The sequence below is a fragment of the Corvus hawaiiensis genome, chromosome 3 (genome assembly GCF_020740725.1).
Source record: "Corvus hawaiiensis isolate bCorHaw1 chromosome 3, bCorHaw1.pri.cur, whole genome shotgun sequence".
NCBI lineage: Eukaryota > Metazoa > Chordata > Aves > Passeriformes > Corvidae > Corvus > Corvus hawaiiensis.
The window spans coordinates 56732811-56955904 of record NC_063215.1 but is presented as its reverse complement, the minus strand read 5'-3'; the positions used below and the strand labels follow the sequence as shown (position 1 = coordinate 56955904).

General features: G+C 38.5%; 2 protein-coding genes across 30 annotated transcripts; one reads left to right on the top strand and one right to left on the bottom strand.

The window, feature by feature from the left end:
- The first annotated feature begins 27638 nt into the window (after positions 1-27638).
- On the top strand, positions 27639-136161 carry EPB41L2 (erythrocyte membrane protein band 4.1 like 2). Of its 29 annotated transcripts, XM_048299721.1 has the most exons (24): positions 27639-27719; positions 31477-31558; positions 75537-76012; positions 77006-77218; positions 92165-92269; positions 96706-96748; positions 102570-102645; positions 104126-104344; positions 104805-104892; positions 106145-106297; positions 107377-107474; positions 112120-112292; positions 115191-115372; positions 117481-117546; positions 119491-119523; positions 122593-122739; positions 124058-124162; positions 126922-127068; positions 128009-128062; positions 128271-128831; positions 130659-130781; positions 131263-131361; positions 133371-133451; positions 136023-136161. In XM_048299721.1, the coding sequence occupies exons 3-24, from the start codon at positions 75551-75553 to the stop codon at positions 136128-136130; spliced, it is 3336 nt and encodes a 1111-aa protein (XP_048155678.1). In that variant the 5' UTR covers positions 27639-27719; positions 31477-31558; positions 75537-75550; the 3' UTR covers positions 136131-136161. The 29 variants fall into 29 exon arrangements, 28 of the variants coding, with proteins under 28 accessions (XP_048155678.1, XP_048155679.1, XP_048155699.1 ...); XM_048299722.1 differs by lacking the exon at positions 31477-31558 and having other exon boundaries at positions 27642-27719; XM_048299724.1 differs by lacking the exons at positions 27639-27719; positions 31477-31558 and adding an exon at positions 67372-67396 and having other exon boundaries at positions 115245-115372.
- Positions 136162-145788: 9627 nt separating this feature from the next.
- On the bottom strand, positions 145789-149658 carry SMLR1 (small leucine rich protein 1). Its single transcript, XM_048299750.1, has 2 exons — positions 149418-149658; positions 145789-146011 (listed from the first exon to the last, which is right to left on the bottom strand). The coding sequence occupies exons 1-2, from the start codon at positions 149548-149550 to the stop codon at positions 145857-145859; spliced, it is 288 nt and encodes a 95-aa protein (XP_048155707.1). The 5' UTR covers positions 149551-149658; the 3' UTR covers positions 145789-145856.
- Between the last annotated feature and the right edge of the window lie 73436 nt (positions 149659-223094).

Here is a 223094-nt window from a genome sequence, read left to right as displayed (position 1 = left end):
GTCTGGAGGAGAATAGACAGTCTTGTCTATTCTAGCTCTAAATGTGCTCTGCTTTACGCAGCCCGGGCACTCTGACCGCTGGCACTAAGGGCTCTGCTCCGGCTGTACAGTCTCGTCTTGGGAATGGCTTCAAGGGTGATAAATTACATAGAGAATAGAAATTTTGACTTCCCCTGAAGTTGCCGAATAGAGCTTAAAAACTAACTGGCAAAGAAAGATAAAAGGATGTAAAGGCATGTACACAGGATTATAAGCGTGGCTGGAACCAGTGGGAAGCAGATAAAAAGAACTGTGTGTGGGAGAGGCTGCTGCTCTGAGGGAAGGAAGGTGAGACGCTCGTTTCCTGCCTAAATAAAGACTTGGTGCCTCTTGGAAGCCAAATCCTGTCACGGCGTTTGGTGGGAGAAGCCAAGCTGAATGCCACCTGGTGCTTTTGCAGATTGGCCTATCCACGTAAACCAGATCTGAGGGAGCAGGTGGTATATATGCATATAAAGATTCCTACTTTCATTTTTAAATACAGTAGGGATGGTGTCACGACCTATCGGTAGAGGGATGATGTTCATTGTAAATTCTTATCAGGCTGAACAAAGACAGGGAACTCTTGCATTTTTAACTCCAGCAGCCAGCCCACTGTTTAGTCTCAAGTTTTGGCTAGCAAGCCCTTAAATTCTTACAATATATTTCCATAAATGTGCTGGCTAACAAGTCCTTAATTTTATCCCATACATTTCATTACGTTCTCAACTTGCCAAACACACTACTCAAAGATGCTGGCCCAGAAGCCACAACAGACTTCCACAAGCTCCCTACACCCACAACAAAGTTCAGTATGGGAGGTAGAATATGACAGCCGTGTTTTGCCCAGGCAGAGCAAGGGGAGAGAGAAAGAAAGAAAGAAAAGGGAGAGGGAGTACAAAGAGTAACACCGATCCTCAGATCCTGCGTTAGTCCTGGTGTGTTGGAGGGTCTGGAGCTGAGGTTGTGAGAAAGAAAGGGAAAAGGGTGTGAGAGGGCCTGACCCACTTTCTTTTATAGATAATCTGATGCAAGCCTCTTGGGTAAACCACATCTTTTGCCCTGTTTTGTTCATGCATGCACAGGCAGCCCTCCTACAGGAAGTGAGTGGGGATGGGAGCACTGAGCACAAGTGTCAAGGTGGAGCTTCTGACCCAAGGAAGTTGGGTCAGAACAGTGCTGCCCCACCTCCACATCTTTAGATCACACCTTTCCCATTGTAACAGTCAGAACGTTTGAGACATAAAATGCTTATGTCTGGTTCTCCGTAGATGGCAAAAGCAAATAAAATAGGATGGTTGGAGGAAACAGCATGGCTGCTGGAGGTTAGAAGGTGGTTGAAAGAAGAGTGAAAAATGAGGCCAGTTCCTGTATTTGGCTCCTCCTTTTACCACTATTTTGATCCATTTTGAGCTGTGTTTGCCATTCACATAGAATTTTTATTTGATTTGCATTGTTCTGTAGAGGCCAAAGGTTGGATGTGATGCAGAAGTCCAAGTTCTGTGGGATCCAAGAGAAGTTTTAGGATGAGGCTGATGGCAGTTTTTATTCACATTTCATTTGAATATCAGCTATCATTAGGAGACTACATGCATAAGTGGTCACCTCTTCCTAGCCTGTTTCCATTGTCAAGTACCATAGTTCTGTAAAAATGTGATTCTAGAGGGTTATAGATCAAATATTGGAAGAAAATCTTTCGGAATTAAGTGTCTTTTTATATTAATTTAAAAAGCAATTTGGATCTGAAACTGCTCCAAATAAATTCATTAAGTTTTTCGCAGAAATCTCCAGCAAGGAAACTTCAGGCAAAAACACTTCTGTTTGTAAAACTGACAGGGGAGCCCAATGCAACGTTTAAGTTAAGATAGCATTTAATAGTGCTCCTAACAAATGAAAACAAAGTACATTTTTATAGAGCTAAAATTGTCTGTAACCAGCACCCACTAGCCAGGCATTAAGATTATGCCTGTAGATGTATTCTTTGGTCACACGACCTGCCTGAATATACTATCTCCAGGCTGAGAGGAAGTGAGAAATTAAGTGCCTTAGCTAGAGCTGGTAGCAGTTCCCATGAATTGTCCCTACAAGTCATACAAGTGGTGTTGGAGGGAAATGTTTGACTGAGGACTGGAAATATGAAGTAACAAGTTGTGATTTTTCTGCCTTCCCAAATACTGCCCAAGTTTCACAGAGGTCACTGACCTGGTGCCTGGCAGAAACTGCTTTTCGTTACTGCTTAGGTTTGGGCTAAAGCCAGCGCTTTTATCAATTTTCTGTGGCCTTGCCTTTATTAAAGAAAGTTTCTTATTAACCTCTCAGCAGTACAATTGTTCCTTCAAAGGGAAAAAAAATCACGTTATGACAGCTGAGTGATGCTAGCAAAAAGAGGAAGCAGAGTCAGCTCTGTGGTTGTATTTGCTTACACAACTGCACTGCCAATGCCTTTTAGCCTCTCACCCACCTTTCCTTCTCTTAATCCACCCACTAATTTCAGGCAAATTCTGTAGAGTGTTAGAGGATTCAGAGGTATGATATTCCCATACCTTTCCTGTAAGTGGGTGATGTGGGAGAAAAGGGAGACCCATTTAGCTCCCAAATGAGGGAAAGAAAAAACAATGCTGTGTGTCTGTTTTTCCAAGAGTGGCTGTCCATGAGTATTGGTCAGCTCATTACATGATAGGTCACGGCACATATTATCAATGCATATTATGTCTTATCTTAGTCAAGCAAGAGATATGGGGGAGCTATGAGCTATGAGTATTTGGGACATGACTCACTGAGGGAAGTTAGGTAGTAAAAGGGCAGGAACGGGATGTGTTACAGGGAGCCCAGAGGAGACATTGGGATATTGTGTAGGACATGGGAGGTAGTTGAAGGTATTGTAATGGGAGGGCATGGAAGCGGTAGGGGAAGCTTGGGTTGTTGTGATAAGAAGGGGGGACATAACTGATGTAAAACAAGTCTTCATTACTGTCACTGCTGATACAGCATCTTGTTTTCTGACAAGCAAAGAAGAATAATAGACCGTGACCTGATAGTAATAAGAAATTTGCCAGAGAAACAAAGAAAAGTTTGAGCTGCAGTACTACAGATAATGGAAAATGAGAGGTAGAGGAATGCCTGGGATAAGGTAATTTAATGCAAAGATTGAAAAGCAAATAGTCTGGAGTTTCTACAGTAACTGGTATAAAAGGAAGAAGTGCCTGAAGATGCTATCAGATGTAATTAATGAATAGAAACTGCATTTGATTGACATCTGACATGAAAAAATAATATAAATGGATATTTTCATGATCTGTTGATCACAGGCAGTTCATTTACATTTCAGGAGGAGGGAACAGAACACTGGGAAGCAGCTGAAAACTTAACTGGTTACAAAGAGCAGCAGTTCTTCCCTTGCTACCCTCTGGATAGCAACCTGTTGTGAGTGACATGGGCCAAAGATCAGCACAGACAAACAAATGCTATTAATGTCAATGTAGTATTTCAGACATTTCCAGGTTCCTCCAGGATTTCTGGGGAGTGACATCTGTTGGGTGGAGAGAGGATTCACATAACAAAGTGGGGCAAGAATATCTTTGCCAACTGGCTCGCCAGCCTCCTAAGGATGGCTTTAAACTAGATCATTGAAGAATGGAGAAGCAATCCCGTCAGACCTAAGCTGGAAGAGAACTGGAAGAGCTAAAAGCTGGTGTGCTGACAGAGAGGTAGTGGTAGATAATGGGAAAGCAGGTGCAGGATAGCATGATGGCAGAGATTGCCTGAACAAGCAGCATGCTTGGGGACCCATCCCACGTTCCTGCAAAACCTGGCATTTAGGGGGACCTCAACAGACTGGAAAAGTGGAACAGCAGGTGCTTGCTACATGAAATTCAACAAAGACAATTGTAAAACCTTGCATCTAGGACCAGAAGGGTTTGGGCAAAAATGGCTGGATGCACATCTGCACTAACTTAACAGTCCATAATGTGTTTTTACCAACTTGAACTCTGCACTGGGTATTATTGTTGGGTGTGATCTCTAGCTTGAACTCCTACAGCCTTTCCTCCCTGAACGTAGCTTTATTAAAGCTAATTTATTACTTTACCCATTCACCCTGCAAATTGTATCTCATTGGCTAGTTTTAATATTTCCTCTTAAATAAGTCAGGCAGCAAACATAGAATATGCTTTCCTAATCTATGCTTTTCCTGATCTAATCTTCCTTTCACTTTTCAGCACAGAAAATCCGCCAGAAATCATCTAGATAAATCCTCATTCTGCAGCAGAGTTACATTATCCTTTTCTAGTCAACAAAAACAGTCTTCCCTATGTTTCTCCACCATCAGGTTAAAAGAAGCTATTAATTTCTTTACTTTTGTCTCAGAAGCACAGATTCCATCACTGTGATATATGTAACTACATTTCCAAAATGTAAGGTAATTAGAATACAAATAATATAATGGAATACCTCTACTAGTTCATATTTTGTAATGTGAGTAGATAGCTTTCTTTTTCCTAAATATTTATATACACGCAAACAAAACTATAAAATAGAAAGTAACTCTAAGTGATTTTGATGAGCACAATTTTTGTTTCTCTGATTCTTGACAAGTGTAATGTAGATTTAAGCAAAAAATTGCCTGTCCTGGAGACCATTAAGTATGCCAGTCTGCAAGGTGAAGACAACATTCAGTTTGATAGGAAACCTTCACATACCTGCAGTATGAGAGACTGTACACTGACCTAAAAGCACATTTCACTTTTTGGAGCTTTACTAAACCCACTGGATTTTTTAGCTCTAGAGGTCAAGTTTGGTTTGATCTGAATCTCCAGCTTCCTGGAGCTGTTCTTTTTTTCCTGACGGAAATAGAGGTTTTAAAAAATCGTGTGCAGGGGGAAAGTGGACGGAAAGTGTTTAAATAAAAGAAGACACTGCCTGCAATTAAAAAGCGTGAGTGAATATTGCCAACTACATGCGGAAGTCATGCAGCTGAGACACTAACTGGATCCTGCATTCCTTGAGCAAAATACACTTTACTGGGAGTCTTAAGCAAGTAAAGAATGCAGTTTTGAATCCAAAATTCATATTATTCCAGATGTGGGTGGGGGAAATACATATTTACTTACAAAACTGAAAAATCTTGATGCTATGCTGCCAGTCTGTTCTGTTTCTTGCTCTCCTCTCTCCTCTTGTTCTTCTGTCTGTCTCTCCCTTCAGCCACAAGCTTCTTTTTTAGCTCTGGCTTCCTACCTTCCTATCTTCTCAAGCTTCAGGTATTGCATGAACACACTGTGCATTTGTCACCACTATGCAGGCTTTGTGTGTGGCCTTGTATCTATTTCCTTCTTCTATCTATGGATTTTCTGTGAAGTTGGGATGTCTGTGGAATAGAGGCAGTATCTTTCCCGCATGTTTGCAGAGCCCAGTGTCCAATTAAGATGAAACAAATCTATGCTCCTTATTGCCAGAATGTACTAGAATTCTTCCTGTAGTTCAGTTCATCATTCTTCTCTATGCATTTCTGGTGTGTACCTGCTGTTTTTCCTAAGAGGAGCCAAGACATTAATTCCCAAGCCCTACCAGAGCTTCTGACAGTTGCTCATTTAGCCTGAGGTGTGAATGTACATGTTTTGGGATTCTTCACCAGTCAATAGAGGCTTCTCCAGAGGGAAACTGTAATTCACATAAGAAGTAAACAGTTGTTCTAGAGATGCTCTGCTCCCTCCATGAACAACCAGGATTTTGTCTTGCTTAGACACAACCTCTAGCCTGCATGTTGGTTAGAAGGCTCAAGTTGGATCAAGGCCTGAATTATGTGATCACCTGGTTTAGAATTAGGAAAAAATCTTTGTCTTTTAGCCCAATACTTCATGCTCTGGCAAAGCCTTTTGAAGCCAAGACAATTGAATTCAACATCTACTCTCTAACTGGAAACGTTTGAGTCAAAACAGCCTTTCTTGATTGTTACACTAATGCTCATCACAATGGAAGAACTTGCTGATGGCTATGGCTATTGCTGCAAAGCTCGAGTGCCCAGAAAACTTCACGCAGTGTAGGTTTTGTGATCCTGCCAAGTTAGAGCCTACCTAGGAAGAAATAATTAAGCGGTGTTGTTTTATGTTCCACATGAATTTTGAAATTGGTTTGCCCCTGGTGCTGCTGGGCTTAACTGTGCAAAAAATCCCACCCACCTCTCACATCAGCAGTCTCTTAAGATGTCTGTTTATGTTTAACCTAAAGTCTAAAACAAAAAACCAGTGATGCTCAAAATACCTTTCCTACGAGATATTCAGGGAAATGGTAACTTATTGTTTGAAGAAGAAAAGTGCCCCTGACCTCAACAGAAATGAGAGATCTCAATTCTAACATTGCTTTAGCTACCACTCACACCTGGAGCAATGTGATGTGGCATCCAGTTTCTGTCACTGAAATCTCTTAGAGTTATTGGATTCATCTGCATATACAGCTCTGAGGGTATTCACCACCTCTTTGCTGATGGTGGAGTTTCCTGATCGTTTTCTTGAGGCTCAAGGTTTGAATTTATAAAATCACAAGGATGAACCTGTTCAAAGCTCCCTTATTTACAATCATGTTTTTAACCTAGATCAGAGGAAAGACATTAACTTGTGTCCTCATTCTAGTATTATGACAAAGCATGAAAAAGAAAACAAATACCATTAAAGAATAGCACATTCTGACTAATGGGGAAAGAGATGGGTTTTAATTCTCCAGCTTAGCACATTGCTATGTCTTTAATAGATTATATCATACAGTTTTTATTCAATACTGCAGATGTTTTCTGAGCCACTTTTAATTCACCTTCACTCATACTCTGACACTAGATGAGCTGCAATAACTGAAAGGGGAGAAACATTTGCATGTCCAGTAGTACATCTAACTTTCAGTCCAGGTTAGAACAATGTTTTAAGCACCCCTACTGAAAGAACCATGTTTGGGTCGTTTTGTCAGGCATCCAGTCTGTCTCCATAAGCCAACATGTGACCATTACCATGTATCTGTGAAAGTGGACTAACAGCTGTTTAATACAGCTAGTATAAAGTGAGGAGATGGAGGGGGTCTCCCCAGGGCTCCAGAAGAGCTGTAGATCATTTGGTCTGATCAAAACAGCTATTTGGTCTTACAATGAGAACTTGTACCCATGTATGGGAGGAAAGAAAAGTCTTATTTTTATTCACTTCCTGGATGATTTTCATTTTAGGAGAGTTGGACTTGCTTATATGTAAGAGAATAAATCTGCAGCTTAAAAAGTCATGAAAGGTGGCTTACACATGCTTTGAAACACGGAAACGAAGGAGCTCAGACATACATTAAAATGCACTCTGTCAAAAGTTCTCCTTATTGTGGGCATCCAGGGAATCAATGAATTTTTTTGACACGTAATTCATACTCAGTTCAAAATATTCAGTATGAGATCTACTCATATTGAGTTTTGACCAAATGCTAACTCCCCATGTAACATAGCCTGATGTGGTGACATGACTTCTCGCTTGCTTTCTAATTTGCACTGATTCCTAAAAATATCATCATGATTTTGAGCAAACATATGAGCATCAAAATTGCAAATAATGGGCAATTTGAAAATAGTAGACAAATAATATTATGGGACATGTAGGTGGCTTTCTGCTGTGTCTTGGCAAAACGGTATCTGGAATCCTAAGAATGACCTTCCTCCCAACATAGCTCTGTTACACAGGTAAGGTGCATGGAGACTTCCAAGAAGGGTGAAATCATACCCAGGAAAAGCTTGCTTTATGCTTTTGGGACAGTTAGGAGGGCAATAATAGGATCCCTCATTTGAGGGACATTCAGTAAAAGAAGTAATGCTTTCCTGAAGCAATGTAGAATAGTAAGGACCTGTTCCCTTAATTGATGAGGAGAAGGACCAGCAGAATAACAAGGGGGAAAAAAGCAAGCTGAATTGCCAAAGGAATTGCTGAGCTGCACTTGTGTCAGATCTATGTGTGGTCTACAGCAGGTATTATCAACTACATACTCTATTTGCAGGACTCCAGAGACTCATAGTAAGTACCACTAATGACAGCTGACTTGTCATATCCATGTAATTAGAGTGATAATTAGGGAGACTTCAGAGCAAGGGACAGTGATCAAGTAGAGCTCACTGACTTCTCATGGGATTTGGCAACCTAAGGGGCCTTTGTCCCTTTGAAAATAGCTGTATGTACTTGCTTTTGTAGGTGTTATGTCGTACCCATTCAGTCTCAGTCAATATTCTGTTTACATTTGCTAAGTTCTTCTAAAATTGCATGTTCTACAGTCCATTGTCTGCCTTACAGCTGAATCTCTTTTCACTCAAGTCTCAATTGATCCAAGGCCCGTAATTATTCTTTTGTGGTTAGTTGACATCTTTCAAATCAGGGTCAAATTTCTGCCTCTAAAATCTTGTCTGACTTGATTTTTGTGATAATGTTGACTCATGATTCTCCCATGTTTCAGCATTGCCTTTGGAGGATTTGTTTTTTCCTTGACCCCTTTGTTTGTACCCTTCATTTCTTACCCTCTTTCATCTAAAGCACAAGTTACCATCTTTATCAAATTCACTCTCAGGTTTTTCTCTCCTTCATATTTATCAAATTAAGATCACAGCCTGACTTTGACAATCTGCTTGTAGATGTCTGGCTTTCAGCCTATGTGCAACGTCATTAAACATGGTTTGTCGTCCTTGCTCTCCATATTCCTTCAGTCACTGGGACGCACAGCTCCTGCCTATCAGTTAGTACTTACACATAAGCTTTATGTTTGTCTCAAACCTCTCAAAGCTCTTCTCTCAATCTGTCATGTGTTAGGCAGAAGTTAACTTTTTATGTTAGATAGAGTCTTGTCAATGTAAACTGTAATGCTTACTATTGAAATTCTTGTCCAGATCTTCACCTTATGCCTCAAGTACTGAAACTTTTTTTTTTGTTTGGTGGCCTTGAAAAATACAATTTAATTCCCCTGTACAGTAATTTAGAAAGTCCTTGGAAAGTAATTTTTCTACAGTTTTAACTTTATGACAATATGAGTCATAACAATATGACCCATCTTAAATTCTTCCTCAGCTTCTGTATTTTAGCAAACAACTTGGATGTCTTGACTTTCATTCTTTATGGTTAATGCCTGCCTTAATTATCTTGTGTTTAATACTGAGAAGGTTGATTTCTTTCTCTGAAAGGTTTGTAACTTAAACAGGAGCTATTACTTGTGCCTGCATAGCTCAAGAGAAGCAGAGTCCAGATCTTAACAACCGGCCTTGGGTACTGGGACCTGGATGGCTGTGTTTACTGTGGCTGCACATCTGGATGAATATATTGGGCTTCTTAGCCAAGCAGACAGCCCAAAGAGAATATTGCACTAATTAATTTGTTCTGCTTCCAGTGTGAATTTAAGTCATTCAGAAGCAGCTCAGATATCTGTGGACAATGTTCTATTAGTACCGTGCAGACATTGAATCTATGGTTTTTTCCTGCACTCCTTCTTCTGTTTGGAAAAATACTGCTGTTAGCACCAGCAAAACTACTTTGTTGTTCTCCTTTAAACAGTTGTTTACTATGATATGGCCAGAAAAAAAAATCCCAAACAACAACAGCAATAATCCTTACAACTGCTGAACTAATAATGCACTAAGACAATCTTCTAAGCCGTTTAATGCTTGTCATATGGCTCCCCGGTGTATACGCCAGTCTGTCTATCTCAGATGGACCTTCTCTGCTTTACTACTGAAAAAATCACCACCACAAAAATGTGTGTAATGAAAACTGGACAAGATAGTTTCTTGTTTGTGTGGTAAGTACCACCAGTTCGAGCCTTGACAAAAGAGCTGGTACCCTTCATAAACCATCATTTTAAAGTCTCATTTTAAATTACTAGTAGAACATTTCAGAAAGAACCCATAAGAATTCCAGTAAATCATATGTTATAAAAGACACGTCTTCTTGAAAATACCTATTCCTGAATCTTTTAAAGTATTATTAATTGAAAAGTTTACTGTCCCCAAGTATATTTCATAAAGTTGATTTCTGAGTGATTCATTGCGTCCAACGTTGTTGAAAATGGTCCAGTTTAATTGAATGAGATGACATCTATGTTGGTAGAAATCCAGGATGTAAAGTTGTAATAAAAGCTGTACTAGAAGGAATCGTCTAAAGAATTATTAAGTGTTTTATATTTTATTTAAATCTGATTTTTTGAAAGTGGCATTTTCATATTCTTTCCCTAATTTACACCATAAAAAAGGGAATGTGTATATTGCCTGTCTACAGTGAAGACAAGTAGAATATTTAATAAGTCCTTTGCAGGCTAAAGGGGTATATGCCTACTGTGATTATGCTGTATACAGATTTTACAGTTTCTGCAAGACTATTAGCACACTTGAAGGAGACAGTAGCTTTTGAAATACCAAGCCAATTTCTGCCAAAAATACTGTCTTCTTAGGATCAGAAAACCACTGTTGCTGTTGTGTTCCTTCTTTCAGCCATAGACTGTACATGCCTAACAATGAGTTAAAGTTGAGAACAAATACATTTAACTGAGTTAGCTTATTACAATGTCTTGACTACGTTGATACTTCTGGGTGTAAACCAAAAATAACATATCCAAGTTGTTCGGAAAATTTATATTTCCTTACCAAAAACTATCTTGTGCTAGTTTTCATAGGCCTTGTTATCAAGTGTTCACTGTGTGGATTATTCTATGCTCCTTACTCGGGAGAAAGGAATCTTTGCCAGAATTAGGACTTCATGAGCAGGTCCTGTACATTACAAACCAGCACGTGGAAGGTCATTAGGAACTGTCTGAACCCTGCACAGAGGCTGACAATTCTTTTTCTCTCTCCTAGTATATTCTGCCAGCACCTGGGTTTTTTTAATGTATGTGAAACTTGTGTCTTTAGTACTGCCAAACTATGTACATTTCTGGTGTTCATGCTCCTGTCTGCCCTATTAGTGCCAATTTTATGAAAAATGGGTCACAGTCTGTACTAATTGACACTGGCTTAAAAAAAAAAATCGCACCAGGAAACTTTAAATAGTCTCATAAAATATTTGCCTAAACTATGCATGCAAATGTAGGCACAGTAGAATTAAAAGTTATTTGTATCCTAAATGATTTCTGGAAAGACTGGGACAGTTAAGGATGGAGCAATTTTAATTTTATCTTTTGATCCTTTAATAATTCTTTTTCCATAGTTATGATTGGAATTTGTAATGGCAGGGGAGATTCAACTGACAGATAACGTTTCACAGGTTTTACAGCTCTCCTAGAACAGAGTTGCAACTATTGGAGTTTATTCAGTGCCACAATGTTGAATTCATGGGATATTTTACTCCTGATGTCAGTAGGGCCTGGATTCTTGCCCTTGTGCTGTGGCTGCCCAAGATGGAATTCTATCCACTCTGCAGTAAAAGACAAACTTGCTGGTATCTTCAGTCAGAACAGAATTTCACACTTCAGGAGTAACTCCAAATTTCCACTTTGGTAGCAGATCTCCTTTAAGACTTACGTCCCACTTCCTTTCCCCACTGCAGCAGTGCACATTTGCCCCTGCACCACTGAAGCAGAAGAAATGAGAATGAGAACGTGGAAAAAATTTGTATTAGCAATACCTTAAAAAATTAATTCTCTGGGTTTTTTAATGTGTGTCATTTTAGCGAGCCACCTTATCCTAGATTCCAGAGACAGCTCTGTCCACACAACTTCTTTGTGGATGCAAAGTACGTACAATGTACTTTGCATCAGATTGGGAGCAGTAAACAGAGCTCATCAACTTGACTTGAGCTGGCTTTGCTGCCAAAGGCAGTGCTACACAGTTCCACAGCCTTCACGTGCGTAATAAGTAGCTTATACACAGAGGGAAAAGATGCTGTGTTCTTTTCGTGATATATGAAGAAGAAAGAGAAGTTGAAATTTTGGGTAAGAAGATGGTGTTAGTTGGGTTTTTCTTACTTACTACACTCCTTTGAAGATCATGAAGAACATAACCAAAGGTTAGAGAACTGTGGTCAAAAGTACTGAGAATATAGAACATAAAAACACGTATTAGATGTGATTTGATAGCGTAATTTCCTTAGGCACATGTGACTGCTGTCAGCCATTGCCCTCTATCATTTGAAGTCAATGACCACTTTCAGCCGTATGTGCAAGAGGATAGTTATCTTAAAGACACTGTCTTACAAGGTTTGTAAAAAAGCCTTGCAGTTAGCTAGAAGAGAAAGGAAAATAATTCTTTAGTAGAGGGAAAGGTTCTCAGCTCCACTACTGTCCTTCCTCTAGGTCAGCTCCAGTTCACGCTGTCTTTTGTCTGAGGCAGGTGCCACAGAGGAGGACCTGAGATCACTGCAGTGGGGAAGGAGATTTCAGGACCGAAAGACATACATCTTTACCAAACCAGACTCTATTAGTGGTGCTGCTCAGCCAAACGTTGTTTCCACATTAACAGCTACATCAGTTTTGTGCATGAGTGTAGCAGAAAGCCCACTAGCTTGGGATTCTCTGGCAAGGCAAAGAAACTGATTTTCATTGTGAGATAAAAATAAAACCATTTAAAAAGAAGAAAAGAAGTAACTTCCTAAACAGCTTGAAGGAAACAGGAGAAAAGACCTCCCTTTTTTTCTGCTTTCCTCTTTGCCGGATACAGGGCTTACAATACCCTGGAGCATAACACCTACAAATGAGTGGAATCTGATAACCCATTTTTAATTACTGCCTTTATCTGCACTTCTGTAAAACAAACAAATTAAAAAGCCTAAAGCTGGGCTTGCACAGGGAAAACCTAGGTGTTCATAGAACTGAATTCACCACACTTTTCTCTGCACTGTTTCTCTTTTCTTCATTCTGACTTTTGAATCTGCCCTGATGCCCTCATCTGACACAGCAACTACATCAGGGAGAGAGAAAACAGGATAGGCTTTCACTTTTGTCTGGCAGCACAAGCTTGCATTCTGTGCTTCGGAGGTTTTCAGAGGCTCTTTATTCCATGTAATGTTCCTGGAGTGGAGAAGCGTATCTTTTGTTCTTCCTTATAAAGGGATATTTTTATACACAAAGATATACAGTACACTGAATTACAAGAGTTTTTATGTATTGGATTGTGGGGCTTTAGCACAGAAATTTCTGATGATTCTTTAATTCCGCCTTACCCTAAGCATGTAACTTCAAAACCTTTAAAGCATAGATGAATCAAAGCCTCAGAAACCATCCAACACATCAACTAATTGTAGTGACATCAAAACCAAAATGAGACTCTTAATTTAAACAGGTTTCACTCCTAGCATGCTAAACACGCAGCCTGCGTATATGTGCTAAGCTGTATTATCTCAGTATACATATGTATGGCTTTATATACTTGCAAGTAGTTAAAATGAGGGAGGACAGACGTATGTCTTCCCTGCAAATAGAAATAATTCTTTTATGTTTAAGCACATCTCTTGTTGTTTAAACGTAGGTTCGACATTTTTGCTGTGACACTCTGTATGTCCAAAGTGACGAAGCCTGTATAGGTCTTATGATTCCTTTAATATCGTTTCCATATTAGATAGCCAGATGGTGGAGAGCGATAATACTCTGTACTAATCACTTAGGAAGTCTACAGAGTGGTGCTTTGAGATTTAGACCCTCAGCCACTGCCATCACTCCTTTGATGGAAAGCCGCAGATACTAGTCCAACCAATTGAATGTTTTTAAATATATCAACACTGAACAAATAATCTAAACAGGAAAAAGACTGACAAATACCATTCAGTGCTAATGAAGAGAGGGTTTTGTCCAAAGAAAATAATTGTGCTCACAAGGATCAGAGATCAACATGGTATTATGCAATAGTATTTATACACATCTAAAAAAATATTTTTGCTTTTTTTATAGCCATCACAAATAGAAGACACTTGCATTGCTGCTAAGTCACTTTCCCCCCCAAAAAAGAAAAAAGCCTAGGAGCAGAATCATTATCTCAATGAGTTCCTCAGTGTTTGATTTTTAATTCTGCACTGATCTTCTGCCAATTGTAGGGTTTCATAATTCCAGCAGATCAATCAGCACAAATCTTTTTTCCTACAGTAATATTCATTTATTTACAGGAATACTTTTTTGCTTATGTTTCTACCTTGGAAATACTTGGTTTCTTTTCTGAATGATGCATTGTTAGTCTGTGGGTACATTTTACAGGAATGAAATGTCAGATGTGCCCATTCCTAATGCAGTAGACTTTTTCATATGCTTACTGAGATTTCTACATAAAAAAAAGGGAAAGTATTTCTCTGTGAATTTTACTTTTATTGTTAAGCCTTTCATAAAAACCCATACTGCAGGCTCTACTCCAGGCTGGCAACCAGAGGCTCTGGAAAAAGAGACTGAGGCAGCACTGATCAGCACTCAAATATGATAAGCAAGCAGACTAAACATGTAAACAAAGTCCTGTGCTGAGTGCTTTGTTTTGGTAGCACCAATTGTCATTTCAGTAGAGGAACAAACAACCCACTTCAGGCTATCTGGTTTATTAATTGTAGAACACTTTAAACAGTAAAAAGTAAACAAAAAATAATGTTACGCTAAAAGGTTTGTAAGATATGTCTCAGAACTGGGCTGCTCTAGTAACAATTTTCAAACAGCAGCAATGTTTTACTCCAACTCTAGGGTAAAAGAAGCATCTTGTACAACGTTGTACTAGCGTTGCTAAGATGGCGGGCTTCATAGAAGTTCCCTCCCACCTATCCAGCATTATTTTTTCAGTGCTACTGAACAAATATTTACTCAGCATTTCTGAAAATCAGACTGTTTAATACCTGAGAACAGAAACTGTCATTATTTAAAAAATATTTGTGTTTCTTCTTAATTCAGTGTGTATTTTTCCTCTTACTATGCTTAGTGAAAGAATATATCAATGTTTTGGATGATGCTATTAAATTGCTAATTTTAATTAGATTTTTCCCTCCTATCCTAAATCCCCTACTCTGTATTACAGTATATGTATCACTGTAGATTCATTAGTTACATTACCATGCAATGTAGTATTTCGCGATGCTGCCCAGTCAGCCTGAAGCCAGAAAGCTTGATTTTAACCTTGAATGACTTCATGGGGTTATTCTTCATACACACTAATACATAAAAAAACAAACACTGGATCATAAATTGTATAAAACCAGCACTCAACACATAGTACTGTTACAGCATGCAGTTGTGAAATGTACATGGGAAATAAACAAAGCATTAAGGAATGTCTTTAAAATGAGGATGGAGCAGGCACACAGAGAGGAAGGACATGTAAACAAGTGGTGGAAAAGAACAGATGTGTGCTGTTTAGAAACACAGGCAACTTGCCCGAGGGAAGTTTGGATTATTGAGCTAACATGGCAAAGATACATAGTCTGTTCACATTTAAATCATAAGAGGGTTTGTGCATGTTGTGTGAAGAGTGTTCCCACTACTTCTCTAAAGTAGGTGGTTTCTTAATGTATGCCAGAGTCACACATAAAGCAAATTTGCAGTTCAGTGTGCCTAGGAATTTCCTCAGAAATGTTGGTAAATGCTGCATCTAATATAAAATTCAATAGAGATGCAAGTTACGGAAGCCTCTCTGAGACTGCTGCACAAAGTCAACCAAAAAAAATGCTTCAATAAGGGTAATAACTTCAACAGGAATTAATGGGTTTGATTCCACAGATACAGCATCCCCATACTAAACCTTTACATTTTTCAAAGAGTACAGAATACAGTTCAGTTCTGTCATTACTGCACACAGGTGGTCCTGGATATACTTTTTGTTTCTGAGGCCAGCTTCCCATGACACTTGTGCACCATAAAAATGTCCCAACTGTTGGAGTGGGAAGGGAAGAAGAAAGAGATAATGTCACCAAACACTCTGATGAAGTAGTCCAGGGATTCATAGACCACAAATCTCATTTTGACTTAACTTTTCCTGCCTTCACTGTAGTTACAATCCTGGTAAAAAAGTAAGCTGTACCAAAGAAGAAACTTAGAATTAGATCCACATTAGAAGAGAAGAAAGATACATCTCTTTGGTTCTATTTGAAGTCTGTTAATGAAAAGTGGTACATATGGCTCAGCAAGCCACCGGAGTACCTAGAGAAGGAGAGAATCTATTCTATAGAAAAAGCAGCAATTTGTTCATAGTGAAATTAGTGTTAGAGCTAAAGACTACAGCAATAGTCAGTAGTTTGCTGCCACAAAAATTAGTCGTCCATGTGACTCACTCAGGCTTATGCCATTTTACCAGTGTCAGAATATTCCCTATGCTTGTCCTTGCCACATTTTATCACTTTGCTGAAGCTTTAGCAGAGTAGAGACTGAATACAGGGTCTTGCAGCAGTCAGATAGGAAAAGGAAGAGAGGGAGGAGGTTACAGATGAGAGACGTGATGTCAAGTGAGGTGCAAGTTTTAAAAGGAAAAGGGGTGCCCCGACTGGGCCCTGAAAGAATGGACAGACATGACTTTCCCAGCAACTCCACGCATAGTATTTTCTCTTCTTAAAGAAGAACTTAGGCAATTTGTAATGTGTTTGTGAGATATGCAGAGCTGTTTGTGTGCATATCCACATGCGGTAAGCAGACATTTAGGAAGGCATTTGGTTACCCTTTCTCCCTGCATGGTTGCCCCGCTGTCCTTTCCACAGCACCCTATTACTCCTTGCTAGATCTTGCACTTTGCACCCCACTGCTTGGCTCTGGCCTTTCTTACCAAACAAGAGAAAACAAGCCAGTGCTGCCATCCTTCTGTAGGGCCTGCGGGTACGTTTTTGCTTTGGTGATGGCAACTGCCTGTGGGAGCTATGCACAGAGAGGCTGCCAACTGATGGGGTGGAAGGGTGAGGAGAGGGGCTGCCACAGCCTTAGGCACAGGAAGACCAGAAGTTTGAAAAGCCTAGAAAAGGACTCTTCCAATTTTCCTGATCTTGCTACAGTAACTCACCAACTGGCTCACCACAGAAAAGGGAAGGAAAAGAGACAATACAGTGGTGATGAGTAGCAAAAAGAGCAAACAAATGGTAAGATTAAAGGAACTCAGTGCATCCTTTAAATTGCTTCTCTTTTGAATTAGTCACAACTACTTTTGAACTGAGCCATGCTTGGCAGAAGACTACTAGTAGACCTTAAAAAACAGGGTGATTGAAGCCTTTGGGAGCAGGGAGTCTAAGGCTGTCAGGCTTCCTGTAGGATAGAGGCTTACAGATTTTATTTGAGAAAAGAAGAATAAGTAACACTGCTAGGCTGGAAGCCAAGCCACTAGAAAAGAGTTGTGGAGTAAAGGGGAATCCAGGCAAAGTCCCTGAACACCACCGCCTCCTGACAGATTTGTGAGAGGCTGCCGTTGTGCAAAGGAACGGCTGAATGCGCCGAGTGATACTTAACCTCCCTTTCCAAGCATGTGAAAAGCTGGCTATAAAGTATACATGCACTATGCTGTATAAAACTTTCCTGTGAAGAAAGCATAACACTATTTATACCTGTATTTTTATACCTGTACTAAACAAGCTTGACAGTTCATGAGATTACAAACCCGTGCTTGTCATGGGTTAAACTGCATAGGGTTTGTAAACAGTGCGTAAATATGCTCTGTGATACAGCAGAACGTCACTAATCCACGGTAATGCAGGGAAGCCCCAGTGCAGATTAGTGGGGTTTGTGGATTACAGACTGGGAGGGCATTTGAGGGGAAGTCAGCTGTGTCTCAGGGCAAACTCCTCACTCCACTCTGTAGCGCAGTGGAATGCTTGTAACTGGAAGGAGCTGCCAGGGGCACCTCCGCTCTGCTCGGCTCCAAAGGACATTACGAGCAATGCTGACGCTGCTATTGCTTCTTTTCAAAAGCTGTAGTAGGCCTGCTCCAAACAGGGAATTGCACTGTTGGTCCCCCTTGGATCAGTTTAAACACTTAGCACACACCTGCTGTGCAGACACTTCAAATCAAATTAAAGTGAAATTATTTGGTGCGTATGGATTTTGCAAGGAATTCTAACCTGCTCTGTGCACATCTTGCATGGACAAGTTTTACTCTGTATGTACAAGTCAGACCCTGAATGCAAAAGTTAATTTCTGAAAGTTTCTAGGCTAAATAGCAGTGATGTCAACAAATACATTGTTCCTGATTTATAGATTTATAGATTTAATGGCTGATTTACCCACACAAAAGACCATATCACTCCCTAATTCCCAATAATCTAAAATTACATACAGTAAAATAATTTTTCTTACTACCAGTGCAACCAGTCACATACATTTTTAACTGTGAAAGATGCTTTTACTTGTATAGAATACTTCTAAATTTCATATGGATAATAATCAAAGTTAGTGAATGATAAAATATCAATACAGCAGTCATGCTGATTAAACATTTTATTAATATATGCAGTAGTAAAAAATTTGAAATTGGATATTTGGGCCCAATATTGATATTCATTGTAATTTCTTCCTTCCAAGAAACAAAATGAATAATCCATATTGAAAAAAGAAGAGTGTGAAGCGTTTGGCTTTGTGTCAGGCAAATTTTACATTATCTGAAAATCAGGATATTCATTATTTTTTATGTAAGACATCACAGATGTCGCTTTTGTAATGCTAAAAAGTTACCTGAGGCAAAGACTTGAGATAGATGATTTTAAAGAGATCCGCTCTTTGTGAAGCACATTTTCCCCTCAGCAGTCTATAGGCTCCGACAATGGGTTAGTGCATTTTAAGTTTATTGACCTTTGTGAATACAGTACTTGAAAACTGCTAACAGGTTTCTTTGATAATCAATGCCAGTTGCAAAGCTGTTTGTTATCTATCCAATGTTTTTTCTTGAGCGTGATTATTAAAAAAGAAAATTACATCAGTGAAATTGAGAAGTTAAATTGATTAAAAAGGAAACATTAATTCCATTCTCCTTTGGAAAAGCAAAATGAAAAAGAGATGGATATTTTATCTGGATCTACATATCTGAACTACATATATCATAATGTAAGTTCACCACAGACCAAGATAGTTTCTAATAGTCAATCCTGAGAAAAGATTGTATGGAATTCTATGCCCATATGGTAGCAGGGAAAAAAATCAAGCTAATTTGCTTCTCCAACTTATTTTGGTGTAAGCTCACAAAAGTAAAGCAGTTGATTCACACTGCTGGCCATATTTCAGTGTAAAACATACAGGATAAAATAGAGGCCTCTTTGCTGTCAAGAGAGGTTGATTAATAGTGATAGGGTGAAGCCAGATTTTGACCTTGGTTTTTTTTGTCACGATTAAGAGTCTTACATGGAATACTAAGAATTAGGAACTTCAACATAAGTACCAGTTTTTCTTTAAAACACGTTTTTCTGACATATTTTCTGACAGCAGCACATGAAGCCATTTCTTAAGCAGTTTGCTGTAAAGGTAGCTAAGCCTAACTGGCTGCATGGGAAATCTCTTGAGGGCAAAACTAGTTTCCAGTTCTGCAAACAGACATAAATATGGACTAGGTACCAAACTGTCTGAAGGACCAATCAATATAAATGTTAAAACCCAGTACAGGGTAACTTGTCCATAGACAGGTTCCCGAATCAACTGCGGTTGTAATATAGATGGGGCCCCACAAGCTATTCAAAGAAAACATTGTAAAAGCTGCTTGCCATTTAATGATTGCATTAACACCATTATCTACTATCTAATCAATGCTGTGATTGACAACTTTGCAAATCAGATTAGCTTTCAGTCTGCCTATGAGTATAGCGTGGCGAGGAATGGAAAATTGTGTGGGCACCAATTTGTGGAAAATGAAAAACATTCAAAGGTATGAAACAGAAAATCACTGATATTGCAGATTACTTGTAACAACTGTACCCCAACATATACAAAGATCACTCCTGTGATTTTATTCACATCTTGCATAGCATCACTCCAATGTTGCTTGCATACAGTGAGGGGAAGTTCCCACCCAATGACATCATAGTTTGTCTTTGGCTACAGCCAGCTACATATTTTTAAAGAGGTCCTGTTTGTTCCATAACTGAACTCTTCACCTTTTGATTATATATTTTGGTGGGGGGTTAAAAGGAAAAAGCCTGCTAGTAAATTTACTTGAACTTGGCATTCACAGTCTTAGATTTGGGTGGGCTGCATTCTCTCCTCCGGTTACACCCTACCTGAAATCCTTGTATGTTAAATCACTTGACTAGTTCAGTCTTAATGATTGGGTCATACTCTGGGAAGCAAGTTCAGAGATAGTGGAAATGTGTGCTTACAAAAACACACATAATTGTAGAAATATATGTGGATAAACTAAGAGGGGAACACTGAGACTGTGGAAAGAAAAAACCCCACAGTTATTTGGAAGAAAAAATTATCTCTTAGTTGTGATGAAGTGTCACAAAACACGCATTATGTGCTACCCTTCCAGTGACACATTTTTATGAAGAAAAATGCCTCCCCCCTCCCTCCCTCCCTGCTAATCAGGAAACTTTTAAGAATTTTTACATCTTAACACCAACCTTAATATTCCAGCTGCTACAAATGCATTCCCTATTAAAGACATGTATGAGGAAAAGATATTTCTGTAAATATCCGGATCTTCGTACCAGTGGAGTGAGCTATTGATAAGCATGAACTCTTGGAGAAGTTTTATGTCACAATCAAGTGAACTGGATTTACTATTACATTTACAGACACACAACTTCTGTGTTTTCCATAGTAGCAATCTCAAAGATAGGGTCAGCAGGCAATTTTCTAATGGTCTGAGGATAATTTATAGGATGAATAATGCTGCTTTCTTGCTTCCAGAGACTTGGAGGAGTAACCAGGAAAAGAAAAGTCAGGAATCTTATTTAAGCACTTAGAATGGGACAGATATAAGTATCTTAACTGCCTCATGTATGCACTGTCCTCACAGAGAAAGTGAAGGCCAGAACCACAGTTAGGAAAGACTAAATATTTTCTTAACATTACTTTTCCATTGGAGCAGTTTCTGTGGTTGGCCCTGTTTGTTCCACAAATGAAACCGGAGGTGATCCATGCCACCAGTACTCTGGCCTGGGAAAGCTTGCTTTAAAAGATCTTCAGCACATATCCCAAAGAAGAGAAGTAGAGTGGATGCTGGATATGTTTTTTATTTTGAAAAAGTTATAGCTTTCAGGAAACAGGCAAGTGGTTGGATATGGTATCAAATTTGTGGGTTTGCCCCTTTGCTAGAATTGTGAGAAGAAATGTGTAAGTACCATTGCTACTTGGGGATTTCTGGTGGTTGTTTTTTAGGCAGCGGGGGGGTTGCTGATTTGATTTTGTGCCTATGTTGTGAATTCCTATCTTTTTTGCCATTGTAAAGTTTCAAAACCTAGCAGGAAAATAGTCAGTGAGTGTTAGAAACTTAGAATTTTTGGTAAGTAAAGCAATCTTCTGTTCAAAACTCTTGCAGAAAATTGACTTCATTCCTTTACAAGTATTCTGGTCTCTATTGAAGCAGTGGTGCCAAGGCTCCCACTCAGTCGTGGGGTTAACATGGAACTCATCTAATTAACCGATGTCCTCTTCTCTTGTTGTGTGGTCTGTCACACTGCAATAGGCAATGTCCAAAGCATTCTTAGTGAATGGTTCAGCTTCCTACCACAGGACACTGTGATACAAGAACTTATTCAAATAATCCTGGTGAGTCTGTTTCTACAAGGTGTTTAGTGATTTATACTGAGTTACAATCAGCCTCAGTTTCTTCGATCTTTGCTAAGTGGCAAGGTTTCCCACAGCTGGATCTCAGGCTCTTTAGCTGTGTCATTCTAGGAATATGTACAGTAAACACTACAATGGTGATGTAAATATTAATTTTACCATTGAGGATAATGGGACCAGGGTGGGACCTTAGCCTATTTGGCACAGCTGTCATGAGGCTCCAATATAAATAAAAAACATCCCTCCCAGCCTACATTTTCCCAATTCTATTTATCAGCCCCATTAAAATGCCTTTCAAATGTGATAATTATCCATAGCTTTTTTAAGCTAAGTGAGAGCCCTCTCTTACACAGCTTGGTGAAGACACAAGCTCTCTCCAACTGGAGTCCAGAATCTTTCATCACTGCTAAGTATATTAGAACCAGAAACATTTTAGACATATTACCAGAGATTGTATAGGAATTGAGAATTATCAGCTTTGCAACTGAAATCTCAGATATGGAAAAATCATGTTTTTAGTAAGTTAAAAAAGATACACATCCTTTGCTTCAGTTAAGATGCCTCTGGAGTCTCCGTTGGTTGGTGTGGTGCAGCTATGAAATAAGTAACTTATTTTCTTTCTTAATGGCTTTCATCCTCTACTTTTTTACCACACAATCATGGTTCAACTACATTTCTTTAGGCGTAACTGATTTTGAGCCCTAGTTGGCCTGCCAGGTTGGATCTTTCCATCTGTTGTGGATGTTTGCTCTACAAACAAAATCTAGGTCTTCAGCAACACTTGCCACTTACCCATGCCAATATTTGTTATCCGCTTGACTACCCAGTCGGTAGTGATGCCAAGCAGCAACATCAAGGGAGCACAGGCTTTTCACATCAGTAGTCACTTTGAACTACTAGTCGTTTTTTGCTGTTCAGGGGAATTTATGTTGTGGCTTTGATTTTGACACTTAACAATACTACAGAATCAAACAAATGGGCAATCTAAAGACAAAAGAAAAGTATAACTTATGGGTATTAATTTCACAACCAACATGGTATATTTCCCATGTGATTCTCTCTTCCCATCCCTGTCTTCCCCCAGTCCCCCCCACCCCTTCTCTCTAGCTGAATGAAAAGTTTAAATTCATTGTGTTTATCTTACATCACATACTGCTTATCTTCTACATTTTTTGTTATTTTTCTTTAACACTCCAAACTCCACAACTTCTATTGCTATAAAAGGTGCAAAGGCCCTTAAGGTGTGCCTTTTCTTCCAGAGATAAAACCAGGCTTCTTTTCTTTAATGATATGTCCAACAGTGCACATCTACAGAGACATGTCCTAACTTGAGGCCAACCCTTAAGCCAGTACAGCAGTAACCAAGAAGAATCTTAGCAATTCAGAAGATGCGGTGATAGGAATGAGTCCTTTAACCAGTAGTGTCTGCAAGATCAGAATCTTACTAATTCCAACCCCCCACAATTACATTTATCAGCTTATAATCACCATGTAAGAGCTGTCAGAGTGGGATTGCTGCATTTGTCCTCCCTGTCAGCACCACAGCTGGGGTGTGAGAAAACTCATGCCTTCACACTGCACCAATATAACTTGTCTCTTGTTTTGAGCTGTATCTGATGTGTCGAAATCTGGGGCCAGAGAGAATCTGCTGCACTGTTCCACTGCCAGAAGCACAAAGCGGAATCACACATTAAAAAGTACCCAATTGGAAGGGGCATTCCTTGACCAGCAATCAAATGTAGTGGCAGCATCCACTCCTGTGATGCCAAAGGGTATCTTTCACATCATTCATGTGCATAAATTGTGTAACCTTGAGCTCCAGATGCTGCATACAAATGATATTACTGGGCACATGAAGTCTCCTGTGACAACAGGTTGAAAATATTGTCCATAAGTGTCTTCATCAATTATGCAGTTTTCTCACAGTAAAATTGCAGGTACAATGATCTTCTTTTCCTACTGCACATTTTTATGCTGTAGCACATTTTCTGTTAATTATGGAAGATATTTTCAGCCACTAATCCAATGCCTTGGAACCTTGCTGAACGCCAGTAGACTTGCCAGCAAACTAACCTCTGGGCAAAAAAGAAAATACATTTCCTTTCCAGAAAGCAGCTTCTAGGAGAAGCTTGTTCCCATCTATAAGAAAATTTTATGGAAGAAGGAGAGACATTTTTTCAGGACCCATTTCCAGACCACTCAGGAATTTACTCATTAAAAACCACAATGATGTTGCTGAGTAACTGAAGTTAGTCACTAAATATAACTAACTAAATGTAACTAAAGCAGTTATATTATTTTACCAGGAATAGATTAGGCTAGATTTTCTTGTGTTTACTTCAGCCATTTCTGGGATCTTTTCTTCATTCCTATTTTCTTCAAAATATCTAAAAAGGAGACATCTTTACATACAAGAAGGCATCATGAGTATTTTTCCTTATGTCTTGTTTTCTGTTAACATCAGAGAGTTTATAATTAGATATGGTATTTTTTCCTTATTTTCTTCTCTAACAGACACTGCTCATAGTTGTGCCACCAGATTAATGTGGAGACTACAGGATGAACATTATAGAAGTGTCATTTAGGTAATGCCAAGAAGCAAAGTGGCGCAAGAGTTGTGCAAACAGCCATTTTGACTACAGATTTATAGACAGCAGCTCCTACACTGCAGCCTTTCTATCTGTTAAACAGTGCGGAGGTTGTATCAGCACTTTAAAGAAATTTTGCATATTCAGTGCAACAACAGATTGGTAACAGTTCTTATCACTGTGGCACCTACACAAAATTTAGATACAAACTCAGAGGAGTGGAAAGGGGATCGACAAAAATATTTGAAACTACATTAATGGCTTTTCTCTAGTGCTAGTACAGCAGAGTACATGTCCCAAAAATGTTGTTTTTTCCACCTGAATATGAGGAAAACCTTTACTGTGAGGGTGGTTGTGGAATTTCCCTCAATGGATATTCAAGAAATATCCTGTGCAATGTGCTCTAGGATGACCCTGCTAACCAGGGAGGTTGGATCAGATGACCCACTGTGGTCCCTTCGAACTTCACCCATTCTTTGAAAATCAGAGGACTATGAAAATCACCACCTGACATGCTGCATACAGAATGACACAGACTTCATTTAGTCACCCAGATGTTTCATTACTCTGCTTAAGAAATTGTCTACATCCTTCTCCTCTTTAGGACCTGTTTGTCCCACAATAAGAGTTCAGGAAAAGCACACACCAAAAAATGCATTACATTTTATTTTGTTTAAAGAAAAGCAACATAGATTTTTAATTTAATGAAACTGTGAGGCCATTTACTTTTCCAAAACTGCAGATCAGAGAAACAAAGTTTGTCATAAGGCAGAAGATTTCTCCAGAAAACAAATGGCCTAAAACCAGTGTGAGAAGAAACACGGATGTAAATAAAGCTCTGGGATTCTGAGCAGAGAGTCTTGCTGAGGAAAGAGGAAGAAAGCAGTTCCTTTGAAGCCTTCCTGAATTTTCTAATCTAGGGAAAGTTCATTGCAGGCATTTCCACTGGTTTTAGCAACACTGGAAACCTTAATGAAGACAAGATTGTTGCAGGGGCAGTTGGTTTTAGTACTGTGTCAATTACATTTGCTCAGCCCAATGGTATCAAATACTGGCAGCCACACAAGTACTGGCAATGACAGCAGCTGGGATGGTGCAAACTTAGGAAGCCTCTGAAAGCAGCAGAGACCAAGTGTCTCCTGTTGCACCCGTAAGTTAAGTCTTTTACAGTATAGTTACTGTTTTTAGACATGCATGGGAAGCTGCTGTATTATTTTCTGGAGAAACTGGCACATATTCTACTATCGTTCTTCATGCTTAGTGATATTAGAGCATCTGAGGAATGAATGAGGAAAGATCAGACACAGAGTTTTAGAGTCTGTTCTGCATATGGAAAGTATCTAGAGGTAAAACCCTAACCCATTAGTGCTGTGGTAATTGTAGCATCTGCTGTATCAAGTTAAAAAATGCAGTGACTGGTTTTCCCGAAAAAGAAAAATGATACTCCATCTCCTCTTTGAGAGAGTCAAAGGCTTTTTTAATGCTGTTTTTGAATTTGGAGCAAGAGATACTAAAAATAATTCATCACCTTTATTTAAATTATGCAATGTAATACATAAAACATGAAGATTACAACATCAAGCAGTATAGCTGGAACAAATTAAAACTGCTTGTGCATATGCATTATCATTCCTTCTTTTAATTACTGGTCCCTAACCTCTTTCAGTGGATGTAGAATGAACAATATGGAATTAAACACAGATATCTAATAGTGTCTGCTCTCTATTCATTGCCAACTCATTGCTTCTCAGTGCTTATATTAATTTCCTTTAAGAGCACTCCTATGAGCTGCATGGTTGCATTTACTTCTGAAGCAGTAAGATTAAAAAAAAATATTAATCAGTGTCAAATAGGACTTGATTTCTTGATGTTGCGCATTACGAAATACATAGAATATTTATGGTGTATTGCCTGTTGGCTTATTTTTCACTAGTAAGCTACCCTAAACGAAACCTCAGCATTTTAGGATTGGCATTGTGAAAACACATCCCTCAACCTCTTCACAAAAAATCAGATTAAAACTATGTGTTACATGGCATCACACAAAGATTTTTGAGACAGAAAACTTGGTCTCTTACAATTTCTTCAGAATTCTGTAATGAACAGTCAGCAACCTCAGTCATGATCCTGTTCCCTGCCTTCTAATTTTCCTAGAAATTACACAGGGATTACATATAAAATGCTTCATTTTACTGTACAGCTCTGCTCCTAAGTAGAAAAGTCTATTCTGCGCACTGCAAAAAAAGGCATGGCATGCCTTCATGCATGAAGGTTAGGTGAGAAGCCTGAAGTTAACTTTAGGTTATAATGCACGAAAGGGATGAACTTGTACAAGCCACATATATCATGTGCTGGATTTTGCAAAATCAGTATGACTGCACACAATGTAAATAATTTTCGGTTTCCACAGCACTTCCAGGGCCTGCAGCCTGTGCAGCACAGCAGCTGCCATGAGGTTAGTCATATCCAGTCCTTTCAGCAGTCAGCATCCACACACACATCCCAACACCTTCGGCAAGTGAAAGTCAACCCCCACTAGAAAATTCAGGTTGAAAGGCCTCTCACTTAACCTCCTGCGCAACAGCAAGGCCAGCTGCGTGGTCAGTCCAGGTTGCTCAGGAGCGTCTGTTTAGGAGTGGAAATCCCTGAGGAACCCACTCCCACGGCCCAGCTGTCTGCAGCATGAATAACTTTTTCCTTACACCCAGCCTGACGCTCTCATTTCACCTCACTCCCGTTGTCCCTCAGCAGGACACTGAAGCCCCTGGCTGCCTCTTCTCGACCAGGTCCCCACGAGTGCTGATTCCTTCCGCAGGCCGCGGTAGTCCCGACCCTCCACCTCCCTTCCCGCACGGGAGGGTCTCTCCGGCCCGTCCACCTCGGGGATCCCGCCGGGCTCCCGCTGGTGCAGCCGTTCCAACCGCGCGCGAGTGCCCGGGAGACGGCACCTGCAGAGGGCCGCGGAGAGCCGGGAGGAGTCACCGCCTCCCCTCCGCGCCCGCGCAGCTCGCGGTGCCGCAAGCGCTCATTCCGCTTGGAGACACCGCGGGATAGCGGCACCGCACCGCGCCCACGGCCGGCGCCCTGCCCGGACTCGCCCGGGGCCATGGCTCGACAGCGGTGCTGCCGGACAGCGTCTCTCTGGTGCGATGCCCACGCTGCGGCGACGCTCCCGAAGCCCATCCCGGCCCCAGGCTACAGCCGCACCCCCGACGAGCAGCGGCCGCTGGAAACGGCCCAGGAAGAGCGGGCGGGGGCGAAACGCTTCCTGCGGAGATTGACGGCTGTGCCAGCCAATGGCGGCGCGGGGAGTGCAGGGGCGGGGCCAGGGCGGCCCGGCCGGGGAGGGCGCAGGGGCGGGGCGCGGGGGCGGGCGGGGCGCGGATTGGCCGGGGGGCGGGGCCGGCGGGGTTTTCTCCCGGGCTGGGCTGACGGCCGCGGCTGGGAACTTCGGGAGTGTGCGGGCGCCAGCGGCCGTTCGGGCGGCAGGTACCGGCGGGAGCGGAGCGGAGCGGAGCGGGATGGGATGGGATGGGATGGGATGGGATGGGATGGGACGGGACGGGACGGGACGGGAGCGGTCCCGGGGAAGCGCGACTTACTCCCGCAGTGGGGAACAGGGGATAGCAGGGAGGAGGGGGCTGGGCAATCGTAGCGCTGTGGGGGACTGGCGGTGCGCTGGCGGCCGATTTGCCCCATATCCGTCGCCGTTTTCCGTGATCCGTTCCGCTTGCCGCGGGATGCAGAGGCTGCGGGCGGGGCCGGCCCGGCTCATCGGGTAGAGCTGCCCCCTCCCTTCTTCCTTCCCTCCTTGTGTGCCGGCCCCGAGCGGCGGCGGCGGGGCGGGTGGACGGGGGCTGTCAGCGCCGGGGCCGGCAGGGGGCGGCAGCGGCCCCGAGGACGCGCGTCCGGGGGCGGCGGGGGCGAGCGGCTCCGAGCTGCAGCCCCTCCGCCCCGGGCGGGCAGCGGAGCGGCCGGGGGGGCTGGCTCCTCCCTCCTTTTCCCGCAGCCTTGGGCACTGGTCCCAGCGAGGCGAGACGTGCGGGGCCGCTCCTCGCCGCTCGGTTCCAAGTCCCCCGCGGGGCTGCCGGCACGGGCAGCGCCCCGCCCGCCGCCTCCGGCCGCCCCCCGCGCCACCGGGACCCGCAGCTCGGGGCACCCCGGCCGGCGCTGCGCGGGCTCCCGCGGTCACTGCCGTGCCCGCATCTACCGCGCTCTTGAATCCCCCGCCTCTGGTCTGGGGCCAGAAAGAGCGGGGTGTTTTTCCGCGAAAACCTGTCCCGATGGCTGTCGGTGCCCTTCCCGCACCCGTCGCCTGAATGCTGCGTGAGGAGAGGCGGTTTCCTAGTTTTTTTCCTCCCGGAGCACCACTCCTCTCCTTCTGATAACTTCATCTGTTTGCATCTTGGGCTGTTCCTTTCTTTCAGCTGTGAATTAGCTGCTGCAGAAAAATGAACTAAATAGGCCCCCGCACGGAGGCTGTTTATCAAGAATTAGATAGGGGGTGAAATCGAGGAAGACTTGAAATCCCTCATTTCTCTTCTCTTCAGGATTAGGGTAAAAATAAGTGTAGAATCCTCTCATATGCTTTGTGTCTGCTGTTTTAAAATAAGTCCTCCTTTCAAGATGTGATGACCTAGCCTCTGAGCATTATGCACTGCGATCTTTAAAAAAAAAAGATTTCTTATTTTTAAATTTTGGTCCAAAGTTCTTTTCCTATTATTGTTCTTTTGTAAGGCTTTGATTACAGTACTCTGAAGTATGAATGCACTCAAAAGAGCTATTAACACCGTGGTAACATTTTTTAGTGCAACATTCTTCCACAGGTAAAGATCCCACTGAGTTGAACTTAATCCCTTTTGATGTTAATAGTATTGTGCACACGTGTATGACTAGAAGGATCGCTGATTGACATAAATGGAGTTGTTTTGGGGGTTTGTCAGCTTAATGATTATGATTTCCACCTTCTGAAATAAATCACTGCCAGAGAACAAGTAATAGCCAGCTAGAATAAACTTAGGTTAAGGTGCTTTGATACCAGCAGTTAGGAAGTAGTTGATTTGGTATGTTTTTTACTTCTTGTAAAGCTGTCCAAGACCCATTTTTCATTAAAATTATATCTATATTTGTTTTAAAGCACATGTATTGATTTGCTTAGCTTTATGGCCTCCTTTTCTGTCTGCTGTCACGGGTGCTTCCAGAGTGTTAGTGAAATGCAACAAGCACGGGTCTACAAAACTTAGCCTTCAGCAAATTCTTGTAAACTTCCATCTGTCCAGTCCTGTAGAAGTTGAAATGAGAAAACGCTTCTTTAAGAGAGATTGTCTAAAAGAAAAGCTGCATCCTTTGGCATCGTGTCTTGAACAGCAGAAAAACCGAGTCCCTGAGCTGCAGAGCCAACCAGTTGTAGAACAGAAGCAGTTTCGTGGCACCCTGGGTTACGCAGGAGTGGCCCTGGAAGAGTATTCAGCAGAAGCATTCTGCTTCAGCTGCTGATCTCCCTTACAACAAGTTTCCATTTCTGCTGGCCATGCTGCTTTCTGTCTGCTGTTGACCTCTTGGTGGGAAGTTGAGCCACTTTCTGTTGCTTAAATTGCAACATTCTGCTGAGTTTCATTACCTTTGGGCTTAGAAAATGACTTTGCCTTCAGTTTTTTCAGAGGTTATGGATCTCAAAGTTTCTATCAACAGTTTGTACCTGTGGCAGATGAGCTTGCATTGTAAAAATACTGTTTAAATGGCATAGACAAGACTTTCAAAAACATACATATTCTCTCTGCATGTGCTGATAGTGGAGAAGAGGGGGAGTTCAAACTTTTTAACATCCAAGGCTGTGTGGAATAAACTTCCAGGCTTCGTTCATTTGGAAATAGACCTTTTGTTCTACTTTGATAATTTTCCAGTAACTGCAGTCAATTCATAAAAATTTTTTAGATTCAAGGAGCAACAAAGGTAACATTCTGAAGCTAGTTTGGCTTCTTGATGTCTTAGTGGGGTTTCAATGACAACACTGAAGAGCTCTCATTCAGAGAGGGTAACCTGAAGAATAATTGTATTACTTCTAGTAGCCAGTATGAATATTCTGAATCAGTTTGTGAGTGTTGATATAGGCAGAATATTCATTTTTCATGGGACCAGCTCCTGAGTCATGCCTTTAAAGATGAGGAATGTGGGTCGTAGGTGGAGAATGGAGAAGTGTCTGGGAAGTGCAGACATGTAAAGAAGGTATTGTGGGTCGTGATAAATAATTTAGGCATATGCTCTCTTTAAGTTGATGTTCCAAAAAATCAAGCTAGGTTTATAAGCAACACTTAAAATATATGGCAAGGTAAAATTTTTTTCTGTAGCTTGTGCTTGTGGGGTTCCTTTTTGAACTGACATTTCCTTTTGGCATTAATCTGGGAAGCATGTTTTAGTACAAAAGATTGATCTATTTAAGGATTAAAAAGGGAGGGAACAAAATAAAAGGATGGTAGGTATACCTGTAACATGGATGAGAGCTATGAAAGTATTTGCTGGCAGAAAAAGGATCTAAATGACTTACATTTTTAATAATTGTGTTTGTAATGTGTAGTGCTACTCTATTGAAAGAGGAAGTTTTCTACATTTTAGTTTACTGTGTGTAAATTTCAGTAGGTTAAAAGTGATTTTACTGTTGTAACATATTTGCCATAAGATATTTCTAAAGCAAGGTTGAATGCTTTCCTGAGGAAGATGTACTGAGTCAAACTGAGGTTTCATTCTGGAACTGGTCTTAAGTAGGGGAGAGTGAGAAGAGGGAAGGTGGGCTGTCTTCCTCATTGTAAGCAAAATTAACCAAAGAAAAGCAGTGTTGGAAAACTGTTCATTGTGTACTCACACAATGGCTGGACACAAGAAAGAGGATGGGGGCAAGAAAAGGGGATGTGGAAGCGTGTGATTGTTGTAGCCTGGGCTATACAAGAAGTCAAATTGCATTGTAAGGGGATATTTCTGGCCTTCTAATTTGAAAGTAAAGACTACTTTAAACTTTAAGAGTGTTAGACTTTAAAATAAACTGCTACACTTCTATTTTTTTAAGAGACAAAATCAAAGTGCAAGCTGAATGACTGGGTATGGGGTTTCTTTCCCTTCCTATTTGTCAGGGTGTTCACATTTTTAAAATGTTTATCATTTTAGCACTGTTCAATTTCACTTATCTGGTTTTCTAATTTATTTGGTAGGTTAATTTTTTGGTGTAATTTGGCTCTGAATTATTCCCTTACAGGCAAGGAAGATATTGTGCTGTTATCCAGTTGTCATAGTTGATTGCACTCTACAAATCTTCAATATTCCTACTGGAGTGAAAGGTAACTTGTGATTTATTTCTTTAGAGCAGTAGATTGACTGTATGAATTTACTAGATAGGCAAAATTCTGTGTTCTGTTTCATATTCTCAATTATTTTGGCTGTTGATGTGATAAATTTACATGGCTTGAGCTGTCAGTTTTGTAATATTATGTAGGAAAGAACATCTTCATTATACAGCAAATATTTTGACTTCTACTTAAGAAGTTTGTGATGTACACCCTTCTGTGAAGGTAATTTTACTGGTAACTTATTTCCTCCATAGATTTCACCTTGTCTTTGAGAGCTTTGTAAAGATTTACAGACTAAGTGAAGGCCATATCAACAGAATATTGATTAATTACTATTGGGTAATCCAAAAATAGCTGTTCTGTTTGTCTAGTGAAATGAGAGAAGTATGTTCCATGTATGGTATGAGATTATAGACTTATGTATACTGCAAGTGGGACAGCTCAGCAAGAATGCAGGCTTATTTATTTATTTTAACAGACTTTTGGGGGGAAAAAGGTTTGTTTCAGTGGTATCTGATGTCTTAGTGGCACTATACAAATACTGCATTACAGCAGCTCTGTGAGTTGGTGTTGTAAAGGAGAATGTCAGATGCCAACCCTTTGCTGTGCATATCACAGCTGCCTTTGATGGCATAATGTTTCATGACTGGACTGAAGTATGGGATGCTTTGAAGGCCTGACTTAGTGAAGTTGGCCACTTGTGTAAAAACTGATTGGCTCTGCTGAATCTCAGAAGCAGGTAGTAGTACTTTGCTTTTGTGTTTCTTTGGTTGGATTTCTTTTTCTAAAGGAGATAAGGTATTACTACTGTCCATCTCTGTAGTGCTTTTATTAATAGTAGCGTGGCTCTTCAGAGACTTCTTGTGAAGGAGAATTGCAGGAAGATCCTCTCTTCTAAAGCTGGTGACTTTTGTCAGTGTCTAGGGGGTTAACTGGGTGTTTTACTTGATATTGTATCTACCATGGTGCTGTTATTTGTCTGTGTCATGGTTTCTCCTGCCTGTATTCTTTCTGAAGGGTGTGATAAAGCCTGTCTTTTAGCTTACCTTGCTGTTACTAAGTCGTGCAGCCTGTGTGCTCTGTAAGGTCATTGTTAGAAGATCTTGCCATTAAATAGTAAAATAGGGTTAGCTAAGGACAGTTTAAAGAGATCTGTGGATTGCCATAGTCCACTATGCTTGAATCTTCCCTTTTACTTCTAACATTGTCTGTGTGGTTTTCTGTTTGCAAAGCAGTAGTTCTGGAGAACTGTTTCGTAGCAAAAGATGTTCAGTGACCAGAAAATAAAAATAGACTAAAAAAAAAGGCATGGAGTCTCTGAAAGATCAGTTTCATCTTAAATTGCTTGCACTGATGACAAAGCAGAGTTTAACCAAATATTTATTGTTGAAATCACTCTCTAATTAGTAGTGTTGTACAGCTAAATGTAACACCAGATTTTACTGTAATTTGCTGCTATCCAATTACTGTGGCTAGAGAAGTATAGACTGTAACTGTGGTATTCTTTATAGTGGCCTGGATAAGAATTTGACTACAACGTTTTAAGAATGTAGAATGTTAAGAGTATGAAAAGCTTCAGTATGTATTTAAAATGCATGATGTGCTCTCTTACCACAATGGAAAATTAGAACAGCTTTTTCTAACTTGAAGTACTCAGTTATCCTGTATATGGGATTTAAAATATATATTCTTAATTCAAGTTTTTGAATTCATACTAGGCAGACCTTTGAATTCTAACTGATTCAGCATGTATCCTCCTACTTCTGAAAATCAAACCAAAATTAAAATCTGGTGATAAAAATGTGCTTGGGTTTCCATATTCGTTGAAACATTTTTATTGCTTCCAGCAACTCACAAAAGCAGGGATTCATCAATCAAATATGTCAGAAGTATGTCCTGCAAACTTCTTTGAACATTTCAGTTTTGGATCTGAAAGTTTCAATTTCCAAATACAGTGTTTTGTACTTTGTAGACATTATTTGTAAACAATCGATTTGCTGTTTCCTTAGCTGAAAGAAGCTGTTTCATCCCATTTGGTTTTTCCTTTTGAAGTTGTACTTAAAAGCTGTGTTTAAATAATTCTGTAACTGCTGCTGTTTCATCATCAAGTAATTAAAGAAATATGCCCTGTATAGCACTGATTTTCTGTTAGAGAACTGAATCCTTTTTCTTGTATGGTTTTTTTGGGTACTTTTCCTGGTAGGGTATTTAATTATTTGACCATGAGTCTGAAATAAACCCAGTGTCTGGAGGGAAGGAGGTAGAGGGAGGGCAGAGTGGGGAACCCACAACCAGAACCAAAGAATGTTGTGGCATTAAATTAATTTGTAAGTCCGTGTTTGGTCTTATGGCTGCCTTGTCCCCTCTGTAGACAACATTTGTCAAAGATCATAGTATATTATGGTTAGAGGCAGCTGCTTGAATCAAGGCTGGGCTTGCTACATATCGATGTTACTGCTCCTTCTTTACAAACCCCAGTTGTAAGTGATTTTGGTATTAAACCTGTTTTGAACCTCTAATTATCTCATTAGTTAACTTAAGCTGTTGGGTATTTGGCCTCACTTTCACAGTGTGCTTTCTTGACTTTGTGTGTGTGCTTGAGGATATATTACAGAGAGCAATTAATGCTTAATGAAATTTGTGCACTTACAGATTTATTTTTCCTTCCTCACCCCTCCCTGGCCCCTGTTATTTGTTTATACTGAGACCATTGTATTTCCGAGCATGCTGAAATATTTTCATTCTGAAGGGTAAGACATGTTTCTGAAGGCTGAAATTTCATAATCTCCAGATTTAAAAGGTAAAGTAAAACACATAGTATATTAAAACATTGCAGGTTTTTTTTACTTCTGGATTTAGTCCCAGTGACGTTTCAGAAAGTAAGGATGCTATTTAAGTGTCATAGCATAACTGGAGGATAGTGACTTAGTGTTGAGGCTGAATAGTTGAGGGTTTTTTGGGGAAAAGTTTACACTGTTACCAGCATATTCTTCTTGTACTGTAGAAGAAATTAATGTAAAAGTGAAGTTAGGAATACTACAGCCCTGTGTTGTAGGTAAAAATATTCTTGGAGGAAAGGTGCCTTTTCCATAGAAATGCTCTGTAAAGTGAGCTCTGTTGCAAGAGAGTTCTATGTTTAAAAACTAAATCCAAAACAAAAATGAATTTGTGCTACAGAACATAGTAATAAATGACAGTGTTCAGACTTGGGGAGAGTGGCAGGGTGATGTGGTCAGTCTAGTTTTAAGAAACCACATATATAACATTGCTGCCCCCTTCATACCCCCTCATATGCCCACTGATTTTAGCAAATTTAGTAAAAAGTACATGACCCTACATTCTGTTTTCCTCCTTAGACCATTACAAGGTCAGTAATCCAAACAGAATATTTGCAGTCTTAACTAGAGACCAGGTATTAAATGTGAGACAGTTACCACTGAAGGACGAGTTTGTACAACTTTAGCCCTGATATGAAAGGATGACTCTAGAAGCTGCTTTACTTCTTGTCTCTAGTGTATTCTGGACTTCTGTTCCTTTTGTTTCAAAAAGCATTATGAAGCTTTATAAAAACACCCACACATTAGCTGAAGTATATTTTGCCTGAGCTGATTTGTTTGAGAATCTAAGAAATCCAACTCTTTGTCCTGAGGAATCATGAGATTTGATACACTGTCCTAAGAATTAAGAGTTTTATTTACTGCTTGCAACTGGATTTTTAAAGGGTAGTGTCAAAAAGGCAAAATATGTTTCCAGTACATTGGGAGCAAATTTGCTTCGACATTTTTTTGCCTTGATAAAAATGCAGCTTTTTTGCATTTTTTTAGACCTTCTGCTCAGTTTCCCTGATTTTTAATTTAAAAAAAAATTCTTAAATTGTATTCCAAGGCAACACCTACTATAAGTGTGGTTGTCTTACCATAAAATTACTTAGTGGTGGTACATCATGTCTTGGATAAAGGGCAAGACATGTGCCGTATGTAGCATGTTAACACTTTGGAATGGGACTAGATGAAAACAGTGTTTATTGGGTGAACTGTTTAGTCACTGTCATGAGCCCTAATTTTCTGGCTTGAAACATCTTGTCTCCATAAACTGTTGAAGGATGTTGGAAGATTTATTTGCCTGGTGAAGTTACTTGCAAAAAGGCAATTATGTTGTGGTCCACATATTAAGCTGATTGAAGTCAAAATCAACCTGCTTCATTCTTTTACTGCTCTATGATCTTTGCTTGCTGGTAAAGGATGCTCATTAAAAAAAAAAAAATCTGTGGATCCTTACTGTTCAAAAGCTCACAAGGATGTTCTTGTTTTACTCATATTTAACACAAATCAGTTTTTCTTTAATGGTTTTGGTTAAATGTTTTAAGACTTGAAGTAGTTATGCTACAGAGATTTTTCTGCATATGTTATTTTTAAAATTCTAAGTGGCTTTTCATGTTGTATGAAGGGTTAACAACAGTACATGACTCTTGCTAGAAGGCTCAGTATGTAAGCAGTTAAACTAACAGCTCAAGACAAAACAAGTGATTTTATATTCTGTGACTATTTTTAGATCCTTGGTTATGTCAAGAAGGTGAAAGCATAAGCACTTATTTTGGGAAAAATGTGGTTTTTTTCTGTCTGATTCATTTTGGGTGTTTGGTGATGGGATTTTTTTTCCCTTCTTTTGCCTGCCTGTCTAATACTTTGTTTCAGGTAACTCAGGCAGTATGTTTATATGTGTGCCCTGGTAGACTGATCATGAAGGTAGCAACTCAAATTAAAGGAAAATAAAGTTAAGAGATCCTATTTAATGTAACTTTATTAGTTGCTTAAAAGTGGCTTCTGTAGCTTCTCAAATCTTGCTTGTTCTTTCATCATACTCCCGTTTTTCAGTATAAAATGGAATAAAGATGATCCCTCTGTTTTTGAGAAATAAAGTTGGTTTGTGTGGATGTTTTTTTATGGATATGGAATTTTTGATTTCCTTCAGAGAACAGCAGCTTCTGCTGACTGGTTTTCAGGTTAAGTCTCCCGCCAGTTTGTTGTAACCAGTCTCTAATCTCCTGTTATCTCTATTGGCACTATATGTGATTGTGGGGAGACTGTGGGACAGCGCTGAGGCATCCTGAAGAAGGTTTAGGAATGAAATTTCCCAATTTAGTGTTCCCATTGGAAAACTCCAAACCATGTGCTGCTCATTTACTTCCCTGCCCCCATCCCTTTCCCCTGCAGTGGGATAGAGAGGAGACTTGGAAGCATAAAAGGTAGAGATTGTGGGTTGAGATAAGAGCAATTTACTGGTAATAGTGATGAAATAAGAAAATGAGCAGTAACAGCAACAATATTAATAACTGAGTGTACAAGGGAGGTGGATGATTCACATGTGAGTGCTCCCTACATGGAGCCTGGTGAATACCTGACTACACTGCCACACTACATGATGTAGAAGGGACTCCTTCCCCTGTCCCCAGAAAATGATGTGAGGTGGTATAGAATAATCTTTACCTCCTGGCCATGCTTGGCTACTGTAAAAATTAACCCTGTCCTCCCCTTAGTCTATACCATTTATGTCATGCCCAAATCCTACACCTACCAACTATATATGTGTATATATATACACACAAGCATAGGTATCAGTTCAGTAGTCACTGGCTGTCCCTCCAGGATGTCTGTTGACTTAATTTGGTCTATGTCTTCAGCCTCTATACGTTCTGAATGTCTTCCACGGCAGGAGGGCTGGTATGCTGCCTGCTGCTTTCAAGCTACAGTAGGAGCTTATAACTAGTGTATGTGGAGCAGACCATACTCATTGCCCATGGTAGTTATAGCATACAGTGGCAGTGTCATTCAGCAGCCAGTACTATGAAATTCAATGTTACAGACTGTTCTTACCCAAAAATCAAATCCCTTTGAGGTACACATTGTGTTTCCCCACCCCTCTGCATTACTCACCAACTGCCCCCAGGTCCTTGAACAAAAGCAGTCCCATGGATAGGTTTGTCTTTGCTTCAGACAGGACTAATCCAAACTCATATTCCTCAAATGCACCACGGAGACTTTATCCCCTTCTATGGTATGTGGGGGTTTTGGTTGGGTGGGACCAGCTCGATTGGTGGAGGCCCTGGTGTTAACTAAACCAGGCAGCCTTTGCTAAGTGTAGATTCCAGTGTTTGAAGGCCCCGTCACCCACTGCTTTCAATTTGGTTTCTAACAGCCCATTGTACTGTTCAGTTTTCCCAGAGGCTGGTGCATGCTAGGGAATAGGATACAACCATTCAATCCTGTGCTCTCTGGCCCTGGTGCCTGTAAGACTATTTTTGAAGTGAGTCCTGTTGGTCCTGTTGTCCAACTCGGTTCTCTCGGGGGTGCCATGTTGCCACAGGACCTGCTTTTCAAGGCCCAAGATGGTGTTTTGGGCAGTAGCATGAGGTACAGGGTGTGTATCCAGCCCTCCAGGGGTTGTTTCCACCATTGTAAGCGTGTAGCACTTGCCTAGGTGTATTTTCAGCAGTGTGATGTAATCATCTGCTGGCCCTCCCCACAGTTACATTTCAGCCATAGTCCACCATACCACAGAGGCCTTACCCACTTGGCCTGCTTGAGCGCAGCCCATATTTCACAGTTATGGATAACCTGGGGACTCATATCCATGGTTAAGTCCACCTCTTGATCACAAGCCCATCTGTGTGTTGCATCGCTTCGCTGATGACATGAGGCATGAAAGGTCCACTGAGCCAGAAATTATTCCCCTTTATCTTGCTAGTCCAGAGACACCTGAGACACTTTAATCTCGGCAGCTTGATCCATCTGATCATTGTTGCAATGTTCTTTGGTAGCCCAACTCTTGAGAATGTGTGCATCTACATGACATACTTTTACGGCCAACTTCTTTACCTAGGCAATGATGTCTTGCCACATTTTATCAGCCCAGATGGGTTTCTCCTCTGTGCTGCCAACTGACCTTTTTCCATCGGTCCAGCCAACCCTGGATCATTTGCTGCCATCCATGAGTCAGTGTAGAGGTAGAGCACTGGCTATTTCTCTTTCAGAAATATTTAAAACCAGCTGGATGGCTTTCAGCTCTGCACCCTAGCTTGATTCACTTTGTTCCTCAATAGCTACTGCAGCTCGTTGTGTAGGACTTCATAGGGCAGCTTTCCATTTTCAGTGTGTGGAAGGAACTGTCAGTAAAGAGGGTGTATTGCTTTTCATTTTCTGGTCGTTGATTATATGGTAGGGCCTCTTCAGCATCTGTTACATTCTCCTTTGACGATGATAGTCTGAAATTTTTGCCTTCATGCCAGTTCGTGCTGACTTCCAAGATGCCTGGGTCATTGGGGTTTCCTATCTGAGCTTACTGTGGGATCAACACAACCTGCCTACTCTACGTTATGTCAGTGGCATGATGTGTGGCAGGGACTTCCCCGTTGAACAACCAGCCCAGTGTGGCAGTTGGGGTGCCAGAAGAAGATGTACTTCAGTGCCAGTCACTTCTGACAGAGCTCAAACTCCTTCATAAACTTCTGGTATGTCAGTTGGGGTGTAACAGACCTGGGATCCTTTGTATCTCTGACTGCAGAAATCATGGGGTTATCCTTGAGTTTTCCTGGGTGCTTTTTCCAGAGACTCCAAGGAAGGACCTTTCTCCCTGGCTACAGTGTAAAGCACATTTTTCACATCTTGTCCTTTCCTGACTGACCCAAGAGCTACTGCATGAACAATCTCCTGTTTAATTTGTTCAAAAGCTTGTTGTTGTTCAGGACCCTACTTGAAATCATTCTTTTTCTGGGTCACTTGATTGAGAGGATTTACAATCTGACTGTAATCCGGAATATTCATCCTTCAAAAACCCACAGTGCTTCAGAAAGCTTGTGTTTCCTTCCTGCTGCTTGGTGGGGACTTGGCTACTATTTTGTTGACCACATCATTGGCATCTGACAATGTCCATCTTGCTGTTCTACTCTTAAAAACTACTTTCCTGGATGCTTCAGGAGCTATCAAATAGTATTATTTGATGGTTCAAGTATGTAACTGGTACTTGAAAAGCTGTGTGGAAATTATTTCACCAAAGTTTTTGGGTGTTGTAGAGGCTTGAGTAACTTTCTTGCATGACAGAACAGTTAGCTTGGTTTTCATCCAGAAACAAAGTTGGAAAGTTTTGCAGTGTATATGTCTTTAATAAAATTAAAAAGAAACAAAATCACAGAATAGCAACTTTGTCATCTGTCAAAGCAAAGCTTCACAAGTTTTAAATATTCTTACTAGAACAGCAAGATTCTGCTATAATGGGAATTCCACCTGTACTGTTTTTCTAGTTGTTTGCTATTATTAGAGTATTAGCACTTTTTTTTATAAAGGACAATTCTGCCATTAGATTTTTTGTAAGCCTAAAGTCATAATTATTTCAATTTTTCATTAACATAAAGTAAAATTACAGAATTTTTTCTTTAAACATATGTTTGCAGAGCATTATTAGCCTGAAATGGTATGTAAATTATGACAGCATGGAGGGAGAATGTACCACTGTGTAGGAGTGAATTGAAACTGGAGATATTTGGGACATTTTGACTATGATTCATTATTTCTTTGTCTGGTTTGGAGAGCTTAGAGTGTGGCTTTTGTACCTTTGATCATGTCTATCTTGTATGGGCAAACATTTGAATGGCAAATTCAGTCACTAACTATATAGTAATTCTTTTTTCTTCAATACTAAATTTGAGCTAATTGAAGTAGTGATGGCAGCTCTGTGTCCGTGGATCATGCAAGGCCAATGCTTTTGAACTATTTGCTTCTACTGTGGAACCTTTAAAAAGAAGAATGCACTTAGGAGGCTGAGTATCTCTAGTCTGTATGGAGGTTGTGTTAAGCAACAGAAGTTGGGTTTTTATTTTCAGCAGTAGATGTACTGTTGTATGGTTTCTTTTCCCTCTCCTCCATTTCAGTTTATGCTGTAAAGGTGTGGTTCACTGTATTTTTTCTCCCCTTCGTCCTTTCAGCTGCAAACAAGCCCTTTGTAACTTCTTCTCCCCACTTCATTTTCTTCTGTTCTGTCTTTTTTGGTCTCCCCTTGAATTAAAATAATTTACATTTACAAAATAATTTATAGGACTTTACCAAGTCCTGTGCTGCTGAAGAATTGAAGATGGCTTTTGCTCTGCTAGTCATCGCTGAAGAAACATTTGTAGTGAGTCGAGAGTGGTCTGATGGTTACATGCTGTGAAGTTATGCAAAACTTTTTGTCTCTGATGAGAGCAGTAGAATGTAGAAACTTGATCCACAGCTGGATTTTTAAAACGCTACACTATTTTGGTATGGAAGGCTTCTTGTTGCTCTATGTGAAAGTGATCACATTCAGGGCTTTAGCTGAAATTGAAGCAGTCATCTCAGAATACTTTCATTAAAAATAGGCAACATAGCTATTGCTGCAATGAGATAATCTAATACAGGCCTTACATCAACATGATTGCAACATAAAGACCCTTACGTAGAACCAAGCGAAGCCGACTATGCTCACATATTCAGCCAGTGCTTCTGACCTTTCCTTCTGAAAACAGCTGTTGCTCCTTTCACCTGCCTAGGCTAAGGGAGATGCCTGGTTGGCTATTAAGGTGTATCTTCCTTTGCATGAAAAACCTTTCAATTTACTGACCTGTCGTTGTACTTGAAAAGCACTGCCATAGGCTACACTTACTTTTCAATAGCGTGCATCAATTCGCATGACAGAACTGTCTTTGCTGATACCCTGAAGGGCTGGTAATTCTGCAAAGGGCTAAAATACTCTGCAAGAGTTTTACCTCTAATTCAGTGCTTTTCAGCCAAGAGTACTATATTCCGTTTTCAAGTGTGATCCACTGATTTGATTGCAGTTACTTTTTGGAATAATTTTTATGCTTTGTTATGTTGCTGCTTTTCTTCAAAACAGACTTGCAAATTTTAATGTAGAAGTTTTGAAGAACTGAACAGAAAGATCAAACTCTTCAAACTCTTACCTTGCTGCTACACAGGCAGAAGTGATAGCAAGGGAAAAGTCACTGCATGTAGAGTGCATTGTTACAAAGATCCTGGGCTTTGACATCCACTAACTTTCCATTTCTGATTGCTAAAGAGGGCTTAACTTTTGGGGTGATATCTAAGAGAAAAGGAGGAATCTAAAGTAGCCTTTTTTTTCCCTAAGTTACCTATGTTTTTTGTTCTGCAGCCTTTGGTATCCTGTTAGGATAAGCTGTACTTATTCCACCTAATGGGTTAATGCTGGTAGTCTTTTTCTCTCACAGCTGGTGGGCTTTCTGGCTGTTTTTTGAGCTTCATAGTGCAAGTGGTGATATTTAAAGATCTGACTAGGAGCTAATAGAGAAAGCGAGAAGTAATCAGACTTGCAGTCTGAAGTAACGCAGCATTGCTATGGGTTTGTGCTCGCAAGACATTTGAGGCAGCGTAGCAATGTGTGATCAGTAAAATACTGATCTGTTTCCTGTGAATATTTTTTATTTCCTCTTAATATAGGGGGGATTTTGACTTAAGCATTTAACTTGGTGTATAAAATGAAAAGATTTCTGAAACATCTTTGCTGATTGTTGTCGATATTGACTTAATACTCCTGTTTTTCTTATACAGTATTTAATTAGTAGAATTAATCTCTTCTGATTATGATATTATCATTGCCTACACTAATACCATCTTTTTAAATCGACCTCTCAGTTAAAGAAGTTCTTGCATCAAAATTGTTAGTTATAGTGATTTTCTAGAATCATTACTAGCAGTTCACACGAGGGAGGATGCAAAAATAAAGCAGTAGATAGACATGTGGAAAATAACTTTTTGAGAGGAATTTAATGTCAGGATAATTGTTATTCTTTTATCCTAAAAATGTAGAGGTGGATGGATTAAGAGATTTCTGAACATTTTATAATTATTTTTGGTGGTCTTGTGACTATATTATCTATGTTTGCTCTATAGCTTACATAAGCTTAGGAGACTAAAGTGTTGTTAAGTGTGAGGTATCTCCTGACCTTTCCGAAAAGGTTGAGATGCCATTGAGAGTTCTAAATCAGATCTGCTGAATTCTTGTAATAAGATGTCAAAGACTCTTGACTTTTTTCTCTTCCCCACAGAGTCTGAAAAATATTGTAACTTGATTTATATTTTCTTCCAAGTCAAGAAACTTAATCAAGCATCTTCAGATCTACAAAAGTGGCAAATGAACTTGTCTGATGCATTTTGTGATAGATACTGCTAACATAGCCGACTGAACTTGGTATGTTCTTCAAAAGAATATATGTGGAGGTTGGCATAGTTCCCTGTTTGATGCCAAAGTGTTTAATATATATTGTTTATATATGAAGATGTTTCTGTCTAAGCCATCACTGCATTTTGAAATGGTCCATTGATGCTCAGATCAGAAGTAGATGGACTGCCCAGCTGTAAGTCAAGGTAACCTTTTGATTTAGGACATGATACTTCTGTTTCCATGCACAGCAGATGTGTTCTTTGCTTCCAAGCTTAAGAGGTCACTATACCCAGTAAACTGCCACAAATTCTCTGCCTTTGTGACAGGACTACAGAAAGGATGTCATGAGTTATTTGTAATCTGAGGAATTGTTGCTGCCAAAGTTTCGGGGTGACTGTCTAAAGTTTTATGTTAAGTTGCATTCATAACCAGTGTAAGCAGTTTGAATACTTGCAAAACCAGCATAAATATTTGATCAAAATCATCAAACTAGCAATTCAGGAGACAGAGATGGCTTTTCTTTTTAATCTCTAGCATCTTCTTTGCATTATTAGTTCATATACCTGCAGCAGGCACAGCTTTGCAGCTCTATCTGTGCTTTTATGGTCAGCTAACTATTCACATGTTTGAGTTGCAGATTCTTTGAGTTAAAAGCACAAATTAGTTTGAATTCTGAATGTAATTGTGGTGGATGGGGAGGAGATGGAAGAAACCCAGAATGCAATACTCGTAAGTCCTGCAAGATGAATAAATTTGATTTAGAGATCCCATCCATCTAATAGCAACTGAAATTGGCTTATACTGCTAGATTTTCTTCTGCTAACTTATTTCAAAAGCTTTCTAATAAATGTGGTAATAGTGTGGTAAAAGCAAGACACAAGCATTAGAATTTTTAGGTAACAATTTTTTCATGTATTTGAAATATTGTTCCACTCATGTTCTTTCTCCTTTTTCCTTCTTCCATGCTTTTATGCTCAACTATACGATATTCAGTAATAGTTAGAAGTAGTAATATGGGAATAATGGCTTCAAACCGAGAGGATAGGGGTAGATCAGATATTAGGAAGAAGTTCTTTACTGTCAGTGTGATGAGACACTGCAACTTGTGGCTGTTGCCCAAAGATGTTGCGGATGCCCCATCCCTAGAAGTGTTCAAGGCTAGGTTGGATGGGGCCCTGAGTGACCTGATCTAATGGGAGGTATCCCTGCCCATGGCAGGGGTTTGAAACTAGATGACCTTTCAGATCCCTTCCAACCCAAATAGTTCTGTGATTACTGGAATACTAGCCTCTCATAGCTAGTGATAACAAATATGATATTGACCTTCTTGTAATCCTCTTCAGAATTAATTTCAGGTTTACCTGAAAGCATCAGATCTTTAAATATTTAAAAGTAAGTTGTAGTGGAAGAACTTGAAACATGGTCTCCCATGACATTTTCATGCTCCCCTTTATAAAAAAATATCAGCTTTTTTTCCTGCCACTAATAAATGTTTGTCCTGTCAGTACCTCTTTTCTTTGTTTTCTTATATTATTCCCCAAGTATACTTGATGCAGAACCATCCAAATTATCACTAGATAAGTATTTATTTTGATTGGCTGGTAGGTGCTGACTGTAAAGCTAGTAAGGCAAATAAAACAGTTTTACTTACAGCTTTATATTAGATGCTCTTCACTAATTGGGTTTCTTTCCTACCAAACTGGCTTTGCATGTCCTGTATAAATTAAGTATTATTGAGACCTCTGGACCATTGCTAAAGTTGGTTCAAATTGACCATTGAACTTAAACATTACTAGAGAAGAATAACAAACAGATGAGCAGGCAGTATGATTGCATAGGTCTTATTTCTGTTTGTAACATTACAGGCCAACAACTGTAATGTTTCAAACAGCATTCTTGTTGGAGTTCAAAATAATCTTTGCCATCCTGTTCCTAACACATGTGGTGATGGTTGATTCTTGTTCTCGGTTTTCTGAAATCTTTAGCCCTTTTGCTTGCTTTTTACTTTTAAGAATGCTTAATACTTTTGGTAAAAGTGAGTGTTTGTAGACTGCCTTTTGCTTTCAGGCAAATTTTTGCTGCTATATAAACTCTGTTGTTCATTGGATCATATAATTGTTTGGGTTGGAAAAGACCTTAAAGATTATTGAATCCAACTGTTAGGTTAACACTTCTAAGTCTACCACTAAACCATGTCCCCAAGCACCACATCTCCAAGTCTTTTAAATACCTCCAGAGCTGGTGACAACCACTTCCCTGGGCAGCCTGTTTCAGTGCCTGGTCATCCGTTCAGTTAAGAGATTATCACTTGCATCCAATCTAAACCTCCTCTGGTGAAACCTGAGGCTCTTTTCCTCTTGTTTTATCGGTTGTTACTTTGGAGGCCAACACTCATCTCACTTACAACCTTTGTTCCAAAACCCGTGTCAACTGTTTTGCTGTATCCTCTCTAAGCTTTTATGTTCACTCTGCTGAATGTATCTTATTTAGCAACTGAAGTCTCTGACAGCTTGTTATGAGTGAAAGGTCTTATTTCCTCCCTTTTTGCAAATAGGAAAAGATGTTAACTAGCAGAAGGATGTTGCAAGTTAGGGAAAATACAGTTGTGATCATTACCTTAGTAACACTTAAATAATCTGCTGGGTATCTTTCAGTACTTGGAAACTCTCTGTTAGATTTAAATCACAACTGTTTCTTCTTTGAAAGCCTTATTATGAAAGTAAGAGTTTTCTTAAGTGTATTAAGATTATTTTTGACACAGGGTTTTAACATATATTAGTACCTTCTTCACATCATTTTTTCAACAGATCTAGTGAACATATCGTTAGCTACCTTTAGTTTTTCCTTAATGAGGACTCTTTTGACATTCTAGCCTTGGTTTGTGTAGTATTTTATAAGTATCACTCATGTTAATATACTAAATAAATTACTGAACATTGCCATGCTACAGTAATGAAGTAAGCTTGAGTGCCTCAGCCTTATACTGTTGTCTGTTGCTTGATTCCCTGACCCACTTACTTTGGCCTTTTTAAGCAACAGAAGCTATCCTTCAACTTATATGTATCCAGTAGTGTAATTAAGCGCTCTGACATGGAAAGTTTGTAGCAAACTTTCCTGGTCGTTTTAACTAAGGGCACGCCATGATTCCGGTGTAAAACTCCTAATCCTTCACAGGTATTCCCTTGCTGTTTCCAGCCGGGAGAGAACCTACTGGTACAGCATGCTGTGGAGTGAGCCCAGCAACAACTGGGACTATACCAACCAAAAAATCCAGCCCTCCAATATGTTTTGAAGTGTTTAATGAGTAACAGGAGGCAAAGACTCTCTTAGATTCCAAAACTTGTCCTGGTGATTGTCATCTGAGTTGCTAAGAAAATACAGAATATGCTTGATCAAATGAACTGAGTATTCCAGGCAGAGAATTAACTTAGCTTCTTTTAAATGTGGAAGGCGTGCTGTTTCTTTTTCTCTGGCGTTAAGCATGTGGGAAAGAAGATCATTTCTAAGCAAAGGGAAAAGGAAATTGTCTCATATTTATTAAATCTTTTTCCTATCAGGAAGTATGCATCAGGATTATATGCTTGGCAAGCAAGAGTACATATTTTGGCACATTTTTCTCTTTGTAACTTTAACAGCCTGCCAGCATTGCAGGCAACACTAGCAGCAGTCTGTGTCCCAGACAGTTTTGATTATAAATCCCAGTCTCTGCAGCAGGGCAGAAAGCTCTATGGGGATGGGTACTATTTGGTCTCCTTGTTTCCTTTTCCTTCCCTAGTGCACTGGGGAAAGAAAGGGTAGGGGATAGATGGAGAAGGTAAGATTATGGTCTTGCTTCTGTTAACCCCCCCTGCATCCTAATTTAAATATCCTGTGAATAAATAACATGTCTAAATTTGAGGAGAGTCCAGGCTTGTTGTGATGGAACTGATGGTCTGCAGTCTAATTGTATCTGAAAGATCTCCAATAAACCATTGTTTGAGTGCACCAACCCCCAGAATTAAAAATGGCATTGCCCACACAGGCATTCCAGAAATTGTGGACACAGTCTTTTCTTGCTTATAAAACGAAAAGTTAAAGGGTAAATCTCTTTTCTGTTGGGACCAAACATAATTTTGTGAACTTTAATCCTCCGTCAGTGCTCAGACCTGTACTGCTAGCTGTGCCATTTGAGGTGACAGTGACTTCCCCACTTACACAAGAACAGGGAAAAAATAGCTGAGCATAGTTATGTTTGCTGTGAAGACTTTCTGTGAGAGTGATGGCCATGCTGCTGAAATAACTTAGATCTTTTAAATGAAATAAAACTGAAATGTGAAGAAAGGCAAGTGAGGAGAGTAGATGTCCTTGTATGGGAAAGATTCTGAGGAAAAGGCTGGATGTCCAGCTATCCTTTGGTTTTCAAGAAGAGTTTAGTACCTTTAGTGCTTGTTTTTTTCACATACCCAAATTGTTTACATAAGCATGCTTAATAAGGTAGCCAAAATGTTACATTAATACAAGTTTGAGTGTTATGTCAACTTCTTGTTCTTCCAAGTCATTTGAATAGAATACAGTTCTGAAATTTTAAGGGAACATTCCATCTACAAATCCATTTTATCATCATTCTGTGGAATGAATATGAAGAGTAGCAAATCATGGAATTTCATGTGTCTTTCCAAATTAGGAAAGCAACTTTTATTGTATTTAAAATTTACTTTAAAATGTTTAAAGCTTACATATTAAAATCTAAGATATTTCCTTTAATATTAAAGTTAGTGTTTTTAGTGAATGGGAGAGAAATGTGTAAGGAATATTTTGAATAATTTTTGGATTGTAAACTGATTTTATGAAGCAGTTAAGTTACATATTCAGGTTTTGCTTAAAATGTGATGTTTTTCTGCAAAGATTTTTTTAAAGCCAGTCAGTTTTCTCTAACATTAAGGAGATTTTAAGTTAGCATCTTAGCAAAAAAAAATGGAAGCTTATCTGTTGACATTCTTTTTAACTTCATGTAAGCTATATATTGTTGTCTGTTTTTATGGCATGTAAGTTTCCTGTGTGCCTCTTTGGTTGTGTGAAATGCCTGAGCCCATATTGTTGGTGGTCTTAGCTTAGTTTTATCACATACCTGTTCGTCTGTGGTTTGATCTCAAATGTAGCTTTTTAAGTCTGGAACAAGGAAAGGTGAAGTTACAAGGAGTGAAAACTTTGGTTACTGTGCATATAGAAGCTACTCTCTGTAATGCAAAGGAATTGGATGAACAAAACAAATTATTTATTTTTCCTCAAGGACAAACTGAAGTGCTGCCGATAAAAGTACTCTTGAAATAACTGCAGTCTTCCTCAGTTTCCTTGTATCTGTCACATGTGAAGTGTTTTGTATCTTTTTAGAATCACAGTATTGCAGGAGACTTTGTCATGAAGATAAAGGAGGGTTGGTTTTTTTTTTTTAATCTAGCATGAAACCTGAAGTTGAGTTCATAACATCACAAAAGTGTCTGAGCTGTTTCCTGAAGATATTTTACAAGACTAGATTTCTCTGTACAGAGATTCAAGAAGTGGATTCCCAAAGCCAGTACCACAAATTGTGGAGATTGGTCTTTACCTCTAGGTATCTATCCTGAGTCAAGGATCCTGAGTCTCATTTCTGAGGACTTGGTATTTCACAAGAGATTGTAACCATAAGCAAGGAAAAAAAATTACATTATTGTTACTATTTGCCTTAATTGTATCATATAGATCATTCATTGATTTGCTATTAATTAGCAGAAAAGTGTTATTGTTGATTTCACAGGCTAAATCTCTATTTTGTGTATAGCATGTGAACAAACAGAAAAGTTTGATTACTTGTTATAATGCCTTTGCCAGCAGTTCTTAATTTAGGAAACTTCTGCCACTGTACACACTTCTGCATTCCCTGTTTTCCTTACCACACTAAGAGACTGCTGCTTCAACTTTCTGCACACATCCCACAGAAAGATTGTCCCTTGTTTATTTCCATTAGGTGTTTAGGTGGCTTCTCCTTAAACCACATACCTGAAATAGTTCATTTTAGATATCAGCTGGGGAGTCACATATCAAACCAAAATTGTAATGAGCAGTTGCAGCCTTACTAGGTGGTACCTAACATCCTTCTTCCAGGTATAGAATTGCTGTTCATTCAGTTTGTTAAAAATTGACTTGGTTAGGAATGGGCACACTTGATGTGCACTGTAATGAAAAGTTGAATGAAAGAGCATTGTAAACGATTTTTGGGGGGGGGGGGGGGGGGGGGGGTGGTACCAAATGGGGCAAGATTTAACTGGATGGATACCATAATTTAAAATATGGTGCTATCTTATCTACCAATTCAGTCATGCACTTGTTTGGTATTCCTGAATGAAAGAAACAATACTTACTGCTTTAACAATGCACAAAAATAACTATTTGAAATTATTACTGAAAATACTTTATGCTATGACATAGTTCTGGTTAAGCTGCAAAGCTCTTAATGACTGACAGATCGTAGAGACTAGTGGAGTACAGTTTTTAAACACTTAAAGAATGAGCCTATGGCTGAGAAGTACTGGCAAGTTGTAGATATTACAGATACCAAGAAGAGTGTTGAAGGAAAATGCAGATGTCATACAATGTTTTTTAAAAAATATATGCATGCCCTGAGTCTCTGTAAAATGCAGGTAGCTGATGGCAACAGTTCAGTTAGGTATAGCTGTAAACAGAGGGACAGCTGTAAAGGGATGAAGAATTTACAGTATAGCTTTGAAGTGTAATTGCAAGCTTAATGCAGAAGAATGTCTCCTGAGGCACTTCAGGAGGTTCAAGTGAAATATTTCTCAGTGAATTTAGCAGTAGCTGGAAACAAACTAACTTCTTGTTTCGTTTCAGTAGTAGTAGTAGCAGCCTGCTTCCTTTCTCTACCCACCCTCACCCCCCGCCAAAGAATGAAGTTTAACTGAAATGCTTAGTGTATACCCCTGTGAGGGCTCATTGGAATGATTAAACAAAGGTTTGCCAAACAGCTGGGGTTTTATAATCCAAAGTTAATGTTGGAGGCAAAGTCATAGTTTTAGTGTTTTTGGAAGGAGGAGGTATAAACAAAATTTGCCTTTGTTGTACGCTTTGCTTAACAGTTTTTGTCACTGAATTGATCTGTAGGTGGGGGTGATAGAGGCAGCAAAACCTCAGCCTAAAATCAAAGGATAAGATTCTTTGGGTGGGGGCTCTGTTTTGTCTGCTTTGGCACAAAGGCTGCGTGAATAGCTGAGGGTGCTAATGCTGAGTGTGTCTGCAGCCCACTGCTCTGCCTCTGCATCCTGCCCTGTCCTGGCATTTATGATGGTGAGGCAGGGTAAGACAACCGCGTGTTGTTGCAATAGCTCTCTGTTGCGAAAGGCAGAGGCAGGCTAGAGCAAAGCTTAATTCCTGCAGTATCCTTAGCTCCGTTTCTGTTCTGGTTTAAAGTGGTTAGATTACTGAGAAGCTGTCTAAGGTTGGAAATTTGGACAGAGAGAAGTCAGGAGCACAGTCACAGCAGTGAGGCTGGGGATGTCATTGGGACTCCTAAACTATGGAAGAAAGGAGGGAAGTTGGTGCTGGTACTGTTGCTGCAGCAAAAAAGAATTTAACTGGAAAGAGCTAGTTTTGTCAGTACTCCTGGGAAGCCTTTAATTTGTGCTGCCCTGTCACCAAACTTTCAAATGAATGGTGTTACTCAGTCATGTGACTGGTGCCTCTTAACAGAATAGACAAAAACTAAATATCAGCTATGCTTAAAAGTGTCTTTGTGATTTGCTTTTGAAAATGCATTCATAATAAATGATATCATGCATCTCCTCTGATAACTCTTCTTAAAATAAGCTTCCTTTTGATTCTTTGGCTTATCAGTATGTTAGAAATAGGATAAAGGGTTGAAGGGACCTTGAAAAGCTTTAGTGTTTCAATAATGTGTGCAAAACTTAAAGCTGAGGTAATTTGAGAAATGTGGTGCTTGACCTATGATACTGCTCTAGTTTGCTGTTAGAATTGAAGGAACTAGGCAAACCAGTAAATCCACTGTGTAGAAAACAGTATTCTGGAAAAAGACCAACAAATCCTTTATAAATCAAATAAATATGTTAACTACTATGAAAGTCTTCAGCTTCTCAAAAAAGTGTCAATGCAGAGTAACCAGTCTAGTACTGGAATAAAGATGGTTGTGTCATAGCTATAGAAAACTTTTTACTTCTAAAGATTTCACTTCTCAAATTTGCTTCTTTCTAACATTAATGGAGGGACGAAATGTTCACCTTTAAAACTGTTTTCTACTTGTTTTATAGTGCAACCATTTGAAGAGAATTTATCATTGGTATTTGTTGAACCTGACATATTACTTGGATGCCAGTCTTGGAGTTGCCCTGACAATGAATTCTGAGATGATCAAATGTATCTCCTGTAACTTTTAATGCATGTATTGTCACAGAAAGATATTTCTCAGTTTCTGCAATACAGTATGCTTCAAACTGGAACTGCTTATATATTTACATTATGTTCCAAATGCAGCCACAGGTTAGAGATATTGACAAGTCAGTCATTGCAAAGTAAGATGCTGTGTGTACCACGATGAAACAAGTTTTCCTTGAAAGTTTTATTTCTGTGAAATAAACTTCTCATTGTTGTGTGTAGTCAGATGCAAAGCATTGTATTATGTCAGTCTATTTGAATGTTGAAAAGGTGATTAAGAGAATCTCTCTTGAGTACAGGTTTGCTCAGTACTTTTTTTGCCTTACAGCAAGTATTCCTTTAATTATCTTGAAATTTTCAGAAATATCCGTCATTTTAAATGGTCATTGAAATGGACCTGGTTTAACAGTCAATAGGAAACGAAATTGTTCATAGTTGTTTAGTGCCATCCTAAAGTAGCACTCCTGTTAAAGTGACAGTAAGCTTCATTGCCCAGTGATTTCACACCAAAATTTTTGTTTGCTGAGAATCCAGGAGCTGCAGACTCTTTCTAGAGGAGGAAGCACTGGCAGTAATTAATGAGTGGGACTGCTGACTGCAGTATGTCCACATGGATTCACTGTTACCTCAGGAAGATCCTGTCATGTCCCTATGAATAGTGCTGACTTAGGTGACCATGTCTGCCATTGTGATAGCCTGATATTGATAATTAATTTGGAAGGGGATCCACTTGTAGGCTGCCAGAAGATAAATTTACTGTAGTTGCGGACTGTCTGGGACTACTACATTGTTGCTCAAGGGGTAAAGTGGAGTCAGTTACTTAGCTTTTGTAAGTCTTATTTGTATAAATATATTTGTCTTATGCTTAAGTCCATAGAGAATATTTGCAAAACACATTACATTCCAGACTTAATTCTGAAACTGAAGACTTCTATAAAAGTGACAACTGGCAGTTTCTGGGAAATTTGTAGATAGTCTGTATTAAATGTCTTTATGAGGTGTATATAGTGAGGGACATTGCCATTAGTGCTTTCTGATAGGAAACAGCTTGTAGATTGGGGAGGTAGCAGGGGCACAAAGTTAAAAAGTTAGTAAAAAAATGATCAAAGCCCACCTTTCTTTTGAAGAGAAGCCTGATAGCCTAATTTTGTGGATGAGATTGCTGGAGTGGATTCTTGTGTTGCTTTGTTTTGTTTAGAATTTATGTCTATTGACAAGTGCCAGAATTATATTTTCAGTGCATGAGTCCCAAACGTGAGCATTGCTGAGTTAGAGGTTCTAACCATGGCAGACTTGGTGTATTTGCTTATTGAGGCACTGGTGCATCTGACCTAATTGGTTCATCAATTCCAGCTTTTGTTCTCAGCCTTTTTCTGAGGGCCATCGGACTTTAATACTGATCGCTGCATGAAAAATTGCTTCTCACTGAGTACTCTGGAATATTCAACAATAGTAACCTTTGGAGCCTGAAAAGGTCCTGAAAGGTATCAGCTTGAGTTAGTTACTTCAGTTTTTTTGGGTAGTTGCAGTGCTGCTCTATTGCTTTACTGTTTTGACACCTACAAGCTGAATGGTACAGTGATTTGTAGCTTAGTGGGAAAGTAACCAGAAGTTTTGCAATACTAGTGTTTTTGTGCTTAGAAAGAAATAACTCAAACTGTATAATTTTCATTTAACTGGAAAAAGTCATATTTCATGATACCAAATACTTCTAGAGGCTAAATTAAATTTCTGTAAATGGTGAAATAGACATGATGCTCTTCATACCAGTTTTTATGTGTATATATACTTTCTTAGACAACTCTCATATACTGTGGGTTTCTTCACTTATTAGCTTTCATTGTAAAAGTAGTTGCATTCAAAGCAGATTTGCTTCTAGCAGCCAAAAATTCACTTCAAGATAAGAAATACCTAAGTAGCTGCCTAATACATTGGCTCTGTTAATTAGCTCGAGTGCATTGTATTACATGATTGTGTGTCCGCGTGGAGGATTAATTATACTCTGACTTGTAGGCAAATCCTAGTGCCATAAAAAAGAAATTACCTGTGATTTGTCTGGAAATCTTTCTTGTCAGAGTTAAAGAAGTACATAATCTCTGTATGTTGTGAGAATTGCAATGCTGGCTTGGTCAGGTAAATTGCAGAACACAGCGTAATGCAAATCAGAGCATTCTAAATTGTCAGCATATGCAGCTCTTCCACAGTTTTTCTCCAGATAAATGTGTGAGGCTCTGGCAGACTGTACAGTCATGTCTGCCATGTCTCCCACATAGGTTGCCCTGTAGCATCCTACTGCTGCCAAGAGAATGGGTGGGTGAGGCTTCTGTATCTTGCCAAGGAACTTAATGGCTGATTGCTTGAAGCGATGCTTCTTTAGTTGGGTTTCTTTTTAAAATTAGTTGTAGATCATTTCTATGTTTATCTGCATATCCTGACTGAAAATGTTAACACTGAAAACCTGGTCTTTTTTAACCATTACATTTTTAATTATATCCTGTTTTTAAAATGGAAGAGATGAGAGAATAAGGCTGTATATTGTGCAAGTCTTCTGCATATGGCACACAAAAAGGCAGGATTGAATTAGTTGCTCTGGTTGAAAAAAATTTTTACATATTCAGTTTCATCAATTAGCAGTTGAAAATTCTTTAAAGACTTTAGCATTTACAATAATCTAAATGATTTTCTGACCAATCTGTATTATAATAGAAATTTAAATGATGTCTCATGTAGGAGGGTTTTTCCTGAGGAATCCTTGGCTGGATGGCAGGTAAGACTATAGTATACAGAGTTACAGAATGGCTGGGGCTGAAAGGGACCTCTGGTGATCACATAGTCCAATCCTCCTGCTAAAGCAGGTTCACCTACAACAGGTTATACAGGATCATGGACAGGCAGGTTTTGAATGTCTCCAGATAAGGAGACTCCACAAACTTTCTGGGCAGCCTGTTCCAGTGCTTTGTCACCCTCACAGTAAAGTTTTCCCTCATACTTGGATGGAACTTCCAGTGTTTGAGGTTGTGTCTGTTGTCCCTTGTCCTGTCACTGGGCACCACTGAAGAGTCTGGCCCCATCCTCTTGACACCTGTCCTTAAGATATTTGTGCACATTGATAAGATCACCTCGGTTGTCTCTAGGCCGAACAGTCACAGCTCTGAGAGAGATGCTTCTGTCCCCTAATCACCTTCCTAGCCCTCACTTTGACTCTCTCCAGTAGTTCATTGTCTTTTTTGAACTTGGAAGCTCTGAACTGGACACAGAACTCCAGGTGCAACCTCATTAAGGGTGACTAGAGGGGCAGGATCACCTCCCTCCACCTGCTGGCAATGCTCTTTCTAATGTATCCCAGGATACCATTGGCCTTCTTGGCCACAAGGGCACACTGCTGATTCATGGACAGCTTGTTGTCCACCAGGATCCCCAGGTCCTTGTCTGCAGAGCTGCTACAGATCAACTCCTAACTTTTACAGGTACATGGGGTTATTCCTTGCTGGTCTTTTTTGAACTTCGTTAGGCTCCTCTCTGCCCAGCTCTCTAGCCTGTCCAGGTCTTGCTGAGTGGCACACATACATTTGTGTGCCAGAATATAAAAAAAGCGTGTACTCACGCCTACCTCCTCTGTCTTGTAACTGCTAGTGCATAGTGACAATTCTTGGATTAGCAATGTCTGGATCTATTAGAGCTCGTAGATGCTACTTGCATGCTTAACCTGACACTGTGAGCAGGGCTTGTTAAATGCATGCAGGTGTATTGGTCTGACTGCTGTTTGGCAACTCCTGATTGTCCTACATTCTGCTAGCTCCCAAGCCTTTTAGCGTTCCTTCTACAGCTCCCACACTTTTACTGGCAGCCGTGCTTTTGGTCTCTCAGCACAAACAGCTACACTGCTTGTCAGATGTCCTGTGAGCTACTATGATGGGATTAAAAGGACATTTTCTTCCATAAGCAACTGATTTGGGTGAGATATTATTAGTGTCATTTAATATTAAAATTTAAAGTTTTAATTAGCCTCCTGTCTGTGTGAGCATGTTTTGAGGTAAATACTAGAACTATTGCTTGAAGGCTTTCTTTTGTTTCCCCTGTGAAACTAGGATGATGAAAGACTGTGAGACTTCTAGATTTAGCCTATGGATAATCTGAGGAAAGCAATTTGTTTGTTCACAAGCTTTCCAACAGCTCTGTAATGGATCTCTCGTGGCTGATGCATGTGACTATGTTGCTCGTAAATTGACCATGCTTGAGTGCACTGATGATAAAATAAATGAGTGGATTATTTTTCACAATAGGCTGTTATGGCTGACAGTGATTAAATTATGAGAGAGTGCAGAACACATTCTTTGAGTGGCTAAAAAGAGAGAGTTGTCTGTTCAAAGCAGCAGAGAAAGTACATTGGGTTTCTGTGTTCGTATTCTGAAAGATTAAAGTGGTGCATAAAGGAGATGCTGAGCGCTGTGACAGCAATATAAGTTGACAAAGTCCTACTTTCAGTTTTGGTGAGTGTTAGGAGGTTTGAGTTGTTAGGTATAAAAGACTTGGATTAGCTGTCCTAGGTCATCAAGAATTGAAAATAAACTATACCTATTTCAAGACCTTGCAAGTACCATTACAAGGTTGTTTTAGTTTGTTAATCCTGTTGCCTTTTAGGGAAAGTGGTTCCAAAATCTCATTCATTCGTTGTATGAAAAAAACAAACCACTTAACTTGTGTTTTATATAGTTAGTCTAGAAATTTATAACCATTCATTCTTAGATCAGATTTTCTCAATTAAGTTGTTTACAGTTTCTTTCCACTGTAGTGTTACTATGTAGTTCAGATTTCCTCATCCAGTAGTAGAGGACCCTGAAAGCTGTTATAGCTTTTTCATTACAACAAACAAATGCGAATAATGTGTTTGTGTTTACAACATGCTTTCCTTACTCTTACAGTAATAACAATTTTATTAATAAGTAATGTTATACAGAATATTTGTTAAGTCAAACATATTTAGAGACTTCATTAAAAATTGCTATTAATCACCTTAAACTTCTTGAGCTATTTTCATCTGTGCTGCCCCGCATCTTGCCTTTCTTATGTTCCTGAGAAGTGGGGGTTGTGTGGCACTCCAGCAAAGTGCTGGAGCAGAGAGGCTGCCAGCCTTGTGTAGGGCTGTGTTGGAGTCAGTATCTTATGGCGCTGAGGCGTCATGAATGGAGAAGGGAGTACAGTAAGGAGAGGAACGCTCGCCTAACTCTTTTTGTCTAAAATTTTTAATGTTATTGATAGATCTGATGGTTTAAAAATCTATTTTGATATTCATGTTGGGAAAAATTCAAATTGTATTGCACATTGCCAGTAAAGACGGATTAATCTGGGTGGTCCCTCTACACTGTGCAGAGCACTAAGTGAGCTAGATTGTTGATTCATTTAGCTGTAACTATTTCATTTGCAAAAAACCACCAAAAAATCTTAATGGGTAGTGAGAGGTCAAGAAAATACAAGCTTAAAATAAAGGGTTGCTAATGTTCAGTCTTAAATTCATCAAGTAGTTACACAGCTCCAATACAAAGGGAGTTATTTGTTCAAAGTGTTTTGGCAAGGTGGAACTACCATACACAGTTGTGGACAAAGTTGTTCATTTTGGTTTTATGCTATTCAGCTGCAGAGTTTGTATGAAAAGTTTCCTTGGAGGGCTCATGATCCTGAAGTAGCAAAATACATTGGATATTCATTTGACTTGCATGAAGGCCCTAACTGGGAAATAAGTTTACGGTTCTTTTGAAATTCCACCCTTTTTACTGAGACACTTTAAGAATGGAAAGTTCCTTAATAGCTTAGTCATTTATTTTTTCTTTAACATTTCACTCACCAAGAGTACATACATGATTTCAAGCATGAAAAGAAATCCCTGTTTTTCAGGAAAAAAACTAGGGTGCTGTTCAATTTATTAAACTTATCTAAGATATGAATAGAATAACGCACAGTAAAGCCTTGTTCTGTTAAAGTTTGGGTTAGAACAATATGGAGATTTGCTCAGTTTTTTCCTTCCCCCTCTCAGGCTCAGTTTAGAGGCATAGAAAGGCACAAAAATTAATTTCTGGGCTTAGGCAGAGATAATGGGATACACATCATAAGGTCACCCCAAGACATTAATGTATCCTGTAGGGATCAGAACTTGCTCTATCTTTTTTGGCACTGATATCTAGGTTAAAACTAGGGAGGGTGTGTTATTTATATAGTAGTCATGCTTCTTGTTCATACTGGAAATTAATCTGTTGGCTCACTAAGACCACCTTTGATTCAAGATTTCAGTCAAAATACTCTTACTTCTGCCTCGAATTAGTCTCTTTGCCTTCTTGCTGATTACATATTTGTAGTTCCACAAAGGTAAGGATAGAGTTTAATAAGGGGAATTAAATTTGACAGACTTTCTTTCCAATGGCCATGTATACACTATTTTTGGATGGTTTCAGAATGTGTTTATCCTATGGTCAAAAATGGGACTGCAGCTACTGTTGATGTAGTAAAGTGAATTGGATGAGGTACCAAAAATGCTGCAACTTGGGGTACCAACCCCAAAATGTAATGGGTATATCTGAGTTTTACAGTTATTCCTTTTTAATTACTCTTAGTTGCTGAAGTAGTTCGGGTGTATACAGACACATACTTGCTGCTTTGAGATACTGGAGAAAAGCAGCTATTTGTGATTTTAAAAAGAGAAATGTTGAATAAGAAATCCATGTTTTTCAGCAGTACCATTTTTTCTGATATGGTTAGATCAGCAGAAGAAGTATGTCAAGTACTGATGTTCTTTAGTAGTTACCAATCTAAAGACAAGTTTATGTGCTAATGGATGTGTCCAGAATAGCAGTGTAAATTTTGGTATAGCATCTTCTGTCTTAAGATGTGTGTAATTTTGTTTGGGAATTAAATGCTGCCTGTTAAGAATTGATGTGAATATCGATATTTGGACACCAAACTTAAATTCAGAAGAGGGATAGCTCAAACATCAGTTGGATACATTTGTACTATTAAACTAACCCATTGCAAGCAAGAATTTATGATGCATCTTCTTACCCTTCAAAATAGGGTGACGGACTGTTAGTGCCATGGCAGAGCTGTAAAGGAACACTGGAAATTTCTGATAGGTGTACAAGAGATTAGGGAGTAGGAGTGGGGAGACGGCCTTGCTGCGTTATACGCTATAAGTGACCATGTCGGTTGACCATGTAGTTGAATATCACAACAGCAATGCCAAATGTAAGATTACATTACTGCTGAAATAAATCTATTTTAACAACTATTGAACAAAATAAAATAGAGGCTTTTTGACAAAAATCGTGAAATACCTGTGTGCAGGCATATGCACTCAGTTTGACAGCAGTAAGTACTGCCAACCAATGGAAATCAGACGATGTATTCTTTAAGATAGTTTTATCATCAAATCAGTGCAACATGTGTGTTTAGAAATCCTGAGAAATAATGACCTTCTTCAGGCTGTGCTGACCTCTTGACATAAGTTGTTCACCCCTTTATTGATGGACTTGGCCAATGAATACTGGCTACAGGGCAACTGATTTAAGAGTAGGTAGGGTACGTAACAAAATGGGATACCTGTTCTAGTTGTTTAAGAAATACAACTTCTCTGTTTCAGTACACAGTCAGTTCTAGCTCTGTTTTGAATGTACCTAAGAGTCAGCATCTAGCCTTGAGTGCTTTTATTGCTTTGCCATACACAGAACTTAGGATTCCTGGTTATTCTTTTTAGAAAAAACTGTCTTTATTTATGAAATATTAGACTGAATACTTTAGAAGGGCTTCACTTATGTCTCAAAAACTTGAAGCATCTTTAGAAAGTGGCTTTATGGAGTATTACAGTCACTTCATTAATGAACTTGAAGATTTTAACATTTTCAAGCTAGTTGTCAGATCTGAGGATCTATAATCAAAGCAGCCTAAAAGGATTTTTAAAACACAGCAATACAAATTTCTTTGTAAAACAACCTATTTTTCTTTTCCCTAGAAGTCTTTTATAAATGTTAGCTTTTTTTCATGAACTTAGTTTTTAAATGTTAAAGACTTTTTTTGGATCATTCTCAAAGTGCTCAGAGCTGGAAGAAGAAAAACTTGCTCTAACAGAGCTTCTTAAAATTTGTTTGCATTCCTTTTATTCTTGCTGTGTTTCCTGAAGGGATTAAACACTAAGTAGAAGAAATATTGCACAGCTTCCAAGAAACGTCAGTATTCTTTCTTTTTCGGCAGGCCCATAATGCTAGGAATTAATGAAAAGACAAATGACATCTTTCCCTCTTACAGTTTTTCTTTTGATAATTGATTTTTGTTCCTGCTGGGTTTATTTTCTTTTATTCAAGGACGTATTTATTTTCATATACTAAAGGATTACTACAGATTAGTTAGAGCCAATTCTCAAAGTAGTGTCATGGTCAAAACTGAGAGAAGGAAAAGACTGATGTTTCTACCACCTCTACACAAGGTCTGCAAGCAGTAAAACCTGCTCCAAGTTGAGTAATGAAGAATACATATTTTTTTGCTGAAACTTTGTATTTATTCTTTGAACTTGAAAATTTACTCCTTAAGTAAACACAGTCCTCATTTAGAGCGAGGATGAGGGATATTCTTTGTCTACCAGGCAGACTGCAGCTCTCCGTGTATCTTAACGTGTACTGAGATTAACGTAGGCTGTGCAGCACAGCATGCGCTTAAACCCTGGCTCAGATTGAGCAGTCATAAAATGGATTGGTGACTTAGGCTATTCATCCCAGCCATGACAGTTTAAAGGAGGTCGCTGACAACGTCAACAGAGCATACAATTCTTTTCTTCTACGCAGGCTTTGCCTTGCAGTTTTTGTCAGGCAGAATCAGAACTATTTAGGTCTTCCACTTTCATCTCTGTTAATCAGGGGCTGTTCTGGACAAGATTCCTTATGAAAGGAAGTCTGGTGTTCATTTTTGATACCTGTAATCCCTTCAGTTAGGGAATGCAAAGGTCTTCATAGGCTACGGATCAGGAACATAATCAATCCATGCTTTTCAGAACAAGAAACTTTGGGAGATTTATAAATCTGGTGATTTGTAACATTCTCAGGGTTTATCATTGCTTTTTTTAAAGAGTATTTCTGTCACTTCCCCCGTTATTTGGGATGTTGAGAACACTCACTGGAACATATGTTATGTTGCACAGAAGAAGAAAAACTGAATCTCTTCAGCCTCCCAGGACATCTTTGTGATACGTTGGCTGAACTGATTTCCAGTTGTTTCGGGCAGAAAGAAAATCCCAATACTAGGTAGTAGTATAGTTCTCGTTAAAAAATTAGCTGCAGAAAAGTATTCTCTATTTCTGAAGCTGTTTCACTGATATAATAATTATATTTGCCTCTGGCTTAATTTGTCATTACTTGAATGGCTTTTAAGTACTACATTTGAAATTTTTTTTGTTTTGATCAGTTGGCAAGTAAGGAGATTCACATGATGTTGTGAACAGCTTATTTTCTCGTTCATCTGTGGATATGATTTGAAAGAAAAATCCAGCTTGTGTATTAAATTGTTTATATTCTTTTTGTTCAGGTGAGGTGCTAAACTATCTGGACGTAAGCCAGGCTCTTGACACAGTTTGGCACCCTGGCTTTCTAGCAATGGTGATGGAATTAAGAGTGGAAGACATAGTGCTTAATTGATAATCAGGAAGATTCTAAAAAAAGCAAGTAAGATTAAGTGAAGATACCAGGGGGCAGGGAGAAGAAAAGAGGATGAAAGAGATGCTTATACGTGAAACTAATATGAAGTAAGAAGGGTTTCAGCTTGTTGCAAATGGTAAAAGCCCACACATCATAGCTGAAAACAGCCTTGTTACAATGTCTTGGGAATTTTAGGGGGTCTGTTTCCCATTACAGGATTATGGAACCTTGTGCTCCAGCATAGTTCTTTCCTCACTGTTTTCATCTAAATGTCTCTTGATCGTATGACTATATATATGTATATTTAAAAGGCTTAAATGTTCATTTTAGTGTTGAGTAGCACAAGCTGGTAATACATTTTCAGAATAAGGATTATATAAATAACTTTTTTGAAATCTTTTTGGATAGTTTAGCATACTTTCCATTTTCTGTGAAGTACTGTACAATATTTTGTATATTTCACATAATCTGTGGGACAAAAAAAGATTTTTTTTCTTTAAGAATTTGAAACTCTTGCTTGGAAGTCACACCAAGTGTGCCATATTACTTATCTGTATATCTTGAAAGGAATGCCTTCAGTTTCATTCTCTGTTTCTCTTTTCCAGTAAGTTTAATATTTAAATTTTATCTCAAGTGTTACAGTGTATTCTGTAGACGTGTGCAGTCCAAAATTCATTCTTCTTTGTTAAAGAAGACAATGAAACATTGTTTTAATTGGCATGAGAAATGCTGCAGTTATTCTGTGAGGAAAGAAGACTGCATATTCATTTTGCTTCAAGTATTGAATTGTTTCTGTGCAAGTGTGGTCATGGTGATTAATGAAGTTGCAGAGAATCATGTGATGACAGCAGTACCTCATAGTAGGAATCTGCCAACACAAAATTCTTCACCTGATGAGGATTTGATTAATTTTGTACATAAATGTGGTGAAATCTAATTCTGTTGAATTTGAATGTATAGCTAATGTTGTCTGTTTTCTCCAGATTTGAATTAGACTTCAGATTTTCAGTGATGTCATACAGCATGAATTAGCTTGGAATATTCAACATGAAAAGGTTGTATCACTTGATGTGCACAAACTTTTAGCTTGTGTAATAGTTTTCAGTAGAAATTAAGCTGGGAATACTTCTGTTCTTGTTTATAATTTTAAAAGTAAAAAAGCTCATTTCATAAGTTTTTGTAGGTTTCATAACTCCCACATAAACCAGTTCTGACACTATGTACATGTAATACAATTTGTGTGCATGTTTAGAGGACCTCATAATGTAAACAGGTCAAAAAGATTTGTTCCCTACTTTTTCTCTTCTATATGAAGTTAGGAAGATTGCTTTTGTGTAAGGAAAACTAAACTTCCCCTGTGGACCATCACCCTTATATTTTTGGAGAGAAGTGACCTCTGGGTTTCAACTGAAAATAAGTGAAAGGCTATGATTTTGTCTCCTTACATGGAACATTTAGAAATACTTGATGTCAGTGTTTAAGAACAGAGGCCTTGAGAACTATTTTTGTTTTGGTTCTACTGCTGTCCTAGTGAGCATGCCTTGTGTGTCACTTTCTCCTCATAGTGCTCAAGTTTGTCTATCTGTAAAATTGTTTTTTGCTAAAATCAGAAACATTTCTGTAGATGGGTCAATTTTATAACTACCTCAAAACACTTAGTTCATCTTCAGACTGATATTTTACACAGGAGTTTGGTCTTGGAGCTCTTCAACAGAAAGTAAATGAGATATAATTCATGATCTGTTTTAAAACCAGAAAGCTTACTCTGTAGGAACTAGTGAGTCAAAGATGGAGTTGAATTGTTGAGGTAGTGTGCCTCTGATCTTGGTGTTGAATGGAACTTTAGGATGTGTAGATAAGCCAGAAAAACAGAAGTGAACTAATCTGAATTCTGTCATTTTATGGATTTGGAGATACAGTAACACAGTTTTTCCAGGAAGTGCAACTTTTCACTTAGTTCATTAAGCAATCCAAAGCAAGCATTTGCTGCTTAAGAATAAATACATGAAATAATTATAAGTGCAAAGGAAGGAGTACTCTTGTTTAAATCTTGCAACAGAGGAGCAAGTCTTGAGACTTGTCACTAAATGAATGTATAAAAATGAAGAAGCTACTGGAAGAGTCTTCAAAGTGATGTGTATGTAGATGCTGGATCTCTTGCAGCCTAGCACTTGGAGGACTAATGCTTGGTGATCTTGTGGACTGACCAGTAACATCTATGATATAACTTAGCCTGTAGTGGAATTCTGGTGTCTTCCCACCCTGTCCTCCTCTCTGGCCTCACTGCAGCTTTTTGGCTATTAGACAAATCATGACCTTCTTTCCTGTTTTGTCTTCAGCGTCTGTTTCCTGTTTTTTCCTTCCCTACCCCACCCCATTCTTTTTTTTTTGCTCCTGACTTTCTCTCCAGTGATGTCTACTTTGTTCCTTTGCTAGCTTGCTTTTTCCAAGTTCTGTCTTCATAAAAGAAAGAGAGCAAGAAAGAGTTGAGAGCTATAGCATCAGTCCTTCCCTTTTAGTGAGTTTTTGTATCCACTTGTTAGTATATTTATTAAATGTTAATTTGCATGGTATTCATACTGTCTCCTAAAACTCATGTCTGTCACATGGATGTATTTCTCCCATCTTAACACAGAGCCAGATACACACATTTTCTAAGTGCTAGAAGTTTTTGCAGTTTTGTTGAGGTTCTTATGTTTAGTCAGAATTCTGAGACTAGCGCACCTCAGACTTCATCCAGACCAGAGCTCCAGTTCTTGATCAGTTCCTTTGAGAACTAATCAAGTACTCCTGATTTCTGAAAGAACATTATGTCATTTTAAACAGGACTTTTTGTTGATCTATGCTCTCTGTTGCTTCCACACAGGAATATGGTCTTGCAAAAAACCCCAGTTGTTAACCAGTATACCATGGTCAAGAAAAATACTGAAATTACTTCTATCTGTACACTTCTACCAATTTTCACTTTCTCATTGCTTTATATTTCAGAGTACTTAGGATTTTAAAAATCTAGATAGGATGAGGGAAATCAACGACTGTGAGCTGAAACATGATCTTGAATTTAAATGCATAAGAAGCATACTCATAGAGAACAGCAGGGTCTTTCAAGCAGGGTCTTTCAAGCACTTCTTCAGTCAGCATGTAAACTAATGAGCCCAAAAAGAAGTAAGAAACCCCTAAGCCAATGCAGACTGGAAGTGTCACTCTTTTCAGTGTGGAGTTCATAATATCACGCTCTGTGTGTGTTAATAAAATTGTAAGATGATAAGTTATTGTCAACTTGGATTTGTGTTTGCTTAGGACTGTTTCAAAGCTTTGAAACTTTTCTGCGTGTACAGAATGAGAACTGAAAGTACAGCCTGAGAAAGCAGAATAAAGCTTCTACTTGGCCTGAAAGCTTACTGTGACAACACACTATCCCTATTTGTATGTGGTTATTAAAAGGCTTTTCTGCAATGGGTGAGGCTGCTTTGGTAAACTGCAGTTTGTGATGTATATTCTTATATTTTTATGGGAGTGTAATTAAATTCGTGGTTTGGCAGGTCAACATATATTTTTCCTTTCTACAGGACAGTTCTAAATACCCCTCCCCACCTTGTTCTTGGTATTCACAAATGAATTATTCTTTTAAATCTTTCTTATCTATTGTCATTCCCTAACTCTCCAAAGAAAACTTTGTTTAAATAGTTACTCCCTTGGGACTTTCATGCATATCCTGTTATCTGTTTTATATTACAATCTTTCATGCTGGGAATGTCCTTCCAAAAAGCACAAAAAAGCTAAAGCACTTAGATGACTAATAAACATGTTAAGTGCTGAAGTCCAGGCACAAAACCAGCATTATTAGCATTACCTTTTGCCTTTTTTCCTCTGTTAGACTTGTTTCTGACCTCTAGATTCAGAAATGAACTAGGCTTCTTTCCCTTTGTCTCACTCAGAGATGTTGCAGTGGTTGCAGGGTTGCACTAGTTGTAAAGCCACTGCCATGGAAAGTAGGAAACTTTTAGAAAGTTGCTCATGCTTTCACTCTTCTAATCAAGTACCAGCATTCAGAAGAGCCCATGGGAGTGATGAAGTTTTGGCTGCCGGTTTTATTTTCTCAGCTAAGAAGCATCTCCACTGCTTTTTGTTGCTTGGGATTGGCAGAGTTAACTCCCACAGGAGCAGTAGATGCATACTTTTTAGAAGAGCTGTATTATCTCTAGTTTCAGTACTTCTTATATATTCAGTAAACATAAGCATGTAGGAAATAGTTTGCAGTGTTGTGCTTTACATATATTATTTGAGGTGCATTATAATTATTTTGAGTAGGTGGGAAATACTGAGCAAATTGGTTCTGCTTTTTCAAGGGAATACTTCTGTTCCAGTAGCACATGAAAGACTCAGTTAGCTTGTGCTAGCTGCAGACATAAAAACTAAAATACCAAAACACAACCTCTCAGGTGACTAACCTCTGAGGTTTGGGGAATGTGGGAGAACAGTCAGGGAATATGGAATAGCTTTTGTTCATTGCAGCAGGAGCTGAGAACTATCCTGGTTTAAACTATGTTATTTTTAATTTGGGGTAGTTGGTTTTGGTTTGGTTTGGGATTTTTTTTTTCATAAAATATGTTATACAATTAATAACCTTGGCTTGCTTACTTGCATGTGCATTAAGATCTCTGCAGGTCCTTCCAACAGAGGATTCAGGTACTGGTAACAACTTATCCAGCAAAGACGCAGCTGCAACTTTTCTGCAGAGGTCCAAAAATACTTAACCATATAACTTGAGACATTGCACTTATTTGGAATTTGGACTAAGCTTGTTTAAGATTAATTTCCAGGGATGTCATTTAATCAAGTACTTGAAACTGAATTTATTATTGGTGGAAATTGTGGCAGTATCAGTTTCTGTATTTCAACTTGAATACTGATTTAGGAAAACAGACATTAAAAAAAAAAATAGTGGCAGGAGAAGATTCTCCTGTCACCTTCATAAAAGGCTTTATAATTTTATTGTCACTTTTTGCAACTCTGTTTCCAGTATTTGGAACTCTCTCTTCCAGTATTGTTCAAGTGGCTTGCCTAAGAGAACTGTGCCCTCTGTGGCGCTTGTATTTGTCAATAGCAAAAATGAAATGCTCTTTAAAGTGAAAATATAGAACTGATGTTGCTGCCAAAAAAGTCACTTTTGTGGTTATGTTTAGACCCTAAAGCTTTGTAAACGTTAGTCAGTTGAACTCTAGTCTTGTACATGACAGAACAAACTATCTTAATGCATTTGTCAGTTGGTTTTTGGCTATTGTTCCTAAGCTGGATGAGCTGAAATAAAAAGCTAGCAGGCATTTTGAATGTGATCTCAGTAGTGTCCACATCTGAATGACATTCAGCCTTGATGCGCTTACAAAAAAAATTTAATGGTTGTATCTGTTTATGAAAATTACTTTTAAATGTGCATGTACTGGTCTGTCACTACTGAAAGCACAGACTAGTTGCTTCTCTTTTTTTTTTCCTGACATTGAATCTTGGTATTGCAGAGATTTCTCTTTTTGCATGCTGTTGTACACTTCCTGAACATGTGAGAGGGTAATAATTCTCTATACGACTTCCACTGAAGAGGAAATGGATACTTGTCAAAACAATGATGTGTAGCTGGAATTCCACCATTCAGGAACTTTATTACGCTAGGGCCTTCCAGTTTGCAGTACAAAAAATTCTCAGGTACTAGTACATTATTTTTCACCAAGTTGGCAAGTGCTTTGATTAACTATGTTATTGTGAGTGCCTTGGAAGCATATTGCATGCAAGAGTGAACTTAATGTTGTCAGTATGAAAAGAACCTGTTTTTAATTGTGCCGATACTTTGTAGATAGAAAGAATGATAGTTGGAAATGGAATTTTTTATTGTGGCATCTACAAATTAATCACCTCTGAGTCAGAACAAGGCAAATAATTTACAGAACCTAAATGGGGTTGTCATTGTCCGCCCCCACCCCCCACAGCTTCTTTATTAAGAACTGGAAAAAATTAAATGCTTGCCTGTGCTTCAGTGAAATTGTGTGACTGTTATAGAAACAGCCATTTGGCAAGGTGGGATAGAATGGAAAGATAGGAATGGAGATTGGAGGGACAGCATTTCTCAGAACAAACGAATACTCACTGCTGGTTTTAATCTCTAAAATTGTGGTTATCGTGAGGTTAATGTGAACAGCCAAAACCCACTGTAAACTTGCAAAGTTGATTTTGAAAATAGGGCAGAGATTTTTCTCAAAAACTGTGTTGTTCTTAATTTCTTGGACAGATAACAGGAAAACAGAGCTGTCTCTTGACCCATGTTCATTTTCTGTCTGCTGGAATGAATTTGGAACTAAATCCCGTTTTTCCACTTGAGCATGTCCTTCTCTAGCAGTGTCAGGGCCTGGGTGGGGTTACTTGTTCAATACAGCTTTTCAAAACGACTGTTGGATTCTCATCAGATTACAACATTTTTTTCAGCGCTGGGGAAGAGCACAAAGCTATCTTGATAAACAGATTATATTTGTTCATATGTACTCTGGCAAAGACAAATTTCTTGATTTAAATTACTTTGCTGTTTGAGACTTATTTTTTGCCTGGATATAGCAGCATATTTGTAGATTGAAAATCTAGAAGGAACAGATTTCTGTTATCTCTGGAAATGGCAGAGATAGCCCGAAGAGAGCTGCAGGATGTATATTTGCTTAAATGTAATCTCAAATTCCAATGTGGGCATTGCAACTTGCCTGCTTGTAGCACTTGAAAAGTATTTATGCTGTGATTATCTTGAAAGCCTTGGGGTTGAGCTTTACATGTTCTACAGGTGCTGTTACAAAGCTGATGCAGTTTTCAATGAATTTCATTTAGTTTAGAAAGCAGCACTTTCCAATATTATTTTCTATGTTTTATTACACATTTTTAGACTGCTGCAGAGTGTCAGGAGATAAATTTTAACAAAATAGCTTTTAAAGAATTCTCACTGGTTTTCATGTCTTGTAGTATTATCTTTTATTTCTGGAGTGTTCCTTCAACTGACTTATCCATTAAAACTAAACCTTTAAAGTTTTATATGGGTTGCAGTAACCAAGTTATTCAGCAGCCAAAATGGAGATGGCCTGCAGCAGGTGTTCTATGAAAAGTTGGGGCACTTGGGTGATAAGTAATAGGTATGTGTTGTGCTGCTTTAACAGGAAAAAGGATTTTGAGAAATAGTTATGTTCCAGGATGTAATTTGAGTTTACAAAGAGTTGAGGTGACTTTCCCTAGAGTTACTTAACAGAAATTTGTCAGCATAATAATTTTATTGTGAAAATATTCTATCTAAACTGCAGATACTCACTTTGCAATTTTAGACAGAAGTAGTTTTTTCTGTCACATTTAATTTGCTGTCTAGGGCCTAGATTTTTTTCTTTGTCTTCACAGCAATCTTCAGAATACACTAGTACTTGTCTTACATTGTTGTTTCAGAACTACCTTATGAATTCTCACCATCCTATGTAGGAACTCACCAGTGTTTTTGTGGTGAGTCCTCTGTATTCTGTGTATTGCAAGGAATGGTTATACAACTACAATAATTTTCTCACAGTATAAAAATGAGTTCTAGAAACCTCAGTATTTAAATAAGGACAAGAATGTGTTTGGGATGGAAATATTGCATGTTTGCAAATTTTCAAGTGTATGATGGCATGGATATAAATGTGAAGGCTAATAAGATGCCTGTTATTTTGAATATTGATGTTGTTATCTAGATAAAAGGATGCTTATGAGTATAGCTTCTGTTAGCTCAGGGGCTTCTAGCCACTGGGACATGCCTGTAATTCCCTGGAAACTAGATTTAATAGACAGGATCCTTTGGGAGGACACCATTGTGTGCCATTTCTACTCTTGGAGATTAGCTTAGATTTTATGTGAGTATGTGTATGTATTTAGGTGTACACATGTAACTAATTTGTATTGTTATGAAGCCATGATTCTCTGTCTGGCTCTGAAGTTATGTTTATTAAAATATGTTATGTTAATACTTCTATGAAAGCATTCTATTACTTGTCATAATTTGGGAATTACACTTGGAGTATTGTTGCTGTTTAAAGTTTGACCTTTGAAATGTGCTACTGACTTTCAGAACTATTATGGCACCATCTGCTGACCAATACACAGACTGGCAATGTCAGTTTGCTTACCTGGCTACCTCCTTGAGAATAAGCTCCCAGTTTAGAGGAAGCTGAAGCAGAATCATGAGGAGAAAGGGCAATTCTTTTATGGGCTTAGATTTGGGAAAAATTTTTACTAGGAGATATTATTACAAAGGCAAAAGTCTGAATCAATACAGATTTAGTTGTCTACTCAACCTGAATTATTGGTTAAGGTTTCTCCATGAACTGGCAAGCTTTAAAAGAAGGAATTCGGGGCTTTTTTTTTGGCTATATGTAGCATAGGATTATTCTTGGTAGTCTGTTTTTCAATGCAATGAAGAGCCATGAAAGCATGAGATCTGTCCAGGCCCCAGCTCTGGTGGTCTTGTCACAGCCTGGGAAACCAATGGACTCTGACAGGCTTATGCCCTGTGGCTACTGCAGAGACTCACAAAAAAGCCGAGTCTGCAGTCTGTCTCTTCAGCCTCTGCAGTTAACCTTGATTTTTATGCAGTGATCATCCGGGGAGGAGCAAACTGGATCAGTCCTTGTCACGCTCAGTGTGTAAATACTTAGGTTTGGGTTCAATTGGTAGATATCATCTTTGATTAATCATTTAAAAATAGGTGATTGGATTTTGTATGTATAAAACATGTACCCATTTCCTCTTGTTTTTTCTGTTGTAACTTTTTTATCATACTCAGTAGTTTGCTAAACTTGATCTTTGACTTTTGTCTGATCTATTTTGTTTTAGGAATGTGCTTAAAAAAGAATGTAATCCAAATTATTAGATTCAGCTTTCAAAGTGTGTTTGTATGTATAAACACCTCTGTATATTTATATATATAGAGGAGGATGCAAGTTCCTATGGGAGAACTGGGGCTCTTTTGTGTTGGTATTTGACTACAGAACAATATTTAATTGGGAGCTGTATGATGTAAATGTTGCGGATTGATCTTAGCCAACTTTAGAGATGTTTTTGCTTTCTTAAGGATCTCAAAATTGAAAACTTTATTCTTTAGTAGAATTCATTCCTTGGTGTTCAGAGCACTCCATGTCTTTTCAATTGTAGTAATCCGTTTAAATAATGACTAAAAGGAGAAATTGGATTCACTTTTTGCTTTGTCTGCTAATAGAATGTATGCAGGTTATATTGGCACCTTCAGCAAAAGGATGCTACACAGCATCATGGTATACCATGAGTTTTCTTTTTTACACACCAATGATAAAATATAAGTTTTAAAATTTAGCAGAAATCTGAAATAAGGTTCTTTAGTTACTACTTTCAGCCACATTTGAAATATAAATTATTGTACTCTACAAAAAATAACTGATTTATGTTTTTGTAAAAATCTAGTTGTAGCACCAAGTTCCTCAGATATTACCTACTGTTTAAACCAGATTCTTTTACACTCTAAAATATAAATAACTGCTCCAGCTAGGATTTTACTTCTTTAGAGCTTTTATATCAACAAATCTTACATGTTGAAAGCAGCAAGCATGAATGATGTGTCCTAACCAACTGTGAAATGCAGATCAGGCTTCTTCTGAGCTTCAGATCAATAATATGATAAGAAATAAGCAACTTTATTTGGGAGCTTTTTTGCTTTGTTGTAGGCAGTTAAAATACACATGACCTTGTTTCAGGTTTTCATGTATATTTTTTCAGATGTTAGAAATTTTCTTTGATATCTTTTTGGATTTTTTATGTGTAGCCAATGTGAGATAAATATTTGGAATATTTATGAAGGTAGCAATTTAAAAAATAAATTATTAATACTTTGGTGAGCCAGAAAATTACATGACTTGCAGAGACACACATTGGCTTTTAGTGCACTGAGCTGTAATTTATTTCTGTAGAAGTAGGTTGATTTTTTCCTTTTGCTTCTATGACATGATGGTTTCTCTGCGAATCCCAGTAGACTGATGAAGATAAAACTATCAAAGAGACTTTTATTTCTTGAATTTGCTATGAATGACAAACTGAAAAAAGAAGAAACAAATTTAGGATTGCCTTTTTCTACTTTTATATATTCAGAAAATAAGTTAAATGAGATCCAGGAATGTATGGAAAAAGTATTTGGATTTGTTCCTCTGTGCTGTTAAATAAGAAATACTGTAACAGAAGCAGTGAATTAAAACATGCATCACCATAGAAAACTTCATTTCACTGCAGTTGGTTTTAAAGTTGTCTGTGACCTTTGAGCTATACTTTTTTCTTTCCCTCTTTTTTTTTTTCCTTTTTTTTTTAAACTCCATGTTATACTTGATATGTCTTCTGTTTCTAGTTTATCTATGGTGGCAGGAATCCTCTTGGTCAGAAAACTACATTTCAAGAGTTCATGCTAGAAACTATAAGAAAGGCATCAAACCAGCTGACCAATGTATACACTTGAGAGGAAAGAGTGCAAGGAAACAATGTGGCATCCTCTTCTGCTTTCAGCTGTGAACTCTGGCGAGCACTAAGTTTCTTCTCAGTGCAATAAAAAGAGAGGGGAAGGGCTGAATGGAGAGGAGTGAGAATATCTGTTGTCTTCAGTTGCTTCTTGGTCAGGACTCTTGCTTGGGGAAGTTGGTAGAGTTATAAATGGGGCAGATCGTCTGCTTCCTGCAAAAGTGGGATCTGTTTTAACAAACTCACCTGCTCTTCAGAAACTGCAAAGTGTTTTACAGTACTTTTTGCAATCCCACCCCCACCTTGATCCTTGCAGTTTAGGTAGTCATTCAGTCTGCGTGAGCCAAGTTTTCTGGAGGGTTACAAAAAATACAACTGTTACCACTTGTCATTTAATGTGCATGGGTTTAATGTCAATTGCAAAATCTACCAAGATTTTTCTTTTTTCTGTTCAGACATTGGTAATTCTTTATTTGAGCATCACCCTGAGGTTCCTTCTCTTTTGTCTACTCTTGCTGCAAGATACTTATTCTCCTTTCTCAATTCAAAACGAAACACAGATTCAATGTTACCTTGCAATACAAAAAGGTGAGATAAGGAGACTCCTATCCTGCTGCAGTTGTTACAGAGCTTATGAAAGATTATAGGGTCAAAATTATGTAATGTGCTCATGCTATGTAGTAAGAATGAATGAGAGTTTACTTGGAGATAGGAAAGCAAGAAAACATACAGTTGAAGTTGAGAACTCTAAATTTGCCATCTGATTTGATTTATGTCTTCCCAATATCACTTCTGAGACAGATGCTGTCTGCTGCTTGTTTCCATTTGCTTACTGGCACACTGTTGGCTGTTAGGCCAGAGCTGTGTGAGATCATGTGAGGTCTTCCCTATCACGGCAGGAGAGAATCAGGAAAAAGCCACTTCCAGAAAATCTGGTTTCTTGATTGCTTGGCTACAGTGGAGGTAACATCAGAGGCTTTACAAACTGCAAGTGTAGGCTGATGGCAGAACTCCAGTGTTTTATCCCTCCCTATCTCTGTTTTTTCTGTGAAATACAAAACTGGAGGATCTGACAGAGCACTGAGGGAGTGTGAGACCCAATTTTGTGTTTCTCGAGGTATAGCTAATTCTTGTACCAATATGTAACTCTGGAAAAAAGAAATGTATCAAGCTAATGTGGTAGAGAAGGTAAGTATTTTGGGAAGACTATAACTTACACTCTTGGTCAGTGCTCTTGTTTAGTTAACTCATCCACCTCTTCACGGTTAGTTCAGAGACTACTGGGAGTGTAAAGAAATATATAGGCTCAGCAGAGAGGTGTGCTTCCTTTTGTAGGGTTCTCCTCTCTATTCCTCTGCTCTCCCTCTCCCCATCCCACCCTGAAAAGCTCTGAAGTTACAAGCTTATAGGAAATTGAGCTCATGAAAGAAATTCCTCCTGCTGTGGGCATCAAATAAAGGTATTAAGTGAACATGGACAGACCTCTTCAGATGGGGGCTGTAACAAGTTTCCCTTGCTTCTGTGGTAAAAAGCCAAGTTCTCCTTGTAACTATAACTTTGACTATGAAAACCTGGACATGTGGAGGTGCAAAACCTTTCTTGTTTCGCATTGAGCGAGTTTGTACCACCCACTGCTATTCTGTCTAAATTTAATCAGTTGTGTGACTTGGTATCCTCAGTTTCTTTTATTGTTAGAACAATATCATAGAGATGTGTTTACAGGGTGACTTATTTTACTTAGTTCTAAGGAATTTTCTGGAGATGTCTCCTTTTTGACTGTATAATCAAAGAGTGATATTAATTTTGAGAGTGGTATATAATGATTTTTTTATTAGTTTCTACATGTACTTCATGCATTTCTGCGTATTTTGAAAAATTTTTTTAAAAGTACAGGAAACATAGTGGCTTCCTTCTAACTCCTTTGAAGATTTGTATATCAAGTCTTACAAAATTGTTTTAGCTAGTTTCTGAGAAAAAATTGGTTCTTCCTTAGACATGTATGAGAAAAAACATCACCACCATCTCTGTTAATTATGAAACCTCCCTTATGAATTTATTAAGCCGTGTGGATTGATACTCTCTGATCAGCAGAAGTTTTGATTTTTCTCAGGGAAAGTTGAGTTTGGTTTTCTAGATATTGTTCATTTTTCATTTTGATAATAAAGTTTTACATTATTATGTTAATAAGATACCTACCATTCAGAAGGAAGAGGAGCATGTCTGTGTAAGATACAAAGGTGATAGCAAAATGGAATTTGATTAGTAGTAGCTCACTAAAACTAGCATACTAATATGTGGCTTTAAATAGCAAATTCTTTAATCTCAACAGTCAAATGAAACCTGCCTTTCAGAGGCCTGTTACCTCTGAGATAAGTAGTACTTACATAATGTTTAATACTTTATCACAACAAGCTTTATTAGTAGTATTGAAACTTGATGGGTTTTGTAAAAAGTGGTATAAATGGCTATGTAACTGTAATATTTAAGTTTGAAATGTATTCAGAAGTCTCTAGTGTAGCAGTAAAGCTACTAACTTTTAATTTAATTCCCCATTGGGGAATGCTTTGGTTTTAGATTGTGAAATGTTAAGTGATGAACAAAAACCCACACACACCCATGTAGCTACTTTGGTCTCAAGATGCTTAATGTGAATTTGCCTGTAGGTAGTTCAAGGCTCCTATGTCTGGGGCTTCTTAAAGTGTGAGATAACTGTCAAGATGGTGTTTCCTTTGGCTCAGTATTGTTCATCTCTTTGGCCAGAATGGCTTCTATTGTATATTTAGGCCTCTGCTAGCTTCCATTTTTTTTTTTTTTCATCATCCTAGGGAATGGCTTAGTTTAATTTTTTCTGACTGCCTATGGATGTTCTTTGGAAACCTGGAGGCAAAGTCTTGCTGCTACCTTGTGATCTAAACTAGTTCTCAATTGGCTTCAAGTGCAGTTTGAAGTGCTATGCAAGTTAATTGCATCAACCTGAGCTAGATAACCTACTTGACTCTTTTTGGGCAGGGGTGGGGATGGGAGCTGTTGAGTTCAGCAAGAGTCCTGAACCAAGAGCCTCTGGCCTCTAAAGGCATGCAGTGATGATAATCAATTATAACGGAGAGGGTTCTCATGTTATAAAGATAGAAATGTGATTGTCACTAACCTGCTAAACTTTAGGCCAGAAAAAACAGACCATTAATTTAAAATTAATTGTTTTCAGAAGATTGTAAGCAAATACCAGTGATGAATAATGAAATCTAACCATTATAAACTTTTGTTGGACCCTTGTGTGCTTATTTTTGTTGGCTCAATTCAATAAATTGGAAAAAAGCAGTTATACTATACTTTTAAAGCAATGCAGCAAAATACAGTGCCACACAGATAACAACATTTGTATATTCTAGTTAATATTTCTTTCAATCAATACCAGTAATGGTAAGATTAAAGGTTATTATTGCATATCCTGTTGTTACAGTATTACAATTTGTCTTTAATTTCACTGAAGGAAGGGTGAGCAGAAGTGATGAGAGTATAAGAGTATATGATTTTATGTTGATTGGTATGAACTTCTTATTAAGAACCTAATCTTACCTTAGTTAAAAATATATGTTCCCCAGCACTATTAGTGATTTAAAATTTCCAGATTTTTTATATTCAGTATCATGCTCACCATCCTTTTGTCCTATTCTTTGGTAATCTTGCTCTTTCACTTCCAATAATTTATTTTTAGTTGGTGTCACCAAATACTAAGGGGGTTATACCTACCAGTTTTACTACAGAAGGTGGATACTCTTCTGAAAATTCATTTTCTGGGTCTACCAAGGAGCTCAGTAGAAAGAGAACTGAAGTTACTTCTGAAATAATCTTGGCCAATAACATTAGGAGTAGCTTATAATAAATGCCTTTCAGAGACCACACTTAAAATTTTATCCTTTATCTTTCCTTCCTTTAAAGAGAAGGAAACTCTAGATCTTTTATCTGCAGAGCACTAAGTTTTAGCTTACTGGCCTTACCTGTCAACTGAAAATTTGAAAAGGAGTATTTCTTTAACCCTAATAAGTTTAATAATCTACAAGAGTTTCTAAATTACTACAAATTACTGCAAATAATTAGTCAGTAAAAGTAGTAATGCTACATAACAAAACTATTTTTATTGTTGCTTCTTTTAGTGTCAGTTGTGATAATGACAACTGAAGTTGGTTCAGAGACCGAAGTAAAGAAAGATTCTGAGCAGCTGGGACCAGACAAAGCCAAGGACAAGCCTGAAGAAGCATCAGAGACTCCAGGAGATCAGAAGTCCAGGGAAACATCCTCTGGAGAAGCTCAAGATTCTTCTGTCCCAGCACCAACTAGCCAAAGTAGTCCAAGTAGACAGAAGAAGGAAAAATCTTCACCTGAAAGCAAGGGTATTTCTCGTTTCATTCCCCCATGGCTTAAGAAACAAAAGTCATACACCTTGGCAGAGGCCAAAGATGAGCCCAAGAAAAGGGCCACAGGGGAAGAGCAAGTAGTTGAAGAAAGTGAAAGCCAGACACCAGAGGGGGTGGCTCAGTCAAGAAAGAGCTTGGAAGGAGCAGCTGAAAACCGGCAGAATGCTAAAGCAGATGACAAGGAAAAACACTCTGTTAGTAGTGCTGAAATACAGGTACGTGTGGGAAGGCTTATAGATACTTGGGAGTAATTTTAATGCAACCTGATGCATGAATTATGTAACTTATTAGGATCATATTAGGGAAAAAATGACAGCTATTCCAGTTGCTAGGCTCCAGTCCTGCTTTTTGTGAAGTTGCATGCCAGTTCTTAACATTCAAACTTCATATTCTAGGCTGGTGAAGGCACATAGAGAATGTTTTGTATGAGGAGGAGCTGAGACAGTTGGCACTGGTCGGCCTGGGGAAGAGAAAGAGGAAGGGGAATCTTATTGGTGTGTATTAATACCTGAATGGAGGGAATGCAAAGCCAGACCCTTCTCAGTGGTATGCAGTTAGATGACAGACGGCAACGGACCCAAATTAAACCCATGAAATTACATTTCTAATCACAAGAAAATCTTTTTTGCTCTGATGGTGATAGGACCTTTCCTTGGTAAGGAATGTAGCTAGGTGGTGGGGGTGCAGATGACAGGCCTCCTAGGGTGGTAAAGGAGTGAGCCGGACATTGAAACAGGTTGACCAGAGATATTACGGAGTCTTCCCCTATGAAGATATCCAAAACCCAAAAAGGATATGGTCCTGGGTAAACTACCCTGTGTGGGCCTAGGGTCATTGGACTAGATCTCAAGAGATCCCTTCCAGCCACAAGCATTCTGTGATTCTGTATCACTTGGCTTTCATAAACACTGGGCTTTTGTTTAGTATAATTCCTGGAGCTTCTTAATAAATTCATTTCTCTTAGGAAGAAAGCCAATAACACATATTAAAAAACACAAACCTCATTTCAAGGAAAGGGAAAAAAAGACACATTCTGTGGTCTGAGAGCAAGAATATCTGGTCCCTAAAAGAAGACCTTAATGCTTATGCTGGTTATTGTGCTTCCAGTATGTGCATAACTTTAATGGAAGTTTAATGTCTTCTTTATTAGTAGCTTATAAAAGGAATGAACAAGTTAAAAATCCTGAGTTTAACTGTATTTTATATAGCCTCCCAAAGAAGATGGTAAAGAAACAGAAGTAGAGGAAGATGCAGAGAAAAAGGAAGAAAAACAAGAAGAAAAAGAAAAAAGGGAGACAAAAGAAGTGCAGACAGCTGAAATTAAAACAGATAACATTCCTCAGAAGTCTCCAAAGAAAATCAAAACTGTGCAGTGTAAGGTGATGCTTCTGGATGGCACAGAATACAGCTGTGACCTAGAGGTAAGGCATCAAGTCTTTATATAAAGAGCTTTTTCTATAGGGAAAAGAAAACTTGCTTTCTATTATACTGAGTGTTTAATGCTATCGCTAGGAGTCAGTTAATATTTCAGTTTAAAATTCCATCTTTAAAACTATATCAGTTTATTCTTAAAAATACCCTCTAAGGTACACTAGCTGATTATTTGACAGCTCAAATTTAATTTTTTTTCTAAAACATGAAGGTTTTCCTGAAAGTAATGTGACATGTGCTGATAAAGTTTTCTTGAGTTCATTAATTTTTTTAAAGTTATCTCAGCTGGAGATTAAAGTTTAAACTTTGTAAAGTTTAAAAGAAGTTTTCTTCAGAAAGAAAAATTCCATTACAGGTATAAAACACATATTTATATTTAAAGTTATGTTCTAGTTCCACATTTTCACGTCTGTGTGGATTGCTTGTTTTCAGCTGTAAATCACTGGGTTAGATATTGTATGTAATTTGTCTGTTAAATCTGACTTAAGATCACTAACAGAAACAGGGATTTTGGGCTGAGTAGAAAATATTTTTCTGGGTTTTATGGCTTTAATATCCTTTGAATATGTATGTGTGTCCAAGTTCTAAGTCAAATAGTTATTTTTTAATATTTTATTTTTCTATCCTGTATTTTACATTAGACCATCTGTTTGAAATGGGGGGAAAACAGTTGTTCTGAACCCCACTCATGAACGCAGGTGTTGCATTTTGCATGATGTAACCAACTGATCTGCGGTGGTGCCCAGGCTGAATATCTGAGTTATGAAGAGCAGTTAAAAATCTTGTGCCATTTCTAAAACTAGGCATCTAGATGTATCTTTCATATTGATCTAAGGACAAAACACTGGCAATGTTATGGCATTTCCTAGATCCACCTGATTGATGGAAAAAATTTCCATTTTTGTCTAACATATATTGTTCAATTTTTGATGTGGTACACATATTACAAGTCATGTGGTAATGCAAGCTTCTGCTTGAAGCCTTTTGTCTGCTCTTGTGCTGTTTCATTTTTCCAGTGTCCATCAGTCAGTCCCTACCCTATTTGATTGTGGATTTCGTTAGGCTTCTTGGTAATTTAGTTGCTTGTGTACAAGTCCTTTTGCATTCTGTGGTATAGCACTGGATGGATACTGCTCACCTGTCGTTCCAGATCTTGCCTTTAGAGAAGGCTAAAAAAACATGCTTGTTTTTAAGATTTTCCAAAGTTTCATCACAAATCTTATTTCATGCATTAGTAGAGCTGGCTTTTCAAACCTATTCTGTAATCAAACTCCTCCTATCAGCTAAGAAGTTCTTATTTGTTGTTTATCAGTATGAAATACTGCTTGGGAATGTTTTGCTGCAGTTTGATGGAAGTTTTAAAGTTTGTGTTTTGTAGTAGTACAAGCTTTGTTAGCAGTACAAGCTTTCTAAGGCCTCCATTTTAAAATTTACATTCTCAGTGTTAAAACAAAGCAATTATAGTTTGTTTCTTAAAGTATGATATTTTAGTCCTACATGGATCGTTCCCTGAGCATGTCAGATGTAGACCATTTCACCATCAATCAGTCTGACTGTAAAAAGCAATAGCAAAGCCTTCATTACTGTTAGTTAAGTCTGCTTTTTATTATGCTGTGTTTCCAGAAGAAAAAAAATTATTGACATAAGCAAAACAAGAGCATGAAAAATATACTACAGAATAATGGCTCTCCACAACGCACTGTATAGGGCTGTGCGTACTTATGGTCTAAAATTGCAGGAATTTTGTCACCAGAAGTACTTGGAAAGTATTTCTATTTATGTATTAGTATCTATATGTATAGAGAAAACAAAAATTGATTACAGGGTAATAACCCTGGAGTAGCTGTTGGTTTGGGATTTTTGTTTCCCCACGTAAATCAGAATGTTTGGATCTGAATGTTATCTCTGTTTTAATTAAAAGCTACGTGAGTTTTATCTTCCTGGGCTTTTTCCCTGTCCTAAATGAGACTTAAATGATGTGGTGGCTTACCACAGATCTAAGAATATACCATTTTGTATTTATAACTAAAAAATTCTATTCTGCAGTATTTTAAGTCTGTCATGATTCAGTTAAGTCATTTGGCGAGAAATAAGTTTTCTCATTATTTGCAGTAAGAGTTTGCTGTAAGAACAATAGTAAAATTAATTTAAGAGGGGAAAAAATGATAAAGAAACAATTTGTTTTATATGTTCACCTGAATTATTTATAGGGCATGAGCAGTGCTGACTGCAATTTTATAGAAGAATTAGTGTTCTTAAATCCATGTAGAGTTTTTTATGCTCTACTACCATATCAAAATTCTTAAAGTCTCAGAAAGCTATATCAACTGATAAGTGAAATTTCAGTTTGTGCTTTCTGCAAAGGATCCTAGCAGATTTCTGATACTCTTTTTTCAGTCTTCCTTCAGTGTTTAGTGTTTGGGTAAGTGTTGGTTTATTTCTGCTTTTACAAAGTTACTGAAATGATTTGAGAATTAAAAGGCAAAGAAACAAAATTTCTGCAGTCAAAGCCCAGTTTACCTTGGTTGACATTCTAGTAAATCAGGTTTTAGTTTAGGGCAATTGTCATGATTTTAACATTCCTGATGCCTCTTCCAGTTTACTATGGACTGTAGACCAACTTCTTTATATTTAAAAAATATATATACTTGCTAATGGCAAAGTAAAACTGAAAAATACCTTGTTTTCATTACTGTTATTTGATGTCTTTTGATAGAATCCTGTCTTTTTCTAACTGCCATTCCAAACCTTCATGATAAGCAGTAATAAAATCTGAGCTAATACACTGTTGGGGAATTTTCTGTTTGAGTTGCAATTCTATTCCTTTTTTCTTGTAGGACTGCATCAATTTGTATTCACATAAATTAAAAGGACTGTGAAAGAAAGCAAAATATAACCCATTAATGTAGTCTCTGTTAAATTTTGCTAATTGTTCATTCCTATTGTATGTCTCTTTATATAAGACAATAGCTGGGAACAGGCATAATAGGAGAGAAAACCATGATGCAGTATCTTCAGCGTCAGCACACAGATCAAGGCTGATCAGGATTCTTAGCAGTGACTAAATACTGAGACTTTTTGAAACTAATGGAAAAAGGGATGGTTAGAGTTACATTAGGGAACATTTGAGAGAGAGAGAGACCAGTCCCATGGGACCTTACAGAATACACCCACTAGTACTGAGTGAGCCTGGCTGGTGTTGCTTCAAGGCCAAACTTGACCATATTGGAAATGTCCCAGCAGTCAGGGGAACTTCCTGGGGTTTGCTGGGGGGAAAAAAAGCAAATGTCATTCCTATTTTCAAAAAACGTTTTTTTAATGCCATCTTAGGTTCTTAAAATTCATTATTTTGTATATGGCCCTTTCAGCAATATGGTTAATTTTCAAATTTTCACCTTTTTTTTTGCTTGTGGGAGAAAGCAGTTCCATAAAATCTTACCTGTTCATCATGGTTATCCAAGTACATGTTTTTCTCTAGTGTTTTGGCAGGATTTTTTGTGGGTTTTTTTTTTTTTTTTTTTTTTTTTTTGAAGTAAGATAAAGCCCTAAATAATTGAGAACTCTTAGTCTTGTTCTGTACTTGTACGAGTACAAACCTGCGCTTTGAGACTTCATACTGTCTGGAAGGACAGATGAGTTCAGGTATAATATCCCTAGCATTTCCTATTAACAGCTTCTAAAATAGCAGCTCTTTTGTTATTGCTCATTGAATTCCATGATACATGCCAGTTGTTTAGTCTGACACCTCTCTCTTTAGTTTCTTCTATCTTCCCTTATTTTAGAAAGCAGTCTTAGTATAGATTGAGGTGCTAGATGTGGAGTTCTGACAGGGTTTTTTACTTTATTTCCATTCTTTTTTCTGTCCATCTTGTTCGTAATTTTTCCTGAGAGAACAGACTATCCACTGACAACAGTCTGTGTGCTTAGGAAGAAATGCCATTTCAGTAGACCAGAAACTGCTGTCCATGTGATAGTTAGATTTCTATCCTGCTTATATTCCCTTTTGCTTTGTGAGCTTAATTGAGTTTTAGACATATTTGTGGTTATGTTTCTTCAGCTCTAGTGATTTAAAACACTTCAACATACTCAATTTTTTATAATAGGATTTTGAATTTTGGATATGGAAAGAAGGAAACATTATTTCATAAAATGTCTCGTACAAACCCCAGTTCTTTACACACACACAACCACTTTCCATTCCCCCCCCCAACACTGAACCTGATTTGGTTTCTTATTTTGCAAAATAACATATTCTGTACAAATTAAATTTGATTAATTTCTCAGAGATGACTGAAATAGATTTTTTTCAAGCTTAAAAAAAATTGATATTTCAATTCAATAAAGGGCTCTAGTGAGCTTTTACAGAATATGTGAAACAATTGTATTGGAAAAGAGGCTGCAGTTTTTGCTTAAGGTGGATGTTTCACGAGAGTTCATCTGGAATTAGTTTTTTTAAAAATGTATCATCACTGAGACTTAGACTAGGCAGCAAAAGCCCTATAGAGGTTGTTGTGGACCAGGCTTTCCATGCTTCACTAAACATTATTAGAAATTTAATATTTACTAAGTGACAAGTGGATATCCTAACTTGCTGTAAATTGAGTTCAGCTGTATTCTGAAACATTTGAGTTCTGTAGTATGAAGCTGAGAGAGGCAGAGGGATTAATTTAAGTGAATTGGTGAAGCCCTGTAATTGTAATGTGGCTGAAGCAAATGTGTGTGTGTTGACATAGTTGTTTTCTGGCCTGGCTGCCACGGATTGGTTTTTGTAATAATAATCTTTATATTCTCAAGGATCTTCTCGTCTTGGTAAGGCAAGATCTTCTGTAAGCAGGAGGTTAATGCCACCTTATTGTCCATTGAAAAGGACAGGGGTAGAAGTAGATATTGCATAAGGCAATCATATATCATGTCACTTTTTTTTTTTACCCTGGGATATTCAGATGGGAGTTGAATTTTTGGAGCAAATATATGTAGGAAACTGGATTTATATGTACTGTTTAAGAAAAAAAGAAGATAAACCAGCACAAATTGTAATCCAATTATAAACTTAATTATAGGACTAAAAGATTTGCATGGATGTACATTTTGTTCTAACTGGAACTAGTTCAGTTTATTTTGGACGGATTAGGTACACGTGCAATTTAAAGTCTAGTTAATATGAAATTAATGTAACTTCTGCTTAATGAGGCATTTTCTTGGAATCTATATTGAGTTAAAGCACCTTTTGGAAAAAAAAGTATATGTGATATGCAGATTGCATTGAGAGATACATCAGAGTGAACAAAAACTGGTTTCTGTGACAAAATGTTCTGAACGTGAATTCCTGTGGTGAGTGGTACAGAATAGAAATGGGTGGGAGATGCTCACTTGGAAAGAACATAGCTTGAAGATGCTGAGATAGTATATATGAAATCGTGGGGAAAAAAGAGCAGTTCACTCCTAGTGAACTAGTATGTTTTTAATGGGACATTAAAACATCTTTGCAAATGACTGTAATTTGATGCTGTTCTTTTGTAGTTCAGAATTTGTCATCAGATGTTGATGGAGGAGGACAGGTACCTTTGAACCCTTCTTGTTTCTTTGCCACTGGGGTTTTGTGTATTGATAATTACTTTAAGTTCTTTTTTGCAGTCACCTAGTGTTGTTTGACACTGGAGTTATTTCTTCTGGCTTGTTTTTGCATGTCTTTCCTGTTGCCCTGGGCATGCCTGACATGGTTGATCTTTAGATTTCAGCATAAAGCAAATCTCAGATATTGTCTCTTTTGAGGTTACTTTGTAAATTAATTTATCACCTCTGAGAATCATCTATTTTTTTACCTGCGTACTCTTTATTTTGCCTTAGGAGATCTTCTGACTGGTGTCAACTTGCCAGTTTGAACTTCAAGTCAATAATTTTTTATCTGTAGAACTGTTTAAACAGATATTTCAGCCTCTTTTGTAATTATTTTCTTTTTACTTCTCATCTGTCTTTGTACTTTCATTACTTTTGAAGGACCTGGTTTATAGTCTTTCTGGAGTATAGCTTCTCCAAATATCCTTGTCTAGATGCCAGTGTAGATACAACACCTAATGTACTCCACTGTCACCTAGAGAAGTCCATGACATGACAGCATAATAAAGCTAAACCTTGTGCTGGGTGAAACCTGTTCCTCAGTTCTTCGTAGTTTGAAATTCTCACTGTACTGTTTCGTGGTTTTTGATCTTCCCAGAAATGAACTGCACTCAGTTCACCAATGCAGAGATTCTGATTATAGTCTTGCATGGTTGATAAAATGTGGTCTGTAAATAATTACTCTGCATCTTGGCTACTTGCTCTGGGGAGTTAAAATCATTGAGTGCGAGTAGTGTTATGAACGTTTATACCAGCCACTCTTCAAACTTGCTTTATATTGTTATTTTGGAACCTGTAAAGTTTCATAAGGCAGCAAAATATCCTCCATTAAAATGTTATATTAAATTCCTTTTACTTTTAGTCCTTTAGTTCCTTAAGTCCATAGTTTCCATAATAATAAAATAGATTGATTTTCTGTGCTCTGTTGCTCTAAAGGAATCTTCTGAAATAAATCACAAAATAATGTTGCATGCAGGTACCATACTAAACAACACAAGTTACATGTACACAATATGTGCATTCATAGAGCATGAGCAATTAATTTAATTATTTCAAGCTTAAAACTATTGTAACTCTTAAAGATAACACCTACTTAGCCTCAGACTCTTCAGAGTAATATGTGAATGCTTGGAGAGATGGAAAGAGAAAGAAGCTATTGTTGAATAGTTCTGGAGGAGCATGGCTTAAAACAACTTTCAGAAGCTGTGAACTGTTAAAAAATTTTCAGTTACCTTTCACTACTTGAAAGAAAGTTAAAGGAATAACAGCCTGTAAGTTTATCACAGAGACTTGTCAAGGTATTGAAGATGAAAGCTAATGAGTGGTATTTGCCAAAAACTGTGACTGAACCTTGGTGCTTGCTTGAAATGACAGAACCATATTAAAGGATAAAATAACTTTGATTCATGATTCAATAGTGTAATATTTGAGATGTAATGGCAGTTGAGTTTTAATAGCTTGAATGAGCAGACTGTTGGAATGTTTAAGACTTAATTTTTATGAGAAATTTTAATTTTTTTAACACAATGCAAATGATGGAATTTTGACCTACTCCTTTCCTGATAATTGACATCTGTGGGAGGTATAAGTTACTAATATATTACCGTGAACTACGTGTAACTCTTGCTTTCATGGGGGAAATAAACTTGCTTTTTCCCCCTCAATCTGTAGTTTTGTAGATAGTTGAGAGGAAATTCTGTTGTTAAATTTGGGATCTGCAGAAAAGACTTTTTCAGATTTTCTGCTATAAACTCTGTTGTAGTAGAGAATAACACAGTTCGAACAAACAAAAAGAAATGCTAAGTGCATAATGATTACTAGTCAGAAGCAAATGAAGATCCTATTGGGTTTGTTTATTGCATTCAGTCAGTGGTCTAATTAAATATTTATGACAAAAGGCATTTAAGGGATGCCAGCACTGACCGTATTTTATGCACGTATGAACAAGTGAAATATATTGGAGTTGACACAGACTCTATGGTTGCTTACAGTTTGCTAATACAAAGTAAAAATATGTTTGCTCAATGTACAATTAAGATCAGTCTTTAACCCTGAATTAAGAAAACTCTGAATGAAGCTGATATGGAACAGATGTTTAATTGTAGCTGAGTTTTGATTTGCAAATCTTTTTTTCTGATTGCTCAGATGTGTAGTCTAGGTTTATTCAAACACTAAGTGGTCTGTTCAAAGTATGACATCTTTTATTTAGAAAAAGGAAAATAGGGATGATGTTAAATTTGGCACATTCTTGAAATACTTGTCTAGATTCAACAGACACCACTGAAAGTAATGTTTATGTGTGAAGTCATCTCAGTCCCTGGGGATTTTTTGCCTTCCTCTGCAGCATTCAGCCATGGCCCCTCGCCAAGGGTTCATTTGGGCCATTCTGCCTAGATTCTTTCTTGCTGCTTTTGCACCTCCAAGGCACCACTCATGCCCTTGCTCTCAGCCTTTCTCTGCCATTCCAAGTGTGTAGCAGGAGTGAGCTCCTGTATTCCCTTGGTCTGGTTTTCCCTAGGGGTCCTTGTTTGTACAGGGCAGTCTGGTTTGCTGCAGCATCAGGAGCTGGCACTTTTCAGTTCTTCCTGCATGCAATTCAAGTGCAGGCCAGGCATGAGAGCACTTTTCATGCATCACTGGCTAAGAAGCACAGCAAAGCAATATTCTGCAGCCAAAAAATATACGTGTCATTGACATGTATCATACTTTTGAAAACAACCCAGGCTGTCACGCATCTCCTCCTCTTTTGCGTGTGACCAGTACCAATCCCTATTCTTCAAGTCTCAGGAAACAGATACTACCTGGTTCATATTCTGGCTTCTCCTTTCTGTGGCCTTGCCTTTGCCAGACTGCAAGGGATGTTTTGATTTTTTAAGCAAAACTGAAGAATGCATTAGCCTGGTCCTGGCTACAGAATTGCATTGTGTTAATGCCTGTGAGCATTGTCTCTTAATCTGATTCAGAAAATTAAAATGAAATCAAATCTTTTTTGCGCCTGTAAATATGTGTCTTTGAAAATGTTTTTGGAGATGAAAAAACTCTGGCATTTCAGGCAAATACCAGTCTCATAGTTAGTCAACTCCTGGGTACTGCTCCTGTGCTTGCCTTTAGACATTTGTCTAAAGGAGATGGAGAGGAACCCTTGGAGATGGACCTTCTCTCTGATGGAGTACTGTTGTTCTCAAATGTAATAAAATGTTTTATTACATTTCTCCAAGGGGAATGACTCAAACATTTCTAAAAATGAGTACAAGAAGAAAAAAAAATCTCTGGGGAAATAATAGGTATTGCACACCTCAAAATGTTTGCAGTCATTCAGTTTGGGAGCATGTCCTGCATCCAGCTAAGGGTTTGATCTCTGAGGAGATATGTGGAGTTCTGCCATTCTGTGGAAACCCAGATAAACTGAATGAACACAGAAGACTTTTAAAAACTGTACTTGTTTTTGTTGGCTTTTTTTTTCTTTCAAATTTCTTCAAGTGGTTAAATAAGTTTGAGATAATCCACAGCTCTCACGCCCAGCAGACAGTACATGCCTCCTTCCCACACAGAGACAGACAATGCCTAGGGTGGGACATGATAACCCATTCAATCCTTTCTGCTAGTGCAGGACTGGGAAGAAATGTTGAGATTTTCCTCTGTGTGTACTGCTAGAGAAAGGAGAAGGCAGGAGTAAGAATAGGATAGACTATTTCAGGTGGAAGGGACCTCCAAAGGCCATTGAGTTCAGCTGCCTGATGACCAACCCTTTAAGAGTAAGGAAGCACCCATGTCCCAAGGGCTGACCAAAAGGTCACATCCAAATGACTCCTAAACAAGCTTGGGGCATCAACCACCTCTCTAGGAAGCCTATTACACTGGTTGATCACCCTTGAGGTAAAGAAATGCTTCCTAATGTCATATCTAAACCTCCCCTGGTGCAGCTTTGAACTGTTCCCACATGTCCTATCACTGATCCCAGGGAGAAGAGCTCAGCACCTCCCTCTCCATCTTCCTCAGGAAGCTGTAGGGAGCAATGAGGCTGCTCCTCAGCCTCCTTTTCTCTAACCTAGACAAGCCCAACCTCCTAAGCCAGTCCTTATAGGACCTTCCTTCCAGCCCTTTTCCCAGCTTAGTTGTTGCCCTCTGGGTATACTCAAGGACCTTCCCATCCTTCTTAATTTGTGGGCCCCAGAACTGCTCAGAGTACTCAAGGTGTGGCCATACCAAAGCTGAGTGCAGCAGGATAATCGCCTCTTTTGTCTGGCTGGTTGAACACAGTGTTTGATGCATCCCAGGATGGCGTTTGCCCTCCTGGCTGCCCAGGCTCTCCCTGCTGGCTCACACTGAGCTGCTGCTGACGAGCACCCCCAGATCCATTTCTGCAGGGCTGGTCTCCAACCACTTCTTTCCCCATTTATACTTGTGCTCAGCATTACTCTGTCCCAGGTACAGAATCTGGTATTTGCTAAACTTCATGCCACTGATTGCCTAATGCTCCGATCTGTCCAATTGCTCTGTAAGGTCTCTTGTCCCTTAAGAGAGTCAGTAGCACCTCCCACTTGAGTATCATCAGCAAACTTGCTAAGGGTGCATTCAACTCCTGCATCCCTATCATAGATAAATATATTGAACAGAACTGGTGGCTGTGAGTGTTTATATTGCATCAGTAGTTGGCAACTCTTACATAGCCAAACGGATCCATGATACCCTAATTCCCAGTTGCATAGAAATTTCCATTGTGTATGTCGGCTGCAATTGCTTTGCTCTGGTTTGCTCTTTTTTTGGGGAGGTAAAGGACAGAAAAATGCTACCTCTGGTTTTATGAAGTGATTGCATTATGAGGTGGCATCTGCAGTGTCTAAATACAGGCTTGAAATTGGTACTAGAATAACCTTGGTTACATGTGTTCTTTTCATATTCTCACTTAAAAGACAGCATAACTTGGCAGCAATACAGAATACTGCTGATCTGAGTACTGTTGTGGTTTAAACTGCTGGCTCTATGAGCATGTCCTCACTTCTCAGCCTCTTGGTATAGCTAGGTTGAATGTGCTCCCTTGTTGTGGGACTTACACTTTTACTGACATTTCTGAATTAGAATTTGGAACATGAAAATGTCCTTGTTTTTAGTGTTAGTATTTGTTGTGCTATAAACACGTGTGTATGTACCTGTTGGCGTTTTCGTCAACAAATGGGACGGGGAGCCTGGACAGACGCTCCAGGAGCCTTTTTATTATTTTATTCTGTTATCAGTCTCGCATACAGAGTTGAGACAGAGATGGTACAAAGCTCACACTGTCGCAGACATCCAAAACTTCCTAGTTACAGAACATTCTTAAAAGCTTCTCAGCTAATAGCGTGCTTCTAAAAGTTACAGACAACTGTTTTAACCAATCCACAATAGGGCACATGTTACAGTGGGGATACTGTAACACACCTATATCAAACCAGGAGTCCCGTGGAAAAGAAATAGATATGTGGACAGATTCGTGGTAGATGTTTCAGAGAGATGTTTATTTCTCCAGCCGCATGGCCGGGGCTCTGCTCAGGAACTCCGCAGTCTCAGGACCTGAGGGTCCTTGGCGTTATCAGGGAACACAAACCAACCAATGGGAATGAGGCTGAGCAGGGGCAGGGAAACCCCGTGTCTCCCCCCAGGGGCCCTCTCCCAGGGCTACACAGCAGGGGGAGGAGACCCCAACAGGCGCATACATCTGTTGTACACAGTACTTGCTTGTTATGCCTTATATAATAATACACAGTATTCCATTATTAAGCTTAAACTTCTCTGTCTTGCTAAGCATATTTTTTGCAACTTTAAAACCTATCTCAGCTAAACCTAAAAACTCTAACCATTGTTTTAAAGTCTTTGCTTGCTGTATAATTGTATCTTCTTCAAGTTTTCGCAGCCAAAGCTGATCCCTAAACTCTTCTGCTTTATTCCTGAAACCTGCTTTCTTCTCACACCTAAAAGCTTTTCCACCTTTTGTGTTTCCCCACAATACCTGTACTTAAATGTATATGTATGCATACATGTATAAGGATAGTGATTATAATTTACATATTGGTTGTGACTATCACTTGACATCTCAGACACTTGGTAGAAATTGAAATGTAATCCATTTTAAAAAGTAACAAACTGTGCCAACTAGGATGCTGCCTTCTTAAGAGTCCCCTGCTCTATTAAAATATTTCTAATTTCTGAACTGACTGGATCACAATAGTTATCTTTAGTTCATGCTTAGAGACACTCTGCTAAGAACATGAGTTTTTCCAGAAAAGTATGTTATCACATAATTTAAACTGTGTAGCAATGCCTGTCCCCAAATGGTTTAAAAAGAAATTGCATTTGAAAAGTTTGTTTTTGCAAATTAAATACTCTTTTAGATTTTTAAAATGATATCTGTATCTATATAATAACTAGGAGTCTTTCAATTTTACAAGTAGGATCTTATAATGAAAACCATTGCTGGTACTGAGAGGCTTCTTATGCTTTTTTATCCATAACAGAGCTCTATAAATACTAGTTGCTTTTCATTTTGCTGCTGTCTAGAATGTAGGCTAACAAACTTGGGCTTCATGACATGGTGGGGTTTTTCCTTATGTGGAAGAACTATGAAATGACAAAAAGATGTTTAAAGATACAGTGGACACTGATAGTGTATCTAAGTTCTTTGTTGATTATGACTTCCTAATAAGAAACCGTGCAATATTTTATGGTTATACTTGCAATATATTTCCTGATTTGCCTGCTTTATGTTTTTATATGTCAAAAACTTGATATTAATTGTGGGTTTTAGTATATGAACTTTATAAAAAAGCAGCTGATTCCAAATGTGGGTTTGATATGATAGCATATATTATTTTTTACACTAATCTATAGATGTCCTTTACTGAAATATGTATAACTGAAACTTGCATTTGCAAGGTGTGATCACCGACCTGCACGTTGACTTTGGAAAAAAAGTGGTATCTATTACATGCGTCTAAGCAGACTAAGATTCTTTGAACTCTCTCTTGCTTATACTTTTCCTACTTTCAATTTACCACTTTTAAATATTGGTGATTTTTCTTATTAAGCTGAAGATGAACCTGTCAAGAAAATTAAGTGGTTACTTCAGATGCTATGGGGAAGTAGTCATCTGTCGTTCTTGAAGAGTAAGATTTTTTGAAAGTACCAAACAGAATTAAAATTCCCCGCTCCCCATTTCAGAAGTCACTCTGACTTCTACATTCCATTGCCTTTCTACTTGTGCTACAAAATGTCATCATTTTATAATTTTGCTTCTGTGAAAGCTTTCTGATCTTCATGAGTACAATGTCTGCTGGACAATGCGATTTTAAATAAAGCTCTGGATTCTTGGGGACTAAACCAACAAAGCCTTCACTCTTTGCTCCGTGCATACCTTCCTTTCTCCCCTCTCCCTCCGCTCTTGGCCTTTACCACCCTCTACTGTGGAGCCAAGTTGCAGGAGTGCCGGGACGGGGCATGTGGAGTGCTCCGCCACTGTCTGCGGGGACAATGGCCACAGTGTCACCAGGGCCTACACAGGGGCAGCCGATGGCGTTTCTGTGGAATGGCAGTGGTGTGTGGCATCTACTGAAATCTGTAGGATAAGCAAATGCAAAAATTCCTATAAGCTGGCAGGCCTCTGAAAAGGCCATGTTGTGGCCTCAATGATAAATGCCACAAATAGCAGAGCTGTCATGAAGGAGTTAGTTCAAACTGGAGACTGCATGCCAGTCATGGTCAGATTTGAACGGTGGAAACAACTTCTCATCTCCCTACCCCTGAGCATGTGTTGTGAACTGTCTGCTCTAAATCTTTGTCTCCTGTCAGCTGCCATCTCCAGTACAACAAATCTTTTTGTTAAAACGTGGTACACAGAAATAGAGCCTGGACCTGTTTTTCATTACTAGCACTACAGACATATGGAATGTTTACCTCCCCAGTTTCAGGTACAAGAATCACAGAATGATTGATAGAATGGTTTGGGTTGGAGGAACCTTAAAGATCTTCTAGTTCTAAACTCCCTGCTTAGGCTGGGACACCTTTCACTAGACCAGGTTGCTCAGAGCCGCATCCAACCTGGCCTTGAAAACTTCCAGGGATACCCAGGGATGGGGCATCCACAACTTTGCTGGGCAACCTGTTCCAGTGCCTCACCACCCTCACAGTAAAAGATTTCCTCCTAATATCTAATCTGCATGTACTCTCTTTAAGTTTAAAGCCATTACCCCTTGTCCTGTCACTTTCCTTCCCTTCCCTTCTCAAAGCCCTCTTTAGGTACTGTAAGGCTGCTGGAAATGTCACAAGAAGAACAGATAGAATTTCAGGACTGCCATTTGCTTAAGCTCTAGTAATACTGAGCTCACCAAGTGAGCTTAAAAGTGGCCATTTAAAAACACTTTTTAATAATGTGTTAAAATTTTGATCAGTTCTCAATTACTATTACAAAGTAGTAGACTATGATACTGAAACTAGCCTCAAATAAAACCTTCAGGTTTTTTTCCTTTATTACTGACTTCCACAAATAATATTTTTAGGAAGAATAAACATCTTGAAGATTTCTTATTTTTGAGCATCTAATGAATTTGTTGGGTACTGAGAGATTTCAGAAACGCACGGATAGGAAGCAGCCATCTTATTTTCTGCCCCTCAGAACAAACCACTGCAGTATACACAACTAGACATGTTGTATATGTTCAGCTTGTGCTTGAGTGCTACTTCTGCTGGTCTGAGCATCGGCTCTTAGTGGTCTGCTTGTACTTTTTGTCTTTGGAAGATAACACACTTTATTTTTCAGTGCATTCATATCATGTGATTCTTAAGTCACTGAGACATATACCAAAACGATAAAAATGCTAGAGTTAATAGATACAAACACTGTAGAAACTATACTACTTTTTAGACGATAATATAGAAAAAGTTGGCTCAAATAAAGAAGTCTTCCATTATTTTAAAAATAAAGATCCAGAAAACTATTTAGTAGCACTTAATAATACAAAATATTTAGATCTTTTAGGCACTGAATTTTCCTTCTGTATTTATGTTGTTGTTTTGGTTGTTGGGTTTTTTTTTATGTATTGAAAAAAAAAATTGAAATTTCTGTACTTTTTGTCAAGGATATGTATAGCTTTGAAATACGGTGAACAGTCTTTGTAAGAAAGCTTATAGTTTTATAATCTGCTTTATCGATATTTTAAGGTTCCCTGAATAATATCATCGAATAACAGTACCTGTAATTAAGGACCTTACTTATTTACTGATATTAATTTTCTCTTTTTTCTTATTTTTTCTTATTATTTTTCTTCTTTTCCTATCCTCCTACTCCTCAGAAAAGAGCAAAAGGACAAGTGCTGTTTGATAAAGTATGTGAACATCTCAATTTACTGGAAAAGGACTATTTTGGGCTGTTATTTTATGAGAATTCAGAACAGAAGGTAAGCCTGTATGAGGATTTTGTTTGTTTTTCATCATTGCCACTCACTTCAATAGTTTAGTGAGGCATATTCTATTAAATGTTTACCATTACAAACAGTTGAGTAAATTTTGCTGCCTTTTCTCATAGATGTGTAAGAATACTTTGTTCGTGAACATGAAGGGAATCTAGCCCATATGTCTGTATCACTAGGCCTTTGAGTTCCTCTTCTACTAATTTTAAGCTTAAAGAAAATCTTTGACATTTGTAAAGAGACTGGAGCTGGTCCATCACTAGTATTGGATGCTGATTTTACAAATGAATGGAGTTTGAGATTACTACATTTGAAAGGATTTCTTAAATACCATTTGGTAACTTCAGTCTTCTTTTGCACTTGCTTCTATGTTGGAGGGTTGAGCACATCCAGATTGCTCGGCTGAGGAAAATCTTAAATCAGTCAGTGGCAAGTGCTGCATTAATTACCAAAACCCAATTTATCTTTCTAGCATCTTAACATTTACAGTTATGGGCTGGGCTGCCTGTTGCTTTCTCCATGAACTAAAGATATACCTGTGGTCATCTTTTTCTTCATAAAAAAAACCTCCCAGATGAATAATTACAAATTGAAGCAGGAAAAGTTGTATTTCTTTTAAATCTATATTTGTAGTAGAAGCATCATTACATCATACTACACCTAGAAGTTTTTGCTTTTTTTCTGTCATCTTCCTCTTAACACTATTTTTTTAAAAATTAAGTCTAGTTTCATGGTCTGAATAAATCTGAATTTCTGATAACTTCCATTCAGATAAAGCTGTTTCTAGAGTTATTTGCTTTGCTGCAAAGCTTTCTATGCAGTATTGAGCAAAATACTCAATTCCTCTATATTAAAAATCCCCATATACAAAATGAGCTTGTTATATTATTACTGAGATATTTAATTTTTGTTCTTGATTTGTAAACCATTTCTAGACATAAGAACTTATTTGGTGTAATGATGAAGAACATCTCTGTTGGTCTTCTAATACCATAATCTTAATATTATCTGTTATTTTCACTTGTTGCTTTACTTGTGCTTCTCACTATTGAAAAACTGTACTGTACCTACACAATAAAATAACATAAAACAGCAGTCTGATCTCTGGCAAGAGAGAAAAGGTCTAATACTAGACCTGGGATCCTTGACCTATACCAGAAAATAGCCCACCTGAATAGATCTGAGGAGATAAAAAATAGGGAGCCTTGAGTTTTTGAAAGTTCAGCAGAAAAGTCTGGATTGGTGTAGGATTATGTCTTTTTTTCCTCCCCCTTTTTTTTAATGTATCTCTAGTTGGACTAAGACTTCCTTGGTATTCTTCAGTCATTTGAATGGAGAAACAGAGTTCCACTCTTTAAAAAGACCCCATCTATTTTTTCATATGTCTTTTTCCTTGGAGATACTAAGAACTGGACTGGATATGAACCTGGGCAACCTGATCTAATTCAAAACTGGCTCTTGAATCACACTTGGACCAGTTATGTCCAGAGGTCTCTTTCAGTTTGAATGAGTCCTTGAATTCCTTATCCATTGACAGTGAAGGTGGTACTGTAGAAACACTCATAAGTATCTACATAAATTAAGAGGTATTTACATATATTAAGCAAGACATATCTGATAATAGGGTCCTTATTCAAAAGTAGAATAGATCACTTCTCACCTGAATTATGGACAGCAGCAGGCTTTTATTTAAAAACTTCTGGAGAAATCTGGTCCCATTTGTTATGAAGACTAAACAACCACTGTTGTTGGATTTTGTCTTCTTCATACAAATACATGCCTCGTGTTATTTGGAGAAACTTAAAAAAACCTCTTTTCTAGCAAATTTACGTTTCCCACCTCCTACGTTCTCAGAACTTTTGCTGGTTTAGGGTCCTCTTTTTTGTTCACCTCTGTAGTTTGAGTTACTTTTTAACTTCAGTACCAGTTCTTTCTGATTTTTTTTATCCTGTGTTATGACTGTTGCCTTTTTAGATTAAAATGCCACAAATCCCTGACCTCCAGTCCAGTCAGTACTAAATGCTGAATGATGTGTTTTTCCCATTCTTGTGCACTCATCACAGCCACCCATTTATGAGCCAGCTGTTGAACCCAACGGCAGCTGTGGCGTGTGGCAACTGAATGCCAGGCACTCTTTTGAATTAGAGCTGCTCCCCAATGCACCATCGGGGTACCATTGGAGGAGGAGTCCCATTAGCTCTTCTCCATGGGTGTTCTGTGCAGCTGGGAGAGAGGTTATGTCTTCCAGTCAGACTTACTTTTGTTAGCTTTAATACACAGTTTAAAACTATTTAGGCCAAATTAATAATTAATGATTTCTTTCATTTTTTGCAAATGTTAAATTTATTAGCCTGAAGTTTAGTTAGGGATTTCATTGCATTGCACCCTCAAAAGTTCATGAATGCTTCTTTCACACTGTAATTGGTCTGCAGAAGTGTTAGAAAGCTTCTGCTCTTATGTTTTGGGTGCCAGCTGGAAATGCTGCTTTTCTGAATTTGTACAAAATACTTTTGTACTGGTAGAGAACATTTTGTTCTTTGACAGACAGTACATTACTTTGTCTCATCTATAACCTTACCATTCACAAATTAAACAAATAGATTTCTGCCTACTGAAGCAAAGTAGTGTGTATATATTTTGTCTTTTGTTTTGAAAGACAGACCTGTCTATTCTGCATTAAGAGCTCTAATTTAGGGTAGATTCTTTTGTGGTGTTTGTTTTTATCCATAACAAAAGGCACAGATGCAAAAAAAAACCCCACCCGTGTAATTACGCCTAAAAATGGAATATAAGCATCTGATTTTATTTGACAGAGCAGTAATGAAAGTTGGTGGCAAAGTCTGCTTCCAATAAGCTCATTTCAGAAAAATGAGAAAATGAACTGTATAACTTGTGTAAAGAAAGGATTATTCTTCTCATCTTGCAGCATATTCTGTATTGTATGTTTCTTTTCTCCTGCTTTGTAGTGATAAAAGATAAAGCACTGAAAGTAACATGTACTCAGGAATCCTATTTTTCTTTTGTAGTTTTTCCATGCAATATTCTCTATTTACTTTATGCTATATCTAAAATGTAAGGGTTTAAGACACTTCTAGTTATTATAGTTGTAAGAATATGGCTTTGTGTAATTTCAGAATGGAATTCTTGCCAAAACTGAAAACCTAGGATGATAACTGTAGCTGAAGTGAGTCTCAGTTAAAATTATTTGAAGACTTACATTGTCTTCCAAGGCCTTTCCATGTCAAGGTTCTTCTAACAGAAAGCAATTTTTCTGGCTTAAGCATTATAAATGGTATCCAGGATTTTAGAGAAGTGCTTTATAACACTTCCTTTGTAAAAATGTTATCGACTTTGCCTTCTCTGGAAAAATTATCATAGCTATGGAAAGTAGAGGTCACAGATGTCTTAAAGCAAGAAGTGGAAAATTACTGTCCTTTTAAAAAATTACAATTGTAGTAAATGATAAAAAGGGGGTTTTGCTTTTAATTTCTAAATAGTATTAATCTAATATATACCTGGTGCACTTGTTATGAAATCTACTTGGACCAAGCTCATTTACAACAGGGAACTTGGTATTTTGGGCCATATTTATCGGAGACACATTCTCTATCAGCAGAGAGATTTGCACTACTGCAGGAACATAGTTCCCCATTCTCCTAATCCATACAGACCTGTGAACTAGACTAGCATTTTTGTCTTGAAAGAAGTTGGACTTCAGGTGCAAAAGCCCCTAGTACAGACTGAGGGTTATGGTATTGGGAAACAGTGTTGCATCTGGAATTTGTTTGGTACCATAGACTGAAAAAGGTGGATCACATTATACCCAGTATGCACTGCTTTGCTAGGTTAGGTGAAAAACATTGTTAGAAATATGCATTTGGCAACATTTGTGCTGGCACTGAGGTGTTACCTCAGACTTCAGAACTGCAGATACCTGCAGTGGTCTGTGAAAAAGCAGATATTGTCCTTGGCAATAGGCAAGTTTCTAATTCTTCCCTACATTGCACATCTGTCTTTGGAATATTGCAAGACCTGCTGTCAGGCTGGCTGTATGCATGTGTGTTTCTTCCATAAGTGTGCTTCTGTGTGTCTGGCCATGGGAAGTAAAGGTTCAAACTCAGTGAAGGAAAATCTCAGTAACTGTAGTCAAAAGGTTTATGTTTCTAGTCTTTCACACAACCTGTTTTTTTAACATATACGGGTAAAACGAGTAAACAGGATTCTCTGAGTTACTGATGAATATATGTTACTGATTCCTTAGTCTCACTTTCCAAAGATAAATTTTTGGTTGATCTGTCACAAAACAGTCTCTTTGCACATATCAGTAGCTATTTAATAGGTTGCACAGATTATATAAAAATATTTTTGGTATTGAGGATTTTAAATGCTGGCTGTGGTTTGTTTGTTGTTTTGCTCTTTTTCAGAATTGGCTAGATTCTTCGAAGGAAATTAAGAGACAAATTCGAAGTAAGTACTTCTGTATTCAGATGTTATGCTCCTTTTATTTCCTCACAGAAATATTCTTCATAAATTTAGTAGCCTGGATGTTGATTGCTTACAGCTTTAAAGTAATTTCTATCTGATAATGATGTATTCAGCCTTAAAACAGAAAGCAAATCTCCTATTTCCATCACCTGTCCAAGTAGGGGAGAGAGAGTCAATCAACATTATGCTGTAGAAGTTAATTATATTGTATTATATTATATTATATATCAAATATATGATTGCCCCAAAATTTTCCCTTGTTTTGTGTGACTAATAGTTGATACTTTTGCATCCTGAAACAGTAGATGTTTTTCAACTTTGTCTTGATATTTGGGTTATTGGATGGAAAATGTGATCGTGCAAAGACGGTCATGATTGTTGCTATAGGACTTTCTTACTTCGAAGACTCACCAGAAGAATATGAACCTACAAAAAGAGAATTAATATGTTTTACAGAAAATGTATATTCTTCAATACTGATCGGTCCACCACTGCCTTTTTTGATATGTCCATCATTTTCAGAATGGAGATGGAATAGAGAGCATAATCTTGGAATGTCCCACTACAGTGCTTTTCAGACTGAATCTGCTTGAAATGCCTTTTTACTTCCTATACTCAGAACATGATGAGTAATTTATTTTACTCTGTTTGCAGAAAACTCTGTCAAAGCTCTTCACTAGCTGAGTAGCTTTTGTAGTAAATGGGGAGTGCATGGGAGTAAATCGAGGTGATACTCTGCCAGGGTCTACATATCACAAAATAAGTAGCCACTAAAACATGCTAGACAGCCCCTCCCTTACTGAACTTCTTCCCATTGCTTTACTCATTTGTGGCCAAACCAGAGTTGTTGTTGTTTTGTTTTCAATGGAAAGCTTTTGGTAGTACCTGATAGGAAATGTAAGTAGGGAGAAGAGGGTGATGATAATATTTATTTATATTCTTAGACTTACAGCACAATGTGAATTTAAGCTAAGAAACTGACTGTACTTGTAATTTAGAACAGCAGTGTGTTATTTATAATGACAAACAGATGGTTGCTTTACTGCTGTTAACTCTACTGTTTTAAGTCAACACTCATTTTTTCCAGGAATCATAGTGATGTTAATTCCATTTTCTTTAGATCTTTGCCATTGATGAAATCCCTTAATAGGAAGGTGTGGTTTATATTTTCAGTATAGAAATGAAAGATACAGAAGCATCCCTGGAAACTATTTTTTTGATACAGCATGCTCTTGTGTAGGCAAACTAGACCTATTAAAATGGTGAATGTACTAATATTCAAGTAGCAGCCATACCTTTAATTAAGGAAAAGTTACTGGTATTGTAACTTCTGCAGGTCTTCAGTGAAAATCTATTAGTTGTCCAAATATGCAGGCTAAAGGCTGTTTTGTTTGGTTTTAATAAATGACAAAAGATTGAAGATGTTGATACTTTTTGTATCAACTTTGTTGATACATATGTTGGTATCTTTTTGTCTCCTGTAGCAATTTACATGCTATCTAGCCTAGAAGTTAGTATCACAAATTTGTGTAAGAACTGACCTGAAAATTTTTTGGATGCACTACACAAAGTTCTTTTCAATACTGTATCATATGCACTACAAAAAAATGGGTTAAGGGGATGTGATTTTCCATACAGCATGAAGACCTACATTTTATACTGGAGAGCAAGTCCAGTTATTGAATGAGGAATCATGACTGAATTTTTTTCTTCTGGTCTATAGTATTTCAGAGTTGATAGGTGTAATAAAGGAAACAGCCAAGTAAGAACACCATTTTAATGATTTGAAAATGACACTTGCTTATACCAATATGCAAGTAATTAGCATACTATTAGTTGTGTTCCTCATCATTAGTCTGTAAAAGTTTCCAGATACTGGAATGTACTGCAGGCACATTTAATCCTCCAGATAAATGAGTATCAATGGGTTTTTTTTCTTTCCAGTCTTAATTCTAAATATATTTGTCTTTGGATCCAGAATGGGAATCCTGTGTACAAAATACTAATTAAAATTAGGATACCTGTAAAACCTATTAGTCCATTTGAAAGTCGGAAATGACAAAACTCATGAATCTGAGTTTAGCTCAGGTGGATAGAGCCTGATGCTAAAAAAAATAACCAAGCCAAGGTTGTGGGTTCAATCCCCTGTATGGGCCACTCACTTAAGAGTTAGACTTGCTGATCTTTGTGGGGCCCTTCCAACTCTGAATATTCTGTGATTTCTTTTTCTCTTGTATGGCACAAACTGAAGCACTAGTGTGCTAGATAAGTGTATTTGGACAAATACATTTGATCTGAACACACAAAGGTGACACTTTTGGAAATTTAGTTCAACACATCAGTTTGCAACATAATATTTACAGCAATCTCTGTCTCTCTCTTAAATGTGAGCAACACCAATACTCTGCACATTGGGCATGTATGTACCACCTGTGACTGGGAAAGACAAAATAAGAATCCTGTAGTCTCCCTCAAGTCATGTTCTGCAGGCTGTCTCTTGCTATGTCACAGTCCTCAGGCCCTCTATGTGATCTCTCACTTGTGCAGATTGGCCTTTGGCTGGGCAATTATGTTGGATCGCAGCAATTACTGATGTTACTTCAGCTAATGAACATGATCCACAAATTACTGTCTCTGTTCTCAGGGCTACAAAGGTGACAAAAATCTTGTTTACTTTCAGCCAGCCTGATCTCTTCAGGAAAATGAATTCTTGACTTTTTTTAACTCATGTACTTGGCTATCCACTGGCATGTGTTAAAACCTCTAATTACTTCTTTCAGGGACAGGTAGGTAATTACATTTCTGTCACTATCTTCTTGAAAATTGCTACATCTCAAGTGGATTCAGGCTTTTGCAAAACTGAGAATCTCAGCTAGAATATTGTGATGGTACAAGCAATAGCAACTCACCCTGAAATAGTCAAATCTCAGATTACACAGAGGGTGTGTTGGGTCACCCTTATAGAAAATTCAATTTGAGAATTTATCTCTTTAAACCGAAGGTAATATTATGTAAATTAAATCTTTTTCTAATCTGCAGCATGGTTAGTATTTTACTGAAAAAAATACTTCTACATCACATATTCTGTGTTGTATATCTTAGAAGAAATTGAGAGAGTTCAAATGTTCTGAGGACAGAATAGGCTGGGGTACTAAGAGAAGTTTGAATTAATTAGGAAAGGGCTTGCATTTTAAATGTACAGCTCTGGCTGTCTGATTTTAATGCCAACAAATGTATGCTCAGGCATCAAAATATGGTGGTCACTTTACGCAAGTTCACTTTATTTTATAGCCATCTATTTTATGTATCTGTAAGAGGTGTAGCTAATTTTGATCTAAGATGATTACAGTAGAGTCTAGATCATTGTTCTTGAAGAGAACTAAGTACCTGTGTCAAGGGAGGAATTTTCTTGCAAAAGCTGACATACAAGAGATCACGAGTAAAAGCCAGAAAAAACTTTACTGGGAAAAAAACATTCACTGATTTTTCCCAGTTTAAATGGGATGAATCATGTTAATTGTATGCTGCTAGCTGGGTGGTTGTATTGCATTCTTTTTCTCTAAGAATGTACCTAAAGTTGCCACAGAAGCATTTTTGATGTAACAAGCTGGCTAGAAAAATGTTTGACATTTCTGTAGCCCATACTATTGAACGTCAAAATAGAGAGCCTTATCAGGGACAGAATGCTAAATACAACTTTAAATCAGATTTGGGGTTTTGTTGGTTTTTTTTTTTTTTCTTGGCTACCAACTCAATAAAGAGCCAGCAATAATGTGCATTATTGTGTGAGGACAGCTATGATTGCATGCCTCAGGTGTGCAGCTATAAAAAGTATGCTTTAGTGAGAAGTATTAATATAGAAGTATAAATATGTGCACGTTGTAACAAACTTGCTAGTCTATATTTAGGGGATAAATGTGCTTCCAGTAATCAGGTAAAATACATGGTCACCAACTGTCCACAAAATATTTAGTACAAAGTCAACTTCAATATTTTTTCAATAAATGAGCAATTTAATCAGTATGAGTAGACACACGAATTTTTTCACAAAGTCTACACACTCAGAGGACTTAAAAATTATGTACCTTTTTATAGAGAATATAGTTTTTTCAATTTTTTTTTTTTTTCTTCAAACCATGTCTAGGTGTCCTGCCTGCAGTGTTTTCTGAAAGTTAGCTGTAGAAATTCTGACAAGAAAGAGAAACTGTTAAACAGGAATTCTTATGTGACTAGTTTAACTGTAATTTTAGACCAGGAAAAACTTGAAGACTGGTTTAGTACCTGTGTGGAAGGACACATCCTTCATCCATTTCTCCACAGCTCTGTTAACATGACAACTCTCCTTGAATGCTTTTTGCACAGATATTTTGGCCCTATTGCTCATATTCATCAGTTTGGTTTACTCAATATCAGCATCTTTTCATTAAATTATGCTAATTCCCTAGATGATGAAAGTAGGCTAATCTATTCCATCTTTAACTGTGTTTGTTATGCTGTACGTGTTCGTTACCGTTAGACTTCTTTTTTTTCCAAGGTATTTTTGTCTTAATTTTGTTTTGCAGTGCATTGCAGTAGATGATGCAATGATAAATGAGACCGCATTTAAGGGTCCTACCTTATTTTGTACACAAAACTGTAATTTTTCTAACAAAAACTTGATAACTGGGAATGTTAAGATACGCTAAAACCCTGAGCTCTCAAAAAGAAATAGTGGCTTAGCAGCCAGGTAGAATGAGATTCACACTTAAACAAAAATTGAAGTGCTTCAGTGAATAGCCATGTCTGAAAAACCAAAATAACTTTTTAAAAATTGGAAGACATTAGAAATTTTAACACATCTCTTTAGCATATATGAAATTTCAGAGCAGGTTTTTTTTTTTAAGAAAGTAACTTTAAATAACAATGTCCACTTTTTTCTAGCATTGTGTTGGAAAAGGCATTTCAGTCTTTTTATGGTGCTGTAGAAAGACACATTTTTCAAAGCATGATTTATCTGTGTAACACAGATTTCTAAAATAATTTACTGTCCAAAATACTAACATTCTGAAAATGTATTTTAATTATTGGTGTGTGACTTAGCTTTCAAATCTTAAAAAAGTATTTAAAAACAAAGCTATGACTAAAGGCAACATTTTATACTTTTCCAAATTATTAATCTAGTTTTAAGCATGCTTTTGCTTAAAAAAAATGCATGTGTTATTAACAATTCTAACACATGAGAATTTAAATATCACTGCTATTATAGTTGTTTAATGTGGTGTTTCCCAGAAAAGTATTTTAAAGTAGGAATGGCTAATATTTTTGTCTTCCATGCATTCTCAATAACTAATTTATTATCTTTCTGTTATATACAACACAGAGCTCATTTTGGTATCTCATGTTTACAGTTACTGTACAGTCTCTCAAACTAAGTTTAGACAGGAGGAGACTGTTAGCCTTTAAGTAGTTGGAAATAAACACAAAATCAATGCAAGTGCCTTTGAACACACAGTATCTTAAAAGTGTTAATATATTATGGTAGTTTTCAAATTAAAAATGTCTTCTGATATTTGTGTAACTTACTGTAAAATGTTGTTTAAAAATAATTTGTAACATGCTGACCTTTCATTATGTCTGTGGGTTTCTACCTGCTAATGAAAATAATCTGTGCTTCTTACTAATGTACAGTAAATCAACAGAAAAAACTTTCTTTGAGATTTCAGTGACTAAGATTTATTCTACTGTCTAACATTTTTCAGTAAACTATTTTCTTTGCTTACTTCAACTTATTTGAGATTAACAATCAGATATTTCCCATGTTTAGGTTTACCCTGGATATTCACCTTTAATGTGAAGTTTTATCCCCCTGATCCATCACAGTTGACTGAAGACATCACTAGGTATGCACAGGTCCTAATTTTAAACTTTAAATTACTGTTAGTCTAATTTGAAGGCCACATAGAATTTCGTCTTCAGTTTCTGGATACTGTACACTAGAGATGCTCTTACATACATCAACTGCTTTTTGGAACAAGGTTGAAAAGGTAAAATGAAAACTTCTGGAAGAAACCTGAGCAAGAAGAATTTAATGATAAGCGGGTGTATGATTTGGGCAGCAGATAAGGTGTGAGTGATCCTATGTGAAAGAAGGCAGTGGCTTAGTGTCAGACTGCTGCTTTATTGTAAAACAAATGAGGGCATGGGGATCTTGAGTGAAGCTCAAGGGAGCCAAAATACTTCAGTAATAATTTAGACTAGATTAATGAAAATGTGGGTTTACATATATGCTTTAAATAAAACCACAAAACATAATAAAACCTGAAAATAACTATCTTCCAAACTCCTTAGATAGAAAATATTTGGAATGCAAGCACTGGCTACCAATGCACCTACAAAGTAGCATTGCAAGGCTGATAACTGGGGATAGAGTTCAGGGAACTGACTCGTTTTTCTTAGGAGATACAGGAAACCTAAATACTTTGGTTTGGAGTTAGATGACCCTGCTGAGGCAGGACATGTTACTACTACATGTTGCATTGGATCAGTCTTCTGCACAAAATAAGATAGCTATGCAAGTATGCAGTTAATATATTGCTACAGATAGTCATTTGTAGCATCATAAAAGGCTTTTAGTACAGAATGTATTTACAAGAAGCTGTGTGTGTTTTCTTTGAAAATTTTCTGCGAGTTGGTTGGTTTTTGAATTGCGTGTTCAACTCATAAAAGCATTTTTTGGTTATATCTTAAATCTAAATTCCTTTAAGTTTCACTAGTAAGACTTTTTTTCCATTTACTTCTTAAAAAAATGTCTGCTGATGGTTAACTTGTTAAATTTGGTAGAAGACTGTATACAGTACCTGAAAGATTAAATTCTAATACATACATGGTTTAAGAAAGGTAATTATGATTTCAGTATTAAACTGGATTTCTTCTGTGTGTTACATGATGTAATTAGCTTGTGAACTGCAAAAAGAGTTTTAAAGCCAAAGGGAAATGTCAAAGAAGTGCATAGCTTATATTTTTAAGCCATAGATACCTACTGGCTGCAATATGAACTGAACAAGTTCCAAAGTCAGCTTTTGTTTAAAACTAGGTTGGAAATATATATATATATATTTCCATTTATATTGGAAATCAGAATTTTTCCTGCTTTTCACATTTTTTATTGAAATAACATTGACTCTTAAAAATCAAGTGAAATTTACTGTGTGGTAATAATGCTCAAATAATATAAGGTGTAACATTATTAATGCATTCACTTACTTTAAAACACACTTACATGATTACATGCATCTTGATGAATTCTGCCATATTTCTCATGATGTGTCTTTACTCTTCATTCTCTTTGGTTTTTTTTCCCCCCTTTCCTTTGTCTTGCAGGTATTTCTTGTGCCTACAGCTTCGTCAGGATATTGCATCTGGCCGACTGCCGTGTTCTTTTGTGACTCACGCCCTCCTTGGTTCCTATACTCTGCAGGCTGAGCTGGGTGATCATGACCCAGAGGAGCACCACAGTGATTATATCAGTGAATTCCAATTTGCACCCAATCAGACTCAAGAAATGGAAGAGAAAGTGGCTGAGCTACACAAAACACACAGGTATGTCAGATACAGTGAGATTAAATGAAGTCATCATGCTTCGTCACATTTATGTCAATTCTCTTAGGAGTATGTGTAAAACTGCTGAGGTAAACTTACTGTTCCTTTGGAAATCATTTGTTATGGAATTAAAAGCTCTTACTTTGGTCTGTTTAAAAAGTTGAGTTTGAAAATAGCAGTTGCACTAAGGTCTTGGTAGAGAACTTTTGGAAAAGTATTTTTATATGAACATATTAATTAGTTTAAGTAACATACAGATAGAATATTTTGAAAGTGTGAAGGTGGAAATCTGTACTCAAGTAAAATAATGTGCTCTGGAAGAACACTTTTCCTGTAGAGCAAAAATGCTATTGATACCTTATAAACTGAGGTTTTTGTATTAGTCTGAATTTGAGGATTCCACTCAGTTTTGACTCTGGGTTTTTTGCCAATAAACTCAAAACTTATTCAATGGTTTTAGGGGCTTGACTCCAGCACAGGCGGATTCCCAGTTCCTAGAAAATGCTAAGAGACTCTCCATGTATGGAGTGGATTTACATCATGCCAAGGTATTGGGGATTTGTTTTGTTTGGTTTTTGTTTTAGGATAGACACGCTAAGTATTAAGAAAATATTGTATATATAAATTATTCAAAAAAACCTCATGCACTTAATTTTTGGCTATCAGCCTTTATTGCTTGGTTACAATAATTACTCAATTTGCAACTCTAACATCCTTAGAATTTATTTCATATATATAAGTGTGCATGGATATGTGCTGCTTGGAAATAATATTTTACCCATAAGAGCAGATAAATACATTTAAAATGTCATATTTTTTATGCAAAGGAGATGTGGGGCCAATAAAGTAAAGATGAAAAGAACACATAATTGTTTTCATAATACTATGAGAGTTAAAAAAATATGGAGGGAGAAAAAAGCTCTTCTGGGGGTGAGCTTTGATGCTTTTTTTACTTCCCAGGGTAGGTCAAATGAAATTTTCATTTCAAGTGGGATTTTTTTTTTTTTTTTAGTTAAAACCTCAAAAGACAAACTAATAACTTCCTCCCACTCCCTCTCATAAATCCAGAATCTCAAATCATTAGGAAATTTAAGGTATTGTAAGCATATTAATCTTGCATTTAAAAAAGAAAACCAAGACTTTTAAGTACTGGAGAAACACTGTTTAATTTTGTTTTATTAGTTATGCCAGTGAAGCAACTCCATAATGACAGTGTTGGCATTTGATGTAGTTGATCTGTTGTTGGGGAGGACATGAGAATCTGCTGTATTGTGTAGTGTATCAGTTAGTGGTTAGTTTTGCAGCCTGTAAAACTTGCATCAAATGCTGTCAGTGAAAGAGCATGCTCAGAAGCCTACCCATTACTTCCTCTATCTTTGCTGGAATAGTACATGACTGTAAAGGATCACCTTGATCACAGCTTGTTCAGACTTTCAGTTTAAGTTGGACAGACCTGGTTTTCATTTTTATTCTTTCAGTATTTGTTGAAATCATTGCTAGTACACACACTGGTCATACCTTTCCTGCTTTTAAGTTAACTTTGTTCCTATTACAAGAATATTGAAGAATTTCCCAGAACTGTGGCATATGAATGCCAAAACCATTACTTATAATAGTCCAAAGTCTTTCCTATAAAATGAATATACTTGGCTATTTCTGATTTAAGAATCTCATTGTCAGAGTCAGGTTTGAATATGAAACATGTCCCAATTACAATATTCCCTCAAGGTATGTCAGCAATAATTACTTGTTTGGAATGTTATTAAAGTGGTTTTTATGAAATTGTCTCATACCTGGTAGGATTCTGAAGGTGTGGATATCATGCTGGGTGTATGTGCTAACGGTCTGCTGATTTACAAAGACAGACTCCGGATCAACCGCTTCGCTTGGCCAAAAATTCTGAAGATTTCCTACAAGCGAAGTAATTTCTACATCAAAGTCAGGCCAGCAGAAGTAAGTAGCACCCTCCAGTCTTGTTTCTTTTGTGAGATCATTTTTGTACAGAAACAAGAAAACATCCTCATTTTTTCCACAGTTGTCCTCATGAGCTTATGATGGATTCAAGCAGAACTTATGAGTGCTTTTTCATCTAGATTCTAATGATTGTATTAAACACTTGTCTTGATTAGTAACAGCAAACCAAGAAGAAAATCTATTTTCATTTTTTTAATAGAAGCTGTCTTGTTATTTTATGGGGTTTTTTTACACAAAAAGCTAGTTATATTGGCCATGTTCTGACTGTGCAAACTTGCAGTCCTGGGAGAGAGCCAGCTTCTCTTCCTCTTTGGGTATAATTGTTTGCTAAATGTCAGCACATCAAGTCCGTGGCTGTAACCAAAGGCTTGAGTTATCCTGTAGGATGTTATAACTCTTTCTGTTAGCTGCTGTGGAAGTAGGGGACTTAACTTTCCCTTCAGTTACTGCTAAAAGTTTCTGGAAGTTGCTGAAGGGGGGGTGTGTGTGTGGTTACATTTTGAACCCTTTGTAACTGGAAATTTAACAAAATCCCCAAAATGTCAGATACTGTAATGCTTTTTTAGATTATACTATAAAATGTTTAAAGTGGCTTTTGCTGTGTGAATAAATAATATAAAAGAGACATCCAAACACCAATTTTACAATACTAACATTGTAGTTAGGTAAGTTTTTGAATGCAGATGTACTGTTCTTGCATTCACTGATGCTGTGCGTAGATGAAATATTTTTGCTAAGAAACTGTTATATAGTGATACAAAACATAGAAGTTTAACACTGCAGTATGAATTTCAGACTTTTATTAAACCCAAGCAAAGTACGAAGCACAACCTGCAGTACAATTGCTTCGTGCAATTTATCCATCGTGACATAGCCCACAAAGTATAATTATTTTAAAGGGCTGGAAATTCTGATCTTTTAAAATATTTTCTAAAAAATCTTATGAAGTCTTATGGCAGGAGTATTACTGCTTGATACAGTAATGGAACTATCTGAACTCTACCTACTAATGGCCAGCTTAAGGAAATGGGTTAATTTTTTTTGTGGATTCTTTCCAGCTGGAACAGTTTGAGAGCACTATTGGGTTCAAACTGCCAAACCATCGGGCTGCTAAAAGGTTATGGAAGGTTTGTGTGGAGCACCATACTTTCTTCAGGTAAATGATAATTCTCTCCTTCCCTCACTTCTCAAGGTATGCTCATATACTTCTTTTAAAGGATAGGAGAAAAGTAAAGATTTCCCCCTTCTTTGCCCCTTGCAGTGACACCTCTTAGATGGAAGATACCCTGACAGTCATTGACCCCAAATTACCGATTCTTAAAGTCTCAAGTACAATTAACTGCTTTATCAAAACTTACAGAGTGCTAAGAGGATGGAACTAAACAAGGGGTCATGGAGCACTAGAGGTCTGCAAGAACTGTCTGGCCTCAATGCTGTGCCACGTGCTCTAGGATGACCCTGCTTGAGCAGGGAGGTTGGACCAGATGACCCACTGTGGTCCCTTCCAACCTGACCCATTCTGTGATTTGTGATGAGATTTCCTGAGAGATTGACTTTTAAGAATGAGCATCTAGAAAGCCACTGTACACCTTCACAAGAAGCTCCTAGGGCTTGACAGTAATCTTCATTCAATTAACTTGAACATTCTGCTGAGTGTAAATGCTTCTAGCTGAGTTTTTCCTTATCTATGAACTAGACTGAGCTCACAATCATTCTTCAAAGAACAGAGGATCACTTTAATTTTTATGTAATAATCCATAACCTCTTCTGCATTTTTTTCTCCAGCAGCTGAGGAACATAGAATTCTGAATTGGTCATTGAAACTATGCTCTATTTGTAAATGAGCACCTTAACAACAGACCATGGAGTTGTTCCTCTGTCTACTTCTTCCACTGAAAAAGACTTTGAAAAAATGGTTGTTTGATTTTTATAATAACACACATTCTGTGAGGGAGTGCATGTGCCCCATGCAGCCTAGGAGTTACAGATTTAGGTTGAATCTCCTATGAATTGGATAGGCATTGAATCTGAGGTTTTTCTGCAAAGCACAGTACCTAGGGTATGTAAACAGTAAGCTTTCTCCTTCAGTAGCCTGTTTGCTTTTAAAAAAAACAGCTGTGTTTTATGGTAAATGCAATCCTGTTGCTGCATATACCTGCTAGACAGAGAACTTCAGAGAACTTGGGCACCGGGAGACTTAAGCAGATGATTACTGGAACTGTCTCACTGGATGGTTTTCAGTATTCAGATTTTCATTGAATGTAGTGTGTTCTTGAATGCAAAGGTGGAACTTATGCTGAGATTGGCAAATCCCAGCACAAATCAGTCTCCAAATGCTTAATTTAGAAGCACTTCCTTTTAAAATCCTGATCAGAGATGTTTTTTCATATTGATAGAATTCATTTATTAACACAGTCCAGAATCATATTCTTGAAAATTTGAAGTCTGCTTTGGCTGGTGGTGTCTATTACCACAAATAGCAAGCAGTTCTGCCCACAGTGAAAAGTTTATTAATGCTCTTCAAATAACTCATGCCATGATTTGCTTTGTTGGTAAGCTGTATTTCCTAGTTTTATAGTAATAAAATAGCCCTGAATAAGGAAAAAGCAAATCTTATTGAAGTCAAAAATCCTAAACTGACAACTACGATTTGCAAGTCTGAAAGCTTTCAGGAGCATTAATAGGCAGGAGATAATCTTACTACAGAAATTCTGACATAATAAAAATAATTGGATTTTATTCCAATCAGAAGTGGCTTTTCCTAATGACATTCCAGGAATGACATTATAACAAGAATTATGTAACAAATACTTGAACCATTCTGTAAATCCATATACTCCACTGATGTCACCAGAGAGAAAATCCTCAGAACCTCTCATCCTGATTTAAAAACAGTAAAATAAAGCCAGCTCTATTTTCCTTCAAAGATAAAAAGCAGAAAGCAATTGCTACAGTCCAAGAGACTGTAGCTCATTCAGAGCATGTGTAAAGCTTGTGTATGATGCCGCAGTAAATTGTATATAGTTTAGATGTATATTTTTAGCTTCCAAATCTCTTAGCATGCCCTATATAACATGGTAAGATTCCTTGTGTTGTCTTATGTAATGTTTCAGTTTGTCTCAAATAATCCCATTAAGAGCCATTTTCCTGTAATGTATAGGAAATTCAGCCAGTATATGAAGTTATTTATAAAACTTGTAATGAACTGTATTGAAAATGACAACCAAAGGGCACTGTATTCACTTGTTATCAGCTCAAACTTAGAGGATTCGTACCATTTTCAAAGAGCAGCAATCTACTTTAAAAGTACAGTCAGACTATATATCTACATTAAAATTTTGAGGTAAGCTTAGTTGGCAACTCTGGATCTTAACCAGTGTCTGCAGAAACCTGCTTATATTTCCACTTTACAATGTTTTATTTGAAATTTTCATGATTGTTTCACCATCTCTCCAGAATGTCCTAAAGTGGTAAAAGCATAGTTTTCAGTTATTTTATGTAATTAAGACTGTAATACAAAAATCCATTCAAATGCCCTTAATCAGGAAGTAATTAGTTCTCTTGTTTTTTCCACATTAAAAGATTAAAAGTTTATCTCAGCAGGGTGGAAGATAAAAATGGCAGTTAATGCTGCAGCCTTGCCAAGACTGGAAAATCAAGAACAGAAGGAACCTTGGAAAAATGCTTTTAGCCTTCTTCCTCTTAGTAAATAATGCACTCTCTCTTAGAAATAATGGGGAGAAAGACTGTTTTATAGAAGCAATGAAAGTGAAGCTCCAGATACTTGCAATTTTATTGCATAAGTGGCCTTAGTGCAGAAGGGTGCATTAGTTTGTCTTGAATTGTTTTCTTTATCAATGTAGGAACAGATTCAGGTGCATGCATATGCATTTTAGGCATGGGGGATTGGATGCTTTTGGCTAGTGCCCTGATAAAGCCATAAACATCCCCTCTTAGGGAGAATGGGGGAAGGTGTTTTTAAGATTCAGGTTTGCTTCTCATTATCCTACTCTGATTTGATTGATAACAAATTAAAATAATTTTTCCCCAAGCCTAGTCTGTTTTGCTCATGAGAGCAATTGGTGAATGATGTCTCCCTGTCCTTATCTCACCCATAAGCTGCTTGTTACATCATTTTCTCTCTTTTGTCCAGCTGAGAAAGGGAAGTGTCTTTGGTGGGACTCTGGTATCCAGCCTGGGTCAGCTCACCACACTAGCTCACTGTTCTGTTTTCTAGGTATCTGAAAATTCTTCAGTTTTGTTGAAATACCTTTAGAATGACTGTTGTAGTCTTCAGAACGCAGCACTGGATACTGTCTTAACATACATTCGATCGGGTTCTGCTGATGCAGATATTTCTGTGCAAATGCTTCAAAAGAGGAGAAAAAAGTCAGCACAGTTTGAACTCTTGCTTGCCCATCTGTGCCATCCTCAGTACAAAGGGCACATGAATTGCTGGTTCTGCTTGAAAGAAGTTGATGTTCAATGAGCTGCTCATTCTTTGCAGGTTCTCAAATCAAGAAGCTTTGTCTGCAATAATCTGATAGTTTTATACAGAGAGAGTAGGCCATGATGGGTGAGCATGAATTTGCAGCATTACATTGATCCAGGAAACAACATCAAAGGCCTTTCCAGAGAAGCAGGGACTGGGAGGAGTTCTTGCAGTGATGACTGTTTGCAATATCAGCAAGGATGGCAGTGGAACAAACAGTACCCTCTGTTGCAGCTGATGGTCAGATTTCAAGTATAAAGTACAAGCAACAGGGGTTACATGAATATGAACTTTGAAGTCCTTATCCTGAAGGAAGTTCAGGGATGTAGAGAGAACCTGTCTTCAAACTCACATGATATCAAAACCTGGTGGTACACAATCAACCATGTTGGAAAAGACCTTGGAGATCATGTCTAACCTATGACCTAATACCACCTTATCAACTAAACCATGGCACTGACTGCCACATCCAGCCTTTTTTTAAACACCTCCAGGGACGGTGACTCTACCACCTCCCTGGGTAGCCCATTCCAATGCCCAGCCACTCTTTCTGGTAAGAAAACAGAATCCCTCACAGCCAGTTCTGCCACATTGGTACATGGACTTTCTGATAATGACTCCAACATTTATGGTACAAACATACATATCCAGCATTAATAGTACATGTAACTGACTCTTTTTCACACTTTTCACAATATGCTTCTTCCCCCCACTCCTTATATCCAGTGAACATCAACCTATATAAATTTATAAATGACATTGTAAAGAAGCTAGAGTCTGAATGTAGACTGTTAAAGTTGTTGCTGTTGGGTAACAACTCTCCAGTGTTCTCAATCTCTTTTCACTTGATACTCCCTTCTATACAGGTTTGAGACACCATTCCCTAACTTTGAGGAACAGCAGCTGCCATATTGGTACCTCAGAATATACGAAAGGCAGTGGAAGTGGAATGTATAGTGTTTACTATAAGAAACATTCTAAGGAGAGATCTGAGATGTATTCTACATGGACCTAAAATGACCTCAGCTTTCTACAAAAAAATTAAAATTTAACCAAGATAGCACCAAAAGATAGGAATCCCAGATGCTTAGTCATATTGTGGAAAAATGTGATGGTTATCAGCATCACTTCAACTGCAAACAGTAAATAACATGCATTGTTTTAGAAGGTCTTTGCAGAGCTTACAGTAGAATCCTCTCTTGGAGAGCACTGTGAACTGAAGTTGAAATGCAATAAGTAGCTTCAAATTACCTCATTACATACCTAAAATAAAGCCTTTTAAACTGACTTTCCTCATATTACTTTTTAGACTTGTATCACCAGAACAGCCCCCAAAAGCGAAGTTTCTGACCTTGGGTTCCAAGTTCCGCTACAGCGGCCGTACGCAAGCGCAGACACGACAGGCCAGCAACCTCATAGACAGACCAGCTCCATACTTCGAGCGCACTTCCAGCAAACGTGTTTCCAGAAGCCTTGATGGAGGTATGAAATCTGACTTATTTTTTCAGTGTTGTGATTGCATTATGCATTGTCACTCTGACCTGACCAACATTCGGAAATGTTAACATTATGGATGGCCAGAAGGTCATTTGACAAATTTATGAATTTCAATTCCTAAAGCCGATTTAGGTACTTGTCAATGTTAGGTGACCTAAACATTAAGTTCAGTCACTGCCTAAATGGTATGGCACTGCTGTGAATACATGGAAAATTCTATATTGGGTATGTAGCATCTCTGTACACTACTCATACCTTTTTTAAGGGATAGGCACATACCATAGGCTCTTAATAGAATTGTTTGGTCAGTGGCTTCTTTTGGGATCTGGGTTGGCCTGAGCATCTTTAAGCAGAAAAGGCTGAACACATTGTTTCTTAGAGTTTTCCTTCATTTTGTTCAGTATATTGCTATCCTAGTATATTCAGTACTTCAGTGTTTAGTTGAAAGTTTTTATGTTGACTTTGAATAGCTAAAGTTTCTTTTTGTCATTACTGGTGTTTGGTCTTTTTGAGCAGAAATACCGTCTGGTTTCCTTTACTGGAAACAGGCATTCTTTCCAAAGGCAGGGGTAGCAGCACTATGTGTGAGATGTAAAAGCATATGTCTTACTCAAAATCACTTCTACAATAATATATAATAGAAAAAACACTTCAGCAAAATAACATGAAGCTTGACTTAGATTCAGGCACGCACAACTTCACTGGAATAAAAGTGAACCATGACAGTGATGTGAGTTTAGCTACAATTGAGCTGTCAACTTTATCTTATTTTCTTTAAAAAATCTTCTACTTAGAAGAGTTTTACTTCTGCAAATACACATTCTTCTATACTATGACAAAGAAGAAACTGGGACACTTGCTTGGGAAACCTACCAATCTTACCTTTCGAGAACTGAAGTAAAAATATGAGGCAAAAGTGCTTGCACTGCTATAGCATGTGATGACTTCTTGTGGCAACCAAAAAACCCATCACCACGTCAGTGTTACTGAGTCTGGTTTTGTTCCTTTTCTTCTTTCGGTTAGAAACAATTTGAATTCTTCACAACTCTCAACGGTTGTATAATCAAGCCTCTCTGACATCCCTTGTGCATCATCTGTAGAATACAGGCATGCATGCATGTGTGTTCAGGCCCTAACTTTCACTCTTACAGAAGCATCAGCGTCAAAATTTTGAGCATGATGAAACATTGTTCTGAAAGCTGCTTTGCACAAAAGGATCTGGGGACTCCAGTGGAACAGGTTGAACATGAGTCAACGTGAGAGTGTCCTTACAGCAAAGAAGGTTGTCTGTATTCTGGGCTGGATTAGCAAAAGTGTAGCTGGCACATCAGAAATTATTGTTCTTCTCTATTCAGTACTTTCTGAAGACCACGCCTGAAATACCGTGTTCATCTTTGCTCTCTGCAGTACTAGATGAGCAGTGACATATTACGAGCCCAGTAAGGACCACCAAGCTGGTCAGCGGGCTGGGGGCCTGTGATATATGAGGAGAGGCTGAGGGAACTGTGGTCCTTAAGCTTTAAAAGGAGAAGGCTGTAGTGAGGTATTACTGTCTACAGCTACTGACAGGAAACCTATAGAAAAAACAGAGCCATGTGTTTCTCAGAGGTGCCTGGTGATAGAGCAGTGGGGCGTGCCTGCAAGCTGAGACACAGCAAATTTTGGTTACAAGTAACAAATTTTTGCTTGTTTAAAAAGACCTTGGAGGTGCTTAAAACTCACCTGGACAAGCCCTTGAGCAACCTGGTCTAATTCGACCTTCTCTGAGCAGGGGTTTGGATTAGCTGACCTCTGGATGTTCCTTCCAACGTAAGTTGCTCTGATTTATCAAAATTTACTCATGGAACTTGAGGGACATATACCCAAGAAATGCTCTCTTTGCCACCTAAGAAGGGATCAGAAGTTTAAGTTGCAGAACTTACAGGGGCCCTGCAAAAGCCTTACATCCCAAATGCCATATTTCCCATTAGCTGGGCTTGGCTTCTTACCCTCTTAAGGGAGCCTCTGGTGTGAAGCTTAGACTTTTGAAAAGAGGATATCCCTCAAAGGTACTCCCAAGACACACCTCTTCCTCTCAACTTTCTGCGCCTTGGCTTTGTAAAGCAAAGCATATGGAGGTATTACAGAACATTACTAAATGAATTAAGTTTGTATCAAAGTTGTATTTATTAAAACTCCTTCATTTAATGAATTCTCCTCTGTTTCATTACTACTATTTTGACTAAGTCATCATGATTTAAAAAAAGAGCCATCCTGCTCATTAATCCTGTTATGCTGAATCAAATAAGAGGAAAAACATTTAAGGCCTTTCACTCCCTTGTGCTTTGACTATATTCAAGTGTACATACTCAGTATTTCCTCCTTCCATTTTTTGCAAGCATATAGGGAGATAAGTTCTTACTTTCACTGAGCTGTTTGTGCAGTTTTGCTAAGGTTCCAGTGAAAAATAGTGTGACAATTATATGCGTAGCAATTTCTACATTACATTAAAGTAGTCCTCTCAAACAGTGAATTTCTACAAAATCCTCTTTAATAATTGTCTCTCTTTTTTTAATGGTGATTTACACAGTCAAAAGAACAATACCTTCAATTTATCTTCCAAGACTAATCAAGAAGTTGATAAATACTTGTCTGATACTGTGAGGGTTTTTTACATACATAATAAGCGCAAGTTTTATGAAAAGGGTGCATTGCTGTTCATATCAGTGCAATGGGAACTACAGACTTTTTGTAAAGCCAAGAAGATGAAAAATACTGTATCACTCAGTAACTAGCTGTGTTGATCACTGCTGATACAATCATAAAATGTTTTTCTTAAGAAGATTTAAAACCAAAATGTTTCAGCTTACCCAAATTAACCAAAATTATTTTGTTTTCTAATAGCTCCCATGGGTATTTCAGACCAAAGTCTTCTAAGAGACTTCTCTGCTACTGCAGGGCAGGCTGCCAGAGATAAAATCATTGATCTTGAAGCTGCTGGTCAGGCCAAGTTAAAAGAAGGTGGCAGAGAAGAAGATGAAAGCCCACTCAAAACTCCACAATTAGAATTGACTCAGGATGGAAAGGTATGTCTGACTTTCACACCGAAATTATTTGTTCATGTGGTGTGTGTCCACATGTGGTTATTTAGTGCCTATCAGTTCTGAGTATCATACACCACATTATATTAAAATATTAAAGGAAAATCGTCAAGTGGTTTCTGTGTGTTTAACTTAATGTAAGTGTATGTAAGCAAAAGAGAATACAAACTTCCAAATGGCACTGACCTAGAGTTTCTTTTATTGCTATAAATTGAACTTAAATTCTCAGTAAGCTTGCACGTGTTCTTGAAAAAATGTTTCAAAGGGTGAGTTTTATTAACTTCCTTAGTTCGTTTAGACTTGAATAAAAATGTTAATGTACCATGGTTATGTACACTCTACAAAGTTGGGTATATTATGACTGAGTTTAATTACCATAAGTAACAATTTTGGTAGCCATTGCAGAATTATTTCATCCTTTAAAAACTTGTATGTTGACTAAGGTATAGATATCTGTGAAAAGTTAAGTACTGTGATCTGTTCCTGTTGCAACCATTTGCTTGTTTGTTTGAGCTACTGGGGGAATAGGTCCAAAAATTTAATTTATTTTTTCTATGATTTGATGTAAAAATTTCCTCCCAAAGTGCTGGCTAAAATCTGCTGCTCTTTCTCTCTTGGAGATCATTTCTATTTCAGCGATTCTCCAGAACTTCGTTTAATATTTAAAGAGTAATTTTGTCCTCAAACATTTTTGCAAGTTAGTTACCCATTTTATTCTTAGTGAGACTGCTGAGTTTCTCTGTGCAGTTCATATGTTTCCACTGCATTCAAGTGTAGGAAGAGAACAAATACCACAGTTACATATTTTTTTTTGTTTGCTGGCAAGTTGAAATAATTTTGAATTTGAAGAGAAAAAAGGCACACACAGTTTCTTTATGGGAGAAAAAATGGTAAAATAAATTACTATATTTTGCCTTCAGCCTTGGTAGAATGGTGATTCTCCCTTGTTTTCAAAGTGGTGTATCTTTCAGTATTTTAACCAAAACAGTTGTGGAGGGGAGGGCACTATTTCAGGAAGTTGTTCCAGGAAGCTGTTCAGTAAGGTTTTGTTACACATGCTTATTCTGTGAACAGCTTTTTTTTTTTCCCCCCTAGTGCAGATGCTTCTTTTCCTTTCTGGTTCTCTTTAAGTCTTAGAGAAAACAGTTATAAACTCAAGAAGTGCCAGCTTGTCTTTCGTGTACTGCACTGTCCTCTGACCTTTCTGCCAAAGCTTTGAATGTCTGTCTGCTTCCATCTGTTTTAAGTGACTATTACAGTTCAAAAGTGCACAGTTCTTTACAGCCTGAGATCAAAACATTTGTAATAGGTTCCTTTCATAATCCACAGAAGTAAACAAGTTGGCTGCTTGTGAAACAGAGCGGGATTTTTATTTCTATTTCTATTGCTTTAGTAAAGCTATCCCTTCTTCTAAGTAAAAGTTTTCACTAACTAATAATTTCTTTTTTTTCCCTCTTCATGTGCCTTCAAACTTGCATTTTTGTTGTGCTTTCATTTTCCACTGTGCACAGAACTTTTTTCTTCAGCTCACTCACGTACACCCATCATCACTGTCCATCCATTCCATGTCATCCCATTTCACAAACTTGTCACCTGTCCCCGAGATCGACATGCTTTCAGATATTTCTGAGGAAGACCCCTTTGAAGAGCCCCTCCTTACCATTCCAGACATTTCAGAGTGCAATTCCATGGAACAAACATCAGATCATAATAAAACCAGAACAGCTTCACCAAGTAATACCTTTGAATCGATGAGACCCCTAGATAGTCGAGGCTCCCCTACTGTTGAGGGAAGAATCCATACAAATGACTACAAAAGCACCGAGTTGTGCGTCTCATTCAGCTTCTTCAGATGCCTTTCTTTTCGTTTCCGTTCGCTGCTTGATGAGGATGGCTATATTACTTTTCCTAGCCTTCCTGATGTTTGCATTTCTTTCCTCCCACCTGGCCTTCAGCACTATATTCCTATTACCTCTCCTTCCTTCATCCCCTCTTTTCTCCTTATCTTTGTCCTCCTTCTGTCTGCTTTCCAGTCTATTCCTTTTTCACTCACATTTTCCCTTCCTCTTGCTCTGTCCCTTTGCTACCTGGAGCCTAAGGTGACTTCCTTTAGTAGCTCTAATGGCAATGACCTGAATGACAAAGCAGAGGAAGAGGAGGTGTGTAATTTTGCTGCTTAAATGTTGACACTTGCACATTGCATTTATGCTTTTTCTCACGAGGCTTGCTCAGTTTTGCACACTTCCTAGTTAGAGATGTATCTGTGTACATGCCTGTAAATATATATATATAAATACACAAATGCATATGTATCTTTTTAGCATTTCTCATTTGTGAAAAATTGCCATTGTGGGACTCTTAGTCAATAGATAGCTCATGGTTTTTCTGCCTAATTTCCTACAGCATGCATAATTTCATTGTATTCCACAGATACTGAGCTGCAGGTGGACTTGCATTGTAGTTTAAAATGTTAACGAGCACATAAATCTGAATACTGAAAGTGCTCTGTGTAACAATAGATGTTATTTGATACTATTTGCAAGTTCTATTTGCACTGTCAATTGGTCTTAAAATGCCTGTCTCCTGCATGCATTGACTGGAATGCACATGTGTGAAGTTCTGTTTAGAACTGAAAAATGAAATTCCTAAAAGCTGAATTCAGAAAACTGCGAATACTTTAAAATCAGCGTTTTGTTATTCCAGATTTCAGATGTTTCAGCTCTCCAAGGGTGTGTGCAAAGTTGAGTCTGTCCAAGGCACTTTTTCTTTTTTCACATGCTTTGATTAATCTCTAGCAGCAGTTGAGACTGATTTCATTCATTAGCTGGGATTGCAGGCTGTGTCAGGCTGTATCACTGGTCTGAACGTTCTTTGGAATACACTGCTAAAATTGCTGTTCAGAAGCCTCAGTCACACTAGTATGTTGCTCTGATCATCTGGAGTGGCTGACAAAATGCCTCCTTTCCTTATGTCTGCTGCATGTACTACAGCAATACCACTAGAAAAAGGTCTTCTATTTTGATCCTCAAAGAAAATATTAAACCAATTATTATAGAATCAAAAAGGAGGAGGATCTGTTTAATGTTACATTTAACAAAGTTTGCTAAACCAATGTACATATTAAAGACATGCTAAATATGACACGATGTCATTATAATGCCAGTCTAAGTATAAAATAACAAAAAACATGACACTAAGATTTTCTCAATTTTTCTGTAGCCTAATTCAATCCATAATTTGTAACATACTTACATAAAATAGAACCCCAGATAAGTCAGGAATTAATGAAAATGAGATATGTACTACATCATATGTGCATTCACACAGAATTCAAAATGTAACAGTATGAATAGTAAATCCCTCTTCAAATTTATGAACTTGCAGTGTGTTGACTTGTAAATGCATCTTTTCCTAAGATTACCAGTTGATATTTGTACTTGTGGAAAGACAACTGGGAAGTGGTTCACTTTTTAAAGAATGCTGTTCCTAAAGGCATTCAGAATACTTGGAGATAAGATATGAAGATTAGTTACTATTTCCAACAGAATGCATTGCAGTTTAAGAATAAATATATTCACCTAAAAAGAGGGGGGGGGTGGGGGGGCGGGGGGTGTGTGCAAATAGTTCATCCCAAGACAACAACATTCCTAAAATTTAAGACAGTTGGTAAATACAGTGTTTAAGTGTTTGACTTGAACCCTAGACTCTTTTCCCAAAAGAACTCCTGGATTAGATTCCATTTTCTCATCAACTCGTTGCAGGATTTAAGTCACTTACCATAGAAATTATGCATATCATTTTTCTTCGTTACTCATTCTTAAATTTTCACCTGGGAAACAATAAAAAGCAGAGCAAGAAAGAGACACAGTGTGAAACTTCCATTTTTCATGCCACTTATGCCAAAAATTACTTCAGCCATTCTACAACAATGTAGGTGCAAGAAGACCCAAGTCGCTTAATTTCGACATCTGGGGCCGAAAAAGTAAAGGTCTGTAAAATCCAGCACATTTAGCAGCATTTACAAAGAGATGAAGCCTCTGTGTTAGTCTGTAAGCCAATGTTAACACCTCCTTTTCTTGATAATTTGTCATGCGCTCACACAGGTGGAATGCGAAGAGGAGGAAGCACAGCAGAAGGTGCTTGGTTGTTCTTTTACAATTGAACCTGGCTGTGGCTGCCTGCCTTGTTAGCACCCTAAATTTTCTGTGGGTTTTGTCTGAATAGTGCCTTTTCACCATACCATTTTATTTCCTTTATTTAACTGTCTGATTGTAAGGGTCCTTTTTTATTTACTTGCTGGTCCATTTTATGTTCTTTATGTTTTGTTTTCGTTTTTTTTTGTTTATGTGGCTCAATTTCACAGATCAGTTCCTTGAGAGTAGACGGGGAAAATATTTATGTCAGACATAGCAATTTAATGTTGGAGGTTTGTATATAATACAAGAAATACTCTCCATTCTCACGGGCTGCCAGGCTGCATGGAATGGGAGGTCACTTGCAAGCTGTTAGGGACACAGTGCATGAAGTGCATGGGGAAAACCAGCTTGGAAATGTTGCATGTTATCATTCTAGTTTCTGAGTTTAAATAAAAAACAAACAAATGCAAAAAACCCACAACCAGCCCTCAGCTTGAACGCTGAATGTCAATTAGTGTATTTTTGCTAAATGTTTTCAAGGTGGCAACAGGGAATAATAGCCCTATTTAGATAAAGCAAACACATGGGTGCAATTCATAATTCTAAATTGATTTTTGTACATTGCACCTCAATGTTTGCATCTTCTGTTGAGCAGGGCTTCTAGCTTTTGCCAGTTTAATCTACCTTCATCAAATACATTAGCTGAATAAATAGAATTAGTAAGGGGCAAGCAGCAGAAATATAGAAAGCCAATTCTGGTTCTGACACTGGTTTTAGGAGCATTGAGAAATGATGAAAGGATCAGATATTCAAAGATTCAATGTTTGGATATCTTCTGAAATATTTGCTTTATTTTTTCCTTTTCAAATGGAAGTAAATTTTGCTTCTTGAAGGTTGGTTTTCATTGAAGATGAGCAACAACAAAGAGCTTTGAACAGTACGTTCATGCATAGTGCTTTGTCACTGAAGCAGAGATTTTTATTGCAAGAATTTTCATATAGATTGCTAATCTCAATTATTTTATCAGAGACTGTCTGTAGTTATAATCAGTATCATTTAACTTGTGGTTAATAACCTAAGCTAATATCTGAAAATGTTTTAGAAAATCCTACTGCTGTCTTTATTTTATTCATCCAGATGGGGCTATAAATAATTCCCTTTGTCACAAAAACTGGTTTTTTTTAAATCATTGGTTTTGTTCAGTAATAAGGAGATGTGTGGATCGCAGTAACCCAACTAATGTTTTATGGCTTTTTGCAGCTTTTTATCACTATTGAAACTTTGCTTGTGTATAACTTACTAAAGCACTGAAAGTGTGCATTGCATAACTGTGCTTTGATCAAGTCCAAGAAATGTGCCTTGTGTCAAGCCAAGACAGGTCTTACAATAATGACGTGATTGTTACGAGCTTTAGTTGTATAATAGAATGCCTTTGGCATAAGATTTTACTTCACTCAGGAAATACAAACTGTAGGGGGACATACTTAATGTCTCATTTGTTAGTCCAGGATGAAAAGTGGTCCTGTGACAATACAAACCTACTGAGTTGCCAGAAGGGGAGAGGTTCAAATGTTCAAGCTGCATGCAGGCTTATCCACAGGGTTAGGAAATATACATGCAGCACCAAACCCTTACTGGGGCTGAACATGCAAGTGAAAAGAACTTAGAAACTAATGAGTTTGGTGGTTGGATTTTTCATGACTTAATGTGAAGTGTCTTTGCATTGTGATCACTGAAAATAAAAATCCTAACCTAAATGGTAAATTTCGGAACGCTCTGCTAAAAAGTATTTAAAATCTTTGTAAAAACATCCAGATTCTTTACCTAGATTATTATTTCTTACGACATTCTTTTGACAAAACTTCCTTAGTCCGCAATGATAATATTTCATTTTAATACTCAGTCTTTTAGTTCTTTACTAAAAATGGATCTGAGGCTTAAACTTGAATATAACTACAGGATACTACTGAAAAAAATATTCTTGTGTTAGAGTAAGCATAAACTTTTCTTGAGACCTGGAATGCTGGAAGGAAGACAAATTGTGAAGGCAGGGTGAAATCTGCTTTTCCCACCAAAGTCCAGCCACTGTATTTAGAAGACAATGAATTCCCAAGAAAGCTAAACATATATATTTTTGTCTGGTTACTAGAGCACTTACATTTTGGCACAGCTCCTGAACCTTACCTCTGCCCTGTAGCTGGTACAAAGTGAAAGAATCCCTTGTAGTTATTTGATCCAAGGTGCTGCAGTTTGGCCTCAATGGGTCATGACAAAATCTCATTTGGTATTCATGCTGTGGTGTCCCCTTTGGCACTGGTCCATGGAGGTGCAATTTAGAGAGATCATTTTTTTGGTACTGGCATGCATGAAAACTATTCCTACTTGTGTCTGTCTGCTGTCAGGTTCTTAAATGTAGAATTGGTAGGTAACAGGTTTTAAGTCTTTAAATCTGACTCTTCCAGTAAATTTAAGCCTACACGAGAGGCACAATGAGTCGTCCCTCTGAAGCTAAGCAGGTGTTAGCTGCTTGCATATTTGGCTGTGTAGTATTGTGTTCACAGATGAAAGTATTTTTCATGGAGCTCGTAATATAAAGAAAGATCCATTTTTATGCTCCTTGGGTTAAACTATTCTTTCTTAAAGCTACCTTCAGTTATGTTAGCTGTGCAGTATCCTGAGACATTTGCTTCTGTGCTTACAAATTTTAGTTGAAAGCAAACAGCTCCTGGAAATTATTATTGTTTCAAAGGGCTAGTAGTGTCATGTTTTGGGTGAAAGTAGCTCTCTGCTAAATAACCACGTACAGCATTATTTTCCTTTGCTTGAAAATATGGAAGAAGCAGTGTATGAGTAGACCTTCACTACAAAAACAAAATTAAAAAATCTTGGTTCCTTGCAGCCTTAAATTTTTTATTTTGAGGCACTCCAAAGAGGGTCACCTTTTCAGACACAAGGCACTTTCCTTGGTTTGGTTGCTTCTGTTTCCTTTTTTTTTTTTTTTTCCCCCCAGTTAAGTTTGCTTTTGTTGTCGTGTTTTGTCCTACTTTGTTTTATGTTGCGGGTTGCTAGGACCTGGATAAGACCCAGGACGACTTACTGAAACACCAGGCTAGCATTAGTGAGCTCAAGCGCAATTTCATGGAATCCACACCCGAACCACGCCCAAATGAGTGGGAAAAGCGGCGTATCACACCTCTGTCCCTACAGACACAAGGGGTATGTCACTGCACACACCTGTCTGCATGCCTTTCCATACAACCCTGTATGTAATACAGCAAATGCAGTTTGTCCTTTAGGTTAACACTATTTGTGTGGTGTAATATTTGTTATTACTAAGTATACATTAACTTTTTTAGCACTTACTATTGGACCTGACTTTAAATTGTGGGTGGAATTTTATTCTTCTACATGAACAACTGAATTAGAGGAAAACAGAAGTGATGGCAGTATTTTCCTGTATGTTAAGGATATCTTAAATTTCACTCTGATTTACACAGATTGATAATTTTTCAGTGACCGTAGAACTTTTCCTTCCTTTTCTATATCTTTATCTCTTCATAGACAGCTTGTGCATAAAGAGACACACAGTCTGTGTTTTGTTTCAGAAGGACTTCATGTGATCAGTTAATTTACAGTATTGACTTCTGGACACATTTAATGTAGTTGTTAAAATTTACTTATCTTAATCTTTAAGAGTCTGTAAAATGAATTTATCTACTTTTTCTCTCTACCTCTCCTTTCTGACTGAACCTTGAAACAGCAGTATGGAAAACAGTTTTCTACAAATAACATCCTGAAAGCCTGTACCAAGAAAGCTACCCAAATTTCTCATGCTGTTGTGAAACTTGTAGTTATATTGGGTTATTAGCTGTTTCTTTCAGGAGATGAGTAAATCAGTCTTTTAAAGTTGTCTTCCCTTCCTTCCTTAAATGTATTGTTGTCCTATCCCCTTAAATTCTTCAGCTTTCTTTTAGTGCACAGAAATGTGAGCTTTCAATTAAGCAGGCCTGATGCTACAGAATTCTTTTTGATAATAGGACGTTATTTCAGTAATATCTGTAAGCAGTCTGAACTGTGAGTATGCGCATACAGAGAACACAGCAACTATGCATCACTTCTTTATTCTGTTAATTTATGGTTACTGCCAAGAAGTTCCTCAAATTTCTTAGTACCACCTTAATATTTCTACACATGGTGGTATATGCATAGATACAAATGTTGGTCATATTTTCAAATATTCATGACACAGTGGTTCATTTAATAGCGATAAATATATTTTTGGTTGAAACAGAGATTTATGTCAAAGTGTAACTTAATTTTTATTATGTGTTTGTGTGTATTTTCTGTATTAATTTCTTTGCATTGAAGTTGAGGCCCCTGCAAGTTATTTTATATCTGGTGATTTGGTTTCTTTTTTTGCTCATCTAGTATGTTCTGTCACTTCCAGATGATTTGGTTTTATGTTTATGTACAGTGTATGTCTGTTTCATTGCTTGTTGATTTACACTGGTTTTATAAAATGAAAACCAAATAGAAAAAAGGAGACCACATTTTCCAAGTGAAAACACTGCCTGGGAAGGAGAAACAATGGATTGCAATGCCGTGGATTGCTGGAGCAAAACCAGAGGAAACCGATAAGGTGGCTGCCCTGAAACCTGCTGCTTTGTCGCTATATCTGCTGTGGGCTAGCTTGCTAGCTTGGGCACTTCTTTCTTGTTCTTTTTTTTTTTTTTTTCCTTGATGGAAATAACTTTTTTAAGCCAATACTGGAAGGAGAATGTTGAGTTGTAAACCAGGATCTCTGTGTGTATATGTGTATAGATACACACACATAAGAATGCCAGCAACATTTTTCTTAAAACGTCAAACTAACCATGAAGTTCTGAATGGCCACTATTTGAAAAGAAAACCAATTTTTCACTGGAAAATTACTGTATTTGATGTGACTAGGATGACACCAAAACATGTATTTTCACTCTGTATGGAAATAATTGCTTGCCATTACTAGACACTTCACACAAGAACTTTTGCTTTGGGTGTTCACTATGTAATCATTGTTCAAATCAATAATGCTGTATAAACAGCTTCATTTCAAAGGCAACCTGTTCTGAGTACCTCTGCACTTCTGTACGTGTATTTTCATTCAGGAAAAGAGGGAGGGTTTGTCCCTGATAAGTTGGTTTAACATCTATGCAAAGAAAAGCACTCTATAACCAGTGGGACTAGTAGCAGTGTGATAGTGATGAGTAGCAATTGTGATGTTGCTTTTTTTACATCACTTTTGGTCTATTAGGTGAATGTGAAGCTGGCAGTCCTATTTCACTAACATATAGAAATATGACATTTGGGAAACTGTATTTCCATCCTGAATTATTTGTTGATGGATGCCTGTTGATCCTTGCCTGTCCTTTAGGATAGCTGAATAATAGATGATAATAAAGCAGGGATACCACTGCTAATAGTCTTTGTTTTCTTCCTTCTTTTGCTTCAGCAAAAATGCTTGCAAATAAGTAATTTTCTGTGTACTAGAAATGTTATTTTGGGTGCATCTCATTTGTGCCACTATACTCTAGATCCACCATACTCTTGCAAGTGCACAGCATCTGTGACTTAATTAAACAAAACCCGACACATTAATATGTATGTCGCAAATATGGGAAAAATTTCTATTTTATGGATACCCACAATATTTTTTCTTTAATCCATCTGCCGCAGCTTGTAAACAGTATATCATGTTAGAGGGTATGACTGTGTACCAGAAGAATTTGCCAGGAATTTAAACAGGGGCTGATAGAAAATTGATGAATCCTATCTATACACTTAATCCTTTTTACTAAGGAAATTTACCCCAGGAAACAGGGGTTACATTATCAAATGAACTGTGTGACTGGGGTTTTCATTTTAAAAGACTGGAAGACCCAAAAATTTGAAGGTGGGAAAATGCTAAAAGAGGGGTGGTATGTGTGTGTCTTTAATTATATATATATATAAGGGGGAGCAGGGATAGAGAGAGATGCACACAGCCTGACCACCTACCACATAAAGATTTTGGTTTTCGCCTGCTTTTTTTTTTAATTTTTAATTCTTTGAGTGATCAGAAAACAAGGTACCAGAGTACAGTGAAAGGAGGATCATTAACATCTTTGCCTCTGGATGTAATCTGTTAAGAGATGAATGCTTCTTGGGTGTAGCAAATTAGGGAAAGAAAGGAGGGGTAAGGAACACATTGCCCTGATGGATATTCAATGTTGCATGAAGGCAGATTAAATAACTTGCATTCCTGTTAACTTTTCTTAGCCACCCTTGAAATAAACTTTGAATTTTAGTGTAGGGAAAAAGAACAAGTTACAGGTTCTTTTTCTTTTTCCTTCTCTGTTCTTCTGCATGCCATCTGGGCTGTAGTGTATGTACAGTAGCATGGTATAACCTCTGTCAGTTCATACTCTACATCACTGCTCCCATGGTGAATCCCCACCGCTGCAGCTGTGTGCATGGCACCTTGGCTTTCCTCTGGCGTCTGCTTCTGGCATGATTCTCTGTAGTGCCCTTCAGGAAGGCTGAAATGTATCTCATGGAATGTTGTCAACATGTGTCTTATGTCATGTTATGTATTTGTATGTTGATGGCTTTTTATTTTAACCGCTTTTACTTCTAACTTCTTACCAGCGTTCGTGCAATGAAATCTGAAATAAAGAATTGTAGCCTTTCAGAGACTTGTACCCACATGAACTTTCAAACTTTGCTTAACCATACAGATTTATAGCCCTACAAAAAATAGACCAGACTATGAACATATAACTTATGCTTTAAAGCAATGTGTAATCTTTTATGTATATTTGAAAAAAAAACCAAACAAGTTTTCCCACTGAAATGGGAAGGGCTTTATTAAAACAGATTTTTAATCGACATGAATTTTCTTAGGATATTTAAGTATTTTGAAAACATATATATAACATTTATTATAAAGAAGTAAGAAATATTTTAACATTTCAGCTCTGTGGGTATGTATTTTAAGCAAATGTGTCTGACAGACCTGGAGCTCTGATCCAGCTGGGCATTAGAAGGTATCAAAAATGGATTTTTAAAAGGGAAAAAAAATCCCAATAGTAAATATGGAATTACCAGCTAAGTAAACCGTGCTGTTTGGGAAATCCGTGTAAATGTCGATGTGTAAATGTCGATGTGTAAATGTCTATGTATTCCGTTTCCACGGTGTGTTGCGCATGGTGGAGGCGCAGCCCCAGCGCACGGCTGTGCTGTGTCCCCTCTGTCCGTGCCCCCCTGCTCCCGCCCAGCCCTTGCCTTTGTCCCGTCTCTGTCTTGCCAAACATTTCCCTTGTAGGTGGCTGCCGCTCCGTCCGCCGCTGTCTAATTCTTTCCCTTCTCTGACCCGTCTAGAGCCTGGAAGAGGAGATAACCTCCATTTTGTTTAGTAAGGAGCGCTTCGGCGCCGGCACCAGCGGGCCCTTCGCCGCCGCCAGCCCGGGGCCAGCAGAGGGCGCTGCGCGGGAGCAGACGGGCGCCGCCGCGGCCGCGCCGCCCCAGGTGCTGCTCGGGCGCGGGGCCGGGGCAGGGACGGGGCCGGGCTGCGGGCGGCTGCTCCCGTGCGTCCCGCCTGCCTTAGAGCGGCGAGCCTGCCTGCCTCGGAGCTTAGCTCTGCGTCTGCAGCACGCCACGAACAGGGAGGAATCGGTGCTTGCCTAAGCTTATGCTCCGTAGGTGCTGCGCTAGGTAAACAGCAATAAAAGCTAGCATTAAGTCACAGATGGTGTGTCGATTTTTGCATTCTTTTCATTTGAGCTCTTAATTTTGCTGCAGACTGTTCACTAAAAATACGTTTGATTAAAAAAACCTGACACCTAATACATAATTTACTGTGGGCTTTCAGATAGCTGTCGTTATTTTGTTATGCAACAAATACTAATATAGCTGCTTTAATATCATCCTTTTGGCTCCAAACTGAATTCTAATAGGATCTTCTTGGTAATCATGTATTGCTATTCTGGCAACATACTACCCTAAGCAGTCTTCCTCTCATTATCTATTAAGTTTCATAAAGTAACAGAACAAAGGCAACGAATAAAACCATACAACAAAGCCTTTTTTACTATTTTTTAAATTATCGCAAACTGGTAGTAGAACGTTATTTTTTGCTGTTTACTTTTTAAAAATATTATTTATTCTGAATTCTTGATTTAACTGAGAGAAATAACTGCCTCAGTAGCATCACTGGCTAGTGCATTCATGCTTTTTATTTTCAGGCTTTCATAATTCAATTCTTATGCCAATAATAATTTCCATAACTCTTACCTACTTTTGATCAAATATCTCGATGAAGTGTAAGGAAACTATCATCTTGCAGTGAATATGTAACATCTGTCTAGTATCATGCGTATACATTCTTAAAAGCTTGCTTGGAGGATGTTGCACTATTGAAAAGGGTTATGCATTGATTCTTGTCCTCTGATTACTTTTTGTTTCACAGAGACATGCTTCCAGAGCAGAAGGGCCTTGTACTGGAGTCAGCGATGCTGATAAGGTTCTGCAGACTTTTTTCCATGGCTAAATTGGCTCTAACTCTTCCAATCCATCTTCATTCTTTCCTTCCTTCTTTTTTCAGTTAACCATCACAGCCATCTTTTGTCTTCCATATGACATGAACCAGCCATCAGCTAATTTTATTTTCATCATTTTAATTTATTCATATACTCTACTTTTGTTTTTCCTCATCCATGTTTTTTGTGCAGAGTTCACATGAGACTCTGGACATAGTGGAGGAGAAGAAGCAGGCAGAGTTTGGGATAGAAGAAACAGTAGTCGTAGACGAAACCAACAAAGGGAAAATACACATTGCCACTGATGCTGGGGAGACATGTAAGGTGGAGCACCTGTCAAAAAAGGACTCTTCATCATTGCCATCAGATAGTAGCAGCAGCAGCAGTAGTAGTGAGAGTGAGGATGAAGAGGTGGGAGAATACCAGCCCCATCATAGGTCAATTGAGGAAATCATCAGGGAAGAACAGGAAGAAGAGGAAGACGTGAAAAGGAAAGAACATGAAGAAAAAACGCAGCATGTGGAAGCCGTACCAGAAGGCAGTAAACTAAATGTCCCAGTGGAGCACACACAAGTTACAGCTGAAGATTTGGTTCAAGAAAATACAGTTACTGTAGCTACAGAAGAGAAGAATTTGTCAGAACAAATTAAGCAAGATTTAGGTGAAGAAAAAGAGGAAGAACAGCTGAAACTCAATGGAGATGTGTCTCATGTTGACATTGATGTTACACCACAATTAATTTGTTGTTCTGAGGTAAATGGTAGAACAGTATGACAACTAGATTAAGCAGAGATATTTCTTGGGGTGAACATATACCTGCCTTTCTTCTTCTCCTATTCCTCCACATCTTCTGGCATCCAACAAGATTCAGATCATTTGGAAGGGGAAACCATTGATGAGCAGTGAAATTCTGTCTCCTTCAGTTATGGTTTCTGACTTTTTGCTAGAACTGCGTGAAAATCACCAGTAAAGGCAAACCTTCCGAAGACTGAGATCTCTTTTTTTTTTAATCTCCTCCGTATTTTATATGCACATACATAATGTGTATTTATTACTTACATGTTTCCAGTGTTTTAAGTCTTGTCTTGTCTATTTGTCAACTGTTTTTGACAAGTCCATGACATGTAATTGTGATTGGAAAACTATTGCAAATTGAAATTAGAAAGCACCCGTCACAAATTTTTGTTCCTTTTTCCCCTGTAATTAATCGCTGCTTTTCCTGCCTTTTTTTTCCTTCTTTCAGTAAAACATTACGGATTTTTAGGCTAGAATATGTGTGGCTAGAAATTGCATAGGTGAGAGCACTGCACTGTTAAGTGGTGATGCTCATATCACGTTTCTATGAAGTCTTCTCGTGCAGTAGATACTTAGGAAGCATGCAGGGGTTCCTGTCGCAACCAGTTGTTTTAAGCCAAACAAGGTTGAAGAGTTCCTTACTGGGCAAATGATAAAGAAGCAGAAGGGGAAAAAATTAAATGCAGACATGTATGTCTTTGTAAATTTGTCATAATCTTCTGCTGAGTTTTTCACCAATTCAGTGGGTTTTTTGTAGTTCTCTACCTGCTTGTTGTTGTAATGGTGGCAATTTTTTTTCCTTCTAAATCGAAACAGCTTGTATTCTTTCTTTTGTTGTCTTTTGCATACACAACTGTTCTGATGAATTACATGAAATAATTAGTTTATTAGACTTTTAAAATTTGCAAGCACCCACACTTCCTAAAAACATAGATAGTTTGGAGGAAGGGGAGAAGGGCTACTGTGTGTGTAAGCTTGAAAGGGTGTTTGCGTTTTTGTCCTGGCATTTTACCCCATGTGTATTCAAAACCAATATAAGATAGCAGCTGATGCATCTAGAAAAATATCAAAAGGCTTTAGTTCTTAAATCTAGTGAAAATCTCCTCCAATAAGATAAGTCATGAGTTCACTAGCTTACAGACCCCAGGTTAATTGCTTTGTTTGTGATATTGCCGAGAATACCACTACTTTATTCTAAATTGTTGAAGTAGCTTTTTAGAATCTTTGTCAAAAGAAGTAATTGACTTACAGAAAAATTTAGACTGCTTAAAATCCAGTTTTCAAAAGTTTTTCTTTTCCAGAAGTAATACATATTATATAGTTAAAATTTTATGGAATTTCTAGTCCTGATTTGCAGACTGAGGAGTGATAGGTATTTTCCCAGATTAGTTCTAATACAAAGTTCATCTCCCTGAGCTAGCTGTCAATTTCTTAATGCAAACTAAGATTTTTTTTTTTTTTGTAGTGATCCTTTTACACATTTTCAGTACACATGTAGCTTCGTTTTAGCAATTGCTCTTTGATATGTACTGTTGGCTGAAACACTGAACTTTGATAAGGTTATTAGGAGATTAAATTTTCCTACAATATTATGGATATCCTAGAGAGCTGATATATTAATCTTCGTTTCATTTTGCTTTTTTACTGCATGCTTTTTGTATGGGAAGTCAGTCAAATACTTATCTTACTGTTATGCTTTTCTTGAGCTTTTGGTTGTGTTTTCTTGGTCCACTTTACAAAACTTCTTCTGTCTTTTGAATTGATTGTTTATTTCTTGCATCACAGCCTCCAGTAGTGAAAACAGAGATGGTAACCATTTCGGATGCTGCACAGAGAACTGAAATCTCCACTAAAGAAATTCCAATTGTTCAAACAGAAACTAAGACTATCACATATGAATCTTCACAGGTATGGTGACTGGTTTGTTTGCAATCTTATTTTCATTCCGATTATGTAGATCAAAATAGATAATGTCCAAAAATGCTTTTCAAAAGCATATACTTTTTTTCTAGCAGATAAGATTATACTTAGGCTATGAATTAGGTAAGTGAAATGTTACAAAACCATATTACTTAAGAAGTTCTGATTTTCTTTTTCTGTAAAAAAGACTTAGTTACTGTCTGCAAAAGTATAACTCACTTTAGTCCAGTTTTGGAAACTTGATTAAAATATCTCATTGCTTCTGAAAGGAACACTTAACTGTGATCATGAATTCTGCACAGGAATGAGCCGTAATAAGAGCCTTACATGACTCTGTAAACTTGGATGGCTTCTATTTAGGTTTCAGTTCTAGTTGAATTAAAGACTGTTTAATAAGAAAAATAGCCTTTTCTCCTGTGAAAACAAAGGTTTTTAAATGCCAAAATACAAAAATACCTTTTTCTTATAGCTTGATGGCAGTGCTGTTGGTGATAGCGGTGTGCTGGTGAGTGCACAGACAATTACATCAGAGTCCATTTCTACTACCACAACTACACACATCACAAAGGTAAAATATATTTAATGTCTTTCTTAACTAAAAAAGACACCGGGCCCTCAAAACACAATTTTGCATGAAGTTTCTTGTATATCTGCTCATTCATTGACAAAAACTAACTTGAAATGGAAGGGATTTATTTCAGGCATGCATGAGAGTTAATCTTTCTGTACATAGATTTTCAAGACAGAAGTCCTAATGAATAAACAGGAATATCGGGGAAAAATATGATTAGTGGTTTTTCAGTAGTTCATGTAGGTCTTATTTCAGTATTTGACAAATAAGTATGTAACTAAATTTTTACAGATTCAGCCCTGTCATCACTCACTGATATTTTACAGAATCTTTGCTAGTGTAACTAATTTGTCTGAGGTCCACAGGAGCCCTGCTAATGCCACCATGGTGAACTGAAACAATGTTTTCCCAGATTTTGTGTTGATCATCCCTGTGCTCCTAGGTTTAGGGAATATTTAAAAACAGATCATTCTGCTACATTACTTTGCAAGCGTATTTGGGTGCTGAATTATTTGCTCTGCATTCCATGCTTGGAAAGGAAAACTCAGTGTTAATGGGAGATCACATCTGTTTCATGTAAAACATGAAACATGTAATGTTTCATGCCAGAGTGTGTTGAACTACCAAAGCATGATGATGATTATTGTTATTGCTAATTTATGTAAATATTTGTTAAATTTTTAGGCATGCCTAAACAACACAGTTTTCAACTCCTCTTTGAACTCTTAGCATCTTTTTCTAATAAAATTATAGAAAGTATTGTTTAGGGCAAAGAAAAATGGAAGAGGGAAACAAAGTGTGAATTCAGGATTCCCCCCCCAAGAGACATAAGTTTTGCAACATGACAGAATTGAACAATAGTTCACTGCTCACTGGATGTATTTTCTAAAGATCGAAATGTTCTGAAGATTGAAAGTCTTATGCACAAAATGACAGAGGAAGGATAATGTTAGAAAGTGAGTCACATAAAGTAAGCTCGAAATTAAAAGTGCGTATGTTTTGTTATACAGACTGGTCAACAGATCCTTTTCAGACTCCTGCTCCCTTTTGGAAATATTAAACCACCACCATTTTAGGAAAAAAATCTTTATTCAATGAATTGAATCAGAGTTTTGACAGGAAATATACATTTGCTTGTCAAGTTCAGATGTCAAATAATCTTGCTTCTTGGAAGGAGCAGAAAGAAAATGCTTTCAGTCTTGTCTTCTGAAAAATTACTGGGATTACCATGATGCAGCAGATCTTTATCTTTTTTGAATTGATGATAAGCAGTCTAACAAGATTGTTTGAATTTTCTAAGCTACCTTTCTATTTTACATCGCAAACTGTTCATTACTGATACAGGGACCTTCTAAAATAGTTTTAATATTCTAATGGTGTTCTTAACAGAGTCATCTTAGCTATTTTCTAGTATGGTCAGTGTATCTTAAGTAGTAGTTTATTCTTTTCTCATACACAGGCTGATTAAAAAGGCAAATAATGTTATTTCTGTGAGAATTTTTTTATAAGGTAAAGTATTTTAATCATTAGAATAAGAAGTGAAGAAAAAAACTGCAAAACTATTCAGCAGTGTGAAATATGTTGAAAATATCTGGTGAAGGTCCTTTAATGACAGAATTAAAACCCAGATCATCTTTGTATTTAATGGCATAGGATTATGACTGAGGAGAAGCCCATGATAGATGGGTTGAAATAAAAGACTCCTGGAATTTCCATGTTGCCAGATTTATATGGCAGAAGAAGCTGGAATTACAGTTTGCCAATCATGGGCTCCAGTAACAGGAGTAATTCTCTATTGCTTGATTTTTATCAAGTTTAGCAATTGTTAGACGGTGACCAACTGTGTACCTGAAAAAGGAAAGGATGATTTAGCACTGAACACATTTAGTATGAATTGCAACTCAGACACAGAAATCTGTTTGCTTTAGTGCAGCAGAAAGCAGTGCTTTGTGGAGATATGGAATAATTACAGGGATGTTGTGGGGGTTTTTTTCTATCATCTGTAGATGGTAAAAGGTGGAGTATCAGAAACAAGAATTGAGAAGCGCATTGTCATTACTGGAGATGCAGATATTGACCATGATGAGGTGAGTATGCAAACTTAACATTTCAAATGTGCGTTTTGTAGTCTGGTGAAATCTGAAGTAAGAGAAAGGTAGAAAAATTGAATAAAAGTATACAGAAGGACCCTGAGACTGTTAATTGTGGCATAGTTATTAATCACTAGTGTTTTCAGTTAAGAAGCCTTTTGAATATATGTGAAAGGAAAACAGCATTTGTAAGTTTGCGTCATAGATCATCTGAATGGATTTTACTATTTTTAAAGGGATTACTCTTCTTGGAAGAGACCCAGTTTATTTAGTTCAGCTTTTGCATTGGGAGGAAAAGCATTACTGAAATAATCTTATTTTGATACGCTAATCTGGATAGATGGGAGTCTCTACTGCATTGTTTCAGCAACATCTGAATGCAGTGCTCATTTTGACTGAAAACTTTGAAATACATTAAAACATAAACTGCTTGAATTTAAAAATTAGGTTTTGGCCAGTATTTGTAGAATTATGTGTAACAAAAGTAATTGTTGATCTGCTGAAATTGTATGTACCTTTCATCTCCATCAGTACTAAAGCAGTATTTTACAATGTCTTAGAAACTAAGGTTAAAATCACTTCTAGTGGCAAATTAATATGGCTGAATTTGAGAACTACACAGGAAAATAATTGACAAAAGTCAATTATCTGGTCCTTGTAGTGATGATTACACAGGGAGTTTTTTAATCTAAGAAACTATTAGTAACAAAAGCAATCACCAGTCATTGGTTAATACAAATGGAAAAGCCTACCTTGCGGTGAATATCTTTCTAACTTCCCGAAGGCTTCACAGATCAGCATAAGGGTTTAATTTAACTTATGAATTGTAATATATTGAGATTTTGCAGGGAATTTATTTTCACATTTTGATTTGCGTCCAGAAAGTGTCTTTTGACAAGTTGAATCTCTTCTTGACACTCGTAATTAAATGCACTGTTTAGCATCAGGCATGGATGGCTCTTGTTTGCCTTGACACATGTTCAGTGCACTTCAGATGTCTGGAAAGGTCACAAAATAGCTTTAGTATACCAGACAATTCTCAAAGCCATTCTTTAATTTGAGACAAGTGAATAATGAAGTAAAGAATGAAATTATAAAAAAGGAAGTACAAAATAGAATTTTAATCACTGAAGTTTAAAACAACAGTGACCAGCTTTTAAGCGATTTAAGAAATATCTGCTGCTTTTTCTTAAGTGAATATTGAGCTTCTTAAGTGCCCAAACTACATGCTGGATGTTTTTTATTTTGTCTTTTAGCTCCCTATATGACTAAACCGGTTTTCAATAGGAAAATAATATTTCAATTTGGAGTTTCAGAATATAAATGTTTGTATTACTTGTTGTAATTTAACAATTAGAGTCTTAGGGGTTTTTCATTGTTTATGGTTTGATTGTAAACAAACACCAAACACCGGTATTGTACCAATGCACGTTGCGTGTCCTGTACATATTCCCTTAATAGGATTTCAAATTCAGTATCACATAATAGTTAGGGTGCCTAATGCTGGTGTATTCAATCTCTCTTCAGAGTTAGTTATTTCTTCTCTCACTTAATACCTGTAGCTAGCTCAGGAAATAGTCACTTTTCTAAATTAAGATAAACCTTTTTGTTGCACTATATTTTCCTTGCTCCTTCTAGTATTTTGGGGGGTTTTTAGTTGCATTTAATACTAAGGTGAACAGGTGAACTGTTGCCTCATAATGCTTTTCCTTGTCTTCTGGTTTTTTCTTATGTTAGGTTCCACCTGTAGTACAGCTCACTGAAATAAGATGTGTAGATCAGGGCTAGAAAGAGAAGGTACTAGGTGCTGTTTAACCTGTGATGATTCAGAGGGTACTCTTACGTGGTTTACTATGATGTAGAATAAAATACTGCATTTCAGTTGGAAGGGACCTAAGATGGTCATCTGATCCAACTGGGTATATTGGTACATCTCTTAAGATGATAAAATTTCTTAAGATGGGGAGGGATTACAAGAAACTGAATGATACTTACATTTATACTTCCCTGAATTAAGCTAGAGAAATTTCTCTTAAACTAGTACAAGGAGAAAAATGAGATTCTTGTGCTGAGAAAGAAATTTCTGTTATGATCTGATTCCAGAGTTTCAGTACCATACTTAGTATACATTCCAAAGTATCTTTCTGTTTTGTTCAGGAAACTGAAGGGCACTCTTATTTTTCTGTACTATCTTATACTTTTCTTAAGGTGTTATTTGTTAGATCTTTTGAAGAAGTTCAAAAACTTCTGGGATATAGGAATACTTTTTTCTCCTGAGATGAGATAGAAAGTTATCTTACAACTTTATGGTTATTCGTTACTTCCTGAAAATCTTGGTAAATTTTTAGCATGGTTGGTTTGGTTTTTTTCCTCTCACTTGGGTTTTGTGTTTTGGGAATTGGTTTGGTTTGGGGTTTGGTTAGTTATTTACCCTTGATCCCTCTCAAGTTCAGGAATTTACAGTTCTGAAAAATTATAACCAAATTTTCCAAAGGTACTCCTCCATTCTGTGGCCCCACGTGAATGTCCTTTGGTGTGTTAAGTTCTATATTTTAAATACGTTTGCAGGCCCTGGCACAGGCAATCAAAGAAGCCAAAGAGCAGCACCCTGACATGTCTGTGACAAGAGTGGTGGTGCACAAAGAAACTGAACTTGCTGAGGAAGATGAAGACTAAAATCAAAAATGCCCTCAAGCAAATACTTCAGGTAAGCTTATGTATATAATTAACGTAAGAAAACATAGCATCAGTTTTCTGTTGCATTCATGTCTTTTCAGCTGAAGAATATGGGGCATCTTTAAGATAGGCGTTCACTAAAGGGTGAGTTGAAACAGGTGCTAATAGAAGACTATTAGAATAAGAATTTTTATCTTAGGTCTAATCTGACATTAATTTCAGTGGCAAATATTCCTATTTATGTCTCCCAGTTTTGTCACAGTGCTCTCGTGGCATTTTCTACAATGTTTGGTCAAGTTATTATAGTTTATATTGAAGTGAGTTTGGGCTATTTCTGCAAAATGTGAAGTACATGTCACAGTTTTCTGTTTACCTGCACAGTTACAGTTCTTGCCTAACATCTTGCTTGTTTAGTGGGAAGACTGTGTAGTTTCCAGGAAGGACACACTTGGACATTTGAGTTTAGTCAGCTAATCCTTAATCCTAAATACACTGAAATTTTGGCCTTTTATCATTTTCCCAGGCAAGAAGGTAAATGTATTGGAAGCTAAAGTTTTAAAGCTTTTTATCAGTTGAAAAAGCTATTTGAAGTTACGTTAGTTTATTAGGCTCTCTTTTCTAGGTAGAGGAAAAAAAAAGAAGGAAAAAACCACAATACAGCTCTGCTTTATGTATTCAATAGAAAGATCAGGATGAACACTGAATAAATCTGCTCTTGCACTCATTATAGGCTAATGTCTTAAAGCTCAGTAACCATTTGGGGTGTAAAGCTTCAGATTTCCTTTGCTTGTCACGCTGTTGGTATGAGACTCAAGCTTCAGGGTTTTTGAAACTTGATGGTTTTGTTAATGGTAGATTCAGATTCAAGAAAAAGGTTTTGTTAATGGTTAAATGGTTATGTCAATGGGAGAGATTTTTAAAGAAATTAAGTTTAAAAACTTTCAGTGGTTTAAGCCTTCTTTAGGAGACCTGTGAATTTTTTACCAACCAGTCTCTGTATTTAGCTAGAAGAGCAGCAATGTAATTGGCACATCTCAAGAAGAAAAATTGTTTTAGTACAACTTTGAGTTTTTAATATGCACTTTGATCAATGTTGATGTAGGGAGAGACAGGTAAAATAAATACATTTTGTATGTTTTAAAGAAATGAGATTAGTCATGATTCTTATTTCCCTGGTTCGGTATTTTATACAATGGTGGCTGTGCCCCGTGCACAAGAGACTTCTATGTCCTGTGCAGGTAGGCATTCCCTTAGTATTGAACAAAATTCTTTGCCCAAGGAAACCACCCGTTATAAATTTCAACCTGCAGCTTTAGCAGACTTGAGCACAGCCGTGAAATGCAAGGAATATATGAAAAATGACACACTGACTTGATTCCAAATTTGGTGTAAGCTACTAGAGTGGAGGATATTTTTCACATAATCCTGATAATTTGTCATGTTAAAAAGATCCGCTTTATTCCTGTGCCTGAATTTTCTAAGACCTGAGGATTTAACTGTTGAGTATCACTTCTGGGATCAAGAAGAGGAAAGATTCAGTTATCAGTTGAGAGGATATACGAATGCTGTTCCATGGAGCATGACCATTATCAAGGAATTGGACTCTTCCTGAGCTAGTCTGATCACAGATGCATATTTTCAGCTGAAAGACATAGACTAAATCCTTAGCTTATTTAGTCTACCTACAAGTGTCTCTTTTCCTAACATCTGGATAGTAGTGGGGGGGCCTGTGTGTGGCTGAGGAAGGGGAGAGCTAATATACATTGCCAGCTGTTGACATGGATAGGGTCAGTTGAGAGACTGCCTGTGGTGGGGTACTGGGGCAAGAGTTTTTCATCTGCTGGCAGGATTGTTGGGTCTCATCACTGCACGTGTTAACTCTCCTGAGAGTTTGTCCTGAACTCCTGCTACATGCAGTACTGCATAGAGCAGCAATGTTGAATGCCATGGAGAATATGAGGATAAGAATAGGATGCCTGCCCTCTGCTTGCAGACAGGAAGTTTATCCACCTTCTCTGTCAAAGTGGTTCCGGTTGCCTTTCCTGACCTCGTACAGATTGTGCTAGAACTACGATGTTTGTTTTGATCCTGTGTGTTTAGACAGTATCTTCTGGCCCGTTTTCCTCTGAGCTTCTCAGCACATAAATTTACATCGTTTTTCAGGATGTAAAACATAGTAGAACTAAGTTTGGGCTGCCTCTAGAAAATTTCTTCAGATTTGGTCAGATCATTGTGTGTTTGAAAAAGAAATTAATAATTTTTGTTCATAAATGTACAAACCAGGAGAAAACATGGATCACATTCGGAAGTGCTAGATGAGCACACAACTGGATATTCATGTTGTAGCATTAATACTTTAAAAAGTTATTTTCACATTAGATAATACTAGAAACTGTAAATAACAATGGAGGTGGGGGTTGCTTGTGAAGGAAAATTGGGGAAAAGCACCAAAAATAAGAAACACTACATAAACGTCTGTTTTTTCATTGTACCTTTGTTTCAGCATTCAGTTGGATTTGTTTTGTAGCTTTGTTGCTTAGTGACACTGAAAATGAGTATAACATGTATGCTCCAGCTTCAGTTTGAAAGCACAGGAGAGGATAAGGAACTGTACTGAACTGTGAGATAGGGGGGTGTCAATGGGTCCCCACATCACATAAATGTTCTAGAAGGCTTGGAAAAATGCACATCACTGTTTGCAGTAAGGAGAATGCCCGTGCTTTGGGTGATTTCACTGGTCCCTTGGTACACAGCAACATTAAACATGCACACACAAACCACCCCTCGCATATTTTCAGCACTTCCATCACAGGATCTAAGGTAGAAAGATACACTGAGGCAGCAGAACACATGGTTTGGATTTGCAGGGTTTTACTATTATATGTGCTAACATCACATTTTTCATTTATTATTAATCAGTGTGAATTTAAAAGTCTTGGGAGAAGGGATTGCCTCTTCTCCTATATATGCGTAGACTGTGCCAGTTTCTTCATGCTGCCTTTATCCAGAATTGTTGTTCAACATGATCTATCCCATAGAAATAATTGCATCTTTTTAGAAGGGGCTGGGTCATGGGAGGAAAAAATTATCTTGGCAGGTTTGTACCATGTTTCTACATTAGTGGCCAGCTGCACTCTGCATTTTGTTCCTTCATCAAATATTTAACTACTTTGTAGAAATTTTATTCAGGAAAAAAAGCATTCAAAGAATTCTTTCCATTGTGTGAGGGTTGGTTTTTTTGCACTTCTGAGAAATATATACACTGTGGAATGATTGTTTGCAAAATACTGGAGCGTGTCAGATGTTCTTCTCTGAGTTTGCCAATTGCTCTACAGGTTCATGGTCTGCAATGCTTGTGAGAGAATAAAAGAGGACATTTCTCCATGCTACTTTTGTGTTAGACCTGGAGACTTGTTTGACTGATGTTGCCTTTCAGTTAAACTTTAGGGAAAAAATTCAGTAATCTAAACAAAAGGAAGCCACCTGAAGTGCCTTGGGTATCTGTCAAGAGCCTTTTGCTCTCCTGTGCTAAGGCAATGGAGTCATGCAATGAATTTTGCGTAGTTGTTTCTGAGGTGATGAAAGCTCTGATGACTACAGCAGTATTCTTTGTGTAGACTTGTTTTCTTTAATAAAAGCAAAAGATACTGCATTCTGATTCTGAGGGATTACTGAATTGAACAAGTACCTTCCTGTTTTATTTATGCTCTAGGTTGTGAATTAAAATTTTCAGTAAACTGTGCGAGTGGCTGCAGTTAAAATAACATGAGAATTTGGGGGAGGGAAAAAATGCTCTAAAGCAAGATGAATACTTGGAGAAAGTGTAGTACTGTTTGCCTAATATTGGTTGAAGGGGGTCTTAGTCAATGCAACATTTTTTTATGAAATAACCTTCCCTTCCTGTAAAAACAAACCAAAGAACCCTGCATAGAGAAAGTTACTTTCTGACTCTGATGTGACATTCACATGGTATCTGTTGCAAATGCTTATGTAACCTTCCACCTCATTTTTTCTTCCAGAAATAAAAATGATACTGACCACGAAGAACTGTAGTCATTCCAAGTCATCACAGCTCCACTGAATCCACCAAGCCTAGCAACAGTGACCATATGTGCACGACTTAAATGCCAATACCAAACTCCATTTTAACATCTTTGGTCTATATTCCCTTACAATCTTTCTTGTTTATTTTTATAACCACTTCTTAACAATCTTAGAGATTTTTTTTTTTTTAATGAAGTTTTAGAGGGTATGATCTTCTTTTGCACAAATACTTGTATTTTTGAAACTGATTCTTAATTATATGAAAGTGAACAAAAGAAGTCTGGAAATCATTGTTCACTGGAGCAGGTGGTAATTGTGCAGGAATGAGGATCTTTACTAATTTAGATATAGTTTTTTCAGATATTTCAAATGAAATCTCTTACTGGAGTAATTTACAGATTTTTTTTTCAGATTATTCAGGTAAATATATGATATCACATAACAAAGTTTTTTATAAAAATAAAACATTTGCTAAAATTTGAAAAAATATATTTCTTTGGATAAATTTTATACTGGTATCTCTGTAACTCTTTCTTTTCTAAGGCGCTCCTCTCTGTGGAGCAGAGATGGTGTGGCAGTCTGTAGAGGAGAAGGAGTTGCAGACAGATTTCTTCTGACTGAGCACTGTGTTCTTTTTGCACTTTGGTGCCAATGCTCAACTTTTTGCAGACTTATTGCTGTCTGCAGCATTCCAGATAAGGAAAGAAGGAAGAACAAAATATCTTTCTCTTTTTCCAACAAGAGATGATCTAGGCAGCTTAAAACCGTAGTGCTTTTTTTCTTACTGTGTCCCAATTTCAATACTTCCATTATTTGAATACATGTGTAGAATGCTCGCTTGCTCTTAAACCTCACTGTGTCTCCATGTTAGAACTGACATTTCTGTTACAGAGAAGGTATATGTTTCACAAGCTTCCTCTAATGGTTAATGCAGATTTTTAGGATACTGAATAAAAGGTGTAAAATGGACTCCATTCATAAAGTAATAAGAGAGTACCATCAGTTGAGACTGCCATGGCAAAAACCTGTTAATTATATTGGGGTTTATTTTTAATTTGTTCTTGCAGGGGGGTTGGTTGTTTGGGGTTTGTTTTTTTTTTTGCTGTTGACTTTGTGTATAGTTAAAATGCCAAATTAGATTTATAGTAGCTTGAAGTTGTATTAAGTGATATTTTGCTTTCTGTAATTCTGTTATAAAATAAAGTTGTTTATTCTCTATATGACTTTGGGGATTCAGACGTAAGCTTGGAGGATATTTAAAGTGAGCAGATTACTTCTGAGAACTGCAATTCTAGAGGTCACAGAGCCTTAAAATAGGGATTAGTGTGAGTGGTCTGCAGGGCTGCCAGAAGGGTGGTATGATTGCCTGGTACTTGAGTACTGGTGTTTTCTAAACATCTTCCAATAAACTTCCTGATATCTGTAGTTTAGAGAAGAAATCTTCAGCTGCTAAAACAGAGGAGATTGAACATCACAGTGAAAGTTAAAATGCCCCTCAGTCTGCAAATGCTTCTGCTGAGTTCATTGAGTTAGGATTTACTGTGGTTTTCAGATAACAAAACAAATCATAAAACTTCTCACGACATCCTTCTTCACTTCTGAGCAATGTATTTTTGGTGCTATTCTCAGTTTAGATGGCTGCCATCTGTCAGCATGCTTGTGTAGCAGAAGTTCTTGTTAGCTTTGGCTCTGCATAGTTTGGATAACATATGACAACAGTAACAGAGATGTTAATTTCTGTGCATATATAGTCATTCTCAATTGCATCCACATTACCTGGAAAATTAGCAGATAACAGCTTACCTGCTTTCCTTCAACACCAGAGATACTCTGCCTTTCAAAAACGGGAAGAGAACCCCATCCAGCATGACCAAATAACACTGCCACAACACTGTGTGAGTAGAGAGGTTGTCAAAGAAGTGGCAAGTTTGGAATATGTAAGTGTATGTCAAAATGGACAAACATGCATTTAGAAGGATGTCTTAGTGGATTTTTCCTACAAAAGTGTGAGAAAAAGCTATATAAAAGTCCTTAAAGTATTTTTGATATAGTGTAGTATTAGTTGCAGATCTCATTTGATGGGAGGAAAGCATATTATTTGAACTCATTGATTTGGATTGGTCTGATTAGTTAGACACTAGATCAATATTGGTTTAATTGCAATTGTATTTAATCCTTAAAACTGCAAATGTAATATTAATGAAACAATATTATTTTCACTGTGACATATCTCTCTTCAAATACTTATAGAACCTTTTGTTAGCGAAAAATTAATAGTATTTTCAGGTTAGTATAGCATAGCTTGTGCATAGCTGTCACTTGCATTGATTAAACGTGTACTAATTAAACAGCCATTGTCATGCAGAAAAACATAAGCCTTAAGTGTGATCAGTCCTAAAAATAGTCAAGTTTTACAGATTCTGGTTGTATTTAATTATTCAAATGTTCTGGAATATTGTGCCATTCTGATGAACTTTCGTTGTTACCTTTTTATATATGGTATATCTACAGCAAAAACTACAACATGCAAAAATAGAAATTGCCTCAAGGCACTTCACAAGCCAGCTTTATAATACATGGTCAATTTCAAATACTATTACAGGCCAATTTTTCAGTAATTAATTCTGCTTAAATACTTAGAAAAGTGAGTGATGTGGGTCTTACACAAAACCATTTAATACCTCTTCCTTTTTAATAATGCTAACCTAAGGGTTCATAATAAATGTTGGACTTGTTCTACAGATTGTTTCCTAGATAAAGGTTTTGTAAAGGGCAAGCATGAAAAACTTGAAACAAAATATTTATTGCTAAAAGCAATGAGCAGCTACAGTACAAAGTATTTCTTGAAGTATTCTTCTATTTGACAGTCAAGCTGAATAGCAGCTTTTAATTTGGCCACAAAAGACATCAAACAGATGGAATAAAATATATACTGAACTGACTACATGTCTGGAAGGTTTGAAACTTCTGATTTTCAGGTTGCTCAGTTGTTTGAGGGTTTCATACTGCACTTGAAAAAGAGATAGAGTAGTAATATTAATACAAATTACAGACATTAGAAATGCTGTGGTAATTCCTGTAGTGTTAAAGTATTCTGTTTGGTGTGAGGCAAATCCTACCAGAGTTTTTGGAGGTAAGTCTATATGAATGTCTCTACTGGGCCAGGCTAAGTGACTAACTCTCCCAGATCTCTGCCTCTGAATCTACTGGTACTTGCCTTGGAGTGTGTCTAAGTATAATTACTATACTAGAAGGTAGTGCTTTCCCAAATATTCTTCCAGCTTTGAGCAATTTTCAAAGACTTACTGGTCCATCAGTCTTTCATATTTATCTGCCTCTGGATTTTTGGCTAATTGCTTTTTAAAAATTTATTCTGGCAGGCATTTTAACCATTCTTATGTGTCTTAAGGAAAAAAGAACCAAAACCACCTTTTGTGTCTTTTGAACCTGCTCCTGCTCTAGCTTCCTTGGTCAGCATCACTGCAGATACTGGAAGAGACACCTAACAATCACTCTCATCAGTCATTCCCAGCCAAAAGTGATTTCACAATCCTTTATCACTTTACCATCTTTCTCTGTACCTTTCCAACTTAAATGCTGAGACTTTAAATTCTGTTCTGGGAAGGGAAGGAGAAGTCACAGGCAGGAAGGTTTTAAAAGTGCGTCCTGGTTGTTGGTGGAGTAGAGTCCTAACTTCACATTATTGCTAGAGACAGGAAGAGAGAGGACTCCTCAGTGACAACAGTAGTTGAAGAGAAGTTACTTCCTTGCAATTACTCTATATATATTTAGATAACGCTTGTACAATTTATCTAGACAAAGATTTAGTTCTATGGTGTTATTTAAATATGTATTTTTCCTTTTTGAAGGAATTATATAGGATACGATGATGTGTTTCATGCCGGTAGCATGAAAACATTTTTCTTGACACTATTCAGTAATGGAACTGAAAACAACAAGGCCTGGGAATTTTCATTGCATGTTGCTGAGTCGTGAATGTCAGATCCTCCTACATGTTAGCAGTTACAGCTCAATCAGCAGTTCTGTCAAAGGCACACAGTATATGTATATAGTAGTATTTGCGGTATCTGTACCACTGTTTTACAGTGAAGTGCCATTTAAGAGTGTTACCACTTGTTGACATTTCAGATCTCCCCATTCTCAGACACACTGTGGAATTAACAAAATCAATTTTCATTCTGTATTTTTACATGCAGCCCTGGCCAATCTTTTCTTGGGCAGTGAGAGAGTGACTGTTTGGGATTCTGTATGTTAGAATTCCTTTAGCATCAGATCAATATCCCAGACCACTGCTTTAAGAAGGCAGCATCCTTCTTAAATGTAGAAAGTAAATTCTTTGCAGCAGCTGTCACAACTTCCCTTCAAAAGATTGTGTTTGCAATTGCAAACAATTGTCTCTTCCTCTGTGCAATGTATTCTGTTATTTGCACAGATGTAAAGCAGTGTGATGAACTATGTCTTTTAAAATTTGGGTAGTATTAAAATGAGAGAGGCTGTAAAAGTATTTGCTGTTTAAATTCTTTTTTCTCCACAGTCTTTATTAAATAATGGTGTTTTTTTAAACCTGTGGTCATGGCCTCATTAGTATTTCTATAAAATGATTCCAAGGAGTTCTTAAAAGTCTATGAGAACTGAAACTGTGCAAACCACACATAATCTCAGACAAGGCATTATCCACTCTTCTTGCAGGATGAGTAATGACAAACAGCTTTTATGAAAGGTAATTGCAGACAGCAATCACTAGCAGACAGGGACAGTAAACACTGAAGACAGTAATGATAGTCACTTCTCATTCCTTGCCAGTTTGGGTTTAAACTTGAGAGTCAGAATCAGAGAAACTAAAAGCCAGTAGTACCTGCAAACGATTGGAGTTGCATTTTTGTGGGCCATCTACCACAAGCAATCTGAGATGCACTAAAAATTGTACACCCACAGCTACAGGAGAGCAGGTAGGAAGATTTTTTTTTAAAAAAGTGTGTCAATTGACACACAAAAAAGATAACTTCATGCTTGTGCAATTTTTTATTTGAAAAAGTCATCCATTTGTCCTTAAAGGAGAATAATAGCTATTTTACAGAATCCTGACTGAATCTTTCCATGGTTTCAAAATTTGGCATTTTTAGTCAGCAGAGAGAAATCCTTTTGTTTCCTGTTACTGCTATATTTTTCTTTCAAATTCTATGGAAAGGATACTTTACAAAACCCACAGTGGTTTTTTTCCCAAAGTGTACAAGCTAATAAATGTCAGTTCCCCTTCAAAACCCTTTTCTATTTCCCAGATGTCAGTGGTTGGTAACAACTTGTTATTTATGCATCTTGATTTAATAAGGCTGCCTGCCTTGTATGTGCAAGCTCAGCTCTCTCAGGATCTCGTTATGTCGCTTTCTCCTTCGTAGGCCAGGGAGGGGCTGGTGAGCAGGGTGCTGTCCCTCCCCACAAATCCTTTGTCACACAAGGGAACCAATGCAGTCTAGTGCAGGGGGTGTCTGGTCTCTGCTGAGCTGCACAAAGGGCAGCTTAGAGCTTACAAGAACTCTTTGGATGGTGGCAGCTATTTCATTAGGACAGCACAGCACTAACTTCTCTCCTCCAGTTTTGTTTTCCTGCGTGGTGTTTATTTACAGATGGTTATTATTAAGCCTGCAGCGCTGAGTACTGGGTTTAAGCTTGCTTCCTGAGACGTGAAGCTCCCTTAAATGTCCTTGAGTTCTTGTATCTGTTCTCTTTCTGTCCAGATCTCCTGGGTTTCTTCCACTGACCACGGTGATTCAGGAAGGCATTCCTGGGGTCTTGTGCTATGGCCATTTCCTCCTCAACTGAAAAATAATCCAAACAACACAAAAATTCCATAAGAATATGGATTGATTTCTGATTTCTTGTGGTGAGGTTTTATAAAGAAAAAGAGCTGGCATATATTAATAAGAACTAATCTTATTAAGGTGAAGGTTTCTAAGGAGCACACTGGTATTAGTTTGCCCGTGATCCTAGAGGGAAGTCTTCTGAGTGTGAGTCTGGGGCTGCTTCTATGCCCAGTGAAGCGCTAACACAAACTATTGACATCACCAGAAATGCTCTCTTTTTGTTTGTCTCCACAGCTTTCAATCAGAATCAAATCCTTAAACAACAGCGAAGGACATAGTTAGCTTACACTGGCAGTTCATGTTCTGCTTTGCTGTGGCTGTGCTGTGGGAACCTTGAGCTGGCCTGATCCTCCCAATGCTGCCTGTAGTACAGACAGACCAGAGAAATGCTTGCTGCCCACATAACTGAACATCTTCAGAATACAATGGTGCTGTTGGAGGCTAGGAGATTATTTCAAGAAGGATGGAGAAACAGAGAAAATAAAAAAAATTTTAAAAAGACATAAAGCACTTGTTATTGCCTATTGTTCAGGAGAAATGTGTGCTGTTTTGTTAGATGATTTAGTTTTATTTATAAGGTGCTTATATATTGATATATTTATGCAGAGCCTCTCTCTTGCTGCACAGAGAAAAATTAAATGCTCGTTTAACAATGAAGCAAGGCAGCCTTGATTTTAGTAATGAAAAATTCTCTCCTTTTTTCTTTTTTTTCTTTTTTTTCCCAAAAAAGAGATCTAAGGAAATAGGCAGCTGAAACCTGTTGAATTTCTGATGTTCTGTGGGAGAGCTGGCATTTGAAGGAGTCTGTTCTTAGGCTTATCTGTAGCTGTTTCTCTCACCTGATGGTTTTAAGCTGAAGCTCTGCTTGCCTGTACAGGGAGAGCTGCTCAGGATGTTTTGTGTAAGTTGGCTGGAGGCCAAAACAGTAGATTGGTCTCTGACAGTCTCAACTCTAGAAAAAGAAGATCTTGAAGACAGAGCAAGGCCGAAGTATTGAATAGACAGGAATTCATCTCACATCCTCTTGAGAATCCCAGCCAGAACACCTGTGATCTGCAAACTGAGTGTATCCTTTCCTGAGGCTTAGAAAAGCCAGATGATTCCCTTCTTGGTTGTGAAAGAGAGAAGCGCAGCAGCAATATTCCTTTGGCAAATAAGTCTGCCAACTGCTTCATTCACCTCTCTCTTACACCCTTAATTACTAATCTCAGAAAATTTAGGAAACCATTGCTTGCTTAAACTCATTACAAATCCAAAGCTAAAATTTCTGTGCTTAAAGAGAAGCAGGATTTAAGATCTGGTGCCGTAGATTATTTACAGACCTGGAGAAAGTGTAGCTAAGGAGGATATGAGTGCTGTGAAAAAAGGCAGGACAGTCTGTTTCAGGGGTTGATCATGCATCACGAATGCAAATGTCTGTGGGTTTTTTTTCAGATGGGTTCATCTGCTTAATGAAAGCAATGTCTGAGCCTCAGCAAAATACCTGAACTGATGGGATCAGTAGCCCACCTGCTTTTCCTGGCTTGCTTCATCCTAGCTGGAATAGAAAAGCGAGAGCATCACCAGGTAACAGGGAGATCAGTAGCAGCTCAGTATTATTTCATAATCACTAACGTCTGACTTACACATGTGAGCACAGAGCTGGTAATTTACTGAAAGGGAAAATCCTTGCTTTTATCTGAAGTCAAACGCAATAATTTCATTCTCTTCCATTTCAGCCACTTTCAAGAAAGAAAACTCCTCTCAGTACTTAGCCTCCTATTTCCTCACAGATACTGAATTGCACCATGTTTTGGCATTGCACTGGTTTTTTGGATGTTTTATTAGCGTGTGAAAAATCATCAGCACCTTGCTCTAAGAATAATCTATAACCCAATGCAGGGCTGGGTTAGGCGTGTGGAGCAGGCTTCCCATGCAGATTAATTCAGCATCTGAAAGCACATCCTGAACAGGAAATGTTTGAGTTTAAGCAGCCTGAAGGTAACTTGAAGTGTATGCTCATAAGCAAACCAACACCCTCCCTCTCTTAAAGCCTCAGATCTAAGTGCCTGGAGATGTTACACAAAATGGGAAGTTAGTTTATTTTACATTTCTGGCTATATATGACCTTTCTTATGTTAAGTGGCCTAGTTTTCAGAATAGAGAAAAATGTGAGTGCACAAATTACAGTGTTTGGCCTAGCATCTAAGTGAGATTTTTTATCCTAGCCTTGCACTGGTGGGTAAATCCTTCTCCTGTTGGGCTAATGCACCGTGGGCCAGCTCGGTGTGAGGCCTCAGCTGATCTGCAGAACCTTATGGACAGGACTGGCCTGTCTGCCACAGCCAGGTCTCTGCTAGAGCTGAAGCCTATAGTGGCAGAGCTGTGAAATATTGTCCCAGCCAGGGTTCTCACCAAGCTATATCAAGACACTTCTGAAGTTTACAGAGAAAACCTAGGCTGTCGTCTTAGCTCTCCAGACATTCCATATGGAGAAAAGGTTCAAAAGACAGATAATCTGAGGAACAAGCTTAGCCCAGTGTCTATGAGAGTATGTTTTAGAAGGGATGAAGAAAAGAATGGTTGAGGCCTCTGATCTGAATGTGCCCCAAGGCTGGCTTTGGCAGCTGGAACCCTAAAACATGAGCACATGTGGCTGTGATGCTGCAGCTGGGATGCAAATGTGGAGGGCATGAAGATCATCCCATCAAGACTGGATGATCTGAGGCACAGGATTTTCCTTTCTAAAAGAAACTCCCCGCCTTCTACAAGTGTAGCCCAGTTGGGCTCTGTGAGCAGCCTTCATTCTCAGTACACAGATGTGTTACAGTCACTTCACATTTGCATTGGGGTGGGTGTTTGTTTGGTTTTACTCAGAAGATAGATTTTTGAAGTGAGTATAAGCTGATTTTAAAATAGAAAAGGCAACATAGCAAATATGCTTTTAGGTACAAAGTAAAAGCAAATACATACTTTTGAAAGAACACAGACACGTACTTAAAGCCCAATTACTTATAGGGTGTAACTGCTGCTACCTGAAGACTTGCACGGTTGTAAGCACAGAAGAAAATTATCTGTATTTTAACTGCCCTAGTCTTTTTTTTTTCAATCTGATTGCCCCTTCCATAGTGTAAAACAGTAAAATCTTCTATAGTATGGTATATATAAAACTACAGAGTTTTAAATGAGGGGTCAATCCAAGTTCTAAACAAATACCTGTAGTCTTTTTCAAATAGAAGATGGTCTAAAATACAGTACAACTTCATAAAATTGTTTCTGATCATAGTTCTCTTCAGTTTAGTTAATGCTACAAGCCTAAGTTGTCTGTTGAATGAGAAGGTTTGTCTGCCTACCCAGTCTTTTTTCCCAGATCCTGACTCACCTTCTCTTAGTTTGATCCTGAAGTAGGCAATTAGCAGCAGCAGGAGTAAAGTCACAGGCATAAAGATCCCAGCAAAGAGAACATAACCAGGCAGCTCCCTCACAAACACCGACAATACGTAACCCACGCTCATTTTCCTCTCTGGCAACCGTGCCAAGCCAGATCCTTAAGGTCTCCAAGTTTGGACCTTATTTATCCTGCTTTCTTCCTTTTTTCCCTGATGGACATTCTGCCCTTTGCTCAGGCCATTATCTCTTTTTGGACTTTGGTTTGTTTGTGTAGGCCTGTGATCCCAGTAGTACTGGAGTTCACTCACAAAGTTACTCAGCAACAAAGTTTAAAAGTGTGTATTGAAGTAATGCAGGGCTTTGAAACCTTTGAATATGTTGGGCTGGGCAGGGCTCGGTATGTGAGGCTGCTGCTGCCTTTTGAGCAGTGTGGGTTCTGTCATCTGCTAACACTGTACAGGCCATTCTGAATAATCAGCACCCTCTTTCTAGATATATTATCAATTTTACAGTAGATCTCAAATGCTCACTTGGGGTGAGGACCCTGTTGTACATACCACACAGGCACACATGTGGTCGCTACTCTGAAGTTTTCAGACCAAGGGAAGAAGTGAGTGACTGAGGTGCTGCTGTACCAACAGCATTCTTCCCAAAGAGCAGCTGCAGAACAATGAAACTCAGAAAGGTTTCTTTCATAGTAAAGTTGAAAATGTATGATTTTGGCGGGGGGCAGATGTGCCAGAGAATTCAAGAACCTTTTAAATGTTCAAGTAGTTCGATTTTCCCCATCTGGTCACCAGCATATGGCAAAACTGTGCCTTGCATGCATTGATCATCTTAATCAAATTTTAAAAAGATGATTAGTTGTTTTATAGTCCTTCTCTACACCTTCAGGGTGAGAAGTTCTGTCCAAGCATCCAGAAAGACTGTACAAGATTTGCTTGACTAATTGTGTAGGTGGGTAGGCTGGAGCCAAGGGGAAATGCAGTAGACTTTTACACTTTCGGAGGAAAGAGGTATTTCTGTGTTCACCTTGTTTTCTTCACCAACTGTTTTGAAAAGGCAAACAACCTCACCCAAAAATTATATGAAGCTTGTAATTTTTTTTAACTGTAGGATGTTTGAGGTCCTCCCTTTTTGACAAGTGATGGACAATATAATGTTTACAGGCAATTCCTGTTCTGTTAATCACCTGCCGTTGTAATTGATAAAAGAGTGAATGGAGTGTGTCTTATTTCTTGCTTATACTTGTTCAGCTTCAGATTCTCACCATTTTATCTTATTCTGTCTTTCCCCACGAGATGTTTGACCTCATTCATAAAGTGCTTTATGATCTACTGAGGAAAAGCATGGATTAAAAGCCAGATGGTGAAGATATTAATATTATTATAGGCCCATCTGTTGCCAGATAATTCCTTCCTTGAATAGATACCTGTCAGCTGTGATCAATACATTTCTTAGACTATTTTTTTGTGCATGAAAAGTTAATTCAGAGGGTTTTTTAAAACTATTGTGATTGTTATTGTTCTGGTTTGCAAAACAGTTGCAGTATTTGATGAACACTCTTCTGGCATATTTTTAAAATTCCTTCCTAACTGATGTTCTTAAATAGAAATATCTCGAGTAATCAGAGAGCTCAGTCTTTGAGAGTGAAGTCTGTGACTGAATTGCAAGCACTGTGACATTACAAAATGAGCCGGGGCATACTGCTCTTTGATGCATCTGTTATGGACCATAATGATATTTATGGGAGCTAAATACCTGCATACAAGGGCAAAACACTCACTTGGATTTTTAAATTGGGTTACTTTGTGCACCTGTGACACAATTTCTTTCTGTCAAATGCGAGTCAGGGGAGATGAAGTAAGTAGCTGACTTGCTTGTCACACCTGCCTCTGGTGGATCAGGCAGCTGATGGATTGGAAGTGGTTAACTTCTGCCCAGGAAGAATCAGAAAATTCTCAAGCCTCTGCATTTGTACAAACTCCTTGTGCAACGGCAGGTGCCAGCTTTGCTCTCAGCAGTTACCTGAGGAACAAAACCTGGCTCGTGGCTGCTCAGTGTGGCAGATGTGCAGTGCGAGTTTCCATATTGAAGCAGGACAAATGCAGTGGAAATGAGTTCAAACACATTTTTACCATGAAGGCAGATCATTTCCAACCTGGGTTGGCTGGGATGGTTTGTGTAAAGCCAAGAGGAGCTCTGCTGCTGGGCAGGCAGCGGCGTTTGCAGCAGCAATGCTTTGCGTGTCGTCTGCCACATCCAGAGGAAAAGTGGGAAATGTGGGCCAGGCGTGGATTACACAGCAACATATGGTTTCCTGGCTCATCTGTGAAGCTTGGGTGTGTTTGAGAAAATAGAAGGATTCATGGGCTTTGTGAACTTGTCACTGACTTCTCACCCGCTGGAAAAACAGAACCAATTGCTTGTTACCCCTACGGCACTGCAGGGTGGGCCTGCCCACAGTTCGCTTTATGGTTAACAGGGATTTCAGCTGTTTCAAAGTTTTCCTTTTGGCTTGAATCAGAAGCTTAATTTCCTGTGAGAGGGAATTTAAGGAACATTAATTTTACAGCCAGTAATACTCTTGTTTCAGCTGTGTCATTTTGATTATTTGCATGAAATGTGAACACAAATGAATTAATTCAAACTTCAAATGACTTTCTATTTTCCAAACTTGCCAACTAACAGCAGAAATTATGAACATCACACTTACCTTGCTGGAAGGAATTACTTTTACTGCTCTTCTTTGTGTGTGTGTGTGTGTGTGTGTGTGTGTGTGTGTGTTAAGAACACATATTTTCACACACATTCTTGTTGAATATTTCGTTTCAATCAGTTTCCAAAGGAAAACTTTATTTTAAATTTCTAGATGTCTTCAGTAGGGAATATAAAAAGGCAAAGAAGTGCATATTGGTGCTGAGGGGAAAGACTAAGATGTGCCTGTGAAGACTGAACCACAATTGATAGAAAACCCTGGTTATTGCAGGTGCTCAGGAGCCTTTTGGGCAGAAGCCAAGATGCTCACATTCCATACAGGCAAATTGCCAGCATGCATGGCAGCTGACCTGGCAGAGCTGAGGTTGCACTTTCTTAGGGAAGACACTGTAAAATTTGCTGTGAGACTGAAACTTTTTGTAAAAAGTCAGTATTTCTGTCATTATGCTAGAAAGAGGAAGCAGGAATTTGGTCCTGGCTCAGTAAAACAGAGCCTTCCAGCACATGCCAGTGGATCAAAACTCCTGTTCCTCCCTGAGGCAGAGCTGGGACTGGCCCCACAGAACTGGATATTCCCACAGGTGTCCCTAGCCCAAGATGGGTGGTGGTAAGCTGGGTAAGGCTGTTGGTAAGTTGGTAAGAGTTCACTGCTCAGAAAACACATTTTGGATGAAAAAGGGCTTTAGTTCCCAGGGATATCGAGGCACAAGATTTCCTGAAATGTATATTAAGTTTATTAAATTTAAATGCTAAATGAACATTTAGATCTCATCTTTATCCTGGATGTTCTGCTAGAACACCAAAATCGTTTACTCTCCTTTCCAACATAAATTCAATAAAGGTTATTAGATTGGGTAGTTTGATATCTTTATTTTTACAGGCAATTTCATTTCCTTCCATGTCCTTTGCGGAATCCAATAAATTGATTGAGGCTTGTTTTCTGAAAAAGCACTTAGCCTTTGTTTGAAAACATTAGGAGGCAGAGAATCATCTGTCCCTTTTCATGGCTTGTTCATGATGTAAAACACTCACTTGAAGTCTGGTTTCGAGCTTGCCATGGTTCTGCTTTCAGCCGCTTGTTCTGCTTGTGCCTTCCTCAGTGCATCAGGGAGTTGTGGGGGACCTGTTACTTTTTCCCCTGTGAAAGCACTTATGCCTTGCAGTGTCATGTCTCTCTTTCCTGTTAAGCTACCCATGCTGTTTTTTTCATTCCTTACATCAGGCGTTATGGGGGTTTTTCCCATCCTTGAAATTTCCTTGCAGGTTTTCTGTGCCTTGCCTAATTTTTGAAAGTATCTTTTGAAATGTGGGCATCCCGACGGCTGCAATCTCATAATAGTGTCACCTGTGGCACTCCTAGAGGTAAATTCATGTCTCTATCCCCCCTTGTTAATCAGTTTTTCATTCATCAGGAGGGCTCGTGGGGGCCTAATTGCTAGAGAATTTGGAGGCGTTTGCATCACACACCTGCTCTTGGTCTCAGTCCTCTTCAGGATTGTGGTTGCCCAGGGCAAGTTTTGGAGATGACCTTTTAAGCTTGTTTCTAGACGGAAAATTTTTGTTTGGAAATGTTGTAATGGCTTGTCTCATGATAAACCCAGCCTCTCACAAATGATCTAAATCACACAGCCTAACTGCTTATTATTTCTCTGTACTGCTTAGCATCAAACCTTTGATTATCTGCACCTTTTAGGAGTGTTGATTTTATATCAATTTCCACCTGAGGGTTTGGTTTTTTTCCTCTTCTACTTTGCTCATTTTCTACTTTGTTGCTTTTCTAATACAAGTATTTGTGTCTTCATGGGGTAAAGTTCTTCAAGTTATCAATCCAGCTGAAAAGCTGCATAAGCTGCTCCTGGGCTTTGAGGGAAAGTATTAATGAGATTATTGTGAAACTGTATCCATTTTCTGGTTGAGTTTGGAAATGGCTCTGCTGCCAGATGCCTAACCATCCCGTCACCAGAAGCACTGCAGTAGCTACCCTGTGGATATGACTTTTAGGATCCCTGCAGCAATTCCTGGTTCATTACTTGTGTGCTCTATTGATATAGAAAAGTGATTACTTTTTAATGTGCACATCTTGTGCTATTAATTAAAGTGCCTTAGGACTTCTAGGTGTATTGAAGCTGTGCTTGACTTTATCAAACAGACTTGTAATCTCATTAACAAAGTAACACCTATTTTGCATAAATCGTGCTAAGTAGCTTATTTATATTCTGATTTTCTATCTCTTGGAACAATCTTTGCATTCTTCATGGCTTGCATTAGTTTCCTTACCTATAACTAGGCCAGAACGTTTGAGTGCTGTCATGAAAATAATGGGTTTCTAGGCCTCTCAATATTATGCTTAAGATTTATGAAAAATTAGCTGAAGAGGAGAAAATGCCAAAACCTTCTTGGCCGACTTCTAGGCATCTTTCAGGCTTCTTGAATTTCAAAGTTCCATACAGGTTATTTAAATTTCAGCTTTGTAGTTAATCATGTGTACAGGTGAATAGTAATCTACCTGTGCACAGACATCTGGCAGTGGTACAAGTGGATGAGCCTTCTCTTTGAGTACAAACCAAAACATTCATTGAGACTAATGCATTCTATACATTATTGCTTAAACCACCCTGATGGGTGAGCTGCTGTCCACATCTCTCTTGCTTCCAGTACAATTTTGAAAGAATAAAAAAAATCTGATTGTTCTGATCACAGCATTTTTCATGGAGTCCATTTTTCATATTCATGGCTTGTCATGCTTGTCCTTGACTTGAAATATGACTCAACAGAGAGCCAGTAAATGTTTCTTTTGGAATTACTACTTGTATTTCTGTTAAATACCAATTTTAAAGTGTGTCAGATGGTTTAAGTTAATAGATATACTCTTTCCATCGAACAATTTTACTAAAAAATTTGGAAATGGGTCAATTTCTATTACCCACTTTAGTGTGTGTATACAGTTTCTTGTTCAAGTTGCCCACTGTTCACCTGTATCTAATGAGACTGGTTCCCAATGGCTCTCTGTAACCAGCTGCTCTTCACCAGTTCCAGTGCAGGGATTATTTCACCTGTACCTGGCATGACCTAGTCCTGCAGCATCTCTCCTGACAGCTGAATCCCTGAATTCCTTTTTGTTAGAAGATCGTGGATCCTTAGGAGCCATATGATGAATTCTCTCTGCATGAGACTTCAAGCAGCAGTGTATTAAATGGAACAGTATCTTTATCTTTTTAATTAAAACTGTGAAACAAACCCAATCTCTTTCTGTCTCATCCCTTGGACAGCTTGCAGCTGCCTGTCAGTGTGCTTTTCTTCTTGATTAGTAAAGACAAAATCAATGTAACCTTTAGACAGTGTAGATAAGTGAGCGAGTGATGAAAAACTGTGCTGCTCTGATATGCTGGAATGACAGAGCTAGGCTGAACTGGGAATGGTTGTACAGTGGTAACACAGGGCTGTCTTTTTGTCTTACCCATAACCCACAGCCCCAGCTGGGATGGCATTTTGCTGTATCACTCTTTGCTCACTGCCAGCTTGCTTTTCACACAGCAACAAACACAGCAAGAAGATATGCTTCTAGAAACTAGGACAGGCTCAACTTCATTTGGTGTCCTGATTTGTAACTGATCCTGAAACCACTATGTAAAGGTCCAGAGAAGTGACCAGAGCAATTGTAAAAGCTAAGCTGACTTTTTTTAGCTGGCTTGATTTCGAATGTGTTATGCTGTTATGTTTCTATTGAATTATGCCATTTGTTGCTTCTTGGTTACCTAATACCACATGATATTACTTTACAAGACTGCTGCCCTAGTGTTGCTACCCTACCATACCTCGGGGAGTTTTGAGTCACCCTGTAGCTGTAGAGCAATGCACTGTTTCTCTTCTTGCTTTCCCATAGTAAAAGATGAGGGAGAGCAGGCTACAGCAGCAAGATTTACAGCTGTGCCCAGCCAGCTAAAGAGACTGAACTGGAAAGGCCCCAGATTCTGCTTCTTGGGCAGCCTGACCCCAGCCCCATCTGATTTTTGGGGCTGTCCTGTGCAGGGCCAGGAGCTGGACATGGTTATCTTTTCAGTCTCAGGATATTCTATGATTCCCTGATACAGCACAGGGCTGGAGCAGCTGCAGTGTGGGTAGTGAGGGAGGCTGCTCAGCACCACAGATAGGTTTTAAACCCTGTGAAGAAGCTATGGGGTGGGACTAATGCAGAAGCATTTTATTTGGTGGCTAAACATGCACAAATGTGTAGCTGTATTGAATTTGAAGCACAGCTCTGCAAAGTAAAAAAATGGCATCTTCCAGATCAGAGTGATTTCTAGGGCATGTAGGCTCATTTGTGCCTACTTGTGTGCCCTAATGACTTGAGCCACAACACCGCAGCTGCTTTGCAGGACACCTGAGGATTCTGCAATATCTCTGTATGTCCTTATTAGACATACTTAGGAAACAGCCCAAGTTTCATAGAGTTAATAGAGCTGTAGAGAACTCAAGATCCATGTTAAACGTGTCCGTGCCCCTGTTTCCAGTAACTCAAGTTGTTTCAAGTTACTCATTACAGGTTTGGTAGACGTTTTATGGGGATTTTCCCTGTGAGATTCCCTCACAGGAAGCTGAACTGTGACTGCCTCCTGTTGCACAGGCTCCTTCTCTGGAGAAAGAGGGTTCCTCCGTACAGGAAGGATCCAAGCTGCTGGTTGAGTAGGGCTGATCAGAAACTAAGGCCTAATGTAACCCTGGGTGAAAATAAGTGACAGTGAAATGAACAGTACAGCAACTTTGTCAGCAACGCTGGGGAAGTGAGTGTGTGTGCAAAGCTGCCTCCTCTGTCAGTGTCTGGAAGGAAATGAAATCTCTCTGTGAGACAAATTTTCAGCTGCTGCCAGCAAAAGCTATGGTTAGCTTAATGCATTTTGTCAGCTATCTAGTACTCAATTAATGTGACATGAAATAAAATGGCATGAGCACATATCATTCTCTGTTATGTATTTCTGGTGAGTGCTAATTAATTTGTCATTCCACTTTCCACACTGTACATTTACACAGTAATGAGTTGTAGCCATCTGCTGGCATGAAATGATCTTTTTTTTTCTCCACTCCCCTGAAAGGAGATAGACAGACTGCCTTTCATGTTTTTCCTGATACTCTAACATATCCAGAAAACCTTATGCTTAACACTGACACTGGCAATAACAAATGCTAATTTATACATGCAACCGTGTAAGACCAAGGAAAGAGTTTTTAACCCTACACTGTTTGATGATTTAAAATAGTTACTGTGAATGTTCTGTCTTGGGGAGTTTCATGTAGAAAGAGAGCATCAACTGCATTTTTTCCCTGAATGAGGAATGCATTCTAAGGTCTTTTATTTATAAGAATGATAAGGTAAAGATAGTCCATCCTCATCAGAAAACTGCCCCATAGGCAGCAGCTTGTCTAGCATGAATGTTAAACCATGCAGAGCCATGGAAGTAGAATAAAGGAGATTCAAACTGGTAAAATAGAAAGAAGGGGAAATAATTGAGGCAATAATTCCTGTTTGAAAAAGGTATGGCTGCTCTGAGCATCTACTGCCCCAACCTGCAGACTTTTCACATTGTATTGAGAATGCCAATAGACCCTGTAAAACTTGACTGATACAATGGCAAATATGTTTGTAAGAGGGGGCAAGACTCTTACGCTGATTTGTACAGGTACCTCAAGACGTTGATTGCATTGTTGATCCTGAAGTGAGGGAAAATGAAATCTCTTTTGCTTACAACAACAATTTTACTAATTTGCCTTTTACACTGGAGTTCCCAGCGTCTCTTATAAAACTCACTGTGTTTTTTACATCATCAAGCCCTGAGATAGCAAGACAATTTTAAACAGTTGCCCACCACTGTTGGTACCTCACCTATTTCATCTTTGATTTCTCTTAGAACTCCTCAGGGAGTAATGGGGATATGTTAATGTTCATTTTCACAGTTAGTTCAGTAACTTCTTCTACAGCCACTTCAAATTTCAGATATTTGCAGCCCCCTATTCTCCACCCAGGAATTCCAGCATGGGAGTCTCCCCAGTTTCTTCCAAAGTGAATACTTATGAAAGGGATTCATTTAGCTTCCCTGCAGTGGCTTTGCCAGGGGCTGCCCTAGTAGAGATGTCTCATCCTTATTCAAAAAATACATTAAGTACTTTGACTCCTTGAAAGAATAGAAGTCACAAATGTCAAGAAAATCAAATAAAACAGATGGGCAGGAAGAGCTGCAGATATGTTTAATGTATCAAACACACTGAGGACTCTACCTCACAGTGTGCTATCAAGCAAACTTTAGTTTGTATGGACTGAAAAGTGTATGAATGCAGAGTAGCACTCTGGCTACTCAGTAGGTATGTGCCCCCAAGCAGATTTTTACCTGGCTTGTCAACATGTGGTGGCTAATCACTCTGCTGGTGAGCGTGTGCCTGCCTGGGCAGTTATCAGGGAGTAGCTGTGAGCTCATAGCCTGCTCTGCCTGGTGACATATTTTTGTGTTTTGTGTGTGCATGCATGGATCTGAAGGCTATGATTTAGCCATCTTGAATATCTGGGCAGTTTTACTGTTTACAAAAACAGAAACAACATGGCATCTGCAGAGCTGCAATCGTCTGTAATTATTTTTGCAGCATGTTTCTTCTTTCGTAGGTTGAAAGGCTGGAGAGAAATTAGTGAAAATACACTTTTTAAAAGTTTTTTGATTAATTTTCTTTCCCAATCACCCACACACTGTTTCTTCCATTCATGCTGTTTTTATCTTGGTGGCATTACCTGTTTTCACTTATAGTTAGTTGTGTGACAGTGACCTGCTGATTTTTCAATGGCTTCCAACAGCACTTATTATCCAGCACTCTTCTTCAATCAGTGGATTGCAGAAGTACAGTGCACTCAGGGATACTCAGATAATGGGTTACAATCAAACAGTGTTACAGAGATGTGCTCTCCTGTCTTTCTGTAGTGCTTATTTGCGCATTTGGCAGAGTCATGGTACTGACATTTGAAGTTCTAATAGGGCTTTCTATCTGAGGGTCCCCAGGCACTGTGCAAAGCACTGATAGATTCACTCCCTTAAACGTGCTGGGACTTCAGCACCCCCTGGGAATGCTGGAACTGGCAATTCTAATTTTACAGCAACAAAAGTAAGGTTTTACCACATCTTCACAAATTTTTAGTAAGAAAGCAACTGCTTTATCTTCTAAGCATTTCCTGAGGTCCCCTTGATGGAGGACACAAAGGGCAGCTGTAGCTGGCAGATTTCTCTGAGCTTGATGGAGGCAGAAAATAATCTTATTTAATCAGTAGCAGAGTAACTTAGTGTATCTTTATTTGGTCGTATCCAAAGAACTAGAAACATCCCCAGTAACAAAAATCAGTGGGAAAAAGGTGGGATGGCACACTGAGAGAAAAGGGACTTTCTCTGGGCTCTGAACAAAAGGGAAAGTAATGGCTGTAGGTTACTGGGACCGGTCTGCTTGAGTGAGGAAGAATCAAATGCAGAAGGCAGTAGGCAAACTAGGGAGATGAATTAGAAGTTTTGGTGACTTAAGCCAAATTGTGCTAATGTCACTCTTGGCTACGGAGAATTTGGAAAAGCAAAGTCCACTTATTTTTTGATTACTAAAAAAGGTCATGTTTCTCAAAAATAAATAAACATTTCTATCCCTACTTCACTTCTCTAAATAATAATGTAGCTTGGAATGTTCACTACCAGCTGAAGTGGAAAGAGACAGAAAGAATGTCTCCTACAACCTACTTGGTGGAAGAGGGATAGGAGCATATATACTGCTCCTGTTAACTCTGCTTGCTAGAAGTAAGGAAACACCAGTATCCCAAAAGTTTAAACCCTAGTAGCCAAAATTACAAGGAAAACAAGAGGGGAAAGTGAAAGCAAATCACTCAGTTTACTCCTCTAGCCATTATTTGGAGTTACTGGGAGAAGCAGTACCAGTAATGTGGGTGGACTACTCTGTTCCAGATAATAGCAATATTCCAGTACAACTTAGGGAAATTTACCTAAATGCCTGGTCTTCTGTCATTGTTGATTGTGTTTAACAAAACAATGTTAGCATCACCAGGCTAAAAAAAGACTTAATTGAAGTAATTTGCTGTACCTTTGTAAAAGTTCACAGAGTAGTGAAAGGCTTTCAGGCTACAAGAGTATCTTAGAGAAAAAATTTACTCAGAAAAGTTAGGCTTATTTTGAAAACACTCTTAGAAGGTGATACTGTGACCTTCTCACTGGTTTGTTGTCTCAGTGAATATGAAATACTCTTCTCTCTTTATAAATTCACTGTTGGTGCTGAAATAAAGATCAAGGACTCTTTCTCCTATTGCTTTAGCAATTTTATGCAGGTAAGTGCTGAAGGGAGGCTGAGATGGACATTCAGTTTCTATAGTAAGCATTTGGAGTTCTGCTCTTTTTACTTGCTGAATTATTTTGTGCTGCCTAAGAATATTTCTTCTTTTAACTCCGTCATAAACAGCCCAGATAGTCTTTGACATTCACTGTCCCTCTGCTTTGATTATCACATAGATAACAATCTCTGGACAGCTATAATTCTCACTGTAGGTATTTTCCAGAATTTGAGAGTAAGATAAGAAATCAAAGAAACAGCATTGGGAAAGTTTTCAGGAAGCTGTCTAGCCAATACTCCTCCTTCTGGGGAAGGTCAGGAGCATCTGTGTTCCTTGAACATGTCAAAATAACCTATCCTTAAAACCCTCTGAGACCGAGGTTCCAGTAACCTCCTGAGGTACTGCCTCCCTGGGGTACCATGTAATGAGTGGTATGCTGAGACTTCCCTGCTGTCTAGCCCAAGTGCCCCTTACTGCAAATTAAGTGAATTATTGTTCTATCTTTCAACAGCACTCTATTACTATCCTTTTTTTGACTCACTCTGTAACTGTGCCCTCTGGTTTATTTGTCCTTTCATTCCATTTTTGGCAAAAGCCATTTCCTCCACCCCCCCCCTCCCCCCCACATTTGTTACTGTTGTTATTTCCCTACCTTATTTTTCAAAGACTTATAATTGTGTCTATTCTTTGAAGTATACCCAACCTTTTTGAGAATAACCCACTCAAACTCCAGCTGGAGGTCTCAAGTATTCTCCAGACTGTAATGCTTTTCTCTGCCTAGCAATGTTTTTTTCTCATTTAGGACTTACCCAGGCCAGAACTGTTCATTTAGGTGTGCCTGCCATGTCTGGCAGGGCCAACAAAAAGGAGCATGGTAGTAGAAAATCAGCTAAAGATGAGGGCATGTAGGTTGATCCTACAGGGGGGATCCAGATGGACCTTGGAAGAGGGAAGTGACCTGGATACTAAGGCACTGCTAGAGGGCCTTAAACTGTATGGAAAGGAAGTCATGGGACAAGAAAAGAGACCAGGACTGTCTTCAGAAAAGGAGATCTTGAAGGCTCAGAGAGGAAAAATGACTTGGTAACTGGGATCATCCCATAAAATACGTAAAGACAACATCTTTAAGGAGAGGTCAAGTAGGAGAAAGCCTAAGGAAGTGTTGCAAGTTTTACAGAAAGCCAGACTTGTATAAATTCCTAGGAGTAGTCTTGCTGGGATTAGTAGGTCTACAACCCTTGGGAAAGGTGCTCTTCTAGAAGAGTTCCTTTGGAGAGGAACAGTTGGAGAATTGGAGGGGAAAACTCATAGAGTTGTACCTACAGAATGGGTTGGAGAGGAAGTAACAGGAAGAAAAGGACGGAAGAAGAGCTGAGAACATTGTCACTACTCCCCTCTAACTGAGGGAAGGAAAGCGGGTTCTGGTGACTTTCAGTATGTCCTATTTTTGCAACTGTATCTCTTCCCTTTCAGGTTTTGAGCCACAAAAGCTGCCAGGGCTGGAACATATCTTGGCTATTCCCCATGGTGTATGTATATCATTCAGTTTTACTTGTGCCATGGTCCTTTGTACTTTGAATTTTATAATTTTCAGATTATTGCTCCTATTGTTCACACTCATTTTACATCCTAATCTTCTCATTTTAGCATGACCTACATGCTAACTCATCACCCAAGTCATTGATAAAGATATGAAATAAATTTTTCTTGGGACAGACTGTGTGACCTGACATGAGTGACCCTCTCATTTAAAGCAGATGATCTAACATATAAATGTGCATTTACCTTATAGGCTTTATTTCAAGCTCTTTTCTGAGAACAGAAGTAGGACTGTATCAGAGGCGTGCTAACATCAAGACATACTGCATCAGTAGTTTCTTTCCCTACACGAGATCAGTCATCTTTTCAGAGAAAAAGATGAAAAGGTTTCTTACAGGTTGTACCTGACAAATGTAATGTTGTTGAGGAAGGACCTGCTTTCGGGGTTGGAAACTCAGCAATGACACCAGTCAAAATTGTAGAGCATCAGCTTCCTTGATAAAAAGATAGTGGGTTTTTTTCTGCACTCATATCTTCAGACAGATGCAGTTTTGACATCCTCTTTCCATTTAATTTCTTGTCAAGCACGTTTGCTAGCTGAACTACAACCATTTTGTGAATAAGTTAGCTAGCCCGTTGACATTAACGGGGAATTTTCTATTGCCATAATTGGCCAGAGGCCTAACTGGCTACAGCTGAAAGCAGGTTCCATGCCAGCACAAGGAATAATTGCACTCAGCAAAAATTACATCCTGGCAGTTGCAGCTGAACCCTGTAGCTCAACTCTATTTTAGCCTATACGGGTTCAGTTAATAGGGATTTTATCTTGCAGTAACTAAGGTGGTTTTAAAGTTATTTTGTCCTTGATATTAAACTATATAAATAATACAAATGAGCTGAAAAAATATGTTTTTATATTAGGGATATTCTAGCAATAAAAGCAAGCAAGAAAGGAATTATAATAACTTTACAGGCCTTTCCTGTTCTTCATTAGCCCACGTGACACCATTGGCTGTCCAGTTTGTATGGCAAGATGTAACATTAAATCTCAGACAGTTTTTAAATAATTTCCCTGTATGTTTCCTTTCTTGTATATTTTCCATTCACCTTTTCATTGTTGTTGTTGTTTGGGGTTTGTTTTGTTTCTTTTCCCTTCTGCTGTCCTCTCATCCTGTTGTTTTTCAGTTAAATGGTTTGGCTGTGGTCTGCTCTTGGTCTGGCACAGTGGCAGGAAGGAAGTACCAGGAGCTGGAGGAATGGCTCACCAGGCAGTAAGGTAGCAGGGTTTATCCTACACCCAGTGGAGTGTGGAAGAGCCCAAAGGCTCTTGTGCATGTTGGGGTGTGGGCTGCTCTCAGGAAGTTGGTGATTGCTTGGTGCAACTTCTTCTCTCCCCTCTGGTGCAGGAGCTGGCTTTTGGCTTTCCAGGGGTTTTCTGGTCACTCATGGATGCAGGTGCCATCTGCTCTGGGGTCTGTGTTGCAAGGGGGTGTGAATGGACTGGAATTACCTGATACAGGTCATTAGCACTGAAAGTTAATAGTACTTCTATTCAACCTCACTTTGAGGTAAAATATAAATTCTACAGTGTGTTTATGTGCTTAGGAGGGCATCAATGTCTATTTTCAAGATAGGCCTAAGGGGTAAACCTTGGATAGCTTGTGAACTTTTCTAGGCAAGGCCGAGTTCCAGAGCAAGCCTGTATTCCTGCGAAACAGCATACTGCTGCTTGGAGTGCCTCTTGTTTCTCCTTTCCCAATGGGCTGTGTTACTGTTATGTCTTCCTGCGTAATATTTACCCTTTGTCTGTAATCACATCTCTGAGGATGAACATTGGCCTGCCAACAATACATTTGATGGCATAGGATGCTCTTAAATTAAGTGTAAGTATTTGCAAGAGCATAGAGTGTGCTCTAGTTTCTAGGCCTCCAGCTATCCCCCATGGCTCCCTTTATTCATCCCTTCATTAGAAAACTGGAAGGTTTTTTTAGTAATACACTAGAAATAAATTTAAAAAAAAAAAAAAAAAAAAAGAAGAGGGACCAGAAAGTGTAATAATGGAATTGTATGGTGTAGCTTGCAAAGTTCAGTGAATTTGAAACTTGGAATGGAAATGTGCCTTCCCCTGCAAATAAAAAAAAACCTGATTAGGTATTTCCATATAGACAGATGGTCACCTTCTCCTAAAAACCAAATATGAGACAGTTGTGAGCTGAAACATGGCCATGGTATCCAACATCTGGTAAAATTGTGAGCAGTAACGTAGTAATATTTTATTGTTTAATTTTCTTTATTGGGTTGGTTTCTGTGCATTGAGTGATTCACTTCTCAGTTCTTAGTTTCACAGTGATCCCCTTCTCAATTCTTACTTTCATCTCTTCTTGAAATACATGCTGTAGGAAATGGACTGTTTTAGTTTTGCTCTCCAGTATTGTGAAGAAAGGTGTTCTTACCAAAAAATAGTGAAACTTCAATTTTAAAAAATTCATAGGTGGGTCATACTGCTTTTTTACATCAACACCAATAACACAGCTTGCAATGTTAGTTGAAAACATTCTGCTGTGTTGCATTAATGTAGTGCCCATCATAGACTATACATACATAGTTCTGGAAGCTTTAAATAGAGCTAAATAAAAAGGCAGCCTCATGGACTGTATAACCCAAGTACACAGCAAGAGGAAAAAAAACTCAAAGAGTAGACCACAGTAGTCAATGTAATAATCAACAAACTTAGCACAGAGACCATGGCTTGTGGTAGTTGTCATAGCAAGGAAAGTTTTAAGAAGTAAACTGAATGCAATCATTGAGGCAATTTTAAGTTGCTACCTTCTGGTCACCTCCCATATATAAAAGTGCAGTAATTTGAAACTCAGTGGGTATGTGACACAAACTGGCAGTGTGAGTCTGTCAGTCTCTTGGTGCTGTTCAGAAAAATAGGTCAGTCAGGTGGGTCAGAATATGGGAAGCCTTGGAAAAGAAAAGAAGTAGTCAAGACTGGATGCTCTGTAGCATACAGAAACAGCAGCATGGATGAGATTCCAAAGTGATAGTTTAGGAAAGCAGATTTTGCTTTTTTGCTGGTATGCTCTGCATGGACATGAGCAGATGGGGGAGAGGGCATGGCTGTGCCTCTCTGAGCCAGGGAGGAGGAAGTTGCAGAAGCAGAGGCATGGAAATGAAAGCCTCTCACTCCAGTCCTGAACATACACTTACAAATGCCTTGTTAGATTTTCATGGCTTGAAGTGCAGACTTCAGCTGTCTCAGTAATCTTTCATGGATTAAACCACTGTCACCACAGAGACAAGGCCAAGATGAGTTCACAATGTTGGGTTCACACTTCACTGTTAAACCATAAATAAGTTGAGATTTCATAGTGGGATATTTTGGACTTTACTCTTAATCTTAAGGGATTCATAAAGAAAATATCTCTTGAAAAATGTAAATTGTGCACAATATCTACATAGTTCTGCAAAGCAAATTGCAAAGTTTATGCTAGCTTTCTGTGTTACAGACTTTGTTTCCCCCAGAAGATACAAATTTTCCTGAATTTGTGGAAAAACAACATGGGTTTTAGACTACCCTAGAATAAGAGGAGTTAATTTCACATTGCACTTGCCCCATAAAAGTTCAGAAGCTGCTGTGCTGTAGGGCAGCATGTCAGGTAGGAGTGATCAGAGCCCTCCTTCTGTCTGCTCATTGAAGCTGCACAATCTTTGAAAACAAAATGCTTTGGGAATGAAACACCAAGAATTAAAGAAAATTTGATATTAAGTACAATTTCTGACTAAATTCTTATTTTCATGTTTTCATTTGGGTAATTTTTTCAGCTCCCACATGATGTGCTTATTGCTTTCAACCACCAGCAGAGCTTTTCATTGCCATGCAAGGAAGCTGGTGGTAAATTATAGAACTCTGATAATGCACTTTTTATCCCAGTGGCATCAACCTACTTTACTGCCTCTACGTCAAAAATGCACCACAGTTAACCCAGAATTTCATATCAATGCATACAGTTGGTAAAAAGAGCTGCCTCTTTTTTTTTTATTTATTATGCTGTTTTAAGGTCCTGGCTTTAAAACAAACACCTGTCTAAAAATCTTCATTGACCTAACATTTTTGAATGGACACATACCCTGTCTCAGATTATTGACCTGGATAAAGTATTAAACAGGTGTTAGAAGCTGAAAGTTAAGACTTTACTTCATGGTATCCCTATGCCAAAATCTTGAATATATGTATTGAAACAGCAACTACTCCCATTGTTGTCACATCAGTCTTAAAGGACTTAATATCAGTCTGTCCTCTAATGAATAATGGAACATGTGTGAAATCAAGAGGCAGTATAAAAGCTTGATGTTCAGCTCAATTTAACTTCAAGCACTAGTTACTTTGCATTGGCTTCCAAAGCATTTAAAATGTTTGGAACAGGAAAAAAAAAATTCGGTAAAACTTGATAGGAATTCAATGAGAGAAAAATTCAGTGCACATCTCTTCTAATTGATGCTCTCACAGGTCAGGCATTCAAACCTATCCTTTGGACTTTTCTAAATTTATGGAAACTACCACTTTGAGACATGAGCTTGCGTATATGAAATGATTAGATGAAATGAAAAGGCACTACACAATCTAGTAGCACTTTCCTTAGCATATTTGATGTTTTTCTTTGAAAAACATCAGTACTTAAAATTCTCAAGAATTTTTTCTAATTAAATATATCATTCTAAAGTCTCTACTGAATGGCTTTACAAAGCATGGTTTGCCATTTAAAAAAGAAAAGAAAGCATTTTGTAAACAAACTTGGGAAGGAAATTAAGGAATTTAAGGAAGAGAATGGTTTTGCAATTTCCCACACTATTGATTAACTATGGTTTTAATATTACTACAGTATCCTGGTATCCAGTATCCAAAAGAGTTGGGGAATTCTCCATATTAAGCAGTTAACAGCTGTGCCCATTCCAGCTGCATTAAGGACAGATAGCAGAGACCAATATTTGAAGCAAAAGGAAGTACTGCTATCTCCTTTTAAATGCAGTGGACTGGGGAAGGGAGGCTAAATGACTGGCCAAAGGTCAGATGGGTGGACTTTAGTTAGAGTCAGAAATAGAGGCATGATGGCTGAACCACTGAGTTCCAAGGCGAGCCCTGCTCTTATAGTCCTGCTCTTATAGCCCTGATTGCAGCTAAGATGCTTGTTTGTAAGATGAAAAACCTCAGAAAGTTTGGTTCAGATAAGAATTCATTCCTCTGAGAGTTTGTCTCAGCCTAACTCAAACTAACTGACTGCTCTCAGCCTGAAAAGTGGATGTCTTGCAAGAACTTTTATAAAAACATATTTTTTTATTTTAAAATCCAGTTGGAAGCAAATGCTAAGAGGGAGGACAATTAAAGATAATGTAAAGTGAATAAACTAAATTTCAAATCCCAGTATGATTTGATCTGGCAGATTTTGGTGAAAGTCACTATGGTTTAATGTTTTTTACTTCTCCCCTTGCACTGGAAAGAAACTAAGCACTTCCCCTGCCCCTCTTTGGTGAGTTGTTGCACTCCTTGGCTTGTAAAGTACTGACTGTTGTCATCTTGACTGTTGTCCAAGATGTCTTGATGGGATGCGGGAGGAAAGGTTCTTCCACCCAATAAAGTCTCAGAATCAGGCCAGCATGAACTACGGATCAGATCCTACTGCAGGATGCAGCAACCAGAGACCACGATTTGCTGAACCTGTTTTGTGCTGTTCTAGGACAAAGCAGAAGCTCATGTCCTGTTCGTTGGTGGGTTTAAACTCAGCTTTCCAACCTTGTCTCTAAACACCCTCAGCCCCCTTGTTAGGCATCAGAAATGCCATAACAAGTTCTGGAACATAGTTCTAAGGCAAACTGCTATTCTGGAGGGACAAGACAAAAAGCCACTTATGAGAGAGATGCACAGATGAATTGGTATGTCTGAGTGCAGCATCTGCTGAGAGAGGCTGCCCAATATGAGCCGTTCATTTGCCATTGCTGTTGTTCATTTTCGGCTGAACGGCTGCTGGCAGGGCTTCCCTAAGGGATGTAGCAAGACTGCACTGCATTCCTTCTCTCCCAGCCAAACTGCAGGAAGAACTGGATGTCACTCTCTGATTTTTGGGTAACATTAGCTCAGTGCAGTTGTCCTGTTCTTATAGACTTCTTCCTCTTCAACCACTCTTTATCTTTTGCATCGTGTTTAGTGATAGCTAGCGGAAGGCTGTGTGTTTTCCTAGGTAGGGATGGGACTCTGAGGGATTTTTCGTCTGCAAAGCTATCTTAGGGGAAGTGTCTTGGTCAGGTATGGTTTCTGTCTGTGCAGAACAAGAACCTTCAGCCACAAAGCCTTTGGGGATATTGAATTGTACTCTAATGATTGCTTTCTCTTTACTATCCTTACTGAGCACTGGCCTTAAAAATAACCTTAAAATGCTTCCTTGCCTTTTCTGTCCTTCGAATGCCAAGATCTTCTTTGATTATCTCTGAAATATCTTATTTACTGGGCAGTCATATTTCTGAGCACAGACTTACGGGATGTTAAATGCTCTTTCTCTGTGGTCAAGGCCCCATGGTTTATTGTAACACAAATACATTTAAATTATTTAAACCATAAGTTCATGCCATAACACCGTATAAATATTGTTTATAAATTTTGAGAGACTGGGCTGTTAATGGTTAATGACTCAAACCAATTGTCTATTTGTGGAGGCTCCAGGGTGCTTTGCTGAGGCCAGATTTGCACCCTCAGGGAGGTGGGGGGAGGAGGTGAGTTTTTGGGTGCGTGGTGGCCATTTGCATAAGACAGAGAGGGAGGCTGCAAGCAGGGCTTTGAGGCCGATAAGAGACAGATCCTGCAAGGTGGGATGTTTCTTCTCTTTTCCTTCCTTCCTTCCTTCCTTCCTTCCTTCCTTCCTTCTTTCCTTCCTTCCTCCCTCCCTCCCTCCCTCCCTTCCTTTTTCCTTATATATTTTATTTTTATGCTTTCATATGACAATATTACTATACATAATAATAACCAAAGCGGTTACATACTTGCTTTCCATTGCAACCAAATTGTTCTAAAAGAAACCCTACATAAATATATTTAAAAAACCCCACAGATCATTCGGTGTCGTTTCACTCTAATCCACCCCAACGGTTCTACTAACAAGAGCCTGAGTTACCCTCACCTTCTGGTGCCTGTTTAAAGGGAAATACAACCCTCTTTGGCAATGATGTAACTGCTGCAGGACCTTTCTCCCCTCTATCACCTTTCCATTTTTTACATGTAAAGAAAAAAAATGGTATTTTTGGTGTTTAGATAATATCCTTTGCCTCAGACAGGTGTTAGCCATTACACTATTAGCATATCTCATTCTTCTGATGTATCTCCTGAAGAGCAAGCAAGGTTATTCACAGACAATTAAGTAGTCAAGGACTAGAGTTTGTCTTAAAAAAGAGATTTATTTTGCTTAATAAGTTGCTGTTAGATGCTTCCTGAATCAGTGAATAATCCCTTTGATTTTTCATGACTGCAGTGAAAGCTGAAGCTCATCAGCCCTTAATAAATCGTAGACCCGCAGAGATCTGCTCTACTAAAAAGTCTGGAACTGGAGTGTGAGCTTCTTAAGAGGAGCTCTGCCCAAAGCTATGTGTTATCCTAATCCAAGAGAGAAGATCCTTCCTCTGGCCTCTGATCTAAGAGTTGCCAGATGACACAGAAAGTTGGCCTTTGAAATCACATGTCTTGGCAAAAACTATGAATCACGTGTCTTGTATGAACTATGAAACTATTTTTATTGCTGTTGAGGAGTTTATGACATCTTTATCAGCAGCAATAATTGCTTATTAAATGTTGCTCCAGCTTCTATTTAATTTTTGGGGGATTTATCAGTAATAGAAACGTACGCTGACAAGAAGGCAGCATGATTATGTGAAAGGCAATTCCAACTTAACAAAGCATTGAAACACTATCATGGAACGAGGCTCCTTAACAAGTTACAACCTAGGAATGCAACACAAAATTTCATATTTAGATCATAGTAGTGAAGTATGTTCATGTTGTTCTCTTAATGTGTTTCATGTATCTTTCAAAACTCAAAGTGGTGTTGAATGTTCTTAATTAACCTCCTGAATGTACTGAGAAATACAATGCTGAAGCAAGGAGGGGTTTTTTTGTGCAGGAAATATGACTACCAGCTGTTAATTCCACCTTACTCACTATTGCCAAGACCTTGCTTGCTTTGTGTACCCCTCTCTGTGCCCATACTCCCCCAGTCTGCACCTTAATATGACAGTGTACAGAGAAAACGTGATGTAGGGTCTGGGAAATCAGCCCTTGAGAGAGGCTGGAGGAACTACTTTCAGCCTGAGAAGGAAGTGCCTGGGAGCTGGATGCAGAGAGCTCTGGTCCTCCACTGCCCATGCTTGATGTAACTCTGAATCCCTGGCTCTTATGCAAAGTTTCCCTCTCACCCTACCCTAACTTCATACTTGTTTGTCTCACAGGGGGATCCCTGAAACAATGCTTTCCTTGGCTGTTTCTGGGCTCAAGCTGAAAAATGAAAGCAAAAGTAAACATATCCAGCACAGCTCTGTGCAAGTGAACCCTTGCCACTTCAATGGCAGCGGCAGTCCTGGGGATTCCCACAAGTCCCCTTCCTTGTCTCTCTTCCTCTTGGTATCTCAGATGCCTGTGGGAAAAGCTGCTCTTAATTTACCCATTTGTTTCACTTTAGTTCACCCAGCAGCTCTCAGACAGCTGTGCTGTATGTGTGGGGATAGGAGATCTTGACGTATTTACTGCCCAAAAAATGGTACAGCTCATCTCTGCGGTCTCTGTGGTCTCTTGGTGAGCCAGAGGTGCTGCATGGCACAAGGTGTATGTGGGGCAATATGGGAGCAATAACTCTGCTCTCTTTCAGAAACTCTTACTCAGAAGGATCAGACCCCAAAAGGAGTCCAAGCGACCTTACAAATCCATCAAGATTAGTGAAGAGATGAGTCTCACACTGCGGTCAGAAAACTGATGAGGGGGAATTTATTCTGCTGCTGTCACTGCTAAGTGCCAAAAATAGCAATGGATTCTTGAACTGGTGAGAATAGCTTTTTCCACAGAGAATGTAGGGCCCTGTCCCTGAAAAAGCTGCTGTGTATTTCCAGTGTGTTTCTGCTCTGACTTGCCAAGTTCTGACATGTGTAAGAGTGCATGCTGCATCTTCCAGGCATGCTGTTGGGCATGGTGACTTCAAGGCAATATGTGATTTGTCATCATTAAGGAGTATAGAAAATACCAAGGGGATTGAATGCTGTTATAATTTCCTTGCAATGATCACACTGCAAATTTTCTTTTAGCACTTCTGGGCAAACAGGTCATAATGTCTAAATCAATTTAGAAAGCTGTAATAATTTCTCTTATACTTTAAATAAATTCTCAGAGCAACATTAGCACATTGACATCTTATTTTCGAGGTGATTTGGGAAATTTACCGGATGATGTGTAATCAAATGAAGTCCTGGAGTAATGCAAAACCTGTTCTTGGATCCAGGATAGGATAGTGCCAATATCTGGAAGAGAGCTTTTCCACAGACGGCCTCTCTGGCTGGATTGTTTATTACAAAATCTATTGTGAAGCAAACGTGTCTGTAGTCTTCTGTGTTGATGCAACAAGGAGGACCAAATGCATGTTTGAATGTACATTCCCTAATGATGGTCACTAACTTTGGGTCAAATCTCAGTCCTGTGAAGGGGCAGAGAATTTCCTGTTGCTGTTAAAGAGTCCAAGGCGTCTGCCCCACTAGGGCAACCCAGCCCCCTTACCTTATCCTTAGTGGAACAACACCAGGCAGAATCACAGCATAACTCTGTCTCAAACCCCTTTTCTTCATTCCAACACTTGTTTTCAAAATATCAAAGTGCAACCACAGCAACTCAGCAAACTTAAGATGTCAACCTCCTAAACAAGTTTTGAAAAATAAATTATTAAGTAGCATAAATCTCAGAGCTAAAAAAAAGCTGCTCTGGGATTAAATACACACAGCTGCTTGGTCTGTTTGTAATCCAGTTTTCCCTGTGGTATCTGACAGTCAGAGCATAAAAAGACATTCTTGAAATTAATTTTTTTCTAGGACTCTCATACACAAAAGCATCTGGACACTTGGAACTTAAAAAAAAAGGGAAAATGAACATGGCTCAGACATTGCAGTTCTTATTAAGAGATAAATGCTTTCCAGGGATGTATTTCTGGTTAATATAATCTTGAAAAATCTTCAGAAGACAATAGATGTAGATAACGAAGACAACTTATGTTGCACAACATCTCTTTGTAATCTGCCCTTGCTTGAAGCAAGAGCAATAGTTTAAGTTACTGATTCCAACTAGTTTTCTTGGAAGTCAGAGTTCAATTTACATTTATGACTGCCTGAAGCTATTTTGAGGAATCCAAATAAAAGTATAGCTAGCCTTCAAAGCTGTCTCAGAAATGACACAGAAAATGTTAAGCATGCTTCTGGCTTGCAATTGTGTCGTTTGTTATTATCAAACTTACATTGCCTGTGGTTTTGAAATCTCAGGGGAACATTTACTCTGCAAAGTGTGCCTTAAAATGTAAATGTTTTTTCTGAAAAGCATTTTGTTATTGTTTCTGAAATACTTTTGATCTTTTTTTTTATTCCTCCTTTGCAAAAACAAAAACCTACAGAAAACACACATTCATTGCCCTTACAGTGACTGTTTAAGAAAGAAAGAACAGCAAATCAAGAAATCTTTTTATGACTTTGAAGTAGTTGTCACAGTAGCTTTCCAGAAATGACAAATTTTGGAGACCCTTAAGAGAGATGGATGGGTTTGAAATATGCTGTAAAACCACATCAGTTCCCAGACTGAAATAGGGCCAGCTGCCAGGGACTGGGTGTGTGGGTCAGATCAGCAGCACCACACCAGCACTACACTTCCTTTTCAGGAGCACACTGAGCAACAGTGGGCCTGGAGCTCTAAAGGCAGTAGCCCCTGCCTAGTCTTTGCCATGCTACCATGGTACCATCCTGTGAAGTGCCTGGAGAATCTGCCCAGGGAGACCCTCTGAGATGGTCTGAGACTGGGAGCTGTGCCTTGCTCAATCCCTTAAGTGAAAATACCTGCTGAGTCTTAAGAAGACAGCTATATATATTAGTGATATAATTTACTTGAAGACATTGAATTCTTAGGAGACCTAGGAGGGGTTGGTCAGTGCTTTGCATTGGAACTGCCAGGGCCTCGCTGTGCTGTGAGATTCCCTAAAAGACCAAAAGGTTTTCAAGCTTTAACAAGCCAGGTTCTATCAGAAAACAAGCCATATTTAGAGAAAACCCTGCAGCTAGGGAAGACATAACAGAAATAAAAGGTTTATAAACCACTTGCTTCCCGTCCTCTGCAGGACTGATGCTTTCTTTCATTTCAGCCAGCTCATGGATTGTAGCAAGTTCTGTGCAGTCTTCTGTGATCCCCAGCAAGGTTGTTCCTGTCACCTGTAAGGTGATGCCTTATCTCTGGCCCTCTTGGCAACATCACTGCTACAGCTGTGTCTCACTGCTCCCTTTGCTATGGCACTGTCAGGTGTTCCCACGTGCAGCTCAGTTGCCTCTTGGAGACTGATCAACCCCCTTCCCTTAGCAGATTTCACACCACAGCGTTCCTCTTCCTTAGGAAAAAGCTGGGATCACATAACCAACATACACACCATCTGCCACCAGTGCTTCACCTGGGTTTTGTCAGTGCCCTGGGTGAACGGGCAGATGCTTCTGGTGCCTCAGGCAAAGGGGACCTGACAGTCAGCATCCTGGTCTTATCACAGAGGTTGTGACAACCATGTTCTGGAACAGCTACTAACATGTGCCCGCGCGTATTCTCATTTCCAGTCAAGAATAAAAAAGATAGAGAGAGCATCTGGTGTCTGACCTTCCCCCAGTCTCCAGCAGTTTCAGTGTCTATTTGATTTAGCTGTTAATAACCATGAACTCAGAGGAGTTAAAGGGGATGAAATTTGGACTTCCCTTATTTCCTTAAGGTCCAAAGGTAAGAAAAAAATCCTAGTTAAGAGCATCTCTTGTTTGAGAATTTTAGCCTGAAAAATGCTCTTGTACAAATGAAGAAAGGCATTGAATTCTCTGTAATCTCATGAGATATTAGCTTGCAATTTATAGTGTATTGTACAGCTCTCCATATATTATAGAAGCACAGCTAAGAAATTTGTGTCCTCAATCATTTATTCACAGTTTCCTCACTTGAGCTGAATCAGCTGTCCATGAGACTGAACTGGAAAACAGATTGCTGAGATCATCTGAGTTTAAAAAGCCACACAAAATAAACAAACCAACAAATAAGTCAAAACTGAGTTTTATTTTGTTTCTCAGTATGGTGGAGATGGAACAAAAAATGTTTGGCTTTGACAGCAAGGATCAGAGAGGATGCAGGAAGTTTCACAGGCAAAGCAAAGGCATGTAAAACTATCTGAATTCAGACCTTGCCTTGGCCTTTAAAGAGAGACACTGGGGTGGAGGGGCAGAGAGGCATGCAGCACAACATAGTACCACAGTGCTGACTCTCCCCTTTTAAACTCATCTACGCTCAGTATCTTGTCCACAAGGTTTCAAAAATACTTTAGTCACTAAACATGTCTAGTTATACCTGTCCATGGTGTTCCCAAGGGACTGGGCTAGGAGAGCATTTGCTTTCCATGTTAACCTGTTAGATATTTGAAAGTTTACAGCAGCTTTTGGAAAAGCAGAAGTCAAAGGAATAAACTTTTCCTGCCAACTGCATCAGTTATAAACTGCTGAAATGGAAGATAGTGAACATTTTGGGACAGCTCATTATCAGTGTAGAAATTCTGATAGTCTAAGTGAGGGGAGCCAGCAGTTTGAAAGCCATCTCATACTTTCTTTTGAATGACAACAGCCCCTCTGAAACTGAAATTTGTGAAGTGCTTTCCTTCCACTCCCACCTCCCTCTCTGTCAGCCTCCCCAGGCCACTACCAAGGATTAAAAGTGATCCCATTGTCATGCTGACAAAATAAATGAACATGAGCCACTATTTTCCATAATGGCTATTTGACATTAAAGCAGCTGGTAATTAAAGTAATCCTTGCTCCTTGGTGACACATGCATTGTGACAAAACAGAGGTAATGTGGCAGCAGCAGAACCTGTCTCCTTTATTTATTCACTGCTTCAGTGCCTTGTCCTGTCGAGTGGCTGATCATCTTTTGAATTACCGAAGACCAACTGAGTTAAATTAAAATGAGTATTTGTGGTGAAAATGTTAACTGGAAAGCATCTGCTGTGATAGCCCATAAAATAAAATCAATATACTTTCAGATTCATCACATCCCTTCTGGGTCTGTGGTTGATTTTGCTGTGGTTTTCCAGAAAGCAAAGGCTAGAGCTCAGCTGTTGGACTGAGGCTGGCAATCTCTAGCCTGGACAGCCCAGAGATCCAATATGTTGCATGGCACAGAGCAGGTTGCTTTGAAACAACCTGCACTCAATGTTACATCAGCAGCTTTGGACTAGGTACTGTTAAACAGAGAAGGCAGTTAAAAGTGGAACAAAATGTTGGTTTAAATTATCTGGGTCAGGCTGGGTAGGTCTTAGCAGAGTTGTGCCTTCTTTTGGATAGTCTGCTGGAGAGGCATAGTGCCACAGCTCTCTGGAGGGAGGAAGATCTTCCTCCTGTTGAACCAGCTCTGCTTGATGTGTGCCAAAATGTGGAGCTTGTCTGCACTCAGCCTTCCAGGCCTTGGAAAACCAGCATCAATCTGTCTTTTTGCATTCATTTTCCAAAACAAGAATGACATCTATATCCTTTATGCTTTTCTACTGTTTCAGTAGCGTAAATGTACACTACAGTTAAGAAATGCAATATGAAATGCTCTATATCCTGAATGAATGCTACGTGAATCAGGACAAAAGAACAGTTTGAGACAAAAGGTGAAAAAGACGCTTTATTGATGAGTGAAATCTTAGGCCAGAGTAGATGCTTAAAAAGTCTTTGGAAGATGGAAATTGAGCACACTTAGCATGGTCAGCACAGTCCTTCCTGCAGAGTGCTGGGCCAAGAAGTGAGGCCAAGAAAGTATGAAGTCAGTGGACTCAGATCCAAGCTGTGGTGGTAGCAGAAGTGAGGATGGGATTATGCTGATTCTTTACAATGGATATAAGGAAAGGTTTGACCTTCAGAAAAAATACCCAAGTAGCTATCAAATGATGGTAAAGTTCATTTTGTCTTTAACATAGTCTGGATAGAAGATTAAACTGAACAGAAACTGTCATTTGCATCTCGTTGGTGTCCCACAAGATGGTGTGCCAGACAGGGCAAAAGCCTGTAAATGTTAACCCTCATCTCACTGTCTGCCTTAGTGCTTGTGTATGATTCTGGAAAGACTCTCTCTACATGCTTCTGCCTTCTCCCTGTCACCTGTGATGAAGGTAATAAATTCCTGAGAGTAGGAAGGGGAGATGTGGATACATGCTTCAAAGCTTCAGAAGAACTCAGATACAGTAATGTGTTCTTTGCTGCTAAAATTCCTGTACTCGTTTCTAAATGAGCTAATTGGAGTTAAGGCATCACTCATGTAAGCTGAGTGGAAAATAGTTGCTCACTCTAGATGTGCAGCTCCATAAAGACAAGAAGCTTAATTTCACAGGCTAAGCTATGACCAGCTGATAAGGATACCTGGGGAAAGAACAGCTACTATTGTTAAAGATTCTGTTCTGTTGCTATGGAAACCTCTACAGCATGGAGTGTCTTATATGCGAATGCTATAGATGAAAAAATGCAGAAAAACATTTTGTTGTACAAGACCAAGAATGCATGGTCTTTCTTTTTGTGCTTGTGGAAAACAGGAAATAAGTTTTCAGCAAAGCATGAAGTTATTTTAAATATTTTGTTACTGGAACATTTGCTCTTAAGTGCTACCTCCTCTGAGTTTTGAGAAAGGATAATGCCACCTTCACTTGATTGCAAGCAGTATCCCTTAATTCTCTGTCAGGGACCCTTGAAAGACCTTTAAAACACAAAATATTTCACTCCCTCTGCTCAGTGTTTCTAAATTATTTAAATGACCTGAGGAAAAATGCAATTTAAGCCACCTCTGTGCAGGCAGGTGTCTGGACAGGAGCTCAGCCAGAGAAAAACACACATACGAGAGTTTGTATTTTCCAAGCTATTTTTAAAACTGCCTAAAATGTTCCCAGTGCAACTTCAAATTCTGGGTCCATATGCTGATGAACATGGTGGCCACAGTGGGAAGGCAGCTCAAGCAAGCATAACCACCCAAAAAAGTTTCAACTCCTCCAATTATTATCTTAGTTAAAACCCTCATGATGGTGAGGGAATCTGACGTGTCTCCCCAGTTTCAGCCCTGATCCACACATGAAACCAACTCAAGGTTGTGAATGCTCAGATCCTTAAGCTCAGTCTTCAAGGAGATATTTGTGGTAGTTGAAACGTCCAGGTTGTAATTCAGCTAGAAATCATGCGGCTTCCCAAGAAGACAACCTGACTATTTTCCTTTACAGAGATTTGCATTATGCCTTGAATTAGATCTGCAGTGATTTGTAGCCTTCTGCCACCAGGTGACCTGCAGCACAACTCAGACTGGGCAGCTTGGACTGTGCTTCAGTCCCTCTTTCCAGATGTCAATGTGTCTGAGCCATTGAAGGAGGCAAGTGCTTTCTCAGAGTCACTAACATCTGAGTTAAAATTGCTTCCTCAATATCAGCTGAGCTATAATATCAAACTGTGTATGCTTCAGCCAAGAAATGGGTTACCTGAAGTCACCTGAGGCAGTAGCTTTACCATCAAGAGGTGAATTACACCCACAGTTTGTCGGGTTTGAATAAGCCTTGAGTTCTAAAGCAAACATTGCACAAACCAAGTGATGCTCAACAGTTTCCTCTCAAGAAAAATACCCAAATTGTTAATGTGTTAATATTATCTTTAAACCACACCTCCCTTGGTGTACTTCAGTCTATGTTTACCTAGAGAGCAAAGGAAAATGTTGAGATGAAAATCTAGTGAATTTTCTTGGTTTTCAGCATGACCTTTGCTTTTAAGAAGACCAAATATAGTTGGTCTGTACTAAACTTCTGAACAATACCAGATTACTGGATACCAAGATGTCAAGAGATGGTAGTTGTGGTTGGTCTGGTGTTTAGCTTTGTGGGTTTTTTCAGGAAGCTTTCAAAGTGGTCAGGTTTATCTCTGAAATTCAGAGGCGTCTCAGAGTGAAGAGAGGCACCAGGTAATGAAAGCTTGATAAAGCAGGGAAGCGTGCTGAGCTCTAACTATCCATCTTCTGGCCTGGTTGTTGTAGGGACCACTGCTGTTCACACAGGAAGTGCTGTTTCAGGCACTACTCACACTCAATGTGTTCTTAGGACCTTTTAAGACACAACCCTGGAGATAACCAGTTTATCTGCATGCTTAACAGTGAGATCAAACAAATGTTCTTGGCTGAAGTTCCATTTTTGCTGAGATCAGGGCAAATTACTCAAAACATGACTTGCAGGCATTAATGCAGTTCTCCCCTCTCTACTCCTAAACATCCAAATAGTTGTTTCTCATATATTTTTTTTCTTTTTCAGTGTGGTGGAAATTCTTCCAAACCCCAAATTAGTGTACTTCAAGTCATGGTAGCTTGTGAGCCTTTCTGTGTCCTTGGTTTTCTAGACATTTTTTCTTGCTCCAATAAATTTTATTCTGGCTTTGCAATTTTCAAGATGTTTTGTATTATTTTTGTGGATAAACAGAAGAGGATTTAACACATGCTTTTTGTGTTATTGTGGCACTCTACAGTCCACAGTCCATTTCCTTATACATGCAGAAGTCGATTTTGATAAAATTAGCTAAGTAAGCATGTGGCAAAAAGCATAACTGATATGAAAGTCTGTAAAAAGCAGGTCAATGCTTGATTTAAATCAGAAAATACACGATTTGCTCTGAAACTATTAAAATTACTTTTTTGGACACTTTCAACTAACTGACTTTCGCTCTTATGTTTATAAGTCTCATAATGCTTCTTGCACGTGTCTTCAATTTTTTTCCAGGTTTTGGTGTGTTGTAAGACAGAAAGAAAGTTGGAGGCTTTTTCTTGCTTGTGTAAAGCAAATATTTTCCTGTCTTGTTTAGATATGGTGAGGCACGGAAATGCATGGCCAGCTTTTAATATTCTGAATGCTCAGGTAAAAATAGTTTTCTCCACTGAGGTCTGAACAGCCACGCCTATAACAGGCTAGTAGATGCCTGTTGCACTCATGAGAGTGTTTCATGTTACGTGTCTCATCCTTGAGGAGCACCTATGAACATGTCTCACTGACTAGATCCTAATTAACAGGGACCATAATTAGCCTTCTTGGAAATGGTTCTATGTGCTGTTCCTGAAGGGATTGGCCCCTCAGCTGAACTCTGGGCTATTCAACCAAGGATTTTGACATTAAGCAAATGCTTCACACTGGGAAGCAGTACTTCAGCTTAGGAAATCCACACTTTTTAACAGACAAATCACTGTAATATTTGCAAAGATAGTGTACTCTCATATTTTAGACATCATAGCTGAAGCTTGTGAGGGAAAAATTTGGATTTTTTATCCCATCATTTCAGCAAACAAAAGACTAGAAAAGTTGCTAGTGAGAGAAGTTCTTTCACAGATCAGAAATTGAGGTGGTCGTTGCTTAAATATATTTGAGGAAAACCTGCTGCAGGTTCAGCTTGAGTACATTGTCTCTTGGGCCACTGAAAGAGAAACTAGCTGATACTATGGAACAGGGTGAGAGACTGGCATGGAGAGAAATAAATGGCAGAGGTGCTCATGGTGGATGGCTAAGAAGAATATATCCCAATAGAATTTTCATATAAAACTGGTTTCATTGTTTTACACACAGCCTGCAGTGCTTTCTGGGCAGGATGGAGAACAGGCTGCACCTCTCTGATCTTACAAAAGACCAAGCTCATGACAGGTTGGTGCTTCCCTGAGCAAGAAGGCAATCCATGCTTGTTACCAAATTGCCTGTTGCTTTTTACAGTGTTGTCAGTATTTAAAAAATCATTGCCATTAGAAGACACAGAAGTCACTCTTAATTTTATTATCCAGAGATCCAGGTGAAGGTACATGATGTTCAAAGACATTTTGGCATTTTTGTTAATGTCACCTTTCTTCTAATTACTGCAAACAGAGATTGTAGTGATGCAGTTTATCTGTATTTAAATCCCCTTGACCTGATAGCTCGATTGAAGGCTGAACTGTGATCTCTTTGTGCATGAAGAAAAGACACTCATTTATTTATATTAATGTCAAGCTTGTCTACTGCACTTTTTTCTTTGACTTAATTGAATGTGTCTGCAGTAGCAGAGAGGACATGGCTGAAATAAGAAGGACTAATTGGAAGAAGCTGTCAGGTTAACAGAGATTTAGTTGGATATCTTGCACTTCAGTGGAAAATTTTCCTCAGGATAAGCTTGCACCATTTATGAGGGCATATGATGGATGCATGAGGAAGAGGGTAGGAAGATACCTGTTTGGGAAATGTGTGAGGCTGCTATGTAATCGCAATGGGCCTTTTAATCTAGAATGGATAAAATACTAAATACATGAGTTCCCTGCAGGTTATTGAGGCTTTCACAGTTTCTTTTTTATCTTATTTCAGATCCTCTTTAGCTCCCCTGCACTCTAGACAGGGGAGTTTTTTCGTTTCTTGTGTCCCCACTGAACTAACAGAGGTGTAACAGGCAAGAGATGATACATTCTCCATCTGCTGTCACTGCTATGGCTGCAGAGATGGGAAGGCTTGTTCCTAACATCAGCTTACTGAAAGAATATCTAATGTTAGACTGAGTGTGTAAACACAGGGTTAGTATTGCAACTCGTGATGAAATCCGCAGAGAAGATAAGAAACGGCTCCTAATGTTAATATTCCCTCATTTAAATTATACTCAAAATTTTTTTCTCCAAAACATTACTTTAGCATGTTTTCTTAATAACCATATGGTTTAGTCTTTAAGTAGTGGGTATCTAAACATTCTTCAAGCCTAACCTTATAAAACTGGTGGCATTGGTGTGAACCTTCAGCTGAGAGGTGTCGGCTGTCACTGGTCTCCAATAGGTTCAGCTGTTTACAGGCTGTATCTGGCACAGGAATCTGTTACTGCTGGTGCCTGTGCAGTGCCCCAGCTAGGCAATGCCACTGTGGTATCCACTGGAAGCAAATTTGTGTAGTGTTTCAGGAATGGGAGAAGAAAAACAGCTTAGAGAGGCAGAGTGAGCCAGAAGAAGTACTTGCTGCTGACGTTTGAAGAGAATGGGGTGACTGTGCCCTCTCGCTGGACCCATTAGCCACAGGCATCCCACTCAGAGCCTGAGATGTTGAGTATCATCTGGAGCTACAGGCGAGTGCTTGAGCTGCCTCAAGCACAGTGACCTGCCCTTACATGGTACTTATGTGCTGGTTTATATGGTGATACATTTTATTGTCATGTTTGTAAACAGGAAAATAGTTAAACTATTTTTAGCTTTCATTTTACAACAAGCTGCTCTTTATAACAAGTGAGCTGCCCCCAAGCTCTCTGAATAAACAGGTGGACTGAGTGTGCAGTTTTCCAATGCTTTTACATAAATAATAGCTTTTGAGAGAAAACTGTGTTAGTCAGATTCCTCTGAAATGAGCAAAAGCTTTTTTCCACTGAGAACAGACTACCTGTTTGCACCCACATTCCCAGCCCTCACTGCAGCTACAGATCACCTAGCTGCATTGCTCGCTCTTTCTCAAAACAGATTGTAGGGAAGCCCTCCTGTTCCCAAAGGTTGCTTAGGCACTTCCAATGAACAAAAACTTCACTGCAATATTTATACTGGGAGATTCATTCTCAGATACTAACAACATTTTCAGTTAGCTTGATGGATGTAGTGCATTTGCACTAAAACACCACCAATAATATTTTTTTTTAAAAAATTGCAAACAGTTATTTTATACTCTACATAATTCCATCTGGAGAATGTTCCAAATATAAATTCATGTTCCAGAAATGTATCTATGTTTATTTCTCCACAGATCTAGAGGAAAGCATAAGGAAAATGTCCAGAAAATCATCCCAGAGATTATTTTATGTAACACTGAGATCTGTACCACTTTCCCTTTATTTACAGGTAAGTTCAAAAGAAATCTGAAAAAGCTGGGAAAATACTTGTTTCAAATGGTTCTAGCATACTGCTGCTTGCCATAGTGACCTCCTGGACCTGGTAAAGTTCATATGCTTACAGAAAATATTCAGTGCTTTATGAAACTGCAGGTATGGTTTAGTATGGTTGAAGACTTTTTGCCTTTGTTTTGATTTGCAAATTTTCATGATTATATTGTACTGGGAAGAGGTGAATATTTTTGCTCCCACTAAATGATAACGGAATGTAGCATCAGCCTATTGGAAGCTTCACCTTCCACCCGCTGATTCCCTGAGTTAATTACCAGTATCGTTGACTCCAGCTCTGCAAGTCCCGCCTGTTGAGTAAGAAATGCAAGCAAATGGTCTTAAAATTAAATATGTGCTTAAACCATCTTTCTCCTGCATGTTTTTAGCATTACACTGAACAGAGCCTTGCAGATTTACATACATTTAGAGTTTGGCTGTGTTGTGAACTTGTACCCTACTTGGATCATTTAACATTCGAAACATAAAACACCCATTACCATTTTCACTTCCAGAATCTCGCAGCCTTAGCTCGTTGGGAGGGCTTTTCTTTCTCTCCTACTGGCAACGGAGTTGTCTATTCCTGTTTCTTCGTTGGTCAGAAGCCACTATCGAAAACGGTACTATTAAATTCTGCCACTTGGTGGCACTAAGAAATAACACAACTGCCCTTCAAAACGACGCTGTAAAACATGGCCAAGTGCCGGGTGATAACTGGGCCCGGTGGCCCTCAGAAAGGAAGACATCAGGAAGGGATTTCTGCCAGCAGAAGTCCCAAAGCCGTTTTGCTTGTTGTAGATGTTGGTAGGTTTTCAGTGTAGCGCGTGGCCGCTGGGATGCAGCTTCTGCACTTGGGCGTGCAGAGCAAGTCCCTTCGCTCGCTGTTGGCTCTGCTGGCAGAGGATCTCTACACCTCTTACATTTGTTGCTTAAGAATCAGCCCTACTCACCTAGGAGGGTTTTTGCTGGAAGTTGAGGAGAAAGAAGTTGCAAAGCCTTCATTTCCAGTGCCTTAGTTCAGGCAGTGTCAGAGAGTTTCTCTTGGACAAGGAAATTTGCATGAATCTCCCTGGGGAGCCCCCCCCCCCGTTTATAAATATTATTGCCGGCTCAGTTAGAAGAGGCACAACAAAGCCATGTAAGGAATAAACTCACTCCAGAGTGTGTGCATGCATGTGGGGGAGTGTGTGTGTGAGTGTGTATGATTTGACTGACTTACCACCATTGCTAGTACAGAAAATAAAAGAACTGGACCCAGAATTTATTCAGGTTCTTTCTCATCTTGGTTGATAATACCCAGTAAAGGTCAAGTGCCCTAGAAACTGATTTCATTTGTGGTTACATTCCATCCCTGGTGCAGCTCTTCTTTCAGATGAGAACTGAAAATTTGTTTTTCTCTTTCCCCCTGCGTAAAGTTTTTCTTGCTGGTGTTATTTATTCAGAATTTTTTACAAGGGTGTGGAGGGATAGGATGACAGGGAATGGCTTTGAACTGAAAGATTATGTACTAGGAAGAAATTCTTCACTGTGGTGGTGGTGGGGCACTAGAACAGGCTGCCCACACAAGTGGTACACACCCCATCCCTGAAAGTGTTCCAGGCCAAGTTGGATGGAGCTTTGAGCAACCTGACTAAGTGGAAGGTGTCCTGCCCATGGTAAGGGGATTGGAACTAGATGATCTTTAAGGTCCCTTCCAACACAAACAATTCCAAGATTCTGTGATTCTATGAACTGAGAGCTGTTTTTCTGTCTGACCTTTTTTTTCTTCTGTCATTGCTCCTTGTACACGTTTGAGTCTGTGCTGGTTTTGACTGGAGCAGAGTCCATTTTTTTCATGGTAGCTGGTATGGGGCTGTGGTTTGGATTGTGCTGAAAACAATGCTGACAACACAGGGATGTTCTATCTATTGCTGAGCAGCACTTTCACAGAGCCAAGGCCTTTTCTGTTTCTCAGCCCACCCCTACAGCAAGCAGTCTTGAGGGGACACATCCATGACAGGCTGACCCCAACTGACCACAGGGATATTCCATACTGTATGAAGTCATGCTCAGTGTGTAGCACTGGGGGAAGAGGAAGGAAGGGAGGGCATTCAGAGTGATGGTGTTTGTCTTCCCAAGTTGCTGTTCTGTGTGATGGAACCCTGTTTTTCTGGAGATGGTTGAACACCTGCCTGCCCTTGGGAAGTGGTGAATGAATTACTTATTTGGCTTTGCTTGCTTTGCATGGCTTTTGCTTTACCAATTAAACTGTCTTTACCTCAGCCTAGGAGTTTTCTCATTTTTACTCTTTTGATTCTCTCCCCCAAACCACCATCGGGAAGTGAGCAAGCAACTGCGTGGTGCTCAGTTGTTGACTGAGGTTAAACCAAAATGGAGTCCCATTAAAGCTCCTATTAAAGAAAATCAAACTCCAATAATTATTCCCAGACTTCTCAACTGGGAGAATTTTTCAGAGTGAAAAGACTCTTGGGACAAAGAGGAAACAGCCATCTGAAAAGCAGTATTGTTATTTAATTTCCCTGTATTTCTAGAATTACAGCTATATCTACACTATTAAATAGTATGCTCAAATAGGATTACTTTTACAGAGCAAAGGAGCTGGTACTGAGGACTTGCTGTGCACTCCACATAGCTTTTTGGAGGATATTAGCTCAGGCTTTGGACTGCCCTGTGGAAGGACCACAACTTGCAGGTGGAGTCGTCTACTGCCTGCCCTCCTGTGCTGCTCAGCAGTGTGAACTGGAGGCTGGCATGTGAAGATCCCTGGGACATTTACCACAGATGTGGCCTCCCAAGCAGAACGAAACTGCTTCTGTTTTCTAAGACAAGAGCCAAACTCCCAGGCTGTAGGCGATGCAATGGAAACGTAAATTGCTGCTATCACAATATGTTAGTGAGGATAATGAAATAGGCTGGCATGCAAGTATATTACTGAAAAAAATTATTCTTCATCAGTGATTTAAACGTGGATAACTGGAAGTTATTACCAGCATCTCAGTGAGTGTCTTGCTGGGTTAGCATAACCGGTCCAGGAGAATGCTGCCCATGTAATGCATAGCAAATGCTGCTGGCAGTGCCCCAGCCCATGCTAGGAAGCAGACTATTGTTTCAAATGTCCTGGGAAACTGTTTGAAAATTGCAAGAGCCAAGGATGAGACTGTAGACTTTTCAGACTTAAGGAAGGGCAGGGACAGATGCCACGGTGATGGATGAAAAAAGCTAAGGAGAGGCTGAGAAGCTGGATGGGAAGTTAAACCAGAGAAATCTGCGGGTTTTTTCCATCCTCAGTGTCATGGTTTAGCAAACTAAACCATTACACTCATCTTGAAAGCTGAGGGAACTTCTACCCTGATAGATAAATGAATGGTCAGGAAAAGCTGTATCTGCACAGAACCGCTTAAGCTCAAAATAGAGGTGATCCAAAAGTAATTGAAACTCCCTGAGTAGAGGCCCAAGTGGGTCTCTGCAGGCACAGCCATTTCCATCGGGTGTGTACCACACCTGGCACGCTGGAACCTTGCCCATGGCAGCTTATAGTTTTTACCATAAAGTTGTTTGGGGCTAAATAAAGCAAATCAGATCAGATCCATGTTTTTCTTCCAAGAAGCAGTAACTGAGTGAAAAATACTCTTGCAAGAACTCCCTAGGGTAAGCGAGATTTAGTGTAGTTAATAACTTTATTAGTTGGTTCATCTGTGGCTTTTACATAACCCAGCATAACTGACAATACCAATAAAAAATATCATGTCAGAAAGGCAGTCATATCTCTGAAATATAGACATGAAGTTATGACTCCTGGGTGCGTTTCTGATGTGTCAGTGTTTGGCTCCTAAATATTATCAGAACCTCAGTTTTTGAGTTTTCCCACAATGGGCTATGTCTCAGTCAGCAGCAAACATCAGCTGAGAAAAAGTTACCTTTAAAAAAAGGCCTTTCAGAGGTTAAGTTTACTGCATACTACTGACACTATGAAAAATAACCTGCATATTGTGAAAATCACACTTTAAAAACAAAAGCTAGACAAAAATATCCATTTGGATTATTCGCTCAGCAAACTGAAAATTGCTGAAAGTTATTCCTATATGACACTCATGCAGTAGCAGGTTTACTTGCTCATAAACAAAAGCTAAGGCAATCACTTTGCCAAGCACCACATCAATGGGGCAAACTGTCTAATAGTCAAAAGCAGTGAAACAGCAGGAGGGTTCTCATTAAAATGACACATTCCTCTTTAAAGCAGTCAGTCATTCAAGGCAATACTTATTTGTCAGTATCTTAAAAAAAATATTATAAAACTTTATAACATTTGATGTTTACTGAGCATGAAATTTCATCTGACATACTTTGGCTGTGTCTTTCTCCAGTGACTTGCTTCTTGTTTAAATTTGATTTACATCTCATTTACATGGGAAATCAAATGTGTGAACTGCCTTTGTGTAAACTTCAAAACAGGCAGTTTTATGTGTTGGAAGGGTTCACGTTACTGTGTGATCATACAAAAACAGCAAGTAGACCACTAGAAAAAGATGCTTGCTGTACAAACTTCTTTCCACATTTTTTTTAGTAGGGCTGGAAACTGCCTCCTAAAAACGAAAAGAATTACTAAAAGATAGACTGCAAGATTACATTCACTCTGCTGTAACTCAGATCCATCATTAACCTCAACAAGTATCAGCACCAAGGTATCATCATCAGAAACTAAGGGTTGTCACCCTTGCTCCACCACAGCTGTTTGAACAAGAGGTGGGAACAGGCACAGCCTATCTTTATAATGGCCAGCAGAAATAATGGAGCAGTCTCCAGACAGAATTGTTATAGGAAACACATTAAGATAAGATACATTTTTTCCAGCTAATTGACAACCATGTAAAGGTTAATGCTAAAATCAACTCTCAGCAAATGCTATAGGTAATTGCTGTGAACTTGAAAACGTTAATTACACCTCACATCATTCTCTACAGAGCATCCAATTAACAGACGAAAGATTAAGAGCTTAACATCCTCCTCCTGCTCATACCTAAAACTGTATCACAGTGCCACTGGTTCCAAGGTACCAGAAGCTTCAGTATGAAAGGAATAAAAGGTGATAAGTATGACAAAACTTTAAGCTAGCCACTATTCTAAAGCAGAGATCATTAAGTCTGACTTTTATACTAGTAAATCTAGATGAAACCATAATAATGCAAAGATATTTACAAGGGCAGAGAAGAACAATATAGTAATTTCAAGAGTTCGCTGCGGAAAGATGCTGCAACCTGTATTCCAAATGTTCTTTAAGAGAGAGCAAATAGAGACACAATGACCTTTTTTACTATGAAAAAATCAGGGTAATCCCAACTGAAATTGATTGAAACTGCCTCAGAAAAGTTGTGCAATACTGAATGACAGGATTAAAAAAAAAAAAGCTAGTTGAAACATAAAGTGATACAGATGGAAGGGGAAATGATGCATTTTGTGATGACAGACCTCATTAGCTATTATCAGTCAAGAAAGAGATCTTGTCGTCATTGTAGAAGTTTCTGAAAGCATCAGATCATCACTTAGCAGTAGCCAAAAGGACAAACACAATCCAATTAATTGTCAGGAAGAGAGGCAGAAATAAGAAATACCTCAATGCCAGTACAGAAATCTCAAGTATTTTTCACATCTTCAATGTTGTACATATATTTCTAGTTGCTTCCACTTCTAGCAGATGGAGAAAAAGCATAAGAGAAGAGTATAATGGTGATTAAAGGTAAGGAATTTCTTCTGTGGATGCCAAATTTAACCACTTCATCTTAGAAAGGTTTTCTCTGAGAGACTCGGAGACTTATTAAACAAGATTAGTATGAAGAATGTGATCAAGCAACTATGCACCTTTCATGCCAGTACAAAGTTAGAGAGATACTAAATGAAAGAGTTTGGAAGCAAATTTGAGAAAAAGAGAAGGAAATATTTTCATACCTTGCTGAACTAATTCATTGTCACAGAAGGTTTTGGAGACAGATTAAATGGGCTCAGAAAAGTGATTAATCAAAGCGATTGGAGGAAGTTTGTCAAAGGCTGTTAAACTCAACCATGAAACTGCTACAGCTCCAGAAGCCTCTGCATGGGGGTTAGCAAGGGGCTAGAAGTGGATGTGCTACTATGTAGTCAGCCTGTTCTTGTCACCTCTCTAATCATATGCTGCTTCCTATGGTATCCTCCCTTTGGCAATAGCCAATAAATAAACCCTTAGCTGAAGCAATATGAACACTCACAGGGACCTGAATCCATATTTTAGCCAAGAACATGCCAGGTTTTTGCAGAACTGAGAGTAGCCAAGAGTCCTGACTGCTGAGGTAATTTCCACTCACTGGAGGGTGAGTAGCTGGTATCAAAATTTGTTTTGGAGTTTCTCAATGGGTTTTGGTTTTTTTAAATTTTGTTGGGCTGTTCTAAATAGGTTTATGCATCTAGCTAGTAAGACAAACAACCTTACTTTTTTATATCTCCTGTAATCACAAGATGTGTTAAATAGGATGCCCTAGGGTTTTCAGGAATGGAAAGTAGCCTATTCTGCAATTATTGCCTTAGACCTCAGGTATCTGCCATTTCCAGACGGAAATGAGGTCTTCAATATTTTTTGCTGTTAAAACCTTGAATTTCCAGTTGAGAATTACATATCTCTATTACAGTGCCTAAGACAGTCTTGCTGTTGCTTTAGGATGGGGCTAAACCTGTTCAAATTTTTATTCTTTGCCATTTTTTGTAGCTTATAATGTAACTAGTTTATCTGTCACTGAGGAGATGGGGCATTGTTGATTTCAGCATTGAGGTTAAAATGCTTAGAGGAGCATGTGTTTTAGACAACTGGACAATTTAGTATACACCCCCTATTTATGGAAGGGTTTTCCCCTCTAACCATAGATTCACATAGTATGTTATATTCCAGACTGTTTAAATCAAACTATTTATTTGTACTTTTTATCATGCTAATCTGTTGTTTGAGTGTAATTTTTAGCATAGGACACACTTATCTGTGTTTATGTGTGTATCATACTGATGAATCTTTATGGATGACATGTAGACCTTTATCTGTGGGCATTGCCAAAACCTATGATTAAACACTTTGATTTTTAGTGTTCAGTGTGTCTATGTTGGATAGGAACAAAAACCAAACCAGCAGGTGCTAGAAGTTCTGACCTTTTGGCTATTTTCAATTTACCTTGTGGCAGAACAGATTAAATTATTTAATCCAAATAATCTCAAATTATGCAAAAATAAGCAAAAGGGTTTGAAGCCTGGATTCTCCTTTTCCTTCTTTTATCTGATCTCAAAGGTGTCTTTCAACCTTCGTGGTTCCATGATTCTATGATTTCCCCAGTCTCTGCAGATGAAGAAACAAGAAAAAAAATTTCAAAGTCACAATATTGACTTTCTGTCAACCTCACTTTAGAAAAAAACAAGCTCATTTTTACATCTTCCCATCTCCTGTTCCCCTCATCTTCACTTCATTTACTATCTCCAGTGGTGCCTAAAGAGTGCATTTTCCACACAATGATTTGTGTGTAGGCCCTTCCCTGTAGCATGTGTTGACAGGAGGAAACAAAAAAAAAAATCCTGTATCCCATCAAAATATGAGTCCCTTTTGCAAAATGGCAAAAGTGTTCAAAACTAGAGACTTGTACCAAAATTCATGTCAGTGTGTCTAAATTAAAAATGAAACCCATAGCTTAAAATAATCTCTAGCATTTTCTTTGTTCACTTTTTTAATGGACCTGGTGCAAATAATAGAAATTTGTCCTTAAAGACAACTTTCACCATCCAGGAATATGAGAGAGACGTGTTTCCACACTATACTCCAGCAATTGAATCCTGTATTCTAATGCAAGCTACTTTCCTAATGGAGCTGATAAGAATTTTGCCAAACTATTGCCTTGAATTGAAATGGTATGTGTGGGAGGACTGTGGAGTGACACCCTGAGGATATTTAGGCATGGCAGATACTTATTATGCAGTCAGAAATACTTCATAATGAAATGATATAAATTACAGATGATAGCATTTCCTTCTACACCATTTTAAAAATAAAACCCAAAGAAATTTATCTCTAAAGTTGCTTTTCCATTCCTTGTCCTTCAAATGGGTCTGTGAAGTATTTGTTTCATAATTTGAAAATGTCTTAAGATGACTGTTTCCCCCCTTTTTATCTCCTGTTGGACACATCTATTTAATGCAAATTCTGGGAATAAGGGAATCATCAGGCTTACCAACTTAAAAGAAACCCATGCTCAGCTAATCAGCATATCACTCTGAAAACTCGTGTGGAAGGAGACATTTTTACCTCACATTAATTCTGGTATGTGCATGAAAGCTGGTTTTTTTCTGAATCTTATTGTTGGTGACAGTTATCTTGCTAGCAGGTGACATTGTCTGTGACACGGGCAGAGAGGGAGCCTCACTGCAAAGAAAAGTTGCCATTCTGTTTTATAACAATTTAGCTGCAGTCGAAAACACGACTTTATGTGATTTACAAGTTCCTGTGTAAAACACTGTGGGGTTTCTTCCACTGAGCTTCACCAGTGGCTCCACTGACTCTATGGGTACAGGACAAGCACCCTTGTGTATGGGTCCCTCAGGTGCCTTCACTGGCTGAGATGGCAAAGTTATATAATGCCTGGGAAAAGAGTCAGCATGGACTGCTTTGCTAATCCTTCCCTGTAGTAAATATTTTTAGCAACTTGGCTTTGTATGAGCTATAGGACAGGAAATTTAAGGACAATCTGCTGCTGCACACCCAGAAAACATGCTACAGGATCCTGTACCAGTCTGCAAGGCTACCTTGAGAAAAAGAATTGAAATATAAAATACACAGAACTTCAGTAATTCAAGTAGGATAAAGTAGTGTTTGCTCTCATGAGAGCATTGTGGGTGCCAGAGGTTTATGTTGTTTAACGATGAGAAGCTTAACAAGCACCTCTTGTCTGAAGCCGAAGTTGTATTGGTGTTTCAGTGCCTCTAAGGTAGAGAGCCTAAGATAAACACTGATTATGAGGTTTGGGAAAATGATGGCCATGTGAAATGTAATGAGATTTGATGCCAAGGTGGCCAGAGCAGATGACACAGCAGTTTCCTCTGGCTTCTTAGGTTCTGTGAAAGTCTGCTTTTAACCTGCTGTTGCTTTAGCCACTTGTAACAGCGTGTCTGCATCTGGCAGGTGAAGATTAGCATGCCTTGTTGAGAAATATGGTTTGTTTCTTTTAACTTGCACAGATAACTAGATAACTGAGATAACTGAGATAACCAGTTATTTCTTTCTGGAAGACTAAATCTAAAAATGCTAACAAAGTTAGTGAGATTTTGATTTAAATTATTCATTGTATAACTCATAGAAATTGGTCTAAGATATAAACTTTGATAATTTCAAAGCAGGTTTATCCATGTAGGCAGACAGTTTTCATAGCAAGGGATATAATGAAAGAGACAAGTTGTTGTACAGGTCTTCTTTCTTATCAGAATTTCTCCTCTTTTGCTCATTTAAAGCTTAGCTTAGACGTACTGTTTATGTATTAGCTTAGATGTACTTAGATGTACTGCTACCTGTTTAAAGCTTAGCTTCGATGTACTGTTCCTTCATATGAATCATTGCTAAACTTTGGGTATTCTGAAGTATCATGCCGTTTATATTGTATACAATGAAGCTGCAGGGCTCCACTGGCAGTGAAAATACCAGAACTAGGATTCTGGCAACGCATCTCCTCTCTAGGCTTCAAACAGGCTGGGAGGATTAGACTAAGTGAGAGCTTTGGGACTAAATGACCCAGTTTGCCCACAACAATGCCCTGAGTTTCATTTGAAAGGAGGAATTCAATTTCAGGGCATTTCTGTTGACCTCTAAATCTCCTTAGAGCTTGATTTATTTTTTTCTTTTGACCAATAGCTGTAATTTGTTGGCCTGAAGAGATACAGGAGGTAATCCTTGCACAAGTACACAATCTGCTTCATGTTTCAGCTGAAGGTGGACATCTAAAACATTCTGGATCTTCCTTTGGTTTTAACTATTTTAATGATTAACTTCCATGAAAAGTGAAGATTTGAGTTAAAGATCTTTATCATTGCATAATTTGCAAATGTCTTTATTGCATTCTGTTTAGAAAACACCACCCACATAGATTAGTGATGATGCTACCATTCTTTTTCTGAGAAGCATGCCAGCACATTATTTTAGTATAAAACAGATGTTTAAGTTGGAGGGTTTCAATCTTGCCTTAATTCTCTAAGGAATAAAAATGATCCTTGCATCTTTCTAAAGGGAGCTATTCACATGAAGTGCTACAAGGGAAATTTACAGAATTTATGAAGTAGAAATGCCATCACTGAATCAGCTTCAATATATTTATTAACAACTACAGTCAAGGAATAGACTTTTTACTTGCATTAAACACTATGAAATTTCTTTAGAGGGAGCAGACACCTTAAAGCAGCTTGGAAGGTGAAACTAAAATTGACTGCAAAGTAGAGCACTACTTCCCCTTTCTACAACTGGCAATATAGATACTTCCAGCTCATTCTGCTCTAGGATGTATTCATGAGAATTTAACCTGTATATCTTAGAGGCAAAATTGACATTTTTAAAGGAATTTAGGTCTTCATGTTCTGATGGCTGACTAGTACAAGACAAATATTTCCTTAGCTCCTTTGGCATTTCCTTGAATTCCAGGTAAAAGTGGAATGAGAATAGAAGTTGTATAATTAAAATTGAATTTATAGGGGATAGGAAAAAAGAAAAAAATTACAAAGAAATTACAGTGAGAAAACCATGGAATTTTCTTCTCTATATTAGCGTGAAGATAAAAGTTTCTGGCAGAACTGTCCATTCCATACAAAAGCTCCTGCTCATATTCACATGACTGCAAAATCTCCACGTCTCTTGCTCCAGTGCAATAGACCTCAGGCAGTATGTACCAGAAAGGAAAAAACCAGTTAGAATAACCTTGTAGACCTTGGTGAAATTTCACAGGGGATCAAAAGGACTCTGAACTGAAAACCTTGGTAACTAGGATCAACTGATCAATGGCAACATTGGGTTGGTGCCTGGCAGCAGTCTGGGAAGTTACTCAGATATTAGGAAATACTGGAAGAGAAGTAGAGAACAAAGAAGAATTCTGTCATTGCGCAAATCAATGGTTCTCTCACATCGTGGGTGAAGTTTTTAGCTCTGGTTGCCTCATCCCTGAAAAGATACAGAAGAACAAGATGAGTTTTAAAGAAAGGCCACAGGCACAGTCAGAGGAAATAAACATTTTCCACATGAGAAATGTTTGAGTTTGGGGAAGAAAAGGAGTACAAATCTGAGGATGACATGACAGAGGTAAAGTAATGAGTGCCATGGATAAGAATGATAGAGGTCAATTGTTCCCTGTCTTTTCCAGCAGAGTTGGGGAATATTACACATATCCAGGTGGAAGCAGATTCAAAACCAAAAAATACAAGCTTTTTCATTCATCTGATTGCAGCCCTGCCAATGGATGTGTGGGCAAGAAAGTTACAGGCCTCCTTAGGGAGACTGGATTGCTGGTGACCAAAGAAACAAACTACAAAAGGCTCAGGGAAACCTTGGAGGTGAGTGGCTGAGGGATGATTCACCAGCAGTAAAAATAATACCCAGTGACCAGGAATGATCAATCATCCATTGTGACTATTACTGAAGTTGCATAATATTTCTAAAGACAAATAAATAAACAAACAGTTTAAATTTTTTATTATTTAATTCATTTAACATTCTAGAGGAAAGGAGCCTGTAAGAGCCTCAGGTCTATGTGTCTACCACATATATGGACTTCTCAAAATCTAATTAATGTAATTTGCTCCCCATAATGTGTTAGAAGAGGAATGTTTTATTTATTTTTACTTTGTCCTCCTGTGATCATAAGAATATTTTTTCTCGGAAGCTTGCTCTCATAATTATGTTTGTTCTCCTTGTGTGGGACAACTGGATGTACTGAGAGAAAATCTGTGGAAATCACTGACCTTGCCAATTATTTAAAATATTATTGAACTGAAATAAAATCTCTTTGGGAAGTGGAAAAAAAAAAGAAAAATTGTAGTGAGTCAGAACTGTGCACCAGAAAGAGCTGAGTCATATGTTGTGCTAATTGAATACCAATAAAAGTTTCCTGGCTGAAAACTTTCCAGTGTACAGCTTCTGTCCAGCCTTGACATAAACTTGGGGATATTAGGTAGTTTTTGTGAAAGACTAGGTCCAGATTTTGTGATTTTGCCTGAATGATTAATACATTCTTTAGATTGATCATATTTCTTTTCATTACAGAAAGAATTAGCTCTCGAAAATTCATCCCAAAAGTGTCCTTTCTCAGGTAAAATAAATTAAAAAAAAAAAAAAAAAATTAACATACCACATTACAATTAGATACGAATCTAGTCTGAGACTTTTCCTTCTCATTTACAATCTCTCTTTCAATATCTGCTAGGAAAAACCATTTGGGTCCCATTTTCATAAATAAATTTCATACTTAATTGCCCTAATTACTTTGGCTTGCCGAGAAAACTGATGTAGGTTTGCGGCTATTGACTGTGTAACTACTCGTATGTACCCAATTACGCCACTTCTGAACCACATTTTCTCTCTGTGGCTAGATCTAATAATAACTCAGGAAGATCACAAGCAAATTCTGTTCTTAAAATTAACTCAGTTTCCATGATAATCTGTTGGGTATATATTTTATGGAAATTACTCATTTATTTTTTCCTTTTTATGTCACGATGATGACATTGTGTACCACATTTATCCAAGTATCAGACCAAGCTGGTTTTGCTGGTTTTAAAAAAAATCTTAGGACAGGTGTTTCATATAATACTTGCACATATTCTTACACTTAGAGTCAAAGGCCATGAGAGGAAGCAACTGACATGTAGAAGGGGGAAATTGAGGACAGTTGGGGTTTAAATGAGCATAGGAGCCCCTCCATTTCCAGCTGTCCTATGGGTGATGGGCGTGGTGTCCTTTACCACCCACCTGCTCCACCGCAAGTAGGCATTGCTTGTGAGATGCTTGGCTGTATTAATTTCAGGAGAATGCCTGATGAACAGTGGGCAAACCTTTTTTCCGTCTAGGAAAGACCAAAATTATGGCATTGCTTGGATAAATATGCTGCTTGTGTTTAATGAGTTATCTCTGCAGTGTGGTGCCATGCTGCACAGTCTCTCCATAAAACTCTCTCGTACTTCCCTCCTGTCATTTTGCTCCTACCCCATTGATGCTTTGGAATTTTAATTTAACTGTCATGAAATAAAAGACTCAGTCAATTGACTTTTGTTACAGCGAGTTTTTTTCATCAAATCACTGTGAGTTTGTATTCCTTCTGTAGGAGAACAATTTGGTCTGCAAACACTTCCACTAAGAATTTGCCTTATCCTATGAAGTACAGATCAAAAAGAAACAGATTCAGGGATCTGGAAACTGAAAAGAAAAATCTTATCAGAATATATAAATGATGATATTTACTTCATTGCAGAAACCTGCACACAAAAACCTAAGGTACAGCTGTTTGGCTCAGTGTCAGCATCAGCTGGATGTGGGGAACATGTTCACCCCTGTGGCCGTCCAAACCTCACTGAATGTGCCCTTCTGACACAGACTGCAGAGCTGCTCCTGCTGCTTGTGGCAGGAACAGGGGAAAGGAGGAGGGAGGACTGTCCCCTCTGCAACCCCTCCAGCTCCCTCATGCCAGCTGCAGTCAGCTGTTGAGCTCTACCAGCCAAAATACAGTGCTTTGAGCTTGTTAGTGAAATCTGCTTCTTGAACAGCTGAGTTTCATCTTGTCTGCAACACTGCAACAAAACCGGCCATGCTGACCCTTCTAGCATCTTAAATCTCTTGCAGGTTGGGAAATGAGGGCAGAGGTGTTTTGGAAGACATCTCTACAAAAAGGGGTTTCATTGCAAGTTATCATTTCTTTTATTTTAATAATCTTTATTTGAATTAGATCTGCAGGCATTTCAGAGAAATAACCTGAAAGTTAATATTATAGGCATTCTACACCTGTTGTTATGGTTTATATTTTAGTACTAAAGGATAAAGGTATTTTACAAAATATATCTGATTATTTTATTTGGAAAATTGGTAAAATCCTGACAAAACACTGGTGGTCTGGGTTTGAGGAAATTACCTAAGAAAGTCTACCTGAGTGACACAAGCATCAACATGTGTCCCTCACATGCCTCCAAAGTCCATTGAATATCAAAAAAACTCTTGTCCATAGGATTTTATTTGGCCTTGCTTTCCTTTGGATTCAAGACAGGTTTTCCCTCTCCTGCTTTAATATTGAAAACATCAGAAAAAGAGTATCCTGTCTGATGTCATTGTATTTTTTAATCACCTCTTTCATTATGAACTGCCCAAAACTGAGTGTCTGCTTTTATAAAATGGCAGGTAGATTGAAGAATGACAAGTTGACAGGTTGACAGAAGAATGACACATGTAATAAAAAATTTGGATAGTTAAATCTCTTAGTCTGAAGGAAAGACAGCTGTACTGGGAAAGGCTCATCTTGGAATATAGATAGGAAAAATGAGAAGGAATAGACTTCAATCACAGAGAGTAATTACATAGAAAATGGACCCCAGTTTGTTTGCTCAATAATAAAGGTAAATGAATAAACTTCATGAAATGATTCAAGGAAACACTGAGTTTGGGGTTATTTTGTAAATGAAAAGGGATATGTCAACAAGATGCAGAACTCCCAGAGGGAGATACATCATATTGTTAACAGAACAGATGAGAGTTATAAAAATGAGATAGGAATAATCAACCTGACAGACTGCAAATGCAAATTTTACTGCTGTGAAAACTCCTGTCCATCCATATTCTTTTTCTATTAAGCCTCAACATTGCAAATTTAAACTGATCTTTCAAGAAGGTACCCGAGATAAAAGTGGTGAGGGGCATGGAATAAAGCCCATGCGCTGGTGGCTTCCAGGATTTCTATCTGTACAACATCCACACAATGCAGTAATAGATCCCTCCAAGAAACCCAAAAAGTACAGTAGAAGTGAATACACTATCTTGTAGCAATTATGTATGCTCGCCAAATATGAAAGAAAAAACCTTAAATGACAGATTCATGATCAAAGACTGATAGCTGCCTCACAGCTACCCAAATGCTATTCCACAGTCTGATCTGAAGCCCTCTGGAAGTAGTGAGTCTTTCCATTCATTTGAACAATCCTTCAATCAAGCCTTGTACCTCAAGAGAAAAAGTGTATACACTATCAATGCTAAAACTGCAGGAAGGCATCTAGGTGTTCATTACATAAGAAAAGGATGGGCAAACACTTCTGCACTTTACATTTCCAAATTGAAAACTGATAGGAAAAACCAGCGGTGAACTTGGATATTTAGTGGAAAGTAAAACTGGGTCTGACTAACACATTCTTATGTAACCATTACAGGCCATGGGAAAATCCAAAGATTTGCTGTATATTCACTGCAGCAATCTGTTGTCAAGAGCTTTATGCAGTGAGAAATGAGGTTTTCATGAAACTGAAGTTTATAGGTAAAAAAAAAAGCTCAGTTGCTTGTCACCTCAGATCCAACTTCACTGCACAGCACATTTTCAGTGACAGCTTGGAACATGGATCAGATAATATGCTGAATGTCATAGAAAATGATTCAAAATGTCAAAACAAAGCATAATTATTAAAACAAATCAGAGTGAAGAGGAAAGTGTAATAGAGCACAAAATGAGCATACCTATGAGAAGTTATTTTGGTCTGCAATTTTTTTGAGAGCAACATCAAAATGATAGCGCTTTAGAATGTACGTTTCTTTTATAGCTCTGGCTTCCGATTTTAACTTTGCAATATCTGTGAGCATACTTATACTTAAAAATGTTTTGGAAGAAGCTGCTTCAGGCATTTCCTCACCTATACTTTGGGCTCCTTTTGAGTTGCACTTATTTTTCTGTAGAGGACTGGCCTTCGTGATTTAAGTGGGCACATTGGCAAGGGTTTCAATTTAGCTGATAACACATGCAGTTAGCCCAGAAGGAGAGATGCATATCTAAAATGCTGTGCACAGTGCTAGGCTAAGTGGGGTTTACGGGCCATCTAGTCAAGAATTTTTCTTAGGAGATAACACAAGGAACTGTTTGTCTCAGAGTCACTTAAAAATAAAAATATACCATACTTGATATAAAGGAAATGCCTTCTTGTCTTTAATAATACTGTGAGAATTGCTGAGGCAAAGTACAAGAATTTTAGGTCAGCAAAAAATTCATTGTTGTTTTCATGGCTATACAATAGTGCTGAACAAATAATTTGCAACATTTATTCTCCTTGTCTGGTACTGGAATATCAGTGACAGAATCATGATTTCCTTCAAATATGTCCACAGCTGTATGCATAGAGGCTACTGTGCCATGTCAAGTACCAGAAAAACCGTAATAGGCACAGTGTCACTGGTCACCAAGGACAGAGAATGCTGTGGGCCCCATCACTGTTGGTGTCATCCTTGACTGGTGCTACTCTAGAGGTGTCAAGAACTCCAGTATTAGAAAATTCACTTTGAAGCAATCTCAATATTTACACTGCCCTAGGTGGCCACAGGCTTTGTTCTGTGGTGAAGTTTTAACCAAGGTTATGGGGCATCCAACTCAGATCAGTACATTTAGCCTAATAAGTATCATGTCAGGAGTTGAAGCCCATGATCCTGTGACAACAAACTTTCCGTAACATCTAATGGTGTTTCCTTAACCTACTGCAGTCTTTGTCACATCTCAGTCTTCTTTTATAGTAGAATCACACAACACAGACTATTACTTCCCATCTGAATATTTGTTCATAGACTATACTGTCCTCTATGCTTTTATTCCAGATTTATCTGGATTCTTATTGTGCCTGGTCCAGTTTTCTTTCTTATGACTCTGATAAGACTGAACAGTGGGGTCACCCGCTTGGTGAGTCTCCATGGGAGCAATGGACAGGGATCAGAACTCTGGGGAGACCAGCAGCCTCCCTGAGCTGCACTTCAGTATAGCTCCTCTGGCTGAGCACATGGTATTGCTGTAGGTCTCCTATGTGCAAAGGCAAAAAGCTTATCCAGTCTAAACAAGTGGAAGGAGTCTGTGGTTGTAGCCATTTAAGTAACCCGTTTAATCAGGCAAATGTGTGTGGTAACGCATACGGTGTGCGTGCCTCCATGTAAGTCTGTATTCCCCAGCTCAGAACAGCCAGCATGGGAAAGTAGCAACCAGCAGAACCTTCCCCAGCATAGAAGCTGGAGTACTGGCAAACTGGGAAAATATTAGATGTGGCCAAGGGGTGACATCTGCTGAGTTTAGATAATTTTTACCAGTTGATGTAAGGGAGCTGTTCTTTGTATTAGTGAGTTCATGCTGATTTATAGCTTCTCTGTCTGGTCTGCGTTTGCAGTTCTTCTATATTTTACATATTTGAGTGGAAGAATGAACTGACCTCATTCAGGTAGGTGATCTGTTTCTCATATATACGCCAAGAGACAAAGATGTCAAACATTTATTTAAGCCTGCAAATATTACAAAATAAAATGAAAAGTATGCTTGAGCAGTCTACAGCAGAATGGTAATGTTCTCCAAGAGCCTTGTGCTCACTGTTGCCCGGGAAATAAATAGTGCCTGCTATTCTAATATTGATTTTTCATTCTTCATCATACTTAGTCAAGCCTCTCCAAACTAGACACCAGCTATTCTAACAAAGACTGAGCCAAGGAATGAGAGGAGGGTAATATCTACACTCAGCCTTCTCCCTTGACTATCCCGAGTGATCCATTTTAGAATTCTCTTTGCTTCTAGGGACTTGTATCACAGCTGGTGTTGCAGACTCAAGCTAAGCTCTTTAGAGATATGACATCACTTAAACTCAGCATTTATGACAAAAACCATTTTCTTCAGTTATTACTTAGTTCATTTTTAGGTTAATTTATACATAACTCTCAACAAAGGAAAATAAGAAGGAAATGCTCTAATGTGAAACCAGGTGAAATGACTGTCAGGATGCCACCATGTGCCAGGAGCACTGTTCCTGGACTCCTCGTTGGTGCTTCCTTACTGCACACCACTTCCCACCTGTAAGCATGCACGTGTCAGAGGGAGGTGGAGAATCCTCTCCTCATTGCTCCCTTTGGCACCTGGTACATGACATGGGTCTCTGGCAGAGCAGGATACCTGCAGAAGAGCACCAAACTGTCTTTGTAGCCAACCCCTATGAGGGTAAAGACATAGAAATTATATTGTAAATGGATTATAGCTTTTCTGCTTTTTTTTTTTAAAGCTGGTAAAAATAAAATCAAAGCAGCCTGCTTTCCTCAGTAAGGAAAGCAATGTATTAACAGGAAGTTTCTGCCTCCTAGATATCCTACATAGATGGAACGGTTTGCAGGAATGGGAAAGGCAAAAAAAAAGTGAACGTTTTTAGAACAAAATTCCATCAGGATGCACTCTTTATAATCTCCAAAACAATACAGGGGTTGTAATGAAAAAGCCATCACTTATTCATTACATCTTTTTTCCTGCAAAGTGATTCTCTGTAACTAATAAAGTTAACTGTGTACATAAAGATAATGGTGGCAATTAAAAAGTCCTTAATGGTAACTACTGTGAATTAAGAAGGGCACAAACACTTATCAGGTAATAAATGCAGCTGTATTACTGGAATTTTTATTCCTCATTTTTCTGAGGGCTTACAAAGAGGTGTGTGCTGTCACTGAAAAAAAAAAAAAATTACCAGATGACAGTTACTGCTAAAACTCAGTGGTAAAAATACAGGTAAAAATATCCCATGGTGAGCAGAGGGGACCCCACCAGTAAACCTTGGTGCCCAGGGAAGTGTTGGGCTGAGCAGAATGACAGGAGGGATGCTCTTTCCCTCTTAGTACGTTTCCCTTTTCGCTAACTGGAGTTGCTTCAATAACTATTTCCCATGCCTAATAACCCTTTTTCCAAAGACATTTTAATCTAAGAAAAAAATTTTTTCATCCAACTTTTAAAAATGTATAAAGTTCTTCATATCTGGTTTTACATATCCTCTGCCTACTCTCTTCATATTGCCCCTGGCACTGATGCTGCCTTCTGTCTGTGTGAGTACTGCTGCAACTGCCTTTCGTCTGCCAAGGCTTCTCTGCCACTTTCATTTTCAAATTGAAATTTATTTCATCCCTGATAAGCACTAGAATCCAAAGTTAATCCCAAATGTGGACTCTCTTAAATGTCTTAAAGTGGTTGATTTTGCGTAAAGACACTGCTGATAATTTCTCTTGAAATATGTGGTACTCATGATTTGATTTTTGAGATGGTAGTCTCCCACTGAGAATTAAAGCCCTGTGATCATCCGGAGAAGACCAGGAGACAGAAGATACACATAAGGCTTGCAAAGATGACTGTACAATGCCCTATTGCCAACAGATTTTGTACTCCCGTTTTATAGAAATTTACCCGAGTCTTTAACTTGATGGATACACCCAATGTTTTCATGTGTTCTAGGATCTCATCTTCTCTGTTGAAGCTCATGGGAGAATGCATACAGATTAAATAGGAATAAATCCTAGAATAAATAAATTTTAGAAGAAGCATGGTATGGGGCGTTGAGGGATTTGCAATTCTGCAACATATTTCCTGAGAAGTTGTTAAAAGTCTTTTTGCCTCAACTACATTGCATTCTTTAGCAATAATAAAAAAAATACAGATTTTCTATATAAACACATAGGTGCTATTTTTATAATATTTTTTACATCCTTAGTTCTGAAGTTATTTTCTGAAGAATTTTGTATTCCATCAGTAGTAAGAAAAACTTTTGAAAACCACTTGCACAAAAGATAATTCCATCCGTTTTACGAACCTTCTATCTCCCTTACAGTTCCTCTTTCTTTTGGGCATGTATTTGTTTTTTTATGCCTCTTTCATTATTTCTCTCATTTTATCTGTCAGAAAACTCAAGATTCAGTGTTGCCTTCTAAATTCTATTTGAAATTATCTGGTAGACACATTATGTTTGCATAGTTCACCTTTTCTTTGCTTTCCACTCTTTTGCCCATCTTAGCTGAAAATTTGCTCAATGAAATGAAGCTTATTAGATTTCAAATCCCTGAAGTAATGCCTGAGGAAAGACAAAAAAAATTTAATTTTTCTGGAGAATTATTTTAGTCTGTTGTAAAACACCTCAAGAAAAAAAGAATTGTCTCCATGAATTCCCCAAGTAAAATACCTCTTGTACTGAAAACTGTCCAGGTGAGTTTGAAGCCTGGGATTGTAACTATTGAGTGAAAGTAGAAGGCAGTTGCATTTGCTGCAATAAAACCTCTGTTTGCTTTTCTGGAATCTCTGTTGGCCTGGCATCATGCTAGAGACCTCCATGGGGAACAGACACAGGGAAATTATTTCATCCCTCTTTTTCAGGCCCAAGGAGATTTCCACAGAGGTGTTGCTTTTGATGAGGTATTATTCATGCAGGTTCTGCTCCCACAGGAGCAGTCCACCTGTGCGTGCAGGTGGACTTGTACAATTTGGAGCAGGGCTCACAGCAGGAAGTTTCCCATGCCAGCCATGATGGTACAAGTTGAGTGGATGGAAAAAAAGGCCTCCATCTATTCCCCAGAGCCTACAGGGATTGTGTGTGCATCCCCAAGTGAAGTGGCAGAAAACCCTTCTGATTTCTATGAGACATCTGTCAGTGCATACTTGGAGGGAGCACTCCAGAGCTATTCGGTTCACAGAGTAGAAGTAACTTCCTGCAGTGGCAACAAGCATCATGCCAGGTGGGCATTATTGTCATGCAATCCAGTCCTTTTCTGACAGCAAGAATGAAGAGGTGAGCTGTAGATTTGGGAATGTGCCTGTTTGTACATGAATGCTGGAGTAGTCACCTGAGAGGTGTTCCCTGTGCAGTGGAAGTGTGCAATGCCTCACAGCAGTATTTGCTGTAGCTTCTGTAGACATGTTGGTGTGTGGAACCTTAACAAAATAAAAACAAATCTCACACAAGTGGCTGTCCTTCATCCTCCATCACAGTGAAATCATAGTTTCATAGAGTTGTTTAGGTTGGAAATGACCTCGAAGATCATTGTGCCCAACTGTTATCACTGCTGAGTCCACCACTGAGCCCTGTCTCTTAGCACTTTGTTTACACAGCAGTGTCCAGGTTAAGTTCTACTTGGGTTTAGGCCCTTATAATTTTCTTCATGAATAACCTCATGACATCCTTGCACTTCTCCTGAATTGCCTGACCCCTCTTTCAAAGGTCATAAAGTCTCTTCTTTTCTCTCAACTTAGAGACAGAGTTTTCTGTCCTGCCCTTAACACTGAACCCAGGTGCCTTAATTTACTATAATGATATAAACTTTGCACTGTTGTCTCTTTAGCCAAAGGTTTAGTGTTCTAAAACCTCCTATTGTGCCAACTTTCCTAAGGAGGAGATTGTTTAAACAGAATCTGAAAAGACTTAATATGTCAAAAATGAGGATTAAAAACATAAAAAAGCAGGGAAAAAATTAAATTATCCTTTGTTTAGCAAATTCTTATTCTGGGCAAATGCAAAACTTTATTGGGCAGCCTAGACTGAAGCTTAGTGTTCACACATGGTGAAGCACCGGTTGTGGCGGTAACACCATCCGAATAGATGCTCTGCTTAAGTGGAATCTGTGCTACATCTTAATTATGCCTTCATCACTATCGTGTTGTGGCCATTAGACGGAAACCAATTCCCAGGAGCTGCCCTAGTCGAGTATGTGAGCTCCAGTTAAATGAACAATCTTTCCTGTTCAATATGGCTGGAACATGAGCCTTGGTGAGTATTATTAACTCGTATATCCTAACAGAAACAAGCAGCTAGTTCTAAATTGAGCAACTATTTAGATGCAGGGACTGACAAAGCATTTTAAATGGACCCTAGCTTCTTCCATTCATTAAAACCTATATCATGCCTGTGGCGATGACCTGAAATACTCAGAAATGGAAGTATTCTTCCCTGAGCTAGCACTAGTCTCATCTATTCTATCACATTAGCTTTTCATAAAACAATAGAATAAAATTAAAGAACAAAATCCCTTGTACTGTTCATATAAATTAATTGCATTCAGGAACGACGTGTACCACCAGAAATCAATGAACTGGTTTCATTAATGGTCAGGCTTAGACGCAGCTTTCTGCCTTTTGTGATTTGCAGTAGCTTCACTAAAGAAAAATTACACTTATCAAACAGAGCAGACACAAAGAAAGAATAGCATCAAACATTGAAAATGCCTGTTCTTTGAAATCTGGACTCATTCTTCAATTTTAGGGGCTGATTTGGATATAACTGTTACAAGTGGGATGTAGGCAGAGGCTGGAGACCAGCATGGAAGCACACAGTGCCCATAACTCATGCTTCACCCCCTAAGTCCTACAACTTCTCAGAGCTTCAGAGTGCTGCCCAGAAGTGCCTCTGGAGACAGAACTTCCTGCATTTTTAGCCAACAAGAAGGATACCATCAAATGCTTCATTTTTCTAATGCTTGTGGCTAGCAGAAAGTAGATGGCAACCCTATATGGCTGCTTCTGGCCTGGAATGCATCTGGAGCATAGGGCACCAGCACCTACAGCCTGATGGGCCCTGCACACGGAGCAAACTGGGGAGAGGGAGCAGCACCAGTGTCACCAGCTCAGGCTCCCTGCCCTGCTGGAGGGCAAACACCAACCCTGTCAGTGGCCCCTTTGATGCAACTTGCTTCTGTTGGAAACCTAATATACAAACCTTGCAAAATGGAATAGAGGGTGTTCAAGCATCATATTTTGCTTTTTTCCTAGCACATAAGACCTTTAAGCAATTTACCTTAATAGATCGATGAAGAGTGTCATGAAAATTACACCATTTAGAAGATTTATATCAATGAGTATTTTTGGATTGTCTGATGAGGCTTACTATATTTTTGGCATAAATCTGAGAAGGAAATGATTTTTAAGCTTAGTTATCAACCAGAAGAAACAATGTTTTTCAAATCTGGATTTTGAGGGTTTTTTTTCAGATGAAACCCAGTCACTTTACAATAAACATTCCTTATTTTGCATCTTAATGGTGTTTTTTTTAATTAAATACTCCATTAAGCTGAATACTGAAAAAATTTTGTGGGTCAGAGGATGAACCATTTGCAGATGATTACTTGCTCAAGGCTTGTTTTGAATCCCACTGAAGTTAAAAGAATTATTTTCAATTACTTCAGTGGGTTTGGGACTAGGCAGATAGATTGAGTGGAGCAGATGAGAGAACTCCATGTAAGGAACTAGCATCTTGCACAAGAAGGTATTTGACTGTGTCATCCAACAAAGAGATAGAGCCATAATAGTTATTAATGTTGTAAATATTATGGAATTACAAATCAGCTGACATTAATTTGACAAGCTATTTTTTAACAAAAGAAATGGCAGTATGGTTAGCTCTAGAGAACAGCAGTTTATCAATGTCTACACTGTTATACTCGAGGTCACAGGACTACTTTTGTATAATTAGGAGTCCACAAAAAGCTCATATTTTAAATGTCTATATGTACACATGCATACACTGAAATATTTATATATGGAAGTTCCAACTACCCTTCAATTACCACAATCAGCAATAGAAATTTGTTACGCTTATGGCTTCTCATAGTCTTTTGTCAGCTGCTGTCATGTGGGTATTTTCATCTCTGCCTTTTTGTGCAAAGTGCCTTTTATTTATACAGGAATATGAAATCAGTTGCAGTCTGAAAATTAAAATATTACTCACTTGGGGGAAAATGACCTTCTTATAAAGATTGATGGAACAACTGTCAGAAACTTAGAGAAATTGTGTTTACCATTTTCTAAACTATAACATCTTGAACCAATTTTGGCCTTTCTGTATTCCTCATCTACCTCCAACTCATTTGTAGCAGACCAAAGAAAACAAACTCAAGTGGAGATAGATGTTTAATTGTTTGATGTTGTCATTATTCTCTTGTAATTTCCTGTCTTTTAAACTTGTACACATTTATGATATGACTCCCTACTGAGTAATATAAATAACTACCTTTTTATGATTATTTACAATCATAACCAGGGGAGCTTGCCTTTTTTTCCCCCTCTTAATCTTATTCTGGAAGCACTTTAAAGCACTATTAAAGATCAGTATCTTTTTGTACCAAAATCTGTCCTTGCAACATGTAAACAGTTTCTATTCCAGATAATTGCCATTTGAAATACTCACTGTGGAGGTTGCAAGCATGTGGTCATCAAAATAAGAGGTAAGAAGAATAACCTGTAATCAAGCATTCACTGGTTATTTGTAAATGGCTTCTTAAGGGCTAAAAAGCATATACCTCTGAGAGCTTCAACAGGAAATTATGTTCCTCTAACTCCACAAATTATTCCTGGCATGGAATATAGACTCTTATTCAGAGAAAAAGTCTGAAGTTATCTTTCTTCACAAAACCTGCTATTCAGTACTGCAGTGTATTAAAATGCTTAGAAAATAGCCTAGTGTCCTTCCTTACAGAAAAATCAGTAAGGATGTCAGGCAGGTTCATAAACCATATGAAATGTTTACCAACAGTAGAAAACCTGCAAGGTGTTCTTAAGTCTTTTTTGTTGGTTAACTTTAGTGGTCAGCTAAGCACCACAGAGCCCCTAGCTCACTTTCCCCATTCCTCAGTGGAAGAGGAGAAAAGAAGAAGAATAATAAAAGCAAGAAAACTTGGGGGTCAAGATAAAACAGGCAAGCAAACAAAAGCTTAAAAAGTGAAGAATAAGTGGAAGAAGAGAGGGGAAAAGAAACCAAACAAGTGATGCAGAGGGAATCAATTGCCACCTCCTGTGGGCAGACTGATGCTTAGCCAGTTCCCAAATAAAAGTTAACACTGCTAAAACCTCTTTTTTTCCCTTCTATTATTGATGTGCATGGCATTATTTGGTGTGGAATATTCTTTGGTTAGTACACCTCTGTTAGTCTGGGTCACCTCCTGCCCCATTGCACACACCTAATCTATTCACTGGGGGGCTGAGTGAAAGAGAGCCTTGACGCTGTGCAAACTCTGTTCAGCAAAAGCTATAATATTAATATGTTATCAGTACCATCTTGGTCAAAAATCTAAAGTGCAATGCCATATGAGCTACTATGAAGAAAATTAATAATCGCCTAACCAGGCCCAGTAAAGTTCTTTTAATTTTCACTCCCATATGTAGTCTTAGCATATGTTATGCATTGCTCCAAAAGGAATCTAGAATATTCTTGCTTTTACAAATTTTGCCTGGAACTTCCAGATATTCAGACAGCATCACACAGAAGAGAAGAATATTGCTTTCCTCGTGGCACCTCCTCTCTTTCTGGGGAAAAGTTATTTTCCCTTTATTGAAGTGCCTTTTTTTAAGGGGGGCTGTAGTTATTTCTCACACTGCAACAGCCAGCAGATGAATTGTACTGCCTCTCTGAGCCTGGCGTTCCACATTTTAATACCTTTCTCTGGGGATGTGATGGACATCAGGAGAACGGGGGATTCTCGTCTCCTTCCAGAAATAAGAACAACTGTCATCTCCTGGTAGGCAGAGCCTGACCTCCCAGCCAGCTGAATTGGAGGGCAGACCTCCCCTTGACGTGCATGAGCAGGACGGGACCCTCAAGAGCCAACACAACCTTAGAGTTGTCATCCCACATGACACAAAAGTTTCAAAAAGTCAGTGAAGGTTTCTGAGGCTTACATTTTGCACAAGCCATGTCCCATCAGATCCCCGTTGCTAGGGAAGTTATACCCCGCTGTGCATGGAGCCTACAACTGCTGGAAATTTCTTTCAGCTCAATGTGATTCACAGGCATGAGGACTAATAAGAACATACTGTATTATTAAAAATATCAGCTTGACAGGGCTCAGCAAGTGCCTGTAGCAAGTGTAACTCGGAAACAGGGGAAAAGCCTGACACTATTAACTCTCTGCATCTGAGTCTTCCTTCTTATCTGTGGAGAGAGGCAGAGAAATTACATGAGGTTGAGATTTTAATGAGAAGAAGTAGAGGACTAATGAAATGATAATAAGATCAACATAATCCAGTGTGTCACTGCAGGCTCTCAGTCCTCCCCAGCCTGGTAAACAAAATAGCAACTATTAATTTGCTTGAAGTGGATCCATGAATTTAACAATGGAATCTAGAAAGCATTGAAAATGCCCCATGAATTTGGCTGGGACACTGAATCTTCAGGGTTTTGAGGTATTTCCTGGAGGTGGAAATAGGGACTCAATTTTCCACCTGCCATGAGCTTGCTAGAATGGCTTCAGACTCAACCAGTTTCCTCACAGGGATAAGCAGGCGACCAGATGGTTTCCACATGGTTTCTACTCAGGTAACAGCTTTGTTAGGAAGGAGACCTCACAGAAAACTGGGGATGGATCATGTGTTTTCATGGAAAGCACCACTTTTGAAAAGGGAGGTTGCTGGTATTGGGGGTGGTGGGCTGGCTGCAAGACAAAGACTTTTGCTTTGCATCTGTCCAGCCCATCCACCTCCTTAAGGCCCAGCAGTTCCCAACCTACAGGGAACTTTCAGGCAAGAGTCTTTCCTTTCCAGACCGACATAGCTCTGGGCCACAACAGCCTGTGTCATAAGACCAGAGAGCTAAGAAAGGCAGAAGTGGGTTGAAACTATTTTTAAAGCTCTGTGATCCAAAGACAATCTTTGTCTTATACAAGAGAGAACAAGTTTCAAGCTGTTCTGTTTTGCTTTGGGGTTCTTTTGCAACCCTCAGTAGCCCACACTTCTCAGCAGGGATTAGTGGGACACGGGGCCGTGGCTGCCACTCATCCCCTTTTCAGGGAAAGGACTTGACTCCACAGAATAATAATTTAACTCAGATCTCTCTCAGAACAAAAACAGCTGAAGGCACTACAGGATATGTCCAAAATTACTCCTCAAGTTCAATCAGCTGATTTCTTTATTCACAGCTCCTAAAAATACCCACTTCTATATGAGCTGATCTTCAAGTCAGGTTTCAACGCTACTGTCCATCACAGCTACATTTGCAAGTTTGGAACCTTGTTATAAAGGACTTGTAACTAGTTCTAACCTGGATGATAATTCTTGCCCTAGCAGCTACCAAGACTACCCTGACTAACTTCCCTTTGGATTTCCCATTTATAGCATCAAATTATGAATTCCAAGTACTTGTTCCAGACAAATTGCTTCTTTCCCACTGGGAGAAGAAAAATGCAAAGAGAAAATAAAAGCAGTCATTCATCACATCTTCAAAAATATTTTACCTTCACTCCACCTTGTTCTATGTTTTAATTTTTGTTCTTCCAAGAGACAAGTCTCTTGCTCTTTCAACATATCTTTTCAATTATACATATATCACAATAATTTAGCATACATTTCTCTAATCTTTGATTAATGCCTTACCTTTCACTAAAATACCTATTAACATGAAGCTATCACAGTAATTTTAGTTGAATTCTCATATCACTGAAGTACTGTTAATGAAAACAAGATTAGCATTTGAAGCTTTCAGGAGATGATTGCTATAGTGTTTGGATTCTCTCCTGACAAGATAGACTCTCTAATTCTTTCAAGTGAGAGAAAAAGCGTAATTTCCTTCCAACCAGACTTCTACACTTTCTTAAGTACAGAACCCCATGTGAAGTTAAGTGCACAATTCACAAGTCAGAGATTCAGCATTTGGGTGAAAAGTGTGCTCAGGTCACCATTGGTCATTCTGACCAGCACCTGTCTGACATGCTCATTATCACTACTTTATTATTTCATCATTTTTTTCCCAGCTGATATGTATGTTTCCATCAGAGCCTTGTCTTCTATCTGCGCTTTAAATAGTCTGGGACAGGAATTACCTGTTATGGAAACACAAGTAACAACACATTTACCTTCTAAAATTCCTCCTCTGAAACAAATTTCACCTTCAGTTTTGAAGTACCACATGCAAACTGCATGCATTCTAAAATGTTCTTTTCAACAAAATTAGTCCTCTATATGCCCTTATAGATTTATTTACCTGCTGTATTAAAAATAAGTTTCAAGTGCCAGAATTCTGTGACTGATGGTGCATTTGTGTTTATAGCTAACACTTTCAAGATCCACTGAAAATTTTAAAGGCAGCCCTGAGATTGGCAGAAAATTACATTCCTGAAGTCCCTCTAGCTTTGTTCTCACTTACACAAAATGAGAACAGTACTGACTTGCAGAACTATCATGCAAGATTTCAATTCATCAGTATTTGTAAAATACTTCAGGACTCCAAAGTGAAGTAGACTTAAAATACTGTTGTCTTAAGAAGTGTTGATCTTTTCTAGTCTCTAATATTCTCTCAGAACTGGAATAATGCAGTTTTAATCCCGAAAGACAATTTGTGCAGAGTATTTTTTCATGACCCTGTGTTTCATTAGCACCTTTATCCCTTCCCTCATGAGTCATGTGGTCCATCTGGACACATAGGTAAGGATTGACATCACCTGCCCTAGGTGTGCACAAACAGAGATGAGGAATTCACAGGGAGCCATGTGGTGCTGCTTCTGGCAGTGCAGTGTCTGCACGAAGGAACTCAGATGCTTTTGCTTTGAACGCAAATTGGGTCAGCTGCTGCAGATGTCCCCTGATACCACTGCAAGGCTTTGTTGCTTCTGCTCCCTCCTGCTGTGTAGATTCATCTCTTTCAGATATCAGTGAGGGAGGACTACTGTCTCAGACAGAGAAAAGATCATCCTTATTCAACTCTTGCCCTTACTCTGATTGCCACTGACCCTGTTTTTTTTTGCTAAGTGCTAATGAGGACTGACCTGTGTTTTCCTTAAGGCAGGGTCTGATATTCTCAGCAGAGTGTGTGCTATCCCTGTGCTTAGCCTAGTTCAGCGTTGTTGATTATGTCATGTATTTACATGGCTTTGCTACTCTCCTTCCACTGTTACTTATATGAAAATTATCTGGGGTTCAGTTTGTCCTCCGTGCAATCTGACTTGTGTCATGCAGTTAAAGAAGACTGCTCTTGTTTGCTGAAGTTGGCTTTGCCCAGTGTTAGTTAGGATGTCCACTTCACAGAACCACCCCTGTAGTCCTTGGCCTGAATAGTCTTGTGCATGTTGCTTACCAAAATAATGTGAACAGTTCTACTGAAGCATAAGCTTAAATTAAACAAGATTATAATACAGTATTTGGTCTCTTTATAGATTATTAGAATGGCCTCTCACAGGATTACGACATCACCTAACTCCTCAGTTTTCTCATCTGTACCTCATACCTCATTTCACAAGTTTGTTAATCAGTGTCCATCTTATATGATTGAGTTTTCAGTACTGTCTTAGCAGTATCATTAGAAGCTTTATGCAATAAAATGCAAATAAAATATATGGGTCTTTAAATAGCATCACAGGTATTTTAGACATTTAGTGGAAAATTAGATACTATAATAAGAAAATGACCAGTCTAAATTTCACAATGATTCGACAAGTTTTAAAACTGAAATATTGTCCTTTCCTCCAAGATTACACCTGGCCTGTGCAGAGTGGGGTAGTAAGGCAACTCCCCAAAACAGCTGAATGGTTAAATAAAGCATAAAGGCAGAGAATAGAAGAAATCAGTTTGAGGAGAAATTGGCGGAGAAAAAATGAAGAAAAAAAGGCAATTTAGAAAGCAAACTTCAGTTTATTGCAACTTTAGTTAAGAGGAAAGAGGGGAAATAAACAATATCATAAAAAATAAACACTACTCATATAAACTTCTGTTAGATCAAAAAGCCTAATATAAGGTTGTTTATTTTCTAAGGTACTCTCTAGTAGACGAGAAGAGAGAGCTACCATTCCAGTGCAGATCATACAGCTATGAAATGTATAAAATATCAATGTATAAAATATCACCCTTTAACATCTTTTTTTCTGTCTCCTTCCATCAAAGGATCAAAAAGTATGTTCTAGTTTTTGTTCCTCTTACAAGCTTCTCCTTGCAAGGATTTCTCAGATTGTTCTTATGACAAGTGTTCATATAGGGCACACCAGGGCTGAACTGGGGAAGAACCAGATGTGAAAGGCCCTAATGGGGATTTGTTATTTTTTTTAGAAGGGTGGTGGATATAGGGGGTATTTATGACAAAGATTAACATCCAGGAATACTGTTTACAAAATATTTTCCACAAGAAGTTGGTTGAGTTTTTTCCCCATTTCCAGCCCGTTAACATTCCAAAATGTGAATGTTTTTGCAAAACCTGTGGTATCCTCTTATTTGATCAGTTTTTGAATCAGACTTCACTCAGGAAAATGCTACAGTAAACTACCTTTGCACCCTTCTAGCCTGGGGTTGCTCCATGAACATCAGGCATCATCTACATAAAGCGTAATGAATAAAGTGTGGCCTAAGATTCACTGGTTCTCTAATGTCAGCAGCATTGTTTGAAGTCCTCTCATCACAGGAGCGTCATCCTTGCCAACTCCTGGCTCCCAGGCTGCAGTAGAAGTGTTTCGCATTTTCCTTACTTTGTGCTGGAATATTTGCTCCCCCACAGAGTCTCTCCACACCTGCTGGGGCCCTGCAGGTGCTTCTCTCTGGATTAAAGACACTGGACCTAACCTGGAAGTGCCAACTTCCCAAATGTCTACCAAGAGGGGTGCCTCTAGCTGGAGGTGAGACCCACAAGCACCAGCTCATGCCAGCACCACTTTTGCCAATGATACAAAATTATGGAAGGGTCTTGATTTGCAGAGAATTCATGGAAACTTGGTCTCTCAAACAGCTGCAGTAGTAAATAAGACAGTCTTGGTGCTATTCCGCAATCGCAGGACTCTTCCAGCCTCAGCTACTCTTCTCATGAGATCCCAAAGCACAGCAGATGCCTGCAGGGTGACGTGCCCTTCACCTTTAAGCAGGATGGCTCTGTGAGAGAGAGACGCAGCATGCCAGGCACAGACTGGCAGCCTCACTGGGCTCTTTCTGCTGCTCTCACCGAAAGAGGGGAAAGCAAATATGCTGGATTTTGATGCCAAGCCCTCTCTTTGAGAGAAGTTGAGCAGTGAGGGTGGCAAGATGGAAGAAGAAACAGCCGTGCGTGGTTTGGCGGTGACTTAAATGGCCAGCACTGGCTCATGTGGCACATTTAAATTGTTTTCTTTCCCTGACACTCTTTCTACTTTTGAATGTTTTAATTTCCTATAATCTTTATGCAGCCACATGTGGGCAAGTAAACAGCTTGTTCTGAATCAGTCAGCTGTGCTGACTTATTGCCCTGTTTAAAACAGAGCTTGAACATGTTCTTGAATAAACGCAGAGCAACTGAATGTACCAGCGGGTAGAAACAATCTCCCTTCAAACTAAAACATCCATAAGAGACAGCAGCCCGGCCAGCAATCAGTGTGGTTTGTGAAAAATTCCCTCTTCCTGGGTCAGGGCTGTGCCTCAGCTTCACACGGCAAAGGAGCTGGGAGCAGCTGGCCCCAGGGTGGGAGGTGGCAGACTCCTTCCCAGTGGGAGGATGCCCGGCTCCCTCCTTGCAGCCCTGCTGACCATCCCCCAGTAGCCGCAGGCAGAATCAGGTACTGCACCAGGCTGTGTCTCTCCAGGCAGATGGTTTCCAGCTTCCCACATATAAAGCTTGCAGAGGCTGGCTCCTCCTTGTCTTTCTCTCTTGTTCTGCCCTGTCTCCTTGGCAAGGAAATGAACGTTTTCTTGTCTCGAACCTGTGGTATGGACCAGAGCATAAACAACTCAGAACAGAAGATAAAATGAACACTTGACAGGCTGGAGCTCCCAAGTTCTTACAGTAGTTTACACACGACAACTGAAGCCAGAGCAAATGAAAGGATTCGGGGAAATGTCCTAAACCATAGAGCAAGTAAAACTGGTTCTGAGTTTTGGGTGTCCTGGTGGTCAAGGTCACCTGACTGTTTACACAGCAATTCTGCCTTTTCCTGATGTAAGGTACAATCTCAAACACATTGTATTTCTATCCGGTTTTTTTTCTGCTTGTAAGGCAGTTCATGGACCCCGTATTTATTAAATGAAAAGCAGGAGAGCTGGAAAGCCATTATCTACTCCGTTGTGATCTAGTGTGGAAAAATACACGTAAGAAATAAGCCTGTAGTGGAAACCCAAGGAGGTTATGGTCACAATCAAGTAATATTTTTTCTTAGTTTGATTTTTGGTGTCATTTTTGAGCTTACTTTCCTTTGCAATTCTCACATCTGAGCTTCAATCCTCTAAAATTTCCCTATATTTCCACATCATGCTTCACTGAACATTTCTGCAAGGAGCCAAGCAACAAAATTACAATTGTGTTTCTAATTATCTAATGTCACATGAGAGATCTCCTGCCTGTATTTACCTCTGCACCATGTCCTGACTGCCCTGACATGAAACGATGTTAAGAGAAAAGTACAGTTAGCCTTCCCTGACAGGTAAACTGCATTTTGCAAAATGAGTTTCAGGTTTCCCCTATGTCTATTCATAGGCTAGCAAGTCAGGGATTTTATAAACAAACTGGGCTGCAATAAAAATATACATATGTATGTATAGCTGTTTCTGCAAGGAACTGCCCAGGAATGACATGTTCAGCAAGTTTATATTGAGATTAAGCATTGTGGATAAATACCTACGCTGACCTTACCCAAAAAATTAGGCAGGTTTTTTTTTAAAAAAAAAAAGAGCAAGCAAGCAAGAAAAAAGGAAACAGGTGGCTTGTTCCAGGCTTGCCAAGAACATTTTGGAGCCTTGAGAAAATCCACTCCCCTGCTTGACTGAATGTTGTTTGTCTCATCCACAGAGCGATTTCTTCTCTTTCCTACAACTTCCTTCTTCTGCCAGCAAATAACCTGCTCTCTGCTCATTTTATCTCTTCCCTCTGGGGATAGGCCTTACCATTTGATTCTCCACATTTCCTCTTTTTTCCAATTCTTTCTGATTTGCAGATGCCAAATGCTGATAGATGATTGCCCTCTCACCTTCTCCACCCTGCTCATTCTTCACTCCAACCAAATAAGTCAACACTTCTCACTTTGGGGTTGAAAATGCTGCTGTTTCTGTGTGGTGTATTGATAGCATTGGTGAACACAGATGCTCAGGACAATGATGAGCAGAGGTATGGTCTTCCTCAGCTCACCTGTCCTCCTTCTTCATCACTGAAAACCAGTCCAGCGTTTACAGAAAAAAATACACTTTCTTTTTACTTTAGTATGAGTACAAATGAGGTCCTGGGGCTTCAGCTAGTCCTCTGACTTTAATAAAAGCAGGATACTGGTTCTCATTCCTCATCCATGCTTTAAAATCCAAATCCTTCTAAATAGGAGTATTACAGTGAATTACAGCATTGACATCTATTTATGTTTTTCTTGCTCAGTACAGGATGACAGATTCCTGGAATTCTTATGTTCTCCAAGAATTGCCTCCATTAAATCTCTACTTCATAAAATCTGTACTTACTCCATAAAATCTGTACTTCTTCAGTACATAAATAGTGCTTTCATATCTCTTTGCATGTCTCAAACATAAACAAACATGCATGCCCCAGACAACATTGTACAGTGGGGTCAATGCATCCAGGACACCGTAAACCCCAAAATGTTTGTGCTATTCATTTCTGCATGTGCAGTATCTGTCCATTTGGGATTTCCAGATATCTGGAGCCTAGCCAAAGCTACTCCTCCACCAGGGCTTCTGGACATCTGGAAATTCCAGACATGTGGCCAAACCCCATTTTTTATATGGACAGTATTTCTAGGGTGAAAAAGAGAATTTATGCAGAAACCCAAATGTATCTGTTCAGCTTACCAAGAAACCCTGGACAAGGTGGTGATGCTCAGTGTAATGAAAAAGAGCATTAAAAAAAGTCAGCTATCTCCTACCGAAAGACAGTAGATGAGTGCCAAATTCCTCTTTGAACCTCTTGAATCCTGCTTCGTATCTCATTTTGCCTTGGTTTATTACACTTCCTTTCATTCCATCTAAACAGACACCCTCAGTAACTTCTTTCCTCTCCTCCTCGCTGTGAAAACTTTTCTGGGTACCACATTATACAGTGCACTTTCAAGCTCTCATCTTTACTTCTCTCAGTATGTTCTGCGCTAGTCCTGTTTTGTTGGCTTTTTCTTCTACATGGCTCCATAACTCATGCTTGTCAAGGGACCTGTGGGCTATTTTTACCGGCACATCACTCCCTGAGTCATATGTGTACATACCTTTATAGTACTGCTGTATAAATACTTGATATGAGCTGTGCATTTCTTTATGAAACTGCAATAGATTGGGCAATGTTTCAAAACAAGACTAGGCCTACATTACTCCTAGAGTTATTTTCTAGAGATAATAAACGCATTGTGGACTGAGTTCAATTCCTTCTAAAAACAATGTGGCCAAAGGGAACATTCGTGCTCAGAATATTTGGGATGACTGAATATGCATGAACACTTTGCTGTTACTGTGGGATGAATCTAAGTCCTGATTAATGGATGTAACTTTTGTGGTCAGAATGATAAACTAGACCGTAAGACTGCAGAGCAAACAATTAAAAGAAACCTATGGACACATGGGGAGAACATTTACATCCTGGAATGATCAATAGAATAACAGAATGCTGGGTGTGACTTTTGGTCAGGTAGCTTGCAGTTAATTTTATATACTTGATCTACAAATTAAAAATTAATCAGGGATATGAAAACACAAACAGAAAAAATATGTAGCTAGGTAGAATGAAAGTGGTATCAGATTTAGGAAAGTGAGAATTATTTCAGATCACAATCCTGTTAAGACTCACACTTGGAATTAATGCCAGGAGTTAGTTATATTGCCTGCACTGAGGCAGGCAGTCTTTTCTGATAGTGAATTCTGTTGCTTACAGTTTGGTAATCTAGGGTGAAATTTTCTTTATTTGTGAACAGTAGTTGTTACCACTTCCTGTAATTCTTGTCAGAAGCTTTCCTCTCCTAGACTGTTCCATCTTTCAATAGCAATATTATTTCTGGTAGGACCCATTGTTTTTTCCAGGCTGCTTTCAGAAATCCAACACTTTCAAGGCCAAAGCATTGAGTGCAATAGCCAAAGACATTTCAAATAAACCCATTGCATATTCATGTTGGTAAAGGGGACAGTCTGACAACAAATAAGTTCTATAATCAAAACACATTTTAAGTGAATCTTAAATGTGTCTTAATTTTACAAGAACTGATAAAAATCCTTTTGATGCATTACTTGGAACTACATTAGATTGTGGAAAGCTTAGTGAACTCCTATAGTTTTTTCTCAATGAGCAATGTGTATTTTCAAGCCTTCTTATAAACTTGATAAGTAGGTTAAAAAAGCAGCTTAAAATATGAGTTTTACCCCATGAAATAAAAATTAAACCAAGACAGAATTAGATGATGCCAAAAAACCCCCATAATATGTTCTGTGTATGGTTTAGGGTTCACTTATTAATTTTTAGATTATATATATATGCATTTAAAATAGTATGAAAGCATTTTAAAGCAAAGGACTATACATAATATGGTCTGTTCCCTGTCTCTGTGTTCCTGGATTTGGGGCTTTTGGCTTGTATATTTTTTATTTTTTTTTCACAGAATAGTTCTTAAAGGCCCTTTTTTTTTTGCATTTACTCCCTATGACAACTGTAATACTGCCCTTAAAATGCGTGCTTGATATCTTCAGCAGAAGGTACCATTGAAATGCAAAGCACTTGCGTTTATAAATAGGCACCATTCATTATTGGTATAATCATCACACTCTAAAAAAACTGTAGTTGAGGTTCAAGTTTTTATAGTATTAAGATGGAAAGGAAAGTGATTTTGAAGAAAGTTAATCTCTTTATGAAATATAAGATGTTTTCTAGCTGATGAATTGATGAAAATAATGGATTTCAAACTAGGTTTCAAAATTATTTCAGATTGTTTGAAATAATGTTTAAAAGGGGGAAAAAAATCTGTATTATCCAAGAATACATATAATCTGTAATCTAATGCATAATATCTGCTCTGACCCAGACATTACCCTGCCAGAATCTGACTCACTGTATAAAAATGAATACTTCAAAAATCCTAAGTGCTATGTGAAATCTATAAGTAGTATTTACATTTCAACTGGCAAAACCTTCAGAAAGAAAAAAAAAAGTTTCTCTCCAGACCTTTACTAAATCACACACCTAACCAGGTAAGGAGAGGAAAGACAATTGTGCCTGCATAATCCTAGTAAAGACATATGAGCTCCTTTATGGAAGTTCTCATTTTTTAGGAATCAAAAGCCTCCTTCTCAATCTATAGCTAAAATCCCATGTCCTTCTGATGTGTATTCACTTGAGAAAGCAGATGGGACTGTTAGAATGAGTAAGACATCACTGGGCCCAGAATTCTTTGACAGATTATAACATTTTAAAACTCAGTTTGAATGATCTTTCAATGTAACACACAGGTTGCAGAAGTGAAATACATTTTCTATCCAGTTCTCAATGAAAAGTTGTTCCACATGGAAAGCAATTTTGTTGCCATTTAGAGCAAAAAGTAGAGATCAGATGGAAAAAAATTTAATTGCTTGCTTGAGAAATCCCAATTGCCACATTTGGTTGTTAGTTTTAGGGGCAAAGACGAACTTTTAATTGCAATTCTTGATGTGTAAACTTGTAATTTTATTTTCTGTAGAAGCCTTCAGAACCTATATAATAAAGGAAGAGTTTAACCTGTTTTCTTACAGATGTTAAAATCTACTTGCAAAAACCTTTTCCTGAAGGCCGTATCTTGTCTTCGACCTGGTTCAACCAGTTTGAAATATTTCCTCCCAAACTGCCACTCTTTGCAGTTCTGTCATGTTTGTCTCTGAAAAATGTCATGGGGTTGACAATAGAAGACCATATTTCTTGTTGTTTGTTCTGTTAAGTGATTTTGATCATGGCATTTGGAAGCGACATGCTTCTTCTTTCCTTATAATTCTTTTATCTCATATAATTTCTCAAGTTTTTTATTTGGGTGTAACTCCATGACGTAGTGCAGCGCCTTGGGAGTATATCCAAGCTATCCTGGGCACCAAAAGCAGTCCATACTAACGTCCTGTCTAGGTTAATTAACCCAGCTGAGAGGATTTGTAAGCAGAGAATCTCATTGATACTGTAGCCCTTATTGCGCCAGGATTATGTTGCAGGGTATTTCTGAGCAATAATACAACCTTGTCCTTCAACATCATCAGTGTCAGAGGCTGCAAGGAGACAAAACCTTCAACGTCTCAAGCAGCCAGAGGAGGATGAAGTTCTGAGAGACAGAAAACTTGCATAGAGACCCCCTTCATCTGCCTTGTTTGTCAAGTCCATTGCCACAATCAGTTCCTGGCAGGAGCTGATGAGGACTGAAAGTAGATGTCTGAGAGGGATACTGGAAGAAAAAGAGTGTGTTCACAATGCTTGCCTGGGACTATGAAAATCAAATCACAGAATATGCTGAGTTGGAAGGGAGGATTATTGTGTCCAGCTCCTGGCCCTGCACAGGACTATCCCCTAGAGTTACACCATGTGCCTGAGAGCATTGTCAAAATGTTTCCTGTGCTCTGCCAGGCTTGGTGCTGTGATCAGCTCCCTGGGGAGCCTGTTCAGTGCCTGACCACCCTCTGGATTGATGCCATGATAATTTTTTGCCTTTTCTTTTATACCCCTTTTATGCCTTTTTATAACTTCTGTATTCTTAGTGGTTTTTAGCCTACATTCTTGGACTTTTTTGTCAAGCTAGGAGACTAAACATTCTAGAAGCTTCGTTGTTAGGGATCAGAATGCAAACCCCAAGGTCCTCTCCAGAACACATTCTGTAAACCAAGATAGAACCATCCAGGGGAAGTCTCCTTGGGGAGGGGGGCTCATTTGAGCATCTCATTGGGGAATCTTTGATAGTTATGCTAATTAGTAAAACCTATAATGTTATACCTGATCTTTTGGGGGTGTGCATTGCAGGGTGCACTGAGGTGCATTTGACCTGGACGTGTGCACCTAAGGATCCTTAAAATAAATACCAAGGTAAAATCCCTTTTCCCCTTCTAACCATGTTTGATTCTTGATTTTAAGACCAGGAAAAAGGCATCAGGATAAAAACCTTTTTCTGATATCCAAGCTAAACCTCCCCTGACACAACTTCAGGCCATTCCCTCAAATCTTATAATCTGTGAAAAATACTGGTGTCAGCATCCATTCACATTTTTTCAGAGGCCATCTCTGAAGGATGCTTTTGAGTATAACAAGTGCAAGTCTTTTGTTGCTAATGGTGACTGCAGTGATTGTGTTGCTCTTGAAATCAAACAGTTACAGGATGCTTCCACTTCTTTTGAGGGGTTACTCTTTTGGCTAATTTTTCTTCTTGCTACTCCAAGAAGAAAAGAAAATGAGCAAGCCTTTTAGAATCTGGAAGTTCTCTCAGCACATTCAATGAGTACCAGATTGTCTATTTTCAATCTCGTACAGCACAAGAAGTTTCTCTCCCCTTGTTTCATTGAAAAAGGTTGTTGGTCACTCATAGTGATGAGCACTACTCTTAAGTCAGAATATATTTTGCTACATTACATATCTTTGTTAAAGCCACCTCTAATGTTACTTGCATGATGAGAAGTTATCTGTCCTCAGGAAGAAAGCAATGTTTGTGATAGGTCCATTTTTCAGAATACAACTCACTAAGACACACATTAGTACTAAAGTGCCTGGACTGTAAAAAGTGAAAGCAAACATACAATAAGAAGGTAGGAAAGTGCTTGCTGAATTTTATGCTGGTGTTTCTTTTCTTGACACTTAGAGCAGTGTGATTATCCTATTGCTTTGAGAATGACAGGGAGCTTGACACACAGTTTTAGTAAAATATTCTCTTTGACTTGTCTAAAACTTATTTAGGTAGAAATATAGGGGGTTTTATGCCTGATTTCAATTTACTATGCTTAAAAAATTGCAAACAGCCTGATTTCAATCTGGAAGAATTTCAAAGCAAAAAAAATTCACCCAAAAAAGACACGAACTTTGTTCAATCTTTTTAAAATATTCTTAGTCTCTGTAAGGGCTGATATGATACAAAAATGCAGCTGAAAACAGCCTGTAGACTCAGATTCATAATGTGCCCATACTATTATGAATGTCTACAAATGAAACTAATTCAAAGGCTTCAATTTGTTCTGTGGAACAAGAAATGGAATAACAAAAAAGAAAATGTTCAGGTTATGTGAAAATCTTGTGTGCAGAATTAGTTCCTGTAACATAATTGCTCTAATGGATAAAATTATGGAAGTGCATCTTTGCTGATAATAGATTAAAAACCAGAAATCTTCTTTCACACAAACATCTGTATGTATTGCTCCAACTCAAAACTCCAAGTGCCTGCAAAAGAAATTACTTTATATTAAAAGCCCAGTTGTTTCTTATTAGGTTGTTGGGATACTCAAGAGTTGTAAAGGTGCTTTCGCAGCAAAGATAGCACATTAAATAAAGTATGGTGATATTTACTTCCAGTATGGCTATTAAACAAACTTCCACTTGCAGTAGGGACACTATAAGTTACACCCAAAATAAAATTTTATTAATATAAGTCTTGTTAATTACCACTAGGGCTTTATTCATCTTATAACATGTCTTCTTAAGCAAATTACAATAGCTGCACCTTTCAGTGTCATTGGCTGGATTGGAATTGTTATGCAGTGGGCACGTGTTAACTGCAGTTTTGTTTGCATCAAAATTATATCTGGCAAGAACTTGGTTTGAAGCTGACTGGGACCTTAGAAATAACATTATAATCAACCCATGGATCTCTGTTCCAATGACCTGATCAGGTCAAATCTAGAACAGACAGACAGGACCATGCAAGATGAGCTCTTTACTTTGCCATATTACAGGCAACCGCAATTCCCAATTTGTTTAATTGCCTGGGATCAGACCCTATGTGTCTTGGGAAGCTCTCAGAGCATTAATCTGAGCTTCAAAACTGTATAATAGATACTGTTTAGGAAAATTTACCTGTTAAATATTTCCTGTAGCTCCCAGAACTGTTTTCAAAATTGGCTTGCAGTTATACTGTAGCTATGAAATACTGCCCAGAAGGTGAGTCAGCAGCATATGCATTTACAGATAATTTTTGAATGAACACAGCTACATTGCTTAGTGATTCATTGCCACATAGTTCAAACATTTATGTGGCCTAATCAGATGAACTCAAGATGAAAGCAAATGCCTCGCATTATGAATGGATTTGTTACCAGAACTATTTAGCAAGATCGTAAAAAAGGCTTTAGAAAATTTCTTCCAGGTGTTTAAACATTTATCTAGCATTTCTTTTTAACTCTGGTGCAAATCTTTGTCATCCATCTATTTTTGCAGTCTTTTGTAGATTTGACACAGAACAAAAATATCCTGTATAAATAAAGGATAAGAACAAGCAAGATACCTCACAGTGCTTGTAGGTGGGCAACAGCTCCACTAATCACTGCTGGTCTTGAGCATCATGAGATTCTTGTAGCTGAGCAAGACAGCAGTTCTATCCATGTGAATTAAGCAAGTCGTGGAAATCCTAGGCTCTCAAAGCAGATGTCTCTACTAAATGCTTTTAACCCAGTCGTCATCTGTCCTGGCTGAAGTCATACTGTTTAGTCAAAGTAAAGGCAGACACGAGGTTCCAGACACTTGGAAAAGGGGATAAAGAGTCAGAAGTGTCCTCATGGAGCCTTCAGCAGAGCTGAAGTTTGTTTGTGGAGGAGAAGCTTTGTGCTCAATAGCAGTATAACCACTGAGTGACAAGGGTTAATAGCGGGACAATAGATGTGATGTGTAAAGTGTAAATAAGTGTTTTACAGAACTAAGAAAAGGAGATGCAGCAGGACTGCACTATAACAAGTTAGGGGAAAGGAAGATAAAGAAGACTGTAGTGGTTATAGCAAAAAGCAGGGAGAGATGAAAGAG

Excerpts from the sequence above, each read along its gene's own strand:
- SMLR1 (XM_048299750.1), bottom strand. The coding sequence starts at position 149,550 with ATGAGCGTGGGTTACGTATTGTCGGTGTTTGTGAGGGAGCTGCCTGGT. Across the intron at positions 146,012-149,417 it reads CAGGATCAAACTAAGAGAAG|TTGAGGAGGAAATGGCCATA; the intron begins GTGAGTCAGGAT and ends ATTATTTTTCAG.
- EPB41L2 (XM_048299720.1), top strand. Across the intron at positions 112,293-115,190 it reads TTCCAGAAGCCTTGATGGAG|CTCCCATGGGTATTTCAGAC; the intron begins GTATGAAATCTG and ends GTTTTCTAATAG. Across the intron at positions 124,163-126,921 it reads AACCAGAGGAAACCGATAAG|AGCCTGGAAGAGGAGATAAC; the intron begins GTGGCTGCCCTG and ends TGACCCGTCTAG.